Here is a 259,001-nt window from a genome sequence, read left to right as displayed (position 1 = left end):
TCACTGCAATTTCCTCCATACTTTGTATATTTCAGGTTGGCTTCACAGTGTGCAGAAATGAATCAGTGTTGAGGCATTTCATTTGTTCCCTCGTGGGTGACAAAAGGAGCTATGCTATCATGGAGGTCGGAATAATACATCAAGAAGCAGGGATATCCACATTCATTTGGTTGAGACCATATAACAGCAGACCTACAATCAAATTGTCGAGGAATTGATAATAGATTGCTTTTTGATACTTTATGTTTATTTGATTCCCAGTCATAAAGCACTTACAAACTTTTGACCAAATTCTGATATCCTTACTCAGGCAAACTGCAACCGAGTAAAAACAGCAGCTTGATGGTTCCACTATGTGATAATTCTATACCCAGATAAAGGCCAAAATACTCAACAAGGTTATGATCTGTATTACCGTAGTGCTGATGAGCCTCAGTCATGGACCAGGATACTGTGGTACTAGGAGATGTACAAACACACAACAAAAAGACAGTCCCTACCCCAAAGCGCTTATAGTCTAAGAGCCAACAGATGGAGGAATACAAGGAAACAATGAGACAGAATTGGTGGTCAGCATGACAGGGTGGGTCTCAATGCACCATCAGCCTAAACACTGTCAAACTTTTCTGAAGTTCCACTCGGTTTCTTCTGCATTCCTCCTTTAGGGATGGTGGCGCCTGGCCCCTTCATCCCCAGAAAACATTGAGGGGGAAGGCCCACAAATGTAGAGTAGGGGAATCTCTGGCAAGGGGGCACAGGGCTATCTCCACAGAGGCTTCACAGCATCTCTCAGCCCCCTGTTACTTTGCCCACTCCCAGCAATCTTTAGCAGATGCGCTACTTTCCCCCACCAAAATGTCCCCTTCTTTAGGGAACAGATACAGACAAGTAATGTAGCCTCTGGCCATGCTTTCCTAGGAAATCTGTAAGAAGTCACTGGGAGTAGCAAGAGCCCCTGGCATGTCCACTCTTGCCCCTTTCATAGTTAAGATCTTAGGATTTAGACGGATCTGTACACACATACTACTGAAAACATAATCAGTTCACCCCTTCCCTCTGTGATGGGACATGTGCTGCTAAACAGCACAAAACCCCACTAGTTCTTTAGGACTAGGAAGTGAAGACTACTATACCCAATTAATATTGCTCTGTTACTACAGAAGTGGCTTTACAGTCTTCTATTTCCCCCAATTGTTCTGTATGGAGGAAATATGGGGCAGAAAATGCATCTTTCACTGTGAACTGGATTTTCATTTTCTAGCGTTTGGGTCTTTTGTATTTAATTTGGGTTAGTTCAAGTTTGTACAGTGCTTTGTAAACAAAGGTTTTTTCAGTGCTAAGTAGTAGTTGTAATATCCATAATGCCACTGGATGATACTGAAGATCATTACATGCCATTCAGCAGTACTTTTCAGCATCACAGGGAGACAAGACCACAACCGTTAACAAAGTAAGCACCAGGTAAAGTATGGACAGACCTCCACAAAAGCAGTAGCATATTGCAGTGCATTTGCCATAGGTTGGATTTTTTTTTTAAAACAGCAATGCAAATTTGTACTGTTGCCCAGTGTTAGGATGCATTTGTTGCTTAATTTATCTAATGCAGGAATGCAGATTCAGCGTATTCTGTGCCAAAAATATTAACTTGCTGCTAAACATGTATATATACACAACCCCCCCACACCATAGTCTGTTACCATAGTCAGGAAAATCTCCAAATTCCTTTATTAACCCTAGTTTTCCTTTCCCATGCAGTTTGCCCCTGTTGTCCAACATTCTTAGATATCTGTACCCAGTTAGTTTTAACACTCTGGCAATAATTATAATAGTTACGTTTACTTATTACTTTAACAAAAGCTTAGCAAAACCTCAGCAAAACACTGTCTTGCCCTTTATGATCTCTACATATGCCAAGAATGAAAGACTCACTTGGCATAAGGCAGAGCCTTTAATAATACATTAATTTTGGGTAGTGCCAGAAACTATTTTCCAAAGCACAAACTAAATGAAGTCATTCATCAAGCTTTCGCTTAGTCCCTCTTATTGTTCCATCATCCTTTTTCTTTGGTAACTTGGAGCACCTTGTAGATATTGATGGAGCAGATGCTTTTTCACTGATTGAGAAGAGCAGGTTATTTAAGTGTCCTACCCATGAATATTCTTCAGTGGAACCACAGCCTGAATGTAGCTGGAGAACTCGTCATGGCTAGCAGGGTCCTTTTCTGCCTCTTCAGTGGCATCAGTGCTCCTGCACTCTTCAGCCTCATTACTTTTCATAGGAATGGCCCTAGTGGATCAGACTTGAGGTCCATCTAGTCATTTCCTGACTCCAGCAATGGGGGAAGGTGCTAGAGCAAGAGAAGGATTAGCCAAGACACTTCCTAGCTTCTAATGTGACTGCCTCTGGTATGCAAATCACTAACATTTGGATGCACTGAAGAAAATCAACCCTTTCAGTCAAGGACTACCTTGAAAGTTGTTTTGCTTGTCAGTGTTGCCTAGTGCTTGGAGTAAACAGGAGCATAGCACTGGAGACATGCTGTTGTGAAAGCAGAGAAGTTAAAAGGTGAACAATTGAGAGGTCTCTCAGTTAGAACTGAATTGAAATGCTTCTGATAAAAAGATATATGGATATACGAACAGGATTATGTCCTTGACTATGTAGTTCACAAACATGAGCTGTGACTGACTCCTCAAGAAAGTAGAATTAATTCCTATTTAGCATTGTTTAAATTAAACTAATTCCAGCATATTTTGAATTGTCATAGGTGCTTTAAAGATCATCTGCGATCATCCAGGAGCCAGACATTCATTGGCATGTAAATACAAAAAACCCCCCTGAAACACTTGTGATGACATTTTAATCCTTAAGAGGAAAAAGCCAAGACAGTAGCAATGGAGAGACATTCTAGTATTCAGAAGTGAAGCTAAACTTATCACAGTTTGTGTGTATTCTTCTGAGAGAGATTGAACTTCATCTTAAAGGGTAATTTTTATGATATGCTGCAGTAGTGAGAGAGATAATTGCTTATTTAATGTACAAAAGAATCCCATGCTAGTAAAACAGCTAGCAAAATCATCAGTGTTTATTTTGTTTTGTTCATTACATATCTGTTATCTGGATCTTAGAAAAATTACGTATCAGACACTCGGCTGGAGTCCAGGAAACAAACAACATAGAGCCTGAGCCTGTTCCCAGAGAAGTTAATAGAAGGCAGGATTTTCGAAAGAGCCTAAGTAATTCGGGAGCACAAGTGCCATTGACTTCCATGAGACTTATGCTCCTCAGTCATTTAAGTGCTTTTGAAAAATCTCACCCTTAATGCTTAAATTGAATTATATTGGCCAGATTTCTTTTTTAAAATATGATTTGTTGATCATAGCTGCTGGAGTAAGTTGCTAATATAAAATGGCCCTAGTTCAAGGTGATCCTAGGGAAAGTGTGTGTGCACACAAGTGCATCAGAGAGAGAAAGGTCGGTGTTCATGCGAAAAAGGATCTCAGAGCATTGGCTATAGCCAGTCATAAGTGCAGACTGGCCCTGGAAAAACTCTGCCATACTGCAGATTGCAAATACACCTTAATAGCCGATATTCTGGGTATGATACGATTCTCCTGAACAGAGACTGCAAATTATGCCATCCTAGGCAGCAGTTATGCGATACCCACTATTGTATTAATTCAGATGGAATAAAGGGCCCAAAGAATCAAAGGTGTTAACATAACACAGTCAGACAGTTTTAAACAAGGTTCATGGTAGGATATACAGAGACCCTGGCCTGCTCATTACCATGGAAAACACACCTTTAAAAATCATTTGAACCTTTTATTAGAGACAGAGACAAGAAGAAAAACAATTAAATAATTTAAAATGTAAAGTACGAAACAAGGCTTTTCTTTCAACATCCCTTGTTCCCATTAGCCAGAGACAGGGGGTTTTTTTTGGGAAGGGGAGGGGGTAGAGAACCCTGTTGGACAGTCTCTTGGATGGCATACAAGATGGTAACAACTGTCCTTTTGGGGAAAGAAGAAGAAGTTAGTAGAGATGGGCTGGAGCTGTCATTGCTGCTGCTGTTAAAGTTCAATCCTGTTTCCTAAAAGACAAAACAAGCCGGGGAAAAGAGGGGGCAAGAAAAGAATCACAAAGATAGAAAATGCAGCTTCTGTCTCTGGTGTTGACTTTCACTTGCAGCCTCTCTGCTGGAAAAACACAGGCATGGTACATGGTCTTACCAGCTACTCTGAGACCTGGTAAACTTGCGCCAGCATTGGGCTGTTCAGGGCATTGCATTTAGCTGCTTCTAGGCTTACAGCGCTGTTGCAAAATATGGCTAAGCCAGACTCATTACACAGAAGGCAAAAGGAGAGGGATAGGAATAAGCTAGGCAAGGAGAAAGTGTGATTGGATTGGGGGGGTTGGGGGGGGGAGTTTCAGCATCCCACCTTGTGTTCAGATTTCAGCCAGTAAAGGTGATGGTGTCATCTGGGTCCCTCTCTCTTTGGTCTGGTCAGGACATCTCTCAGGATTAGGATGTAGGTTCGGGGTCCCAGGAGATGGTGGGGGTGGCAGCTATAATGGTAAAGCTCAAGTTTGCTCTAGTAGCCAATTTTTCTCTCCAAAGTCTCTTTAAGGACCCCAAAAGGGAGGGCAGCATGGAATAAATCTCATTTTTGTTCATGAATTGGGCCTAATTTCTCACGCACCAATTTTGGTTAATTGATTTCCGGTGCTTTACACTTTTCTTGTTTAAGTCCTTGAGTTACATCAGTAGGCTTTTCTGTTCCCACTTGCAGTGTCCCAGAGCCAGGCTTGTGCCCAAGCACAAATGTCTACACTGAAGTTTTATGGCCCTGCAACCCGAACTCCAGTCATCTGACCCAGACCAGCTGCGGGTGTTTAATTGTCAACATACCCTTAGACAGGCCTGTGAGGCAGGTAAGCACTACCGCCCACCCATCCTCTATTTTAGTGACAGAGAAACTGAATCACAAATTACATTCACTTCCATTTTTACCTAAAGTCAGATTGTTGAACCCAGCTCTTCAGCTAGGAAAAGTGCACTAACATCCTGTGCTCATTTGCCCGCACACATCTCTGCCTCCCCTTGCCTCTAGTCAACAATGGCATGAAAGGAAGCATCATGCTTATCTGTAAGTCATAAGTCTAGAATGTTCCCTACAAATCGTTCTGTTCTCAAAACAGGTTTGAAGCAAAACCCCATATATAAACCTTAACAGACTGGATCCAGATGCGCATTTCAGCCTGGGTCTACAGCTAATATCATCCAGTCCAATCCCTAATGCCCCTGGAATAAAACGCACTCTTACATTTGGCATTATTCTTGTTGGCAGTAGCAGCAGAGGGGCCAAGGAATGAACGAGGATGGACCTCCTGGTAAGTGTTGAGAGACAATGGGCAAAGTGTGGAAGCTTGGCCTGCTATAGACGCTCGCTCTCCAGGCTATCAGGCCAGCACCTCTCCCAAGGAATGTTTTCACTTTCAGTTTTCAAGTCTCCTAGGACAGTGCATTGATTGGGAAACAAACTTGCTATTTCTTGAACTTCAATCACAAGGTGCTGCCACTTGCTCTGCTCAACGCTGCACCCTCACTGGGAGCTGGCAACCCACAGACCGTGTGGCGCACAAGGACACCACCAGGTTAGTGATGGACAAACACAATAACTGACTTGAGAGACCAACCAATGACATTAAGTCCACAGAGCCCCCAGGAGGTAGGTTTTAAGTAATTCCTCTGTTGAAGGCCTATCACTTTTCTAAATCTGTTTAGCAAGTAAATAGAAAATGCTTCTTTTTCAGGGGTAATGAGACTGCTATCCAAATCAGTGTCATTGCTTTGTGATCTTGTTTCTTAAAGGCACAGGCATTACAGCATTAAAAGTCTCCCACATCCAAAGGATGCTACTTATTGTTTTAAGTCTATATTGAAAGTCATTAACCCTTTGCCTCACCACAACAAGATGCTGGATACACCAGGCCAATTCAAAATAGGTAGCAAGTACATGAACTGCATTTACTGGGTCAGTGCCATGTGTGTGTCACACAGAAGCCTGAGTTAGACTGGATTACACAGTGGGTCAGGAGGGAGATAGTGAGCATACTATTATGGACGACAGCCAATAGCCTTGTGTGGTGAGCACCTGGCTAGCAGCCAGGTAAGACAGTGCTAACACTGATTTGGACTTGATTCTGTCATCAGAACCCAGCTGCAAGCCCTACTGGCAGAAAGTCCACAGTTCAGCCAACCCACCACACCTTCAGAAATCATGAGTCAGACTCCAAAAAAAACCATGAGACTTAAAAAAAAAATTAATTGGGGGTATTTATTTGTCCTCTTGTTGAGACCTTTAGGTTTCATATTTCCAAGTTTTTCTCCTCAACCATGAGGACTGGACACTTAAGACAAAACAAAACAATGAAAGCTGGGATCTCAGAGTCACATGACTTCAGGAACTGAGGCTTTTAGCAAAATACCAGATATCATGAGTCTCGGTAGCATCATGAGTGTGTATTTGGTGGACACAGAAGTAGAAACAGCCTTCACCTTCTGCTCAACTCAGCGAGCCTGGGAAGCTCCGAGCGTGCTGGGCTGTGCAGGGCTGGCAAAGGAAGGGGTAAGAGTAGGGCTCCTTGGTAGCCTCTGCCATTGGAATTTCTATGGAGCCCAAACTAGAAATTGAAGCTGACTATCCCAAGAAAGGGTCTTGGTAGGTGACCTCCCTGCCTCTGTCTCAGCTGCCCCTAAAGACATAAACAGGCCATTTGTACTGCCCTGCTCCCGGGGGGTTGAATCAAATTTCACCGTATGTGACCTGTTATCAATTCACATGTTTCAGTTTCTCCCCTCTGTAGAATGGGGATGATTCAAGGGGATGCTGTGAGCATGTGTACTGGTATTGCTTTGATGATATGAAGTATTAATTGTTAATACCACAATCAGCAATGGCTGCTACTCAGAGGAGCCCCGAAGTCTGCAGAAACTCCTTCCCTACAGGATCTGGAGAAACCCTTTTTACTGCATTGGTGTATTTCTGTTTAGCACGAGGATTCTCTGGCACAGACGCACTGTCTGCTGAAATGCAGTAATGGCAGACAGCGGACTGCAGGTGGACTGTGCCTCTCTCCAAGCATCTCAGTGATGGGAGCAGACCACCACCAGTATGGTCAGTCAGAGCATCAGAAGCAACCAACTGCTAGCCCAGCCTGGAGGCTGCAAACTCTCCCTTCTCCAGAACATTGTGTCAGCAGCCCAATCATTTTTAATTTTTACCTGTTGCAGCAACTGCCTCGAATTAGTATCCAGTAGCGAGTGAGTCCCAGGTTTTTCACAGCAGAAAGACAGCACACAGCTCAGCAGGATTGGAGGCCTCTGTAGGACAAACAGGAGGAGTAGTTCATGCCTATATGTATGAGGCCTCTACAGTGCCTGCCCGCTGAACTATGCCTGTTTAAATCAGTGCAATTAGCACGTGATTTTCAGTAGCATATTGAACCCCGCCCCAAGAGTTTAATACAAAACTTGTTTAACTCAAAGGTTAACCAAATTAGCAAGTTCAGGAATTCGACATAAGGAAAAACAATGACGGGGTTAGAGGTTTAATGCACTTGGACGACTCAGCCTGAATTGCAATGTCCTCCCATGGAGGAGAACGGATGGAGCTCAGAGTCACCTCTTCAGTCCTGACCCACAGAAAGGACAACCATGTCAGAGTTCACGGTGAGGCTTTTGGGAGCTGCAGGCAGGGAGGACTTGGTGGAGGGATCTACACCTGGCTGGGTGAGACCTTACTAAAACCAGGCCTATAGGTGAAACCACTGGTGCAGGAGGGCGCAGAGAAGGAGATCTGTCCTACGTCTGCTCCCTCTATTATTTTCAGTACAGCAGCAAAATGTGTATTTCCACGCCAGGTCCCACCTTACACCTTACAGTTTTTCTTATGTGGTTGCACCTCTGCCCATCTAACTGACATCACATCCTGTTTGAAACCACCCACCATTTCACAAAAGCCTTCCCATAATGTGAAAAGCTGAACAGTTAGGGGATGAGGTGTGAAAGAGTTAAAATCAGTCCCCAATCTAGCCAAATCAAGGGATGAGCAGTGTACACTGTTCTATTGCTCTCAAGGGCCAAAGGAGTGAAAGGTTTTATAAAACCCTTTCACTGTCCAGTGCTGAAACAGTATTATAAAGGTTCAGGATTTTTCTGGTTTGTGTGGTTTCTTGGCAAACACCCAGAGTTCTAAAGTTGGAAGTTTATTGATCAAAACACAACAAAGAACTAGAAATCAAAACAAGAAAAAGCTGAAATTGAGTAATTATGCATAAAAATCAAAACATATTAAAGCCTCTCTCCTTTTGGAGGCAAAATAGTCTCATCTTACCAACAACCCTTCTTTGATGAAAAAAAAAGGGTTAATTTTACTCCCAGTCCTCATGTGTGAAGGGTATTCACTTTTCCTGTTTTTTACAAACACACAGACACCAGGTGGAGGAGAAACAAGATAGAAAAAGGTGGGGGAAAATACAGCTTTTGTTAATGATGTTCTTGGAAAACTGGGCGGCTGGTCAATCATGAATGGATGCTTTAGGCTGGCAGGTCAGTTACACTACCAGTTGCTCTGGACTCTGGCTCACACTTTGGTCAGAATATCACCTGGTTAGCTCTGTTCTCCTCAGACAGGGCAGGGCTGGATGGCCTGTATCTCACTGGGCTGGTGCACGCAATACAGTTGATTTCAGGATCCAGTGAACAACTGAGAGAGAGAGAGAGCATGCGGAAAGGAGGGAGAAGGCAGAAAGTAACACAAAAAAGGAAAGGAGACAGAACAGGATTTTACATGCAACTGACTGGAGCCTCTGCAGCGCTGACATCAGTTATCCCCACTGATGGCTGAGGACTGGATGTCATGATAACTTTCAGGACTCACAGGTGAAGAGCAAAGGTCCTTTAACAAGAGCAAGTCCAGATGGCTTTCCCGAGGAAAGAAAATCCTTCAGTCTGGTCTGCTCCTTCTGTTCTGGAGTCGGGGAAGGTGAGATGAGAATTTTTTTCCCAAGTCTCCTTTTATGAATCCCCAAAAGGGACTTTGGGGTGGAAAGTGTGCAGCATAGTTCATCTCCTCCTCATTTTGTTCACCAATTAAACTCACTTCCGTAAGGTCAACCTGGGCATAGAATCATAGAAGATTAGGGTTGGAAGAGACCTCAGGACGTCATCTAGTCCAACCCCCTACTCAAAGCAGGACCAACCCCAACTAAATCATCTCAGCCAGGGCTTTGTTAAGTTGGGTCTTAAAAACCTCTAAGGATGGAGATTTCACCACCTCCCTAGGTAACCCATACCAGTGCTTCACCACCCTCCTAGTGAAATAGTGGTTCCTAATATCCAACCTAAACCTCCCCGCACCCCACTGCAACTTGAGACCATTGCTCCTTGTTCTGACTGACAACAGCCAAGCTCCATCCTCTTGGAACCCCCTTCAGGTTGTTGAAGGCTGCTATCAAATCCCCCCTCACTCTTCTCTTCTGCAGACTAAACAAGCCCGGTTCCCTCAGCCTCTCCTCGTAAGTCATGTGCCCCAGCCCCCTCATCATTGTCACTCCCTCCTCTGGACTCTCTCCAATTTGTCCACATCCTTTCTGTAGTGGGGGGGCCAAAACTGGATGCAATACTCCAGATGTGGCCTCACCAGTGCCGAATAGAGGGGAATAATCACTTTCCTTGATCTGCTGGCAATGCTCCTACTAATTGCAGCCCAATATGCCTTTAGCCTTCTTGGCAACAAAGGCACACTGTTGACCCATATCCAGTTTCTCATCCACTGTAATCCTCAGGTCCTTTTCTGCAGAACCGCTGCTTAGCCAGTTGGTCCCCAGCCTGTAGCTGTGCACGGATTCTTTCGTCCTAAGTGCAGGAATCTGTACTTTTCCTTGTCAAACCTCATCAGATTTCTTTTGGCCCAATCTTCCAATTTGTCTAGGTCACTCTGGATCCTATCCCTACCCTCCAGTGTATCTACCTTTCCCCGCAGCTTAGTGTCATCTGTGAACTTGCTGAGGGTGCAATCCATCCCATCATCCAGATCATTAATAAAGATGTTGAACAAAATCGGCCCCAGGACCGACCTCTGGGGTACTCCGCTTGATACCGGTTGCCAACTAGATATTGAGCTGTTGATCTCTACCCTCTGAGCCCGACAATCTAGCCAGCTTTCTATCCACCTTATAGTCCATTCATCCAATCCGTACTTCTTTAACTTGCTGGCAAGAATACCGTGGGACACCGTATCAAAAGCATAGGTAACTTTGTTCCTACATTTTCTTATTTATAAAATCCAACCTCAACATCGTCCTTGAGCCTTATCAAGCAGGCCTTTTGTGCTTGGACTAATTCAATTTCTCTGCCTGGGTCTCTTGCACCTGCTTGTAACATCATTATTGAAAACAACTTGACCTACTTTTTATGGTTCCCAAGCAGGCAAAATAAGGCCCTATTGTCACCACACTAACAACAATTCAATTTGATGCTAACAGACGTTTTAGTGCTTTGGCACCTAGATACATTGGTGGGCAATAAGACCACAGATTAGTTTTGCATCTGCTTTAATCCAGAATGATGGGGTGCATGCTAATGAGATCAAACAAGAGGGGTAACTGCATGAATACACACATGCTTTACTTCCCTGAAATGGAAACAGTTCTGTGACATGGAATAAAGGGCCTTTGAGGAGCAGGGCCAGGAATCTGCCTCAGAAAAAGATCACCACGTGTGTTCAGATAGCCATGACAAACTAAACTATTTAATGTAATTAAGGGATCAAACATACAGCTGAGATTCTGAAGCCAGATGACAACTGGCAGGCATCATGCAATTTCTTCCTGTGTTCACCACTTTACATTTGTTTTTTAAGTACAAATACTATGTATTTGGGAAAGTTTGAATGTGATGTTACTAGTCAGTGTAAAAACATTAGGAAACAGACACCCAGAAATTGACATCACAACTTGGGTATGAGTAGTTATAGGATTTTACAGTGTTATATAGGACTCGTCAAAACACAGGAGAAGTGGGTTAGATACAAGTAAGAGGAGGTTACTTACCTGTAACTGGAGGTTCTAAAAGATGCATGGCCCCATTTGTATTCTAAACACAGGTGTGCATGCGTGCCATGTGCTGGAGCTGGAAGCATTCAGCAGCAGTGTCTGTTGAAACACACTGGCATCTTACACTGCCACGTGCTCCAGGCCAGGTTATAAGAGGCTGTGCAGGATAACACGTCCTCAGTTGGCCTCTTACCACTGACTAGGCAGTTTGCAGCAGAGGGGATGGTGGGCAAGTACTGGAATACAAATAGGGACCATACATCTCAAAGAACCTCCAGCTACAGGTAAGTAACCTCCCTCTTCTTCTTCTTCGAGTGATGGTCCCTATTTGTATTCCAAATGCGGGTGAGTACGGAGCAGTGATCAGCTTGGAGGTGGATGCAAGGACATGACGGGTAAGGCCTGCTGCAGGATGGCACATCCCATGGCTGCCCACTGGTTGATGGTGTAGTGAAAGTGTGGACGGAGTGCTATGTTGCTGCACAGCAGTTCTTGTGCCAGGGGACATTTGCCAGGGACACGTCAATTTGGGCCTTCTGTTGGTGCCGAGGCGTGGTGGTAGGCGATGGTTGTGAGCACTGGGATCGGGGGCACCAACAGTTGGTTGGGTTTGTATGATGGGTACGAGTGCAGGAGTTTGCTGGTGGTAGGGGGCCAGAGTGTAAATCCCGAGGGACCAGAGGGTCGCCCTCAAGTCTTCTAGGCAGTGTAGAACGTCGTTCATTTTAGTGGAGAACAACTTGTCCTCGTCAAAGGGGAGGTCCTGGATGGTGGATTGGACTCCCTGGGAAGCCCGGACGATTGAGGCCATGCTTCCTGCCTCAACACCACTCCCGCAGGAGGTTGTGTCCGCAGCACCTACTGCGGCTTGGAGGCTGACCTTGGCCATCAGACAGCATCAGGCCAGCAGGGCTAGGAACTGCTGTTTGTCCTGTGGGATGTCCTCCAAGAACTCTGCCAGCTTGGCATAATTAATTATTAAAATAATAGTTCACTGGCAGAGCCTAGTAGTTAGAGATGCAGAATTGCAGGGCTGCGCAGGAGTACAGTTTGCGGCCCAGGAGGTCCAGATGCTTCATTGCCTTATCCGGAGGAATGGAGGTAGAGGAGTGCTGGAGTGACTGTTCCGTGGCTGCATGCACTACCAGGGAGGCCAGGGTGGGGTGGGGCGGGAAAACAAAGTCAGCCCCGTTAGCCGGCACGAAGTACCTGCATACCACCCTCTTGGGTGTAAGGGCACAGGATTCCCGCGTGTGTCACACCGTTTGTGCGGGTTGCATGATGGCCTGTACTGGTTCGAGTTCTGGGTCCTCTTCCAGATCCAAGTCAATTAGGCCCAGTGGAGAGGCTTGGATGGGATGGTGTTAGGCCACCAACAGGTACAGCTGGTGATAAGGGTCCCACAGGAGCCATTGGCCCCACGAGACCAGGTCCTGTTGGTACTTTGGGTCCCAAGGATATGGGTACCACTCTGCTGGGACCAGAGCATACTGCATTTGGTGAGATGGGCATGCCCAGGAGTCTGAGCTACACTGGGAGACCTGGGAGAAGGATGGCTCTTCTGCCGAGAAACCCTCCGAGTCTGAAGAAGCCTCCGGAAGTGATGGACTGATGGTACCGTGACTGATGGAGGCAGGTCTAAAGGGAGGAGGAGTGATGCATCCACTGGTGTAGGAGGCCCAATGGAGCCGAGAGAAGTGGCGAGGGAGGGTACAGCAGTTCTAGGTGGGTGGGGGAGACCAGCAGTTCTGTCTGTCCCAGTGTCCAGGGCACATCCAGTTGCCCGCCAAACCGACGGGTACGCAGAGCAGAGCCTGGAGAATCCTGCCATGGCTGAAGAGCACACACCAGAGCACTATCTCAACCCTCCATCATCACTGGGACCAGTGATGCTGGTGGGAGTCTCTTCCACTTAGCCTTGGCCCCTGTCTTAGAGGGTGGCACAGCGGGGTCATTGCACAAGGTCTTGCTTGTCTGGGCCCAGCTCGGGGAGGGAACGCAGTGTGTTGCAGCAGTCTGACCCAGGGACCTGCTCCAGTGTTCGTGGGAGCACTTGCAGCACTCCTGGTTTGCCTTCTCATGTCTCAGCAGTGCCTGTGGATCTGGGCGGGAGGCTGGGGACAGAGCACTCACAGCTGGTAAAGGACAGTGCACCATCAGTACCGACAGTCCAGGATCGGACTCCGCATAAGGCTGGAGCGTCTCTGCCATGAGGAACTTGTTGAGGCACAGGAGATGAGCTTTGCGGGTCCTTGTTGGAAAAATCTTGCAGATATCGCAGCAGGCCCAGGCAGTACAGACGAGTGTGCTTGTCGCTCACGGAGAACGAATAAGGGCATGCGGCAGTTTTTAAACCCCAGCATGCGGGGCATAAGCCTCCAAGTTGGCTTGGGAAAGCCCTGTACGGGGCTAGTAGGTACACTAATTAATTACTCTATTTACAGGACTAAACTGAAAGAAGCAGAACTAACTATATATAAACAGACAGTTGTTTTCATAGAAACTACAAGCACGTGAAGAGATCATTCTGACTCCGACCATGTGATAAGGAACTGAGGGTGCATCGTCCCACATGGCCTCTTAAAACCTCTCCTGGAACACATAGCAACATAAGATGATCATGTGGGTCAATGGACACTGCTGTTTAAAATCTTCCAGCTCCGGCACATGATGCGCATGCAACACCCACATTTTGAATACATCAAGGGACCATCACTCGAAGAAGAATCCATATTTGCCTTTTATTTCTGTACTACTTTTTGATTTCAAAAGAGCTAACTTAAAAAAATTCAGGAAATTAGTGAGGGAAGTGAATTGGACTGAAGAACTTGTGGATCTAAAGGCAGAGGAGGCCTGGAATTACTTCAAGTCAAAGTTGCAGAAACTATCAGAAGCCTGCATCCCAAGAAAGGGGAAATAATTCATAGGCAGGAGTTGAAGTTCAAGCTGGATGAGCAAGCATCTCAGAGAGGTGATTAAGAAAAAGCAGAAAGCCTACAAGGAGTGGAAGATGGGAGGGATTAGCAAGGAAAGCTATCTTATTGAGGTCAGAACATGTAGGGATAAAATGAGAAAGGCCAAAAGCCATGTAGAGTTGGACCTTGCAAAGGGAATTAAAACCAACAGTAAAAGGTTCTGTAAACATATAAATAAGAAGAAAACAAAGAAAGAAGAAGTGGGACCGCTAAACACAGAGGATGGAGTGGGGGTTAAGGATAATCTAGGCATGGCCCAATATCTAAACAAATCCTTTGCCTCAGTCTTTAATGAGGCTAATGAGGAGCTTAGGGATAATGGTAGGACGACAAATGGGAAGGAGGATATGGAGGTAGATATTACCACATCCAAGGTAGAAGCCAAACTTGAACAGCTTAATGGGACTAAATCGAGGGGCCCAGATACTCTTCATCCAAGAATATTAAAGGAACTGGCACATGAAATTGCAAGCCCATTAGCAAAAATTTTTAATGAATCTGTAAACTCAGGGGTTGTACCGTATGACTGGAGAATTGCTAACATAGTTCCTATTTTTAAGAAAGGGAAAAAAAGTGATCCGGGTAACTACAGGTCTGTTAGTTTGACATCTGTAGTATGCAAGGTCTTAGAAAAAATTTTGAAGGAGAAAGTAGATAAGGACGTTGAGGTCAATGGTAATTGGGGCAAAGTACAAGATGGTTTTTACAAAAGGAAGATTGTGTCAAACCAACCCCATCTCCTTCTTTGAGAAGGTAACAGATTTTTTTGACAAAGGGAACGCAGTGGATCTCATTTACTTTGATTTCAGTAAGGCATTTGATACGGTTCCACATGGGGAATGATTAGCTAAATTGGAAAAGATGGGGATCAATATGAAAACTGAAAGGTGGATAAGGAAATGGTTAAAGGGGAGACTACAACGGGTCCTACTGAAAGGTGAACTGTCAGGCTGGAAGGAGGTTACTAGTGGAGTTCCAGGGATCAGTTTTGGGACCAATCTTATTTAATCTTTTTATTACTGATCTTGACACAAAGAGGGAATGTGCTAATAAAGTCTGCAGATGACACAAAGCTGGGAGGTATTGCCAACACAGAGGAGGACCGGGATATCATACAGGAAGATCTGGATGACCTTGTAAACTGGAGTAATAGTAATAGGATGAAATTTAATAGTGAAAAGTGCCAGGTCATGCATTTAGGGATTAATAACAAGAATTTTTGTTATAAGCTGGGGATGCATCACTTGGAAGTAACAGAGGAGGAGAATGACCTTGGAGTATTGGTTGATCACAGGATGACTAGGAGCCGCCAATGTGATATGGCCGTGAAAAAAGCTAATACGGTCTTGGGATGCATCAGGCGAAGTATTTCCAGTAGAGATAAGGAGGTGTTAGTACCATTATACAAGGCACTGGTGAGACCTCATCTGGAATACTGTGTGCAGTTCTGGTCTCCCATGTTTAAGAAAGATGAATTCAAACTGGAACAGGTACAGAGAAGGGCTACTAGGATGATCCGAGGAATGGAAAAACTGTCTTATGAAAGGAGACTCAAAGAGCTTGGCTTGTTTAGCCTAACCAAAAGAAGGGTGAGAGGAGATATGATTGCTCTCTATAAATATATCAGAGGGATAAATACCATGGAGGGAGGAGAATTATTTAAGCTCAGTACCAATGTGGACACAAGAACAAATGGATATAAACTGGCCATCAGGAAGTTTAGACTTGAAATTAGACGAAGGTTTCTAACCATCGGAGGAGTGAAGTTCTGGAACAGCCTTCCAACGCCACCAGTGGGGGTAAAAGACATATCTGGCTTTAAGACTAAGCATGATAAGTTTATGGAAGGGATGATATGATGGGATAGCCTAATTTGGGCAATTAATTAATTGATCTTCAACTATTGGTGGTAGATATGCCCAATAGCCTGTGATAGGATGTTAGATGGGGTGGAATCTGAGTTACTACAAAGAACTCTTTCCTGGGTGTCTGGCTGGTGAGTCTTGCTCACATGCTCAGAGTTTAGCTGATCGCCATATTTGGGGTTGGGAAAGAATTTTCCTCCAGGGCAGATTGGCAGAGGCCCTTGGGGATTTTTGCCTTCCTCTGCAGAGTGGGGCACGGGTCACTTGCTGGAGGATTCTCTGCACCTCGAGGTCTTTAAACCACGATTTGAGGACTTCAATAGCTCAGACATAGCTTAGAGGTTTGTTGCAGGAGTGGATGGGTGAGATTCCGTGGCCTGCGTTGTGCAGGAGGTCAGACTAGATGATCATAATGGTCCCTTCTGACCTTAAAGTCTATGATTCTATGATATTTTGATTTCCAGTTAATTTTTATACACACACAAAAATCAAAGTTCAAAAGAAAAAATTAATGGTAATAAAATGAGAGATTTCTCTTTTATATTACTTGAAAAGAAGCAAATTACAGTTGTTTATAATTTATTAGTACTGGTCATATATGTGGGCAGTTTTACAATAGTAAACATAATATTGACAAAAGAGCTGGTCTTAATTGTATTTCTAAGTAGCTTTTATTTTCACATTTTAGCACTGCCAAAAAGGTTAGCACTCCCAAAGAGAATTCTATTGTCCCCACCAGATGTACAGGGACAAACAGCAACAGAGAGATCTAGAAAGCACCTCCCGCAGCCTCCCCAAAGTACATTAAATCCCTCCTCAAAACCTACCTCTTCTCTGAGGCCTACACGTTCAGATAACATACCTTCCTGCATACCCATGTCTACAACCTACTTAAAGTTATTCTTGGTCTCCCTCAGTGCATGTTGTTGGATTTTGCCTATAATTATAAACTCCTTGATAGATTAAAGGCAGAGGCTTGGCAGATCAGATTTGAAGGTACTTGTGGCCTCATGGAAAGTGACCTGGGAACAAGAGTGAAAGAGGGAAGCAAAGCATAAGGTCAGGTGTGCAGTTTCAGCAGGCAGAGTGAGGAGAACAAAATAGGGCTAGCGAAAAGAGAGCAGAGAAGAAGGGATAGACTAAGTTGCACAGGGCCTTGACCATGCAACAAGAGCTAAGAAGAAATGGAGTTGGCAGTCTCATTCCAGTCCCGAAAGACAAATATCTGCACCCCCCAGAAGCCATCATGGAAATTGACCCTAATTGGAAAACTTGTTGCTGACTTCTGCAGGGACATCAAGAAATGAAAGGGAATGGAGAGTGAACTACCCTCTCAGCAGAAGGGTAACAGCTGAGGTACATTGACAGGGTAGCATAAGAAGTTTGTGCAGTAGAGATTTGGTGTTGTGCCAGTTTCTGGATGGAGGACTTCAGTCTCCAGAGTGCTCAATGTGGCACCTATCATCTGTGGTAAATTCACACTCCAAATCTCTTTAAACATACAACAAGCAGCCTACTAGTGATGTCACATAACATTATGCAGGAAATTAGACAGAAGGGGCTAGATCCCCATCTGGTGTAAACTGATTTAACTCCATTGATGTCAAAAGGAGATACGCTAGTTTAAACCAGCTGAGCATGTCGCCTAAAGTTTCAAGCTTGGTCACTTGTTCCGTGGAGTGGTACGAGTGAGAAAGTTGCAAAAGAAAATTTGTAGAACGCTCACAAGCTCTTTAAGGTCTGAAATGTAAATACATAGAAAGTCTCCTTAAAATAAGGTGGCATTTGACCCAAGAGATCATAGGTCTTCTTCTGGAGCTACTTGGTTTATTGTGCCAGTGAATACCTGCCATATTAGTCTCTTAAAGCCATAGCAACTCCACTGCACTGTTCCCTCTAAGCTGTGTGCGAGCACACAGATCCTAAACCCCATGCACACAGTGAAACACCGCACGCACAAAAATTTGCACAGAAGCACAATTTGCACAGAAGAAATTTTTTGCACACATGGCCTGTCAAAAATTAGAGGGAACATTGCTCCGCTGCCACATTTGTGTAATAAAAATCCTTCAAGAATCTGAGGACATTCAGCTACTGATGTGCTTTCCTCAGATGAAATCTCATCTTTTCAATTTGTATTTTTAGCTTGTTTTGCTAAATTTCGGTAAATTAAAAATACCAGATTTTATACCCCTGCACCCCAACAAGTATCTCATGTAAAGAACTGGTTCCCTAGCTGTCTTATCTGCCAGGATCCATTTAGACAGAATAATTTACTGTTGTTTAATCACCTTTGAATAGAAGGTTTCATGACAGAAATATGGGCAGCTCACTAACTATTGCAATGCAAATCACATTGCTGTGATCCTTGCAAAACTGCAGCTGGTGGAATTTCCATTTAAGCACATATACAATCACAAATCCAAATCACACAAGAAAAAGTTTATTGAAAAATAAAGTTCTCCCTAGTTCTCTCTACAACACCAAAAACAAAGTGTAGTTCTATGCCATTAAAATACACATTCAGACATTTACATATTTTTAAAGAATCCCATCCTAATGAATTTCAATAATTTGACAATATGTTACCAGCCATTGCAACTTGTACTATGTGAATCAAACCGCTTGAACCTAATATAGTGGAACACAACCACTCAGAAAAGCAAATAACTAAATTTCAAGAGATAGTTAAAAACAAAAACAAATAATGTGAGCCTGACCCTGAAGTTCTTGTGTACATGTAAATCTCCCACTGACTTCAAAATTTTCTGAGAGAAAAAACAACAGAATTAGGCCCTTCAAAATACTTCATTAGAGTTTTTAAATTTTCTTGAATAGCTTTAGAATCTTCCAGGTAACATTTCTGACCCTGGTAATTTCCTTTTCCATTTGACAAATACTGCATTTCCTTGTTCCTCCCTGTATTTATTAGGGAGAACAAACCAACGTGGTTACTTTCTTTTATGGTCTCCAGCATCAATAATTACAGCAAAAAATTTGTTAATGAATGCAGCAAAGTCATTCCTGGTATAACCCTACTGAAGCTAATGGAGTGGCAGCAGGGATGAATTTGGCCTATGTGTTTTGTGCTCTTATGAGGCTTGATCTCAAGGTGCTGCACACACTGTCCTGACCTTGCAGAGTATTTAACGTTTAGCAAATGGGTAGGCCCAATCAACTCAATGAGGCTATTCACTTGCTTAATCCATTGCTTTGTTGGATCAGGGCCAGTGTCCAGCACCTTGAAAGACTGAACCCTTGATGCACAGCCAGCAGAGGGTTGGAGTGGATTTGGCCCTATGCTTTCTAACAGTGACACCAGAGAGTTAGTACTTCCGGTGTGATGCAAACATCTCCTGTCACAGCAGTCAATGGACACATTGCCATTAACTTCAGTCGTAACAGGAAGGGGTCCATAATATTGCAATGCTGCAACATGCACCCTTATGATCCTAAAGAACTTGTGCAAATGAGTAGCTTTACTCACACGGGCAGTCCAGTTTAATGCTGTTGGACACACAGTGTCAGTCTAGACCACCCCTAGTATTAATGTCTCCTGCAGACAGCAGACAGAAAGCCATTACAGATTTTATAGTAAGTGGATTTTTAAAGCAGGTTTTGTGTTTGGCATGTTGAGGTTATTCCAATTTTATTACAATTTAAAGCAGAGCAAATACTGGGTCTTAACTATTTGACAATGTTACATTAATTAAATTAATGTTGAGTTCTTGAAGGGTTAGAGTGGGTCTGCTGACTCAAAACAGTATTGCGGTTTTTAACAGTATTAACATAAAAGGACTTAAATTAAACTTAAGCCATGTACAAGTATAAATAAGAGGTTTGTGGTGGCTGGCCTGTGTGAAGACATTTATCTCTGTGAGCAAGGCTAGGACTGATAAGTCAATGGGAGACAGCCAAGCTTCAGCCATTTGCATTTGCTATACATTTCCTACAGTCTGCACTCATGCTCAGGAGCCAGTTTGCTGATCTTGTTGACACGTTCTTATTCTATTAGATAGCATTATACTGAAAAGTTTTAAACAAATTGAAAAAATATTTTTCTATAAAGAAGTTTAAAAATATGAAGGAAAAGATTTGTTTCAATAACAGATTTTAAAGCAATATATTTAAATATCGGATTTACAGTAACAGCAATACATTTATATAAAGGCTTCCTGAGCCTTCCCTGTTCTTGTTCTAAGCAGACTGATGCCAATTGAAAATCTCATTGATTGGATCCACCCCAAAGACAGTGGGACAAAGGAGAACTAGAAGTGGATGTAGCTCTGCTAATCAAGAGATAAAAGTGAAGTGGCTGTGGCCCAAATATCAGAAAGCAGTGGCCATGCCAACAAAACTAGTGCATCTGAATAAAATCAGAGCTACAGCAACAACTCATCACTCACTTCCCACTTAAAGATTGTCATACTAGGAATCTGTCATCTGTGTTTTTATTTAGAAACTGAAACACACCCACAGACCTGGTGAATGGATATTCAAACAAAACTTCAACCTATTTAAAATATTATATACATTTTTAAATAAATGAGGTGTCATGGCAGAAAGATACATCATAGCAGCAGTGAACTATTCAGAACCATTTATGACTGATAGATGCACAAGAAGCCTATCATTGATAAAAGTAATTTAAAATGTGCAACCTTTATCCCATTAGAATCAAACTGTTAATCTTGTTAATCAAACTGTGCCTCCTGTTTATTAAAGGGAGCAGCTGCTTTCTTAATTTGAAGAAAACAGAATGGATGGGGTGGATGCAAAGGCTACCAGTATCTGATCCAGCCTCCTTTCAAGTCCTTTTCACCATTGACTTTGATGGAAACAGAATCTGGCCCTAAATACACTGTGAGCCAGACATACTTGAGAAAGCAATTTGGGCTTGTATATATTAAAAACACAACTCTAAGCTTCCAAATCATCTATATCACTTGGGTAAGTCAGCCATGTAAAGGGGTAGGGCACACTAGCTGTTATGTTGCACTGTACTATGCATTTTCAAAGTGGAGTACAAGCTAAAGTCCTCACACCACCAGGCTGAGGTACGCAAGCACGTTAAGTATTAAAACTGTACTGTACAGAGGGAAAAGAAACAGGTTAATGACCCGACTTTCCATTTGAAGTCAATGGAAGCTGTGGGGACTAAGAACCTTTGGGAAAAAAAAAAAAATCAGGCAATAAATGACTTACAGAATGACGCAGAAGTCAGTGATGGAGCTGCAACTGGAACCTAGGAGTTCCTGGCCCCCCGTTTCCAAGGTCAGTCCACTAGATCATGCTACTTTCTCACTGAAATTTGACCATAAGCTATTCAAAATCTCCTTTTCCAGCAGGAAAGACAAACGCTTCTAAATTGCCAAGAGCCTGCCAGGTGCTGAGTACCCTGAGTTCCCTCTCAATTATGGACTCTAATTGCATAAAGTCAGATAGCCATGAAAAGCAAACGCTTGTATTCTGGCTAGTAGTTCCAGCAAATGAACAAAATATTTTCAGGCACCCAGACTCAAGTCTATCTTATAGATCCCCATTACTGAAGTATCTGACTGCCTCATAATCTTTAATGTGTCTCTCCCATTTCCTTGACAAACTCACATTTGGCAATTTTAATAGCTATTTCTGGCTCTTCATTGTCTTCTTGTGGGGCATAGTGGATCTATTTTGCTCCAAGGTCATTAAACAATAGAGCTATGTTTAAATATTGAATCCCAATGCACTACCTTCCCATCAGACCACACATATTCAAAGGGATAGCTCAGTGGTTTGAGCATTGGCCTGCTAAACCCAGGGTTGTGAGTTCAATCCTTGAGGGGGCCATTTGGGGATCAGGGCAAAAATTGGGGATTGGTCCTGCTTTGAGCAGGGGGGTTGGACTAGATGACCTCCTGAGGTCCCTTCCAACCCTGATATTCTATGATTCTAACAAAGGATATTACATTTACAAAGGGTTTCAGAGTAGCAGCCGTGTTAGTCTGTATTCGCAAAAAGAACAGGAGTACTTGTGGCACCTTAGAGACTCACAAATTTATTAGAGCATAGCTCATGAAAGCTTATGCTCTAATAAATTTGTTAGTCTCTAAGGTGCCACAAGTACTCCTGTTCTTTTACATTTACAATGGAGATTCTTTTATGTCTTTTCCTTCATATTTCTAGACAACTTTCCACTGCTATTTAAAAAACATTTTAGAAGTCACACTTAGTATTTATATAGCAACAAGTCCTTTTTTTAACCCTAAAATCCGTGTTCCATTATACTTGTTCACACAGTGCCCACATTCTAAACATCCATCCAAAAATAAAAAGGCACATAAACATTAAATATTTGCAGAAGTAACTTAAATCTGACATTAAGCAACACACACAATTGTAACTAATAAATTACAAAAAGAGAGAAACAAAAAGACACACAACCATAAAGAAAACTAAGCCAAATATGCCAAAAGCGTATCTAATTATACATGTGCAAATCAACTTGCATATATGAAATAAATGAGGTTTTTATTGGCATTTTTAAACAGTGTATATTTACCAACTTTACCTTTCAAAGGCAAGCCTTTTATGTTAACCGTAATAAATTATGTAAATTCTTTTCTCAAGTTTTCTAATCTCATAGGAATAAGATTTTTCAAAAATCAGGTCACATACAAAAAATACAAAAGTTTAAAACAAAAGAATGTTTTGTTTTATGACAGATATGTTTATGAGCTTATAATATGGTTGTTATACTTCAGTTTTGACACACCTGATTTCCATCAATTACTGGTCAGGGTATCCAAAACTAATTCTTGCAAAAAAATGAAGTCTGAAAAAGGAAGTGCGAGTTTCAGTGACAAAGTCAAATACATACATTAATGAAATCCCATCTTATAACCAATCATTCTTCCACAAAGCCATCATTCAAGTGCAGTATGTGGACCATACATTTATTATTTAAGTAAGAGGGGAAAGACTCAGCTTAATCATGGAGTCTAACAGAAGATTGTGTGTCCACATTTTAGAAAAAATGGGCAACAATTTTAGTGAATGATTCATAATTTCTAAAATAATACCCTATGCATCTGCCTGAGTGCTTACTTGCAGAATGGAGTGTTCAGTTGTTTTAAAAGAACCCACTTGCTTATAAATTTAAAGACTATTACCACAGAAAAAAACCCATAAAGTATCAGATTTAGTGAATCACTATCCATTTAAATGTTGATAGCAACTTCCGTTTTTTTCTATCCAATAAGTCTTCAAGGCAAGCAAAGCAGAAATTTGAAAACAAAGAATATGCATATGCAGAAAGTTATCTCCCATGATCTAACATGCTTTTCTCTTTCAGAAAATAAAACTGAAGCTGCACATTATAAGAGTACTTTTCCTTTCGAAAAGAGAGCTTAGCATCTTCAAGATTTGGACATAACAAAACAAAGTCCTTGGAAAATGTCTCATATTGGGCAGGACTTTTGAAGGGAACAGCAAAATTCCCAAAATTTTCAGTGGGAGTAGGATGTAGCCCTACTGATTATTCCCGCCCCCGCCCCAGGTCCAAAATTTTTTTTCATTGATTTCTGCTACTGGAAGGAGCTTAATGGTTTTCTCTCTCCCCCGGCCTTCCTCCAATATACAGTAAAAAAATTCAGTAGCTCAGAAATAAACACAAATACTATAGAGATTATAACTCCCCCTGCTGGGGTAAAGACTGCACTGACAGCACTATATTACTGAATAATACAGTGCATCAGAGATGGCAGTAACAACAAACTAGCAGAAATCCTCTATCCTCAGTTTTTAGAGGCAAAACAAATGGTATTAAGCCATTCAATGGTAAGAAACAAGCAAGTGTATATTTACAGCTTAGTGCTTTTTTAAAAAAAAAAACAACAGCAAATGGTTTCTAATTGTCATGTTACAGTAGGCATGGTGCTTTAGGTTGTTTAAGCACGCTTGCACAAGTCTTTATTGCCAATGTATGATGTGATGTTCCATCTAACTTATTACACTTCTGATTACAGAAACTCAGGTTGCATCACAAAAAGGCAGATTCTGTTGTCACCAATAAGTTAATGCCAGATATAAGGCCCAAATTGGTGCGCATATTTTCTTTAAAGCCTGGGATTCTTCTGGCTGTACTCGTATCATATGTACAGGAATATGGAGAACACCTAAAATGAACTGCTGAGGCACCTCAGATTCCAATTCTAAAAAAAGCCAAGAATCAGAGTTCCCTGGATATTAAAAGCCAATGCAAACAGCATCCATTCTGACTGAGGGAATGCCTGGGACACTCCCCAAAACTGCTCAATTTCTTTTCATACAAAACTATGCCTAATAAGTAACCAGTTATGTTCTATTTTTGCAGAATTATTGCAATTACAGAAGCTTTACTATCATTACATCCCAGTTATTATTGATAAACACTGCTGCCCAGGTTTCTGCCATATATGCTTTCTGGATACTCAATCATTTAGACACCAATTTCTATCTAGTCTGCAGTACGTGTTACATCGTTTAACAATGAAATGGGAGTGTTGAATTAGGGAATTGAAACATACTTGAAATTACACTCAAATTGGAAACTGAACTTCTACGTTTCTGTTAACTTCTCTTGATAATTTGACTGTTTCGGTCGTGTTTCCCTTATTTGGTCTTTGGTAGGTCATGAGAGACTTCAATACTCTCACACGAATAATGAATGATGGTTATAAAAAAATAAGTGAACCTGATATAGTCTAGAGAAAAATATTAAAGTGCCTATACTTTCATTAATGGAGAGACTGGGTAGTGCTTGTTAAATCTTCACAAAGGGGGAAAAAAAATCAAATTGAGGTTTTTCAACTATGACTGGGAAATACCCAAGTTTTAAACCTGCAAGCTATGGTCTTTTTCAAATCCTACTGCAGACTAAGCAATTCATTTCCCTCTAATTTAACGTAATTTTTCCCAGCCACGAACAGTGCTTCCAAACATGTCACCTTGTGCTGCAAAAAAATAGAAATTTACTCTTTAAAAAAAAAAAAAAAGAGATACATGTTACTATTTAAAAAGATTTAGGTTCACTGTTCTAAACAAATCTGAATTTCAATTCAAACTCTTGGTAATTAACTGTAGTTTTTAAATATATCCCTGGCTTGCCTATTTAAAAAAAGGACTAAGAATCCAGAAAAGCGATCAACAATATTTTTCCTAAGAAGTTTTCCTTCTCTCATAATTGCTCTTTAAAATATCTTCCTCTTTAAAAACAGAGCTTGTTATGAAGACTGTTCACATTCCTATGATACAGAAAATTATAGTTAGTTGATCCTTTCTCCGTCTTGCAGTAATGTTTTAACTACTGTAAGGTATAGCAAACTGAGGATCAAACAATATTGCTCAAATGATGCAGAATACTTTTTGCTTCACACAGTACTTTGAATAGGCAGACTACAACAGAAGCCTGGGCAAATTCCAAGGATCACTCTCGAAACAGACCCAGTAAACTGACGATGACAAGTCCATTTTAAAATGGCCATGTTTTTCCACGGCGGTTCCACACCAGAGTAGGTCACAATCATAATCAGTTCTCAAGCAACAACAGAATTTGTCACACACTGGCAGCCACTGATCCTCACATTCCCAGAGCTGCCTGTTTAGAGTGCTCCAGGTACAGTAGTTGTGATGCCATCGATACCTTGTAGTACGTGAGGATTTAAAAAAGGACTGGGAGCAAGCAGCTATATATTGTTATTTGTGTTACCTTGTGGTTCCAAGTTCTTGTGAAATGCACCATTTTATAGCCATTCAAGCTGCAGCAGCACCCAAAACAGTGCCCCAATAATAAATGTAGTCCTCTCCCCCACCCACCACGTGCATTTTCCCCCCATTTTTTTACTGGAATGACGTTCAGATTCTTAGCTGACGATGACGGGATGTTTTAACTAGTTAAAAAAATAGAAAAACACTTGTTTCATCCAAAAAACAACAAAAAAAAGTTTGATGGGTCTGGGAATTTTCTACAAACTGTTCTTGGCAATGATCTCCAAATTGTTACAAAGCATGGAACTTAATTTCTCTTTTCCTTGAGTAGGTGGAAGATTTCAAAGAGCTCCACTGCAAGTGTTCACTTAGAAAAAAATAAAAATCATTTAGATGTTCGTTATGAATCCCTCTTCTCAGAGAATTCCGCTTGGCAGCATTTGCTCGGCCTGCAGCAGACAACTGGACAAAAGTGCAGGAAGTATAAGTAGTTCTCTCAGAACCACTTTGTTCATCCCAAAACTAAAGCAAGGTGCTGCTGCTATAGACAATCTTTGCAAAGCGCAACCTGTCCCTTATTATAGTCCCTGCAGGGGCAGATTCGTTTGTGGTTTGGATGGGATCCCGCACAGCTGAACAGCAAAAGATCGCCCTGAAAAATGCAGTGTTTCTTGCTTTCATCAAAAGATGGGACCACGATATCATTTGCAGATTCAACGGTTTGGCATTCCACGTTATACCTATAAAGCAAGACACACTTGTCTAAGTCACATTCCCATCATTCATTTATAGCAATTCAGGTAAATAATTTTCACTCCTAAGACGAGAGCCTTACTATAAAAAGCTTAAAAAAACCTGAACTAGAGCAGTAATTAAATCATACCATGATATTACATTACACAGTTTTCAAGTAAACACTCAGCCAAACAGAAATAGGCTAATATAGATCACATAGTAACTGCTGGGTTATAGAAACAGCCAACGGGCATAAACAGAATATTAGTCATTTTACTTTCCAAGTTTCCAATAATAGCAACCCTTATTCTGCCTATTGGCGCTGGAAATTGATCAATATTTATGATGCTAAGCAGCAACATAAAATACTTTCATCCCATTAGGAGTCTGGCTCTGTTCCTACAGAAAGTTAAGCTGGAAATGTTAAGTATTAAAAAACAATAAAGAACTTTCAGACTATGTTAAACTGACAAGCCTCAGAGTCCTGTAGAAATGGGACTGGTTTTGTGATGTGCCTCCCTACCTTTGTATTGCACTGAATTGTGCAGGGATAGGAGAAGCTGAGATTGGTTTGTTTCATGAAGTCTTTAGAACTTTTTGTAAACAGTACATGTAGCAGAATGTATGAGTGTTAAATTGGGAAACAGTCAAGAATGAGGGGAAATGACAATGCAACAGAGAATCAAACAACATTTTTGATCTTGTGGCATGAATTGGAAGACATTCAGTCTAACATTCTTCCTAGAGAGTTTCTTTGACTTTGGCTGCCACTCTAGTTCTCCATTTCTCATTCTCCATCTTATTCTCAGTATGGAATCCATCTGTCTCATTTGCTGCAGCCTTCTTTGGACACGGTACGTCATTACTGTACCTCCTTCTACTCAGACTATATTACCTACGAAATGCTCTCAAATCTTTTCTATTTGTCAGACAAAACTATAACCCAAGATGGGAAAATTTTGTCTGCCGAGTATCTCAATTCTTAATGAAGATTGGACCAAAAAGGTGCAATATTTGCAGTGGACAATTATTCTGAACGAGCAATTGCAGACATCAAATGCTAGTCAGCATGCACAGTTATTTCCTGTAACATAATCCTCTGCGCTCTGATTCTGGTTTAATCCAGAACTGTAAAAAGCTATTCTTCTAATTCATCATTTGACTTCTCCATTGAGGACACATTTTGCTTACATTAAAGATGTATTAGCTTTATATTGCAACTTCCATGCAGACAAAGATCTGTAAGGGAGCAATTTTCCCCTCATTTAAGCACAGTATAGACCAATTTCAGCTGGATAAATACAGTAACAGGGACATTCTGCAGAATTAATTGTATAGAAGAACTGCAATTAAGATTCTCTCCATAAAGTCTCAGTCAGACCAGTGATCGAGAAATAAAAACCTTTGTGTCTCATTACCAATATCCTGAGCCAACCACTGTCATCTTACTTAGTCCATAAAAGTATCAGAAGCATTAACATAAGTGTTTTTTTCATTTGGTTTTTGGCAATACATAATTCAGATGTTGGCCTTTTTCCAATCAATGTGACCAAAAGTTCCTAGTACAGGGTCACATTCTCTACAGAGGGCTTTTCCCATTATATTTTATCATGTGTAATGGGGGAGGGGGTGAGTTTGAACTGTCTTACGTCATGTCATACTGATTGGTACCTAATGTATGAAACAGGAAAAGGCTTGGATCAGATTCATTTAGCAGCATTCAGGTGTATGTGCATAAAATACAGAAAAAGGACAAGTCTACCTATTTTCTGGCTGCAAAGCTGAAGTAGGGTGGTTACCACTGAAAAGTCAGTTGATCACTCAAATACCACTGTGTAGTAACGGTTGGTATTTTCCTACGCTGAGGCCAAGAAATAACTGAGATAGGTTAGATACCACTGTGAATAAATGTTAAGTATTTAAACAATGAGCACATTAAGTGTTTATTTTTAGTCATTCAGGAAAGACAGCTAATTTTCAGAATTCAACAAAAAATGATTCTCTTCACTGTTTGGTCTAGGCACTTCCATATTTTAAGCAACCATAAAGATGGAAGCAAGACAGCCTGTCAACAGGATAAAAAAAAGTTTTACATCTGTGTGGCTCTTTGCAGTTTCCAACAGAAGTTGTATAGCTTCAACATTTCTTGAATACATAAAAGGCATGTCTGTGGTAAAATCAGCAGGAAATAGCTAACCTAGACAGCAGACTTCCTATTAGTCATCTGTTGCACTGCAATTTCTGACTACATTTGATTGACATTGTAAAGTGATAATTTTACACACATACATACAGACACCTGAAAGTAATGCTGATTTCCCTAATGCATAAGTGATAAGCATTCTTAATTGACCCTAACTTACCTAATGCGAAAGGGTTTTGGAGCCTACATATTTAGGATACTACTGAGAAAGAGTTTGCAGAAATGCTAATTATTAACTGCCAATGAATATGGATGTTTCAGGATTAACCAGAGTTAGAAAGAGCAATATGAAAAAATATGAAGATAAATACAGCTTTATAAACATTTTTATTTAAAATTGCATGAACAATTGCCTCAAATCAGCTCTTGTATTGTGGAATTTTAATTTGTTTTATATTGCAGAAGTGTTAATTTCATCATTCCACATGTTTCACTCTCCCCCAGATAAAATTAGGATTAACATTTAGTGTCTCGCACATAAACTCACTAAAAACAGGAAATTCAATGTTGAAGGGTACAAAGTACTCCTCCTCAACTATACCTACTAAGTGTCCGAGGAGTGGCAAACCTATCCTGGATGGCTACAATCTGGCAACTGTGGCAACTTCAGCCCAGGGGCTTAACTGTAGTGCATGGATTGGCAACCTTTGGCATGCGGCCCGCCAGGGTAAGCCACTGGTGGGCCAGGCCGGTTTGTTTACCTGCAGAGTCCGCAGGTTTGGCCGATCGCAGCTCCCACAGGTCGCGGTTTGCCGCTCCAGGCCAATGGGGGCTGCGGGAAGTGGCGCGGGCCGAGGGATATGTTGGCCGCTGCTTCCCGCAGCCCCCATTGACCTGGAGCGGCGAACGGTGGCCAGTGAGAGCTGCGATCAGCCGAACCTGTGGACAGGGCAGGTAAACAAACCGGCCCGGCCCGCTGGGGGGCTTACCCTGGCAGGCCACAGGCCAAAGGTTGCCGATCCCTGCTGTAGTGCAAACATCCTCACATTTAAGGGCACTCTGCAAAGCAGGCAGGCAGGACAGAGACTGCTGCTCTCCCTCCTAAATGCTGAGCTTCCTGTTGTGAGTATACTGTGGAGTGTGGGGGCAGAGCTGAGCACTGCAGCTGCCTCTTTGCTGCCTCCTCTACTGTAAGCGGCACGGACCAGTGAATCACTGAAGGAGTGCCGACATATTTCTCACCCCATCTTCCACCGTCTGGGGGAGCAGTCACCAAAAAATTGGGGATGAAAGGGGAGCCAGGGAAGGGAAAGGGGAGGAATAGAGAGAGAAGGATTCAGCTGGGTAGAGACTCTATGGCAGAGGTGGCCAAACTTACTGACCCTCTGAGCCGCATACAATAATCTTCAGAAGCTCGAGAGTCAGGAGCACCACCCTGCCACAAGGCAGAAGCCCCGAGATCTCCCCGCCCCAGTCTGGTAGGTGGAGAATGGGGGTAAGGAGTCACACTTTAACAGTAAAAGAGCCACCCTGATCTATGGCATAGGAGAAGGAGGCAGGAAGACAAACATTTGTAGGTGAAAATGTGGAAACAATTGGAGGGAGGGAGGGAGGCAGGCAGGCAGGCCCCAGCAAAAAGTCATTAACAAATCAGTCAGTTATTATTGTTTATTGGATCATTTTCTTTGTTAAAATGATGGATTTTATGAGCTTGTATTGCTCAGTAAGTAACTGAGCGGTACAAGACAGTACATTTGTGGGGTGCAAGACTGGGATTAGGTATATGTGGGTGTTGCCCCATATATAATTCAAGAGTGGCTGGACATAGCACTCTTATATATGTGGGTGATTTGCATGCTAGAGGCTGGGGTGAGTGTGCAGAGTGGCAGCTCACACAGCAAAATGGGCATAGTGCACACCAGACTGGAGAATTAAGGGGGCACAACTGTCCTACGATCTGGGGTAATCTAGCTAACTACCCTACAGGGACTAAAAGTTATCAAAAAACCTCTTTAAAATTATTTACAATAAAATTATTTACTAAGAAAAAGCTTTCAAATATTTACAGATTGAAGATCAAGTGAGTAGAGAAGAAGCTCCAGACACTGAAAGTTCTGATGCAGGCCACACAGCGGTAAGAGGCTGTCGATTCACCCTGCTCCTTTTATCCTCAGTACAGAGCACGAGGAGAGCAGGGACAGGTGTGTGGACCAACGGAATCTGCTTGTGAGAATACTCTGGCTCCAGGCACATGGAGCGCCTGTGTACCCAGAGTGGAATTCAAACAGGGACCAGCACTCAAAGAAGAAATACTAAGATTTCTTCAAATGGTTAGAACAGTTTTAAGGCTTAAACTTTTCATTTTAACATACTGTATTTAAATTAGAATTTATATGGCTGTTAATAAACATTTATATTATAAGAGACTATTTTAAGGCAACATATGCACAAAGTCACAAATTTACGATTTATCTTTTCAATTTTAACTCTGCTTTTCTGGAGTTGAGAACTTGACCACTCAACATTACAGCTGCATTAGCACTATTTCCTCCTCCGCCTTTAGATAAGATACCCAACTATATTTCCATACTCCTCAATACTTACTTCAGCAGATCCTTGTCTTTGTTAAGGTGTTGGAAGAAGGATGGCTCACAGATGAGCTGGTTTTCCTGACAAACTTGTTTACATGATTTTCCAGGTTCAGTAATTTTTACCTGCAGTGCACTTAATGGTGGCCACATCACTTGCCCATGACAGAAATCCTGCAGTGACAAAGTGTACAGTATTACACAGTCTTTGAAAAAACTTTTCTATGGTTAAGAAAATAGCAGTGGTAATTAAAAGCCTAGAAAACTTTTTTTGGCAGCAAGACCATCTTACCTGTATTCGGCTGACAGATTGAGAGTTTTAATAAGGAGAATTATCACAATGGATCTCCTAACAAAAATTTGACACTAGCCAGTACCAGATGCTTCAGAAGAAAGTGCAAAAAGTGCTGTTCTTCCTCCAAGGAGAAATTTCTTCCTATCTCTAAGTTAGTGGTTGCCTTATGAAGCAGGATGGCTTATGTGTCTCATTTGTAAACATGAGATTTAATACGATCATAGAATCTATTTACTCTTTATCTATACATATCTAATCCATTATTGATTCCCTCTTTGCTTCAGTGATATCTTGTGGCAACAATTTAGTGCTAAACAAGTATTACTGTTAGAATGACACAGATACCACCAGAAAGTCCTGGTAGAGAATGATTCCAAAAGCTGATTATGTATCCCTTATGGAAAAAAGTTCCCAAGTGCATATGTCTGCCCCAGCTTGCTCCTTTCCAAATGCTTAGCCATAGAGTCAGTGACACTTATATAAAAGACTGAGTTTGATATGTTATGTGCTTTCTCTCTAGACCCGAGAACAAGCATTCACAGAGTTTGTTTCCATCTCCCAATGGAGCTACTGGTGACATGACCACCCAGACTAGTACTGACTATGAACAACGTGAACTCTCCTATGTGGTTACTGCAGAGAAAGGAACATCGAGATTTTGTTCTAAGTGCACCTTTTGGCCATTTATTTTATTTCCATTTACAATAAAGAGTGCTCACACACAATTGGCAAAGTACGGAAAGCTTATTTAAAATGACAGGAGTCAAATGTAAATTTTAGTCAGCTCACGTCTTCAGAGAAACCGCAGCTCTAAATACAAACACCGCCCCATGTTATTGGCTAGTTCTTCAATCTTCCCACTAACTCCCTTTAAAGTCTGGGTCAAACAAATAAGTCCTCCAAGTCGGGAGGCATTTGATCTCCTGGGACCCTTATAGACTCACAGACTTCAAAGCCAGAAGGGACCATCATGATCATCTAGTCTGACCTCCTGCACACTGCAGGCCACACACCCACTCCTGTAATAGACCCCTAACTTCTGGCTGAGTTACTGAAGTCCTCAAATAATGATTTAAAAGACTTCAAGTTAGAGTCTCCCACCATTTACACAAATTGAAACCTGCAAGTGAACCATGCCCCATGCTGCAGAGGAAGGTGAAACCCCTCCAGGGTCTCTGCCAATCTGACCCAGGGGAAATTCTGTGATCGACCCAGAAACCCAGATCTCAATCCTGCTCTGTCACTTCCATCTCATGAGACTTCACTTTGTAGCAGACATTTTTGTTGTTAGTCCCTAAATGTACGACTTGCATTTTGCGCTATTAAATTTCATCCCATTTTTATTACTCCGGTTTAAAAAGTTGTCCAGATAATCTTGTATGATATTCCAGTTCTCCTCCATATTGACAATACCTCTCAACTTTGTGTCATTCGCAAATTTTATTATCGCACACCCATTTTTTTTTTTTTTGTGTGCCAAGGTCGGTAATAAAAAAGGTTAAATAAGATTGGTCCCAGGACCGATCCCTGAGGAACTCCGCTATTAACTTCCCTCCAGCCTGACAGTTCACCTTTCAATATGACCCATTGTAGTTTCCCCTTTAACCAGTTCCTTATCCACCTTTCAATTTTCATATTAATCCCCCTCTTCTCCAATGTAATTAATAATTGCCTAAGTGGAACTGTATCAAGTACCTTACTGAAATCCAGGTAGATTAGATGTACTGCATTTGCTTTGTCTAAAAAAATCAGCTATCTTCTCAAATAAGAAGATCTGGTTGGTCTGGCATGACCTACCTTTTGTAAAACCATGTTGTATTTTGTCCCAGTTACCATTCACCCTATGTCCTTAACAACTACTTTCTCTTTAACATTTTGTTCCAAGACCTTGCTTACAATTTTTTTCCTTTCTTAAAAATAGGAGCTATATTAGCAATTCTCCAGTCATAGGGTATGACCCCTGAGTTTACAGATGCATTAAAAATCCTTGCTATTGGGCTTGCAATTTCATGTGTCAGTTCCTTTAATATTATTGAATGTGAATATAATGAATGCCCGCCATCAGCCCCCAGCCAGAGACCTTGGCGCACGTTTACCTTCCCATATATGCACACCCTATTCATGGCCTCACAAAGTCATGGGACCCCCTCGTCAACCTCCTGCTAGCAATGGCCAAAATGGCCCTCTACAACACCAGGGAGAGGGGGTTCTCTGTGACTGTGGGTCCTATTTCTGATCCGCCCTCTGTTCATGCACCCAGGCAGAGTTCCTCTGGGCGGCGTCCACTGGCTCCCTTGACATCTTCGAGGAGCAGTGGGCGTTGTCTGGGATTCTCTGCTCGGTGTCCCCTTCAGGTTCCCTTTTTTTGACCCTCTGACCTTCACACCTATCCCGGTTATATTTTCTGTTGTCCCCCGTAATTATTTGACTTCCCGGGCTCAGTGGATCCTCCCCATAGGTTGGGGGAGGGTCCTTTAGCTGTCGGCAGGCTTGCGCCTGCTAATCTCCACAGAACCCAATAGGGTCAGCCCCCTTTTCTATTATCTTGAGGTGGGATCCAACATCAGCACCTCATGGAGGGAGAGAGATGCTCTCTCCGGTGGACTGGTACCAGTCCATTTAGAACTTAGGTAAAAACTAATAACTTTAAATTTATCTGGGAAGGCTACAGGTAAGTAGGGCAGATCCCAGAGCACGGGTGCCACAGGTTTCATATAGGATTCACCAGTTTATAACTGGGCAGCTACCTTCTGCAGAAGTTCTGAACTGATTTAATATGTAGCCTTATATAGAGCACACTGCAATAGTCTTGGTGTTGAAGTAGCAAAAGCATGTTTGAGAGTAGCAAGATCTGCCTTTGAAAGGTGAGATACCTGAGAACATGCTCAGGACAAAGAGGGGTAAATGAAATACCTGGACCAATACATGAAAATAAAAATCTGAAGCAGACACATTCAACATCACACACCAGTGAAGTATTAGTTTAAAATAACTTTTTAAAAACAAAAATTTAAACTATGTCTTTAAATGATTTTTTAAAATCTACTTTCAATGCTTATGCCACATGAAAACCCTGGGTAACTGAAGACCCATTCATCTGATCCTTCACCACATTGCTGAAACAGCCAGTCAAGGTATCATTTAGTTCCACAAAAAGTATCAGTAACAGCATTCAGTCACCATAAGCCTGATCCTCAACAGAAAATTGGTGATGAAAGGCTCTGTATCTTGTTGCCAATCCCAGGAACCAAACCAATTCCCTTGTCTATGGGGAAAATATCAAAACTCCATAAGGTTTTAAAATGATGAACTATTGCCATAAGGCATAGAATTGCCCCATTCATTCTGCTCCAGTTCTTCTTAAACGGGAAACAGTCTGCTTTTAATATCTTCCATGATTCATTTACTCTGTATTGCGTTTTCTGATTCCCCCCTTTTCATTATTAACTTTGATACCCATAGGAACTTCGGTCTATTAGTGTGGAATCTTAAAGGATATATTCTATTGTTCTGTAAATACAACAATACATTAGCATTGTGTTATTTTCTGATAAAGGGGCAACAATACCTCTTTGAATGTTATAACTATGAAAGATAAGACATCTCATTAGACAGGTACTATTGGAACTGGGAGCTTAATCTTGAAAGTGAATGAGTACCTGGATACTCCCATTGAAGTCAAAGAGAGCAGAAGCTACTAGTGCTTCTTAGGATCAGGTCCTGGATGAACAGTTGTAATGAGAAGGAGTGTAGTTATATTGGTCTATATAAAGCATTCCTAACCTGTTACTGCTTAGCTTTTCTCATTCTAACCCCAGCATCTCAAAACAGAGAGACCGGTCTTTGAAACATGCTTAATATCCTAAATGTTTTAATGCACTTTATCAACAGAATGTAGCATACAGTTCAACCCTGATAATCTAAAACGTTTTATTGATATGAGAATCATTGAGATAACCAAGATTTCATATAAACATGGTACTTCATATAGTTGCTTTGGGGATTTCATAACTTTTTTCCCATTAACTAAAGCAACATGGTATACACAAGTGGTTAGTCTAAATGGTTTATACATAAAATGTGACTGTCACCATGAGCAAAAATGATTTTGACACAAATTGAAAAGAAAGCTTCACAGGTATAATGGATCCTATTAGCTGAGATTACTATGGTGACTTCTTATATGCAAAGCCCCAATATACAGTAATTATTTCTCTGCAACAATAGCTACTCATTTAGTATTAAAATTAATAAGTTATTATTAATGGCTGCCATTGACTCTCTCATTCAGTGGTTTAGTTCATTTTGTAACCATGAGAGCGAGCAATTTTACATTTTAAAAAAAGGTTTTTGAGTAATTTACAAACTCATTTTGGTATCCCATAATTTAATTTTAAATTATGACTGGTTAACATTCATTTTTTTTTTAATGCAGTCACCATGCTTTTAGAAAGACTTTGCTCTACCATTTGTCCTTGGGTCCCATCTTACTCACTTCATTTTACAAATATACAATTAAAACAATAATTGGGGGGGTGGGAAGGGGGAGAGGGAGGGGAAGGGGAAATCCAGGTCAGAAAATAAAGATCAAGAGTGGTATAAGAAATTATAGTTATAGATACACATTGAATCAACCAAAGAGGAAGATTTATAGAACTAGACCTAACACTTTCGAATATCCACACCAAAAACAAATTAAAGCAAAGAAAAGAGCTTTCTAGCTACACGAAGGTCATGCCACTTCCCCCCGTTTACATTTAACAAGTTATCTGCCACTTGGATCTCATTACTTTCCCTCTTTGGATCCCTCCAATTTCTCACCCACCAAATCAATATTTTAAAACCCATAACCTCACCCAATGAGACTCCACACGGCCCTGCCTACCATCCCAATCCCTCCCTGTTCTTGTTCCTTACGGTTTCCCACCTTGCTCTTTTTTGGTATGTCTACACAGCAAAGAAAAACCTGTGGCCGGCCTGTGCCAGGTGGCTCGGGCAGTGGGGCTGTTTCATTGCTGTGTAGGCTTCCAGGCTTGGACCTCAGCCTGTGCTTTGGGGCTCTCCCACCCCGCAGGCTCCTAGAGTGTGGGCTCCACTCCAAGCCCAGAAATCTATGCAGCAATGAAACTGCCCCAGAGCCCGAGACCAGCTCGGCTGGCACGGGCCTGATGAGGGTTTTTCTTTGCTGTGTAGACACACCCTTTGAGCCTTAAAGCTTCTCTGTTTCCATCTTCCACTCTTGTCTTCATGCTTTCTTCCTTAACATACCATATGGCTGGAACACCCTTGCTGTGCCACAGTGTGGCATCTACCTTCATTTAAATTCCCCATAAATCCCTCTTCTTCTGCAAGGCCCATGAATACTAACCAACATCAGCAGCTACCAAAATTATTTAGCCAATATTATGTATATTAAGAGAATCCATACTTATGCTAAAGTGAACCACTTTTCCCAGAAATCCCTAAACTACAATAAATTAAAAACTGTGTGTAAGCTTTTGTTACTGGTGCACAGAGATAAAGTAATATTTTGCTGAGGTTTGTGAAAATAATAAGAAACTCATGTAATTGTTCCTAAAAACTCAGTACAAATGTCCAGTGATCTCGGATAGTGATGCAGATTGCATGGGAGTGGAAATATTAGCGTAAAAATGACACAAGCTGATTTTGGGCAGTTTGTGCTCATAGTAACAGCCTGAAATACATATATATACTCCTCAGCATTCAGTTGTGTTTCTGGAGCAGTCCATGAAGTGGTAAAGTATTTAACTCTTACCTTTCTGTATTGTGGTAACTGAGCTTTGACTAACCACTGGACTAAAGTTTATAAGGGGGAGCATCAGCTGCACTTCCTCTGTCTCTTTCCTCCTCTGGCTGTTTTACGAATGACTGAAAATATTTGTGGCAAAGTCTCAAATAGTTTTGGTTTGACTGAAACTGTGTTTTTTGCTGAATAAACTATTTGTCCAAAAAATGTTGCCTGACACCCAGTACTGACACCCAGCACCCTTTGCTAACTACTAGACCACACTGATGTGGTTTCTTTTTGTCATACACCAAACCATCATAACAGTAGAATGGCTGCCAAAGACCTATGAGCTAAGCCACAAGTCCTGAGACCTGATTTGCAGAGTTGGACCTTTGCACCCAAACTTTTAAAAAAAAGTAATTCCAAAAACAAACAGTTTTAATACTAAGGCATTCTTTAAAATAGGTTTATTTCATCAACATTGAAAGGTCATACCTGCTTTTCAATGAATGCATTCATCCTTTGTAGCATCCCCTCACATGTAAATTCATAGGGCAAATAAGGTTCAATCTGTTGAAACAGTACAGTGTGTTTAGATTAGAATTTTTACGGAATCATTTTACTGCAAGCGTCCCTGTGGTGTGCTTTTGTAGTAAACGTAGTCATTAACAAATCACTGTTTTATGCAGCCCCCAGATTAAACTGATTTTTGCTCTCTCAAAGGCAATTCTGAAATTAATCAGTGATTGTCTTTGAGGAGATGTTAAATGAGGGAAATTAAGAGTTTACTGAGCAGTGGCAGAGATAAATGTAGCACAAGACTCTACTGTCTCATAGCTGCCTGTTTGTAATTCTGTTTAATTTCCAAATTCAAATAGTCCAAAGGAAAATATGATTCTATAATTAGATGCTCTTTGAAAATGTTTTCAGACTGCCTTTTGATTTTTAAATCCTTACATTAAAAGCTCATAATGTAAATGCAGAAATATCTTCATAGCTTTCCTGTCATAGCTAAATAATGGGTTCAACTGAACTAAGAATAGGGCAACTGATTTACTAAATGCACAGAAAACTTACAAAGACTCAATAACAAATCTAGTAACTTGGACTCTGTGACTCACATGCTAAAGCTACACTCCTTTATGCTTACACGCATGCTTAGTTTTATTCATGTGAGTAAAGTTAAGCACGTGTGTAAGCATTTGCAGGATCTGGTACTAAACTCTGATGCTCAGATACCGCATATACATCACCTAGTGATGGGTGTGGCATAAGACCCCAAAAGGACAGAACCTTCCAGTCTGTGGCACTCAATTCTCTTAATGAAATTAAGATTTTGAGGCACTCTGCACAGCAGTAGCTCAGACAACAAGTACTGATTACGAACAGAATAAATATTAACCTTTTGATTCAAAATTGCTTTCACTGCTTTCTCGACCTCAGAAGGATCATTGATGTTCACAGTCCAGACATGAGGCTTCCCAATGTAAACCTCAGCATAGGGATGCTGAGACGTCAACTGAAAGAGAAAATCAATATACTGGTAAAAATCAAGGGTCAAAATATCTTTCCTGGCCCCCTTCACTTGGTTTGGGTCTCAGGATATAATACACATAGATAATGCAATAACAGAGCTGGAATATAAAAAAAACTTATTTTCTCTTTTACCTTTGTTTTAGGTGCTCTATATTTTCCCCATTAAATCTTGTGGGTGAACTTGGTGCATATATGAAATGCACTGGATTGATAAGTATGGGGACCAACGACCTCTAATTTATCCACACAACAGGTAACAGCAGTGGAAGCTTCCGTCTCGCTTTATGTACCAACCTCTCTCATTTTCTCTCTATACTCTGCTCTCTGGGTGATTCCATCTCCTTCTTTGAAATCAGCTAACACATCCAGACGAACTACTCCCAAATCTCCTTTTCTATCCAGAGCCTTCCATCCTCTATCCATTCCTGCATCTCTCCCCATCTCAGGCATCTCTTGAAAATCTTTCCATCCCTTCAAGATGAAATGTCAATACCTTTCAATCCAAACCCTCTCTTCTCCCTTTTTCTCTCACACGAACGTGAGAAATTTGCGATGATTACTGTGCACATTTGATTCGGATCTTCTATTCTCAGACTCCTAGCAAGGTTACCAATTAGTGCTTATTACAATATCAACGATACTATTGCCATGCAGATATGTATCCTCTGGAAACTGGACTATCGAACTCATTTTACAACCCTCACATATAACCATTGTCCTGGGAAAAGGTAAAATATCTTCGCTTGGACCAACCCCCAATTGGTGGTCCAGTCATCATCTTCATTCCTTTGCAATTTGTGTACCTGATGCTATGTTATCTGTGTCGTCGTTTTACCTTTCCTGCTTGGTTTTTGATAACCTGTTTACAGCCTCATTTGATTTAACTCCACGTATTCAGGCAGGCAGAAATACAAAATTGAACAGGGAAACAGAGTCACACATAATATTCAGAAAAAAATAAAGACATTTTTCCCAGTTCATCACATCTACTAGCCTTTGGCAGTCTGAAACCATGACCTAGAAGTGAAAGGCTCTATATATGATTAATTGTTCCCCATGGCATCCAATCCTCCATGCTCAAAAGTTCTTAAACCACATATGATTACAGATTAATCAGTTCATACTCAAACTTACTTATCTTAGCCTCAGAAATGTAAGTAAAATTAGGGACTATCTAAAAAGATGCAATTAGGGTTATTTCTTTTATTTCTTATTGGCTTGTGCACTCCTCTGGGCTAATTCCAGATGCTTTTGTTTGCTTGTAACTTTTAAGCTGAACCCCCAAAAAAGCTATTTTGGGTGCTTAATTTTTGGAATTGCTCTTTTAAAATCTAGCAAAAGCCTAAATTCCAGATGTATTTTCTTTCTTTTTGTTTTTAATAAAATTTATCTTTTTTAAGAAAAGGATTGGATTTTTGGTGTCCTAAGAGGTTTGTGTATATGCTGTTTGATTAGCTGATGGCAACAGCTAATTTCCTTTTTTTTCTTTCTCAGCTCTTCCCCGGTGGGGGTGGGGGGAGGTGAAAGGGCTTGAGGGTACCCCAGAGGGAGGAATTCTTAAGTGTTCCTTCCTGGCTTCAAGGGTTCTTTTTTTTTGGCATTTGGGTGGTGGCAGCATTTACCAAGTCAAGGGCAGAGAAAAGCTGTAACCTTGGGAGTTTAATACAAGCCTGGAGGGGCAAGTATTAATTTTAAAAATCCTTGTGGGCCCCCACCTTCTGCACTCAGAGTGACAGCGTGGGGATTCAGCCTTGACACCCACAGATTACATTTTCTGTCTATATCAGCTGTATCCTAGTGAACCATGCTCCCCCCGTCATCATCTTTTCAATTTCTCCTGAAAACCCATTCCTTCCATGAAATCTGCATATGCCAGCTGACCTCAGTATCATACCATTACCACTACTGTTTAAAAGTGATATATATTTAAATTTTAGATTGTATAAGCTACTGGGGGCAGGGAATATGCCTTTATTGATAAGTTGAGTGGCAATGGACATAATGTTAGCACTTAAGAAATATTATTATTTGCATTACTTTTCAAAATGTGATTTTTTCCCCCCAAGCATGTAAATATAATGATTAAACTTCACACAGCTTAAGCTCTTCTATTTTTTAATTGCCATTTCCTCTATTTTATTATTGTTTTCTTTGTTAATAAAGTCAAACTTAGGAAAGGGGTGAATTTGGACTACTATATCCATTGTATTTGTAGAGCAGATTGAGAACAGTGCACAAAACTTTTTGGTACAGGCAACCTATGTTATTTAATTAAAATGAGAAATGGTAGAAATGCATCGCTCATCAACCAATTGGCATGAGTTTAATGTGCAGTTCATCTAGCTGAACCACCATTTGCAAGCAGACCAATGTTATCATGCAAGCTGTTCCTTATCTTCATATTCTCTTTTACGTATGCAAGATCATTCTCCATTTGATTAACATACACAGTACTTATTCAAAAACAAATTCAAAGTTGCAAGCAATAGCGTGTGTTAACTAATGTCAGGACAAGAAAAAAATTACTAGATAAATGCTAAATGTTTTCAGTATGTTATAGGCCTAACTTTACCCATACACAGATATGATGCAATTATAATGCAAAACACAATGAACAACAATATTCAGTAAATCCTTGCATGGGAGGCCAGTTTGTTTGATCTTCTCCTTTTCCCTTCAGAGTACAAAATATTCTGGATGCTTTGGAGACTTGTAGTTTGCTTTTCCTGTTCACTCTTCAAAAATTGGTTTCGCTCTCCAAGTGTCTTTACATTCAAATACACACAGTTCATTGCTAGTGTTACTATTATGGCTAAACAGAATCTTAACAAAAACTTCTCTGCAAAAATAGTAAGTACAACATTCATATTTATTTGAACAAGCATGCACTTATTGCTCAGTGATGCTCATTCCCTTAATGGAAGTCACGGGGATCTCAACTGAGGTTTCCCCTGGATAGAAAGTCAGATCTTGAAGTGAAACTTGTATATATGGTCTGTCAAAAATAATTAGAAGAATGTAGATATACATGGACACAGAGTTATAGCTTAGAAGTACTTCATGGGTTTCATTATTTTATTATCATAGTGCCTAGTTATAACATAATTGTCTTACACAGGACTAATTATACCAATTCGGGTCACTGCTGTATCAGGCAAAAGGACAAACTGCTCTGTCTGCAGTAAATTATGCACCTTAGTTTGACATTCTGTTTTTTACTGTAATATTACAAAGCAAGCAGTTATTTGCAATAAAATGTTTGTTGTTGTACAATCCTCAAACAGAGAACCATTATAGTACAAACAGTATCATCAACTCAGACGTATCACAGCCCCAGTACTTTGCAATGTCTGAAACATCAGTGTTAGTAAAGCTTACCTCTCGGAGTGTAGGCTTGCCTTTAAAAAAGTCTGTATTTTTGCTGCTTTTCGGTGGGTTAAATTTTAGATTTAGAAAAGCACATCCATTAGCAATAGCCTCTAGGGGAGCAGGCCCTTCATATGGAAATCCAAGTCCAACAAACAACTGCAAAATAGAAAAGATACATCACCTAGCACCCATTAATTTTGTTTCCCTTTAGAAGACAATAAAAACTCAGAGTTAAGCTAAAATGAACAATGATAAAGATTTTAAGTTTACAAGCCTACAAAATATGTCCACATAACAGTTTTGAAAGGAAATGCGTAATATTCCTGACAGAACTTTTAAATAAAGTTTCATGCTAAATGTTGCTAAGGATTTGGCTGTTCTCTCTCCCTCTCTGCAAAACAAAGAGAGTAATGAAATGTCCTGGAAAACACGTCTAACAATAATCTTCCTGTAAGGGGCTGGAAAGGAAACTATGCCAATCCACTCTAACTTAAACAGAAGGTTTTTCATGAAACTGATGGAACAACAGTCCCTTTCAGTTATGTTTTGGGGAAAAAGACATTTGGTGGTTTGATTACAGTTCAAACAAAACTGCTAGAGTTCTCTGGTAGACCAGTAGGTACAGGTTTTACAACAGTTACATCACTGACTAGCTATGCCACTTTATTTTTTTCCTCTGACTAGCTTAGCAGTTTTTGCCAATATAAAAACACTCAGGCCAAATTGCACAAGCCTTCTGATAAAAACACAGTAGATGGCAGCAAACTTCAGTTAAAGACCCACTACTCAGCAACAGCACTGCAGTGACAAGCCAACAATTCAATTCCACCATTCTAAACTGAAGGGGAAAAGGTATCAGTGCTTACTCTTACTGCCAGCATATAGTACGTGTTATAATAAAGACAATTATTGGGCAACAGGAAATCCAACTGAAAAATATTTAACGTTTTGTCACAAAGAATTCACACCCTTGTGCAACAGCTATTTAGAAGCACCCTCTTTCCCGGCCCTGACACCTGAGAAAATTGAATTAAATAATGTGTCTTTTTATTTTCTTTCATTTAAAATTAGCATACAATGGGTTGGTTAAAAAGTTCTGAGTTACAGCTAGCACAAATCTCTAAACAACACCGTTGAATAGTTCCATGCATACGCTAGTTTCAGCTACTGCCTACTAGATCTAAAGTCTCATGCATTCATGACATGACATTCAATTATGCATTCAAGACATGACAAGGAAGGACAGGCAGGGCAGAAAAGGTGGGGGAGTTGCATTGTACCTAAGAGAGCAGTATGACTGCTCAGAGCTCCAGTATGAAACTGCAGAGAAACCTGAGTGTCTCTGGATTAAGTTTAGAAGTGTGATCAACAAGGGTGATGTCATGGTGGAAGTCTGCTATAGACCACCGGATCAGGGGGATGAGGTGGACGAGGCTTTCTTCTGGCAACTCATGGAAGTTACTAGATCGCAGGCCCTGGTTCTCATGGGAGACTTCAATCACCCTGATATCTGCTGGGAGAGCAATACAGCGGTGCACAGACAATCCAGGAAGTTTTTGAAAAGTGTAGGGGACAATTTCCTGGTGCAAGTGCTAGAGGAACCAACTAAGGGCAGAGCTCTTCTTGAGCTGCTGCTCACAAACCAAGAAGAATGAATAGGGGAAGCAAAAGCGGATGGGAACCTGGGAGGCAGTGACCATGAGATGGTAGAGTTCAGGACCCTGACACAGGGAAGAAAGGAGAGCAGCAGAATACAGACCCTGGACTTCAGAAAAGCAGACTTTGACTCCCTCAGGGAACTGATGGGCAGGATCCCCTGGGAGAATAACATGAGGGGGAAAGGAGTCCAGGAGAGCTGGCTGTATTTTAAAGAATCTTTATTGAGGTTACAGGGACAAACCATCCCGATGTGTAGAAAGAATAGTAAATATGGCAGGCGACCAGCTTGGCTTAACAGTGAAATCCTTGCTGATCTTAAACACAAAAAAGAAGCCTACAAGAAGTGAAAGACTGGACAAATGACCAGGGAAGAGTATAAAAATATTGCTCGGGCATGCAGGAGTGAAATCAGGAAGGCCAAATCACATCTAGAGTTGCAGCTAGCAAGAGATGTTAAGAGGAACAAGAAGGGTTTCTTGAGGTATGTTAGCAACAAGAAGAAAGTCAGGGAAAGTGTGGGCTCCTTACTGAATGAGGGAGGCACCCTAGTGACAGAGGATGTGGAAAAAGCTAATGTACGCAATGCTTTTTTTGCCTCTGTCTTCACGAACAGGTCAGCTCTGAGACTGCTGCACTGGGCAGCACAGCATGGGGAGGAGGTGACCAGCCCTCTGTGGAGAAAGAAGTGGTTAGGGATGATTTAGAAAAGCTGGATGAGCACAAGTCCATGGGGCCGGATGCGCTGCGTCCGAGAGTGCTAAAGGAGTTGGCAGATGTGATTGCAGAGCCATTGGCCATTATCTTTGAAAACTCATGGCGATCGGGGGAGGTCCCGGACAACTGGAAAAAGGCTAATGTAGTGCCCATCTTTAAAAAAGGGAAGGAGGAGGATCCTGGGAACTACAGGCCAGTCAGCCTCACCTCAGTCCCTGGAAAAATCATGGAGCAGGTCCTCAAGGAATCAATTCTGAAGCACTTAGAGGAGAGGAAAGTGATCAGGAACAGTCAGCATGGATTCACCAAGGGCAAGTCATGCCTGACTAATCTAATTGCCTTCTATGATGAGATAACTGGCTCTGTGGATGAAGGGAAAGCAGTGGACGTGTTGTTCCTTGACTTTAGCAAAGCTTTTGACATGGTCTCCCACAGTATTCTTGCCAGTAAGTTAAAGAAGTATGGGCTGGATGAATGGACGACAAGGTGGCTAGAAAGCTGGCTAGATAGTTGGGCTCAACGGGTAGTGATCAATGGCTCCATGTCTAGTTGGCAGCTGGTATCAAGTGGAGTGCCCCAAGGGTCGGTCCTCGGGCCGGTTTTGTTCAATATCTTCATAAATGATCTGGAGGATGGTGTGGATTGCACCCTCAGCAAGTTTGCAGGTGACGCTAAAGTGGGAGGAGAGGTAGATACGTTGGAGGGTAGGGATAGGATACAGAAGGCCCTAGACAAATTAGAGGATTGGGCCAAAAGAAATCTGATGAGGTTCAACAAGGACAAGTGCAGAGTCCTGTACTTAGGACGGAAGAATCCCATGCACCGCTACAGACTAGGGACCGAATGGCTAGGCAGCAGTTCTGCAGAAAAGGACCTCGGGGTTACAGTGGATGAGAAGCTGGATATGAGTCAACAGTGTGCCCTTGTTGCCAAGAAGGCCAATGGCATTTTGGGATGTATAAGATGGGGCATTGCCAGCAGATCGAGGGACGTGATCGTTCCCCTCTATTTGACATTGGTGAGGCCTCATCTGGAGTACTGTGTCCAGTTTTGGGCCCCTCACTACAAGAAGGATGTGGAAAAATTGGAAAACGTCTAGCGGAGAGCAACAAAAATGATTGGGGACTGGAAAACATGACTTATGAGGAGAGGCTGAGGGAACTGGGATTGTTTAGTCTGAGGAAGAGAAGAATGAGGGGGGATTTGATAGCTGCTTTCAACTACCTGAAAGGGGGTTCCAAAGAGGATGGGTCTAGACTGTTCTCAGTGGTAGCAGACGACAGAACAAGGAGTAATGGTCTCAAGCTGCAGTGGGAGAGGTTTAGGGGCTGGATATTAGGAAAAACTTTTTCACTAGGAAGGTGGTGAAACACTGGAATGTGTTACCTAGGGAGGTGGTGGAATCTCCTTCCTTAGAAGCTTTTAAGGTCAGGCTTGACAAAGCCCTGGCTGGGATGATTTAGTTGGGGATTGGTCCTGCTTTGAGCAGGGGGTTGGACTAGATGACCTCCTGAGGTCCCTTCCAACCCTGATATTCTATGATTCTATCTCTCTTTAGCAAACTAAGATACTCTCCATTAAAACTTTTACTTCAAGGGAAAATGAACTTGAATTAAAAAAATCCTAAGTGACTATAGTAAGAAGTCTATTTCAGGCTACAGATAAAAACAGTTTAATTTAATTTGAAGCATAAATTTGTAATATCGGCCCTGTTGTAGATAGGTATTGCAGCATTAGGCCTTTAATCCTCTCTAGCCCCTGGCATTAGCAGTTTAACATTTTGAGCTGACTGGCTCTAAAAAAAGAAATTCACAGAACAGCTTGAAATGTTAATGTCCCTCCCCAACTCTGAGAATACTGAATCTCTGTGCAATCATAGAATCACAGGGTTAGAAAGGACTGCAAGGGTCATCTAGTCTAACCCCCTGCCAAGATGAAGTATTTGTTATGTCTAAATCATCCAAGGCAGATGGCTTTCCAGCCTCCTTTTGAAAACCTCCAGTGAAGAAGCTTCCACAACCTCCGAAGGCAATCTGTTCCATTTTCTTGCTGTTCTTACAGTTAGGAAGTTTTCCCTAAAATTTAATCTAAATCTGCTATGCTATAGTTTGAACCCATTGCCTCTTCTCCTGCCCTCTGTGGCAAAAGAATAACTTTTCTCCATCTTTTTTATGGCAGCCATTCTGAAGACGGCTATCATATTCCCCTCTGACTCGCCTCTTTTCCAAACTAAACATACCCATTTCCTTCAGCCTTTGCTCATATGGCTTGCATTCCATCCCTTTGATCATCTTTGTCACTCACCTCTGGATCCTTTCCAGTTTCTCTACCTCCTTTCTATACATTGGTGACCAAAGTTAGACACAGTACTCCATCTGAGGCCTAACCAGCACTGAGTAGAGCAGTACTATTACCTCCTGTGATTTGCATGCTATGCCTCTGTTTATACAACCTAAAATTGAATTTGCTTTGTTTGTTACAGCATCGCATTGCTGACTCATGCTGAGGCTGTGATACACCACAACTCCCAGATCCTTCTCAGAAGTGCTGCTGCCAAGCCAGTTCTCCCCCGTTCTGTATTTGTGCAATAAAAGTTAAATGTTGATATTAGAAATAGCAGCAAATTTCTCCTTCAAAATAGCAAGTGCACTGCAAGCAGCTCCTTCTAAGACATGTCAAGCAAACAAATATTTGAAGGAAACTTTTTTGATTACAAAAAAAAGTGTTATGGGGAAACTGTAAAAATGGAAATAATTCTCAACAAAAACTAGGCTATACAATTTTAAACTAGTTACACACACACGCACATATATATAAACTAGTTAAAATTGTATATAATAAAATTTATATATAAAATAAAACATACAGTACATTTCCTTCTAGATGAAAAATTGTCATTCTAAGTTTCACCTCAGAAGACGTTCAAGAAACAACTTCCTGAAAATAGGGCCTTGCGGACACATTACATTTATTAAATTGCACACAGGAAATTTTAGTAATTTTTTAGAAACATTGACAGTTAAACTGAACCCTTATAATTAGCTTAAACAGATACCTGGATCAACCATTAACTAAAAGATTTGAAATGTCACTAACAATTCTACTGTGCCTTGTTTTTAGTTAGATATGGAGAACAGTATAGTTGTATGGATAAGGAATTCACTACCTCCCCTAAATTGATGCCATGCATTGCTGAAAAATTTTGCATCTATTCTGTGTTCTGTTTATTTAGAGTAAGCTCCATGGAAAAAAAAAGACCATGTCTTTATATTTTGGCAGCACTGGGCACACCATCAACACAAACAAATACACCATCACCAGTTGGGCACTAATTTGAAAATCTTACAGACTCTAATGGTAAGTATTTCTTATCCATACTTAAGCTATGCTTCTTCAATGTAGCCCAGATAGTCAGGAAATCAATGTATAACTTTCACACAAATGAGTAATAGTACAATTGAAATAATAAAATTTAAATTAACTCATGAAAATCATATCTGATGCGTTTCAAAAGCAAAGCTTAAAGGAGTGTGACACATTTCCATTAACTCATTCTCATTCTGCTCTGATCTACAAATCCTTTCCATTACAGGCAGCTTATTATTTGTGAAAAGGCTACAACAATCTGTCAGAATACTTGTAAGTGTAGGTATGTAACAAATGTTGCATGTCAAATTGCATCAAAAGTCCAACAGAAGCAATCAAGCATCTGGGAACTGAAGGCTGCATTTTTAAATGCATGTGGACCAAGTGTGTTTGGAAAATGCTCACCCAATTAACCCGGGCAGAGTTTTGAACTGGGTGCAGGGAGAAGGCTTCCTTACCCCCCATGTAATAAATGTTGGACTACTAGGTTAGGAAGTCAGACTGCTTACTCTCACCCTTTAGGTTCCTTGCAGAGTCTGAAGGGGATCAAGGAATGTTTGCTTCCTTATTAATAGATTTACAGATTCCAAGGCCAGAAGGGACCAGTGTGACCACCTAGTCTGACCTCCTGTGTTAAACAGGACATAGAACTTTCCCAAATAATTCCTAGAGCAGATCTTTTAGGAAGACATTCAATCTTGATTTAAAAATTGTGAGTGATGCAGACTCCACAATGACCCACGATAACTTGTTCCAACAGTTAATTACTCTCCTTGCTAAAAATGTATGCTTCTTTTCCAGTCTGAATTTGTCTAGCTTCAACTTTCAGCTACTGGCTCATGTTATTCCTTTCTCTGCTACAGTGCAGATATTTACAGACTGTAAATCAGGGGTTCTCAAATTGGGGGCCAGGACCCCTCAGGAGGTCATGAGGTTATTACATGGGGGGTTGAGAGCTGTCAGCCCCCAACCCAAACCCCGCTTTGCTTCCAGCATTTATAATGGTGTTAAATATAAATTAAAAACAGTTTTTAATATAAGGGGGAATCACACTCAAGAGGCTTGCTATGTGAAAGGAGTCACCAGTACAAAAGTTTGAGAACCACTGCTGTAAATCAAGTCACCCCTTAACCTTCTCTTTAGTAAGCTAAAAAGATTGAGCTTTTTGAGTCTGTTGTTATAAGGAATGTTTTCTAACCCTTTAATCATTGTTGTGGCTCATCTCTGAACCCTCTACAGTGTATCAACATCCTTCTTGACCTGTGGATACCAGAACTGGACACAGTATTCCAGTAGCAGCTGCACCAGTGCCAAATACAAAGATAAAATAATTTCTCTACTCCTACTCGAGATTCCCCTGTTTATACATCCCATAAATCATATTAGCTCTTTTGGTCACAGTGTCACACTAGGAGCTCATGTTCTGCTCATTATCCACCACAATCCCAAAATCTTATTCAGAATCACTGCTTTCCATGAGAGAGCCCCTCCATCCCAGGTATGGCCTACGTTCTTGCTTGCACACAATTTACCAAGCCATCCAGACCACACTATATTAGTGACCTGCCCTCTCTATTATTTTATCACTCCCCTAAGGCAGAAGGGGCTTCAGAGTTGAGTACAGAGTGATGGAAAGTACAGCTGAGCCAAACACAATATCAGAGGCAGAGTTGTGAGTTATAGCACAATGTTCGGTGAATGTATGTATAAATGCCCAAGTAGCAGCTCTACAGATTTTAATGATTGGCACATTTTCCAGGAAGGCCATGGAAGTGGCAATAGACCTTGTAGAATTAGTGCATATAAGCAAAGGTGGTTGACTGTTATAAGATTGGTAACAAGAGTAAATGCAGTCTGATATCCATTTAGAAAGTCTCTAGTTAGAGATAGCCTACCTTTTTGATATGTCTGCTAGTGAGATGGATAATGTATTGGGTCTTTCCGAAAGATTTTTTTGTCTTGTCTATACAGAAGACCAGAGCTCTCTTGACATCCAGGGTGTGCAGCAGGGCATCTGGGGATTTAGATACAGTTGGGGGTGGAAGACTGGCAAGTGAATGGGCTGAGATGGAACATGGAAGAAAGCTTAGGTAAAACTTTGGGGGTGGGGCGGCAGCATGACCCTGTCCTTAAAAAACCCTGAGTTCGGGGTATGCTATTGGGGCCCCTATTTCTTCAACCCATCATTCCAACGTGATGGCTATCAGGAATGCTGTCCTCATTGACAAATGGAGAAGTGAGCAGGTAGCCAGAGGTTCGAAGGACTGTCTTGTTAGGCATTTAAGGACCAGATTGAGGTCCCATACTGGGATAGGGCATAGGACTGGCAGACAGAGGTTTCCCAGCTCTCTAAGGAATCTCACTGTGCTTGGGTAGGCAAAGACGGAACAGCCCTCTATTGAGGGTGAAAAGCCATAATGGGTGCCAGGTGGACTCTTATGGAGATCATCGATAGATCCGAGGTTTTCAGAGCTAGGGTGTAGTCTAGTGATGAGGTCATCGGTGTAAGTTGTCTGTAGTCACACCAACTGGCAAGCAATGTCCACTTTTGAGAATGCATGTAATGAGTAGATTGTTTTCTACTTTGTAATAGTGCTCTTTTTACATCTCCTGAGCAGGCTGTCTCTATTCCCATGAGCCATCAACCAACCATGCTTTGAGATGAAGCATCATGAGACTGGGATGGAAAATCTTCCTGCCCTCCTGGGAAAGGAGATGGGGAGTGGTGTAGAGAGTAATCGGAGGGCAACCAGACAGCTGTATCGTTTGCCTGGGCCAGGTCAGAACTATTAGAATGTCTCTGGCTCTTTCTTTATTTTGAGCATAACTGACTTTTAGGGGAGTCATCAGGAATGCATACAGTAGGGCTGACAACCACTGAAGGCGAAAAGCATCCCCTTAGGATTGGTGACCCAATCTACCTCTCAAGCAGAAGCGTGCATTTTTTGTTTGATGCCGTGGAGACAAGTCTATCCGAGGGGGAGCATGCCATTGACAGGATATCTAGTGCAATATGTCGGGGTCTATTTCCCACTTGTGATCTTGGAAGAAGTGTCTGCTGAGTGCATCCGCAGTCACGTTCTGAATGCCTGGGAGACAGGATGTTGAGATAGTGATTTAGTTTTGTATGCATTAGTTCCAGAGTCTGACAGCCTCAGTACAAAGGGAAGGGGATCTTGCTCCTCTTTGGCAACTGATGTAAAACACGTGATATATTGTCCATCATGATCTTTGTGTGTTTACCCTTGATTAGTGGTAGGAATTGGTGACAAGCATATTTGATCGTTCTGAATCCAAGGAGATTGACGTGTAGTATTGTCTCTTGATGTTTCCACTTGCCCTGGATCGTGTAAGCATTGAGACTGCTGGGGGAGGATGTGCAAAGGGAACTCCTGTGCACACGTTGTGATGGTCCTTCCACCCGTCGAGGGATTGTTTCACAACGGTAGGTACGGAAAGAAGCATACTGCCTAGTGGGTGAACAGACAGTTTGGAGTCACCCTTGAAGGCAGTGCATTCGAAGTCTGGCATGTTCTGTCACGAAGGTGGTGGTTGCTATATGCCCCAGGAACGGGGGTTTGGGGGCTGAACTGAATTGTGTTTGCTATGCTGGAAAGAGCCACAAACCCGTACCAAGGAAGGTAGGCTCTTACTGTCACTGAATTGAGATGTGCCACTCTGAACTCTAGGTTCTGTACTGTGGCCAAGGGGGATTTTTGTATGTTCAGTTGTTGGCCCAATTCAAGGAAGAGGCCTATGGCTTCAGAAGTTGCCTGCAATGTTAGTTCCAGAGAGCGGCCTTTCAGCAACCAATCGTCCAGGTAATGGAATATTAAAATACCTTTCCTGCAGAGCGAAGCTGCGCTGCTACTATCAACATGACCTTCAAAAAGACCCTCAGGGCGGATAAGCCAAAGGGGAGCACTTGGTATTGTAAGTGGTCCTGGCCAACAATAAAATGGAGGAATTGTTTGCTATCCACCCATCCCGCAATGTGTAAATATGCATCTTGAAGGTTGAGGACTGAGAACGAATCCCCTTGCTCAAAGGAAAGAATTATTGCTGGAAGCATCACCATTTTGAACTTCTGCACCTTCACACGGGTGTTGAGTAGTCTCAGGTCTAGGATGGGTCTCCAAACGCTACTCTTTTTTGGTACCAGGAAGTATCTTGAATAAAACCCCTTCCCTCTGTCCTGTACAGGGATTCGTTCTATAGCTCCCATTCGTAAGAGTGTGTCTATTTCTTGATGAAGCATGGTCTCATGAGACGGGTCCTTGAAGAGGGACGGGGAAGGGGCATTTGTTGGTGGAAGTGAGGTAAAGTAGATTGTATAACCTGTGGAGATGATCTCCAAGACCCACAGTGATCAACTCCCAGACTCACCTGAAATGGTGAAGGTGGTTACTGAAGGGAGAAAGGCTGATGAATCAGTGCAGCTGAAGAGGATGGTAGTTCAGACACTCGACCAACATGTCAGAATTGCTGCTTAGAAATGGACAGGTGCGAGATGGGAGGCTCAGAAGCAGATATTTCCTTCTCTGAAACCTCTGCTTTTTCTGGTGTGGCTATGTCCTCCGGAATTGGACGGGACAGGATCTCTGGGCTGTCTGAGACTTGCTGAGTTTTCTGTAGGAGTATAGATGCCAAGAGAACACAAAGTTGCTCTAGAATCCTTCAAGGTTCAAAGAGACTCATCCATACTATCTGCAAACAACTTAGGTCCATCAAAAGGAAGGTCTCCAACTGTACTCTGAACTTCCTTTGGGAAATCACAGAGCCAGAGCCAAGAGTATCCTCTCATCACCACCGCTGTAGCGATCCAACTGGTGGCAGTATCAGCAGCATCGAGGGAGGCTTGAAAGGTTGTCCTGGCAAGTAGTTGGCCCTCCTCAACAATTGCCTGGAACTGCTCCCTGTGTTCCGCTGGCAGACGGTTGATGAACGAGGTTAACTTGTTATAATTGACACAGTTGTATTTTGCCAAAGCCTGGTAATTGGCAATTCTAAGCTGTAGGGATGCTGAGGAGTAAGACTTTCTCCCTAGTATGTCCAGGCATTTGAGGTCTTTGTCATGAGTCCTGGATTTAGCATGGTGCTGCCTACCACTTTCATTCCCTGCATCCACTACCATGGAGTCAGGTGAGGGATGGGAAAATAAAACCTCCAAATCCTTTGCTGGAACATAATACTTCTTTTCCATTCTTTTGCCTGTAGGCAGAATAGAATCTGGGGTGTGCCAAATGATCTTTGCTGGATCTAGAAGAGCCTCATTGACAGGTAAGGCTATGTGGACCAATGAGGGTGAGTGAAGAATGTCAAGTAGCTTATGATGAGACTCTGTAACCTCCTTGAGGGGAATCCACAAGGAGTCTCTGTCCCTTTTGACCAGGTCCTGGAAGTGTTTAAAATTAGCCACCAGGGATCAGGAGATGTTGGCCGGCGGGAGGAGATTCCTTCACTGGTTCTAAGATTGCTTAAAGGATTCCTCTGGAGGATCAGATCTACTAGAGGAAATAGGTGATGCAGGTTGCTCCTCTCTGTGATGGGTACTAGATGCTCGGGGGAGGGCGGGGGGCATGTGGCTCTGCGTGCTGCCCCTCTCTGCAAGCACTGCCCCCGCAGCTCTCCCAACCAATGGAAGCTGCCAGGGTGGTGCTTGCAGGCAGAAGCAGCGCGCAAAGGGAGACCCCTCTGTCCCCTGACCCCCGGGGCCGTGCTGGCCGCTTCTGGGAGCAGCGTGTGGCCTTAGCAGCAGCCATGCTGCACCGCCAGAGATCGCAATCAACTGGGAGATCCTCTAGGATCGACCGGTTGGTGACCATTGTACTAGATCATTACTGTCAATACTATAATAGTTCAGAAAAACTCAGGTATGCAGACTTTGCCAATAACGGCAAAAAATAGAATCGAAAATAGATTTGTACAGTTACTGAGCTAGATGAAGATGAATATTTAAAAATGTATTTGGTATATACCAGATCACACCCCAAGCGTTACAGTTCGATAAACCCACAAAACTTTACTAAGTTTTCTTTTTGGTCTCTCTCTCATATTAATATCCTTTGCTTACCTAAAAAGTTTAATCTATTCTCTGGCACGGATAGGTTTAGCACCATTTGTGAGTGCAACAATGCTGAACTATTTTATAATACACTCTATTCTGAACTGCAAAAAGAGAGATGGCCCAGAGCTGAGAGGCTCCCAACAATGGAGTGTAACTCATACATTTTTCTCACCATGTGAAAAGCTCACTGGAAAAGCTCTTGTAAATGAGAGAAACACCTTTAGAATGGATTCCCTCCACTGTGAAATTCATGGAAGCAGAAAATATAGCACTGTGCTCCCAATAAGCTTCTTTTAACTATACTGCTGTGTAAACTGCAGCATGAGAAAGTTACTAAGTCTGCTTGCTTAACACAGTCTGCACAATAGCTGAACATGATTTCTGTTTTAGAGATTGTTACACTCTGCAGCCAAATGTTAATAAGACACTCCTTATGTTATTACAGCTGTATGGAAACTGGAAGTTCTATTCTGCAGAGAATTTCTCATTTCTAAAAAAAAGTTTGTTCAGAAACAGAATGGAAAGTTGGGGGTCATGACATTTTCCACATTGGGGGTGGAGTGGACATGAGAGATGCATGATGGACATTTTCAGAGAATTCTGTTTTGGATGAACAAAAATTGAATTTTGTAAAAAACTTCCAATCTGAGCTCCCCAACTGCCTTCCTGGCAGCCCAGGGAGTCTAGGAGCCTGGGTTAGGCAGGAAAGCGTCGAGAGAATCCCCATGTTCCCAGTGGAACATTTCAATTCCGTCCAATCAGCATTTTCCAAAGGGAAACTGTTCAGTCAGAAAATTTGAGGTCTAGTTGTTGTTATGCACTACATCAACCACACACTTAAGCTAGCCATTTTATAAGTTCTCCCTATTTAAAAAATGCCTCTTTTGAAAGCCATTTTCAAATTCTGGTCTATAAGCCGCACAATATAGTGGCAGCTTCAAGCTCTTGATGATGATTATGAGCAACTAAACTATTTCAGACGTTTCAACCATATATTTGGGGCTTGCAAAGCAGTGATCAAAAATCACACTTTAGTGGTCATCTACTGGTTCTTGGAATGCGTTGCAGAAATTGGATCTAGTTTGAGATGGAAAAAATTTGAGGGTGCTCCATACTGACATATTTGTGGGCATCTGTATTTCATGATGGACTTAATTATAATTTGTAGTGATCTCTGACTTTTCAAGGACAGGTTTCAGAGTAACAGCCGTGTTAGTCTGTATTCGCAAAAAGAAAAGGAGTACTTGTGGCACCTTAGAGACTAACCAATTTATTTGAGCATGAGCTTTCGTCAGCTACAGCTCACTTAGCTCATGAAAGCTCATGCTCAAATAAATTGGTTAGTCTCTAAGGTGCCACAAGTACTCCTTTTCTTTTTTCAAGGACAGAATCCTTGTTTGAGACGTTGCACGAACTGGAAAGTACAATACTGGAGTTCACAGGTATGAAAGAATGTGGTTGGCCCTTTATGTCTGAAAACTTATGCTTAGAAATGGAACTTTTGAAGGTAAAAGTGTCTCTGAAGGTTTATTATTATTATTTTAGAGGCAAAGCTGAAAAAAATAGCAGGTTTATACTTGAAGCTGCAATTGAACATATAGATACCAGATTCACTGTTGGCTATAGCAGTCATCATTTTAGTGCTTTTGATGTCCTGACTATACACTATAATCTAGTGAGCGGAGAAACATAACTGAACCATTAACAATTTGCTAGACCACTTTATACAGGTATTGCATAAGAAGGGAGGAGGAGAGTGGCTTCTTCTAGTGCCTACAATTAAATAGGATTAGAGCCACAACCAGGGAATGTGCACATGCATGTTAGGCGATTTGTTAAACTACCAGATCATGTCTTTCAGGATATATTGCTTTTGGGAAAAATACTGTTCTCACTGTCCTTTAGCAATGCAATATTAGAATGTAGGGTTTCCATGATTAACTTGATACAAACAAGCCAGCCCACCAAGATGCAACAAACCAGCTGATGCAGATACAAGTGAATAGTCAAAGTGAAGGTGTTTTATAATCATGTCAAGCTATTCTCTCCTGCCCTGCAGGAAAGCCAGGAACAAAATATTCAAATGCACAGTCACAGTGAACACTAACAGCAAACACTAGCAGAGGACTAATTTAGTATTGTGATCAGATCACATACAGATGTCAAGTCAGGTGACCAGTCACTATATTATTGATGAGATACTAATCCTAGATATTAGATTTTTTTAATTCAAATCTGACTACTTTATAAGTCTCAGTTAACACTCTCAATCTCAGGCTGCTGTTATTTATTTTTTATTAAAGCAAGTGTAAAGCTAAATATATCAGAGTGACTAAATGTCAGATATACTAAAAATAAGAGAAATGACAACCCACATCATAACGACCCATATTATCAACAAGCAATCTCATTTGGTCATGACTTAGCAAGACATTTCATTTTAATTGACTTATTTGAGAATAAGACTAGACCCTAAAAATCGTGACAACAAGATCTGATATCTTCGCTATCTGTTATCAGTTTTTTAAATGTTAGCCTGGCTACGTACAAGCAAGTAAATCCTTTGTTTAAGAGAGTTTTGATAATTATGAAATATCAATTTATTAAATAAGAAACATGGAAAATATTTGAAAAACAGAAAGACTAATATATTTGAAAAATGTCACCAATATAAATGTAAAGATCCAATTTAAAGAAGCAAAGATTATATTGAAGAGATTATTTAAAAGCAGATGTAATAGGCTAGCATTTCAATACCGGTCTCTCAAGAACCTACAGCTGTTAAACACCATCATTTGAGAAATATAGCGAACTCTCAAAACTACAGTGTCAGGGAAGAATCAAAGCATAGCAATAACGTGGAAAACCCTTTCAAACTCTCACGAATTGTAGATTTTTGCAAGGTGCATTGCAGGGATCCAACATTTTTAAAGACTTCAGTACTTTGGCACAATAATAGTGACATTTTATATTACTTCTTTCATCCAGACAGATCTCATGAGCACTTTACAACTACAGTGCCTTCCATTTAATTCAGTCACTAATCAATCTGATCAATGTAATTTGGATCAAAATATCAGAAGCCAAATCACATAAAAACAAAACCCAACTCCCACCTTTTATTTTGACAGTTACTAGGCTATCGTTATTACATGATTCAATAATAGCTATGTAAAACTGCTTAATGAAAACTAGGATTTTTAGTGTAATACAAGTAAAAAGAGCCCTAAGAAGACTCATGTTACTGAAGAAAGATTAGAGGTAAAAACTGTTATTTAGTTATAAGAAGTTATAAACAATATCATGTGCTCTGCAAGTTGTGATAAGCATCCTGGAAGTTAAATAAGCAGTTGAACATGATTTCTGTTTTAACCAGCGAAGAGAACAAATTTAACTGGAGAGATTTATGCTCAGGTTATTATTAAAATGTCAATATTTACCCACAGTGGAATCCATGATTAACACAGTAATTTCACGTTCTAAATACAGGGGAAAGCTGTGGTGATCTCAGGTACATTGGTGTGGCACATACAAGTACATGATGACTTTTTAAATAGTAACATTGTGTGCGTAGGCACAAAGTACACATACAGAGTGGTTGTCTTTTAAAAGAGTCATAATTTTCCCAAAGCCGCTGCACAGAAATGCAAGGCTACCACTGGTTTCCCCTATACTTTGAATAAGAGATCTCTGTGGTAGACTGCATAGCATGACTGAAAGGAGTTTACTTTTTAATGGCTTCTGTTGTAACAGTGCACAGCAACAAATCATCAACAGTGGGGAAGAAAGTGGAAAGGCTCCATAGATTCCATTTTGCAAATTTAAAATCACGAAATGTTTCCTTCACAAACCCACTGACTGAAAATTACACATTTTATTTGAACCTGATCCACTAACAAGTTTCTATGCTTCAAATTATCCTCCTAAAAATGTGTTTATTATATCCTGCATAAAACTGTCCAAGGGTAAGGGAATTGGATGGTAAATTGAAAAAAAAAAAGTGTTCTAACCTCTGGAGAAAAAAGTTTATTTAAATGTGTACACTGCTCTTATCTTAACTTTAGTTCAAATGCAGACTATGGGACCATAGGCAAAAAGAACACTCTAAAAGTCTCTCTCTCTCTGCTCATGTGGAGCTGAGGAAGTAACTGAATCTGGAATTAAATGCTTTTTATCACTATAGAGGGATGTGACTCCAGGTTAAAGTAATTGCTAGGGCAGTGTATGAGAGCCTGCAGTGCAGTTGTCAGATAGCACCTAGCTTTTAAATTGTGGATTTAAAAATGAACTACATTCTCACAGATGATAATCTCTTTGCTGTGCTTTTCAGTTACAAAAAAGGAAAAATGAGTTTAATGATGTTTTGAAACTGGTTTTAAGATGTCTCTCCTAGGCTGGATGGCATGAGCCAAGTTTTCTATAAGTGGCTGCTAGTTTGTCAAGCACATGCACAGCTGTTAGGGCATTCTTAGGTGCTTGTACATACCCAAAGGCCAGGTTAAATTCCTTTTTATTTGGCCTTGTGTTTCTAAAGCCCCTTAACGCAGGTGTCAATTAATGGCAAGATGGCATTTGAGTTCAAGTACAGTAATTCTTTAGTGGTTTTAGCGTTTTTTCCTCTTGGCAATAAGCTTACTTTTGTTTCTCTCAGCAGAAACTGCAAATCCCGCCCACTAAGTATGCCATGGTTTTTCACGTAGCTGGGCATATGGACAGTACTTGTCCCGTGGACGGTTCCATGGACTTCCATGTAGGTATGAATGATGTCCAAATAAGCCTTCTTATCCTATAAAATGAAACAAAATTTGTTTTAGTCTTTACAAACTTTAAGAAGTGATGCTGTCCCAATCAGAACTGGTTATCTACCTAAACAATGTCCCAAAGCCCTAAATGAAAGGTCGGTGGTTCTCATCTTTCATAACCACATCTTTGACACAAGACTTGATAGCGTATTATGTGATTAGCATTTTAAAGTCTTAATTTCTAAAAGTTTTGTGCTAGTTTGCAATACAGACAGCCTGCTCCTGTTCCACAGAAATCAATGGGAAAATGTCCTGTTAATTTCAATGGGGCACAATCAGGCCCCCAAACTGTAGTAACTAAGACAATACATGTTTTCAAGACAGAAGTTGAATTGAAAACATTTCTACACATAATAAACTCAATTTTGTAACCCACACTAGTGGTGATGCACACTTACTCCACTTTCATTGGATTACTTATGCAAAGTCGTGCAAACAACAGTTGCACAGTTCGGCCTAAAAATAATAGCTTCCTGCAAACTAGTTAGAAGAGTTGTTGAGGTATTTCTGTTAGGAACTCAATATAATTGGCCTTGGCACATCCTCACTGTGAGGAAGGAAGGAGTTAATCTTATCTCACTAGTGCAATTCTTGCCAACACTTATACAAATGCTTGCTTAACTTTAAGCACATAAATGGTCCCATGAGACCTTTACCAATATTTACACTCACTGGCTGAAGTTTAAAGGAGCTTTGAAAAGGCATTAGAAGAGTAATGTATTTCTAGGACTATTTTTAAATCAAGTAACAGAACAGTGTACTGTCCTAGTTTGCAGACAAGAACTATTTTAATTTTCAATATCATATGTTAATAATGTTTCCTGAGTTTTAAAGAGATGCAGACTGCAAACATTCCCATTAAAAAAATCTAAACTTCATTGACTGAAGACTGTCTTCACAGTCAGTAGTACGTTTGTGAGCAAGGGCCATAGAGACGCTCTCTGAGACACATATTCAAGAACTTAAATTTGACCCCTTTGGGGGGGCACATTCTGCCCCATCCCTTCCACCAGGAGCTCACTCTCTCCCCATCTGGCCCCGGAAGGAGCTTCCTGCCCTCCATCGCCCCAGCCCCAGCTTGCTCTTCCCTGCCCCTCCACCTCCCTGCCCCAGCAGGAATTCACTCTCTCCTCCCCCACAGCCCTGGCCCTGGGAGGATCTTGCTCTTCCCTGTCTCCGTGGGCCCAGGATCGGAGAAGTTCTGTGCCCCTGATGATTACAGGGGGAGGGTGGGGTGTGCCTTTCTTGTTCTCCACCCCGCCCCAATGCATGCCCCTTCTTTCTCTCAAGATTTGGACATAAGCATCCACACAGTGTAATCTTAACACCAAGCAACAAATGTCTCGACACTTGGGTGGCAGGACAATTTCTAGGCTTGTATTTTCTACCCTACTTGATTTGTCATATGCACACCACTATTTGACAGCTATGTATGAGAAAGTTGATACTGAAGTTCCCTCAAAGGGGAAGTAGACTAGGAAAATCCTATTACTTGGACGCCTGGGACAATAAGACACGAAGCCTAGACAAGTGAAATTTTATTATTTACTGCTTACCAAAAATGGACGTGCATTAAGTATTCAGTGTATCCTATATGAGGATTGAAAATAAAAGACGGTTTCTAGCTTTAGCTTCCTCTGTGGTTTGGTAACACTCGCAGGGAAGTGGACAACTTGCTCTTTCACAGCCTGCCCCATTGCTAAATCTCTCTGATCAGCCGGTTGTGCCCCATACTATGTTTTAGGAAGAATGCACTGGCTAATTATTATATATGTCAACAAAAATATTGAGAGAACTAAACTTTCTTGTCTGATAACTAAATCCAAGATCCAGATTGTCCTTGTACAAATCAACTTATGAAAAAGGCTTTCGTAGTCTGGATGTTGGAAAAAGTCAGGGATAAAGCAGCTATCCAACTCTGTCAGCTGCTGCTTAGTCTCTACAAAACCTTAAAGCCACAGAAAATACTGTATAAGCCATAAGGTAAGTTAATTCAAAGGCTATCTAGACAATAATAATAATTAAGTACAGTTAAGTATTACTTCCCACAACCCTAACAACTCAAATATATTTCATTAGGATTAGGGACAGGGAAAGGCAGACAGTATAATGAATAAACTCACTTGAGAGAAAGGTTTCACACAGCATCTTACAGTAAATGAAACAGCAAAACAGAATTTATATTCTTAATATTGGCTGAGAAAACTCATACGAAGTCATGTATAAACAGAGTTCTGAAAAGTCAATTTTCAAGACTAATAATAGTAAACAAATAATAATGCTTAGCTCTTACATAGTGTTTTTCATTATTAGATCTCAAAGCATTTCACAAGGGAGGTCAGTATCTCTAGCCCCATTTTACAGATGCGGAAAATGAGGCACAGAGTGGTGAAATGACTTGCCCAAGGTCACGCAGCAAACTTGTAGGAGAGCTGGGAATAGAATTCAGGTCTTCTGAGTCCCAGGCTAGTACTCTATCCACAGGGTCACAATTTGGTATTAACTGAATGTGTTTTGGGACTTCTTAAAAATTATTATTTTTTCCATTGACTGTTAAAGGTGTCTGATTCACACCACTTCAGCTGTGACCAGGAAGGGGCTCTTCCAGGGCTAAAAGGGTGTTCTGTCTCCACACCTATTGTCAAAGGCTTTTTTCTGAGGCGCCTCCTCCCTTTTATTGATTCAGCCTTGCTGTGCAGTCTGAAATCTTTAATGGGTACCCAGGTTCAAACCAAAACAATGCAGGCTCACTGTCTTGTCTAACTTCAAAAAGGGCACCTTCCCCTACTCAAGGCCTTGGCCACGATTCAAGTGCTCATCAGCTGGTATGGATTAATGCACCAGCCCATTGCAAATACAGTCATGAAATTCAGAAGATCCCAGAAATTAGAGGTGGAAGGGACCTACACTATTAGTTCATTCCCATCCCTGGTTCTTGGTTGTATATTTACTAGCATTTTGTCTCAAGCTATTAGGCTTTCACAACTTCCTGGAAGACCATTATGAAATGCTGTACAGACTTCAACACTCCTGGCCTTTCACAGATGTGGAAATTGAGGAAATGGAGGCAAAGCGACTTAACCGAGCCCACACAGGAAGTCAGTGGCCAAGTCAGGATTAGCACACTCAGTGCCGCCCCAATTCCCAAACCCAATGCTCAGCCGTCCTGAAATTATGCCTACAAATTGCCCTTTCCCATCCTCTGTTCTGTCCTAAATAATTCCTCTCATTGGGGTTCACACCCTTCAAATAATTGTAAATGTATGTCCCTCTTTAGCTATCTTTGAATTAAGCAGTACATATTTTAATGACTTACATTTTCCCCACTGGTGAATCTATTTGTTGTTCTTTTCTGAACTTTAATTTTTCAATACATTTCTGGTAAGGAGGTGCCCAGTACTAAACATGACATGCTAGGAGCAATTATGCCACAGCTGTATTCTATTATTTGTATTACAAGAACACCCCAATTGAGGCTGGGGCTCCATTGTGATGGGCAATAAACACACAGTAAGAAACAGCCCCTAATGGAAAAGGAGGACTTGTGGCACCTTAGAGACTAACAAATCCGATGAAGTGAGCTGTAGCTCACAAATGCTTATGCTCAAATAAATGGTGAATGGAATGAATGGAAGAGCTTTCAGTAGACACTTTGTCTTATCTCATGTCTTATTCCAATGGCTTCCAAAATGGACTATGTTTCCTTCTGAGACAGTGATATAATGCAACATCTCTGAGCATGTAGCCCCAAATTATTTTGGCTCTTTCCTGCCACACTGGATGAAAACGCATGTCCAATTTGCCATCCAATATCACCCTAAATACCTGCAGAACTAAGCTCCAGGACCTTATCTCCCATTGTAAGTTAGGTCATGCAGGAAAAAAAACAAAAAAACCCCTACATGCTACTTATAAATGACCCATAAAAGAACAAACCAAACTTTCAATACATGCGAGATACTATTATCAACAATGAGATAAAGAAAACACAGAGTTGGCTATAATAAAATGCAGTGGTATCGTTTATTTCTTTAGATACTTGTAATTATAGCTTAAGGGTATATATGTAGTATTATTAGCAACTCAAATAATATATTTAGTGCCTGGAAAAAAAAGCTTCAAGTGAATTATGTACTTTAAAATACCACAGGGATAAGCCAACTAGGTTAGACTAGCAACAAAATATAATATGAAGTGCACTGCTGTCCCGCTGTGACTTACATATTATTCTCACAGTATGTTTTTCATTTGTAGAGGGTCTTTATTTTTTAAAATAGTGCCCTCCAAGTGTAAATGCTTTGTAAACAGTTAAATCTCATCATGCTCCACTGAGGAAGGCACTTCAAGTATTATCCTTCTATTAGGAGCAAACTGAGCAGAGAGATGTTAAGTGACTTGCCCAAGGTCATGCAGTAAATCATTGGAAAAGCAAGCAATAGAAACCAAGAGCCTGGATTTCCAGTCTCTGCTGCCATCATTAGTTAACATGAACACGTTACTGTACTATCTGAAAAATGCAGACTTCAAAATTAAATCAAGTACATAACCCCCCCCTCTGAATTCTAGTGTTTATAAAGTAGAATATACACTATTAAAAAGTGAGATAGGACTTAGGCTCAGATATATCCCTCATGGTAAATGAAAAAAGCTTCCTGGAAATAAGAGAATACTACCAAAGAAAAAAACAGCTAGAAAGAAAAACAGATGGATTTCCTCAAAATGTTACTGATTTCAGTGAAATAAACAGTTACCTAGCTCTTACACAGCACATTTCTTCTTAAAATAAAAACACACACAAAAGTTATCCAGTCTTCACAGCCTCTCCTAGAGGCTCCTTAAGAACCATATGCATTGTCCCATTTCAGAGATGTAGCAATAGAAGAACAGAGGACAGGGGCCAGATATCCAAAGGTATTTAGGTACCTAAAGATGCAAATAGAGACCTAGTGGGAATTTCAAAAGTGCCTAATTCCCATTGAAATCACTCTCTTGTTAGTGAACTTTTCCATTATGGAAGTACAATGGGGTATATATTAGACCTTTATTCGCATTGCCATTTCAAGCCAATTCTCCAGTTCCTCCTATTGCGTAACAGATGTACACATTTTCACTGTGAGTTGTCTTCTATAGAAGCAATTCTACAGGAGCAATTTCCCCACAAAACAGAATAAAAAAGGTGGGAGATGGAATGCAAATTCTTCTAAAGGGCAAAAGCAGCAATAGGAAAGATACTGTATAAAATATAAACCATTCCTTGATGCTGCCAGAATGTCTATATTTATTAACAGGCTTCAAAATCACAGAATGTGTCCAATTTGTTTATGCAGGTAGTTGTAGCTGTGTCAGTCCCAGGATATGAAACAGAGGAGGTGGGTGAGGTAAATTTTTTTTTGGACCAACTTCTGTTGGTGAGAGACAAGCTTTTACATTACCTCACCCACATTGTCTTTCTGATTTGTTTAATTATTCCATTCATATCCTGCCATCTGAGTTAGTAATTAACTCCATTCTGCTATGGAGGAAGTATTCTTTTTTGTCTGTGGGCTTGTCTACACTACCAAGTTTTGTTGACAAAACTTACGTCGACACCCAAAAGTCGACAAAAGAAAAATCGCCGAAGGGTGTTCACACTTGCTCCCTCTGTCGACAGATCATGTCCACATTGCGGACATCATCATCAACAGGGTGAGTGATGCACTGTGGGTATGTATCCCACAGTGCAGTGTTATGGGAAGGAAGAGCTGATTGCTGCACATCTTGGGATTCTCTCCCAGTTCCCCCATAGCTACCTCAGCTGCCGAGAGCAGCATCATGAACAGTTCTGTGAGCTCTCCGTGTTGAGGAATGGCAAAGCAGCAAAGCAGCCTGTCCCCCTCCCACTGTGGAAGCAGTCTGCCTGCTGCTGGGTTCCTCCTGCAGCGCAGAACAGGAGCAGCGGCACACAGATACTTCCCAAGCTTTGAAAGGAGAGGGGTGCATGCCTGCAGGGCAACAGAGATCAAAACACTGAGCAGAGCAATCAGGGATACTGGCAGATTCAGTTGACAAAACAATCAGCACTGTCTACACTGGCTCTTTGTCAGCAATAAAGGGAGGGGAAAAAACAAAAGTCTTTCCTAGGGGTGGAAGTTTTTTGTCATCAAAACTGGGCACTTTTGGTGACAAAAGTCCCATTGTGGTGTGTACGCTCTTGCTGTTTTGTCGCCAAAAGATGGTTTTTGGTGACAAAACTTGGTAATGTAGACAAGGCCTGTGTCAATTAAATCTTCCTAGATCTAAGGTCTGTTTCTTCATAAAATTATTTTGAAATATGGTCAGGAAAATAAACACCCACAACATATTGTACAACTTTTATTTTTCTGAACAGTAGGAAAACGTTACAAAATGATTCTTAATAAATTTGAGAAATTTAACCAAATGTATTGATTATACAGATAATTCAATACAGGATCTAAGATTTAGGTAGGAAAATACATAATCATACACAAGTTGATATTTTTAAGATGACTTTTATAGTTACATTAAGTGGATTTCCCTCTCCCTCCAACGTTTGATATTATAGCAGTGAAATATTTTTTTTTCTAACAAAGACAATACAAGCTTCTGCATACTGCTAAGACAATGCACTTCAATTCTGACGTTTTGCAAACAAAAAATACGAATACTTTAAGGTTAAGTAATGTAATTCCTTTCTTCAATAAACCATGCAATACTAGTGTTCTACACCAAAGAAAACAACCAGAATGAAACGCACCTCATTTTGATGCTTAATTTACTGGAAGAAAAATACGCAAGTATTTTGTTATAATGTAGAATTAGTGCATTTTTTATATTTTAACAGATGAGCACTTCCCCCCATGTGACAGTAAAATGAATGTGAGGTGAATACCTAAAACCTACTGATTTTTAAATGGTTTTGAAACCTTTGTTTAAACTTATAAGAAGAGAATGTTGTTTCTGAAAATAATACATTCTCTAATGCAGGGGTGGGCAAAGTTTTTGGTCCGAGGGCCACATCTGGGAATAGAAATTGTATGACGGGCCATGAATGCTCACAAAATTACAGTTGGGGTGCGCGAGGGGGTGAGGCCTCTGGATGGGGGTGTGGGCTCAGGGATGGGGCCAGAAATGGGGAGTTCAGGGTGCGGGAAGGGGCTCCGGGCTGGGGCGGGGAAGTGGGGTGCAGGCTCTGGCTGGGGGTTGGGGTGCGGGAAGGGGTGAAGGCTCTGGCCAGGGTGCAGGCTCTGGGGTGAGGCTGGGAATGAGGGGTTTGGGGTGCAGGAGGGTGCTCTGGGCTGGGATCAAGGGGTTCAAAGAGTGGGAGGGGGATCAGGACTGGGGCAGGGGTTTGGAGCGCAGGGAGAGGCTCAGGAATATAGGCTCCAGTTGCCGCTTACCTCAAGTGGCTCCTGGAAGTAGTGGCATGTCCCTTTTGCGGCTCCTATGTGGAGGTGTGGCCAGGCGGCTCTGCATGTTGCCCAGTCCGCAAGCACCACCCCTGCAGCTCCCACTGGCTGCTGTTCCCGGCCAATGGGTGCTGCAGGGGTGGCGCTTGGGTGCGGGCAGTGTGCAGAGTGGAGGCCCCTGGCTGCCCTACGTGTAGGAGCTGGAGTGGGGGCCATGTTGCTGCTTCCAGGAGCCACGGGGAGTGGCCTGCTCCCCGGCTGGAGTGCTGGAGCGGGGCAAGCCCCAGACCCTGCTCCCCAGTGGCAGCTCGAGGGCCAGATTAAAGCGGCTGGTGGGCTGAATTTGGCCCGTAGATTGCCCACCCCTGCTTTAATGTGACAGGAAACTTCTGCGATAACAACGATTAGGCTCCTGGTAAACAAGAATGCTACTAATGATGAAAACTTTGAGGATCTTTAGTCACTGTTCTTTAGTTTTAATCATTTAGCCTTCTGGACTGAACCGCAGAAGGAAAAAGCATGTAGCCAACATATATTTCACAGTTCATAGAGATAAAGGTAAATTTGTCACAGCTGCAAGCAGTTATTTGCTAGTTCCTCCTATTCCAAGTCAGACAATAGCATATAGCAACAGGTGGCGAGAGAGATCAACTGACATGTATTATATTTTCTTTCATTATGAGCCTCAAATGACAACAATTCCTCAGCACACAACCCCAAAATCAAAATATTTTCTGGCCTAAAATATTTGAGGAGTGCACAGGAAGGTGTAGCAATAATTCATATGTACAACATATATGGAAAAGTTTAGAAATTCACTGGAGAGATGTGCATATCAGAACGTGCAGATAAGTGTCCTCAAAACCTAGACACCAGACTAGGACTAGTCTGGAAAGAACAAATAGGTTTCTTGTTCAGTTTAGATTTCTCATCAGACTCTTTAACCAGTCTGAAGCAATCCCAGTGGAACCATTCAGAATACTCCAAAGCTTTTAGGCAGGAAAAATAATTCAAACAAAAACATGTCCTCTTCCACTGGTGCTTGACACAACAGCTGGGATCACTTTCTCATAAAATGAGTTGTAACTCTCTTCAGCTTTATCACAGAGATTATTCAGGGCAGGTCTTCTATTGAAGGCCATGCAGAGTCACTGCTAACAGTTTCCATCACAAACAAGAGCAGCCAGATTACTCATCAAGGAAAACCTGTTAATATTTGCAAAAACATGGTGCAGAAAATGCTGTAAATCATAATGCTAAACATTTATCTTGCTGGAAAAGTATTTATGAAAGCAAGATAGAAGAATTAAGTTGATCTTGTTTGTGCTACTCTGAGACAGCAAGGAATCTGTACTTTGAACCTTGTATCCAAAAACAATTCCCATCACTTGAACTAAGGATAAATTTCCATTTATTTTCAAGAGTATTAGTACCAGAAGCAACTAGCACTAGTTATTTTTGCAGCTTGCTAACCAGTAAGGTACAAGGCTACTGCAAAAAACCTCTGAGGTACCATTATTTGGTCTTTTGACAAAAATCTGTCTCTTCCTATGGTACTCATGGACTTCTCAGTTATGGCATATGTCATAAATATAAAGGGAAGGGTAAACCCCTTTGAAATCCCTCCTGGCCAGGGGAAAGCTCCTCTCACCTGTAAAGGGTTAAGAAGCTAAAGGTAACCTCGCTGGCACCTGACCAAAATGACCAATGAGGAGACAAGATACTTTCAAAAGCTGGGAGGAGGGAGAGAAACAAAGGGTCTGTGTCTGTCTGTATGCTGCTTTTGCCAGGGACAGAACAGGAATGGAGTCTTAGAACTTTTAAAAAAAGAAAAGGAGTCCTTGTGGCACCTTAGAGACTAACCAATTTATTTGAGCATGAGCTTTCGTGAGCTACAGCTCACTTCATCAGATGCATACCGTGGAAACTGCAGCAGACTTTATATATACACAGAGAATATGAAACAATACCTCCTCCCACCCCACTGTCCTGCTGGTCAGGACAGTGGGGTGGGAGGAGGTATTGTTTCATATTCTCTGTGTATATATAAAGTCTGCTGCAGTTTCCACGGTATGCATCTGATGAAGTGAGCTGTAGCTCACGAAAGCTCATGCTCAAATAAATTGGTTAGTCTCTAAGGTGCCACAAGGACTCCTTTTCTTTTTGCGAATACAGACTAACACGGCTGTTACTCTGAAACCTGTCATTAGAACTTTTAGTAAGTAATCTAGCTAGGTATGTGTTAGATTATGATTTCTTTAAATGGCTGAGAAAAGAACTGTGCTGAATAGAATAACTATTTCTGTCTGTGTATCTTTTTTGTAACTTAAGGTTTTGCCTAGAGGGGTTCTCTATGTTTTTGAATCTAATTACCCTGTAAGATATCTACCATCCTGATTTTACAGGGGGGATTTCTTCATTTCTATTTACTTCTATTTTCTATTAAAAGTCTTCTTGTAAAAAACAATGTTTTTTCATTGTTCTCAGATCCAAGGGTTTGGGTCTGTGGTCACCTATGCAAATTGGTGAGGCTTTTTATCCAACATTTCCCAGGAAAGGGGGGGGGTGCAAGTGTTGGGAGGATTGTTCATTGTTCTTAAGATCCAAGGGTCTGGGTCTGTAGTCACCTAGGCAAATTGGTGAGGCTTTTTACCAAACCTTGTCCAGGAAGTGGGGTGCAGGGTTTTGGGAAGTATTTTGGGGGGAAAGACGCGTCCAAACAGCTCTTCCCCAGTAACCAGTATTAGTTTGGTGGTGGTAGCGGCCATTCCAAGGACCACGGGTGGAATACTTTGTACCTTGGGGAAGTTTTGACCTAAGCTGGTAAAGATAAGCTTAGGAGGTTTTTCATGCAGGTCCCCACATCTGTACCCTAGAGTTCAGAGTGGGGGAGGAACCTTGACAGCATATATTTTGGGGAAGCCCCATTCTCTCTCTCAAAGTAATTTCTTCCACTTGAAAGAAAGGGCAATTCTTAGCAAGAATTTGGTCAAAGCAAGACTAATCCTCACATTCCACACTGCCTGCTACACTTTCTTAACACACTAATCTACATATGCAACAAAACTGTGTCTATGCAAGAAAATGGGCGATGACAGTAACATCATCTTCAGAAATAGCCCTGATTTTGGGTGCAACACTGAACCTTATTTTTTATGTTACTATTCCAAGTGTTACCCTTTATGTTTAATTATTTGTTTGTAACTATGGGAGCATAGATTTCCCAGAATCAGATACTGCGGTCTCTACTCCTTAGAATATTGTCCAATGGCAGAGATGCTGGGGACAATCATTACAGGCTGCTCTCTCCCTGAAAGTGAAGGGGCATGCCCAGGCCTACCCGTCTCTCTCTCAAATGGTCACTGTACAGGGAGCAGATATAATTCCTTTCAGCTACGTACAGTACTGTGTATGGGAAACAACACACTCAAATCCCTTCTTGACTTCCAGTACCAATTTGGTAAATAGAGATTAATTTAATCCATTCTCTGCTGTTTCAGATATTTGGTCAACTGTAGAGATAAGCCTAGGCCAGAACTGCAAGCCTGAAATGCCTCTATAAACTTTGAAATTGCCCAGCAAAGAACTTCATTGCTAGGGCTCACGTGTAATCAAGAAGGAACCCAGGGATGCCCAGGTATATTTACTTCCAGATCCCTTGCTCCTGAAGGAAAATAAAACAGAGGAGTTCCTGAAGCATAAAGGGAAGGGAAACCTCCTTCCTCCAAATCTGTTATGTTCTAAACATCTCTAGAGGTCCAAACTGAGTAAGTATCCACCAATAACTAAGATCCCCAAATTCAGAAAAGTATCTACATTCAAGACAGCACTTAAATACATGCTTGAGTGATTTCTTGAATAGGGATTTAAGACTATACACAAATAATGTAGCATCCAAAATAGAATTAATTTCTCAGATAATCTAGCTTTAAAAAAGTAATGGATACTTAAACTCAAATGATATATTAGAAATATTAGCTGCCTACCTGTACCATTGTGAAGAACTGTATGTGTAGCCTACCCACAGTGTTTCTGTTTGCAAAGTAAGCCCCTATAGTCCAGATTGGAAAGGGTTGATTTGTAACAGGCATTATAGCTTGAAGAGTTACTCATGAGAAGAGATGTGAAACAAACAAAAACCAAGCAAACTTTAAAAACAAACAAATTATTGTCCAAAAAAACCACAGCAAACCAAACCAAACCCTTTCCCTAAAGTTAAGTGAAACTTTTGAGTAACTGGAACAAATGACAAAGTCTCCCTTCTGTTTCCTGTACAGATGCACCCTCAATTCGTTTCTTCCATAAAACATACTCCTTTCTCCTCCCGCTCAGAAAACCACAAACCAAACCCCACAAACCTTCTTAAGCTACTTTATACGGTAAACTCTTATTTAGCTTGTGACCTGCTTGGGTCAGACCCTGTTTTCTCATTTGACTATAAAGCACCAAAAAATACATACATATACATCTGTATAAACAAAATACAGATCTCACAGATGTGTCCGTGTCTCTGTGCATTTTAACTTTGTCCTTTTCATTTTATTTGTCTGGGTTAAACAGCATGCTCCTTGGGACAAGTGTCCTGGAAAGTGGCATATAGTTAAAAAAAAAAAAATCTACAATCGCTTTTTTATTTTTTACATCAATGTCACAAATAACCGTGGAGCTTTGAAAATTCAAACACACTGCATAAAGGAAACTTTATCAGAATTAGTGCACCAAGCTTAATGTATAATTAACTACCCCGCTACAAGTGCATTAGAAAGTACAGATTGTTAAATAAATCAGGATCTGCAATTTGAAAGTCAATTCATTATCACTGTGCTTTCATTCACTTCTTGGTGGTTCCTTACAGCATTTATCCACAAACATATTTCATCCAAAATCATTTAACTAGATGCTACCAGGTTTTTTGTCTTGTGTTTTGGTTCTCTCCAAAATAAAGTGAAGTAAAAGCAGATTCTAGAGCGCTGGCTGGGAATACAAAATTGACTTGTTCAGTTCTCAGCACAGGTTTTGATCAGAGTGGGTCAGTCCCTCCTTTTTTGTTGCTCATAGTGCAAACTAGGCTTACAGCATTAAATGTCACATCAAAAAGCAGCAAATGATTTCTCCTCATATCCAAAATGGGAAGTTCTACTAGCTTTTAGTCATTTCATTCGACAGCTACAAAAACTTGCCATTTGAGAAAGACACTTTTGTTGATCATTGAACACAGAACTGTTATTACTTTATGCCAATTATTTCCACCTACTTTGAAAAGCCTCATGATAAAGCTTTTCACATCAAAGGAATGGAATGACAACCATCTTTCCCTAAGGCAGTGTCAACAGGAAGATATAGCCTGAAGGGTTGAAGTCTTAAACTGGGTAAATTAAAATTTCAGAAGTATAAATGCTGCTGTAATAATAAATGGAAGCATGACACAAGGAAAACTGAAGTCTCCTTTTACTCTGCTTGAAGCTAGTACAGTATGCTGAAAGTTGCTTTAATTTCAATTTGGCAGCCTAGATTATGACAGTTTTTCATGATTTTAAATTATTCAAGTCACCTTCACACAGTATTAGTCTCATTCACCACTGAACCACGAAAACAACATATGTGCACAACTACAGGCCAACTGTGTTAGAGAACAATTAATCAGAGCCCTTGTTTGCCTGGTGGTCCTTGTAGTTCAGATTGTAAAACATATGGAGAATAGTTTGTGGTCCCAGGCTTTTAGTTTCCCTTATTAAAAATGAGGACATGTGAAAGTTGTATCAACTTTTATCAGTGCAATTTAAAAAAACAAGAACTGCTGTTGTAGGTCTTGGCACATGTCCTGAATGTACCCCTTTCATCTTTCAGTCCTAATACCTGGATTTTTATCTGTACTATGCAGGATCCAAGGTAGCTGCAAGTTTGATGTCTGCCTTAAGTTAATTATAACCTTACAGCAAGATTATGCCACACTCTAAAGTTGTTCTAACCAGAGAATCTGCTGTTTTAAGAAAGGTTTCAGAGTAGCAGCCATGTTAGTCTGTATTTGCAAAAAGAAAAGGAGTACTTGTGGCACCTTAGAGACTTGTGGCACCTGAGAGACTTGTGGCACCTTAGAGACTAACCAGTTTATTTGAGCATAAGCTTTCGTGAGCTACAGCTCACTTCATCGGATGCATAAAGTGGAAAATACAGTGAGGAGATTTATATGCACACAGACCACGCAAAAATGGATGTTTACCATATACATTGTAAGGAGAGTGATCACAACTTTGTGACTTTGTCCTCACCCATAACTATTTCACATTTGGAGACAATGTATACCTTCAAATCAGCGGCACGGCTATGGGTACCCGCATGGCCCCACAGTATGCCAACATTTTTATGGCTGACTTAGAACAACGCTACTACAGGACAGGCCCAACAAAGAAAACAACAGAACCTCTCCAACGCATTATCAAGGATCTATGCCAACTGTGCTCACATATCTATTCAGGGGACACCATCATAGGGCCTAATCACATCAGTCGCACTATCAGAGGCTCGTTCACCTGCACATCTACCAATGTGATATATGGCAACATGTGCCAGCAATGCCCCTCTGCCATGTACATTGGTCAAACTGGACAGTCTCTACGTAAAAGAATAAATGGACACAAATCAGATGTCAAGAATTTCAAAACAGACTCCAACAAGAGACTGCTGAATTGGAATTAATTTGCAAATTGGATACAATTAACTTAGGCTTGAATAAAGACTGGGAGTGGTTGAGTCATTATACAAAGTAAAACTATTTCCCCTTGTTTATTCCCTCCCCACCCCCCCACTGTTCCTCAACCATTCTTGTTAACTCCTGGAAATGGCCCACCTTGATTATCACTTCAAAAGGTTTTCTCTCCCTCCACCCCACTCTCCTGCTGGTAATAGCTCATCTTAAGTGATCACTCTCCTTACAATGTATATGGTAAACATCCATTTTTGCATGGTCTGTGTGTATATAAATCTCCTCACTGTATTTTCCACTTTATGCATCCGATGAAGTGAGCTGTAGCTCACGAAAGCTTATGCTCAAATAAATTGGTTAGTCTCTAAGGTGCCACAAGTACTCCTTTTGTTTTAAGAAAGAACCACTTTAATTTTCAAAACAGAAGAGAAGCTAGGAATGCAAAACAAGAGCACAAATGATACACTTTGGTGCATGAAAACTCTCGTTTCTCCACAGTGATTTGTGAGGGAGAGCTGTATAGCAGAACCCTGTTTGTCCGACCCTCCATTATCCGGCTGTCCATTTTAACTGGACGAACCAGCATACACAGGCCCAGAAAAGGATGATCTCTCCTGGGGCCACTAGATGGCATTATAGCATTGCAACTCATATTTTCTGGTTTATGCAGATTTGTGATTATCCGATCTGGCCCCAGATCCAATTAGATCGGAAAATGTGTTTCTGCTGTACTGTTTTGATCTATAATAAATTAAATTGTTTACCTTATGAAATTAATAAACACCATATGTGTTCCCAGAGAAGACAGGGTCTTGGGTTGGTCAGGGTATTGATAATGGGATGAAGAGTTTTTCATCTTTATATTGTCAGTTCAAATCCAACCCAATCTGGAAGTGAATGAGGTCATTACTATGATGATGAGAAGGAGATTCAGAAGTCTGTGTTAAATGAGCTAGTAACCTCATGGTCATAGGTGGCAGGTAAGCAGGTGTCCCCATCACAAAAACTATGTCAAATGCCACAACTGTTTGCAGTCTCAGCTGAGGTGCCAATGACTGAATGGGCAAGTGTCTGAGCTAAAAGAATTAAGGGACATTAGAAGGGCAATCCAGGGAAACGTGCCAATGCCTGTGCATTTTCTATTCTAGGAAATGGAGATTTCCATCTCCAGAGCTACTGGTCTGGCGCATTTCACAAATAATACTTTTTTTAAATGCATCATCATGTAGGTTAGCTTACTGCTCGCCCTTCAAAGTCTGTATAATTATTTGGCTGGCATAAACACTGCCTTCTTCATAACCATTCCTTGTTGATTTTATCATGAAAAAGCATTTTTTGTTTTTCTATGCAAGTTAAAAGAAGGTTAACTATAGCTGTATTCCCAACCCTGCCATAAAGAAAAAAATACTAGTCCAAAACACTTCAGTAAAACTACAGTAAGGTAATTTGCTACAATGTAGGAGTAGTAAAATTCTTCTAAGGTACTGACAGGAATTATTACTGGAGATGAGTGGACTATTTATAAAGGTGTCCCAGCATCCATTGCTATGTAATGTTGAGAATCTAGTAGCTATGCTGAAGCATACACTGAGATAACCATTATCACTTAACGTCCAAATTCAGCAAAAGAAAAATTTAAAACACATGGGAATAACATGGTGGATGAGGAGGCAGGGCAACCAGCTCCCCCTAGTCTATTTTAGATTTCTGTCACATGGACTGAATTTGGTAGTCATGTTTTAATCTGTTTCCATACCTGTTAGTATAGTAGCTCAGGTGCACAGTCAGATTAAAAAATGTATATGGTCCTGTAAGTTAATAATATCATACACACAAATTCACATCCACAATGATCTTATAATATAAATAAGAAACAGACTTGGGAATTGCTGGTGTAGAAGTGCTAGCTGAACTCATATAAGGAAATCAAATGACACGGAAAGTATCGAGACACAAGAGTTAAGGTCAGATGACAGAGCCCCTAATGAAATCAAGAGATGAGAGAAGGGAAAACAAAAAGCCATTTAAAAGAGATGCTGAGGGAGTGGTCAGACTCCTGGGGGAAGTCTGCGCCACTGCGCATGCACAGAATTTACATCACCTGCAGATTTCTTTGCTTCCCTGCAAAAAAAATGACTGACCTGGAAGCAAAGGGAAGCCACAAGAGGGGTCAAGCGACCCTCCCCAGCAGTATGTTTTGGGTGCCCAGGGCAGCCAACAGAGAGGTAAAGCACTGTGGGGCAGGAGGTGGGACCGGGGAAGATCTGGCAGGTGGCTCCTACCCTGCAGTCAGCTGCTAATCCCGGCTGAGCTGGGGTGGATGGGACTTCCGCTTTCCTTGCACAGCATTTAGGGCCAGGTCAGACCCACTGCCAGATTTCTCCACCAGCTGTAGGAAGCTCTGCAAACTATCCCCACCCCTGCGCTTCCTGTACCCATCGCTCCTCAGCTGCAGGGCGAGGGATCCCTGTATGGGGAGCTGCTCCCCCATCCGCCCAACCCTCATTCATCCAGACCCCCTGTCATAAATATAAAGGGAAGGGTAAACATCTTTAAAATCCCTCCTGGCCAGAGGAAAAACCTTTTCACCTGTAAAGGGTTAAGAAGCTAGGATAACCTCGCTGGCACCTGACCAAAATGACCAATGAGGAGACAAGATACTTTCAAAGCTGGAAGGGGGCGGGGAGGGAGAAACAAAGGTTCTCTCTGTCTGTGTGATGCTTTTGCTGGGAACAGAAAAGGAATGGAGTCTTAGAACTTAGTAAGTAATCTAGCTAGATATGCGTTAGATACTGTTTTGTTTAAATGGCTGATAAAATAAGCTGTGCTCAATGGAATGTATATTCCTGTTTTTGTGTCTTTTTGTAACTTAAGATTTTGCCTAGAGGGATTCTCTATGTTTTGAATCTGATTACCCTGTAAGGTATGTACCATCCTGATTTTACAGAGGTGATTCTTTTATTTTTTTTTCTTCAATTAAAATTCTTCTTTTAAGAACCTGATTGCTTTTTCATTGTTCTTAAGGTCCAAGGGTTTGGGTCTGTGTTCACCTATGCAAATTGGTGAGGATTTTTATCAAGTCTTCCCCAGGAAAGGAGGTGTAGGGTTTGGGAAGGATTTTTGGGGGGAAAGACATTTCCAAGCAGGCTCTTTCCGGGTTATATATCTGTTAGACGCTTGGTGGTGGCAGCAATAAAATCGAAGGGAAAAAGGAAAGTAGTTTTTACCTTGGGGAAGTTTTAACCTAAGCTGGTAAAAATAAGCTTAGGGGGTTTTCATGCAGGTCCCCACCTCTGTACCCTAGAGTTCAGAGTGGGGAAGGAAACTTGACACCCCCTCATACCCACACCCTCCTGCCAAGTCTCACCCCTCTGAGTCCCACTCCCCCAGCATCTGGACCCCCCTGCCACTGAGCCCCCCACATTCTCCTTCTGAGCTCTATCCCCCCACACCCAGCCCAAAACCACCTTCAACTGGACCCCCCTGCAGAGTCCCATTACTGTTGCACCCAGAACCCTCCAAGAAGCCCATATTCTAGATTTCCTCCGCACCTGGATCCCCCACTGAGTCGCCTGCACCCAGATTGCCCCATACAGAACCCTCTCAACGCACACTTGGATCCCCCCACACTAAACCCCTCCACACTTGGATCCTGCCTTGCTGAGCCTGCCTGCCCACACCTGGAGCACCTGGCACTGAGGGGCAGGACCCTGGGGTGTTTCTGGGGCAGGCCCAGTCCTTGCGCTGTGTCAGGGTTGTGCGCAGCCTCATCGCTGAGTCTGTGCACTGGGGGGAGGGGAGGAGGGGAGCTGCACAGTGATCTCCCACCTCTGTGCAGCCTGTGTCCTGTGCTCCCCAATGCCATGCTGGAGCCTCCACATTTATTTGACAAACAAAACTTGCGGAATTTTAAAATATTGTGTGCAGAATTTTTAACTTTTTGGCACAGAATGCCTTCAGGAGTAAAAGTAAGAGAACCAAGAGTGCATAACGTCAGGGAAATCAAGTTTAGAGAGAAAACAGAGGAGGAGATAGATCAGCCCTTTCAAAGAATGAGAACAGAAAAGCCTTTTTAATTTAGCTAAGAGAAGGTCAGAAGTGACCTTAGGTAAGGACGGTTTGTGAAGGCAGGAGAGAGTGAGCGTAAACCAGATTCGATGGGAACAAGGAGAGAGATGGAGGAGAGGAAGTCAAGGCAATTAGAGCATGCGCTAGGATTTGAGAGACAAGGGGAAGAAGGGAGGTAGGACATTAATTGAAAATCATTCAGCAGCACGGCTTAGTTAAAATAGAAGAAGAGAGGGAAATCAATCAGAGCAGAAAGGGCTACATATAAAGGTGAGGGAGACAAATAGATGGAACAAAAGGATGACAGGAGGCAAGCAGCATTACGGGGGGATATAAATGGAAAGCTTAAGGGCAAAGTGTTAAAGAGTAGACTTCAGAGTCGTAACAGCAGAGATGAGAAGATGGTAGAAATGGAGCAAGAGAAGAGATGGGTTGAATGCCAGTGGGGTCTTGGCCTAGACACGATGGTAGACAGATAAAAGAGTAGGTGCTGGAAAAAAGGATTAAGAGAATTGAAGGTAAAGAGGAGCTAAAAGGGGCTGACAGCATAAGAACTGGTCAGAGAGGAGAAGTAAAGCTCTTAAAAAGAAAGAGGGCAGAATTGAAAGATAAAAGAGTTAACAAAGTTGAGCGAGTCAGTAGGAGCACAGTGAAAGAGTGGGGTGGAGGAAGTGAGTGCAGGGGAAGAGATAGTTGGGATGTGGGGTGCTTGTGCAAGTTAAATCCTGTTAGCTAATAGTCTTGCTCAATATTATAGGACAGCATTAATTCACTGTACTGGTACACAGTCCTGTGGAAAGAAAAGGGAGAAACAAGCAGAAAGTTTGATAGTTCAGCCATGCTAATGCTAAATTTAAAAAAAAAAAAATGATAATTTTTTAGGGAAGACTAATTTAATAAAAATAAACTTTTTATAAAAACATCTCTAACTATTCATTTATAATTTGATGTCTGCAAGATGATTTACAAATGCACAGCCATATGTATGGCTTTTGTTTACTTGCTTTGCTAGTCTGTTTCTCTCCATATATATTCAATGTAAGCAAGTAGGCCTGTCTGGGGAAGTGTGACTGAATTAAAATGGCGGCCTCCCTCAAGACAAGCCATAGTTGCATAGGAAGACAGGATTTGAGCTGCTTTCTGATAGTACTGACATAAATTTCAATTGATTAATTAGGCAATAGCTCTTCTGCAATTTTGGAGGGAAAGTGGATGATAAGCAAGGATGTCATCTGCATGTGTAGGGAGTTGAAAGGAGATTTTCTCCCTACATCTTCTGGCTTCAAAAACTGATAAGTACAATGAAAGTAATCTATAAATACAATGTGTAAGAACAATGTAAAAGGAGGGGAATGGCAAGCCTGACATAATAAGACCCATGGTCAGCAGCAATCTCTAATAACCATGGAAATGCTAGCTTGGAAGGCTGACCTTTACTAAAAAAATTTGGACTTTTCTTCCAATCAGTACCCACAGAGAACCCATGGGGGGCGGGGGAAGGAAGGGGGCGATGACGACACCTTTACATACTATTTAAGGGAGGGATACTGTTCAGTGAGAATACTACTAGCTCAGTTTTTTGAAATATACTAAAAAGGAAATTAAATATGTAATAATCCCAAATCTTCCACAAAAAATTATATGAACAATAACAATTTATAAAGAATACTCATCTTGTTAAAAGACACTGGGTGTTCATAACTGGCTGTAATTATGTTGCTTCTGAATACTTAAAAGTATTTTTTATGCGAATTGTGGTTGATATATTACATTGTAATTTTCCTGGAGTGATTTCCTCAAAGATTCATAGAAATGTAGGGCTGGAAGGAGTCCCACAAAGTTAAATCCAGCCTCCTGCGATGAGGCAGGACCAAGTAAAACTAGACCATCCCTGACAGATGTTTGCCGAACCTGTTCTTAAAAAACTTCAATGATGGTGATTCTACATCCTCCCTTGGAAGCCTATTCCAGAGATTAGCTACCCCTTAGAGTTGGAAAGTTTTTCCTAATACCTAACCTAAATCTTCCTTGCTACAGATTAAGCCCATTACTTCTTGTCCTATATTCCATGGACCGTGGAGAACAATTGATCATTGTCCTCTTTATAAGAGCCCTTAACATATTTGAAGACTATTATCATCAGGTCCTGCCTCAGTCTTCTTTTCTCAATAATAAACATGCAGAGTTTTTTTAACCTTTCCTCAAAGGTCAGGTTTTCTAAACCTACCATCATTTTTGTTGCTCTCCTCTGGACTCTAATTTGTTCACACCTTTCTTAAAGTGTGGTGCCCAAAAAATACAGTATTTCAGCTGAGGCCTCACTGGTGCTAAGTGGAGTGGGAGGATTACCTCCTGTGATTAAACATATGACCTTCCAGTTAATACACTGCAGAATGATATTAGCGTTTTTTGCAGCTGCATCACACTGCTGACTCGTATTCAACTCATGATCCACTAAAACTCAGATATTTTCCAAAACAGACCACAAAAAATTCTGCCTCTTCCCCCCGCCCCCCCCGCCCCGCAGCAGTCTGGAAACTACAAAATGTATAACAGATTATTTAAAATGCATTGCATATTTTTTCTTTCTTGGATTAGAGATGAGGTTGTGAGTGGCATGAGACAAATAGCAAAACTGCATTGGCAGTGGAAGACAACAGCCTGATACCCATATCGGAGTTCAGAAGGCACCTGGAAAGCCTCAAAGTAGTTCTTTATAGCTGTAGTATTCTGTGATTAAAGCCAATTCTGTTTAATTTAGATGAGGAAGAAGTGCTACGGGTTTCACTCACATTCTACACAGTCCTCCTGTTCACACAGCGGTCTCTCTTCAGTCATTTATACTGACCTCAACTCCAGACAGAAAGTCACTTGAGGGTCACCCCGGCTATGTTTCCCTCATTTTTCCACACCAAATTTTAGGCTCCCTTAGCATCCTTTCATACAGTTGACCGCAACACAAGCTAAGAACATGTGTGTCCATCTTGCCAACTGTTGCACTCCACAACTGATATACAGGGATTGCCTTCAGAGAATTAGAAAAACTGAACTATTACTGCACTGGGAAATAAAAGGGTCTGAAGTACAGTCTAGAATGTTAAAGGGGAATATGAATGTGAGCCTGTAACAGAACCCAGGTCTTGTGGCCTTCGGCAAGTTACTTAACATATCCAGACCCCTGTTTCTCTGTTTGTAAATGCCACCTGGCTCACACGGCTGTAGCTATGATGGGGTGTAACTGGGGTCTGGGGGGGGGGCACACTGAGGTTGCTCAGTTAGGGCAAACTGCAAAGAATGGGGCAGACAATCCGCAAAGCTGGTGGTTATTCTGATACTTAGATCCATCAAGCTCGCAACAAAGTAGCTTCTATAATACCTTACTGGTTACCCAGAAGCCAAAAACACAGTTCCCTTAAAGCAACCCAGCCTTGGGTTCCCTCCCAAACAGTCAAATCAAATATGATGAAGATTATTGAAAATCTTGTTAATCACATAAAAAGTTCTATGAGTCCCAAAGGATCAGACACATTACCCACCAAGTTAATGAATACTTCAGATCTTACCCAACAACACTTTACAGCCAATTCTTATTAACTAAAATATATTAAAAAAGAAAAAAGAGTATTGGTTAAAAGATCATTATACATACAGACATGAACAGAGTCCTCAGGTCAGTGTAATAGTAGAGATGGTAAGCTTTAGAATTGCAAAGAGTCCTTTTCAGAATCAGTTCATCATCTTATAGTCCAATGTCCAAATATTCAATATCAGGGTGGTCCAGATGGGACTGGAGATTTCAGTCTTACGACTCAAACTTCCCCCAAATAAAGTTTAAGCAGATCTGAGATGAAAGGATCAGGTCCCAAGAGTTTTTAATAGAGATTTTTGTAGCCACTTGACAGCACCAGTGCTTGGGGGAAAAATAGGCTTTTGAAGTAACCTTCTATTTCCTAAGCATTACTGGTAATTAGCTACATGGATTAACATAAGGTAATTGTCTGTCTCCCACCATTTGCAGGTGATATGCTATATACTTCAAAGAGAAATCAAGGCAGTGATATCACTATATTTACAGTTCATTTAAATGTTAACATCTTCTCTTGATCTCTGAATTAACAGAATACAGTGATAGACAGGAACTAGTTACATTGTTACCCTCTAACAATATATATGTAAACACACAAAAAACACAGTCATTATCTACTACTATGTCTGTAAAGATTGAATTAGCCTTCAAGTTGCTTAAGACTTTTTGGCCCTGTGTCACCTGGGGGTATGGGAATTATACGAGGTCCACAACCCCATGTACCAGCATTCTACTTTAATTTGTAGTTCTGTTCTGAAGGCACTCTGAAATGGCAGTGTGCTGTCCAATATTTATTGTCTCAATTACTTCAGTTCAAATCAGTTTAGTTTACAAGTAAACTGAAGTTGCTTCTAACTGCCAATCCTGCAAACTCAGCTTGGAAGTCAAAATGGATCTCTCTTTCTTGTGTATCATCCTCAGCAATGAAGGTTCTTCAGGCAAAATTATGTCCCCACTGATACCAGTGCAACCCGATTCCTTTCAATAGGTATAAACTGATTGGAATTTGGCAAAGAATTATGTTAATAATACACAAGCAGCAACAGAATCCAGCTGTGCTATTGGCACTGTAGAACCAAACAGGAGTACCAAGCAGTAAAAGGTTACAATATACAAAGCTTTACAGATCTAAGTGCTTTATAAGCATGAATATAAGCTCCTATATGGCAATTGAGATACTACAGCCCCATTTAATAGATAAGGAAACAGACACAGAAGTTAAGTGATTTGCTCAAGGTCATAAACCAAGTTAATGGCACAACCAGTCCTAAAATCTAGGTCTTCCAGCTTCCTGTGTGATGCTCTAAACCCAGTGGTTCTCAACCCATGGGCCACCTGTGGCCCAAGCAGCACACGGCTGCAGCCCATGTGACATCATCAGGGCCACATAGATAGTATATATATTGTATGGATGCGGCTCACGTAACACAGAGCTGTAAATGTGGCCCACAATGATAAATAGCTCGAGAACCACTGCTTTAACCATTACAGTTGCTGATCAGAAGCAGGACACACATATGCACTAGGCTGGATTTACGTAATTTTGGTTAAGTGATCTGTTCTGATTCAAAATATAAAGAAAATAGCATAAATAGATTACTTCAGTTCAACTCTACTCATAATGATAAAGCCACTAAATAGGTAAAGCAACCACAAACTCAGCCAACTGCACAGATAAAAGCTCAACCCAGGAACCTTGTTGGTCAGAATGGATTTCATCACCCAAATACACTTCCCTCCCCACTCCCTGAAGTCAAACCTGTCTGTAGGGGGTGTACTTTATGTATGTGTGTACACAGGGCAGTCTGCATGCCAGGGAACAAATATATGTTAACAAGCAAACAACATGTTTTAATACAGCCAAATGTACTGCATACACCTAGGACCCCCAAGAATGTAGGTCATACTTACAGGATGCTGGAGATGCTATCTTGGTAAGTAGCAACTCTGAAAAAGACTTGGGGGTTTAGGTGGATAAAGAGCTTCACATGAGCTCCCAATGCAATGCTGTGACCAAAAGCCCTAATGCAATCCTTGGATACATAAACTAGGGAATATCAAGTAAAAGTAGGGAGGTTATAGTACCTCTATATTTGGCAGTGGTCTGACCATCCTATTGGAACACCATGTCCAGTTCTGGTGTTTACAATGCAAGAAGGATGTTGCAAAATTGGAGAGGGTTCAGAGAAGAGCCAAAAGAATGATTAAAGGACTGGAAAACAAAAACACTTTACAGTGAATGTCTCCGAGCTCAATCTGTTTATAATACAGAGAAGGTTAAAGGGTGACTTTTTCCACCATGTGTAAGTACTCATGTGGGGAACAGAAATTTGATAATGGAGTGCTCTTCTATCTAGCAGACAACTATATACCTAGAGCCAATTGCTGGAAGTTGAAGCTAGACAAATTCAGACTAGAAATAAGGCACACATTTAACAACAGTATAATTAACAATTGGAACAACTTACCAAGAATTGTCATGGACTCTACATCACTGGAAATTTTCAAATTAAGATAGGATGTTTTTCTAAAAGCTATGTTCTAGTCCTATGGCCTGTGTTATACAGGAGATCAGACTAGATGATCACAATGGTCCCTTCTGGCCTTATAATTATTAATCCACATTGCCGGAGTAGGGCAGACAGATTAAAGAACTGAAAAAATACGTATGCATAAAAATCCAAGTAACTGAGCAACAACCTTGTTTATTAGATCTGACTACACTTGACAGGCTGTTCTGTTGACTTGCACAACTAATCAGGTCAGGAAGTATAGATGATTATTAGATCCAACTATTCTTGAGAGACTGTATTATGCTTCCGGTTCTGATAATCAGATCAGGAACTGTAATCGCAAAAGCCTAAGCCAGAACAGACTCAAAACTAATGGATTTCTGTTCTGCTGAAATGTGTTTTGGGGAAAAACCTTCATTATGCAAAAGGAGAAGGAAAAAAAAAAAAAGAAAATGAATGAAATCTTTCTTCAGTCATGAACCAAACAGAAAAATCACCAAAGTATGTACCATTACAGTCAACAAGAATTACTTTTATAAGTGAGGATTTCAGGAGGATTAGATTTGGATGAACAAATTTGCAGGGATCACAACCACAAATGTATTGCTGACTAATATCCACATGGTTCTCAATACGTCAGCTAATGAACAGAGACTTTGCCCTTCCCACGCCCCAAGGATCCTGTTATAGACAACTAAAGTGGATAGTTGGCAAGTGGGCAACAGGGTGTTTATCAATCTGTGTAAGTATCTTTTCTTCTGCAGTGCTGCCCTCTTAAATGAGCTTAACATAGCACAGCTATTCTCATGGGAAGCATGATCAGAAACGCTATTAAATCATTTAGTACGTTTGGACATCATAGCTTCCTAGGCCAGTTTGGATTAATTCTCATTTCCTCAAAACTTCTCTCTCCAGGGATCATCAGTGGACGTTTCAGGTGAAAAGGGGCGTCAATCAATCATCCATTCCAAAGGCAAAAACTCAAAAAATAAACAACAAAATGTTTTTTAAGTACATCAGAAGCAGGAAGCCTGCTGAACAACCAGTGGGGCCCCTGGACGACCGAGACACAAAAGGAGCACTTAAAGACGATAAAGTCATCGCAGAGAAACTAAATGAATTCTTTGCTTCAGTCTTCATGGCTGAGGATATTAGGGAAATTCCCAAACCTGAGCCACCTTTGTAGGTGACAAATCTGAGGAATTGTCACAGATTGAAGTGTCACTAGAAGTGGTTTTGGAATTAATTGAGAAACTTAACAGTAACAAGTCACCAGGACCAGATGGCATTCACCCAAGAGTTCTGAAAGAACTCAAATGTGAAACTGCGGAACTTATAACTATGGATTGTAAGCTGTCCTTTAAATCAACTACTGAACCCAGTGACTAGAAGATAGCTAATGTAACACCAATATTTAAGAAGGGCTATAGAGGTGATCCTGGCAATTACAGACTGGTAAGTCTAACGTCTGTAATTGCCAGGCAAATTAGTTGAAACAATAGTAAAGAATAAAATGGTCAGACACATAGAAGAACATAAACTTTTGCGCAAAAGTCAACATGGTTTCTGTAAAGGGAGATCATGTCTTATTAATCTATTAGAGTTCTTTGAGGGGGTCAACAAACGTGGACAAGGGGGATCCAGTGGACATAGTGTACCTAGTTTTCCAGAAAGCCTTTGACAAGGCCCCTCACCAAAGGCTCTTATGTAAATTAAGTTGTCATGGGATAAGAGGGAAGATCCTTTCATAGATTAAGAACTGGTTAAAAGACAGGGAACAAAAGGTAGGAATAAATGGTAAATTTTCAGAATGGAGAGGGGTAACTAGTGGTGTTCCTCAAGGGTCAGTCCTAGGGACAATCCTATTCAACTTATTCATAAATGATCTGGAGAAAGGGGTAAACACTGAGGTGACAAAGTTTGCAGATGATACTAAACTGCTCAAGATAGTTAAGACCAAAGCAGACTGTGAAGAACTTCAAAAAGATCTCACAAAACTAAGTGATTGGGCAACAATATGGCAAATGAAATTAAATGTGGATAAATGTAAAGTAATGCACATTGGAAAAAATAACCCCAACTATACATACAATACGATGGGGGCTAATTTAGCTACAATCAATCAGGAGAAAGATCTTGGAGTAATCGTGGATAGTTCTCTGAATCCACGCAGTGTAAAGCGACAGTCAAAAAAGCAAACAGGATGTCAGGAATCATTAAAAAAGGGATAGAGAATAAGACGGAGAATATCTTATTGACCTTATATAAATCATGGTATGCCCACATCTTGAATACTGTGTACAGATGTGGTCCCCTCATCTCAAAAAAGATATACTGGCATTAGAAAAGGTTCAGAAAAGGGCAACTAAAATGATTAGGGGTTTGGAACGGGTCCCACATGAGGAGAGATTAAAGAGGCTAGGACTTTTCAGCTTGGAAAAGAGGAGACTAAGGGGGATATGATAGAGGTATATAAAATCATGAGTTGTGTGGAAAAAGTGAATAAGGAAAATTTATTTACTTGTTCCCATAATATAAGAACTAGGGGCCACCAAATGAAATTAATGGGTAGCAGGTTTAAAACAAATAAAAGGAAGTTCTTCTTCACTCAGTGCACAGTCAACCTGTGGAACTCCTTGCCTGAGGAGGTTGTGAAGGCTAGGACTATAACAGGGTTTAAGAGAACTGGATACTTTGTTTCACTCTCAGCAGCAGTAGCAGCAAAGGAATTAAGGTGATTAGGGTGTGTGTATTCCTTTATGTAGCTGAAACCAATGACATCACCTTAACATGAACGGGCCTCTGGTAGTTATACTGTTCCTCAGTTTGCTGCTAGAGCAGGGGTGGGCAAACTTTTTGGCCTGAGGGTCACATCCAGCTATGGAAATTGTATGGCGGGCCATGAATGCTCATGAAATTGGGGGTTGGGGTGTGGGGATAGGTGTGTGAGGGCTCCAGCTTGGGTGAGGATGATGGGGTGGGGCTGGGGATGAGGGGTTGAAGGTGCAGGGTGCTCTGGGCTGGGACCAAGGGGTTCGGAAGGTGGGAGGGGGATCAGGACTGGGGCAGAGGGTTGGGGCATGGATGGGGGTCAGGCTCTGAGTGCCACTTACCTCCAGGAGCAGCGGCATGTCCCCCCTCCGGCTCCTACGCAGAGGTGTGGCCAGCGGCTCTGTTCCCTGCCCTGTCCGCAGGCACTGCCCCTGCAGCTCCCATTGGCCATGGTTCCCGGCCAATAGGAGTTGCAGGCGTTGCGCTTGGGGCAGAGCCCCTTGGCTGCCTCTGTGCATAGGAGCCAGAGGTGGGATATGCCGCTGCTTCCGGGAGCCACTCAAAGCCATGGCATGCGCAGAGCGGGGCAAGCCCCTGACCCCCCTCCCTGGCTGGAGCGCCGGAGCGGTGCAAGCCCTGGACCCTGCTCCCCAGCAGGAGTTTGAGGGCCAGATTAAAACGTCTAAAGGGCTGGATGCTGCCCCCGGGCCATAGTTTGCCCACCCCTGTGCTAGAGGCACTAGGCCCCATACATGTTAATGTGTGATGGCTGCCACTGTGACAACACACCAGGGGTTGGCCTGGGACCTCCAGAGACAAAAGCACGAGCTGTTACAGCGCCAGCTAAAGAGACAAGACTCTGGATCTGAAGGCTGTGACAATACATATCCTTTGGTGGATCAGGCACAAAGGAAGACTTTTCACACCCACACCCACAGGTTATGTACTTCCTCTACTCATAGGAAGCTCATCCTGAGTCTCTGAGGCCAACAACAGTTTGAATCTCAGACAAGCTTCCACTTGCATGATGGCTGAGAGCCTGGCCAACACAGCGGGAATTGAAAGGGAACATCTAAACCTAAAAGCATGAGCTACTACATTGTAAGCTAAAGAGCCAAAGGTCTGGAGCTAGTAGCTGTAGTGGACTCATATCTTCTGCAGATCGCCACACTCTGGGATCTGTCACATTCTCAGCAGCGGGTTACAAATGCACAGAGGCAACTGCTTCCTTTTGTGAAGCAGAACTAGCTGTCAACGACAAGCTAAACATTGACGCTCCCTTATCCAGATACGATAGCTGTACAACCATCAAGGTCAATTAAGCAAAAAGCTGATTTTTTGCAAAGGAGTATCAGAAGCGATATTTCCAAAGCTTTAAAGTGAGAGCCTGAACAGGTTCCACATAACCTTATGATCAGAACATTGCACAGGCTGCTCTCAAATACAAGAAAAACTTTCTGCAGCAGGCAAGAGAATAAATCACTGAAAGAGTTGCTTATGACACAGTCCAGGTTTACAAAAGCCCCTGCATCACTTCAAATCCCTGCAACAGCTCTTTAATAGTTACTGTATCTCCCTCAATTCAGTCTGATAACACTAGACCGACTAATTTTGTTACCAGTAAATAAAACAAAACAAGTATCCTATTCACTGGGCTATATATAAAAAAAGTCCTTTATCCAAGCAAGGGAAATGTTATACAACACTCAAAATTCCATTGTGCCTCACTATGCTTCATCGACATGCATAAGCACATATGTTACTGAAAGTTGTAGCATTTTTACACCCAAAGTGAAGTGGACAGATATTGTGCAGACTTTTCAGACCCATTCCCTTCCCGTTAGCTAGGCAGATGCCCCTTTTATTACAAAGCTCCACAAATGCTCAGTAGATAAATCCCTTGAAGTTATTGCTTCTTTTCAGACAAAGGACTTATTAGAAATTCACGAGGCAACTTATTGTGAGTCTTGAGATATATGTATTTTTCCTCTGATCAAAATGAATTTGACAAAGATGTAAAAAAAAAAAATTGCAACTTACCTTCCAGAAGTTATCTACTTTGCCATAAACAAGTGACTGGTTCTGCCTTTTGATGTCATTAATGTGTTTAATGTCACTGGAATTCAGATGCTGCTCCACTACAAACCCAAGGAAGCTGTTGTCTGGCGTGTGAGCTGTAAGAAAAAAAGGAGAGACATGTTTATTACATGAAGTAATAAAGCACTGGGGTTTAAATATCTGGTCATCGTCAGAAGAGTGACTTCCATGGACATGTCTCCTCACTTAACAAATCTGCTCCCTGCATGTATATTCAGAGATATATTTGCTTACTTTATTGATAATATTAATTCTTACTAGTTTAAGTCCAACAGAACCAATACAGCAATAGGGGGAAGACTTTCTTTTCTTACTCATTCATCACCAGTAATAAAAATTCTGAAGCTGGAACTTAACAGTACTGTTTATGATGTTTAGCTTTATGCTACAGATGGTGAAAGACGATAGTGTCTGAGCCAGAAGTACCCCAATTTCAGACTTTCAGACCCCTATTACAACTTGCAGATGTGGCAATTAGAAAAACACTATCTTTACACTTGTCAAGTGAGCTGTAAGATATTGACGAACAATTTCCATTGAAGTCTATGCTGGCTTATTACTGCATACAGTCATTTGTTAGAGTTTAACTGTACTTAAGTGTTGCTCAAATTTTCATACTGGTTTACTTTCCAAACTGGAAGAGGAGCCAATGCCAAACATGGTACAAATCACTTTACTATGGTGTCTCCATTTTAATTATTTTCATGTAAAATCACAAAAGAATATAGAGAGGAGAGATGTAAGAGGTTAATATGAATTTTACTTTTTGGTTCACATAATCCTTATAAATATTGGGTGAAAGTCTGGCCCCATTAAAGTCAGTTGGGTTTTTTCATTAATTTCAATGGAGTTAGGATTTCACCCATTGTTTTTATAAATTAAAATGATTTATTGGAGCATTATAGTCTAAAACGGACATATTTCATAAACATTTTCTGTTACCTTGCCTTCTGTACAAGTCTTTTCTTACCAGCAACATCCCATAACTCTAGCCACCATTGTTTTGGTGTATATAGAGATGTTATAGGTCCCCCATGAGTGTAAGAATTTCCCCACCCCTCATTAATAAAGAGTTCAACTAGAGAGGGACTAACATTTTAAGAAGAGGAGATCACTCACCCTGTGCAGTAACTGTGGTTCTTCTAGACATGTCCCCTTATGGGTGCTCCACTTCAGGTGCATGTGTGCCCCACATACCGTTGATCAGAAATTTTCATTAGTAGCATCCATTCAGCCCATGGAGGTGACCTAGTCATCCTTTTGTCCCACACCGAGACCATATAAAGCTGCACGGGTGAGCCACCCTCAATTCCCTCTCCATCGCCAAGTCTCTTAAGAAGCTCCAAAGCAGAGGGGAAGGAGGACACGTAGTGGCACACTCACAGGGTCACGCATCTCAAAAAAACACAGTTACTGCACAGGACGAATATGGGTGCTTCACTTCAGGTGGCTTTCAAGCAGAACCCCTGAAAGACGGAGGGATCTTCGGAATCTAGTCCATAATTAAGAAACGAACTGAGTTGCTAATTGCCACATGTGATCTAGAGGCATCGATTAGGGTAGTGTCTGGAGAAGCTATGTACAGAGGATCATGCAGATCTTAGATACAGGGACATTTTTAAGGAGGGCCACAGATGTAGACTGAGCCATCTTAGCATGAGCTGACATCCCAGGAGGAGGTGGAATGCTGGCAACAACATAATAAGCAATAATATATCCGGAGATCCATTTCGACAGTCTCTGGGTAGAAATAGCAGATCCTTTAGATCTATCTCCAAACAAAATGAATAGTCTTGGAGATTTCCTGAATGATTTAATCCTATCCAGGTAGAAAGCAGGCACCCTCAAGATATCTAGAGTGTGGACAGCAGTCTTCAAAATGGAATTATGTGGTTTTGGAAAGAAAATTGGTAGATAAGTAGTCTGATTCAGTAGTCTGAATCTCAAACAATACTTTAGGAAGGAATCTGCGATGTGACCATAAGAAAATCTTGTTCCTGTACAATATTGTGAAAGGAGGGTCTGCCATTAATGTCCCAATTTCATCCACCCTTCAGGCTGATGTAATAGCCACTACAAAGGCTAACTACATAGAGGGGTTTAACATGAGCAGAACACCACTGGCTCAAATGGGCGTTTCATGAGATTTCTAAGAACCAAACTGAGGTCCCAAACCAGAGCAAGGGCTTTCATCTGTGGAAAAATGTTTCCCAATCCCTTTATGAACATTAAAGTTGGAGCATGAGCAAACAGTGAGAATCCTTTATTGTGGAATCCCTTAATGAACCCTGAGACAATCCTGTTTTTCCTTTAAATGCAAGAGGTACTCCAGAACTAGCAGAAGAGGGGCGGAGTGAGGAACAACTTTCTGGAGGTTGCACTAATGACTACATCTTTTCCATTTTTGAAGGCAGGTATTTCGGATACACCTCTACCCCGATATAACGCGACCCGATATAATGCGGGTTCGCATACAAAGCAGTAAAGCTCCGACACGCTGCTCTGAGCAGTGTGTTAAGGGTGCCGGGCCGGGCCGAGGGGTTGGAAAAGGGGCAGAGGGTCTCGGGGGCAGTCAGGGGCTCCTCCCCCTGCCCAGGGTCTGGGAGGCAGGAGCGGTGGGGTTTACACTTTTGGGGGCCCCGCAGCCCCAGAGTGGCCCAGGGGATTAGCGGGGGGCTGGGAGCAGCCCACTCCACTTCCCTCGCCCCCAGCCATGTCGCTCGGGGGGAGGGGGCTTGGAGGAAGGGATCCCCCCTGCACTCACTGGCAATGGCGGAAGCGGAACAGCCTGGCCCCAGCCCGCTTCACTCCGCCAGCTCCCAGCCACGGCGCTCCGCTTTCCGCCTCAGGTGAGTGCCTGTCAGGGGGCAGGGGGTGTGGATAGGGGTCGAAGCAGTCAGGGGATAGGGAGCAGGGGGGTTGGGTAGGGCATGGGGTCCTGGGGGGTGATTAGGGATGGGGGGGTCTCTGGAGGGGGCAGTCAGGGAACAACGAACCGGGGGGCGGGGGGGAGAGGGCGCGGCGGCAAAGCAAATTCAATATAAAGTGGTCTCACCTATAATGCGGTGAGTTTTTTGCCTCCCAAGGGCCACGTTTTATCAGGGTAGAGGTGTATTACTAAATCATAGAAAAGAGTCTATCTGCTGGCTCTTTCCCAACGAGCCATCGAGAAGCCACATCTTGAGGTGGAGAGTTCTCAGATTAGGCAGCAGCCAGATGGTTTCTGGCGACAGGAGATGAGGAATTATTGGAAGCTTTATTGCTGGACACAGAGATAGGTGAAGCAGGGCAGGAAACCATGTCTGCCTCAACCATGTCAGGTCTATTAGGATAACTCTGGCTTCATGCTGTCTGATCTTGTTCACCACACAGAGAATAAGAGGAATGGGGGAAACACTTAAAAGAGCTTCTATTTCCAAGGGAGGAGGAAGGCATCCCGCAATTAATTGAGGCGGAAGCTCCTCCCCTTGAACAGAACAGGTAGTATTTTTTGTTTGAAGCTGTGGCATAGACGCCCTCTTCTGAGAATCCCTACGTTCAAAATATATCGGTAAAAATAGGAGTCCAATTCCCACTTGTAGTCTTGGTGAAAAGACCTGCTGAGATCATTGGCTGTGATGAAATTCTTATGTGATGCCTTATGCATCAGTTCCATAGCTTTATTGTCTTCGATGCAGAGGTAATGGGATCTCGTCCCCACCTGCATGCAGCACACATCGTCAGTCATGACTCGGATAGACTTGTCTTTGATGAGAGGCAGAAAGCGAAGGCATGCATTTCTAAACCCTCAGAGTTCCAACAGGTTGATGTGGAGGGTGGTTTCTTGGGTGACTATCTGCCTCTGTATGAGCACTGAGGTGTGCCCCCATCCCAACACAGATGCCTCTGTCGTTACATGACCATTGGCACCAGCTGGAAGAAGGAACTCTGACTCAGCAGCCACAGATAAAGTTCTTTGGGTACCTAAAGTACGGTGGCACCAAACAGACAGCCTGCTTGTCCCTGCCCGTCCCCATGATTTTGAATGCTCTGAGGTAGCTACTCAAGTAGATGGGGGCTTGGTCACTCATGGTACTGAGGACTCTGTTGGAGGTGGTACTGGAAGAGCACATTTGATGGTACCAGTCTTCTAGACAGTACGAGTGCCTTCTTCGAGCCATGCTTGCTCTTAGAGCTATGGGGTGTCTCCACTCCACTGGTACTGGAGCAACCCACTGCGCCTTTAGATGGAGGCTTCCAAAGCCATTCACCTGCTTGAAGAGAGAGGTCTTTTCAAAGTGGACTGGTTAAGAAGGGAGTTAGAGCTCCTCTTCTTGCTTCATTTAGAATTAGTCTCAGAAGCCTTCTGCTTTCTAGGAGAATGCTGGGCTGAGGTTGAAGGGGCGTTAGATCCCACCTGATGAAAACAGGGGTTCTCCTGACCTGGCTCTGAAGCGGGGCCGGGCTTCAAGCTTTAACAGTTTAACAGTAGAACATCTTTAATATCATTAACAGTTGAAGCTTGATTTCCCAGTTCTTTCTCGTTTCGAATTTGAGGACTAAACAGATGTTACACACTTCTGCAGGATGTGTGTCTCTCCTAAACACCAAATGCACTTAGAGTATCCATCACTGACTGGGATGGCCTTGCAGCATGTGAGGCAGCATTTAAAACCCAGTGAACTCGGCAAGCCCTGTATAGCCTCGATGCAGAGCAGAAGGACCCCTAGGACACATGTGTGGGTCAAAACAGACACAGCTAAGGAAAATCTCCCATCAAAGGCACATAGGGTGTATGCACACCTGAAGTGGAACACCCACAGGGGCACTATGTGAAGAAGAATCTACCTGTACTTTGGAACAATTGCTTGTTTGTAAAAACTTGCTTATTGCTGCACAGATCCAAAATGCATCTGTAACTGTTCCAGGACATATGGAACGGCATCAGCCCACTCTGTGTGTATGATCTCAGACTCAGCCTTTTCATTTTCACACATGTAACACATTCAAGATTTTAAATATCTTTTAAGCTTATATCTAGAACAGCTCTACAGTTTGAATGTACTGTTTAGCCCTCAGACTATGAACTGTTAAAACTGAGTTCCTACACTTCTCTCTTGTAGTATTTTCAGATGTACAAAATAGAGGGGCAAATATATTTGAGGTACTCGCTCAAGCCACATGTAGTACTTTCAGTGGAGGGCCCTCCAATGTAGCATTCACTTCCCACATCAGTCCAATGTACCTAAAGTCTACTGACTTTCAGGCACAGTGCAAACCTCATCTAGGACACAGAATTTTTTTTTTTTTTTTTTTTTTTTTTTTAACAGATGCAGATTAGCTGAGGGAGAGGATGGAGTGTGTTTGGAGTGTATTTAGGTTATAACTGATGAGTTGCATTTTGTTTTTAATTTTAATTTTTCAAAACAAATTTAAGGCTTGCTTTATTATATATATATTATAAAGTAATAACCTACACGCTCCCTGTCCCCTACGCACATACACACATACCATAGCTAAACTCACATTCAGAGTACTACAGAAATCAAATCTTATCATGGGGATTCAATAGTTCAATTTGAAAATCATGAAACTGACTTACACCGTAGAAAAGACAAGTTTATATACACACAGTATCTTTTTATGTCACTAGTGGATCTCTCACAATTTCAGTAAAATGGATGGAATGTACAGATTCACAAGTAAAAGGCAAGAATTTCAGAGGACAAATCAAGCAGAAAAATAGTTTTATATAAAATATTTACATAATACTTAAATTGCTTGTTGAGTAAGAAAAACAGTTATAGATATAGTAGTTTGTGGATGACATTGAAGTTGCCAAAGCAGACTTATGTATTTATTGTCAGGATCTGTGATTTCCAGTCTCAACACAGGAATGCAAGAAACAATGATGCACCCAGAGGCACAAGGCTACAAGAAAGACTTCTAGGAAAACAATTTAATGCACGTTATACAGACAATGAAATCCTCTCAGTTATTATATTCTCTGTTTAGGATTATTGTGCCTTGAATAAGCTACATGAAATCCAATTATAATTACTCTTTTCACAAAAAATATTTCAGCTACAGTCAGACAGAGGACTTTTAGACCAGATATTTAGACCAGAGAAATGGACAATGGTATTTAACAATGAATGGTGCATAGAGAATAATGCTGATCAAGGACACCTTTACCATTTTCTTTTTATTTTAGGAAACAGATGTTAAGGAATGGGAAGGATATACGAATTTAAAAGAAAACACTAACATTGCTAGTTTGCATTACTGGACTTAACACAAAACACTAAAAGGGAAACAGAACTTCATGCTTCCGGATAACTCAGGACTGGCAATAAAATGTACAACATTTTTCCAGTGGGTTACTATTCAAATATGGCCCATTTCAGTCTTTATATTTGCTTTATGTGAAAAGTTGTGTTCCAGTCCAGATTGAAATGGCTTTATCTACATTAAGAAATTCTACCAACTTTTGCCTGCCTGATTCCTACTTGCTTGATTTTTATCCAGCAGTAATTTTCTTGCCCTCATAAACAAAGCACTAGAAGTAAAGTTGAGTCACAATCACACTGTAAAATCTTTACTGATAAGTATTTTAAGATCACAACCCAATAAAAGATTGTGCTACCTCTGCGTGAGTGAGAGGCCAAGAAAGCTGGCTCTTTCCCATCAAATTTAGCACTGCAATTGCACATGCTTCAGAATGAGTTTGGTTGACTTATATCTTTACCATCTCTGTTGTGATAAAATGCCAAGTACTGAAGAGTCAGCATAACCACCATATGTAGAATTGTAAAATTGGATGGATAGTATCTGTTAAATGCCAATAGTTTATGCATACATATACTGTTTTGAATATAATTTATGAAGTTGTTCTGTGTAAGAGTAGTAGTAAGTCCTAGTATATATGCAACACTTTAAGAACTATTAAACCTTACAAAATCTCTAAACATGGATAACTATTACCCACATTTAAGAAGGGGGGAAAACAGAGGAAAAAAAGGTTATGCCATAAAGAGAATCAGATACATAGCTGAGATTAGCAATCAGGACTTGTGTATTCAAGCCTGCTGCTCAGACCATTGGATGCACACTCATTAATTGATAAAAACAATATTTGCTGTTTTGCTGCATTAAAAACATTTTTCCCTTTAAATAAAAAAGGGAAATTTAGCATGCATTGAACAGAGGGACTACGAACAAGCTACTATCATCCCAATGCACCACCATTCTGAGGTGCTATCTTGTGCAGGGCCTCACACAGAAAGTTATGTACCAATTGTATTAAATAATGTCTCACAAATGAGCCCTGGTTTTAAATTTCTATTTTCAGCATGAACCAAGAATATGTGATTAGGTCACCAGAAAAAAAAGGCACATTTGCTCAACCATCCACCATCTCTCAAACCCTGCCTAGAACTGTCCTATTCAGTTACATCTCTGAGGTCACAAATCATTACTGTATTTTTTGTTACTTCCCACTAAACAATTGTGAATGCAGCTCCTTTATTTGCTGAACAACTTTCACTGTACTTCTCTAGGACTGTATGCATAGTGCATGACCAACTAAATATGTTTCTTAGATTTTTACAGAGCAGTTAAATTCAACAGCATGGTAGACAGCAAGTAACCATGGCTTGGCAAGTAGCCCCAAATATAGCCAACAATGAAAAAGCAAGTAAGGAGTTCTTTTACAGAATCTGCAACAATGAGGAACTCCCATTAATTCAGGGACAAGCTTCACAGTGCTCTAAATAAATTTGGTTTGGTTTACTTTTGACTGTCAGCACTTGCACAGTAGATAAGCCTTGCTCTCATGGAGTTTGGCAGCATATTGGCAAAACTCTCAAAATGTTCCTGAGCTATTTCTCAGATACACTGGGCACAAACCAGATATCTCTCAACATTCGGCAAACATGTAATTCTTCCTTTCACTCCTCATTATTTATTGCAGTTACTGTATTGAAAATAAAACCCCACCTTTTTGTCTCTGTTCCTTTAACCCAGGGGTGGGGAACCTATTGCCCGCAGGCTGGATCTGGTCCACTGCAAGTCTCAGCGCCGCGGGCCAGAAGCCCCAAGCCTCGTCCGCCCACCCCCACCGTCCCCGTGGGGTTGCAGCCTTGAGCGCTCGGTTGGCAGAAGTCTGATTGGCTCCACGCAGCTCCCGGAATGTTTCCTAGGAGCAGGGGCGATCAGGGAAGCTGTGTGCATTGCCCCCGTGCTCCCACTGGCCAGGAACTGTGGCCAATGGGAGCTGCGGGGGCAGTGCCTGCAGTCGCATGCAGCGCGCAGAGCCCCCAGCCCCTCTGCATAGGGGCCAGACATGGTGGCCACTTCTGGGAGCAGCGCGGAGCCCCGGCAGGCAGGGAGCCTGCATCTAGCTCCGCTGCGCCACTGACCAGGAGCTGCCTGAGGTAACCACCACCCAGCCAGAGCCCACACCCCAAACCCTGTGCCCCACGTCAGAATCCCCTCCTGCACCCTAACTCCCTCCTAGACCCCGCACTCCAAATATCCCACACCCCAACCCTCTGCCCCAGATCTGAACCCACTCCTGCACTCCATACCCCTTGGCCCCAGCCCGGAGCCCCTTCCTGCAACCCAAACCCTTCATTCCCAGCCCCACACCAGAGCCTGCACTCCCAGCCAGAGCCCTCACCTCCTCCCACACCCCAGCCCTCTGCCCCAGCCCGGAGCCCCCCCCACACCCTAACCCCTCACTTCTGGCCCCACCCCGGAGCCTAGGGGAAGCCCTGAGCCTCTGCCCCTCCCTGCCTGTGGGGCTGGGTGTGGCCCAAGACTGATTTTTTCTGTGGGTCAGTGGCCTCTGATAGAAAAACGGTTCCCCACCCCTGCATTAACTCCTTAGTGCTGCACAGGTGTCCTTTGGCAGCAGTTCTACTTAAAGAACAAAATGTCAGCACGCACCTCTGCATACAAGGTGAAAATAGCCCAAACCCTGAAGGTGAAAGTTTGACAAACTTGTCTGCCAAGTCTGAACAAGTCTGCTATCACCATGCCCCTACCTAGCAAGCATCACCTGCTTTTGGGGTTGCACTGGGCATTGGTACATGGATTGGATCCCAGAAGTAACTATGCATAACTTCATGGAAGTCTTTTTCCAGGCCTCTCCTGCTCTTAGACAGCCTGCAAAGGTGACTCTTCTCCACCTTCTGCTGAAGTCTGAGCAGCAGTTAGATCCTTACCAAGTAGGGGTGAAACTGGAAGACTGCATTATCTTTCTCCATCATATGACAGAGTGACTATAACCCACGTACGTAACCTGGTATAGAAGATCGAAGAGAACAAAGATGCTTCCAAGTAGTCAAGCACTAACCATCCACTAAACCAAGTTGAGTATGGAAATTAAACATAAAACGGTCAACATTTTCATGAGTGATTTTGGGTGTCCAAACTGAGACATGAAATTGGCCTGGTTTTCATAGGCCCAGCACTTTCTGAAGCTGACTCCCCCTCATCTTCTTTAAGAGGTCTTAAGTTGGACACTCAAAATCACTTTTAAAGTGTATGTGGGTTAAGATTTTCAAAAGTGCACTTCATGAATTATGAGGGAAGAAAAGACTCAATGGATTCAGAAATTTGTGAACAAGACGATATCTTATTCTGTCTCCCTGACATTTACAGAGGCAAAGTGGAGACCTTTCAGCCTTCCCCCATTCTGTCAAGGAGGAGATATCTGTCTCCATGAATGTTCTCTCATATTTGACTGTAGTCCTAATACACTGAGCCATTATAACTAAAACAGAAAAATGGGACACTTTTTTCTAGCAGTCATTGTTGAAGTAGAGCAATATTAGTGCACACCTTGCCATTACTGAAAAGATGCATTGTGGTTGTCCAAAGGAAAAAATAATCAAATATGTACTGTGTTTCAGACCACCATAAATCTGTGTATTCACAATAAATGCAGATGAGCTGTGCGTGTATGAAACAGGTATAATGAAAGGAGGTATCTTGATGGACCTCTGTAGGTTATTACTGTTTAGTTACCCAAAATGACTCTAATGTTTGGGATTTATCGGGATGTTTTTGACAACATTGGGTGGGATTCATTAATTTGTTGTGTCCAAAGGGAAATAATATAGGATAGGCATATATCTTATGTCTTTTCAAGGAAAAAACCTGACTGTCCCCCAATAAACACGCTTGCCTTGTTTTTGCTGATGTGCCTGTTGAAATGGCATAGGGGGTGTTAGCTAGCTTACCTAAAATCACATTAAGTGAGTCACAACTGCAGAGACAGGAATACAACCTAAAAGGTCTGGCTCCCATTTTATTGATCTAAACACACTCCCTCCAACAATTTGATGAGCTGACGCTGATTTTTCAGATGCACATATCAGGCATTGCACGAGCTGTCAAAACATTTCAGAGCCACTGAATAGCTTTACTTTTTTTCTTTTTTTTTAATAATAGTCAATAAGTGCAACTTTCAGCTACATTGTTCTCAAGTACATGTTTTAATTTTCAACAGTGTTGTAGGTTGTTGGGCTGAAATAATTTGAATCAGTCCACCTCAGTTTAAATGCTCATAACAGGAAAACAAGCAGGGTGGGGTGCAAGCAAACCTTGAAAACTATCTGCAAGAAAAACTACAGACGCAAAAATTACGTTGAATGATGGAGATTGTGAGTTTATGATACCTGAATGAAAAGCACTGGGGAAATCATTGTGCTCTGTTCAGTTAAAGACAAAACTTATGAAAAAAGGCAGAAATACAACATCACAGCCTGAAGAACTCTGACTTAAAATGATCAAATACAACAGTAATTTAGTCTACCAAATGGAATCACTCTGCAGATACGTTAAAAAACAACCACCAATCACTCTGCAGAAGCGTTTGAGAAACTGAAGCTAACAAAAGTGAACTCCAGACATCAGTATGCGTTGGAAAGCTAATTTTAGAATAAACCTCCTTACCAAAATTTATACCCAGTTAACACTGTTCTTTTGTGCATTTGTGCTGAGTTTACTGTAGCTTAGCATATTCAAAAACAAATTGCAAGCCCCCTATCCTCTGCGTTTTACTAGATTATGACCTAGCTTTTGAAACGGCAAAGATTCTCCCTAATGGCAACATTCACTTTTAATTCTAGCTCTAGAAGCAATTATATATGAAAACAAGGATACTTACGGAACATTGTATAAAACTGCTGTGGATTAAGGTTCCATTTCCCCCATGGTGTCTTGTGGCCTTTAGACTGGGCATAATGAGCATGATTAAACTCAGGTTCAGTCCCGAATGAATCCAATACTCGTAACATACACCTGAATAAAAAACAAGTAATTAAAACTGTTCATGTATTTCTTTGACTAAGCTTTTCTTTTAAATTTAAGAACTTCCTTTATCCAGAACAAACCTTAATCATTTCTAAATTGTGCAATCACAAATATGTTTTTACTGTTCACTTTCATTGAAATAATGAATGTCACCAACCATAGATGCAACCAAACAGGCTTTGAGAAGAACAAATGTACGTTTCAAAAGTCACTAACTACTGTACATTCATATAAACTAAAATGGAAAATGCACATATCTGGTATTTGGTTTTGTTGGATACTGTTTATTAACTTAGCATATTTATCTGGGACTAGCTGTTTAAAGGCACAGTGTAAAGTATCAAAGAAAAAGGTTTTAAATTCCTCTCTGTCCCTAATTTATAGCAAAAACTAGAAAAGATTTAAAGTATAATTTACCTCTCTCTTTGAATCCTTCCACTGGCTCTCGCTTCTCTATCACATCAAACATAAGCTGTTTGTCTTTACTTCCCAGGCCCTTCCTGGCCTATCTTCACTGTACCTGGCATCTTTCATTCACTACTGAAATGATGCCAACCTGCATGGCCCACTTGTTAACTTTTCAGATAAGCACCTTTGTGCTTTCTCCCATACTGCCCCCTCATGGTTGGAAGGAGATCTCCTTAATCACATGAAAAGCTACCTCATCATTCCCCTTCAAATCATTCCTTAAAACTTTTTAGTTTTTACCATGCCGCCTACAACTTGACAGCAATTAGGCCACTAGTGTGCTGAGTCCACCGTCAGTCATGTTGCCCAGTGTTGTCTCATTGTTTCCTTACACTCCCATATGTCTATATCAAGCTGTTGTTTCTTGTCTTATATATAGATTGTAAGCTCTGGGGGGTAGGGACTGTCTTTGTGTTCTATGTACAGCTCCTAGCACTACAGGGTCCTGGTCTATGACTAGGGCCCCTAGGTGCTAATGTAATTCTGACAGAAAATAATGACTGCTGACTCTTCTAAATGGACACCAATTCTGATTTTGGTGTCTCCTAATCTTTTTAAGGGCTGAGAATTGTCTCCCTCCAACAACCCAAGGGGCACATATGGTTTGAAAGGGAGCAGAACTTCCAAAAAAAAAAAAAAAAAGACAAAATATGGATTGTAGCAGATAGACAGCAGGGAGCTTGTAAAAGTGGGATCCACACCAAAGTGTGCTATAGAGTATAGCTCTGCAGGGGTTTGATCTAGGTCACTGCACATTGCAGGCGAAGGCATGGCCAATTGATCTACAGTTACATGGATCCACTTTCCATCCCCCCCTGGTGAGGGTCCTGCAGCTGCATGAGTTACTAAGGGGAACAGATTGCAACAGCAACCAATGAATTGGTGAGCAAGTGTTCTCCCTTTTGAGAAGTGATCTACTCTCCTAGCCCTGGTACACTACTCCTTATGCATAGCTCATTTACTCAGACAGGAAGAAAGAACTTGGCCCTAAAAATACACATGTACAGTCATTTGTAGTCATCTGTTTCACACATTTCTTTTACAATTTTTCCTCCAGCCCCCAATGTCTAAATGAAAATTCATAAAGCAATGGCAAATTGTAGCTTTAATATGAAATGTTACCTTCATATTTGAGAGCACAGGACAGAATAATTTACACGTTTTATCCCTATAGTGATCTTTCAAACAAAATGAATAGAAAAATGCTACATACTGTGAATCACAAAACAACAAAGCTGACAGTTCAGTTTTTGTAGTAGTTATTCAGTGTTTTATGTCAACTGTTTTCACTGAGAACGTTTTACAACAGTGGCAATTATCTCTGCATCACAGAGAACACTCCAGCAGTACAAAAACAGACTGCAGCCGTAAATCAGAAAAAGAACAGCATTCTTGTTTCTTGGGTAGTCTCAATCCAGCATTCCTAATAATAATAATAATGCACACTTTGGTCAGATGTGTGACTTGAGAGCCTGCTAAGCAGCTGAAGAATTGATACCTCATTGGGGCCTGTTGAATCATCTACATGAGGAGCACAAATGCTTCAGGTATATTTAATGCTACACATACAGGCTGATTTAAACAGCTAGATTTGTAATTGGAAAGGATCCAATATGGAGAAACAAAGGGTCTCTGAAGCAGCAGGAGGTACAGAAGTGATGGAAGTTCCAGCAGAAAGCAAGCTAACCAAGGAGGGAAGTAAATGAAGTGTGTGTTTATTTGATAACGGCACATGGGAATGGAGAAACGAATAAGGGAAGGAAACGTCAGATAAGAGCAGAGATGTGCACAGAAGGGACTAAAGCAGTCAGAGGACAATAAGAAGGGTCTGGAAAGGCAAACCTGAGCCATAAGACACAGCAGGGCGTGTGTCAAGACGCATGCAGACAGTTACAGAGTGCCTTCAAATTGCTGTAAGGCTGACAAGGGTATGCAGTGGCATGCTTGCTTGAGCCTTAATGGATTTTATTTAAACTGAGACATTTATGTTGAACAGCAGAACTCTAAGTGTTACAAAAATAATTATGTACCACGAATTCTTGGATATATTTACTGGTTTGAAACCATCTCCACAGAACTCGCTGCAGCAGAAAGTATTAAATGAAGTCTGAAGCGTCCTATGCTTCTGATAGCTTGGGAGTGAGGGAAGAACTTACTGAAAACTGTGCTCAGACACCAGACCATTACATTAGTACTTGATTGTTTAAATAAGTCAAGTTTTTCAGAAGCACCTTTCAAGAGACTCTTACCTACAGTAAAGCCACTATAAACCTGCCTAATGTATTTAAAGTAGGAAAAAAATAAAATCAAACAATTTAAATATCCACACTATTTAGTATATTTTCTATAAAAACGTAAGAGTGAGTGATAAACCTCTTGGTATATGAAAGGATGGAGATAGAATGGAGAGTGGGGACTGGATTTAAAAAAAATTAACAACCTCCCCCTGATTTCTCTATAGTTTGGGTTTTAACATTGTTAAAGTTACAGTAGCTGATGCTTATAAAGAAAAGGAGTACTTGTGGCACCTTAGAGACTAACCAATTTATTTGAGCATAAGCTTTCGTGAGCTACAGCTCACTTCATCGGATGCATACTGTAGAAAATACAGAAGATGTTTTTATACACACAAACCATGAAAAATGGGTGATTATCACTACAAAAGGTAAGGAGAGTGATCACTTTACATAAGCTATTACCAGCAGGAGAGTGGGGTGGGGGGAGAGAAAACCTTTTGTAGTGATAATCACCCATTTTTTCATGGTTTGTGTGTATAAAAACATTTTCTGTATTTTCCACAGTATGCATCCGATGAAGTGAGCTGTAGCTCACGAAAGCTTATGCTCAAATAAATCGGTTAGTCTCTAAGGTGCCACAAGTACTCCTTTGCTTTTTGCGAATACAGACTAACACAGCTGTTACTCTGAAACCTGATGCTTATAGTTGTCTTTCCTTGCCTGTACTAATAGTTTACAATCATTCAACAATGACTCAGTAACACCACTGATGACATCTGTTGTCAGCAATGGGTGGCTTTTCCAGTGTAGGCCACAGACTAGTCAGAACCTGCATTTCTAATGTAAAAATTTAAGCAGATCTCCTTTCAGGGCTTCTTTATACAGAATGTTGCTCATTTTGAATAGCCGTCATGTTAGTTCTTTTCAGAAAAAGCTTGTTAAAAGGTTGCTGTCTGGGAGCGAACCATTGCTGGAGAGATTGTGGAAAAAGGCAAAGGGTGATAGATACTGGTCTACTGTATGGAGGATGCATGTGTTCAAGCAGGAAATCAGCTGCACATTTTAAACTACATTAAACTATTAATATTTATGCATTACCTTAACACAATGCCCATGAATGAAACAGACCCATAGAGGCACGCAGAAAATTTTAAAATCCTGATCTAAGGCCTTAGGTATTTTGCCATTCTGAAATAAACCATATACATCAAAGCCAAATCAGTTTCGGTACATTCATGATACTGGCAACACCAAGGATACTGGACATACAGCATGTGTTACCTGATGTCTGACATAAGTTAGCAACAAGAAGGTGGTCAGGGAAAGTGTAGGACCCTTAATGAATGGGGGATGCAACCTAGTGACAGAAGATGTGGAAAAAGCAGAAGTACTCAAGGCTTTTTTTGCCTCGGCCTTCACAGACAAGGTCAGCTCCCAGACTGCTGCACCGGTCAACACAGTATGGAGTGGAGGTGAGCAGCCCACAGTGGTGAAAGAACAGATTAAGGACCGTTTAGAAAAGCTGGACATGCACAAGTCCATGGGTCCAGATCTAACGCATCCAAGGATTGGATGAATGGACTATAAAGTGGATAGAAACTGGCTAGATTGTCGGGCTCAACGAGTAGTGATCAACGCCTCAAAGTCTAGTTGGCAGCTGGTATCAAGCGGAGTGCCCCAGGGGTTGGTCTTGGGGCGAGTTTTGTTCAACATCTTTATTAATGATCTGGACGATGGAATAAATTGCACCTTCAGCAAGTTCATCGATGACACTAAGCTGGGGGAGAGCAGATATGCTGGAGGGTAGGGATAGGGTCCAGAGTGACCTAGACAAATTGGAGGATTGGGCCAAAAGAAATCTGATGAGCTTCAACAAAACAAGTGCAGAGTCCTGCACTTAGGAAAGAAGAATCCCATGCACCGCTACAGGCTGGGGACCAACTGGCTAAGCAGCAGTTCTGCAGAAAAGGACCTGGGCATTACAGTGGATGAGAAGCTGGATATGAGTCAACAGTGTGCCCTTGTTGCCAAGAAGGTCAATGGCATACTGGGCTGTATTAGTAGGAGCACTGCCAGCAGATCAAGGGAAGAGATTATTCCCCTCTATTCGGCACTGGTGAGGCCACACCTGGAGTATTGTGTCCAGTTTTGGTCCCCCCACTACAGTGGTGGCAGACGATAGAACAAGAAGCAATGATCTCAAGTTGCAGTGGGGGAGGTCTAGGTTGGATATCAGGAAACACTATCTCACTAGGAGGGTGAGAAAGCTCTGGAATGGTTACCTAGGGAGGTGGTGGAATCTCCATCCTTAGAGGTTTTTAAGGCCCGGCTTGACAAAGCCCTGGCTGGGATGATTGAGTTGGTGTTGGTCCTGCTTTGAGCAGGGGGTTGGACTAGATGACCTCCTGAGGTCTCTTCCAACCCTGATATTCTGTGATACTGGCAGCACCAATGATATTGGACATACAGCATGTGTTACCTGATGTCATCACTGGTGCTACAACCAAGAGAAATGAACAAAACAGGATTTGGTTCATCCAGAATTTCAGAACTCCCAGCAGCAGAGTCACTGCTTTTGGAGCTGCTAACTCTAGTCACCTAATTTGAAACCATCAATAACTTCCTTTGAAGTCAAGTTCTCTCACAAAACTGATATGGCAGTGAATATTGAAATGAACAAACAGCAAGTCTGAATTTAAATCACATTCAAGCCTGTTCTGTACAAGAAGACTAAACTGGTCAGCATACTGACACTGCTGAGAGAATTTAACTGACATAAAACTAAGAAATGCAAGCACAGAAACACCCTTAGCTTCACTATAGAACAAAAAAAGGCTAATACTGTAGTTATAACAAGAATTGTACAGCTATTAAATATTAAAAAAAGATGACAGCAATTAGTAAAGAAGCAATGATAAGGTAGCAGTTCTATATGATAATGTTCGTTCTATTGGAATAAACTAAAATATATGTAAACATCTGCTTTGACACTGGAATTATCCACATTAAGTAACAAATTCTTTCACTGACACAAAACTTGCCAAGAAGCTTATGTTACTCTGTGTTTGTGTATGGGGGGAGGGGCATTGGTAACAATTTATTTTAAAAAGCAAAAATAAGAAAAACTGCAGTTCACACAAATTTGTTTAGAGCCAAATTTAATTGCTAAACTCACGAACCTGGAAAAAAGTCAAATTAGAAAACAATAGGGAAAATACATTGACGTTTTAAGATGTAATGGTTCATGAAATAAGAAAAATGGAAAACTAATCAAACAATGCTGGTGTCATGCTACATTTACATATCTTCATTATAAAACATGGCAAATAGGAAATTAAATGGGGAAAAAAGGGAAGGGACCATTTTCATTTTACACATTTTTTTGGCCACACTGGCCTAATGACAGAATCGTATCTGGCAGAAAGACAACCAAAGAAATTCAGTGGAACCCGAGATTAGATTGATTAGTGTGCTCCTAAGAGCAGAACCTATCTTTAGTTCGAATTTCCTTCAAAGTCCCTGTGAGAGAATTCTGTAATGTGCAAGCTTGAGCATGAGTGTAATTTAAAATAAACCTCTGATGGAAAAGATGGAATGTCTTAGAAAAAACTGAGGCCGAGAGAAAGGCTAAGCTGACTTTTTTCTGCCTACACAAGTATACATTTCAGTACATTCACTTTTAAAAACAGAATTTATTGGGAATTTTGAGTGACACTACCAACTTGATTTAGAAGCAATTTAGAAAGTCAAGATTGTAAGTCACACAATTGTTTTTTTATTAAATCCAGGAGTATGGATTCCTTTTTACAGCACACTGAAACATTCTGCAATAAGCTATTTTAGACCTGCTGGTTCCAGGTTGGTAGCGGGGAGAGAGACAGACAGAAAGAGAGAATTTATTTCAGTGCTCAACTACCCTGACAGTTAGGAAGTTTTTCCCTAATGTCTTGCTGCAATTTAAACTCATGGCTTCTTGTCCTATCCTCAGAGGTTAAGGAGAACAATTTTTCTCCCTTCTTGTAACAACCTTCTATGTTCTTGAAAACTGCTATCATGTCCCCTCTCAGTCTTCTGTTCTCCAGACTAAACAAACCCAATTTTTTCAATCACCCCTCATAGGTCATGTCATCTAGACCTTTAACCATTTTTGTTGCTCTTTTCTGAACTTTCTCCCATTTGTCCACATCTTTCCTGAAATGTGGCACCCAGAACTGGACACAATACTCCAGTTGAGGCCTAATCAGTGCAGAGTAGAGCAGAAGAATTACTTCTCATGTCTTGCTTACAACACTCCTGTTAGTACATCTGAGAATGACGTTTGCTTTCTTTGCAACAGTGTTACACAGTTGATTCATATTTAGCTAGTGATCAATCCACTTTGACCCCAGATCCCTTTCTGCAGTACTTCTTCCTAGGCAGTCATTTCCCATTTTTTTACGCCTGAGGGAATTCTGCACCAAAAAATTAAAAATTCTGCATTCATTTTAAAATATTGCAAAATTCTGCATATTTTGTCAAAGTAACACCATATAATCACACCATTTTCAATTATTTGCTGACAAGTATTTTGAAATAAAATACCAAAATAACTGAAAATGGTGTGATTATATGTTTATTGTGTTTCTGTGTTATTGTGACAAATATGCAGAACATTGCCAAAAAATTTAAAAAAAACCCACCCTATAGTAGCTCCATCTAAGTTGTATTTCCCTAGTTTGTTTAAGAGAAGGTCATGTGAAACAGTATCAAAAGCCTTACTAAAGTAAAGATATACCACATCTACCACTTTCCCCCTATCCACAAGGCTTGACACCTTGTCAAAGAAAGTTATTAGTTTGGTTTGGCATGATTTGTTCTTGAAAAATGTATGCCAACTGTTACTTATCACCTTATTATCTTATAGGTGTTTGGAAATCAATTGCTTGACTATTTGCTCCATTATCTTTCCGTGTACTAAAGTTAAGCTGACTGGTTTGTAATTCCCCAGGTTGTCCTTATTTTCCTTTTTATAGATTGGCACTATATTTGTCCTTTTTCATTCCTCTGGAATCTCTCCCATCTTCCATGACTTTTCAAAGTCAATGGCTAATGGCGCAGATATCTCCTCAGTCAGCTCCTTGAGTATTCTAGGATGTATTTGATCAGGCCCCGGTGACTTGAAGATACCTAACTTGTCTAAGTAATTTTTAACTTGTTCTTTCCTATTTTAGCCTCATATCATACCTCATTTTCACTGTCATTCACGATGTTAGTTGTCCAGTTGCTACTAAATCTTTTTGGTGAAAGCTGAAAGAAAAGTCATGTAGCACTTCCACCTCCCCCTTCCCCTCACTGAGTAATGGGCCTATTCCTGTCCTTGGTCTTCCGCTTGCTTCTAATGTATTTGTAGAATGTTTTCTTGTTACCTTTTGTGCCTCTAGCTAGTTTAATCTCATTTTGAGCCTTGGCCTTTCTAATTTTGCCCCACATACTTGTGTTATTTGTTATTTGTTATGTGTTATTCATCCTTTATAATTTGACCTAGTTTCCACTTTTTTGTAGGACTCTTTTTGGAGTTTCAGATCATTGAAGATCTCCGGGTTAAGCCAGGGTGGTCTCTTGCCATACTTCTTATCTTTCCTATGCAGTGGGACAGTTTACTCTCATGCCCTTAATAATAGCAGCAGTTAGTGGCTTCAGTTCAGTTCCCAACGAACAGATATTTATATGTCACAAAAGTCGTCATAACTTGTATCCCCAGTAATCAATTGGCCAGAGAGATTGAACTACCCATTCATCCTTAAAGATGGCTCTCTCCAGCTCAAGGTTGGGATAATGTGCGAAAGGTATTGCCACTGACTGTGCAAGTACTATTTCAGTGGATAAACAGAGGTCGTCAGTCTCCAGTGTTACCTAGCGGCTCTGTGTTCTTGGGGAACCAGGGCATAGTACCCAGCCTGTCTGACTCACGAAAGGCCTCTGTTTGAACCAAAACCGATGGGAAGAGAGACTTACAAAAAGCAATGAAAAGGCAGTGGGAGACACACCTAAACCGCTCGGATAAGGATGACAGGATTAAGGAAACTCCCCTAGCCTCATTTGCATGGAAGATGGGACAAGGAGGCATTGCCAGTAACATACAGAACGGAGAACAGAGATTGCAAGGCAAGAACCACATCAAACTCTGGGACCAGAAAAGCAGGGAAGCACTGCATGAAGGGGGATCTCTGGTCCAGATGTTAATGAACCCACACCTGCACACACCCAGCTCAGTAGTTATCAGACCAATTCCAGTAATAAATCCTTTATTGGTATCCAAAATAGTGAAGTTCCCTAATTGCATTGTGAGCTTCCTCCAAGGAACACCGCCCATAGCCAGAAATGACCAGCTCCCATTGGCTAGCCTGAACAAAACAACTTTGGTATACTTCCTTGAGCCATCAGTTTACACAAACCAATCTAGTGTTCTCCCTTGAACCATTGTTGTTTCTCTACAAAAACCTCTACTCATGCTCAAGTAAGTGTTCAGATGCCTGGATCTAAAATCTGCATCAGTTCCATTCAGACTTCATCTTCTCCTGACTGATCATGCTGGGGGCTCTGCCTGTCTTCAGCACTCTGGACCCTCAGCTACCACCACCACCTGGGACCCCCAATTGATTCAAGCTTCACAGAGTGGTGAGAACCCAGCTCTCTCTCTCTAGGTATAGCCTTCTGACCCTGACTTGTGCGATCAGTTATAGTTTTCTAAACCTGACTTTTATAATCAAATTTAAGTTAGATTTTTTGTTTTGTTTGTTTGGCTCCTCTATGGTTATTACCTGGCAATAAATAACTTTCATGATTAAGCTGGTTGCTTCTCTCCCCTCCCCCCCTTGCACCCTCCATGGTTGTTTTTTTTCGTTTCCTCATTCACTCTGCAGCAACGCTCCTCGTACCTAAGCTAAAAGATCCCTGCAGCGCCCAAAAATCCTGTGGGATTTGCTCATCAAGGGGTTACTACCAGAACAAGTGTAATGTGAAAGTGGGGATAGGGACGTGCTGAACCTGGGACATACGAGGGTGGCAGCTTGGAAATGCTGCTCGACCCAGCCTGCTCCGGCGTACTCTATTCTGTGCCCATGGCATAGGAAGGTGTCAGCTGGGAGGTGCTGTTGGACGCAGCCTGCTGAGTCCAAGGGCCTATGAGAGGGTGACAGCTTGGAAATGCTGCTCGACCCCGCCTACTGAGTCTAGGAACATATAAGGGGTCAGCTTGGGAGTGCTGAGTAACCCGGTTCACTCAGACCTCGATCTGTTAATGTGTGTGAGAGTGTCAGATTCTGGGGATGGCAGAACCCAGCCCTGTGGAACCTAGGTCCTGCAGGAGAGCGCCGTTGGGAGGGAACTTGCAGCAGGGAGAAGTAGAGCTCCGCATGAGAACACAAGTGACATACGGAGTACATTGATAGAAGTACAGAACCCCCACCCCCAGAAGAGTCAAAGTAACAGACAAAGCTGGTAACACCAGGACTGTCAAGCCAGCACCTTTCATGAGGATTAAGTTAGTGATTTTGTTTTACATTACAGAAGATGACACACAGACTACTTCAACTGAAAAAGTGAACTCAATTTCCTTGCTGGTACATTTATCATTTGATTTAAGGTAAAAAGAACAAAGCACTCATAAGGAGCAAATGAAGAGAGAGCAAAAGTAGCAGCTTAGATGGAATACACAATTTCAGTAATATAACGATATTCTGGAAATGCTACAATGCTGCTATACTGTGTCTTGCAGACTTTCAAAGGGGAGGAGAAAGATGGTTTAGAAAAGAAAGAGGCAATAGACTCTTTATTCATTATTCTCCTAACAATGAAAGACCCCTGAGGAAGTAAAGTAATTTTTAACAGCTTGATTTTCAAATAAATTCAGTTCAAACTGGAAGGTACTCAGTATTTTATATATTTACTGCACATGTGCTACTCAATTGCTTTTGTTAAAGAGCTTCTGCAAATGGTTAGATAAAAGTAATACTTACTGGTAATGAACCCATGATGGACCAAGCGTTTTCTTAAACTGAGTAAGTCCCACAATATCAATGTAAATAAGTTCTACCACTTTATCTCCCTGGGTGGGGCAACCAGATCTGTTCCCTACAACCTTCTTCATAATCCTATCCAAAAAAAGGGGGGGAGGGGAGGAATATGTCAGCACCTTTTTGCATTCATGCGATATGCAATTTGTATTGATAATCCAATTACACTAAAAAAAACACAGTGGTTAATTATTCTAATTTTGCAAAGACAGTAACTGCATATGTGCAATTTTAATCTCTTACTGCTGAAAACCAGTAAAACATTCTAAGAAGTTTACTGAAAAATGGATTAGGTACAGTAAAATAGAGACTTCTTATAGTAGACGCTTGTCACTGAATAATTTCTCTAACCTAAATGGAGGTACAAATATAACCTGAGCAGCAATTTTCACAATGCAAATGCGATATACTGAAGCAATTTGTATATCACTTTTAGTATTTTGTTAACTGTTTTATTATATCAGAATTCACTACAATATGGTTTCATTGTATATACTGTAAAAATGAAAGCTACAGAAAAAAGGACAAATGCCCAATCTTAAACAGGTGCATTATAAAAAGTATTAAAGTAGGATGAAGTGTCACAGACTAAAAACCAAAATGACTATCCTACAAAAAAGACTAATGTAAATTTGACTGAAATATGAGCATTTTCAGAGCACGTAACTGCATTAAAATTAATTTATTTAAGACTGTAAATAGCTGGATGCGGAGTGGGGAATATTATAAATTTAAGCTAAAGGACATGGAATTAGAATAGTAAGTAATGTATCTTGTTGCAGATGTTTAAAGCACCTGTAATGGTAAAAAATTAAGCTGCTTAGTTTGAATTTTCCACCATTAATTTATGAAGTCTCAGGAGGCTGCAGCTACAATGAAAACATAGTATCCTTTTCACAGTGCATATATTTAGCTCATGAAAATAATCTTCTTATCTCCTGTTGGTGAATTATCACTTTCATTTTCCTCTTCAAGAAATTATATACAGTACTAATAGAGGCTTCAGGAGTTTACAGTTTCTTTTTTGTATTCTAGTTTCATAATTGAAAATAATCTCCTTACTCCTTGAGCTCTGCCAGTGAAGCTGAAATCCTAATGTCATGGCCAAGTAAGTAGAGAGATGTAATTAAATCACTCCACTGGACTAATTCACCAAGTGGGCCACCACTAAATGCATTCTCTGCGATCTTGAATCCGGATTCCTTTGTTAAAAGTCCCAAATGAACAAGGATCTGAAAAAAAAAGCCAGGTGTAAGCAGTAACAACATTCATTCTGCAACTAATTAACCAACGTACCTTATGTTGGCTCCTTCTTGCTCTCTCCACATTCCAACTCAAACATTTGTTTTTTTAGCTAATTTAATCAAAGAACTGTTACATTTCTCAACAGCCCCACCACTCTACTCATTGCAATAGGACTACTTCATTGCTTTAGACCATTTTTACAAACCACTGGAGTGCCTTTTTTAATCTTTTACATTCTCAGATATGATCTAAACCAGTAGTTCTCAAACTTTTTTACTGGTGACCCCTTTCACATAGCAAGCCTCTGAGTGTGACCCCCCCATTATAAATTAAAAAGTCTTTTTTATATATTTAACACCATTATAAATGCTAGAGGCAAAGCGGGGTTTGGGGTAGAGGTTGATAGCTCGCAACCCCCCCATATAATAACCTCTTGACCTCCTGAGGGGTCCCGACCCTCAGTTTGAGAACCCCTGATCTAAACAATATGATTGCACAAGAGAATGCATTAAAAATGAGGGGAAGCAGACTGATATGGAGAAAAATATGATTCTATATATAAAAAGGTCCCAATAAAAAGGTGCCTTTTTGTCCCAATAAAGTTTGAGATCAAAAAGATTATAATAAGGAAAACAGAAAATAAAATGTTACGATTAACTCACATTTTATACAATATGTGAAGATAGCAATTTCATCATTCAAAAATTGGAATGTTAAGTAATTCCCATTAAAAATTAAAGGAGTCTGAAGACTAATAAGACAAGATCAATTACAGGATAGGACCATATTTCTTCTGCTCTTGGAGGACCATATTTTCTCATTAGGTACTTGCACTAGCTCGACACTCCAGCTGAGAAGGACAGGACATGTTTCTCTCTGGGGCTACTTCACACAGCTGCAAACACAAACCACTCTGGACTGCACAAGAATGACAAGGGTGCCCCACCCCCCACCGCAATGGAGGGAATTTTTCTCTGCAGCTCTCCGAATCCTTTATGACCTTTGTAAATAAGCACTACAGCCTGTATCATAACTGAGCACCAAGCACTGTGAAGAACTATCATCCTACTTTGCTGACAAGATCATCGTGGGACATTCAGGACATCTTTAACAGCATGGATCTGCACCACCTATCCCCACCAATCAATAGCCCAACTGCATTCCCACAGTTTAAATAGTTCACTCAAGAAGTTCTGGATGCCCTAAGGTAATCTCAAGCCAAGATTTGTAAATCCAAGAGGCATCATTCCTGTTTTGTAAAAGATAGTCAGGAACAACTGGTACCACTCCTGACCAAAATAGCCAACGCCTCAGAGAAGGAACCTTCCCTTCTTCCTTCAGACACAAAATAGTTAGACCAAAACTAGCAAACTCACTCAGGAGACGTAGCCAACTATCACCCTATGTCAAACCTTCCATTTCTCTTTAAGTTCATAGAGAAGTTCACTAAAGGCCAACTACAAGCTCATCTAATTGAAACTAATATTCTGGACCTGGAACAACCTGGCCTCAGGCCAGGACAAGGAATTAAAACCATTTCAGTGGCACTCATGAATGGTCTCCTGCTAGCTGATTGAGGGAAAACATCCATTCTCATCTTCCTGGTTATCTCTGCAACATTTGACACAGTCGATCATGAAATATTGTTGTCTTGTGTGAGAGAGGTGGCAGGAATCCAGGGCAATACGCTGATATGGTCTGAGTCCTTCCTGGAGGGATGCACCCAACAAATAGCAATGGAAAACTACACGTCATCCCACAAGGATGAGTTCCCTCTCTGGTCCTTTTCAACTACATACAGTTACTAGGTGAACTGGTCAGACAACACTGACTCATGTTGCTGGTGCCTGAAGATGACACACAGCCCTACCTATCCTTCACCACACACAACCACAGCACTATCATAAAGTTGGGCTTAGTGATTGGACGAGATCAGCTCAGAGATGAAGAGAAGCTGGCTGAAGCTGAACCTTAGCAGAAGTGATACTAGTTGACAGAGGAAAGCATTTTGAAGAATTGCGGACAAGTTAAAGTCTCCTTTGGTCTGCAATTGGTCAATTCAGTCTTTAGTTTAGGCATCCTCTTGGATACCTCACTGATAAGCTCTCACATAGCAGCAATACTTTCTATCATCTTGGATTAGCTAAAAGTCTCAATTCCATCCTGGCAGATGATGACCTGGCCTCAGTTATTTATGTCTACCACCTCCTAGTTGGACTGCACAAATGTGATACACCTGGGCATGAAGTCTTCATTGCTTAAGAAATGCCAACTAGTATAAATTGCTGTAGAACAGCTCCTCAGCAACACATCAGACCTGTCCTCCGTTCTCAACACTGATTTCCCAGAGGATTTCAAATCACATTCAAGATCTCAGTCCTTATCTTCAGGGCAATCCATAGCCTGGGCCCAGCATATCTAAAAGTCCATCCATCTAGAGCTCTGGGATGAAGACTGTGGTCGACAACTCCACTCCTCTGGTGCAATCTATAATAAGGGTAAATCTTGTCTCTGTGGGACACAGAACTTTCCCAGGGGCTAGTCTGAAACTGTGGCACAAACTCCCCTAGGAACTAAGGAGCATCACAAACCTCCCCACCTTTTGCTCCCAGTGTAAGGGGCATATTCCTTTGATCCTACCTTCTCTAACACAACCACATAGCAACCCTGTATATTTTAAAAAAATCCTGCACCCTCCCCAACCCCTTTCCCCCAAAACCCCTACATGCAAAATAATCTACTAGCCCCTCTGAGATTCTCTTGGAAACAGGAGTAAGAACAAACAAGAGATTAAGTAATTTTTACTTCTTTCCCCTCAAGCATTGCTTAGATGACAAGCACACTTTCCAAAAGCTGTTATGATTTCAACTGCCAGAAGCGGTTAATAAAAAACTCACTTTTTTTCGTTTTCTTTTCTCCAGGTTTTGCTTTTCTGCAAGTGACTTAATTGCTTCAATCCACGCATCAGCCATTCGTCTGATGCGCAACATCATCCATCGGAATTCTTCATGCCTTGACATCATTTTGTAGAGGAGATCAAAGTCGGTATGAATTTCAGCCTTCAATTAAACATTAAATAATAAAATCAGAACTTCATACAGTATAATTTTCTTAAGTGACAATCCATCATACTTAAACACTCCGTGCTTCACATCCCCCATTTGTAAAATGAAGAAAAATATACCACCTATCTCACAGGTGGTTAAGGCTTTAATTAACACTTATAAAGTCTATATAGACCTTTGGCTGGAAATCACCATCACTACAAAACTGTCAGTTATTTTTATTACTGCCTTATAGCCCGGAAAATACCAAAGTCATGAGTTTATGCAGACCTCAGAAAGGATTTTTATTTGTACGGTATCATAGTTCTGTGTTTGATTATGTGATTACAAAGTGAGCCTAACTGGCTCTATCTCAGATAATCTATGATTAAAATGCACTAGAAACAAACGAGAAGTAGCCCAAAGGCACCATAATTATTTGTCATGAATGACCGAAGTAAGAAAAAGTTAGCCATGACAACATTAAGAAAGCAGCCTTAACTGGAAACAGTCCTTCTGCTAGAACATATTCACCTCAGAACAACTGATTCTGCAGAATGGAGGCAGCCTATACCCACAGTAAGGTTAATTATATAGCCCAACAATTACCCTACTATATGCAAGTGCTATACCATCAGATGATAATGTTTATAGCTCTGGAACATATGAAGAAAAACCAAATTTTAGGAAGAATAAAAATGCTGACACAAAACTAAAATACAATCAAGTGTATGAGCCATTTGCTGAGACTCTGGCCCTTGTGAACAAATCCATCATTTTTTTTTAAAAATGGACAGTTTACACCAATTCTGATTGGCCACGGAAGATACTCAGCACCTTTGTAACTATCCAGCAATATGAAGCCCTCAGTTTTGTACACATGCTTAACTTTATGCACTGCAAAAGCCCCGTTGACTTTTGTCTGTGGACTGATTAACAAACCGCTTCCTTGCCTATACAGTATGTGATAAGCTGAAGAATGAAAATGAATCTGTTGCACAATTTCACTGAACATTTAAATAAGTTTTAAGACATGGTCAAAACCACCACTGCTCTCACCATTGATTTTTGATCAGTTTCTTCGTCAGGATTTTTTGCTCTCCAAGGTAAATGAGGACACCAGTTTTCAACCTGCAAAAATAATGGATGGAAAAGTTCTTTTGTTCTGCTTTCAACGTGTGCAACTTTATCAAATTCTCTTCTATTTCATTTATGTTATATTTCCCTCCAGTTTGAACGGGGCCATAATTGATCAATATGAAGTCAGCCTAAAACAAAGCCATTTGCTGTTATGATGTGTCTTCCCAGGAAAAGACATCAAAGATGCTTTGCAGTATAAATGGACACTAGGGAAAAATCTAAGATACAGAAAAAGCACTACTCATACCTTGAATATAGTTTATAGAAGGTCATTTTCAATAGCTGGTTGCTTTTTAGTAGGCAAAAAAGGAATAATAAAATAGCTTGGAATATATTACCCAGTTCTAAGGACTGGCTATAAAACCTGTAGGGATGGATTAAAAAAATAGGGACAAGTATTCTACCCTGTATGTTTGAGTTCTCCTTTACCAGTCTAGACAAGAAACATTATACTGCCAGTGAGGAGACTTGTTGGGAAGTAACGGGGTAGGATGATGTGGATGGCACAGGAAAATGCACGCGTTTAACAAAATGGCACCACATATCAATGTCAAGACAAAGGAAGGGTAACCACAAGGACTGAGTGACTATAATGACGGGGGAATCATGACAGTAGCTGCTACCATTGTACTCCTGTACATGCTCAAGGAGTCACTGCTGCTTGTATAATGGCTGGCTAGTATAGCACCTTCCTGCTCTTCAATTTAAGATCTGCAGAGAGGCAGGATTCTTAAGCTGCATTGAGGCCTAAGCGATTGGTTTACTGACGATGTTGTGGAGAAGGAAGAGTGTGTGCACCGTCTGCCCAACTCTCAACACTATTGGTGGAGAGAAGCCACTAAAGGCCCAAGATACTTGCACACGTATTGGGGAGAGGCAGAAGAGCAAGAGTGCGCTGGCCAGCTTGGATATCATCACTAACAGGGCTTGTGTAGGAATTCCATGGGAGCAGAAGTCAGTGTTGCTGTCATTATGCTCCTGTGTTTACAAAAACAGTCAAAATAAATGCAATATTTAGCTTAGCGATAAACAAGGAGCGTAAGGTAAAAGATATTACCTCACTCATCTTGTCTCACTCCTATCCTGGGACTAATACGTTTCCAATGTCGTTATAGCCATGTTTAGCTTATTCAGACCTATTCTATGTTCTGAAAGCAGTCAACCCAAAAATCAGTAGATGAACAGCCTAAGCTAAATAGCATGCAAAAAGATTACTTAGAAAAGCAAATCACATGAAAATGATTTAGTAGAAACCATAACCTCATTAAGGAGTAAAAGAAATCCAACCCAGCCGGGTTCCCCAATCTATATACGAGCATTTCAACAAACGTCAGGACCTCTTCCACTCATCTGAAAGTGGCAATGGGGTCAAAACTCCCCCCCCCCACCCCACTTGGGAAATGCCACCCCACTTGGGAAATGCCTGACTCTTCATTACACTCAAACTCAGGAAAGATGCTGGACACTGTAGTAATTAATAGTTCGTAATTTTAATCAACACAGGCTGCAAAAGCACTATTGGAAAATACTAGAAACCCCCATTCTTGCAACCTAAGATGCACAGATCAGCTTGGCTTTGCGAAACAACTGTATTTTTTAACCAGGTAGGCAGAACTTTTGGAGCACACAGCAAGATATTTCTACTATCAAAACTGATCTGTATTAAAGGAGAGGTGACCAGGACTATTGCACAGCCCTCTCTTCTGGCTTCACACACTTACACCGCACCCAGCAGATCTTGCCACTTACCCATGGCTCTTACCACAACCCTCTCCTTCTGCATCATAAACATGTACCGTAACTCCTCACTCAACATTGTAGTTATGTTCCTGAAAAATGTGACTTTAAGTGAAACAATGTTAAGCGAATCAAATTTCCCCATAAGAATGAATGTAAATGGGGGGGTTAGGCTCCAGGGAAATCTTTTTTTGGCTATACTACACAGTAGTATAGTTGGAGGTGCCCCCGTCTTACCCCACACAGGCACAGCCCACTGGCACTGGAGACAAGGAGGCTGAAGGTGCTGTAGGCTAGGAGAAGCACGTTGCACAGCAGCTGCGGCAGCTTCCCCTACTCTGCAAGCACAAGGGGCGCGGGCTCAACCATTGGCTTGCCCACTCCACCCCTTTCCCCAAAACCCGCACCCTTAACCCACCTCTTCTTTCCCCCACCCTTTACTTCACACGCCATGTCCTCGCTCCTCCCCTCTCCCTGCTCCCTCCTGCCCACGGCAATCAGCTGGCTTGTGGTGTTCAGGAGGCAGGGGGGAGGAGCAAGGACACAGTGCGCAGGCTCCCCCGCCATCTGCTGCCTCCTGAACACTGCAAGCCCGCTGCAGGAGGCAGGGGAGGGAAGGAGGAGGTGCACTGTGTCCTTGCTCCTCCTCCCTCCCTCCCTCTTGCCTGAGGCAATCAGCTGGCTTGTGGCACTCAGGAGGCAGGAGGGGAGGAGCGAGGACTCTGTGCGCAGCCTCCCCCCTCCCTCCCCTGCCTTCTGCCCGCGGCAATCAGCTGGTTTGCAGCGTTCAAGAGGCAGAGGAGGGAGCAGGAGCCTGCGCACGAGTCCTTGCTCCTCCCCACTCCCTCCTGAACACTACAAGAACAGCTGATTGCCATGGGCAGGAGGCAGGTGGAAAAGTGGGAAGGTGCTGACCCATGGAGTCTCCCAGAGGGGCATAGGGGAGCTGATACGGGGGCTGCCAGCTGTGGACAAAGCAGGCAGCCATATGACGTTACAGCGAAGCATTGCACAACTTTAAATGGAGCATGTTCTGTAATTGAGCAGTGACGTAAGATTGAAATAACGTTAAGCAAGAAGACGTTAAGTGGGGAGTTTCTGTATCATTCCCCCATCCTTCCGCCCACTGCTCCATCTCCAATGTCTGGTCACCCTCACCCCTCTATTGTTCCCTCCAGCTTTACCTGCTCCTCTTTCCTTCTCTACTACAACCCCTCCCCACCTCCAGCTGCTCTCACCAGCACAAATCTACGTCCTGTGTCCACATCTTCCTCCTCAATTCTGGTGACCTTTGCCTCCATCCTGGTTCCGCTCCTCTCCCCGTCTGCACACCAGTCCCCCAACATCTCATGCAATATCTTACGGGACCATACTGTAGTACATTTATAAATTGTATATATACCCACTGTGGGACAGGGATTGTATGCAACTTGGAATGCAGGGTGGGGGTCGGAAAGAGGGGCTACCACAGCTCCTCCAGGAACTAAAAACAATGGGTGGTAATTAAGGTGAATCACACAGGTTGTAAACATATCCAGAGAGGTACCACCCCCTGAGAGGTTTACATTTAATGTTTCAAACTGGACTTTCCAGAGACCACCATGCAAAGAAAAATCTTTTGGCATAGAAAGGCAGAGTTTAAACTGACACAGGGCTTTTTTTGATTCAGCAGACAGTCCAACCCTTGCATTAGGGTTGGAAAGACTTTGGCTTAGTAGTGCCCCATAAGACTAATGGATGAAATCTGATGAGCTTTTAGCATGTTTCCTCACAGAAAGTTGGAGAGGGGGATGACAAGTATCCTGCAAAGGACATGTTGAAAGAGTAATTGGAGAGGTAGGAGGAAAACCAAGAAATGAGAGAGTCACAGAAGCCAAAGGGAAGGAGAAGATTTCAAGAGGAAGATGTGTCAAAGATGGCGGAGGATGGAGTACTGGATCTGATCTTTGGCTAGGAAGAGGTCATTAGAGACTATGGCAAGGCAATAGGCACTGACTGTGTGTGCTGCAGGGCTGGAGCACCCACAGGGAAAAATTTGCGGGTGCTCTGCACCCACTGGTAGCCAAACTCCCCCCACCCCATCCTCCTCCTCCGAGCGCAGCATCCCAGCTCCTCCCCTTCCTCCCCCGCTAGCGCTTCCCATCCATCGCCTAACAGCTGTTTGGCAGCACTTAGGACTTTCCGGGAAGGAGGGGGAGGAGTGGGGACGTGGTGCGCTCGGGGAGGAGGCGGTAAAGAGGCAGGGGAAGGGCAGCGGGGAAGTCATCACCTATGGGCAAGGTGGTCTCAATGAGTGCAAGGGATGGAAGCCAGGTTAAAGAGGGTATAGGATGGCTCAGGAGGAGGAGAACTTCACACAGCAATTGTAGACAGTGCAGTCAGTGAGCTTATAAATGAAGAGGAGAAGGGAGATGGGGTGGTGCTGGCTGGAGAAGTAAGTGCCATCAAGGGTGGGATGATTTTAAGATTGGAGAGACTAAAACATGATTGTATTGTGAACAGAAGGAGCCAGAGGAGTGAGAGAGGTTAAGGAGAAAAGTAAGGGAGGGGATGAGGATGGGTTCCTGGGAGATGGTATGGGGTCAGTGGGGCAAGTGGAGGGATTTGAGGAGGAGAGCAGATAAACACCTGTATCTGTGATAGAAGGGAGAAGAAGGTGTTGCAGGGGGGTGGGGTGGAAGATAGATAAGAGACAGCAGGGAAAGAAGGCTGAGGGTTTGGAAGTCATGGAAAGGTCATGTGACTGTGTGGTGGGGGAGGGGCTGATGGATAATGATAAAGAGAACGGGTGATGGGCAGAGAGGGAGAACTCAGGAACAGAGAGAGCAGAGAAAGGGAGAGCACAGTGACTGGTGAGGACCAAGCCAAGTGAATGATCTCTTTGACTAGCAGGAGAGTTGAATCAGGGCTGCACAGCAAAAGAAGAGATGAGGGCAAGGATACTTGCAGCTAAGGGGTCAGCAGGGTTATCAACATGGAAGTTGGAGTCACTGAAGACAAGCATGAGAGGAGAGATTCATGAGCTGAAATCAGAGAGGAAGGCTGATGGGGAGGAGTTAGGTGGATGGGGACAGCAACATGGACTGGGGGAAGAGAGAATGTACGATACAGAGCTGTTCAAAAGAGGAAGAGTGGAAAGGGGGAGGCATTGGCAGCAGCAGGAACAGGTCTGATCCAGGGCAGAGTTTGTTAATGGAGATGCTTCCATAGAGAAGACAGCTGCACAAGCAGCCTCAGATGAAGGATACAGGTTTGTATGAGAGCCAGGAGCTAGAGAGGGTGAGATATGAAGAGGTTGCAATTGTCACAGTTTCTGGGATTAGTGCGCCTTTGGTCCTCTCCGGTCTGCCTCGAGGGCACCCACTTAAGGTTTCAGGCTCTCAGTGGCCTGCCTCTATCTCTCTCCAGATTGGGGATATAGGTTTGCAGTCTCTATGCAAACTGTTATTCCCCCACCTTTATTCCCCAGATGGCATGATCTGGGTCCAGCATCTGTGGTTAATCTCTCTCCAGGGGCTATAATAGGGTACTTTGGTTACAATGAACACAAAGCAAAATACATTTCTTCTTAAAGGTGAAAGCATTAAAGAGAAAACAAAAACAATAAAGGTCCTATACACATGCTAATTATTAATGTCTGTCTGCAAAACAAGACCTACAATCTTGGTGTCACTTTTGATCCCTCTCTCCGCCTTTCCTGCAGATTCTGGCCAATGCTAAATCCTACTGGTTCTTTAATTATCTCCAAAATTCATCCCTTTCTTTCTGTTCCAGCTTCCAAAACCTTGATCCTTGTTTTGTCATCTCTCACCTTTGCTGTTACAAACACCTTCCTTCTTGCCTCACACACCTGTGCCTTGCACTCGCAAGTCTCTCAGCATGCTACTGCTAAAATAGTCTTCCTGACTGGCTGGTTTCATCCCTCTCAGCTTTCATCCCTCTCTTCCTAGAATCAATGTACAGACTTCCTCTCTCCTTCAGGGTCATATGGGAACCCAAATACAGGCCCCAGTCTGTCCAGGTTAATGCAGCTACCCTCGAGTCAGAGACTTCATTGGTGGCAGAGGAGTGTTTAGCAGTCAGCTCATGCTCAGTATAACTAAAACTGAGCTCTTAATTTTTCACCCCAAAATTCTCCCTACCACCTTCTTTCTTGATCACTGTGAACAACACTACCCTCTGGCCTGTCACTTAGGCACCATATTCTGCTCAGACCTCTCTAGGTCCTCAATCAAGTCTCTGACTCAAGGGTACCTGCATTAATCTGGACAGACTGGGGCCTGTATTTGGATCCCCATTGCTTTTCGTGTGTTCAAGGGACCCACATGAGTAATGTTTTCTTGGGCCTTCCTCTTGGCCTCAGGTCCAATAATTAGGGTTATCAGAAGGTGACCAGTACTAGGGTGATGTGGGCTTAGCCATTCTCCTCCCTTCTTCTTCCCCCGGGAACAAACTGGTGTGCCCCTTTTAGTACAGGCTTTTGGTCTTCCCTTTGTGCCCTGCACTCTATGTAGGGTCTTGCTAGTAAGTACGAGTCAGCTGCCTCTGCAACAGAAGCTGGGGATTTCTCTCACACAGCTGGGCAGATACCATAGAACTGCTCCTGAGCAGTTAGATCTACCAACTTGTTATGCTTCTGTCCCTTTACTTTTTATCCATTTCCTCAAATAATCCACCATTTTATGAACATAATCCCTGTGATCTACCAGCTTTATTGAGGTTTCTAAACTTTAAGTGATACACTTCTGGTGTGACTTGACCAGTTAAAGCTTTATGGCTACTTCACTTGGATCAGCACCAGACTGTCTCTCTCTCTAAGCGTACATCTTACTTGTTCTCAGTCTCTGTGGGTGAATCATTCAGATCTCATTGCTCCTTATGTTCTGAGAGTAGAGATCTCATCCTGTCCTCATTTTTTTCTGTAGCATTTAAGCCACATTCAGTACAAGTTTTTCCAAATGTCTTTTGTTATTTTTGATGTATGTCTCTGGTTTTACTCATCTTCTCCTTCCTCTGTTCCCTTATTTCCCTTACCCGAAATAAACAGTAAATAACAAACAGCAACCTTTTTCTTTGTTTCCAACCTTCTCGTGACATTCTCAGTATCTATATTATCTGGTATATAAGAGCTAGGAGTGTGACTTCATGTATCATTATATAATGCCTGCATTTGTAATGTTCACTCCATGCATCTGAAGAAGTGGTGTTTTACCCACAAAAGCTTATGCCCAAATAAATCTGTTAGTCTTTAAGGTTATTGAGAAGTTGGTGTTACAAGACTGCTCATATCAGAGATGTGGCTTATCTAAGTATGCCCTGACCAATCTCTGTTTCAGACGTTGGAAATAGTTGTGTTCAACATTTGGCCAATTATGACTACCCACTGTAAGGAGTATTCAGCCCCCCTTAGCAATCGCAGATGGCAAGCTAGAAGACTGTTTGGCTGGCTAATACAGTAGAATGAAATGTACAACTCATACAGCCAGATTTGGAGCACTCTGAGGAAGCAGCCACTTTCTGGATGTGGCTGTTACAGACCTCAGTTACTCAGGATACCTTTTAAAAAGGAGACAGCAGCAGCTGAAAGCATATGGTCCATGACTGAGCTACCGTATGATTCTGTTGCACACATTTATGATAATTGCAGCCTTTCCCATTTTCTTGATTGGCATTTGTATTTTGATCTTTAACTGACTGGAGAAGAAATGCTAAGAACGGAGAAGTAGTGGTGTATGTCTAGTATGTGAATTAAAAAACAAATCCTCCACTGTACTTTTAAGTCACACATTACAGTAGTATTTAAGCGACTCACAATCGTTAATGTATTTATTCTCAATACCCGTGAGGCAGGGAAGTGCTATTATCCCCATTAAACAGAGAACTGAACTGAGGCACAGAAAGGCTAAGTGACTTGCTCTAAAAATCACCCGCCACAAATTAGCCTTAGGGAAAGTTTAATTTCTTGAAATTGAACACAGATGTTCCTCTCCAATGGCCCCCCAACACGTAGCCACATTACCTATCATGAGAGCGTCTCTGTAAATAACTGCCTTTCAGAAAAGTTCAAAAGGTACTTCTTAGAATACTTTGCACACCAGTGGCATCAGGAGGACAGGAACAGTGGGTGGGCCACGGTTTTCAGGTGGGGCAGCCAATGACGGGTGGGCGGGAGGGATGGCAGGAGGGATTGGGAGAGGGGGCAGGAGGAATCCAATGCCCTGGGGAGGGAGGCAGGAGAGATGGTTGGCCGCTTTCTTCCTACCCCCTCCAACTAGCCCTTACTGCTCAGCAGGCAGCTGAAGAGAAGGCTGCTCAGGACACACAAGTTACAGAGTGCACCCATAGGGCGGAGGGGGTCGAGCTCCATCCATCTCTCCTGCCCCTGGCTCGGTGTCTGTTAACCCAGCCACATGGCACATCTCTCTCCTGCCGGCGCCGTGTACTATTGCCCCAGTCTCCGACCCCATTGTTAGGGGCCGGAGACCAGGGCAGCAGTGTGTGGCGCCGGCAGGAGAGGGATGCGCCATGTGGCTGGGCTGATGGACACCAAGCCGGGGTCAGGAGTCCCAGCCTGTGGATTCGGGAGGCCCCAGCCCACCCAGGCCCACCCATGGCTATGCCCCTGTTGCACACACTAGTGATCCAACTTAGATGCCCATTACGATAGTATTTGGGCATCTAACATTTGTTAACATTTATCCTCAACACCCCTGTGAGGTAGACAAGCACTAGTCCCATTTTACAGATGGGAAACTGAGGCAGAGAGAGACTAAGGAAATGGTGGTGGTGCAAGGAACTGAACCCAAATCCAAGGCTAATATGCTCAAACTACTGAATCATCCTTCTCTCCATGAGATATTGAATATGGTTATCACCTTCTAGTGGCCCACTAAAGGAGTGTCAGATATGCTTTAGGCACAAAGTGTTACAGAAATCCGCTGACGTTATGGCCTATTCTTTCCTTCCTATAAGTCTCAGACTGAAATGTTATTTAACCAAGTTTGTCTGAGTAAGGGCATATCCTTCATGACACTATTTTGACATTACCTAACAGCTGGGAAGAAATACAAATCACCTCACTCACCTCAAAGCTATTGGCGGGCTTCCAAATGAAGCAAAAAGGCTGCTTCAGAGATGGGATTAGTGCCCGCATAGGAAAGTGAGTAAACAGGTGAAGACTAAAGGGGGCTGTGTGAAATAAAAACTCAGCGGGCAATGAGCAAAAATATTTACTTTTTCATTTGTTTTTTTATTTTCCTTACAATTTTTTGATGAGACCTGTGATTTTCTAATGGAAATACAGTTTTTCCACTGAATAAATCATGAATTTCCAAAGATACCATTTTGCCCAGAAGCAAAGTCATTCCTGAAACTCATAGCTGAATCAGTGACAGTACATGGTAAAATTTTGGTGTTTTGACCAATTGGTTATTTTGAAAATGTAAGCGAAAAATTATGTTGTGAAAAACAAGCCAATTTTTTTTTAAAGGGTGAGTTTTTATCCCAAAGAAATAGACATATTTAGTCCCTAATATCTAGAATCGTTAATTATTTTTAAACTTAGGGGAGCAACTATTTTCAGTATCCTAGAAAAACAACTTCAAGTTATCATTAGGATATTGAAAACAGCTGCTCCTCTAATTAATTCAATGAGGGTTTATCTTATATTCTAGATCAAAGGGTCACACTGTTTCATTACAACACAAACAGGAGACTCCAATCTAGAAAATAAGATGTTTCATTTGGTACTAAGTAGCAGTTGCCCTTAATAGTTTTAAAAATAATATAAACTAACAGAAGATATCAACTATTGTATTATGTCATATTATGACAGTAACAGTCGTGCACAATACAACATGACTTGACATGTCATTATGCAGTATTACTATTGATATGTATTGACAATATAAAAATAAAAAACAAAATAAATTTCAACTTAAAAAATTCATTTTGAAATGCAATCCTTCCAAAGCAAAATATTCAAAAATGGAATTTCTAATTTAAAAATTATTTTTTGTAACGAATGCCATTGAAATTATCATGATTTTCACAAACAAAATTGGTTTTGTCAAAAATGTTCCAACCAGCTCTAAATCCTAGGTGTGCCTCTAAGTTGCCGGGTGACTTTGGGCAAGTCACTTCACCTTCCTGCTCCGGTTTCACAGTCTAAAGTGAAGAGCGATATGCAGGAACTTTTATAAAGCGTTCTGAGATCTATAAATACAAACCATATTACTACTGAAGGGGGTTTCATGGAAGCAGTGCATTCTGAGGAGAGATCTAAAAAAAGGTACACACTTGTCATACGAGATTACAGAGGCCGTTAGAGAACAAGGGGAGAATATACTCAGGTCTAATACATATATGTTTTGTCACTTCCAAAATATTGGCACATGTATAATCAATTATATTATTTCTATATAGTGATCTTTAAGGTGGAATTGAAAAAACCTTTAAAAAGCAACGTTTTTTTTCCTGCTACAGTAATACATTTTAATATTTTAAGGTGGCTGCCCTCTTCCCTCTACCCATCACTCAGAGTTCTGTAGCCAAATTTATCATTCAGCTTTTCACCCGTATCATAAACCATCAATTCTCCATCATGGCCCACTTTGACAAATTACTCTGTGCAACACCATTTCCAAGTTATCTTTAGCAGCCAACACAGCTCATAAATCCAAACCATCGTAGTGGTTATTTGAATTTCATTTCATGCTTGCATTCACAAACATTTAAGCTTTCAACTTTTGCTGTTGGGCATTAATCATGGGATTAAGTATGCTGAATTTGAACTCAAGGTTAATAGCATGTTCAACCAATATTAGTTTTACATACTGTCAAGGGAGAACTCTAAAAGCAAAGACTTTCCGTCAGTTCTTCCCTAAATACAAAAAACAAATTGATGAGTAAAGAACTGTTCTTCTGTTCTGCTATGAAGCACAAAAATCACACAAATTCATCAGTGTTACTTAAAAAGTCATTTGAAATAAAAGTCTGCAAACAGCCTAAATCCTTGCCAATCACTTAACCTCTTAAGCTACCATAGTAATTACAATGGAAGCAACATGTACAAATTGATATTAGAAATATATGTTGTCTTGTACAAGACTGATTGAACAAATCTCCTCTTTGAGTGTAAGGAAAAATAAATTAATTTTCCAAAATATTTCAGGTAGCAGAAAAGCCTATTTATAAAAATAGAGGGAGATTAAACATATCTAAAATTATATATTTGCATAAACTTTTTGATAGTGCCTTACACTCATAATGGGTTAATTATGTAATTCGTAAATGATTCTGTTATATTCTACCTTATATCCAAGGCATCTATAAATGTATAGTTACCTAATGAACCTTAGCCACCTCACCTACCATTTAGGTTACATGCACATTCATCCTTCCAGATGTGAAAGGCTGAAAAATAAGATTTGCCCTCCCCCCCAAGAACACATGCTGCATAAAACCCATCTTGCTTCATACCCAATACAATAGCTTAATATTTTATTTATTAACCGTATCTTATTTGAAAGCAATGGTTCACCAAGACACATTTGAGTCACAAATTATTGAACTCAATGCAGGGGTGAAGTTCTATGGCATGTGCTGTACATGAGGTCAGACAAGATGGTCTAATGGCCTTAAAATCTGTGAAAGTGTTTCCAACGAGGTGTGATGATCCAGGGCTGGCCATCTGACTCGAACTACATTTGTACTATAAACTACAATGAGTTTCATAGTCTACGTATTTCAAAGAGTATGGTCTTTGACAAAGCTAGGAAATGCTGTAAGATCTGCAAGGGTTAGAGACTATTAATGTACTATACTAAAAGACTTTAAGAAAACTGCTTGTTGTAGCATTACCTAGGAGGGAAGAGATCTCTCACAAGTACCAAAGTGTTAATAGGATATAAAAATATTACCTTAATGAACTGTGATGCAAAAGGTTTGTATAACATTTAATACCGGAGGTAATTAAATTCGCCATGGTATCTATCTGCAGCCTCTCTCATTTCAAGTATATACATATACAATGGAAAAATCAAACACTGCATGATACTCACATTGACTTACACTACTTTAAAGTCCTTAAAAGGGGCATAAATAATGACAAACCAACAGATGTTGAGATACTTGGGAAGTTGTAATGGAACAGGGAACCTTGGAAATAGCTTAAGATAAGAAGTGTGTACCAAAAAGAGGAAACAGACAAGGACCAGAATGATACATAATAAAAGGTATAATTGCCCTTATATTACAGGTAGGGCTGCGATTTAGTCATGGAGGTCACGGAAGTCATGGAATCTGACTTCCAAAGACCGCCGTGACTTCAGCCAGCAATGGCTGGGAGCTGCAGGGTCACTGCCAGGCGGACACCCCCAGAGCTTGGAACTGCCAGCGAAGGGGGACCCTGGAGCTCCGAATCCCCAGGGGTTGTGGGGTCCCCTGGAGCTCCCAGTCTGTCCACAGCTACCCAGGCTCCCCATTTTGTCATGGATGTTTTTAGTAAAAGTCAGGGACAGGTCACGGGCTTCCATGAATTTTTCATTATTGTCCGTGACTTGTTTGTGACTTTTACTAAAAATACCCATGACAAAATCTTAGCCTTAATCATAGGGGAAGTAAGACCATCTGAAGACTGTACACAGTCTATCACAGAATTACAGGTAAGGTGTTCTGCAGCTGATGGTAACTGTATGCTTCTCTGAATATGTGCTGTCTTTACTAAGTGTTAAATCAATAAATCCATCCAAAGCTGACTCATCTAAGGTTTGTTATCAAACTAATCCAGCCTCAAGATTAAACAATCACAGTTAAAATTGTTATCAATGATTGCTTATCAATTAATTGCTCATTGATTATTGACAAATTATTGATCACTGATTATTGATTACCAACAAGGTTATAATGGCTCACAAATTAAACATGAGCCAACTGTATGACGCAGTTGCAAAAGAGGCTAGTGCCATTCTGGGGTGTATTAACTCACATGTAATAAGCAAGGGCTGGTCTACACTAAAGCTATAAATCGACCTAAGTTATCTTATGCTTCTCAGGAAGGTGGAGTACAGAAGTCAACGGGAGAGCGCTCTGCCATTGATTTTAGCTTGTCTTCACCAGACCTGCTAAATCGACAACTCTGCATCGATTGCAGCAGTGCCAATTTAGCTGTTAAGCATAGACAAGCCCTAAGACATAAAGGTAATCATCCTACTCTACTCAGTCTCAGTCGGGAAACTGTTCAGTTTTGCAAAAAGAAAAGGAGTACTTGTGGCACCTTAGAGACTAACCAATTTATTTTAGCATGAGCTTTCGTGAGCTACAGCTCACTTCATCAGATACATACTGTACATAGCTGTAGCTCACGAAAGCTCATGCTAAAATAAATTGGTTAGTCTCTAAGGTGCCACAAGTACTCCTTTTCTTTTTGCGAATACAGACTAACACGGCTGTTACTCTGAAACCTGTTCAGTTTTGGGCACCCAACTTTAAGAAAGATGTGGACAAACTGGAGAGAGTCCAGAGGAGAGCAACAAAAATGATCAAAGGTTTAGAAAAGCTGACCAATGAAAAAAGGTTAAAAAGTTGGGCACATTTAGTCTTGAGCAAAGAAGACTGAAAGGGGACTGGATAACAGTCTTCAAACACATTAAGAGCTTTTATAAAGAGGAAGGTGATCAATTTTTCTCCGTGGTCACTAAAGGTAGGATAAGAATTAATTGGCTTAATCTGCAGCAAGGCAGATTTTGGTTACCTATTAGGAAAAGCTTTTTAATTATAAGCATAATTAAATATTGGAATAGATTACCAAAGGAGGTTGTAGAATCCCCATCACTGGAGTTTTTTAAGAATAGGTTGGATAAATACCTGTCAGGGATGCTCAAGGTATACATGTCTTGCCTCAGAAGATGTAGTTGACCTCTTGAGGTCCCTTCCAGCTCTATATTTCTCTCAGCAGATCTGAAAGCTCTTTACAAGCATGAATGATTGAGGCTCACAAACGCCCCTTTGAGGTAGGCAGCTCATTTTATAGATAGGGAATGCGAGATAGAGAGAGATCACGTGACTTGCCCAAAGCCACACGAGAAGTCAGCGACAGAGCTGGAAAGGGAACTTTCCCTGCCACACAGTGTTTAGCCAGCAAATTATACCTGCCTTCCAGAAGGGCAACAAAGAGTGGTAACAACATGGGAGGAAAAAACAAGCTGGAGACAAAAGTAATGAAAGACAAAGCCTTAAGTTCAATGCAAAAAAAAAAAAAACTTTAAAAGAGAAAAACCAAAACCAAGCACTCAAGAAACCTTGGCTTACAAGATAAAGGAGATACCTAACACCTGTAATGTAGTATATAGGAGGAGAGAACAACTGAATTCCATAAGGAGAAAACCCTTGAAAGCATTTCATTAATTAATCTTCATCTGTTCACTTCTGGAAATTTTAGCCTTTTTACCACATCACTGCCTGGAATCATTAGAGAGCTGTTATTAATAATTGGCAGATTTAATAGAGAACAATGACATTAAATCGAATTCAGAAAGTATGAAAGGCCAAAGACTTGACAGAGTCGCCCTCGAGAATTTTGGTGAAAGCTACAAACTGAATTTGAGGTGGTGCTGGGCTCTGGCTCTCTCCAGGTATTGCTTCTGGTACACCTTGCACTAACTAACCTGGGCTGCATGAGAGCAATGAGATGAGACTTGCAATGAATTTTCAGGACCTTCAGCAAAAACTCCCTCTTTGAGCAAAGACTGAGTTTCAACTGTAGAGGATACATTACAAAAATAGTTGTGCTTCCCAGGAAGTCACACCCCTTAGTTTTACAATCTAAGTATTCTCTGGGTTTGCAAAAGCCTTTTCCAAATCTCCCAGAATCCACTGCTTCAGGAATCTGTATTGGAAACTAAGGGATAGATATCAAGAGGGCTATGCACCTACAACAGCTGATTAAAGCACCATGTGTGGGGTAAATTACAGATGAAACAGGATGGTTAGTGTGGACTCATTGCACAGTTGCTGCTTAAATCAGTACAATCCCACTGATATTGTAACAGTACAATTCTCTAAGGCAGACATACCTAGGGAGCTCTAAATACTAGCAACTCCCTTTGGAATCATTTTAGTTTCTCTCTATCTCCTCACAGAACTCCTGTAAAAGATCTGTTCTCCTTTTCCCACATGAATTGTACAAGTAATTATCCATAAATACTGAGACATTTTAGTGCTCCCTTACTGTAGGTTTCATGCACTTGAAGATAGACTTACTGACCTCACTGAGGTAAATAAAAAAGGAGCACGTAGACCCATCCACACCGTAACTTGCATAACATGGATCCGATCGCCACATATCTTTCATCCACTGAAACAAAACAAAAATAGCCAGTCTGTTAGGTTTAAGGCTTGTGTGTATCCGTTAACTTTAAAAAGCCATGTTTTCATCAGAACTCAATTTAGGAGGGGGAAAAGCTATGTCAATAGATGAAACAAGATTAAAATCAGTAGTGACAGAAGCTGTGGAAACTGTACTGCAGACTATAAGAAATGAGTTGATTATCTCTAAGCCACTAATGCTAGGTCACTACACTACACTACACGGATGACTATATTAAGCGCTAACTGGCAGCCAGATAACAGAGACCAAAGACTGAATGGAGACTTGCATACACTCTCCAGATCAAGATAGAGGCGTGCTGGTGGCAGGATGTTGCTTACATACCTCTGAACATGTTGCACTTGTTCTATGGTCAAACAGATCACTTCAGTCCCCAGTGCTATCAGTCTGGCGTCTTTACACAAGTAAAGAATTCACTTAAAAAAAATCTTTTAATGAAGAACTACCTAGAACTAGTTGTTCTGGCAAAGTCATCAGAAAAAGTAACCAAAAATAAATTGTTCTTTAGGACTATAAATTAGCAATTTAGCATTCAAATGACAAATTGTTTAGCAGTTTTGCAACCAGTTCGTCCATGTTGTTCAAAACTGAAGTCACCGAGCTCATATAAGCCAGGGAGAGTTTGATTTTTTTTAAAAGTGAATTTACAATAAATATCAATATTTATTTCCCAGTACTTTTATTGATTTAGTAGAAAATTTTAAAAAAATCTCACATTCCAAGGATATAATCAAAATATATATCACATCTGAAACCATTTCAGAAACAAATTTTTATATTTCATTTCATTATATTTATATATATATTATATATATATTATATTTAATTATATTTAATATTTATATGTATTTTATATATATTTTTATGAATGAAGCAAGAGGAATTTACATTTTTTAAAAACACTAATCAGTTTCACTGGCCCTTCAAGTTACAATTTAAAAAAAAAATGAAAAATTCTACCAGAAAATATGTATTACTGACATTTTTCAATGTTTTTGGGTTGAGTAAGAAATGGACAGTTTTCAGTATTTGCTAATTAAAATATATATAAACAGCCAACAACAAAGTAGGCACTTCAGAGATATGGCAAGGACCTTGGCCCAATGGGTTTACCATCTATGGTTCTGGTTGTGCACAGAGTTCAATGGGATTATTCATGTGTATATGATTATTCACATACCTAAACTTGTGTAGGACTAGGGCCTAAATATTTTTTGAATTTCATCTGATGTGTAGTCAAACTATTAAGGGACAGAATACCAATACACAACAAGCCTCCCAAGTACTATAGGACTCTATTTGGTGTTTTATCCCATGCCTTAACAAGGGACATCATCCATTTTCTTCCAGCAGTAATACTACAATGGCTTCAGGTAAGGCGTGCCATAATGGCATGTAATCTTCTGTACTTGTCTTCTGTGAATTCTTGTCGTTAATCTCAATTGCTTATCTCTATAAATCTACAGCTGTTTCAGCAATGGCCTCTTTCAACAGATGGGATTTTAAAAACATAACATGTACGCAGAGATTAACAGAAGACCACACTTACCTTTATTTTGCCCTCGCAGTGAGGGAAGCCATCCATAGGAGGCAATTCACACTGTTCCTGGGCTCCATTAATGAGATCTGAAGAGAAAAACCAACAGAACATAACTGTAATATTGATTTACACTTTTGGCAGACATACTAAATCCATCCCTTTGAACTTCTGAACCACCACCCAAACTCACTAAAGAAAGAATATTGTAGTCTCTGTGGCAGCAGTAAATGAATAAACTGCAAGTTTTGGTGTCAGTAACAATAATGCTGATGCACAAAGTAATTTTTAAAACTCCTGTTTAATTTTGAACTAAGTAAGCACCTTTCAAAATAATATTTGGACAACAGTAATAAACAGCAGAAAGTTTGGTATGGAATTAAATGGTTTTTCAGGTTACAACAATGGAGAAAAAAATAAAAATGTGATTCTTACAAGATGGTACTTGGCAATCAAAAGTACTAAGTCAAAAGAGTACCATTAAGGCAACTTTGGAGACACGTACTGACTGCACGCGGGGGGGGGGGGGGTGGGGGGGAGGGAGACTGCGTGATCCGGAAGAGAGACGGACAGCAGCAGGGCTGCTACAGGCAGCTTGGGGTAAGGGGGAGAGCCTGGGGCTTGTTCTGCCACTCACTGTCCTTTCCCAGACACTTGTTCCTGTCCCTGAGCAACCAAGGAGAGCAGCAAAAGAGGAGCAGTTCTGGCTGCCTGCTCAGCTGTTGCCCCAGGACTATGCACTGTAGCTGCTAGAAAACACGCCTGCAGTCTTCCCCCCAGCTCAGCCAGATGTGACATCTCAGCTGAGCTATTAGAAGCATGATGTGGCTGCCAAATGCATGAGTGTCACTTAGATGTGTGCCACGTGGCAGCCCTGTCAATGGTGTTATGAAGTACTCAAATACCTTTCAGACTCAGCAGTGGTTTCCTAACCAACCAACAGTAGCTATAGTCAGAATAAGAACCTTGTAGAAGCCTAACACCCTTCCAACAAACTTCCATTATCATCTCATTCATATCACTTCCTCGTGGGCAGTGAGGGTGGGGTGGGGGTGGAGGATCAGCATTCACGTCGCACTCCCTATCAGGATCCGGCCCAGGGAAGCTAATGATCCAACCAGTTGTGCATAAGCTATGATGAAGATTCCCCCTCTCTACTGAAACTCACTTACTGTCATAATACCAAGAGAAAATATGTTCACACAATAATACAAGTCAACAGAAGCATTCAAACCCCAAAGCCACATGCAACCAGGCACGCCCATATGTAAAAAATGAGTCATGTTTCCGTAATCTGTCCTTCCGTCCTCCCTATACTTCCTCTTTTGTCTGTCATTTGCATTGTATTGACCTGTCTTTTAATGGGTGTTTTTTGAAGCACATAACACATCTATGAGTGTTGTAAAATAACACACACATGCAGTTGTATGTACTTCTTTAGTACCTTTTATCTCAAAGAACTGCACACAAATGGGGGTGGTTTGACTAGTCACCTGTGGGATGGAACACAGCAACTACTGAACAGGGAACAACAATTTTAACCAGCAGTTTGAGACAGAAGACTAAGAAAATAGTCTCTCTTATTTGAGATGAGGTCCACAGACCCATGACGTTACTGAGTCTCTGCTATATACCATCTAGGAGGCAGACCAGAGCCACCAATCAATAGCAGGGGAAGAGCGGCTCCACCTTTGAAAAGCTCACCACTGAAGATATTTGCACAGTAAAGGAAGTCCACTGTATATCGGCAAGGAATCTTAAACTAAGCATTAAGACTAAATAGTAGCAATCCTTCTGCAGATCAAGGAATTAAATGAAAAACAAATAGAGTACCAATCAGTAATTCAAATTTTTTCTGAAGTTAACAACCCATTAGAGTGTGTTGGATCTGTAGGCCTCATTACTCCAAGAAGGGAAAGTTCCAGGTAAAGCATGTATAAAATGTTCCTAATCCAATTGAAATTGTTGTGGGACTTTAGGTAGGTTAACTATAATAACCCAAGTTAAATTTAATCTAGGATACAGTGCTTAATACTTTTCCTCCTTCCAAAAACTGCCACAAGATATTTAAGGATTACAAGTGGGTAAAATATGGGTTTTGTAAAATCAGATAGACACTACCTCCTACAGCAGGATATATTATTGCACCAACCTGTTTAACTTTTGACTCAAAAAGATGAGTGCCACCATCTCGTATACTCAGGATGTTTTTTCTTTGTAACCAAGAGATCCCAATTTTGATACAAGAAAGAAACTTTACATAAACAGCTTTTCACAAGTCATTTTCCATTCAGGCCCATGAGCATGTAATTTAGTGATGGAAAATCTATGCAGAATAATGGATCTCCTGAGAAGTTCTCACTGAATTAGTCGACAAATTATGTACTGAAAGAGACATGCGGAACTTGGCGGCACTAATTAGCTTTTAAATTTTCTAAAACTACAGTCAAAATGTCAACCATTCATTCCAACCTAACGAAAGTCAAAACCTGATTTATTTAGCATTAGAGAAATAATGGAGAACACAGTTTCTCTATATTTTAAGGGTTTTTTTTCCTTTCAAATAATGACACACTCATATAAGTACATTGCGACTGGAAGTTATAATGAGTACAATATCAAAACTGGAATGTTTTCTGGAAAAGTATCTTTCTGTGGGGAAGAAGGTTGTATTTCTTTTAAAGGTACATTCCCATCTAGAATTTCAGTGCGGGTACTCACTGAATAGATGTGCTCATCCAATATGCTTCTGTTGGAGAACTTATTATACTGCCAAGCTCAAACATTCAAAATTAATGAGCCACGGCCTCGCAAAATCATGAGATTTCAATACTGCACAGCATTACGCACTTAACGGAGTTAGAACTAGTTTAAGTTTAAAACTTCACCGTTTTAGATGGTCAGGATTAAGGCGGAAAATGGATTAGCCATTCAAGATATGTATTTTTAAAATAAACACTTCTGCTTTCAGCAACCAATGAGGAATTGTAAAAAAGAGTGAATGAGTGAGAGCCTCAGAGTGGTGGGACATGACTTTAGCAGCGGTGGCTTTTTTTGATAGAAGAAAAAGGCAAGAGGCAGAAAGGCAAGAGAAGAGACTTCTACATACTGTAGATATCAGTTTTCCTTATCTGTCTCAAGTTCCTGAATTCCTGCTACTGAAGGAAGAACAGCAGGTATATAAATATCCTACAAAGATAAACACTGAAGATTACCACCACTCACTACTTTTGAAGACTGAAGGCCATTTTAAATGGACATTCATGGAGTATTCCAGTGTACCCCTGGGAAAGTATATGAAGAGCAAAGAAATGATGCACTATTTTTAATCTGCTATGACAAAAGGTCAGCATTTATTCTGCAGTGCTCTAATTCATATTTCTGGCTACTATATTCACAAGCAGAATTAAAGCAAAGAAGAAGGCAAGCAGTGAAAATTTGTTTTTAGAGAATGAAAGAAATCCTAACCTAGGGCAACAGCACTGATGGTAATCGCATTTCCAGTCCCTTTCCTCTCCTTTTTCTGCTGGCAACTTATCTGAATTGTTTGTACATCCCTAGATTTTATTTATATTTTACATCCAATTCCAACTGACTGCAGAGACACCTACTGGCAAGGGCTGAAGAGAAAACCTGAAGGTTGTTCTAATGCTAAAATCAGCAAACATTTGGGAGTTATTGCTTAAACAGTCTTTTTTTGTCTTCATGAACTCTATGTACTGTTTGTGCATCCCCTGCAAGAACAAAATGCCAAGATGCGTCATCTCTAAATTTAAACTATAGAACTAATTTCCAGGCATAGGGGGTGGGGGAATAAACAAATAGAAAAAGTCTGCATATAGCAACAGAAAATACTACAGTGATGACAGGGTCTCCCATGTGAAAGATTTGAAAGAACAGTAATTTTTAGTTAGAACAGTACAAGGAAAATAAATGGTGTATAGAAAGGGCCATTTAGGTGCTCCCTCTTTGCCCTTTCCCATAATACAAAAGAAGAGGATAGGATAACACACACACACACACACACACACACACACACCCACCCCCTTTATTGGCTAGGTGAAAAACAATAAGAATTACTACTCATCCTCCTGTTTCTGAGTATAAATTAATCACCTGCTGAGGTCAAGGAAGAAATGTAAACATCTAGTCATGTAAAATTGTCAAAGACAAAGGACAGATACTTCTGTATCAGACAGATGTTACATCATTGAAGGGGTATTGTGAAGCTATATAACAAAGGTTCGGTAGAGTAGAGGAGGTCTGCTTCCATCTGTCAATTTTCTAGATGGCAGCAGACCAATTGTGGCACTTGTTAAAAGCTGTCCAAGATGAGCACCCCAACTAGCTGACAGGATGCCCCAGAACTATCCAGTGGGGTGTGGCCTCAGCTCTTGCCCCACCATCACATGCCCACTGCAAGGGCTTGTGTGTTTCATACACAAAGCACGATGATTTAAAAGGAAATAATCAGCTTTAAAAAAAAGTGTCATATGAACATTTTTTATTTGCTATTAGAAACACCTATAACCAACAACTGGGTTTACAGGAAAAAATATTTCTGCTTTTCCCCCCAATACCTTTGTGCATCTGACATCTTTATAGCATTCTGTGTATGTTTCATTACTGTTTCCCTGTCCACAGCCAGGTTCCCTTTTTATTTGTGTGGACCTTTCACACAGGCACTGAAGGAAAAAAACACAACAAAAAATTTTCAAGGATAGTAGGTGACCTAAACTTTTTTAAAAAGGAGTGGACTTCAAGTTTATTGTGTGTTCATTAACACATTAACCAGTATGTATTGGCTGTGCAAGTGTGTACAGTGAGTGCATTTAGGAAGTTCATTCCAGATTTATAGATATTACCATTTTAAGTTTCAGAGTAACAGCCGTGTTAGTCTGTATTCGCAAAAAGAAAAGGAGTCCTTGTGGCACCTTAGAGACTAACCAATTTATTTGAGCATGAGCTTTCGTGAGCTTAAATTGGTTAGTCTCTAAGGTGCCACAAGGACTCCTTTTCTTTTTACCATTTTAAGGATACTCTGTATCCTTAAAATAGGAATACGGGCAGAAATGGGTGATATCTGTAGGAGCAGAATGAACTTTTTAAATGCAGCCATTGCACATTTATGAGAAAGATCCAACTTGAAAGGGACTACATTTAAGGTTAAAATTAAAGATTCACACGGGCCGCGTGTTTGAGACCCCTGTTCTAGAGCACGATCTCTCTCTCCCTCATGTGTCAGGCTAACCTCTGCAGATAAACCACACAAGAATATTAACTCAACCACTACCACCCTAGTTTGCTTCATCATAGCAACAGTAAAAACAGCCTGCAACGTTACAGACTTGTCAACTGGATGGGTCATTACAGAAAGTAAAATTATTTCCCCATGTTTATTCTCCCCCTCCCCCAACCGTTCCCCAGACAATCCTGTTAACTGCTGGAAATGGCCCACCTTGATTATCACTACAAAAGGTTTTCTCCTCCTCCCCCAGCCAGGCTCTCCTGCTGGTAATAGCTCATCTTAAGTGATCACTCTCCTTACAGTGTGTATGATAACACCCATTTTTTCATGTTCTGTGTATATAAATCTCCCCACTGTATTTTTCACTGAATGCATCCGATGAAGTGAGCTGTAGCTCACGAAAGCTTATGCTCAAATAAATTGGTTCTTCTCTAAGGTGCCACTAGTACTCCTTTTCTTTTTGTGAATACAGACTAACATGGCTGCTACTCTGAAAGTTGGCAGGAGAGACTCTCCCACCATAGCTTCGGCTATGCGGAGGTGGTTTTATTATGCCAGCTGCAGAGCTCTCTTCCATCTGCACAGAGCGTCTTCACCAGCTGCACCGCAGCTGCATCAGTACAGCTGCGCCTCTGCAGCATTGTATGTGTAGAAATGCCCTGAGTTAGTTTACCAGACCTGAAGAAGAGCTCTCTGGAAGCTTGAAAACTTGTCTCTCTCACCAACAGAAGTTGGTCCAATAAAATGCATTACCTCATTCACCTTGTCTCTTTAAACACCTGGCCACAGCTGCCTACAGAACACACTGCAGCAGTAAATAATATTTTTAAAAATTCATTCCCTACCAAGGCAAGTGGACAAAACAGGCAGAGTAGTTATAGCTTCAGTTGGAGATACTGTCCTACTTTATCACATAAGCCTGACAGAGGAGTGTCTCATAAAACTAGCATCTCTTGTGTGGACTGGTCCAGGCTGAGGCATCATAATCAAAAAGGCTGACAAAGGAGTTGCTGTCGTCATCATGAATAGATCGGAATATGAACAAGAGGCTGCTAGGCAGCTCTCCAACACCACTTTCTACAAGCCATTATCCTCTAATCCCACTGAGGGTTACCAAAAGAAACTACAGCATTTGCTCAAGAAACTTCCTGAAACGGCAAACCTGGTGGCTGAACTTTGTGACTTTGTCCTCACCCACAACTATTTCACATTTGGGGACAATGTATACCTTCAAATCAGCGGCACTGCTATGGGTACCCGCATGGCCCCACAGTATGCCGATATTTTTGTGGCTGATTTAGAACAACGCTTCCTCAGCTCTCGTCCCCTAACACCCCTACTCTACTTGCGCTACATTGATGACATCTTCATCATCTGGACCCATGGAAAAAAAGCCCTGAAGGAATTCCACCATGATTTCAACAATTTCCATCCCACCATCAACCTCAGCCTGGACCAGTCCACACAAGAGATCCACTTCCTGGACACTACGGTGCTAATAAGCGATGGTCACATAAACTCCACCCTATACCGGAAACCTACTGACTGCTGTGCCTACCTACATGCCTCCAGCTCCCATCCAGACCACACCACACGATCCATTGTCTACAGCCAAGCTCTACGATACAACCGCATTTGCTCCAACCCCTCAGACAGAGACAAACACCTACAAGATCTCTATCAAGCGTTCTTACACAACTACACTACCGACCTTCTGAAATGAATAAACAGATTGACAGAGCCAGAAGAGTACCAGAAGTCACCTACTACAGGACAGGCCTAACAAAGAACACAACAGAACGCCACAAGCCGTCACCTTCAGCCCTCAACTAAAACGTCTCCAACACATTATCAAGGATCTACAACCTATCCTGAAGGACGACCAATCACTCTCACAAATCTTGGGAGACAGGCCAGTCCTTGCTTACAGACAGCCCCCCAACCTGAACCAAATACTCACCAGCAACCACACACCACACAACAGAACCACTAACCCAGGAACCTATCCTTGCAACAAAGCCCATTGCCAACTGTGTCCACATGTCTGTTCAGGGGACACCATCACAGGGCCTAATCACATCAGCCACACTATCAGAGGCTCGTTCACCTGCACATCCACCAATGTGATATATGCCATCATGTGCCAGCAATGCCCCTCTGCCATGTACATTGGCCAAACTGGACAGTCTCTACGTAAAAGAATAAATGGACACAAATCAGACGTCAAGAATTAGAACACTCAAAAACCAGTCGGAGAACACTTTAATCTCTCTGGTCACTCAATTACGGACCTAAAGGTCGCAATATTACAACAAAAAGACTTCAAAAACAGACTCCAATGACAGACTGCTGAATTGGAATTAATTTGCAAACTGGATACAATTAACTTAGGCTTGACTAGAGACTGGGAGTGGATAGGTCATTACAGAAAGTAAAACTATATTCCCCCCCCCCCCACACACTGTTCCTCAGACATTCTTGTCAACTGCTGGAAATGGCCCACCTTGATTATCACTACAAAAGCTTTTCTCTTCCCCCCCGCTGGTATTAGCTCATCTTAAGCGATCACTCTCCTTACAGTGTGTATAGTAACACCCATTGTTTCATGTTCTCTGTGTATATAAACCTCCCCACTGTATTTTCCACTGAATGCATCCGATGAAGTGAGCTGTAGCTCACGAAAGCTTATGCTCAAATAAATTTGTTAGTCTCTAAGGTGCCACAGGTACTCCTTTTCTTTTTACGAATACAGACTAACACGGCTGCTACTCTGAAATCTAACAGAAGTGTTTCTCCTACTCTTTCCATAAGAGTACCACGGTCTACCAAAGCAACTCATCATTATTGATTATCCTTTGCAAGGCACATGATTCCAGAAACTGTTCTGCTTTGTAATCATTTGAAGCACACTTCAGTTGCTTAATTCAGATTTTTTAGGCACCCTCGTCTCAAACTGACACTCTCAAGCAATCTAACAAAACCAGTATTACCACGTTCTCATCTGTCTGCCCTGATCAGTATTGCAGACCCTTAGATTTGTTCGGTGTCCATTACCTCAGTACGGTTGCTACATTCACATTTTTAAATGTAAGATGTTTCCCTCAAACAGGGATCATAGTGGTGGCTCCCTAACCTACTAACAACAAAACTTCACCCAAGAATCAGTGAATTACCAACTAGCAACCAACTTTATGGAGAATCATCATTCCCATCCAGGAATGGAGGGGCCAAACCAAATAGCTGATTTCCAACGTGACCTAAAACTGGTATTTTCAGCAGAAGCAAATTCCAGAACCTAGGTCCTGCTACTACAAAGGTCTTTCTTCAGGTCCAGTCACTCCCAACTTTAAGGACAGAGGGAAGAACCACTGCTACAAATCACATCTGCTCTGATGACACATGGGGCAAGAGGCTGTCTTTGAGATACCTGCACCTTAGATCATATAGGGCTTTAAAGAGGATAAGCAGCAATACCTGGAGTGAAGAAAAATGCAGAGCTTAGCTTCAGCTTTACAATCTCCTGTGTCTAGTAGCACATAAGGCAACCATTTTTTTCCCACTGCTGTCTGTCCACAGCAAGATATTGGACTCCATCCACGATGACTGCATCCTTTCCATCTTGCAATAGGTTTTTCTTTGTCCTTCATGCATTTTCTCTCCTCCAGTTGAGAGCTAATCTAAGATGTATCTTGTGCTTCTGCCGGGGGGTAACCTGAGGGCATGGTCTCACCACCACAGCTGTCTGTTGACCTGTGCAGAGCAATACTTCCACATTGGTTACACAATCTCTCCAATGAATTCTTAAGATTCTTCATAAACAATGCTGGTGGAGTGCTTTCACCTTCACCATCCTGTTGTGTATTTTCACCATCTGCCACATTTCGAAGGCATACAATAGTGTACCATTGTACAATCTGATTTTCCATTGTAGATGTATCTTCTTACTCTTCCAGATGTCTGGCAAACAAACAGGAAAATGATCAACTTGCTTTGCCAATTCTTCCCTTCCCTTCCTTAGTGAGCGGGACATTTGCAGATACTGTATTTCCAATATAGACAAGTCATCAACTATTACATACTCTTCTCCATCAATCAGACATCTGCCAATATCAACAGCATTCACTCCTATCTCCATGATCTTCATCTTCTGCATACTGATACAGAGTCCCACTTCGGCCACTTCTGCTTGTATGCTCATAAAGAGTCTTTATTTCATCCAAGCTGGCATCCAGAATGACTATCATCTCCAAAAATCTAAATTCTGCAGCTTCTCTCTTGCTCAAACAATACCAGTGTCATTGGCAGCAGTCGTCACTCTTCTCATCATAGTCTATGACAATGCAGAAGAGAAGTGGAGAGAATACATAACCTTACCTTAACACCATGTAACAATCAAACTATTCCATGCCTCCATTCTGTCCAGATGCAACACATGCAGATTTGTCATATACAGCTTTTATCAAATTAACAATCTTTGCTGGAATTCCATAGCATCTCTAGATCTTCTCTGTGGATACTATCCAATATTTTTGTAAAATCAAGGAAGTTAAAAACCATCTTCTGCTGGTATTCTAAGCCTCTCTCAATAAGTCTGCCAAAGGGAAAATCTGGTCTGAACACAAGCTACTAGATCAAAATCCAGCCTGTTCTTCCTTGAATACTTCATGAAGAGCAGCTTTCTTCCTATTCAAAATGATAATTCAGAACACTTTTCCAGGTGCAGATATGAGTGCCACCCCTCTCCAATTATCACAAATAAACTGGTCCCCTTTCGTAGGGATTTTGCAGCTACCTGCTGAAGACTGGGGAAGAGTTATCTCCTTTTCCCAAGCCATTCTGCACAGCCTGCACATGCACAACCACTTCCTCCCCAGCTTTTAACGTTTCAGCATCCATATCACAGCCGGGCACATTGCCACTCTTCTGTACGTTTATGGCCTCAGTTACTTCCTCAAAAGGGATTATCTTTAAGGATATAGATGTCTGCTATTTCTTCCCATCTATCAATGTGTTAGTGGTTCTGGTTGGTTAAGCACAGCCTGGAAACGTTCCATCCAATGGGCTTTCTGTCCTTTCTCTGTGGTTAAAATTGTACCAGCTCAAGCCTTCACAATACCACAACAGTTTGAGAATTGTGATTATCAGCTGTTTAGATACTAGAAAAAACTTTTTAGAATCCCCTCTCTTATACATGACCTCAGCTTCTCTCACGTTATTTTCTGCCCATTTTCTCTTACCTCTTCTAGCCAATCTTTTAACTTCCTTTTCTTTGTCTGCATATTCCTATTGCAGAATAGCTTTTCCACTGCTATCTCATTTTTGTTTAATTTTCTTCTTTAATTATCTCCTCTCTTCAACAAGCCTCCATGTATTTGGTTGGAAACATTCGTCCTTCTTAGATCTTCTCACCCCCATTGTAATCCTGGCTGCATCCACACTTACTTCTTTGAAAAACTGCCATTGCTCTTCTATAACAGTAATGTTCCCAGGATATATGAGAGAGAGAGAGAGAATATGAATGTGGATAAGATAATATTTTTTATTGGACCAACTTCTGTTGGTGAGAGAGACAAGCTTTCAGACCAGAAGAAGAGCTCTGTGTAAGCTTGTCTGTCTCATTATCAGAAGTTGGTCCAATAAAGCCTATAATAACCTCACCCACTTTGTCTCTCAATTGTTCTCCTATGTCATCCATCAGCATCTTTAACTCTTCAGATCTACTGTTAAGTTGCAGCTTGAAATCAATCATCACTCTGGATCTATTAACTTTCTAGTATTATACATACCTTCTGCCTTTCATGGGGTTACCTTCTTTAGTTTTATTTTGATTGACCTAATAACAAGATGGGGGGGGGGGGAAATGTGACATGAGCACTCATACACACCCCAGAATCCAACAGTTCCCACGCCCAAATCTTGTCTTAAACAGGGTATCTTCACAGTTAAAGTTCAGATGATTAACTTCCTTGTTGCTTTGATTCTCGATCATCAAAGAGTTGAGAATTTGCTGGTTGACTATCTTGTCTTTCATCCAGCAGATCATGGCTCTCCACTGTCAATGTTTGTATTTGCAAATCTGTGACAGACTCATTGTTCTTCTGGTTTGTTTCCATAATGAAGAATTTTTTACGGGGACAGGCTGTTAGCCTGGCTTACAATCCCCTACCAAGAGGGCAAAAATGCAGAGCCCAGCATCCACATGTAATGTGGTCTTTGCAGTCTACAATAGCTAAAATGTGTACTGCTGTATTCTGCACTAGCCAAAGGCTACATGTCAAAAGGTACACCCAGGTACAACACATAGCAGTCCAACCTAGAGATGATGAAGGCAGGAAAACAAACATGGTGGGTGTGACGTTCTATGCCTCAGGGGAACACTTTACACCCCCATGTTTATCTTTATAAAATGATTGTGTGGTATCCAAAGTTTGCCATGTCGGGTGTCTTTGGAAGGCTCATGATGCACTGAGCATTGTTGTTATAACGATGTTATAGTAATTGTTGTTACAGTAATGTTATAGGTTGTAATTTCATGTATATAGTTATGAGGCTGAAAATGTGTCCTCATGGCTTAAAACAAGCCCAGGCAAAAACTGTCCAAGAGCAGAGAGGAAGTTCACACCTTGTCAGGGCATGTATGGGACAAACCTCCTGAGGTCTCTTCCAACCCTAACACTCTGTGATTCTAATCCAGCCTCGCAGGAACAAAGGACACTGGCCTAGGCAGCAACAAAGGATCTGTTGGACTCTCGAGTGAGTCACCCCCCTTCTTTTGGTCAATTTGGGACTACGATGAGGTAATGCTCACCTGACTCTGAAGGGACGAGGGGGCGCGCAAAGCCAAGAGAGAAGAACATGATAAAAGGGAGAGACATTTGCCATGCCCTTCCTCTCTCTTCCACCTCCATGTACAGACATCACCACCGAGCGACTGAAGCACTGATCAAAGGGGAGAGCCTGGCTGAAGGGCAACCAGCCAGCCTGTGGTGAGAAGCATCTAAGTTTGTAAGGACACTGAAAGTGTTAAGATCAGCTTAGAATGTGTTTCGCTTTTATTTCATTTGACCAAATCTGATTTTTTGTGCTTTGACTTCTAGGCACTTAAAATCTATCTCTGTAGTTAATAAATGTGTTTGTTTATTCTACCTGAAGCAGTGCATTTGGTTTGAAGAGTGTCAGAGACTCCCCTTGGGATAAGAAGCCTGGTGCATATCACTTTCTTTGTTAAATTGATGAACTCATATAAGGTTGCAGCATCCAGCAGGCATAACTGGACACTGCAAGATGGAGGTTCCTAGGGTAGTGTCTGGGACCAGAGATATTGCCTAGTGTCATTCAGTTGCACAATCCAAGGGGCAGCTTACATGCCAGAGGCTGTGCGTGAACAGCCCAGGAACAGGGGTTCTCACAGTAGAGCAGGGTAAGGCTGGCTCCCAGAGTCAAGGACTGGAGTGACCTAGTGGATCACCGGTCCAGATAACACCAGGGGATCATCACAGTGGGGTCTGCATCTCAGAGGTAAGAATGCACTCATTTGAACAACTCAACTTAATTTCCATTGCCACTAAGCAGAAATTAAAACAGATGAATCCAGTAAGAATCAAGGTTGTGACCCACTGACTGCTGATGAACTTATATCCTTCAAATGAGGGTGCAGACACAGCCCTAGTCAAATCTTCAGTGTTTCCCAGTGCCAACAAGTATCTCTTCCAGCTCATCTGGAATGAGTTTATGTGAGCTGGCTTTCTTCCAGGTCCCTCCATCTGTCAGAGCTGGAAACGCAATCCATCATCCTACAGAGATCAATCACCGGTGTTGTCACAGTAGCTAGTACTGAGTATTATACCATGTCGGAAACCCAACAGAGATGGAGAGGTCCAAGAAATCAGAGGAGCCAGAAACTACTGAATAGTTTCACCAGCTTCTCAATACCCCTCTTCCCCTTTCACGTGATGAGGTAACTGGTGAGAGGACTGTTGTCAAATGCTCACTTCTAAGACAAGGACTGAGTTATAGCATATTTAAGTACCTTTCTTGTATTATGTGATCTACCTATATCATATGATTCTTTTCTGTACTCCGCATAATCCTTTTGTCTATGTATTTAATGAAGAATCAGCATTTGTACTTTAAAATAGAAACTTCTACTTTTTTGTGTTCAAATGGCATGTATTTATGCAGTATTTTAATGTTCCACTTTGGCATTGAACTATTGGGAGAAAGAGGAAATAGCAGCATTACATTTTATAAAAAGTGTTCCCTAAACAGTTACATACACACACACACACACCACTGCCATACAACCACTGCACCTTCTCATGCTACCAGTTAATTTGCCCTATTATGTGATCCCATTTTAAAATTAAGTTTTATAAAGCATACTGGCTTTTTCTTCTTGTGATCAGAACCAGTATCCAAGTGCTAATGAAAAAGGGTAAATGAAATATACCAAATGAGGGGAAGGAAGTTATCATTTTTAACCGAAAATACTTAATCACTCATGTTGCATAAAGCCTCCACTCAATCCAGTAGAATGCGATTGTAAGATCTGTAACTTTTCAGTCATTGCTAGATCATTAAGTTCTGTAAACTTTTGCAAACTTTGCAACTTTTAGTCATTGTTAGCATAGCCTTTTAAATTTTCTATCTTTTGCAAGCTTTGACCTTTTCAGTTACCACCTGTATAACCCCCAAGCTTTGTAACATTTCATCATGCGATCAGGGAGAGTGTGAAAAAGGGAGTGTGTGGGGGAGATAAGGGAGCATATGTGGGACTGGGCGGAGAGGAACTGCAAGGAGAAAAGAGCCCAGAGCCAGGTGTGTCTGATGTAATCTGTCCTGAGAAAGCAATCATAGGGTGCTGTAAAGAAAAGAAGAACCTGGTATGTATGAAAGGAACAAGGTCTGGGAATGCTTCTCGGTGATGGACACAGAAGGAGAAACTCAGTGTATGTGACGGGAGCCACCCAGTTCCAGCAAAAAGGAAGAAGGCATGTACACAAGCCCCCTGCTTCTTGACCTGCTCGCCGGCCCGGATCCATGACCACAGGCAGACACGCCAGATATACAATGCTTCGGCTTCCTCTGCTGTCTCCGGTAACTCTCCACCTGTGTGAGTGTGTGGGTGTATGAGGATATGAATACAATGAATGTGTGCGTGCATGAATAAGATCCATCCCTTTTCTGTTTCATCCAATAGTAACAACTCCTATGCTTGCTCAGGTATCACAACTGTACATATTAAACTCAATATATAAAATTCAGTAAAACAGACCGACATTTTGATTGAAGAGATAAAATAATACAGATCCCAATATTGTTAATCTCTCTGCTACATATTATAGATTAAAGAACAGATGTCAATTGTATATGTTGTAGTCTCCTTTGTGACTGGACCTTATGCCTGCATGGAGCTCCACTGACTTCAATGAATTACACTGCACAGGAGAAGGGATCTACCTGCATGGGTCAGATTCCAGGATTCAGGCCTTAATTTACTGTGACAGTCTAAGCCCTGGTCTACACTAGGACTTTAAATCGAATTTAGCAGCGTTAAATCGATGTAAACCTGCACCCGTCCACACGATGAAGCCCTTTATTTCGACTTAAAGGGCTCTTAAAATCGATTTCCTTACTCCACTCCTGACAAGTGGATTAGTGCTTAAATTGGCCTTGCCGGGTTGAATTTGGGGTACTGTGGACACAATTCGATGGTATTGGCCTCCGGGAGCTATCCCAGAGTGCTCCATTGTGACCGTTCTGGACAGCACTCTCAACTCAGATGCACTGGCCAGGTAGAGAGGAAAAGAACTGCAAACTTTTAAATCTCATTTCCTGTTTGGCCAGCGTGGCAAGCTGAAGGTGACCATGCAGAGCTCATCCACAGAGGTGACCATGATGGAGTCCCAGAATCGCAAAAGAGCTCCAGCATGGACTGAACGGGAGGTACGGGATCTGATTGCTGTATGGGGAGAGGAATCCGTGCTATCAGAACTCCATTCCAGTTTTCAAAATGCCAAAACCCTTGTCAAAATCTCCCAGGGCATGAAGGACAGAGGCCATAACAGGGACCCGAAGCAGTGCCACGTGAAACTTAAGGAGCTGAGGCAAGCCTACTAGAAAACCAGAGAGGCGAACGGCCGCTCCGGGTCAGAGCCCCAAACATGCCACTTCTATGATGAGCTGCATGCCATTTTAGGGGGTTCAGCCACCACTACCCCAGTCGTGTTGTTTGACTCCTTCAATGGAGATGGAGGCAACACGGAAGCAGGTTTTGTGGACGAAGATGATGATGATAATGAGGTTGTAGATAGCTCACAGCAAGCAAGCGGAGAAACCGGTTTCCCCGACAGCCAGGAACTGTTTCTCACCCTGGACCTGGAGCCAGTACCCACCGAACCCACCCAAAGCTGCCTCCTGGACCCGGCAGGCAGAGAAGGGACCTCCGGTGAGTGTACCTTTTAAAATACTATACATGGTTTAAAAGCAAGCATGTGACAGGATTAATTTACCCTGGCATTCGCGGCTCTCCTGGATGTACTCCCAAAGCCTTTGCAAAAGGTTCCTGGGGAGGGCAGCCTTATTGCGTCCTCCATGGTAGGACACTTTACCACTCCAGCCAGTAACACGTACTCGGGAATCATTGTACAACAAAGCATTGCAGTGTATGTTTGCTGGCATTCAAACAACATCCGTTCTTTATCTCTCTGTGTTATCCTCAGGAGAGTGAGATATCATTCATGGTCACCTGGTTGAAATAGGGTACTTTTCTTCAGGGGACACTCAGAGGAGCCCATTCCTGCTGGGCTGTTTGCCTGTGGCTGAACAGAAATGTTCCCCGCTGCTAGCCACAGGGAGGGCGGAGGGTTGAGGGGGTAGCCACACGGTGGGGGGAGGCAAAATACGACCTTGAAACGAAAGCACTTGTGCTATGTATGTAATGTTAACAGCAAGGTTTACCCTGAAAGAGTGTAGCCACTGTTTTATAAAATGTGTCTTTTTAAATACCGCTGTCCCTTTTTTTTCTCCACCAGCTGCATGTGTTTCAATGATCACAGGATCTTCTCCTTCCCAGAGGCTAGTGAAGATTAGAAAGAAAAAAAAACGCACTCGTGATGAAATGTTCTCTGAGCTCATGCTGTCCTCCCACACTGACAGAGCACAGACGAATGCATGGAGGCAAATAATGTCAGAGTGCAGGAAAGCACAAAATGACCGGGAGGAGAGGTGGCGGGCTGAAGAGAGTAAGTGGCGGGCTGAAGACAGGGCTGATGCTCAAATGTGGTGGCAGCGTGATGAGAGGAGGCAGGATTCAATGCTGAGGCTGCTGGAGGACCAAACCAGTATGCTCCAGTGTATGGTTGTTGCTGCAGCAAAGGCAGCTGGAGCACAGACTGCCACTACAGCCCCTGTGTAACCAACCGCCCTCCTCCCCAAGTTCCATAGCCTCCACACCCAGACGCCCAAGAACAAGGTGGGGGGGGCCTCCGGCCAACCAGCCACTCCACCACAGAGGATTGCCCAAAAAACAGAAGGCTGGCATTCAATAAATTTTCAAGTTGTAAACTTTTAAAGTTCTGTGTGGCATTTTCCTTCCCTCTTTCACCACCCCTCCTGGGCTACCTTGTTAGTCATCCCCCTATTTGTGTGATGAATGAATAAAGAATGCATGAATGTGAAGCAACAATGACTTTATTGCCTCTGCAAGCAGTGATGGAAGGGAGGAGGGGAGGGTGGTTAGCTTACAGGGAAGTAGAGTGAACCAAGGGGTGGAGGGTTTCATCAAGGAGAAACAAACAGAACTTTCACACCGTAGCCTGGCAGGTCATGAAACTGGTTTTCAAAGCTTCTCTGATGCATACCGCGCCCTCCTGTGCTCTTCTAACCGCCCTGGTGTCTGGCTGCGCGTAACCAGCAGCCAGGCGATTTGCCTCAACCTCTCACCCCGCCATAAACGTCTCCCTCTTACTCTCACAGATATTGTGGAGCACACAGCAAGCAGTAATAACAGTGGGAATACTGGTTTCGCTGAGGTCAAAGCAAGTCAGTAAACTGCACCAGTGTGCCTTTAAACATCCAAATGCACATTCTACCACCATTCTGCACTTGCTCAGCCTGTAGTTGAACAGCTCCTGACTACTGTCCAGGCTGCCTGTGTACAGCTTCATGAGCCATGGCATTAAGGGGTAGGCTGGGTCCCCAAGGACAACTATAGGCATTTCAACATCCCCAACAGTTATTTTCTGGTCTGGGAATAAAGTCCCTTCCTGCAGCTTTTGAAACAGACCAGAGTTCCTGAAGATGTGAGCATCAGTTACCTTTCCCGGCCATCCCACGTTGATGTTGGTGAAACGTCCCTTGTGATCCACCAGAGCTTGCAGCACTATTGAAAAGTACCCCTTGCGGTTTATGTACTCGCCGGCTTGGTGCTCCGGTGCCAAGGGATATGGGGTTCCGTCTATGGCCCCACCACAGTTAGGGAATCCCATTGCAGCAAAGCCATCCACTATGACCTGCACGTTTCCCAGGGTCACTACCCTTGATATCAGCAGATCTTTGATCGCGTGGGCTACTTGCATCACAGCAGCCCCCACAGTAGATTTGCCCACTCCAAATTGATTCCCAACTGACCGGTAGCTGTCTGGTGTTGCAAGCTTCCATAGGGCTATTGCCACTCGCTTCTCAACTGTGAGGGCTGCTCTCATCTTGGTATTCTCGTACTTCAGGGCAGGGGAAAGCAAGTCACAAAGTTCCATGAAAGTGCCCTTACGCATGTGAAACTTTCGCAGCCACTGGGAATCGTCCCAGACCTGCAACACTATGCGGTCCCACCAGTCTGTGCTTGTTTCCCGAGCCCAGAATCGGCGTTCCACAGCATGAACCTGCCCCATTAGCACCATGATGCATGCATTGGCAAGGCCCATGCTTTCAGAGAAATCTGTGTCCATGTCCTGATCACTCACGTGACCGCGCTGACGTTGCCTCCTCACCCGGTATCACTCTGCCAGGTTCTGGTGCTGCATATACTACTGGATAATGCGTGTGGTGTTTAATGTGCTCCTAATTGCCAAAGTGAGCTGAGCGGCCTCCATGCTTGCCTTGGTATGGCATCTGCACAGAAAAAAGGTGAGGAACGCTTGTCTGCCGTTGCTCTGATGGAGGGAGGGGCGACTGACGACATGGCTTACCGGGTTGGCTTACAGGGAATTAAAATCAACAAAGGGGGTGGCTTTACATCAATGAATATTTCAGGCAGGACTTCACGGAGGGTTCCAATAAGAAATGGTGCCCTAAGTAATTGTTCTTACTGGAACAAGCAGGTTGGTCTGGCCTCTTATTGATACATGGCTAGATTTATCTCACTGCACCTTCTCTGTGAGTGACCGCAGTGTGACCTAGAGGAATGAGTCCCCTAGATGGGGGAGGGGGGGGGAGCAAATGAGTACAAAACAAATCTGGTCTATTTCTTGTTTTGATCCACTCCATCTATCTTTTACATCTTTGGCTGGCAGCAGACAGTGCAGAAGGACTGCAAGCCATCCACATCTCATGGCTGCTCGGCAGAAGACTGTGCAGTAGGACTGCTACCCATCCTCATCTCTTGCCCGGCTGGCAGAAGACAGTACAGTAGGACTGCTAGCAATCCGTATCGCCTGCCTGCTCACCATAAGACGGTTCAATAGGACTGACTGCAGGACTAAAGAGAATGGTCAAGTCACTCCAAATTTAGCCGCTGCGCACATGTCTGCCCAGGCGTTCCTGGCCGATGTGGCCAGGAGCACCTTGGACATGACGATGACAGCTACCAGTCTTACTGTACTGTCTGCTGCCACAAGGCAATGGGTTGATGCTGTTGTGTAGCAATGCAGTACCACGTCTGCCAGCACCCAGGAGACATACGGTGATGGTTACCTGAGCGGGCTTCATGCTTGCCATGGTATGGCGTCTGCACAGGTAACTCAGGAAAAAAGGCGCGAAACGATTGTCTGCCCTTGCTTTCACAGAGGGAGGGAGGGAACGGGGGCCTGACAATATGTACCCAGAACCACCCGTGACAATGTTTTAGCCCCATCAGGCATTGGGATCTCAACCCAGAATTCCAATGGGCAGCGGAGACTGCGGGAACTGTGGGATAGCTACCCACAGTGCAATGCTCCGGAAGTCGACGCTTGCCTCGGTACTGTGGAAGCACTCCGCCGAGTTAATGCACTTAATGCACTTAGAGCATTTTCTGTGGGGACACACACACTCGAATATATAAAACCGATTTCTAAAAAACCGACTTCTATAAATTTGACCTAATTTCGTAGTGTAGACATACCCTAAGTGGGTACCATCTGCATAGCACACCAGTGAAGCCAGACTGCTGCATTGCTCAACATTAAAAAAAAGTGAATTCAGCATTTTATAATTATTTTTTGAATTATAAGTGTTTCAGCCTGCTGAAATTTAACTTACCTCAAGAGCTCAAAAGCAGCATCAAAATAATATATTAAATAGAACTTAAAATAATATTAATAAAACATCAGCTATTGTGGTGATGTGGTTTCAAGAGATACCTATAATAGTCTAGACTGAAAGTGTTAAAATTTTTGTAAGTTACTCTAACAACAGGATTTCATGAACTGTTTGTCCAAAGCTGTCACAGACACTGTAGCGTATAAAACAGAAAAATGGTAAACCTTGTGTGTTTACTTTCTTATAATTACCCAGCATGGAAATAGCTGAATAACCAAAACAGATTCCAACGATAATATATTACAAAGAAAGCAATGGAAATATCTTTATTTTTGGAGCTGATGGGTACATATTTAGGGCTGCCGATTAATCACAGTTAACTCATGTAATTAACTCAAAATTAACTGCGATTAAAAAAACAATCATGATTAATGCCTCTGTTAAACAATAGAATACCAATTGAAATGTATTAAATATTTTTGGATGCGTTTCTACATTTTCAAATATATTGATTTCTATTACAACACAGAATATAAAGTGTACAGTGCTCACTTTATATTGTTTTTTATTACAAATATTTGCACTATAAAAATGAAACAAAAGAAATAGTACTTTTCAGTTCACCTCATACAAGTACTGTAGTGCAATCCCTTTATCGTGAAAGTGTAACTTACATATGTAGATTTTTTTGTTGTTACATAACTGCACTCAAAAACAAAACAATGTAAAACTTTAGAGCCTTAAGTCCTACTTCTTGTTCAACCAATTACTAAGACAAACATGTTTGTTTACATTTACGGGAGTTACTGCTACCCACGTCTTGTTTACAATGTCACCTGAAGGTGAGAACAGGCGATCGCATGGCACCTTTGTAGCCGACGCTGCAAGGTATTTGCATGCCAGATATGCTAAACATTCATATGCCCTTCATGCTTCGGCCACCACTCCAGAGGACATGCGTCCATGCTGATGATGCTCGTTAAAAAAATAATGCTTCCATTAAATTTGTGACTGTACTCCTTGGGGCAGAACTGTAATGTCTCCTGTTCTGTTTGCCCCATATACTGCCATATATTTCACGTTATAGCAGTCTCGGATGATATCCCAGCACATTTGTTTTAAGAACACTTTCACAGCAGATTTGGCAAAACGCAAAGAAAGCACCAGTGTGAGACTTCTAAGGATAGATACAGCACTTGACCCAAGCTTTCAGAATCGGAAGTGCTGTCCAAAATCTAAGAGGAATGAGGTGTGGAGCATGCTTTCAGATGTCTTAAAAGAGCAACACCCCAAGGCAGAAACTACAGAACTCAAACCACCAAAAAATAAAATCAACCTGCTGGTTGCTGGTGGCATCTGACTCAGATGATGAAAACGAACATGCATCGGTCCGCTCTGCTTTGGATCGTTATTGAGCAGAACTCGTCAGCAACATGGACGCAGTTTCAGGTGACATTGTGAACGAGACGTGGGCAGCATTATATCCTGCAAATTGTAACCAAACTTGTTTGTCCGAGTGATTGGCTGAAGTAGGACTCAGTGGACTTATAGGTTCTAAAGTTTTACATTGTTTTATTTTTGAATGCAGTTTTTTTTTTTTTTTACATAATTCTACATTTCTAAGTTCAACTTCATTATAAAGAGATTGCACTACAGTACTTTTATTAGGTGAACTGAAATATATTTTTTTTGTGTTTTAAAGTGCAAATATTTGTAATAAAAAATAAATATAAAGTGAGCACTGTACACTTTGTATTCTGTGTTGTAATTGAAATCAATATATTTGAAAATGTAGAAAACATCCAAAAATATCTAAATAAGTGTTCTATTATTGTTTAACAGTGCGATTAATTGTGCGATTTATTTTTTTTTTAAATCGCTTGACAGTTCTAGTACACATACATTATAATAAAATGAACAAATCCCTAGGAAACAAAATGCTTTGCTTTATAACAATATCGACAACTTTCAAGTTTACCCATTTCTCTAAAATCAGATGCAACACTTAAAACAAATGATGCTGAAACATTACAGATAAGATTAAAGCTCTGGTTGATACTGTAATCATGATGTTTGCTTAACAGAGGATAAACCTTTTCTCCCAACAAAAAACAAGTTTATTTTATCAAGGTGCTGTTCTACATTTGGATGGCTTCTTAACTTCACTACAGCTAGAAAACTGCCTTCTGGAAGGACTAGTATTTCTGGTTTAAAAAAAAAAAAGAAGAAGAAACCAAATCCCTCACATTCAACCCAACCAACTTCTAGCTTGAAATGGCTGGCCACAGGTCTCTTAACATGCAAGAACATGAGATTAAAGGCATGTCTACATGTACAGTCCTGCAGCAGCATAACTGTACCAATTCAGCTGAGCCGCTGCAGCACATCTGGTGAAGACGCTCTATGCCGGCAGGAGAGAGCTCTCCCGTCAGCCTAATAAAATCACCTCTGTGAATGGCAGAAGGTATGTGGGCTGGACAAGTTCTCCTGCTGACATAGTGCTGTGCACACAAGTGCTTATGTTGGTGTAATTTATGTCACTCAGGAGGTGGTTCATTCATACCCCTGAGCAACTTAAGATATGCCGACATAGGCTGTAATGTAGACATAGCCTTTGCCATTATGTAACTTATGTCACTCGGGGTGTGAATAAAACCACCCCCTCAGGGGACATAAATTACACCAACATAGACACTTATGTGCACAGTGCTATGTTTGTGGGAGAGCTTCTCCCGCTGACACAGCTTCTGCCATTTGCAGAGGTGGTTTTATGATGCTGACGGGAGAACTCCGTCCCGCCGGCATAGAGCGTCTCCACGTAGAGCGGTTGCATCTCTTTAGCTGCAGTACTGTACATGTGGACATGCCATTAGTCTCAAACAACCTTATTCCACTCACCTGTTCTGTACTGCCCTGAGGCTAGCTGAGAATTCAGAAGTACCCACGGAGGTACCAGAAGGACAAATTATTTGGCCCTTAAATAAAAGCTCTCCCCCTCTCCCCCCCGTTCCTACTGAAGACTGTAGAATTTAGCTCAGACTTTTAAATTTAAAAAGGTAATTTACTGACAATGAAAGCTGAAAGCCCAAAGGAGACTGAAGTCTTTTTCTTTGCCATACAACAAGTTCACCCTAGTAACAGCTGTACAAATACAGTGTATGAAGCAGTTGTGAAAGCTAGCATAGAATGATAAATATCCAAATATTTTAAATTGAGCCTACAGATAGCTAGAACTGTGAAAGGGTCAAAACCCAGAAGAAAATGGGCAGAATAACTCCATCCACTGTAGGAATTGCTGAGTTAATCTTTACGGCCCATGTTAGGTAGGTGGCCAGATTAGATGATCGTTATGGTCCTCCCTGGCTTTAAAAATCTATGGCTGGTATCGAATTAAAATTTAAAGGAGAAGGCTCTTTATGGCAATTGTGAAATTCCGCCACTACCTTTGCACAAGCCTTTAACTAATGTTAGCACTGAAAGCCATATGAGACTCCTGTCCAAGCAGGATGCTGTATTTGATACTGCCTTGGTGAGAATTTATTAGTCGTTTCTTGCATTGGAAATCCGGATGCACAAACAAGGAAAAGAACAGTTCAAAGTTCATTAGAAACTTAAGACAGTGTTCCTATTTGCCAGTTACCCAAAGGAACTCCATAGGAAACTCTTTCCTTGCTTCTAGGAATATGTTATGAGGGGGAAAAAAGGAATTATGTGAATAAATCTTCTCTCACCAAGGTGCTTAGAGCCCTGCTTGAGTAAAATAATAAACATCCTAAGTAGGCAATATAAAAATAAGTGGACTGTGAAAATCGGTCAGACTGTAAGGATCTTTTAAGGAATACAATCTTGAGTGGTGATTTGTCTTTATTATTTCAGTTTTTGCTTCCAAAAGCAGAGCAACAACAATTAAGTCAGAAAAGTGTAATTTCAGCAGCGTACATCTTAACCTCTGATTCATGCACCTAGTAAAAGGTAAGGTTAAGTAATCTAGAAATTGATAATGTAAAAGTAAATGCCCCAAAAGAATACTAAAAATGGTACTGTAGCACTATTATTCCTGCCATGCTATACACAGTTATCTTCAGCAGTAAGACAGAGGCAGTGTGTTACTGAGTAATGGCAGTATGTTTCAAGTGACAGCCATTACAATTTAACAACCTGGGAAGTGCCACATTCTCCTAAAAGTGCCTTGTTATAGTATCTTATTTTTAATTGTGAATTCAATTTCATAACAGGAAAGAAATTGATACTATTGAGCATTACTGATTTACATTAGACAGCATATCAAAGCTGGCCAGAAAACTTCACTTGGTCCTGAGGGTTAAAATTATTTAACTGCACCCAAGGTTATAGGGTCATGCTTAAACAGCCATCATTATATGCTGGTGAAATTTCCCAAGGAACTACACAAAGTAATATGAGCAGGGTCCCACTCAACTCCTTCTCCATCCATGATTAGGTTCTTCTTTCCCAATTATCTATCCAGGTAGTATATGGCCCATGTTACCATAGTACCTGAGCACTCATTCTCTGCATACCCACAACCACTCCCTCCCTTTTTGCCTGCAGCCCAGTTCAGGCCTTGGTTACACATAAAGGTTGTATTGCTTAGCCCTGGTCAACACTGGGGGTAGGGGTTCGACCTAAGATATGCAACTTCAGCTACGCTAATAGCATAGCTGAAGTCAGCGTATCTTCGGTCGACTTACCTGGCCGTGAGGACGGCAGCGAGTCGACAGCTGCCACTCCCCCATCAACTCCGCTTCTGCCTCTCGCAATCTGGAGTTCCGGAATCAACAGGGAGGATGTTTGGGGAACAATTTATCGCTTCTAGACGAGACATGATAAGTCCATCCTGGATAGATCCATCACTACCTGCTGATCCGGCGGGTACTGAAGACCTGCCCTTTAACTATACTGGCTTAATTAAAGCGGTACAGCGCCTAGTGTGGACACAGTTATATTACTATAAAGGTGTCTTCTATCAGCATAGCCATTACCATAGGGAAGGAGAATAAACTACACCAATATAAGGCAACGTTATACTGATACCACTGCATCCATACGAAGGGTTGTACCATTTTATTTGGGTACAAAAATCACACGCCTATCTGAAATATTATACTGGTACAAAACCCGGCTGTAAACAAGGCCTCAGGCTGCTGAAATTCCTGCCCAACCCCTGCCCCTCACTCACCAGCTTTGGAAATGGGCGACAGGATGGATCACTTGATTAACTGTTCTGGAACACTTGGCACTGGCCACTGTCAGAAGACAGGATACTGGGCTAGATGGATCTTTGGTCTGACCCAGTATGGCCGTTCGTACGTTCTTTCGGCTATGCACAGTCTAGCTATGATGCCCTCCCTGGACTGGAAAACCTGGTTGTGGGGCTGAAGCACTAACTTCCAAACGAACAAGAGCACTCGCTATCTCCTTGGGCCCACCAGCACCAGAGGCAGACAGGGAATGGGGGATAGCAATCTCTGGCTGGTGGGTCAAGTGCGTGCAGAATTTAGTGCAGGACTGCTGAAAGAGTAAAGCCCTATGTGGATACACAGGTCCCAGAGACATACTGCTGCCACTGGACTACATGCCTTAAATACACTGACAGGCAATAATGTCAACAAAAATGTCAATCCAACACAAATAAAATTAGTAAGAGAACTTTTCAAACCACAGTTTATTCAAACTATGACACATTTAAACTAAAGACTATTCTAACAAACAGGATTGCGCAGTATGTGATTTCCTTGTCAAATCACAGGAACTACTGGACATAACAGGGAAGGAGAGTCTTACATCTTGGTTGATGCTGAGGTTGTGGTGTAATTATAAGTTATTAAAATGTCTGCTTTATTGCTTATTTGGATAGGTATTGGCTGCACCATTAAAATCTGTTAAAGGACAGACAAAATGCACAAGGACCGATTTACACAAAACCAAGTAATCAAACTTTTTGAGATAGTGACAAAATGTTAATGCGCTTCTTCCTCTCCCAAACCTGTCCCTATATACTGTGAAGATGTGTTAAATTGGCATGAGGGATTAAAACAGTTTCAAATCCAACAATATGGCTTTCAAGACCCCCATTCCAGTTCTGCTATTATACTTCGGTCCTTGCCTGCATCACTGCACTCAAACTAGTCCATTCCCTATTCATAAGCCTCTTTCAGCAGAGGCTGACAAACATGTTATGTAGTGTGAAGCCTGCATAGCAGCTAATTTTCCACTCCACTAGAAGGAGACCACACGCTCATATCTTTTTATGACACAGGTTCGGTTTTTACTTTTGGTTTCCCCAAATGAAAAGCAATTAATCAGTTTTGCCATCTTATTTCTGAAGAGCTCATAAAACGTCGTGCTTTCAACTAAAGGGTATCAGTATTACTGTGTCTTTACACAATAAAATAGAGTTGAAATTCTAAACAGTTTTCACACCTACCTGCTACGTTGAGCTTTTCAACTGTTCCTAAACTGGGAGCAGCAGTGGCGGTACTGTTGGTAGAGTTTGCTCCGGTGCCGTTAATTACAAGGTTCTCCACCTTGGACTCTAGCTTGCCAATACGCTCCAAGATATTATCCAGTAAGACTGCAAGAGTTTTCTTGAGATCTATAATAAATGAAAAACAAACCATGTAACATCACACTGGATACCATATCGACACATCAGACACTCATCACTGACACCTCATATCGATCAAATAAAAAAAGAGAAGCGAATACAAATACTACCCTGCAACCCAGCCGGGATCAGATACCATTTCACCATTACAGGTTCCCCCTCAGCCACAGCAACTGCCTTCAAATTTTGGGAGAAATCAGATTGTACCTAGAAATCTTTGTTGTGGAGGTCCTCTCATCATAGGAATGTATTAGGGTTGTTGATTAATCGCAGTTAATTCACGCAATTAACTCAAAAAGATTTAAAAAAATTAATCACGATTAATCGCAGTTTTAATCACACAGTTAAACAGAATACCAATTGAAATGTATTAAATATTTGTCGATGTTTTTCTACATTTTCAAATCTATTAATTTCAATTAAAACAGAGAATACAAAGTCTACTGTGCTCACTTTATATTATTTTTTATTATAAATATTTTCACTGTAAAAATGATAAAAGAAATAGTATTTTTCTTCACCTTATCCAAGTACTGTAGTGCAATCTCTTTATCATGAAAGCGCAACTTACAAAAGTAGAATTTTTTTTTGTTACATAACCGCACTCAAAAACAAACAATGTAAAACTTTAGAGCCTACAAGTCCACTCAGTCCAACTTCTTGTTCAACCAATTGCTAAGTCAAACAAATTTGTCTACATTTATGGGAGATAATGCTGCCCACTTCTTATCTACAATGTCACCTGAAAGTGAAAACAGATGTTTGCATGGCACTTTTGTAGCTGGTATTGCAAGATATTTATGTACCAGATATGCTAAACATTCATATGCTCCTTCGTGCTTCGGCCACTATTCCAGAGGACGTGCTTCCATGCTGATGACGCTCATTAAAAAAATAATGCATTAGTTAAATTTACGATTGAACTCCTTGGGGGAGAACTGTATGTCTCTTGCTCTGTTTTATCCACATTCTGCCATATATTTCATGTTATAGGAGTCTCTGATTATGACACACCACATATTGTTCATTTTAAGAACACTTTCACAGCAGACGCGACAAAATACAAAAAGGGTACCAGTGTTAAATTTCTACAGATAGATACAACACTTGACCCAAGGTTTAAAAATCTGAAGTGCCTTCCAAAATCTCAGAGGGACGAGATGTGGCACATGCTTTCAGAAATCTTATAAGAGCAACACACCAATGCGGAAACTACAAAATCCAAACCACCAAAAAAAAAATAAAAAAAAAATCAAACTTCTGCCAGTAGCATCTGACTCAGATGATGAAAATGAACATGTGTCAGTTCACACTGCTTTGGATCATTATTGAGCAGAATTCATCATTAGCATGGATACATGTCCTCTCGAACGATGGCTGAAGCATGAAGGAATATATGAATCTTTAGCACATCTGGCACGTAAATATTTTGCAATGCCAGCTACAACAGTGCCATGCAAATGCCTGGTCTCACTTTCAGGTGGCATTATAAACAAGAAGCAGGCAGCATTATCTTCTGCAAATGTAAACAAACGTGGGTTTTTTGAGTGATTGGCTAAACAAGAAGTAGGACAGAGTGGACTCAGGCTCTAAAGTTTTACACTGTTTTATTTTTGAATGCCGGTTTCTTTTGTACATAATTCTACATTTGTAAGTTCAACTTTCACGATAAAGAGATTGCACTACAGTACTTGTAATTGTGGAATTGAAAAATACTATTTCTTTGGTTTTTTACAGTGGAAATATTTGTAATCAAAAATAAATATAAAGTGAGCACTTTGTATACTCTGTTATAATTAAAATCAATATATTTGAAAATGTAAACATACAAAAATATTTAAATAAATGTATTTATTATTAACAGCACAATTAATTGGGATTAATTTTTTTTAATCACTTGACAGTCCTAGAATAATTTACATATAAAACTAGTTGATAGCTCAGGTACTATTTATGATCATCACGGACGAGAATTAAATTAATCAAGACATAAAAACAAGACTGGAATTAATATTAGCACTCAGGAAAATCTCATTCATGAACAATTACCCTATGTAAGAACTATTTTTCCATTTTGTCCAAATTAAGATATAAGCTGCTCCGCTCACAGAACTGATCTATATAACTATTTTGTGAAGCACGTTGTAAGAAACGGATCACAACATGGAAATTCTATAATTTATATAACTGGATATCTATGTGTGTCTCTTTATAATTAAGATAAAACTGTACCCATATACATTTACACATGCTTTATCTGTGTATGTATATACACACTTGTATTATACATCTGCTTATGTAGTGATATATGCAGGTAATTTACACACACACACACACACACACACACACACTTCTATTCAGATATTATGGTAAAAGGGTGGGCAATATACACACACTTGTAACCAGTTATCCTGTGTATGCCAATGAACTTGTGAGTTCTTGTTTTAAAACCAGTCAAAATTAACAATCCTGACTGCAGCACAAATTAAACTGTTAAAAGTGATAAATGATTCCTCCTTTGTAACACTGGCTACAGAAACTCTGCAAGCAGCAGCTAGAACTTAATATTCAGTGCTTATTTTGACATGTAAATCATCAGGATCAAGTTATTTTACACTTTTTATTGATAAGCAAGGAAACTATTCTCCTTGATTGAAAAGCATAGTACCAAAATCCTTATATTACACTCAAGTGCTCCCATAAAGAGATTTAGCTTCACGTTTGTGTACCATGAAATGACAGTCTATGGGATGTTCCAGTGAATGAAAAATATTCCATCCCTATACACAGGGCTCAGTTCTCATTCAGACTGAGCAAAGCCAGCAATCAACTTGATAGATTAGACTAGATTGGACTAGATAACCTCCTGAGGTCCCTTCCAACCCAGATATTCTACGATTCTATTAAATCTGTACAGTATAGGGTAAAAGCACACAAAAGACCAGACTTCGGGTGGGGGGGGGTTTGGAGATGTATCAGATTTCATGGTCAGTGACTCATTTTTCGTGGCTGTGAATTTGGTAGGGCCCTATACATCTGGCTTCTTCCTGATTGTGCAAATTCTGAATTTTATACCATACACCGATAATGTTATATACTACTTGTGGTTTTCCTCAGGCCAGATAGTGATCCTGTCTGTCACCATCTTACCAGAGCCACCTGACGCAAGTTGGGTGCAGATGTGTGTGTGTGTGGGGGGGGAGATCTGCATATTGTGCAAAACAACATAGGAAAAATATGAGGAAGTTGATTAATGAACAACAAATAAAAATTCAGAATTCAGAAAATGTTACAGAAAAGTTGACAGATTGTCTTTAACTCATGACAATGTGGGAAAGGGGAGAAAAGGACATAATTATATAAGGATTACAGTGTTGGCCTAAACTTTGAATGTACTGGAGTTTGCCTATTTATGCCACTATCTCAAGAATTTACATATATTCAACAGATGTTACCATTACGCTGTTAATCATGCAAAAATAGGTTTAAAATGTGTAATTATCTTCTTTTTATAACTTTAAAATCAAATGGTTTTCTGATCTGTAATTTGACATGTGGTAGAATTTTCAATTATAATATATAAGCAGAGATTCACTTGCTTTACACTGGGTTTAGGTCTGTCATATGGTTTTTAGAGTTTCTAATGAGTTTTTAAATGAGCAGTCAAATATTTGTGCAAACAAGAGAAAATTTATGTGGAAAGGCCGTTAAGTTTAAAGTTAAGGAAAGCTACCTGAAAAGAAAATGAATTACACCTATTTTAAGGATACTCCAACTATGTACATCTTCCTTCATTGGCACTGTTTTCTTTACCTTCCCAAGACCATAACAACTGAAAGCAAAAAGAGTACTAATTTATATATTACTCATTTTGAAATATGTGTCGATATATATATACATACCATATTGTAAAGCATTTTTATATAAATGTTAATTATTGAAAATTTTAAAAAACAGTCACATTGGAGCAGAGTGACAGAAAAAGATGAAATAGTTATCAACCTGATTTTAACGTCCAATTTCTTGCAGCCCCGTCCAACCTGTCTGGAAATGCTGTGTTTTTCAACCTTTTTGAGATGGCGACCCCCTTTGGATTTAAGACAAAACATGACACCATCCCCCCACTAGAAAAACTTGCGACCCCCTACCTTCAGCTTGGGCCACAGGGCTTCAGCACCCCTGCAGGACGCACGGCTGAAACACTTACATTCACTTCCCAGGGCCCCCTGTGGTGTTGGACTCCAAGTAGTTGCCCTACTTCCTACCCGTAATGCTGTCCCTGCTTGCAACCTCCCTAAACCCATCCCACGATCCCCAGGTTGAGAAACACTACTGTATAGGATTGGAGCTCCATTTACAAGACACATATCATTAAAGATCTAAAAGTTTTAGTTGCCCAGAGTAGCAATGCATTTTTGGCACTGATATAGCAAGCTCTGGATTTTGGACCAATTCAATTCTTGATTACCATTAAGTATTTGTTACAGATAGAGGGTGTGACAAACTGACAATATCCTGCAATATCCAGAACAAACCTTATGGAATTAAGATAAACTTTACTGAATTAATTTGAACCTTACTGAATTAGAATTAGTACCTTTTGGGTCAATTGTATTAAAAATGCAGTTGTGTATGTATTTATTATAGAATCACACGTAACTTCTCTAAGAGCAGAGGGATGCTAATGTAATTCCTTCCATTATTAGCCCTTTGAAGCCACCTCCTGGAGAGGTTTGTATATAATAGTTCAAACTGAATTCTCCAAGAACCAACAGATAAAGGATTTTTGGGTAAATAGCCTGGTTTTAAACAGACTCAGGGCCTTCTTCCTGTTCGTGCAAATGGACAGGTCTACGGAGGGCTCCAATCCTTAGGGAAGACACTGTGCTTGATCTGAGCTGAAACTGTAATGAACTTGAAACCATGAGGAAACCCCTTGGACAGGGTTTTGAAGGACTGCTCCTGCCAGAGCCCATGTTAGGGTTGGGGTGATCTCTAGTAAGCTTATTAGCATGTGTAGGGGGGAGGGGCTTAATTGTTTTTAAATGTGTTTTCTCTGTTATGATTTTCAATTGGCTTGCATACAAAGTGCTGTGTGGTACCTTATAATGGTGGGCAATTACTCTATTACTAGCCTCTGAAGAGAAACTAAGCAGGCCTACTTAGGCAGAGTGTCTGCCTTGGATGTCACAGTATAGCCAGGGGTCCATGCAACCTGGAATACCCCAGTCAGAAGGGTATTCCACTCAAGAGAGCAGAAAGCCAGAGAATGAAGCCTAGAGCAGGTGCCCTTGCTGGACCACAGAAGAGGAACAGAGATGCAGTTGCACTGAACTGTGACAGAGGGCTAGGGATGATTGCTGACATTAAAACATTTAAGTGTTTTGGAACCATCACGTTGAGCACATTGTTAGCCTCTGTAAATGCATGTTCTTATTACTGTTGTCTTCAGGTTCCCTGCCTTCCCATTAATCTCTCTGAAATTTCTAAAGCTAGAAAAGAGTTCACATAATGTGCCACCTAAAATTTTGAAACCCCAACTTTTAAGCAGCATAAAGAATTAACCTTTAAGCCTAACTGTTCCTATGATATTAGCTGTTAAAGTCATGCCTGATAATAAAGCAGAGGGGAGTGAAATTATGGAAGCAAGATAGTAATCGGAAACACCTTATTTTAAAACATAACCTCGTGAGAATTTATTGAAATTCTGTTCCCCTATATAACTTTGTTAAGGAATATTTCATATGTAAAGCTTCTTGATAATTAAATGTAACATTGATAGTCTAGCATCCTCTCCCACTAAAGTCAGGGTTTTAGTATTATGCCATTGGTGACATCATAGACTAATTAGATTTCCATATTCAAGAGGAATGACAGTGACTCCAAAAAATTAGGTAGAGAAAATACTGATGGTCCTAGGGAAGGCCGAGACAATGCTACCACAGTAGGTCTTTAATGACAGAGCCTTGAAAAACTAGAAAATTAGTTTTTCCATATTAGAAAAATTAGATTTCCATATTCAAGAGGAATGACAGTGACTCCAAAAAATTAGGTAGAGAAAATACTGATGGTCCTAGGGAAGGCCGAGACAATGCTACCACAGTAGGTCTTTAATGACAGAGCCTTGAAAAACTACTGGATTGACCTTCAAACAGACTCCACCCTACAGGGCTAGGAAGCAATAATGGGGAGCCAAACGTGTTTACCTGGCCCACACCTCAATAGTGCAGGTCTCACTCAGCCACAGAAGAATGTTCAAACTACCTAAAGGGCAGCGGGTGCCAGTCACTTAAACGATCCATTCAGAAGAGGACTCTAAGATATATTAGCATGGTTTAAAAATGGTCTGTGTGGCTAAGTGGCAAACCAAGCATAAAGCATTTTAAAATTTTATTCATAACTTGTTCCAAACTAGGAACTGACCAATTTAAAAATGATTATGCCTGATCCACACTGGCCAGACAAACAACATTTAAACAGTTCCACGAATGTAATTTAAAGGCAGGGCTCCAGAGGCCATTGCCACTAATATCAGATTGAAAGGAAAAAGGAGAGCAAGGAACCTGCACAAAGCCGAAGGAGTAAAACCAGAAATAAGGTAGGTGAACTAAAGATTAAAAAACAATAATGTTGCCTACAGTGCAGCAGTGTACAAAATACAGTGAGACGAGTAACACAAAAAAAGGGCCTTCTACAGTGCTGCCAACTGCACTAATTGGAGCAGATTGCTGAGTAGGGAAACAGGCAAGCACCTGAAAACTATCACTTGGGTGCAAATTAAAAAGTAGGAGGGGAAGCTAAGAATATGTGCCTATCTGATGGGATGAAAACAAGAAATTTGCTCACCCACCATTTATACTATTCTAATGTTTAAAAAGAAAAGTACACAACAGACCAAAGTTAAAAGAGGCCCATGTCTAGAACATCGGGTATAAAATAGAGGAAATATATAAATTGGTTAAAAAAAATGTTGCTGTGTGAAAATTAAAATGGACTGGCTATTTTCACAAGGAGACAAAACAAATGCAGGATTAAAACAACAGTTAAAAAAAAATACCCAAAACTAAGAAAACTAGAAATAATCTTTCAGAGCAGACATCAGGAGCATTGTGATTGTTCCATGGCTATTAAAGACTGAGGCTTCAGAAACATGGTAACAGTTTGGGGAGGCTTTCATTGAACAGTGGATCAGCATCTTCTGACTACTGTGATAAATACTGACCATTAACAAGGATTTGGCCTTCAAATCAAATAGTTATGTATATTAAAAGTTTGAGACCTAATTCGATGCACTGCCCAATGGACACCCAACTCAAGAATGGCACTATTCTTATGGATATTATTCTTTAAACAGAGCACCAGTCATGCTGTCACTGAAAATACTTTATTGCAGACATCTTAATCCTTCATCCAAAATCCCTAATTTGCACATAAGATGTGTGAAGCTGCAAAGTATAATTTTTTTAAAAATTATTGTTACTTTGCACTTTCATAGCACCTGTTTAGCTAAGGATCTTACTCTCTTTTCTTAAATGAAAACAATAAGTTTGTTTTCTGTGAAGTTAGTTAGGATTAGAGACAGATCATTTGTCACATCACTGAGTTGTAGCTGTCTCTGCTACAGTACCTGACCTCAGTGATAGTGTACCGGATAACTCCACATCAGTATGTACAACAGGAAACGAATCATAGGCAAGTGAAACTGCAGGGGAATTTAGCTAATGACATCCCATGTACTTGAATTTTGGCTAGAGCACATTAACGCAACCCTAATTTTACAAAAGATGCTATGAAACCTCTGATGACAGGTGACCCTTTATGTTTTGCTGATCAGCTGAGGCTCCAGCACCCTTACTTAATGATGGGACATTGGTTAAGTACTGATTCAAAGGGAAGAGCACCACTTACTGAATAAACATCACCATTCTTTGCAGAAATCTGGGCTTTCTTTGTGGGCGGTCTTCCATACAACCTAACCCAACTCTACTCAGCTTGTGATATTTAATGGGATCACAGTACAAGTTGGTGTGTCTGCAGGCTGTCGGACACAAATAAAAAAAATCACGGAACAAGGGCTAGTTGTTATCTAAGCCACATAGTAATATAACAGTCAGCTGCCTAGGGGATGGTGACCTCAACCTCACAAGCAAACACATTCACAGAAACACCAGAATCTTCTCAGAACAAACAAAGCAGTAATAGAAACTGCATGCCCTCCCAGCATCTCTGGCATCTGCTGTAAAGAGGTGCTTTCATTGCACACACTGAAGTGAAAGAGGATACCAAAAAAGAAAATGAACGGCTCCTAACTCGTGAGCGTGCAGGCCTAATCTAGGGCACCGTAACTTCCTTGTACAGGTCTAGAAAAAATACCAGTAAGATTTCTCTTTGATAAAATGTTAAAGGGGAAATCATCTCGATGACTAATTAGCAATTAACTTGAGTTAGCCTAAAAGGAAGACTAGTCTCCATCACAACAGGTGGCAAAGAAAGCAAGCTGAAAACACCTATGCCAGGAACACACAGTTACATCAGATTTAAAGGGACAGCACCAACCTGAAGTCTAGCATCCCCCCAACCCCACTTTTTTTTTTTTTTTAAAGCAAGAGTTTGATAATATGCCCATGTGGGAGCCCTTGCCAATATCTGTGGGTTTTTTACAGATTTTCTCTATTAAAAAAAAAAAAAAACTCTATTCCTCCTCTGTTTCTGTTTAAAGCCCCACACAAACATGAGACAAAGGAAACAGTGAAACTTACTATATATAAGTGCTGCCAATAGTAGGTAAAAGATTCAGCGAAATGCATGATTAAACTGAGGACTAAATACCTCATTTTACTTTTTAAAACTGTTTTAGGAAATGTAATTTTATTAAGAGTCAGCAAAAATCAGAACTGAAATGGAAAAGATCAGAAAACACACACAAGAAATTGTCAAGTTTTTGATTATTTTTTATGCAGTATCTCTTGAATAACTTCACACATCCGAACTGACAGATCAAGTTTCTCAGTAAATGGCAATGACAGATTTGAGACAGCGATAATAATATATAGATAATCACAGCCACAGTAGATGTAAGTACTGGGAACTTGTAGTAAAAATTAGCAGTGGACTAAATCATACTGGGTTCAAGATGGTCTCTGAAGAGCATGATGTAAATAAGTTTGGATTTTGGACTACGCAAAATTCACAGCAATTTCACACCTATATATTGCCCTTCTCTGAACCGTTTCTGATTCTAATCTCTCTTTTGGAATGGGGTGACCAGAACTGTCTGCATTACTCAAGGTCTGGGCATACCATAGGCATTAGAAAAAATAATCCCATCTACACATACAAAATGATGGAGGTCTAAATTAGCTGTTACCACACAACAAAAGATCTTGGAGTCACTGTGGATAGTTCTCTGAAAACGTCTGCTCAATGTGCAGCAGCAGTCAAAAAAGCTAACAGAACGTTAGGAATGATTAGGGAAGGGTTAGATAACATGACAGAAAATATCATAATGCGACTATGTCAGTGGTTCTCAACCAGGGTCTTTCGGGGGGTACACCAACTCATTTAGATATTTGCCTAGTTTTACAAAAGGCTACATAAAAAGCACTAACGAAGTTAGTACAAACTAAAATTTCATATAGAATCACAGAAGATTAGGCTTGGAAGAGACCTGAGGAGGTCATCTAGCTCAACCCCCTGCTCAAAGCAAGACCAACACCAAACCAATCATCCCAGCCAGGGCTTTGTCAAGCCGGGCCTTAAAAACCTCTAAGGATGGAGATTCCACCATCTTCCTAGGTAACCCATTCTAGTGCTTCACCACCCTCCTAGTGAAATAGTGTTTCCTAATATCCAACCTAAACCTCCCCCCTTGGTGAATCCATGTTGACTGTTCCTGATCACCTTCCTCTCCTCCAAGTGCTTCAAAATGGTTTCCTTGAAGACCTGCTCCATGATTTTTCCAGGGACTGAGGTGAGGCTGACGGGTCTGTAGTTCCCTGGGTTCTCTTTCTTCCCCTTTTAAAAGATGGGTACTATCTTTGCCTTTTTCCAGTCATCCGGGACATCCCCTGATCTCCACGAGTTTTCATGGATAATGGCCAATGGCTCCGCAATCACATCAGCCAATTCCCTCAGTACCCTCAGATGCATTAGATCTGGGCCCATGTGCATGTCCAGCTTTTCTATGTAGTCCTTAACCTGCTCTTTCACCACTGAGGGCTGCTCAACTCCTCCCCATACTGTGTTGCCCAATGCAGCAGTGTGGGAGCTGACCTTGTCTGTGAAGACTGAGGCAAAAAAAGCATCGAGTACTTCTGCTTTTTCCACATCATCTGTCACTAGGTTGCCGCCCCCGCCCCCCCATTCATTAAGGGTTCCACACTTTCCCTGAACTTTTTCTTGTTGCTAACACACCTGTAGAAACCCTTCTTGTTACCCTTCACATCCCTTGCTAGCTGCAACTCCAGCTGTGTTTTGGCCTTCCTGATTACACCCTCGCATGCTCGAGCAATATTTTTATAGTCCTCCCTAGTCATCTGTCCAAGTTTCCACTTCTTGTAAGTTTCCTTTTTGTGTTAAACTCACCAAAGATCTCACTGTTAAGCCAAGCTGGTCGCCTGCCATATTTGCTACAGTCAATCACTTGTTTATACTGTTCTATATATATATCAGCGGTTCTCAAACTGTAGGTGAGTTCGTTTTAATGGGGTCACCAGGGCCAAGATTAGACTAGCTGTGGCCCAGGGCAGAAAGCCAAACCCTGAGCCCGGGGCTGAAGCCAAAGCCTGAGTTAAGTGAAGTGAAACTTGGGGTATGCAAAACAAATCAGACTCCTGAAAGGGTTACAGTAGTCTGGAAAGGTAGAGAATCACTGCACTATGTAAATACATGGTATGCCCACACCTAACATACTGAGTGCAGTACTGGTCACCTCATCCAAAAAAGATATATTAGAACTGGAAAAGGTGCAGAGAAGGGCAACAAAAATGATTCAGGGTCTGGAACAGCTTCTATAGAAGGAGAGATTATAAAGACTGGGACTGTTCAGTTTAGAAGAGTCACAACTAAGGGGCGAATGAGATGGTGGTCTATAAAACCACAAATGGCATGGAGAAAGTGAATAAGTGTTATTTACCCCTTCACATAACAGCTGATGAAATTAACAGGCAGCAAGTTTGAAACAAACAAAAAGGAAGTACTACTTCACACAACCTGTGGAACCTTCGAATATTGTAGGGCTAAAAGTATAACTGGATTAAAAAAAGAATTAGATAAATTCATGGAGGATAAGTATAATCAATGGCTATTAGCCAAGATGGTTGGGGTAGAACTCCATGTTCCAGGTGTCCCTATACCTCCAACTGCCAGAGGCTGGGACTGGATGATAAGGGATGGATAGCTTGAAATTACCCTGTTTTGTATATTCCCTCTGAAGCATCGGGTAGCAGCCACTGTTAGGGACAGGATATGGAGATAGGTGGACCACTGGTGTGATCCCAGTATGGCAGTTCTTATGTCCTTAAATAGTGTCATTATGATACTTTGTTTTATTAGCTCTCTTTCCTAATGGTTCCTAACATTGTTAGTTTTTTTGACTGCCAGTACACACTGAGCAGATGTTTTCAGCGAACTATCCAGGACGAATCCAAGATCTCTTTCTTGAGTGGTAACAGCTAATTTAGACCCCTTCACTTTGTAAGTTTAGGTGGGATTATTTTTCCACTGTGTATTACTTTGCATTGATCAGCACTGAATTTCATCTGCCATTTTGTTGTAGAAGTGGCAAGAGGTGTCCTCCTCTCCCCGCTGTGGGAGTGGGTGAAGGCATAGGCACCAGCAGCCAAGCTCCCCCCTCCTTGCCTCCTTCTCCCCCTTCCTCCAGCATGCTGCATCCCAGCTCCTCCCCTTCTCTCCCAGCGCTTTCCGCCTTCCAACAGCTGTTTGGCAGCACTTAGGACTTTCTGGGAGGGAGGGGGAGGAGCAGGGATGCCATGCGCTCAGGGGAGGAGGCAGAGAAGAGGCAGGGTGGAGGGGGGACTTGGGAAAAAGGGGTGGAATGGGGGCGGGGCTGGGAACATTGGGGAAGGGGTGGGGCGAGGGCAGTGAGGGGGGTGGGAAGAGGCGGGGCCAGGGGGTGCAGGGGTCGAGCACCCACGGGGAAGTCGGCGCCTATGTGTGAAGCACTAGTCTGAGGACAGCCCCACCCGACACAAAAAATGCAGCTGCCAAGGCACCCAAGCCTGCTTTCTTAGCCAATGAGGGTAATGATCACAACTCTAATGATGGGTCCCTTCCACCTCCCAATACAATGTCATGGAAGCAAGCTTCAGAACCATTGTTGGATGAGTGTACCATATGACATTGAAGCATCACCATATCAATAAAAGGTTTTTCTTTTCTCCACCAAAGCAAAATAAGTAATTTACTGTCCGGGTATAGAACTTTGGGCTTTTCCCATAAACAGAATTACTTCTGAATTAAGCTGGGTCTATGTGCGGGGTCATACCAGATATTGGCACATTCACACTTTCTCCAGCCCAGTGTTGCTGAATGTTGGGGCAATATATACAGGATCTAGCTCTGTTGTTTGCATCCTCTCCAGTACGAACCCAGCTGCTGTAACTTCATATTTATCATCACCTCACAGAATGATACATTCTGGTGATCATTTTTATGGTGTTTCTAAGACAACACTTCTTTGCAATTCTTAGGCATGTTTCAAACTCCAGCACCTTCCTGTTGTATCACTGAGACTTTTCCATGTGTGTTCTCAGTTCTGAGTTTTCCAAGGTTTTATACATTCTCCAATTCATCTTTCAACAAAAAAGAATAATGTAAACTGAAACCAGACCATTTTGAGAAGAATCTCTCTGGCAAGGCTGAAGAACAAACTTTGGTTCTTAGCCAGTGGAAAGGCTGGAACCGCTTTGGTCACTGCCAGCTATTAATAATCTTAGCTTGGAATTTTTCTGTAAGACTAGAAAAAAACTGACGCATCACATTCAAACCACAGAGGCAGAGCTGTCCCTGAATATAGAAAGTGCAGACTAAACTAGGAGATCGTAATGTAGTTGTGAGAGAATGATTGTAGTCTGTAGACTTGATTGTTCCTATTGATGACTGGTTATATTCTGTCTGCTGGACAGATTGTGACCAGAAAACCCATTAACCCTAATTAGTTCAGAAAATGATTTTAAAACAGAATCAATGTAGTGCTGAAGTTTCCATTATAAAGGCAAATGTTTACTGCTTAACTTGAATACAAATATTACAGTTACAGAATTAAATGGTGCATTTCCCTCCACAACCATACATTCTTAACGGTAATTGTACAGTTCCACTGAGGAAAGTGAAGGCTGGATTTGGGGGATTTTAAGTATGGATTCAGCACCACAGAACCCTACTCTGCTGGGGCTTTGAGCCCTACAGGCTTAAGAGACAGGACTGGTAGATCAGTAATTAAGACCACGGAAGAGAATGACCAGTGGACTGAAGAAGCCACAGGGCACTATTTCAACCTACAGCAGAATGGTTCTACTGCTCCTCCACACCTTGTGGGTGGAGGATTTCCTCCCACTATCCATGGGGAGATTACCAATATACAGCTTGGTCAATTGGGCTGCATTATGAGGTCAGTTTTTTAAGCCATAATTAATGTTGAGAAAACAAATTACCGCATATACTCATTCATAAACCGAATATTTTTGGTAAAAAAGTGATGCATCAAAGAGCGGAGGTCAGCTTATAAACAGGTCTACACCAAACTTTCATGATTTTAAACTATGAAATCATTGAATTGAATATCTAATACATTATCATTTTGTTTACCTGGAGTGTCTGCAGGCATGGAGCCCCTCAGTTCCCTGTGGCCGTGGTTCGCCGTTCCCAGCCAATGGGAGCTGCAGGAAATGGCGCTTCCCGCAGCTCCCATTGGCTGGGAACGGCAAACCGCGGCCACAGGGATCTGAGGGGCTCCATGTCTGTGAACGCTCCAGGTAAACAAAATGTTCCGACCCGCCAGCGGGCCTGGGAGCCAAAAAGTTTGCCAACCTCTGAAATATAGGGTCGGCTTATGAAAGGGTCATACAGTTTTTACTATTTTTACCTACCCATCGGGGGGGGGGGGGTAGGGGGAGAGTTGGCTTATAAACGAATGGGCTAATGAACGAGTATATATGGTAATTGACCAGCATTTTCTAGGAAGCTTCTAGGTATTCTAGAATATGCACTCACCATATGCTGTCATCGTCCCAACATAAGGCCCATCAACCACATTTCTATTTTCTTCTGCCAATGCTTTGATATATCTTTTGCTGAGATCCAATATTTGCTCACGAAGGACTGAACTGCTTTCATGTTGAGTTCGCTGTTGAATAGTAAAATGCAGAAGCATCATTCCCCAAATAAAGCCAAAAGTCACCAGAAAAAACCCAAGTTTCTGAGAAGAGAGTTTCCACGGAGTAAAGAACGCCATGGCTTCCCAACAGCTTCACAATCACTGCACGGGTTCTTAAAGCAAGAAACCAAGGAGCAAATGCATGGTCCAGGTATGTAAAGATCACAATGCAGGAATCAGTCTCACTCTGGTGCATTAGTCAGTGTATTTCCTCCTTTCAGTTCCATCTTGCTGCTGCCAAAACAAAGGGAAAAAAGCACATGGTCACCATAAAGTATTAGAGAATCTTCAAACTGTATTTTGTTTGTATTTTAACTTTTGCAAAATATGAGTAGAAAACATGTTTTCTTTATACATTTTTAATTTGTTATACTTTACAATATGAATCAGAGCAGGAACAAAGCTGGGAAAAGATTTGGAAAGAGAACAAGTATAAAAAAATTAAATGTATGTTAACCAGCATAGAACACCTTTGAAAATTTGGACCAAATTCAATTCTTTAAAAAAGTTTCCAATCTGAATTTCAAGGAAAAGGTATTTCAGTGTAATGGGTGAATGAAGATCTTATCTTGCCAATATAGTGGATTTAAAACAATCCTACCATCATTCTTTTCTCAGAGAACAAGTAATTTTAGCTGGCAGTGACAGTGCTATTCGTTTCTGGCAAGAACTAGGGCATATGGCTAGATAGGTGATCAGGAAAGTGGATTCTCTCAAGGGAAAGGGGAAATAAGTGTTCTGCATTATTTAAGCAAACGCAAGCTCTCCTGGCTTACATTACAAGTATTCAGAGGATTGGAAGAATCTCTTATTGTTCTTGTGTGGCCTCTGTGCCATGTGTCACAGAGGAATAGCTTCAAAGTTATTTCATAATAAGTAAGAGTTCAATGAGCACATTTCTGTGCCACACTTATGAATATAAATATATTTCTGAACTGTCACACTACACCTTTTCTGTTTTAAAATGCTCTCACTGTTCTAATTTCAGCATATGCAATTTCAGCAAAGAGTGAGTATCTGACTATCTAAAAATCAAGTAGTGGCTCCATCTTTGCATAATACACTCAATAAAACCTAGCCAACGCCCAATTTTTTGAACGTATTTGTTAATATTAAACAGAACAAGGAAAGCTTACTTAGGAAGTTTCAAGTCAGGTTTTTTAGCATAAAACACTGTAAAAAGGAGAAATACTAAAAGGAAATTAAGTGTAACCTATCATTTAAAAACACGGATTTAGTAAAGCATTATCCTTTTAACTTTATAATGTTCCCAGCAGGAGTATAGAACACACAATGGGTTCTCTTTCTATTTTGTACTTGCACAGATAATGTAGATGTTGCCTGTTTTAATACAGTAACTACAGATATGCCTGCTAGCACTACTGAACATACTTATCAACACATCAAAAATTCTATCAGAAGCCTTGCTTTTGGTAGAATTAACCACTCCTTAGAGGAAAACTGCCACCTTGGGCCAGAATATAGTACAAAAAAGTCTTGTGCATGCACTTTCATTACTGCAATACAGTTAGTCCAAAGATCATTATGTACCAAAGTGAGTTATTCTGTGTCTATATTTTACTTTAATTCCTCTATTGCTGACAAGTCCCATTTATAGTTTTGCTTTGTACCCATGCTAGCTTTGAAAAGGGCGGGTGTGAGAAAAATGGAAATTGTTTGTATTCGATTTCACTATAGATAATGCAGCATACCCTTGGTTAGGTATGCTTCAGAAACCCATACAGAAGGAAGTAAATTGTTTTACGAGTGCTCTCCCCACAAGCCTAGGTAGGCTAACACATTTCCTGGTGATCGCACTGGGTAAGTTCAATTCTTTCTGTTTAATTCTACTCTGGGAACCTTTTTTCCAATCACCTATATTAGAAAATGTATGGATTTAAAGTTTTACCATTCTCTTGTAATATCCAAGTGTGAAAATGCTGGAAATTCAATATGTAAAAACAACTCTGTGATTTGAAATCAAAGACATCCAAGACACTAACTCCCCCAATGAACTGAAATTACATATAAAAGTTGTCAGCCCTATATCAATACGATCTTTAACCATTACAATTATATTATTTCTTTCCATAAGTATACTGTGCTTCAAGATGAAACGAGTAACCAAAATGCATGGCATAAATGACGTTGTGACATTGCGCTCCATATGATTTTATGAAAATATGCTAATGAGTAAGAATATAATATAACTGGAATACGCTTCATGCAAAAGGTCTCTTGTAGGGTATCATTACAAAGCTTATAATCTACTGAGTGTGGTCATCCTATTTGTATAAATATATCATTCTTGTACCTGAAACTAGAAATATAAAATGTAACTGAGGTCCTATTGTAATTGTGCAAAGTGTGGGCTATTAATAATGGTTTGGAATCTTGATGGCTGCCATCAACTAGGACAATTGATTGTAAATGGCTGTTTACTTGTAAGCCTTCCTGTGAGTCAGGCCAGGAAGAATGAAGGCTTGGCGTCTCACAGGACATGTGACCATGTCACCTGGTACTGGAATCCACCTTAAACCTGGTGTTTTTCCATTTAGGAGGAGGGCTGGGGACCCAGAGAGACAAAAGATTTCCACCTTGTGCCAAAGCTACATAAGAGGATGGAATAGAACAAAGAGGGCTGCAGTCATGAGAAATCCCCAAGCTACCACCTGAGCTGGAACAAGAACTGTACTGGGGGAAAGGATTGGGCCCAGACTAAAGGGAGGCTAGTCTGTGAAAGAAGCTTATTGGAAAATCTGAGGGTTAGATTTACCTGTATTCAGTTTCTTAAAGGTATTAGACTTAAACTTAGGTGTTTTGTTTTATTTTGCTTGGTAACTTACTTTGTTCTAAGAAAAGGAGTACTTGTGGCACCTTAGAGACTAACAAATTTATTTGAGCATAAGCTTTCATGAGCTACAGCTCACTTCATTGGATGAAGTGAGCTGTAGCTCACGACAGTTTATCCTCAAATAAATTTGTTAGTCTCTAAGGTGCCACAAGTACTCCTTTTCTTTTTGCGGATACAGACTAACATGGCTGCTACTCTGAAACCTTACTTTGTTCTGTCTGTTATCACTTGGAACCACTTAAATCCTACTTTTTATACTTAATAAAATCACTTTTGCTTATTAATTAACCCAGAGTAAGCAATTAATACCTGGGGGAGCAAACAGCTGGGCTTATCTCTCTATCAGTGTTATAGAGGGCAGACAATTTATGAGTTTACCCTGTATAAGCTTTATACAGAGTAAAACGGATTTATTTGGGGTTTGGATCCCACTGGGAGTTGGAGACAGGAACACTTGCTATGCTGTTTTCAGTTAAGTCTGCAGCTTTCGGGGCATAGTTCAGACCCTGCATCTGTGTTGCAGTAGTTTACCGTATCTGGCTCAACAAGGCAGGGTTCTGAAGTCCCAAGCTAGCAGGGAAGATGGGCTCAGATGTAGTCTCAGCACATCAAGTGACAGTCCGAAGGGGGTCTCTGTGACCAAACCCATCACAGAAGTGCTATAAGGTTTTTACTGATGTTTGTTTAGGGTAGAGGTTCGCAAATTATGGGGTGCAGCCCCGTGCGGGGGTTGATCAGGTTATCAGGGGCATGGAGACCTGATGGGGCCATACTGAAAGGCTGGAGTCAGGAGAGGGCTCTGCCCATCAGGGGAAACGGACAGGGCTCTGTGCAGGTGGTCTCGGCTGCCAGGCTCCCTGCATGCCTCATTCCCCCACTGTTGCAGCTGCCATCAATCAGCAGTTATGTTCCTCTGATGGGAATGTTGGCAAAGACTTGGAGCAAGGAACAGAAGGCTACACCCCAAGAATACTGAACCCCTCCCCTCACCAGGCAGTGCCCCTTCCTGACCCTGACCCTTCAGTGCAGCTCCAGGGACAGAGCCTGCGCATGGAAAGCAGATGTGGCCAAGCTCAAGCTCTGGCTGGATAAAATTTATACTAACCAAAAAAATCAATGTAAAAATTGCCATTTTCACAGAAAATGTTAACACTGTCAATTTTTGAAGGCATTAGAATTTTTCTTGGACTTAAAACAAACACATATAATAGACTGTCTCTTGCAGATTTGTGTATTGAATATGATAGGGAGAAAATGAATGTAATGGAATCCAGTGAAGATCATGAGCTGAACTGAAGTATGCATAACAAATATTAGTTAACATTTTCAGGAAAAAGATTACAGGGCTCTGATTGGGGGAGGAAAAAAGACTACCCTATTCTCCCATCATCTTCCACACACCCAACCTCCTTCACATGACTAGGAACAAGATGAATGATCCAGCTTCCACGGTCTAAGTAAAAGTAGCCACCCTAGACAACTACTCAATCATTTAGTCTACTAATTCTTAGTTCAGAAATTCTAATGTCTAGGAGCTTGATGAATACCCAGAATCCTATAGCCAGGTGATCTTTAGTTTCATAGTACTATTGGTGTATATGAGGATTTAAATACACGTATGAAGACAAGTTCTCTGCTCCAAAGAGCTTGAAATTTAATTTAGGGCCCTGATTCTGCAAACACTATGCAAAGACTTCAATAGGACTTCTCAGTGTGTGAAGCTCAGCATGTGCATAAGTCTTGCCAGGATAGGGGCCTAAACTGTCAACACACAGAGACCAGCAGAGCACTTTGGAGTTCAGAAACCAGGTATACAGCATAAAACAGATTTTTGTAGTATTGTTCTGGTGGAGAGCCGTGAAAGTAATTAAAACTGAACTCGGACACAGTTAAAACACACCAAACACACAATTTCCTATCTTAAGCTACTTTGAATGGTTGTCCATGTACTTTGAGGTGTCTGGTGACCTTAGAGAACCCCTCTTTATGCACAGTAACATGAGCTAAACAATCACCAGGTTTAAATAGGTTGGGACTGGTAGCACGATATTTTTAGTGAGGCCTCAAATCAGGAATTCTCTCCTCCACAGTTTAACAGAACCTGAATTAGTTGATTAGCATGCTTCAAAATCTATTTTCCCCAAAACTCATCATGTCTTGAGTCTTGTTTGAATGGGATGAGAGGGACTTTAGATGGTAGACATTGTTCCACGTGTGTATTTTGTACACGTCTCTAGAGTAAGTGATAGGCAAAACAAAAGTAAAAAAAATCTGGTCTCTGATTTGGCTCACAGATGTGGGGATCCAACTACTTTAGATGGGACTGAACCACAACCTAAAATAGCAAATACTGCATTGAGTACTGTACAGAAGTAGATTTGATGTAAAAGCACTTGAGAATTGTATCTGAGCAGAATTATCTTTAGATAAGGCTCTGAAAATAGCTGATGGGCCAAACGAAGCAGAGCATATGAAAAACTATGTGAATACTCTGCTGGAAATAGCCAGGAATGTGTGTTACCTATGTGTTCCAATGAAAAAAGAAGCTCTTTATTTAAGAGCAATTTGAAATGCATCTCTTTAAGCAAAAATGGTAAGTTACATCACCTCAACTAAAATCGACACTCAGGTTATACAAGTTTTTCATGTTTCTGAAGTTATTTTCATAAAAAGAAGTTCATGATAATTGCAACACCACATACAATTTGGGTCAGAATCATCTTCAGTAATTAAGAAAATAGCAAGCCCTTTTTCTACTGAATTCATCACTCTGATATGAGACTGCCAGTTTCTGATATTTCATGCCGGTAGGAGAAAAAAAATTAACAATTCTTAAAAAAACAACAACAACAAAAACCCAAACCACGTCCCCCCCATGAAACAAGCAATGCCCCCTCCCCCCAAATTTTTTCAATGAAACACACAGTCCAGTTATAAAAGGCATAGTGGTCCCCTACTCGCTACACTGGAGTATTTGGCAAAAAGAACCCCACCAGTTTATTCAGACTAAGGGTACGTCTACACCATGAGTGCTATGCAGCAGAGCTGCAGCTAAGTCATGTTTTCCCTGTAGAGTGGATGCTTCTTACATCAGTGAAAGGGGTTTTTCCATTGATGTAGGTAATCCACCTACCGAAGAAACAGTAGCTAAGTTGATGGAAGAATTCTTCCGTCGGCCTAGCCATGTCTAGGCTGACTTACCTACATTGCTAGGTGATGTGAATTTTTCATACTCCAAGCAAAATAGCTACAATAATCTAAATTTTAAGAGTAGACCAGGGCTAAATTATTCAAAGCAAAGACTCTGTCTTTCTTCTATAAAGTGCCCTACAAACATATGGTGCTATTTCTATGTTAAATAATAAATGGCATGCCTTACTCAGCATTCTAAACCATCTAATTGACATTGTAGCGTACAAAGCTACAAAGAGTACATCTACACAGCAAAAGCTGAGCACTAGTGTAGTTGCCTGAGCTAGCGCGGGTAACAACGGCAGTTAAGACAATGCAGCACAGATAGTGCAAGTGTGGCACAGTCCCCATATAGGGGCAAGGCACTGTGCTATCATGTCTGCTATTGTTACCCATGCTAGCTGGATTCAAGCTAGCTAGCATAGGCTAGCCCATGAGTTTTTGCTGTGTAGATATACCTTCAAGTAGCAGTGAGATCTGCAGACCCAGACTGATTCAGTTTTTATATTGAAAAATGCATATTAATTTAAATTCCTTGCTATCAAATATCCAAGGTTAAAAAAATTTCTTTCATGCACTCTGATGCAGAGAGGTGGGAAAAACCTTTTGCACTTCCATCCAAATATTGTAATAAATAATTCTGCATTAAAACAAAGGCTGACCTGATACGTATTCACTTTAGGGTTTCATGCTTCCCTATTTACATTAATCCTTGTTTCTTTTGAAATAAAGGTTATATATCGCACAGTCTGAAATATATGTCCATTCAGATTTTTTAAATACTGTAAATTCAGTTTGAACTATTGTGTCATCTTTAACTCACTACTTTGCATACAAGTACCACTGCTTATATGGACATTAGCTTAGACTAGTATGCATGATTGTACAACACATGTGTTGAGAAGGTCAAGCAGAATGGGCTGTTTTGATTTGTTAAACAATACTGAGATAAGATTTAACAGCCAAAATATCATGTAAACATTAATTCTTAACCATTGGGATTAACCATCCCAATGAGTCGAAAGAATAGTAAATATGGCAGGCGACCAGCTTGGCTTAATGGTGATATCCTAGCGGATCTTAAACATAAAAAAGAAGCTTACAAGAAGTGGAAGGTTGGACATATTACCAGGGAAGAGTATAAAAATATTGCTCGGGCACGAAGGAATGATATCAGGAGGGCCAAATCGCACCTGGAGCTGCAGCTAGCAAGAGATGTTAAGAGTAACAAGAAGGGTTTCTTCAGGTATGTTGGCAACAAGAAAGTCAAGGAACGTGTGGGCCCCTTACTGAATGAGGGAGGCAACCTAGTGACAGAGAATGTGGAAAAAGCTAATGTACTCAATGCTTTTTTTGCCTCTGTTTTCACTAACAAGGTCAGCTCCCAGATTGCTGCGCTGGGCATCACAAAATGGGGAAGAGATGGCCAGCCCTCTGTGGAGATAGAGGTGGTTAGGGACTATTTAGAAAAGCTGGACGTGCACAAGTCCATGGGGCCGGACGAGTTGCATCCGAGAGTGCTGAAGGAATTGGCGGCTGTGATTGCAGAGCCATTGCCCATTATCTTTGAAAACTCGTGGCGAATCGGGGAAGTCCCGGATGACTGGAAAAAGGCTAATGTAGTGCCAATCTTTAAAAAAGGGAAGAAGGAGGATCCTGGGAACTACAGGCCAGTCAGCCTCACCTCAGTCCCTGGAAAAATCATGGAGCAGGTCCTCAAAGAATCAATCCTGAAGCACTTGCATGAGAGGAAAGTGATCAGGAACAGCCAGCATGGATTCACCAAGGGAAGGTCATGCCTGACTAATCTAATCGCCTTTTATCATGAGATTACTGGTTCTGTGGATGAAGGGAAAGCAGTGGATGTATTGTTTCTTGACTTTAGCAAAGCTTTTGACACGGTCTCCCACAGTATTCTTGTCAGCAAGTTAAGGAAGTATGGGCTGGATGAATGCACTATAAGGTGGGTAGAAAGCTGGCTAGATTGTCGGGCTCAACGGGTAGTGATCAATGGCTCCATGTCTAGTTGGCAGCCGGTATCAAGTGGAGTGCCCCAAGGGTCGGTCCTGGGGCCGGTTTTGTTCAATATCTTCATAAATGATCTGGAAGATGGTGTGGATTGCACTCTCAGCAAATTTGCGGATGATACTAAACTGGGAGGAGTGGTAGATACGCTGGAGGGGAGGGATAGGATACAGAAGGACCTAGACAAATTGGAGGATTGGGCCAAAAGAAATCTGATGAGGTTCAATAAGGATAAGTGCAGGGTCCTGCACTTAGGATGGAAGAATCCAATGCACCGCTACAGACTAGGGACCGAATGGCTAGGCAGCAGTTCTGCGGAAAAGGACCTAGGGGTGACAGTGGACGAGAAGCTGGATATGAGTCAGCAGTGTGCCCTTGTTGCCAAGAAGGCCAATGGCATTTTAGGATGTATAAGTAGGGGCATAGCGAGCAGATCGAGGGACGTGATCGTTCCCCTCTATTCGACATTGGTGAGGCCTCATCTGGAGTACTGTGTCCAGTTTTGGGCCCCACACTACAAGAAGGATGTGGATAAATTGGAGAGAGTCCAGCGAAGGGCAACAAAAATGATTAGGGGTCTAGAACACATGACTTATGAGGAGAGGCTGAGGGAGCTGGGATTGTTTAGCCTGCAGAAGAGAAGAATGAGGGGGAATTTGATAGCTGCTTTCAACTACCTGAAAGGGGGTTCCAAAGAGGATGGCTCTAGACTGTTCTCAATGGTAGCAGATGACAGAACGAGGAGTAATGGTCTCAAGTTGCAGTGGGGGAGGTTTAGATTGGATATTAGGAAAAACTTGGGTGGTGAAACACTGGAATGCGTTACTTAGGGAGGTGGTAGAATCTCCTTCCTTAGAGGTTTTTAAGGTCAGGCTTGACAAAGCCCTGGCTGGGATGATTTAACTGGGAATTGGTCCTGCTTCAAGCAGGGGGTTGGACTAGATGACCTTCTGGGGTCCCTTCCAACCCTGATATTCTATGATTCTATGGTTCTTGTTCTGCTGCAAAGTTTCATACAGATTGATTACACGTACTATAGCATGTATCTTATTAAAAACAATCTGTTGCAGAAGAGTTACAGAAGTTTAGGTTTTTGTTTTTTTTCAAACATATATATATTTGTGACATTTTCTTTCCAGTCTGTACTAATAAGAGGTCAGGTGGTAACAGAAGTTTGGGACAGTGTTGCTCCACAGTCTCAGTTCAAGGTATGGTTCAGTAGTTCTATGAATCAGTGATGGACTTGCAATTATGGAGCGCTGGAAAGCAGCATACTTAGCACATATAACTCATAACTAATCAAATGTGTACTCTCAAAATGACAGATCTAGGATCTCCATGCAAATATTTTCCAGAATCTAGGATCTTTTTTAAAAATGGAAAACACTACATTTCTCTCTTTGTATTGTTTCTGCAATATGCAGCAATACACTACTGTGGTATGGAGTCTGCAGTCCAGACTGACACTGAAACCACCACCATCTCCATTCAGATGGATAGGCTGCTAACGTGGATGCTGGATTATGATCATTTAAAGGCCAACCCTATCAAAAGCATTCCAAATACACCAGACACACACGCAGTAAAACTCCAGTGTGAGTGGACACATCTGGCACGACCCAACATTCCACAGAAAAGTGATGCCAGGACTCATGCTCTACGCTTCAGGCAGTGGACGAACCCATTTAAAGAGATGCATACGTGTGCACTCATGTAAATTCTCAGCATTATAAAGCTAACCGAGATAGATAGCTCTAGTACTAGTGACGCATGTAAGTAAGGGCAAAAATTCCACCTAAAATATACACGCATTAAACTTTACCAGTAATGCTAACTTTTACCTCACAGTAGATGGTCTGCTGCATATCAGATAGTGTTGGTATGTTCAGATCAACCCATGAAAAGCAAATTAATAGCAGGGTATTTCAGCCTACATCCCACCTAGTTTTCACAGAGTTGGCTAATCTCTATTCAGAAACAGCTTTAAGTCTCAGTTACAGTTTTTTCAGCTAGTTTGTTCAGACTGATTTTCCCTTGCTTTCTCTAATTTCTTGTATGGCTTCAGACAACATGTAATTCTTGTTTTCTTTCTATCTCCCCTGTTTATAGGCACAGCATTACTGGTGAGGTGGGTTACTGACTTGCTCCGTGTGGTCATTTTACACAGTTAATTAAATTTAAATAATGGAACTGTTAATGAGAGAGGGACAAAAAAGGCAGTTCACTTTAGAATTATGTTCAGCAGCCGTTTCTCTTCGAATGGAGGTGACTGCATAGAGATCCACTGAAAACCTAATGGAAGAGCACAGAAAAACAGACATGAAGAAACGCTAGATTCTAAGAAAAAGGTTCTACTTTATATGAACATATTGTCTATTGTTGGGCAGTTTGCAACGCCACAAACCTTTCCCATACACAATATATATAGTACCAAAATGTCTGATGTTATATCTGAATAACTAATGGAAACTAGGGAATGCCTATAGGGTTACAAAACGCATGCATACACATAAACAAGATTTTTTTTTAACGTGTTTTTCTGCAATTGTTTTTTACTTGCTATTCGGCAACTGTTACACCAACATCTAAACCATCATGGTTCAGAAAGTGTTTGTCCATTCATGAGTTCTTTGAAATTTCTCCTATTTGTGGGAGACGGACGGAGGGGGGCAGTTATACCAGCCAGAGTGCGAAAAATTCTTAGTTTCTATTGGTTGCCTCCTGCTTGCTTCACACAGAAGGAAATGTCTATGCATCAGGCAATGATAGCAGCAACCAAGTCACAGAAAGATGCAAAATGGAACTTTAAGTATTAATTATCAATCCTGTCTACATTTTAATGCCTCAAACACATCATCCTCTTCCCATTTATCAACATGGTAATTTACAATGGTCAAAGAGAAGCAGAGTACCTAGTGCTTCCCAGACTAGAATATTTGCAGCCAACACCCATCTAATGTGAGATCTATACAACAAATACAGCCAGGTCCAAAGCTCACTGAAATCAGTGGGAAGGCTCCCATGACTTCAGTGGGCTTTGAATTAGCCCATAATGAACCTTTTAGTTTCCTTAAAATGGTTTGGTAAATTTACATCTTAAAAATTCAATTTAAAATGTTTCCCACTTTTCACATCTGAAGCAGACAATCTGATAAAATGCAAAACTCACCACAGCTAGCAAGAAGACAGATGCTCTTTGGAGAAAACAGTGCATTTACTGCAAACACCAGTAAGCAAACAAAAGATATGCAGATAGCAACTTACAACTGTGTCAACCCATGCACAGTGCCTACTGTCTTAGCCTGAAGGAGTCGCCCTTCAGATCACCTCACAGAGAGAAAGCTATGCGATAATGAGTTAACTCGTTCAGTAACTTCTTTTACCCGTTATTAAAAGCACATTTCAGAATTTAAATTGCTTAACACATAAAATAAATGCACAAAGCAGTTACCTTAAGGTAAGAATTAAGAATTCTTGAAAGACATTTTTGTCCTCTTTCCTGCTCCTCCCCCCCCTTCTTTTTTTAAACAGAATGCTCTCGTCCCTCTCCTAACCCTCAACTACACCTGAAGTGGGGCACAGAATAACCACCTCTAGATGCAAGTCAATACAGTGAGAGAAGAATGATGCCAGGTTGACAGCTGAGGCAGGACAGATGGACTGAGGGAGATTAGAAGTAAAAATATTTTTTTTCTTTTCTTTTTAAGGACGAAAGTGTAGGGGAAATTGAGGTCATGGGGAGAAGAGCAGCCTTTGGTGAGATGCCATTAAAAAAACACAACCACTTTTTGCCTTGAACAAGCAGCCTACCTTCATCATTTGTCAACAGGATGCGTGGCAACCCAAAGATTTTTTGTGAAAGTCCCTGACTGGAAAGGTTTCAAAATACTTAGTACAGTTTCCTACCAAGCATACCACATTATGAAGCTTAGCTACACAGAAATGGGCAGCAGCGGATGCACCTCTCTTCATGCTAGTGACCTACTTATTTGTCATCCAATTTTGTGATGCCAGGAGAGACTAAAACAGTAACAATCCCTCCTCCAGAGGTTTTTTGTTTTTCGGGGGTTTTTTTTGTAACTACAAACCTCACTCTGATGCAAATCAGAAGTTTTGTTGTCCTAAAAAATGAACACAGCAAAGTAAATCTTGGATGCAAGGTGTTCGGATCATTACTCTTCAGTGTTCTTGTCCTGAGTAGGTTCAACATAAATACCCTTCCCCATTATCCCAACTAAAAAATAGGCAACTCATTTACCAATTCAGCACCCCCAGCTCTTCTCTTCCTTTTATCTTCTTAAAAGATTTCTGAAAAAACACCAATGGGGCAGAGCTCCTACCTTCTACATTTATTCTGTACTTTATTATATCCACTGTACCTTTAAACTGTAAGTTATTTGGAATAGGATCTACTGTACTGCCTTGTGCAAGCTAATCATACCAAGTTATAAACAAATAACTCAGACTCGCTGCAACCTATGATTTCAGCATACATAATCAACTATTGAAGGGTGTGCCCATAATCAGAGTAAACTTTTCATCAGAAGAAAATGCAAAATACGCTAGAAAATTAATGTTCTGGAATTATGCTCTGGGACAACACTTTGTCTCACTATCTGCTTCCTATCCACTATTCTCTATCCACTCTGGGCTCTGCGCTCTATCCACTATTCTGAAACTCATGGAAGCTACATTCCCCTTTATGGAAAAGAGAAATCTGTTGTGCTAGCCAGTTAGGACTGCTGAATAAGTATAACAAGATGACCCAACAATAAAACAGATGCCCAGCCAGGTGACTCCAAGCCCATACTTCTTCAGAGCTTCTAATGCAGACGAGGCTTGGAAAGACAATGATCTGATAGTAAAGAGATGTTGCAGAACAAGTACATATGGCCCCACTGATCCTGTTTTTAATACTTAGGGGTTTATTTATCTGTAGCAAAGTAGCAATGACAGCCATAACAGCATTCAGAACATCACCACAGGTTAGCCTGATTCATGAGTCCAAGCATCAAAAGGAAATCAGTGGTACTGCAGTGCATTCCAAGCCTGGCAGTAATAGTGTGATTTTGAAGTTAAGAGAACCAGACGAGATTAAAAGACACCGAAGGTAGAGGTCAGAGCTGTGGAGAAGGATAATACAGAAATATGTAAGAACTTGAAAACCAGTGAGGGGCACATTAATGCCATTGTTTGAGATAACATACCGCTTAGTTTTCTTTAAACCAAAGCTCCAGAGAAAAATGCTGGAAGTAAAAATGTGTGATTACTCAAGTTTCCTGCTGATTCTGTCACAAATCTACTTAAGGTGACTCAAGTTAAACACTGAAATGGCTTTATACATTTAGACAGAAGCACAGAAGAGTGACAAAAAACATCCCAGAATGGAAAGAACCTTCTTTGACTGTTTCAGGTGTGAGGAATGAAGAATCCTAAGCAAATGCCAGAAGGTTAATAACCTTTCATCTTGTCACTGTCTCAAAATGCCTTTATTTGGGAAACTAGAAAAACACATTGAAATTAGAAAAGGAGTACTTGTGGCACCTTAGAGACTAACCAATTTATCTGAGCATGAGCTTTCGTGAGCTACAGCTCACTTCATCGGATGCATACCGTGGAAACTGGAGAAGACATTATATACACACAGAGACCATGAAACAATACCTCCTCCCACCCCACTGTCCTGCTGGTAATAGCTTATCTAAAGTGATCATCAAGTTGGGCCATTTCCAGCACAAATCCAGGTTTTCTCACCCCCCCCCCCAAACTCACTCTCTTGCTAGTCACAAATCCAGGCTCTCTCACCCCCCCACTCCCGGGGAACACACACACACACACACACACACTCACTCTCCTGCTGGCAATAGCTCATCCAAACTGACCACTCTCCAAGTTTAAATCCAAGTTTAACCAGAACATCGGGGGGGGGGAGAGGAAAAAACAAGGGGAAATAGGCTACCTTGCATAATGACTTAGCCACTCCCAGTCTCTATTCAAGCCTAAATTAATAGTATCCAATTTGCAAATGAATTCCAATTCAGCAGTTTCTCGCTGGAGTCTGGATTTGAAGTTTTTTTTGTTGTAAGATAGCGACCTTCATGTCTGTGATTGCGTGACCAGAGAGATTGAAGTGTTCTCCGACTGGTTTATGAATGTTATAATTCTTGACACCTGATTTGTGTCCATTTATTCTTTTACGTAGAGACTGTCCAGTCTGACCAATGTAAATGGCAGAGGGGCATTGCTGGCACATGATGGCATATATCACATTGGTGGATGTGCAGGTGAACGAGTCTCTGATAGTGTGGCTGATGTGATTAGGCCCTGTGATGGTGTCCCCTGAATAGATATGTGGGCACAGTTGGCAATGGGCTTTGTTGCAAGGATAGGTTCCTGGGTTAGTGGTTCTGTTGTGTGGTATGTGGTTGTTGGTGAGTATTTGCTTCAGGTTGCGGGGCTGTCTGTAGGCAAGGACTGGCCTGTCTCCCAAGATTTGTGAGAGTGTTGGGTCATCCTTCAGGATAGGTTGTAGATCCTTAATAACGCGTTGGAGGGGTTTTAGTTGGGGGCTGAAGGTGACGGCTAGTGGCGTTCTGTTATGTTCTTTGTTAGGCCTGTCCGGTAGTAGGTGACTTCTGGGAACTCTTCTGGCTCTATCAATCTGTTTCTTCACTTCCGCAGGTGGGTATTGTAGTTGTAAGAAAGCTTGGAATTAGCGTTCATTCACAAACATTACATTCTCTTCCCAGTCCTGACAAGAGCTACTCAGATGAGATGATAGAAGATGGTGGGTCTGAAAGCTGATTTTCTTCAACATGGAATTCAAACCTCTCACATCCAGTAAAACTTCAAGGCCTGAGGTAGTAGTTTTTCAATGAAAAAGCAGAAGTGCTTTATGATATCTGATCTTTTAAAAAAAGCAAATCAAGAAATAGCTGATTCTTTGCCAGCAAGTCTACTCTGAAGAAAAGCTTGAGAGAGTCAATCAACATACAATTGGGAGGAAAGGTTTTCTCATAGTTTTTAAAGCAACACAGAATACTCTACAAGAGTCATTTAGAAATGTGCTTGCTCATTTGCAAGCTATTTTATCCATTTTTAGTAAATTCAAAACTGGGAGCAATGGATGAGGAACCTCATCAAGTTTCCAACATGGATGCTGATTACCACCCTTCCCCCTCACTTCCACACTGACAAAGGTTAATTTCCATGTGAGTTATACAGTATAATTTATTTGAGATAATTCAGAAAGTAGAGTTTTATGGAAGGCATGCAGGTCTCATGATTTACAGCCCAATCCTAAAAGGTGAAGAGACTCCACAATTCCTAGAAAAGAGGTAACGATGAAGTTGATGCTTAGCCTTCCTCTAGACTTAAAATTACCAAGATGTAACACTCAGGGGTGCAAATAATTCACATCCAAGGTGCCTTAGTTAAGCTGACCTGATCTAACCCCCAGCGCAGACGCAGCTTTCATTGACGTAGGAAACACTATGGGTGCTACAGCAGCTTAACTACAGTTGTGCTCTTGTAGTACCCATACTGTAGACATGCCCTTAGTTAGCAATTCTGTTAGTTGGGGGAAAAAATCCACACTCCCCAAGAGGGAATGGCTGTCCAGTGCTAGCTGTAATAAAGAGGAATGACCAAACTTATACATTTTATTTGTCTATCTGTAATAACTAAATACTGTAACTTATTATTTAACGTATTTTGTTACCCAAGGTAAGCTAGTTACTCTACATATGCACAGAGAAAGTGGAATTCACAGAGGAAGACAACGCACCACATGGAAGTTCTAAGACAGGGGTTGGCAAACTTTTTGGCCTGAGGGCCACATCTGGGTATGGAAATTGAGGAGTTCAGGGTGCAGGACAGGGCTCTGGGCTGGAGCAGGGGTGGGATGAGTGCTCCGGCTGGGGGTGCAAGCTCTGGGGTGGGGATGAGGGGTTGGGGGGGCAGGAGGGTGCTCCAGGTTGAAACTGAGGGGTTTGGAGGGTGGGAGAGTGATCAGGGCTGGGGTAGGGGGTTGGGGCCTGGGAGGGGGGCAGGCTCCAGGCAGCGCTTACCTCAAGCAGTTCCCGGAAGCAGCATCATGTCCCCCCCTCTGGCTCATATGCAGAAGTGTGGCCAGGCTGCTCTGCACGTTGCCCTGTCTGCAGGCGCTGCCCCTGCAGCTCCCATTAGCTGCAGTTCCTGGCCAACAGGAGCTGTGGGGGCCAGGCTTGGGCCGTGGGCAGCATGCGGAGCCCCCTGGCTGCCCCTACGCGTAGGAGCCAGAGGGGGGACATGGTGCTGCTTCTGGGAGTCAGGAAGAGCCATGACATGCACAGAGCGGGGCGAACTCCCAACCCTGCTGCCCAGCTGGAGCGGGCCAAGCCCCAGAACCTGCTCCCAGCAGAAGCTTGAGGGATGGATCAAAACATCTGAAGGGCCAATGCAGCCCCTGGGCCATAGTTTGCCCACTCCTGGTCTAAGGTCACTAGAGTGTTCTATGCCTCAACCAGCCTGCTCTCATCTGTGCTTTACTCTCACTCCTATACAAAGAAAGACCCTCACTACATCTGGGCTAGACAAGGTGGAACTATATGCTAGGTGTCAACAACATACTGAAAGCACTTCAGCATGTCTCACTAACTCTCCTAACAGGCTCCCACATACACAGGATAAAGCACAAATCACCCTAGCACACACCACCCAAATGAGACCTCTTGGCAAAAGAGTAGTTACCACTTTCTACATCCTATCCAAGAGGAAAGGAAGAAGCCACCCAAGGGCAGCTCTGTTCAACCCCCCAGGGACCACAGGCAAGTTAACAGCACCTCCCATTCCACGTTATCCCAGACCTCACATCTGCGTGGACAACTGATCTTTATTCCTTGCCAGAACGTCACTGACCAACACAAGTAGTGCAATCCTTGACTTTACCCAGGCCAGAATCCAGACAGACTAAGGTCAGAAAAGACAGAGGTATTATTTTAGGTTCACGTGAAGCATGGTCTGTTTTGCAAGGAAGGACACAAACTTGCTGAAGCTGAGCACTATAATTCTGCATAACATTTTTATATTTTTACGTTTGTGTTACTCGGGCAACCTCCCTGGAACAGTCATACTGTATTCTCTTTGTTGAAAATATTTTTTTTAAAATGATATAGTTAAAATTAAAGATAGCTGTGCCGGCACAACTAAAGAGACATACATGATGCAAACAGGTTTCAGAGTAGCAGCCGTGTTAGTCTGTATTCGCAAAAAGAAAAGGAGTACTAGTGGCACCTTAGAGACTAACCAATTTATTTGAGCATAAGCTTTCATGAGCTACAGCTCACTCCCCATCCCCATCAATGAAACACACTTCACAAATAAGCACAATTCAAAGAAAAATTAAAAGTAACCAGCTTTTGAAAAACAAGATTTTTCCATAAAACCCTACAATTAGTCCAGTTTTAAAGCTCAAAAGCCAATGCGGTGGAACTCAGGCAAGCAACTGAGTCTTCCCCAACTGACAGGTTTCAGAGTAGCAGCCGTGTTAGTCTGTATCCACAAAAAGAAAAGGAGTACTTGTGGCACCTTAGAGACTAACAAATTTATTTGAGCATAAGCTTTCGTGATTGGTTGGGGATTGGTCCTGCTTTGAGCAGGGGGTTGGACTAGATGACCTCCTGAGGTCCCTTCCAACCCTGATATTCTATGATTCTAAGTACTCCTTTTCTTTTTTCCCCAACTGAAATATTTAAACTAAAATAAAGCCAAATTTTAAAAATCATGGGAAATGAACAATCCATATTTTAAATCAACTGTATATTACTGAGTCACAGAAAGAACAAAGCCTTTTTTAAAAAAATTCTCAGCTTAAACAAAGTCTTTTGTAGTGTTTTTTTTTTTCTTGTTATGTGGGAAAGTTTTGACCCTGGGCCAGCATAAAAAATTTCTTCCTACAGATTTGTTCTTGGCAAGCATTTTGAATATAGTATATTTTTTGAGACTAGACAAACAACTGTAAATATAAGCACTACTTGAGAACGCACAGAATGAATGGAATTAGAATTTCGGTAATTAAAGAAGAGTTTGCAAGCAACTGTGCTATAGCTTATTCCAGTTCTCACTTATTTCCGCATAGTTCTTTTCTCAAATTTTTTGAAGAGCTGACAATTAAAATTTGCCTCTGATTTAAATTTCAAAGTTAGTCACAACTGTGTATGTCAGTTGCCTCTTTTAATACATATTTCCTTTACTGTATGTAAATTTTCATATTTATATGATATTAATATATCAATGTATAAGACCAAAGGATTAGCAACTCATTTTGTCATCTACAAAAAGAGAAAAGAAATATTAGAAACCATCTCACATCATGCAATATTATTTGTCTTATACCATCTTTGTAATGCCAGCTTGCAAAACTATAGGTAGGTAAGCATTTGCCAGGTGCTTATCCACCTCAGCTGATATGAATATTTTGTAGAATAATTTTTCTGGTTCAGCAATTGTGTTATTCTGACACTGCTCATCACTTTTCACTCTCAACTGTCAGATTCTCATAAATCAGTTATATCACTCCTATGACTTAAGAGATTTATTTTTGAAGGGCTTGCTGAAGTGAGATACATGTTGTTATATATGATAATATAAAAATATCAGGAAATCTGTGACTACAGCTGTCACCATGCAACACATACCATGGCCACTCAGAACTCCATAGCAACAATAGGGACAGAACCCACACCCTTCTGCTACAAAAGCATAGGCCCAACTACCTGCATTAAAGGAAAATCTCACGTAGCTTTTAGTAATTATAGGGCCTGTCATCAACAGCTGATCAGTTCTGATTCCATCCAGCAGAAACCAGCGGTAAACACAGATTATTGAATTAGTTGCTCTCTAGTATCTTTTAGCAGATGTATTTTTTTAGGGCTGTCAAGCAACTAAAAAAATTAATTGCGCTATTAAAAAAATTAATCTCCATTAATCACACTGTTAAACAATAACAGAATACCATTTATTTAAATATTTTTGGATGTTTTCTACATTTTCAAATATATTGATTTCAATTACAACACAGAATACAAAGTGTATAGTGCTCACTTTAATTTATTTTTGATTACAAGTATTTGCACTGTAAAAAACCCAAAAGAAATAGTATTTTCAATTCACCTAATACAAGTACTACAGAGCAATCTCTATCATGAAAGTTGAACTTACAAATGTAGGATTATGTACAAAAAATAACTGCATTCAAAAATAAAACAATGTAAAATTTTAGAGCCTACAAGTCCACTCAGTCCTACTTCAGTCAATTGCTCAGACAAACAAGTGTGGTTACAATTTGCAGGAGATAACGCTGCCTGCTTCGTTTACAATGTCACCTGAAAGTGAGAATAGGTGATCACATCTCACTGTTGTAGCTGGCGTCGCAAGATATTTACGTGTCAGATACGCTAAAAATTCATATGTCCCTTCATACTTCAACCACCATTCCATAGGACATGCATCCATGCTGATGACAGTTTCTGCTCGATAACACTCTAAAGCAGAGCAGACCAAAACATGTTCATTTTCATCAACTGAGTCAGATGCTACCGGCAGAAGGTTGATTTTCTTTTTTGGTGGTTCGGGTTCTGTAGTTTCCACATCGGAGTGTTGCTCCTTTAAGACTTCTGAAAGCATGCTCCACACCCCATCCCTCTCAGATTTTGGACAGCACTTCAGATTCTTAAACCTTGGGTCGAGTGCTGGAGCTATTTTTAGAAATCTCACATTGGTACCTTCTTTGCGTTTGGTCAAATCTGCATTTATATGTTACACTTTCATGGTAAAGAGATTGCACTCCAGTACTTGTATGAGGTGAAATGAAAAATACTATTTTTTATCATTTTTACAGTGCAAATATTTGTAATCAAAAATAATAATATAAAGTGAGCACTGTACACTTTGTATTCTGTGTTGTAATAGAAATCAATATATTTGAAAATGTAGAAAAACATCCAAAATATTTAATACATTTCAACTGGTATTCTATTGTTTAAAGTGTGATTAATCACGATTAATTTTTTGAGTTAATCACGTGAGTTGACTGCAATTAATCGACAGTCCTAATTTTTTTCAAAGCACTTATTTAATTCTCTACACCCCCATGAGATTGTAAAGTCTTACTGAGAATTGTAACTAAGGCAAAGAGGTTAAATAACTTGTCCAAGTCCACATAGTATGTTAGAGGCAAAGCCAGGAATAATGCTAAGCACTAGACCATAATTTACCATGTTATCCATATCCTATCATCCAATTGTTAGCTAAGCTGGTAGGGGATTGGCAGTTCTCTGGATACATGCAGGACTTAATAATCTATCTAGATTTCATAGGGAGAATCAATATATACTGTACTCAATGGACACTCATGGAACATCTTTACTTGCAAATTCAGTAGAGCAGCACCACTTCAGCTATGGCCCATGCTCACCTAAATGAAAAATATGAGTTTACATTGCCTACACTAAGCATTAAGCACTGTAAATCTGTGTAGAAGCACTGGACTGCTCTCACAAGCTTAGGTAACAGCGGCAAAAGCAACAAACCAACAGAGCAAGAAAAAAGGTTGTCAGATTGGTAAAACACATTCTAACCCCTTGGCATGCACCAGAATAAATGAATTCGGCATGTGGCTACCAAAGTTCAGAGCTCGACTAAGCTCTCTTTTGATTGCCCTTTTGATACCATTCCTGACAAACAATGGTCCTCCCCTTACACCTACACTGGCTCTTTTCTCGTATCATTAGATAAGGTGGAAAACGGGGGTTTTTTTGCCCTGAGAAAACCATTTCTTCTTTTTGGTCTTGATAAAGACCACAGTAATGGATTAGATGAAAACGTATTTCATTCACATTTAGTCCTTTTTATGATCATCTGTATTTTGGAGGCAGACCATGCTGCAATGCCCGAGGCTTCCCCACTGGAATGTATTTGGCTGTTGCTTTAATTGCTATCGATATTGTAATTGAAGATTTGTTTCCTCAAGAGGAACTTTATTGCACAAGGCTGAAAGAGAAACCTCTGTCCATCCTACATCATCATTCCAAAAGTAAATATTAATATTTTGGTAAACATCAATATTTATATAATAACTAAGGCTGCAAGTATGTCACAGAGGTCACAGATTCTATGACTTTCAGTAACCTCAGTGACTTCTGCAGCAGCTGGTGCTGACTCAGAGGCTGCCCAAGCCAGGCAGCCCCTGAGCCAGCAGCAGCAGTTTGGGTGTGGGGGAAGAGGCTCAGGGCTAGAGAATTTTACATAGGAATTTTATCCTATCAAACATGTTTCCTTTTAATCAGACACCATATTACTTTTGAGTGGTCTCCAACTGTAACTCAGGGGGTCTCCAACTCTCATTGCCTGGACCACTTCTTCACAGTGAGCGTCTTAGACCACCTCCCCTCCAGTCTACAAGCACAGTACTGCAACAAATGCAATTGTTTACATGGAAAATATCAGCAGAGTGTTTTAATACACTTTGAATGTACTATCTTGCACTTTTGTCTCCTTCACTCCTTATCTTTCTCCCATCTCTTCAGGTCCCATCCCTCTCTCTGTTTCCCTGACACTGAGTCAGGTCACCCTCTCATCTTCCCCCTGCATATGCTTTCTTGTTTCTTCTCTAATTTCTATGATTTTATCAATTCCTTCAAAAACTGTGAATTGTCTTAAATTGTTTGAGTTGTATATTGGTCTTCTCCACCTCAGATGTAAGAAGTTTAATTTCATTCCTATTTACATGGGGCTAGGGGAGCAGTTCCTTAGAAAATTAATTACATAGCTCTACATATAACACACATGCAGAGGAAATTACATATAGATATACATGGTGCTGAGTCCTACCTAGCACTCTCTTCATGTTTAGGGCAAACCTCTCCATCTCAGTTAAGGAGATCCTTCACAAAACAAAACACAAAAAAAAGGAGAGAGTTTATATATGTGTGTGTTTGCATTTAAGGATATGGATGAATAACATCTCCAAGAAAAGCTGGAGGGTGGGGAGCCAAGATTCTGACCCACATTTTTAAAATATGTAAGAACTTATAGTGCTTCACTGGCTCAATACATGACACAAACACAGGATAGCAATAAATATACAAGAAAGTTGCAGAGAAAAGACTAGCAAGAAAAAAAAAGGAAAAATTAGCTCTGATGAGCTGAAAATGACTGGAAGATGGATAAATGTGTCAAGCTGAAAAAGAAATTAAAAGATCTGGCAGAAAAAAGAGAAGCACACGCCCTGAGGTCTGAGATAATAACTCAATTCAGTGGAAATCAAAAAGGAAGCAAAGAAGACATTTATTAAGCAGATAAAAAATGTTTTTAACAAAAAGTTACCTGTCAGACGAGGCACACTTAGACAACAGCAGGGTAAATGAAATAGTTGAATGCACAGAGCTATCCTGACCCAAAGGAAACAGATCAAAGAGGGCATCATCTAATAAATGGATTAGAGAAGCTTGCTAATTCACAGGTCTCAAATTGTAATTGTAAATAGAGAATCACCATCAAATGGGTGACTTTATAGTGGAAACCCGCAGGGATTCGTTCTTGGTCCTACGCTAGTTAACATTTTTATTGACTTGGAAGAAAACATAATATCACTGAAAGTTTACAGATGACCCAAAAACTGGAGAAGTGGTAAATAATGAAGAGGATAGGTCACTGATACAGAGTGATTTGATTTGGATTGCTTGCTAAGCTGGACACAAGCAAACAATACGCATTTTAATATAGCTAAATGTATGCCTCTAGGAACAAAAAAATGTAGTTCATACTTACAGGATGGGGGACTCTATCCTGGGAAGCAGAGACTATGAAAAAGATTTGGGAGTTGTGGTGGATAATCAACTGAACATGAGCTCCCAGAGCGATGCTGTGGCCAGAAGTGCTAATGCGATCCTTGGATGCATAAACAAGGGAATCTCACGTAGGAGTGTTATTTTACTTTTGTATTTGGCACCGGTACGACTGCTGTTGGAATAGTGTGTCCAGTTCTGGTATCCACAATTCAAGAAGGATGTTGGTAAATTGAATAGGGTTCAGAGAACCACCACAAAAATAGTTATAGGATTAGAAAACCTGTCTTACAGTGACAGACTCAAAAGAGCTCAATCTATTTATCTTAACAAAGAGAAGATTAAGGGGTGACTTGATTACAATCTATAAGTATCTACAGGGGGAGCAAATATTTAATAATGGGCTCTTCAATCTGGCAGAGAAAGGTATAGCATCATCCAATGGCTGGACGCTGAAGCTACACAAATGTAGACTGGAAATAAAGCATAATTTAACAGTTAGGGAAATTAACCATTAGAACAATTTACCATGGAGTCATGGGAGTCTCCATCAGTGACAATTTTTAAATCAAGACTGGATGTTTTTCTAAAAGATGTGCTCTATTATTTTGGGGAAGTTCTATGGCCTGTGTTATACAGGAAATAAAATTAGATGATCGTAATGGTCCCTCTTGGCCTTGGAATCTATGAATACGACATTAACAATCCTTGAAACTCCTACGGTTGAAACAGGAGCTAAAAGAAGGGCAACTGGTGATGACTAACAGATCAGGTTCCAAAAGTACAATACACAAGACTGTAAATACAGACAGCTAGCTTTCTGCTAAGCAGAAAACGATTTATTGGCACCCCTACATAAACACTTTTAAGCTGAATATGACATTGTCTCATCTCAAGATATTAGAAAAAGGTAATGAAAAGGACTATTTTTCAAATCTCTATTGCCTTTGGAAGCAAAACCAACCAACAAAAACTCATTGTTAATGAGAAATGTTAGGAACATAATTTGTTTGGTACTAGAGTCAATCCTGTAAAGGTCTTTCTTAAAAAGCCAGTATGTCATTTACACATGAAACACAAATAAAGCTTGCATATTTCGGCCAGATCCTCAGCCGACCTACATCTATGTAGCTCTCAACCTCAATGGAGCTGATGACGATTTACACTAGCTAAAATCTATGGACTAGATCCTCATTTACACACACTGAGTATGTGTCATTCACACTCACACACAGTGTATTGTGCAAACATTTATCTAGTCCTTGACTGAAGACCTTCTTTACAGAAACCAAGCATGATATTTCCACTAACAAAGTTGTTACTGGCACATGTTGTGTCCCTGCACATGTAGAGAGAAGGTCTAAGGGAGAAATAGGAGGCACAAGTAGAGAGGACAACAATTTGTCATATACACACAAGATTATATTTTAAAAATGTTTGCTATAAGATGAATGTCAAATGTCTTTCAGCAATCTTGCTTTAAGGGATAAGTCACACGTCGATGGCACAAGATGATATCTCACAATAAGGAAACAGTTTCCTGGCAAACATGAAAAATAAGTAAAATTAACTGTAAATAATGGTTTACTGGACGCCTATATGCCAGTATTACTAACCATCAGATCAACTAATGCTAAAATGTAAAAACATCAGGACTTGGAAAAAGATGAGAATCGTTTCTGTCAATTATTAGGGTATGTCTACACAGCTGACATTAAAGTGCTGCCATGGCAGCGCTTTAATACCATCTGTGTAGTCGCAGAGCCAGGAGAGAACTCTCCCAGTGCTGTAATCAAACCACCTCCGCCAGGGGAAGAGCTCCCAGCGCTGTAGCACTGTCTTCACTGCCACTTTACAGCGCTGAAACTTGTATCACTCAGGGGGGTATTTTTTTCCCCACTTTTAAACTTAAAATATTGGCTTCTGCAGCTAACTCAGTAGTCTTCACCTTCATTTCCCTGTTTGTTCATAATCTGGAAAAGAAAAACAACCTTTCCTGCTTTTTCAGGTCTCAAACGATTTCTCAATTTGAAATGAATAAGTCCAAAGGAAAAAAATATTCTTTCTACATCAGCAGAAGAAGCTACTGCTGTTAAAGTGAGATTATCACGTCAACAGCTTCTGAATCCAAGTGCTTAAGTGACTTCCACCAGTTCACCAGTGTGACTTTCTTTAAAACATCATCAGCAAACATATTTCTTGAATGGTTCTTATTCCCAAACTGGGTCTCTTTTACGGCCTGCTGCCATTATAGGTTTTCCCTTCTCGTGAGAGAATGGTATGCTAGATCTCAAATCAATGAAGGCTACACTCAGAAAGACCTCAAGATTACTGCCTGTCCCTCCCTTCTCACATTTATGTCCAGACTTCTTCTCCCTGTCCAGTTCTATTCCGCCTCCAACAATCTTCTATTCATTGAACTTTCTGAAACTTTGCACTTTTAAAGAGAGGTAAGGGATTGACTCTGTATACACAAATTTGTAGAGGGACAACAGGGTTGATTGAGGTCTGTTATTTCTCACAAGCATGTTATCTCTAGAGACGCAAATCCACAGTTTGAGAACTGCAAAACTAAGCATCTCTGATGGTATCTTCTAGATTGAGCACACAGAGTCCCATTAGGTAGATAGAAAGATGAACCTAAATAATCTATACAGAAGCCCCTGGAACCCCATAAAATTGGTCCCTAATCCATGAACTATTGAAACTCATTTACAAAATTTTTCTTAAACATTACATTAATATATTGTCTCATACTATAGAATTAGAATTTATAATCCCTATTCCATGATGAGATATCTTTGAGCTATAATGTATCTTAATTAAAACAATCTTTAGATAGGTTTTTTCCTCAAAAAACACTTCATAAAAAAATCTGATTTAAATAAAAAAAATTGGATTTTTTTTTTAAATCATTGAGTTTTATCCACCCTGTGCAGAACTGAGAATGATCAAAAGATGTAACAAATAGTTTAAAATATTCTAGGACATCAGCTATCTTCAAAAGCACGTTTATACAGAGGAAGTCACCAAGGGCCAGATCTTAAATAATGATGCACATCTACAACTCAAACTGCAATTGATGGGAGGTGCAGGTGCTAAAAACTTTTGAATACCAGACCCTTATCTGCATCCATTTCCCTAACTGTAAAATGTTTACATTTCCCTCTCACCTGGGTTTTGTGAGGTACATCTTATTAATGTAAAGTACATTTATATCTGGTGTGTGAAAAATGCTATTTATGTACAACTGTTATATTGAATACTGCTTGATATTTTTAACTTACCTTTTTACTATCACCATCCTGGAAGTTTAGATGTGAAATCTGCTCACCTATTTTCACACATAGCCTCTCTCCATATGGGTAGTATTTCAAGACTGATGGGGCATTTGTTTTTTAAAACTATATTTTCAACTACAGTGTGGCTCTCTAATGGTTCCTAATTATTATTATTTTTTAAGTGAAGGACTGCAGAACAACAATCTAACATGGCCTGCAGGAGTTCCGGAGCAGCTCAAAAATTAGTATTAGAAAACTGAAATGACGCTGCAGGTTGTTGCGTGAACCAACATCAGGGATAATAAAAAAGGCAGATCAACCAAACATTTTTGGTTGTATCAACCATACAATCTCACCAAAAGGTGTTAATGCAGAACAGTGATGATCAACTTTAGGTAATTCATTCTCAGAGCACAAGGATGAGCAGGAATATGTTGTATTCCTGAAAAATATGTTTTTCCTCTCAGAAAACCTGGTAAAATATACTGCTATTTTCACCCGACAGCAATGACAGGGAATTAATTTTTTTAATGTAATGTTGCATAACTCTGAAAGTAACAAAAATCAGCCACAGAATCTAATGCAGCTTAAGTGAATTTATTTTTAAAATAAAAGCCTGCTGTATACTGTAAGATTTTCTATTTTTCCACCACTACAATTTCTATTTAGAGCAGAGGTGGGCAAACTACGGCCGACATCCAGCCTGCGGGACCCCTGGCCCCTTCCCTGTTGTCCCCCCTCCCCCGCAGCCTCAGCGCACCACGCCGCCAGCGCTCTGGCCCACCGCTTCGTGGCTGGCTCCGGCATGGTAAGGGGTCGGGGAGCGGGTGGTCCCGGGAGTCAGTCAGGGGACAGGGGGCAGTTGGATGGGGCAGAGGTTCGGGGGAGGGGGGGCAGTCAGGGAACGGGGTGGCTGGATAGGCATGGGAGTCCCGGGGGGCCTGTTAGGGGGCGGGGCAGTCAGGGGACAGAGAGCGGAGGGGGGAAGGGGGGACAGGTGCTGGATAGGCGTGGGAGTCCCAGGGGGCCTGTCAGGGGGCGGCGGTGTAGACAGGGGTCGGGGCAGTCAGGGGACAGGGAGAAGGGGAGGTTAGATACGGGGTGGGGTCCCAGGAGGGGGCGGTCAGGGGGGGTTGGATGGGTGGGGGATTCTGAGGGGGGCAGATGGGGTGGGGGCCAGGCTGTTTGGGGAGACACAGCCTTCCCTACCCGGCCCTCCATATAGTTTTGCAACCCCGATGTGGCCCTCGGGCCAAAAAGTTTGCCCACCCCTGATTTAGAGAGTAGTTTTCCATCCACCTCCATGGAATTCCCACAGGGTGAAGGGATTCCAGAACAGCAGGTTTGGGAGGATGAAGACAGAAGTTACATGAGCCTTGGGGCAGAATCTTTGCCTCTTATGCCACTTTTCAAGCACAGCGAGAAAAAAAATGTGAGATGCAACTAAGCACAAAAGGTGGAAATCTTTCTAGATAAAAGACAGAAAACAATGCCACCAAGACTTTAATACTGAGCATGCAATTCAACAATCAGTTTTTAACTGGAGAAGAGGTAATTTAAAAGGGAAAAAACTTGCAGAAAGACGGACACTTACTGGTTACAGATCTATATGAAGGCAGCTAGATCACCCTCATATTTGAACTGGGTTTCAGATAAGAAAGATGAAGCAAGAATCTGACTGTCCCAACTATACTGTGAAGCACTATCCTTTTATAAGGCCACATTTCAGCTGGAAAGAATAGAATGTAACATTTAACGCACATACGGGGAGAGGGATAAAAAGGGGAAGCAGAACAAAATACCGAACAGCATCTTATATCTTAGTCCAAACTAGACAGCAAATGAGTGGAGGATAAGGCGTTGTTAATCTAAGCATACTGTAAAATTAAAGGTTTCAGAGTAGCAACCGTGTTAGTCTGTATTTGCAAAAAGAAAAGGAGTACTTGTGGCACCTTAGAGACTAACAAATTTATTTGAGCATACATAAGCTTTTGTGAGCTACATCCGATGAAGTGAGCTGTAGCTCACGAAAGCTTATGTATGCTCAAATAAATTTGTTAGTCTCTAAGGTGCCACAAGTACTCCTTTTCTTTTTGTAAAGTTCAAGGCCAACTGATAGATTTGCAGGTCATGACTGAAGATGTGAGCCCTTCAACTCACAAACTAAACATGGTCAACCTTTGGATGGGAGACACAGAAAAGAAACTTCCATCAGCCAATCATGGCCAGCAGCTGCCTGTCAGACTGGGAAGGATACAGAATACTGCAATATAAAAAGGCTGCAGTAGGCTCTAGGGATTCACATCTAAACTTCAATAAAATACTTGTGGCACAGCCATGACTAGCCTGGGTCAGCTGACCTGGGCTCGCAGGACTTGGGCAGTGGGGCTAAAAATTGCAGGGTAGATGTTCGGGCTACATCTACAATGCAATTTTTAGCCCTGCAGCCTATGCCCCATGAGTTTGAGTCAGCTGATCTAAGTTCTGAGATTTGGTGCCACAGGTTTTTTACTGATATGTAGACGTGCCCTAGGATTGTCTCAGATGTCAACTGAGCATGCTCAAAAGTGAATCTGAGTAACTTATAACTAGATTTAAATGTTTTCCCCCTAAACCTGGAAGAGGACTTACCTCTCAGTAAGGAGTATTTATAAGGAAGGTTGAGGGAATTTTGTTCATTTGCTTTGGATTTATTCTTGAGCAGCGTAAGTATTTTTCCACTCTACAATAACTCAAACAGCTGAACAGAATTCTCCTACTAAAAACACCTCTGGTCTAAGGCCAAGCATCATGCCCAAAGCATTTTGTGCTATATTAGGACAGCATAACATTGGGGCTTATAATGGAAGCCATGACATAGCTAACTGCTGGTAACTACTGCTATGACAGATACTAAGGTCCAGATTTTTAAAAGTATTTAAGATGCAGATAGGCGCATAGTGGGATTTTCAAAAGCACCTAATTCCTATTGAAGTCAGTGGTGGACACACATCTAAGCACTTTTGAAACTCACTAGGCACCTATCCACACCTAAACACCTTTAAAAATCTGGCCCTAAAGGCCTGTTATACAGAAATGCAGACCTGTGGGCAGTTAGCACCTCTGAAAATAAGCCCCTAAGATTTTGATCCTTCCAACACTTATTCATGTGAATAGTCCTAACCCTCATGCAATATAAGAGAGAGAGATAAGATACTTAGCACTTGTAATAATAAAAAGAGCTATGCATTTCCTTCAGGGTAAGCACTATAGTATAGTTAAAGTTAAACTACCTACTAGAAGCTTAGCGTAAGAACCACACATTCACAACTTTCTGAAACATTCCCGTCACTTGTATGTCTCCATGCTTGGTCTCAGCTCAAAGTTGAATTTTAGAAAAAACGAAGTCTAAAGATATGCTTGATTGACATCTGTTCAACTACTTCTCCATTAAAAAAAAACAAAACCAAACCACTCTGTTGCTGACATATTAAGTGCTCACATTTAAGACAGTTTAATGTTACAGTTACAATTGTAATCACTCAAAGGCCAGGAAATGCAAACATTAAGGTTCTTAATGCAACCATAATTTGTCCATATTGTACATAGGGGAAAAGCCTGGCTCCAGTGAAGTCAGAGTTTTGCTACTGACTTCAGTGGAACCTGGATTTACGCATGGAATATTTAAGTTGCAAGTTATATTGTTAAATATAATCTTAATATGCACTGGGCCCACACCTACCCTCAGGCATACATGCACAAGCACAGGTTAGCATTACAAATAAACTCAAAGAAGAATTTATGGGGGTGCGGTAGGGTGCGGAAAGGACCCTGTATGTGCAATGCAGGCAGGATCAAGTCATTATGTACATAAAGGCATGTCTACACCGCACATCTCTTGCAGTGGCATATAGAGTACATACACTGCGTGCCCCCCAAGCACATGTACAAACAGTAGGGTAGATGATGAGGCACTGCTTAGGCAAGTAAAGACATGTCAGAACTTTAGGCTATGTACAGGCCTCTACACATCCAAGCCTCTCCCTGTTTTTTCAGGGTAGTATTCTGCTGCCTACCTGCTGCTGGAGCCTTTCACTGCCATGTGTAGGTACACACCACAGGGTGGACAGTGTGGCATTTAGCTACACATGTAGTGTCTGTACCTACACAGTGCTGCCAGTGTAGACATGGGTTAAGTTTTAAATGAGTAACCCTATGTTTATGTATTTATACTGGGGTACATATTGATAGACGCTATACACTGCATCTCATGCACACACATACATGTAGAGGTGGTCAAACATGGGAAAAAGCATTCACAAATATATTTGTGAAATCTGACCCATTATTGCATTTGTTCGTATATTTGTGCTTCTTTTGGTTCATTTTTACAGAACATTCAGAGTCCAGCTTTTTTGTTGAAGGTTTGTTATGACCTGCTATTCTTAGATAAATCCATACTTGTATGCAAACAAGAGTACATAAGAAAGAATATTAGCTATTCACTCTTCTGATATATTTCAGAGTAGCAGCCATGTTAGTCTGTACCCACAAAAAGAAAAGGAGTACTTGTGACGCCTTAGAGACTAACAAATTTATTTGAGCATAAGCTTTCGTGAGCTACAGCTTACTTCATTGGATGCATTCATTCATTCTGATGAAGTGAGCTATAGCTCACGAAAGCTTATGCTCCAATAAATTTATTAGTCTCTAAGGAGCCACAAGTACTCCTTTTCTTTCTTCTGATATAGTTTGTCTTCCAGTCAGGGAACAGAACTATATCATGTGATCAATCACAGTGAATAACCACAATACCTTATTTGTGGATAACCCATAAACTATTTTTTCTGGTAAATGATTATAGTTAATATGAATAAACCAGATTCAGGAAAATTGTGATCAGTTCACAAACCATCTGAGAATAGGAAAAAGGATTAATTATACTGAATAAATTGCCTCCTAACTTGCCTCTTCTACACAGCATTGCCCCCAAAAAATAGATAGCAAGAAAGATATGGTCCAAAGGTAGGATGGAAAAATAACTGACTTTCTGGACAGAACTCTTCTATAATCTAACTTGGCAGTTGGCTACTACAAGCAACAGGCACATTAGAAATATTGAGGAGTTGGGCGGTAAGAAAGTGTGCACCAAACCTTTGGGAGTAAGTAGCTCAAACCACATTAGCTTATGGGTCAAAGAGAGTCAAACCCCCAAACCTAAAGAGTTAACAGAGTCATTGCATTGACTCTGAAACCTGCAGTCCTGTACTATGTTTAGTAAATTATATATTAGAGCCAAGTTTTTTAATCCAAGATGCTAATCAGTTGCTTTCTGCAGGCAGTATCCTTCACTATTTTTATAATACAACCAATACTGCATGGGGAGAAGTGGCCTTCCTAACATATAACAAGGCTGATAAAGACGCTGTAAGGGTTGCAGCAACCACAGACAACTGTTCCATTTTCCTGAAGCTCATTAGCATTGCACAGCTGTTGCCACACTCGGTAACAATGCCAGCCTCAGGGGATCTGACAAATACAGGTCACAGTGAAGGTAAGAAGTAAAAGATTAGAAGACAAATCCAAAAAATGATTTACCCTTTGCAGACTGCAGCAGATTTACCCACCCAGTAGGAGCAGGAGTCTGTTTCCATTCCTTGACATTCATTGGCCAAAATAGACTGCTTTCTGAGAGGAGAAGGTACATTAAAATGTCCCCAGGTGTCTCTATACAGTTGATTAAAGATCACAGGAACTGCTAAGCAATTTTCTTTAGAAAAGTGAAAAAAGGAAGGAAAGAAAACTTCTGACTACTTGCATCTCAGATGAGCAAATGAAGAGAATGTATAGGCGTCTAGTCTCCCTTTAAGGAAAATGCATAGGTCCAAATTACTTTAATGGGCTACAACACTGCACACAAGAGGAGACAAGATCCCATGACAAACAACATGTGCTGACAGTACTAACTGGAAATAAATTGCTTGAGTAAGCCTGCAACTACCATCACTCCTTACTTCTTCAGGAGCAGTAAGAGTAAAGAAGTTCCTGGCCCTCTGACTCATTTTATAATCCTGTTGTAGTCACTTCTCTGTGTTTCAGTTTGCTGATTTGTGAAATTAGAATAATACCATCTACCTCACAAGGATGTTAAGGTTTAACTGATTAATTTTGGTACCAGCTATCTGATTTTAAACAATAAGAAACTATTTATGTTGAAATCCAATTTAAAAAAAAATTAAAAGTATAAATGTTATCAGTTAATAGCCATCTGGGTGTCCCAAAAGCCATAAGTCAGTCTAAGAATGAGACTTACTTTACAAAAAGCAGTCTTGATGTTTTAAGGTTTCAGAGTAACAGCCGTGTTAGTCTGTATTCGCAAAAAGAAAAGAAGTAATTGTGGCACCTTAGAGACTAACCAATTTATTTGAGCATAAGCTTTCGTGAGCTATGAAGTGAGCTGTAGCTCACGAAAGCTTATGCTCAAATAAATTGGTTAGTCTCTAAGGTGCCACAAGTACTCCTTTTCTTTTTGATGTTTTAATTTTAAAATAACCAAACATATATACATTAAGGAGCACAAACTTCTGAGAGTTTTGAGAATCGTCAAATTAAAAGTCTATTTTTAAAAATTCTGTGTCACTTTAAAACCCTAAGCTTATTAAAAACAAAATCTTTAAAAATCAGATCATAACTTTAAAAAAGTTATGCTCTTTCTTCATTTTCTGCTTCTCTCTCAGCTCAGATAATGAAAACAGTCATTTTCATGCACTAAAACAATCTGTCAATGTGTGCACTGAATACTAGAGGGAAATGTTTAAATCTAAACAGAATTGTTGGTATTGGGTTTTATTTAAAATTTCCTAAAGACATTTCTATATAACATTAACTTTTGTTAAAAAAAATAAAAACTGAGGTGTCCTGGAAGACAATCCCATCACTGAAAAATTGCATGAAACTGCAAATTCTCTGTGGAATTCCACAGTTCACATTCATTTTATAAAAGATCATTAGCAGTGTCCTTCCTCACAATATTAGAGGAGAATGCATGACTAAACAAAAGCAGCATCTCTTTAGATGCATGCTATCAGTATTATGCCTCACATCTTCTACATTCATTAACAGTCATTCATATGCATGGATATGATACTCAGGCCTGGTTTACACTTAAAAATTTGATTGACCTGGCTATGTTGCTCAGAGCTATGAAAAATTGTGTGTCCTGAGCCCCGCAGTTAGGTTGACCTAAACTCCTCTTTCCCCCAGTGTAGGCACAGGTAGGTGGATGGAGAAATTCTTCCATCGACCTAATTACAGCCTCTCGAAGAGGTGGATTAACTACATTGATGGGAAAACCCTTTCCATAGATGTAGGAAGCATCTATGCTACAGTGTTACATCAGCACATATCCTCATGTGTTATGTACTTACACCAAAGTGCGTGCAGGTTCCTGAATTGTCTGGATTTTATCTTTTGAATTAAGAATGGAATAGCAGTCAAATAAGGACAATCTTTAGCTTTAGAAGAAAAAGTTCATTCACCTGGCCCAGCCGACATGAAATTTTATAAAGGTAACAAATGTTTCTCCCCAAGAATAAATTGGGAGATGTATAGAAAAAGTAGGTGTTTATATTTTTCATGTGGTGAGAGTGTCCGTAAGCGGCATTTCAGAGCCTAATTCTGAGCCATGTTTGCTCAAAACCAAGACAATTTTGACATTGTATGTAAGAGCTGAACAGGAAACTAAGATTAACATCCAGTTTTAAAAATGCTTTAAAATATCAAAAAATAATGTGCACAAAAACTGGGACTGGAGCCTATAGTCTTTTAATAGGCACAATTTCCATTTACTTCAATGGGAGTTTTACCAAATTCAGTATTGCCAACCCCAAGTATTTAAAAACCCGGAGTCAGGCCTGCAAATAATCATACTTGTTTAAAAATCATGAGATGTTGAACATAATAGATATTGGGTTCTTCATTTGCATCCTGTTTGCCGAGAGCTTATGTTTCATATTTTCAAGCTTTTCTCTACCATCATGAGGGCTAGAAACTTTCTTTCATTCTTTAATTATTTTTGGTAAATAGAAGCAGAGATCCTAATGTAATCGAATAACTTCAAAAGTTGGGACTTTAAAAATATCCCATACCAATTTCGCAATACAAAAATTGCAGGAGTTAGCAACACTGCTGATTTGAGGCTCTGGAATAAAGACTAATTTTTAAGGCACTTTCTTTCGGAGAGAGAAGTAAGGGAACTTAAAAATATATGAAGGCAGGATGGGATTTCCCTGTAATTTCCCCCTTTATCTACTATAGCTGTGTGTACACTAGATTTTGCTTTTCTTGCATCTCCTGGTGGCTACTGCTCATGCAGCTCCAGATACTCTAGTGCTACTGTAGCCTGGCTGATGGCATTTTTTTCACCACTGTCTCTAACCTTGCTCAGAGAAGGTCTAGACATAGTGGTTAACAACCCAGTCAGTGGCGATGTGCTTTCCCATCTACACTAGTGCTCCCAATTACTACCACCAGTGGAGCTGCACCATTGTTAGCAAAACGTGGGTATCACAGTTACAGGGCTAGCTGCACCCTGACCCCCAGACCTGTGAGTACACCACCTCTCAGTGTCAGGCCTCATGCTCTTACCTTTCCTGGGGTGGAATCACCCGATTTTCCCACTCTTTGACTAAGCCCTTGGCTGCACTACCCCGTATATTGACAACTGCGTTTACCCACGCAGGTCCATCTGGGTTTGGCACCTGCAGATCTGCCCTTTGAGCATTTGTGACTAGTGGTGAATACAGTGCCCAGACAGACTACTTACACCAAAGTATTGTTTAATTCTAACAGCAGGAATACAGCTTAGCATAACAAAAAAAGGATTTTAAAACAAAAAAGATTTTCATGCATCTATTTCACCTAAGCCCTAGATGCTTGTGAAATGAACTTAGAAAGGCCTAGCTTCTTCACATCCTCCAGCAGGGTCTGCCTGTGCAAGAACAGTTTCTCAGCAGCAATTGCCTAACTTCTGGACAGAGAGTCTAACTGTTTAGAGTCCTTCTGATCTGTGGTTTCCCGGTAGCGATAAGACAGGCTGTTAATTTTGAACCCAGAGGGTAAATCTTTATGGTTATGCAGGTCTGTCACAATGGGAGTTTAAAGGGAAGAGGTCTAGTACAAACAGGTCTTAAGTGAGGCTCTTACAACTGAACTGGTAGAAAAGGAGTGGTAAAAAGAAAAGGAGTACTTGTGGCACCTTAAAGACTAACCAATTTATTTGAGCATAAGCTTTCGTGAGCTACAGCTCACTTCATCGGATGCCTACAAGTGGGAAATTCAGTGAGGATGTTTTTATACACACAGATCATGAAAAAATGGGTGTTTATCACTTCAAAAGGTTTTCTCTCCCCCCCCCACCCCACTCTCCTGCTGGTAATAGCTTATCTAAAGTGATCACTCTCCTTACAATGTGTATGATAATCAAGGTGGGCCATTTCCAGCACAAATCCAGGGTTTAACAAGAACGTCTGGAGGGGGGGGGAGGAAAAAACAAGGGGAAATAGGTTACCTTGCATAATGATTTAGCCACTCCCAGTCTCTATTCAAGCCTAAGTTAATTGTATCCAATTTGCAAATTAATTCCAATTCAGCAGTCTCTCGCTGGAGTCTGGATTTGAAGTTTTTCTGTTGTAATATCGCAACTTTCATGTCTGTAATCGCGTGACCAGAGAGATCGAAGTGTTCTCCGACTGGTTTATGAATGTTATAATTCTTGACATCTGATTTGTGTCCATTTATTCTTTTATGTAGAGACTGTCCAGTCTGACCAATGTACATGGCAGAGGGGCATTGTTTGCACACGATGGCATATATCCCATTGGTAGATGTGCAGGTGAACGAGCCTCTGATAGCGTGGCTGATGTGATTAGGCCCTGTGATGGTGTCCCCTGAATAGATATGTGGGCACAGTTGGCAACGGGCTTTGTTGCAAGGATAGGTTCCTGGGTTAGTGGTTCTGTTGTGTGGTATGTGGTTGAGTATTCACTTCAGGTTGGGGGGCTGTCTGTAGGCAAGGACTGGCCTGTCTCCCAAGATTTGTGAGAGTGATGGGTCGTCCTTCAGGATAGGTTGTAGATCCTTGATAATGCGTTGGAGAGGTTTTAGTTGGGGGCTGAAGGTGATGGCTAGTGGCGTTCTGTTATGTTCTTTGTTAGGCCTGTTCTGTAGTAGGTGACTTCTGGGTACTCTTCTGGCTCTGTCAATCTCTCTTTCTTCACTTCAGCAGGTGGGTACTGTAGTTGTAAGAACGCTTGATAGAGATCTTGTAGGTGTTTGTCTCTGTCTGAGGGGTTGGAGCAAATGCGGTTGTATCGTAGAGCTTGGCTGTAGACAACGGACTGTGTGGTGTGGTCTGGGTGAAAGCTGGAGGCATGTAGGTAGGAATAGCGGTCAGTAAGTTTCCGGTATAGGGTGGTGTTTATGTGACCATCACTTATTAGCACTGTAGTGTCCAGGAAGTGGATCTCTTGTGTGGACTGGTCCAGGCTGAGGTTGATGGTGGGATGGAAATTGTTGAAATCATGGTGGAATTCCTCAAGGGCTTCTTTTCCATGGGTCCAGATGATGAAGATGTCATCAATATAGCGCAAGTAGAGTAGGGGCATTAGGGGACGAGAGCTGAGGAAGCGTTGTTCTAAGTCAGCCATAAAAATGTTGGCATACTGTGGGGCCATGCGAGTACCCATAGCAGTGCCGCTGATTTGAAGGTATACATTGTCTCCAAATGTGAAATAGTTATGGGTGAGGACAAAGTCACAAAGTTCAGCCACCAGGTTTGCCATGGCATTATCAGGGATAGTGTTCCTGACGGCTTGTAGTCCATCTTTGTGTGGAATGTTTCCCCCCCCCTTCCTCAGATGTTCTTGTTAAACCCTGGATTTGTGCTGGAAATGGTCCACCTTGATTATCATACACATTGTAAGGAGAGTGATCACTTTAGATAAGCTATTACCAGCAGGAGAGTGGGGTGGGGGGGGGAGAGAAAACCTTTTGAAGTGATAAACACCCATTTTTTCATGATCTGTGTGTATAAAAACATCCTCACTGAATTTCCCACTTGTAGGCATCCGATGAAGTGAGCTGTAGCTCACGAAAGCTTATGCTCAAATAAATTGGTTTGTCTTTAAGGTGCCACAAGTACTCCTTTTCTTTTTGTGAATACAGACTAACAGGACTGCTACTCTGAAACCTACAATTGAAGTATCTTTTGTGATGCTGGAAGTGCAATCACCTGCCATCAGTACTGGCTAATATGCTTGTTAGCACTGCTAATTTTTCACAAAGAAAGCCATTACAGAAATCAAATTTCCTGTTCATTTAAAATTACATGCATCTCTAGTAGTGTTTCACAATTCAAGGATATTTATGACTCAAGATTTTCAAGGACAATTCAAGGTTTTCAGAGTACTCCTATTCATTAACCCAGCAGGTGTTTGCAAGGACATGTGACAACCTCATAGCTTAAGATGAATTATATTGTTACTGAAGTACACCTACATGCTGAATGTCTCGGCAGCCTTGACTTACAGGAAACAATGAGTAGTAACTGAGGTAATATCTCATTAGACCAACTTCTGTTGGTAGAAAGTAAGCTTTTACCTTCTAACAACAGAAATTGGTCCAATACAAGATTCTACTTCACCTGCCTTGTGTCTTTCACATCCTGGGACCAATGTGTCTACAACAGCACTGCAAAGAGAGAATGAGATACTTTCAATATAAGATGGATGCCAGACACACTGTATTAAGCTATATGTGGGTCTGAAGTGTCTACGGCTACATCTTCCCTACCCGCTGGGTCTACATGGTGCAGTTACAGAGCAACACTTTAATGAGCGCTGCAATTCACACCCACAGCCGCCAACTTTTGTTGGCACCAGTGGGAGATCGTGCTCCCACCCCGCCTCCAGCCCCGCCCCAACTCCGCCCCTCCCTGCCCATATTGGATCCCTCCCCAAATCCCCGCCTCAGCCCCGCCTCCTCCCCCAAGCGCGCTGCATTCCCCCTCGTCCCCCTCCCTCCCAGGCTTGCCACACGAAACAGCTGTTTTGCGGCGCAAGCACTAGGAGGGAGGGAGGGAAAAGCAGGACCCAGCAATGCACTCAGGGGAGGAGGCGGAGGCAAGCTGGGGCAGGAAGGCAGGAGGGGAGAGCTCCAGCCCCGGAGCACCCATGGAGTTGGCACTTATGTTCACACCTGCATTCTCCAAACAGGGCCACATAGATAAACAATAAGATAGTTGGCAACTCCATGTCAGCAATTGAGCTTGCAACCTTAATGACCCTAGATAATAGAATTTAGGCACTGCAGACAACTCCGGAGGTACCAAACCATTGTATTGCATGGACTTGCAAAGAAAAATTACAGCAACTTCTGAGCCTAAATCAACGTGATGCTTCAAATCTCTCATCAAGACATTTCCTTGAACCATAATTAGATAAATATATGTTGTATGGACTGTTCATAGAGCAGAAGAGTAGGGAATTTTTACACTAAGAATACACTGGTGTTCTTAATTCAGGCTAGAAAGGAATCCTTTGCAGCTTGCTAAAAATAAGGAGACATGTTCTTACAACAAAAGCTTCTCTGCCTACAGGGTAACCTGCTTACTCCGGCAGCAATTTCACCACACCTGGCCCTTCAGGCCCCCTCCACAATACACACCTTTGGAAAGCGTTTCCCAATGGTTTTAAACAAATGTGTTTGCATTCTGAGAAGTGAGGGAATCACGAACACTGCTCTACTCAATGGTTTTCCTTAACCAGCTTAGCTATAGTGCCAACAGGACTCTACGAAGTTTGCTGGAGAACAACTTCAGTCATGTTTTCCAGGCAGTCCCTGAATGCACAGCATAATGACAAAAAACAAGCAAGTGCAAAGAGTCTACTTCCAACCTAGACATTAAACAGAAATTCAGGATGATCAAATATCCAAATACAGGTGTGTGTTTTATTCCATTCCATTATTCCACAATCCATTTTAAACAGAAACCTGTTCTATAACAATTTTCTTTGTCTTCCTCTTAAGCAGGTTGAGTCCTGTTTTCCTCTATGCCTTGTCGATTTAACCCTCTTAAAATGCTCCTTTAGGATGCATAGCGCTCATTTTGAAGACGTCTGTGAAACAACAGTTTAGAGGGTCACTGTGTGAATGAGAAAGATTTGGCTGGTAGCTCTCAAGATTGGTGGGAGTGGAAGATTCCACGTGTGTAATAAATATGCTTAATTTATACGTGGATGCATGGAATTCAGGCAAGCTCTTTCCCCATACAATGGACTATTTCACATATCATAGCCCACAGAATTATGTCCTACTATCCATGTATCTGTACTACATAGTTCCTTTCCGCATGGACAAGACAAACCAGCTCTGCCAAACACCCACTTCTTCAACAAAAACAGAACACTGCAACTTTCTGTGCATTTCTGCAGCATTCTGGCCAGCTTCGGGAAGATATGAAACTGGTTAGAAAAGAGCTACTACTCCAGCGCCTTGTGAAATACAGGGGAATTAGACACCTTACATTAATAGAAGATTAAATTAGATATCAATATTTGTATTGCAGTATTCAGAGTAACAGTCGTGTTAGTCTGTATTCGCAAAAAGAAAAGGAGCACTTGTGGCACCTTAGAGACTAACCAATTTATTTGAGCATGAGCTTTCGTGAGCTACAGCTCACTTCATCGGATGTAGCTCACGAAAGCTCATGCTCAAATAAATTGGTTAGTCTCTAAGGTGCCACAAGTACTCCTTTTCTTTTTGTATTACAGTAGCACCTGAAATTAAGGCCTTACCGTGCTTGGCACTATATGCACACAGTCAGAGAAAGTGCCTTGCCCTCCAAAGCTTACAGCCTAAACAAACAGGACAGGCAAAAAGTGGGAAAGGGAGAAGGAATGTAAGGCCACGTCTACACTGCCACTTTCAGCGCTAAAACTTCAGTAGTTCAGGGGTGTGGAAAAACACACCCCTGAGCGACAAAAGTTTTAGTGCTAAAAAGCGCCAGTATAGACAGCACCTTATCGCCGGGGGCCGCGCTCCTGGCAATAAAGCTACCACCCCTCATTTGGGGTGGATTTTTTGGTGGTTGTTTTTTTTTTGGTTGTTTTTGTTTTTAAATCGCTGGGAGAGCTCTCCCCTGGGCGATAAAGAGTGTCTACACTGCCCAGGTCACAGCGCAGCTGCAGCAGCTCTGCCGCGGCTGTACTGCAACGTGGTCAGTGTAGACATACCCTAACATACAAGCAGAGCGAACAATGTGATTACTAGCAAGAGTCATGTTAGCTTCAAAGTTTGGGATTTGTACTGAGTTTTGTTTGTTTGGGGGTGTGGTTTTGTTAGGAGTGGGTTAAACAGCAAGACAAGAAGGAAGAGTGAGAATACTTAAGGAAGGAAGAGAGGGAAGAGGTTTAAATAAAAACCTCTTTGCCTTACATATAAATAAATGCTGTCTTCCCAAGTCTGCACAGACCCACTCCACCCCTGCTCTGAGCTTTGTTGATAAAACCTGAGTCAGTTTTCCTGCTGCCATACAGAACCGTTGGTTCTCATCAGTTCCATTCTTTGGCAGCTGGTGTGAAAAAGTAAGAGCAGCAGAAGAGGCAAGCACTATTCAGTCCAGAAATGGACCAAGAAAAATGGGGCAGAGGGGCATGGTAAAGCAGTAGGGTGTACATTCAGCAAACTGAGGAAGGAAAATACTCAAGACACCCCATATATTTCAGCAGCTGCAGACGACTCGGTGGTGGGGATAGTAGGCTAGTGGACACAGTCACCTTTAGCTCTTCCCACAGAGGCCACATCAGTAGCTCTCAAGACACTGCTGAAGGAGATGGCAGCAAGACAGCTAAGGCAGTCTCTCTAGAAGCCTCCCAACCCATCCAAGACAAACTACCTGATCTCTTTCTACTGGCACAGTGGCCCTGGCAGAGCCACAGGGATAGAGCTCCTTCCCATCACAGCAGCAGCAAAGGAGAATAAGGAAGTAGGCCTGTGTCTGGGTTTAGCTACAACCAGGGATGTCATACAGAGAGCACGACATCACCCATAATGATGTGACCCCTCGGTAATCACTGACATGAAAACCTCACTAAACCATGATGGGATATCCCCATTAGTGATGAATAATAATAATCAGCCTCATGGCTTTTGTGAAGGGACCACATCGAGGGAGGGGAGGAGAGGGAAAGTAGGTCAAGTGCAATCCAATCTTTTGTCCTCTGATAGGACAGAAAGTTGCACCAGTTTGTGCCAACTGCAAGCCATTTACTGAGATCATTCATAAAACCCCCTTTTACATAAGCCATCCAAACGACCAGCAGATCATAACCACTTTCAGTCACTACCAGCCTACATTTTATTTGAACCTGCATCTTGAGGTGAAAAGGCTCCACTATCTTGTGGCAGCTACAGCAATTGTAACACAATAAAAGGAATATTAGAGAAGTAGTCAATGCATTTTTAGCTGTCTTTTAATGAAGTTTAGCAGCTGGTAAAAGGGAGGATGACCCATATCATGTGACCAGTCAGCTTTCCACAGAACCCTAGCAAGTGCCATGCAGCCCACGTTCTAGAAATCTCTGCCTAATCCCAAATCATCCCATCTTGCTCCCCATGCCTGTATTTCACATGGACTCTTCAATCAGATTCCTGACTCATTCTGTCTGTACCATTTGCTGTTCATCGTACTAATTATATGCCTGATTCCACTATCAAAAATGCGTGGTTACCCAAGTGGAAACAACGATAACCCCACAATAACACAGCTACCAAGTTATGTCGCCTCTGTACTTGAAAGAGCAGACAAAGCTGAAATTAGAACCTGGTGAAAGTATTACAATGTCATCTATAAATATCATATATATCACTAGCACGTTATAATTTAAGTACCAACACTGTTTAAAGCAGACTATGGACTGTCCAATCATCTCTGTGTGGTTTCTCTTCCAATGTAAGCAGAAAAAAAGGGGAAACTAAAAACAGCTATAGGATGCAAAATTCTGTAAAGTACATCCCGAGATTAAGGACGCAGACTGGTCTTGATTTTCCACTGCCTTGCACTTTGTGAAGTCTTTTATATTTGTACAAAGGGAGCTTCACACACTACCATTCTGATCTGGTAGCATTTTTATACAGGTGCAAGTGACTACACAAGGTATAAATGATGGAGAATCAACAAGTGATGGAAAGAGTGCTACACTTGTTTATCTTTCAAATTAACACACTTAGTAGATACAACACACTTCTAGAGATAAATATGGCATTACATAGTAAGGTTCTTCTTTTACAATTTATGAAGGGATGAAAGTGACTACTAACAAGGAGAAACAAATATCTAGCAGATAACATTCATATACTGAATACAATTTTTGAAGCAGCAATAGGAACCGTGCTCCTTCCATGTGAATGTGTGTGCTGACTACTGATCTGCCCTTTGGCTGATCACCATACAGCGAGCCACAAGACAACAAGAAGAAAAAAATCTCCACAGGAAAGTCTCTCAGAACATTTTTATATGGAGTATGTGTGAGAAACCTCAAGATACAATAAATCAGTGTATGTCCTCTATCTAAAGACAATGCAGAATTATTAATTTTGAAGAAAGGTTTCCCTATATTTAGGTATTTAAAGGTCATATACTTGAATATTTTACACAAACACAATGAATTTCACCAGCTGGAAGAGATACAGTAGATAAAACACCTTGAAATCACAGGGTTTAATCCATTGAGATTTCTGTGTGCCTTGCGGTCTTTGTTTTTCTAAAGCAAAACAGGAAGAATGTAAAGATCTGTCCGTTTTCATCTGAAAATCCTATTCCTAAACTGGATTAGCTGGTAACCTAAAAATACCAACCATTAATCTCCAGAAGTCATGAGCTCATGTACCCCAGAAAGTCCTGAACAAACCACTAACCAAAGGAATCAATGTCAGACTCCAAATCAGATCACTCTGGAGCAGCATCAAACTTTTTATTTCAGAGTTGTCACATAATAATTCTGTCTGATGGTTCCTACATAAATGATTAGAAACAGAAGAGGTCTTTGTACAGAAACAGACACCCAAAAAATGACACTTCAGTTTAATTTTAGTCTTAAAATAAAATTTAAAATAATAAATACTGTAGTTTAGCTACAGCTGCTGGAGACATATGCCTCTTAGTGCAGCTCCTCTGCCAACGAAAAAAAGATGTCTGCCATCCGGCTCCAGGGGTTCTAAAAATAGCCATAATATAATACAGGACACTGAAACTTGACAATAAAATTTGTTTCCCCATCAACTTTGTGTCATATCCCATCTTCCAATAACTAGATTGATTTGCAAAAAGAAAAGAAGTACTTGTGGCACCTTAGAGACTAATAAATTTATTTGAGCATAAGCTTTCGTGAGCTACAGCTCACTTCATTGGATGCATTGGCTTATGCTCAAATAAATTTGTTAGTCTCTAAGGTGCCACAAGTACTCCTTTTCTTTTTGCAAATACAGTCTAACACAGCTGCTACTCTGAAACCTGTCATTATGCAATAGATTGATTTGCTGCATATGGGCTCATTAGGGCCCTGATCCTGCAAACATCTATGCATGTTAACAATCCCACTGAAGTCAAACATTAAAAAAAAAAAATCAATTTCTGGTAGTTTTAGATCTTCAGTATATTTAAACTGCCCTGCAAAACGACAAATCCAGAGAAACTTGTTCTTAGTATTAGACTGAATAGACTCTGCTCCTGTTTTTGATCTAAATGACATTGCAAAGCCTATAGACTCATTTAAATTGACAGGTTTCAGAGTAACAGCCGTGTTAGTCTGTATTCGCAAAAAAAAAAGGAGTACTTGTGGCACCTTAGAGACTAACCAATTTATTTGAGCATAAGCTTTCGTGAGCTACAGCTCACTTCATCGGATGCATACTGTGGAAACTGCAGAAGACATTATATACACAGAGACCATGAAACAATACCTCCTCCCACGCCACTCTCCGGGGGGGGAGGCGGTGAGAAAACCTGTATTTGTGCTGGAAATGGCCCAACTTGATTATCATACACATTGTAAGGAGAGTGATCACTTTAGATAAGCTATTACCAGCAGGAGAGTGGGGTGGGAGGAGGTATTGTTTCATGGTCTCTGTGTATATAATGTCTTCTGCAGTTTCCACAGTATGCATCCGATGAAGTGAGCTGTAGCTCACGAAAGCTTATGCTCAAATAAATTGGTTAGTCTCTACGGTGCCACAAGTACTCCTTTTCATTTAAATTGAAATTTTATATAAACTTCGTAAGTCTTATGAATGGTCCTGCTCTTGTCCTCCAGCAACATAATTCCCTGAAGGAACATGCTGGCAAGTACAAAGGCAAGAAGATGCGAAACGGTGCTGATAGGAAGAACACTGTTCTTTGTGTCTGTAAGAAAACAGTCAACTTTAAAAAACAGGATGGAGAGCTCAATTATCCAGAGCCATGACATTTTGGGGGATTAATTATTTATTGACAAATATGTTGCCAAAATGAAACATGTAATGTAACAAACTATAGAAAACCTCTACTAAACACAACCTTCCTCCTACAAACATATCATCATCATCATCAATCAAGTATTATTTAGAACTGTTTTGCAGTGACATTTATGAGCTATGTGGACAAAAGACTTAGGTCTGTTTACGACAAAAATCTAGCGGGCAAGGAAAGGGCTTTGACTGACAGTACTTAGACAATACCTTGTCCAACTTTTTGCTATGCAACATTAAATCTCTTGTATTCGGAATTATCACTATGGCCTCTGTATATGTCCTGCTCTGTAGCCTGTTCGTCACTTTCTCATATGCCCATGACTAAGTTATACTTACGTCAATCACAGCTTTAGGGGCAGGCAACTTCCTGTCTCTCAAAATGATCCATTCAGCTAACTGTTAATCCAATCTGCAAGCCAGCTCTATTAACAGGGAAGACTTTTCACAAATTAGAAGGATCATTTTAAACATTGTGAAGAAATAGCTGAAAATCTTGATGCTAAAGAACTTGTTCCCTAAAGAACATATTTACCACCCCCATCTTGAGAACATGTGCTAAGTACTAGGAGGGGCAGACAAGCAGCTGAAGAAGGTACAGCCATACCAGAGAGAGCGGCAAAGTAGCCAGGGTTATCCCCTCCTTTTGTTGGATCATATTAAAGAAGTTCTGTATTAAAATCACAAATGAGTTTGATTCCCCATAGTTTAAATTCCAGGGTATTACTAATTAAGAGGTCTCTTGGTTTTCGGTACTGTTTCTCTCCCTCTATGCGTGAAACTTGTAAGCTGCTAATTGTGTTAGTACATTCTAAGATAGAGTCTGTTCTCAAAGCAATTCACAGAGAGAGAGACTCAAAGCAATACTCTAACAACAGAAACAGTACCCAGAAACTCCCCGCCCTTTTGTTGTATTAACAATTGTGATTAAAATAGAGATAGAGGATGTATGTGGATGGATGCTTGGTGTGGATAATAACTGAATGATCAGGGAGGTGCCAGCCTAAGAATCCAGTGTCCATCAGCTGAAGAAGGCGTCAAGTGGAAATAACCAGAGGATCCCCGGAGGGCAGACTGGAATCCACCCAACAGCCTCAAGAATGGGAGAACCAAAGAACAAGATAACATCTTGGAGCCGTCAGGAATGTGCTATCTGCTGATTGATTCAGCAACAGCATGATGAAGCAATTCCCATAGACTGGCACAGGAAGAAATTCCTATAAAAACAGACTCTAAAAAGTGAGAACTTTGGGGTCTGATTCTGCAAACCAACTTCCAGGAGCATCAGATGAGCATCTGACAAGGCCCTGCTCCCTCCTCATGTCCAGGCCACCTGGCCAGTGCCTTGGCATGAGCAACTCTAAGGCTGGTAACTGTGATAACAAGTTTGCAGAACGCGTGTGTGTGTGTGTGTGTGTGTGAGAGAATATGAGATTGAATGGAATGTTATAGCTATAACTAACTGCTTACTATGATTCTTTCTGTATTCACAATAAATGTGGTATTTTGCCCTTTTCCCTTTAATAAGATTCTGCTGGTTTTTATTTTATTGGTATAACACTTTTCCCCCACTGCAACACCTCCTGGGACCCAGAACTGTGTTCACTCCAGCTGCCTCCTGCCCCTCCCTCAGTCTATTCAACCTGGACAACACTCAACCGTCTCCATGTTCTCTCCTTTTTCCTTACCTCCTCCCTTTAATGCCCTCTCTTGTTTCCTTTGTCTGATCCCCTCCCAACAAAACCCCACCCTAAAAAAATAAACGAGCCAACCAGCAAAAAAACCTGTGGCATTAATATGTTTGCAGATCCCCACATTGCTCACTTTCATTGCATGTTATATCTGTTCTCAATATCTGAGAAACACAGATCAAAAGTGTTTTAAACTCAACATCAATTCAGACCTGATATATTGCGCGCCCTCCATTCCAAAGTTGCCAGGCTCTTTCTGCCTGAGGGCTAGTCTACATGGCAACGCTAAAAACACTGCCGCAGCAGAGCCTTAACGTGGCTTGTGTGGTCACAGCGCAGTGCTGGGAGAGAGCTCTCCCGGTGCTCTGAAAAACCCACCTCCACGAGAGGCCTGGCTCCCAGTGCTGGGGCACCTGTTTACACTGGCGCTTTACAGCGCTGAAACTCGCTGTGCTCGGGGGGGGGGGGGGGGGGGGGGGTTCACACCCCTGAGCGAGAAAGTTGCAGCACTGTAAATTGCCAGTCTAGACAAGCCCTTATATTGGGAGAAGATTCAATAAAATCAATTTTGTAATTTGAATTTAACTAAATAACTTAAATGTGAGTGTCATTGGAAATGGACAACACAAGATGCATCTAAAAGGGTTTACTTGTTGGGTGGTAGAAATTACATGCGTCAGCAATGAGGACTATTAACACTTGAACACTAATTTTAATTATTTTTTTAATTATAAAGAACCAAGTTAAAATATTTTAGACCAGCTAGTCAATTTTCTTAAATTAAAATTGTTTAAGATTTTTATTTTATCAAAAAAAGAAAAAGAAAAAAATACTACCCAGAGCTCCAAGCTGAAATATGACTTCCAGCAATCTTCTAGCTTTTAGTTACTGCTCAGGGTTTGACAAACTGTGAATAGGAGGTGGTGACATGACTATGTACTGTACGGCTCTGTGTATTGCTATTTACCCATCTCAGGATGAGATGTTATTGATTGGAATTTGCTTCTCTACCAACAACACAGGAAAAGTAAGTGTCTTTTCACACTTGTGCCTTGCCCTGTCAGTTCAAAACGGAATAGTCACCATTTAAAAGAGATTTTTCATGTAACAGCAGACCAGAAAACAGTTTCCTTGTTGCATAGTCCTGAAATATATTTCTTTAAAGAAGTTAATAGCTACAGCACCTGACTGAGCAAACATTTAAACATCTCTATGGCATTTCTGAAGTAGCGCTAGCTTATTTGTTATGATCAAATTCCATCAATTATTAGCCCATTTGAAGTTAGAATAACTTTTTGGCAGACAAAAAAGGCTCCATAAAAATATCTTTGTTCTAACAACTGTGAAGCACTAACTGAAGTTTTCATGACTCTAAATCCTTTTCCAACTGGCAATATTAGAACGTTGATAAAATATTTTATAAAATAGAAATGTTCTTTAATACTAAGTCAAGCCAGTCAAGTTACAAAAAACATTTACCCAAGCATATACTAATAGTTTCCATGGTCTTCACCTTGAAAACAAACATTAGTGGTTGGGTGTTAAAGTTGTTCTGGAGAAAAACACCTGTCTAGGAGCAGCTTAGTACTAGTTACAAATCTGTAACTTCATCAACACTGTGTGATACAGGCTCTCGCTCAGATCTACACCAGAAGAAAAACCCCAGGAAGGAATTAATGAGAGTGGATTCTTAACATTAGGGAGGAGAATGGTGTTCCAAGATGCACTCGGCTAACAGATCAGTTAAGAGTAGCATTATTCTAAGCAGAGGAAGGAAATAAAAGGGGAGTGACCACCATGGTGACAAGCGTAGCATAAAAAAGTCCACATAAGGAAGTCGGAAGGTTTAAAATAATTTAACACTATTGCCAGAGGATCAAAATGTTGAACTTCAACACGTTAGAAAATAACCCCCCAACACACACGATCCTGTAATGGACTTTGGATCTTTGCAGCTCTGTCCGTTTGGAAGCTGTTTGATTGAATAAAGCACCTGTAGCAAGAATTATTCATGGGGTGTTAGCTCCATATACATGGGAATGGCATTAAGCACAAATATGTGACAGTGGTTTCCAATCAAATGCCTGCAATAAAATTAACAGTGGCTTCATAATCTCCTCTACCCAAAGATCCTGATGTGCAAATTTACCTAGCTCATTGGCTGATTTATGGAGCAATTTCAGTTATATATAATGCAATTAACAATCGGCATACCCCTGTAGTCCTAACTGCAGAGCCATGTAGACAAGCCCTCAGTTGCATGAGAGGGACTATGATTCATTCAACATTATATGCCTATTTCAATATTAAGTATTTGTTTAAAATAAGGTTATTGTTGTGTTACTGCTGATATAATTATAGCTACACTTCAATAACAAAAGCATATCCTTCAACAGCTAAACAAGGACTGTGATAAGTTTGTTATAATGATAATTATGCTTGGAAGGATTCGATTTTTATCGGTAAATGTCAGTAAACATCAATTTCACCAAACACATGCAAACAGACAGAAAAAAAATCTTTCCATTGATAACTGAAATTTATAGATAGGCAAAGTAAGAATACTGCTTGACAGCTTATTAGAGTTTGATTTAAGGATATTTACGGTGTATGTTTTGACATGAGATGTTGACAATGTGTATTTTAACAGTTATAAAGCTTTTTTGTTTGGAATCTCAGTGTCTGTTAAATAATTAGTCTGACCCTGCATAATTTCCCATAACTGTTACACTTTAAAATCGATAAAAAATATTTTTAAAATGCTTAAAATAAACACTGATATTACCCATCAAAATTACAAAAAAAATCAAATCTGCAAAGTATAATTATAATATTGTTCTTTTCTCTAAGTATGATGCATTCCCATACTGCATGTCATTACAAGGAAACACAGAACAACCTAGTTTGGAATTTGATAGCTTGTAAATAGAGAAAACAACTGTTTAGACGCAAGTGTAAGGACTTAGATTGGAAACAAGTATACATCCACCATCTTGCTCCCAGTAACAACATAAATTAGAACCACATTTCTATGGTCTGCTTTTAGCAATTTTTACTGATACAATAATAATTTATCCTCCCAGGGAACAATCTGTCATCATGATGCTGAATGGCCACATCACTATAAATTGTATAGCATAATCCATTTATTAAACAAGAATCGTAAAAGCTTGTTTATTCCCTAACAATAAGCGAAACATTTTATACAACTTTATGTCATACCATTTTCCTTCCTTTTGATTAATTTCACACTTAACAATGGACATGAATTCTTTTTGAGCAATGATGTCTATAGTATAACCTGTAATTCCTGAAACAGACGAAATCAACCTCACCCTGCATCAATCGGCTGGGACACACAGAACCCACATGTCATTCAATGGAAGGGAACAGCTAGTAATATAGGTGTCGAACTACAGCAGGGCCGGAGGAGTATGATTGACAGTTCCTGTTCAGGAAAAATACATGTCTCTGGAGAATGGCCTGATAACAGAAATGCTGTATATTTATCTGCCTGCAAGTAATATTTGGAAAAGCTTTAAATACACTTAAAGTTTGTCTCCAAATAATTACTACTTGAACATTTAAACTTCACTGTTTCAATCTCTAAAGATATCCCAAACACTCTTCTTGTAATAGCAGAGAATCACTTGTAAAAAGCCATATCGTTCCAGAAGAAGATTTAAAAAATGCAAAAGAGATTTTGCCTTTGGAAGCCATTTATGAAACTGATATTTTCATTAGAAAAAGTTAATAGCAACATGGGTCACTTACCCAACTCAATGTTTAGGAAACTGAAAATTTGGCTGTTTTTTAACCATAAGCCACCTGTTGTGGTTTATAGGAGTCAACAGATCATGAAATTATGTCAGATGTACAGTATTTCATAGTGAAAATTCTACTTCAATCAACTACTATATACTCTACTTCCAACTGGAAATCAGGCATATCAACTATACCGTAGCTAAGACTCTTTCAGATAATCTTTATGTTCATAATAAAATACAGCTATAAACTGTAGTTCAAAATACAGCTATGAACTATTACTTCTTGACAATGTTTTTAATTTTGGTCTTTGCTTCCAATTAATAAAGGGAAATTGCAATATGAAAAGGAGATATTTTAAATCATTATCTAAATACAAGGAAGAATAATTATTTTTCAAACACCACTATAGGTGGGAGGCAGTTATGCTGGCAGCAGGATGATATAGAATAGGACACAGAAAATGCAGCTCAGAACACATTTCTAAAGAAGAAAATTTCTATAGCACAAAACTGATTGCTGATTACCATGCTGACCAATGTTTTCTCATTGCTACCACATCCTCCCACCATCAGTTTACCATTTCTACACCTACTGCCTACCCTATATTCTTATCCTTAGACTACAAAACTCTCCAGGGCAGGGACCCTCTTTTTGCAATGTGCCTGTACAGCACCTAACACAATAGTGCTGTAAGCCATAACTGGGGACCATAGGCAGTACCATAATTAAAGAACAAAACAAAACAAATCAAAAGCATGGTAGGCACTTTACAGGCAATAAGAGGACTGGCTTCCTCCTACAAAGTTTGCAATCTTACAATGCGAAGGATTACATATATAAACAAACACACACTGCCTCATTTTAACTGTGTTCAATAAGGAGCTGTATTCCCTTTGTCCTATTTGACTAGAGTTACTGCTGGGAAGTATCAATGGAACGGCAGCTCCCACTAAGAGACCAATTACAGTTATGACTATAATGAAACAGTGACAGGTATTTCTAACCACTGTTTTGTAGACTCGCACTGAATACACGAGACATGGAGAAACACAAGAAGGCATAGAATAAAGATTTCATTGGAAAGAGTGTAGGGAATACAAGTTACTCACAAGAGCTTCTGCAGGCCTCCCAAGCTCATGGCAATAAAGCATTTATATCATACCACACCAGAATATATATTTTGCTTACACTACATTTTACAGGGATAAAAACCTGTGGCGCTTCCCAGAGGGCATTCAGGGTTGTGAGGTACCTTGCTACCACCTGCCCTAGCACAAGGGAGCCTTGTCTGTGCCTGCCACAGGTCAGCTCCTCAACGCCACAGGCAACACAATCCCTCCCCTCTAAATCCTACACGGGGCCCACTCACTCTCATCCAGGTTAACAATAGACATACTCCAACCCCTGAGCCCTACAAGCATCTCCCTGCTCCACTGGACACTTGCAGTATTCACAGATTTGCTGCTTTCAAACAAGCAGTACACCTTAGCTTACTGCTTACACTTCCAACACACGTAACTTCAACATGCATACCGAAGAACGTCAGAGTTACGAACACCAAAGTTAGCAACTAACCAGACAACCACACACCTCATTTGGAACTGAAAGTACGCAATCAGGCAGCAGCAGAGACGAAAAAAAAAAAAGCGAATACAATACAGTACTGCAGAAGTTCTCAAACCGTGGGTTGGGACCCCAAAGTTGGTCACAACCCCATTTTAATGGGATTGCTAAGGCCAGCATTAGACTTGCTGGGCCCCAGGGCTGAAGCGTGAGCTCTACCCACACCTGGAGTGGCGGGGCTCAGGCCCCCCCATTCCCCAGATCATGTAGTAACTTTGTTGTTAGAAGGGGGTCGAGGTGCAATGAAGCTTGAGAACCCCTGAAGTACTGTGTTAAACCTAAACAACTAAAAAATAAAGGGAAAGCAGCATTTTTCTTCTGCATAGTAAAATTTCAAAGCTGTACTAAGCCAATGTTCAGTTGTAAACTTTTGAAAGAACAACCATAATGTTTTGTTCAGAGTTATGAACATTTCAGAGTTTTGAACAACCTCCATTCCCAAGTTGTTCGTAACCGAGGTTCTACTGTACAGTGAAACAAGAAAAAGTTTATATAACAAGGTACAGAGATTTAAGTGACAGCAAGTAGTAGTATTGGGAACAAATTTTACATTCAAAATAAAATCATAGCACACATTCTAGAACTTAGATTTACTTAACTAGATTCTTTCATGTCTTATAGAGCAACGTGCACCCAAAGTCCTTCCAGCAAGGCTTGGCTGTGATCTTCCATTCATGAGACAAGTCATGCTGTCAGTTTGACTTCCCAGTGAAGGATCTAGATTCTTCTGTTTGCACCCCCAGACATAGCAGAAGAATCCATTGTCCTTATTCATAAACAGGTCACCTCCTGCCTGCGGTTTTTCCTGTATACTCCTGTCTTGTAGATTTTGCAATCTGAATCAGCATCTGCATCAGTATGCAAACAGGTCTACGTTGTGAGACATACAATATACAATAACCAGACAGGGAGACAAGTGTGTTACCCTCTGCCTGGAAGGAACTTGTCCGAGACATGTCACATCCTGGCTACCTGCCTTACGAACATAATTTTCAGAATAAACACAACTCCTTAAATATTATTTATATATGCATTTTGCAATGATAACAATCACCAGTGGGCTACTGACCCTCAGACACCTCACAGGCCACCCTTTAGTGGAAAAATTATGCATATATCTGACTCGGGGGATCCCTGTAAAACTATGCACCCTTGGGCCTTCTGCTAGTTGGGACCAAGAAGTCCCACGGTCATCAAGGCATTTTAGAAGTGTTAGAGTTCTATAATTTATCAGGACTATTTTTCTTATCCTCCTGCATGTAAAGCCAAATGACAGAGTCATCTGTAGTGTCCTTAGAGGAGAGGAAAAGTAACTAATAAAGGTCAAAATTATCGAAAAGTTTTTTTCAGAAGTCAATGTTAAGGTCCAATCTCTCAATCAGCCAGGGCTAGAAGGAAATGCTTTGTACTACTTGAAATGGGAAGATGCCCAATTCTAAACTGTTCCCATTTCAAGTGGGGAGGTCTACATTTTGAAGGTAAGGAGAAACATTTTAATTTTTTAAAATAGCAACTTTTTGAAAGCCGCTCAGAAATGTGAAGCTTTGGAAAGAGTCTTGGTAGAAATTAATTAGTGGACTGAATATAGGTGAGATGGGTAAGGGTCATGATAAATTCATCATATGGATAACCACCACGTGTGTTAAATTTCTAAATGTGACAGGAATTAAAACACCTACACCACACTCATACTACACAATTAACCGTTAAGAGCCCAATCTAAATCCCTGCATAAAACCTGAGTAAATGTCTGTTTTGGTACGCATTAAATCTTAGAATGATTACCTGCTTATGTGCCAATTTGTACTGGACCTTTCACTGTGAATTAGCAAGTTTCTACTGTGTACTCCTGTAAAGGCGTAAATGCGGAACGAGTGAGAAGCTGGATTAACAGGATTCGGTTACTGAATGCAAAGCCAAAGTCAGTTATCCCAACTTCTTGAACTCACATGTTGGATCTCCTGGTACAAATTCCATTGTTGGCAGGAGCCTGTGCCAATACTGCCAGAGCCCAGAAGTTAAACTGGTTTCAAAAGGATCAGTGTTCAAACTGAAACTGTTCGCAACATTGACTTCTTGTCAGCATAATATGGCTTCTTGTTAAAAAATGCAAAGGGAAAAATATTTCAGTCCTCTCCCTTACACCACCCAACACCCCATGTGCCAAGATTTTCAGGAGTGACTAGATATTCGAGGTGCACTATGTGAGACACCTTAGAGGAGACCAATTTTCATGAAGTATTAATCACCTCACCCTCTGAAAGTCAGGCCTTGTTAAGGTGTTTCAGATAAGGGACTCAAAATCTGAGGCACTCAAAATCATTAGCCACATATGGAAATCCATCTCCCCACCTCCTTTAAAAACAACCAGAACAAAACAGTCATGTTTTTAAAGCAGAGGAAATTTTAAGTATATTGCACTTCTCTATGTATTATATGGAGATACAGGAAATAGAAGTCTTCAATCCCAGCAGGAGACTAAGTAACTACTGAAATTTTATCTGCACATAGAACAATTAAGACAAAATGTTCTTATTATTAAGTAGATTAATTAATGCTCACAAAGTGCTATAAAAATGAAAAGCATTTTATATACTGCTATTATTAAATCATGAGTAACAATTTAATGTTAAATATGTGAAAACAGAACATATCACATGCAAAAACATTCAAACAATTTCTAAAATCTCAGAAAAGTGATTACAACTAAAGCATCCTGAGACAAATAAAATGAACAAGAGATACATTTAGCTTCATTGCATACTCCTCTTTCTAGAGATAGAGTTCCTTCAGTATGTGTGATTTAAAAAAAAATCCCATATCTGCCAGGAAATGAGGGCACACTTTTCTCGCTCCACACAGATGACCTGCTTTAAATAGTCTTATATAACTATAAAAGAGGTTAGATTGGTCTTACCACATATTTGCACTTATTTTTCAGTCTGCACCACATTCACATGTGTTAAAAATTTCCCCAAACATGTTCAGCTAAAATGATCTAACAAGCTGGAGTGGGTCAGAATCATTGGTACTCAGTGGGACACAGCTGGTGCTCGTTAAAAGCAGAAATGGTCCCTTTAAGTCTCATGAAGAATGAGCATGCTCGCTCTTTCTGGTATATTTTCTTTTGAGAGCAGAGCAGCCATTCTCTCCTAGGAAGAGAACACAAGCCATCCCTGAGGCAGTATCAACAACTAACAGAGCATTTCCCCCAAACCAGGTGGTTTCCCAGCAACAAGCAGAAGTGGATGTGTTTCAGCACTGGGTGAAGTGGATGACATTTCTCTTGCCTACCTCCATAAGGGTATTGTAAGGCTTAATTAATGTTTGAAAAGCTCTTAGCTACTGTAATTGAAAGCCCTAAATACTTTGTAATTCTATAATAATTTAGGGTTGGTTTTTGTTTTGTTTTTGTTAGTACATAGTGGGAGGGGGAGAGAAGAGAGAAATGTCCCTTTCAGAAGCTTTCTTGTAGCATTATTAACAGACTGCCCTAAAGGACCACATTGAGGACCATTATTAAGAAAAAAAAAAAGCACAGTAAAGTATCAATGTGTGAGAGGTAAACTGAACAGAAAGTCCAGATATCAACAAACCGCAGCAGCAGGAAGTCACCTAAAACTTCCCTTTGTCAGACATTACCCATCTCCTCTAGGGCTTTGTCTACACTAGAAAACTTCGTACCCATGATACAGCAGCTGCCAACAATGTGCAGTTGTAGTAGCAAGAATATACATGTTAAGGAGTTTTTATTACTGTGTCATAAAAACCTCTCAGCAAGTTATGACACAGTGATGTCTGCTCCTGTCTATACTAATAGATTAGCTACTGTTGCTGTAACGTGGGTACTAATTTTTCCAGAGCTCACGAGTTAAGCTGTTCAGAGTTAAAGGAACAGCCACAGCCCTAAATGGATGTGACCAACTGCAAACTGGTCCTCTGGTAGCCCAACATCAAAAAGTCCTCTTGAATACAAAAGGAAATTCAATGGACAATAAGTTGCTTTGGAAGTTTGCTTCCATTTCCTAGCAAGGTTAAATTAAGTTACTCTAATAAAACCTAAACCTAAACAAACTAATCTCTTTAGATCTATAAAAACAAGCTAAGGAGAATAACCTGAGTTGATCTTGTGAATAGAATTGAACAGCTATCAAAAGCATTGTGTAATGAAACTTCATGAATGATTCTAAAATGAATCAAGGTTGCTCTAATTTTTCCTTACTAGCCAAGAAGGCCTTCTCTGTGCAAAAGAAATACAAAGAGATAGAGAGAGACAACACTCAACAGGGACTTCAATGAGTAACCAGAAATAAATTTAACTACAGTGGAGCATATTTGCCCCTAGCTTTAGGATTAATTAGTTGGTTAGCTGTGAGAGAAATCTGACAAAGGTGTAAACCCAATAGAATTATTTTAATTCTCCTCTTCTAGTCTCACCAGCCAGAAACTTGCTCAACATTCTAGCCCCTAAATCTGGGGCACAAGTACTCTACAGGTAACAGAGGACATGTCTGCAAGTCATTTCCCAGAATCAAGTTGAGGTTATCTAGCAAAGAAACAGGGTGAGAAACATATCAGTCATAGATGTGGCTGACAGAGGTGAACTGAAGGCCTCCTGGAGGAAAATTAGCCTTGATTCTTTCACACCACAAGTAAAACTAAGATCCTGAAGACTTCTGGTCACTGAAGTTCCGCAGCACTAGTCTCAACCGTAGGACTGTTTACACTGGTATCCTGACCAAAACTCCAACTAAGGTATGATGTAATTTACCCATCTAAATCCTCCATCCCGTTTCAAATTTAAATGATATTCCTTCCTTTTTGTCTTAAGCCACTGTGAAGTGTTGCTGTGTACCACTAAACAGGTGCCATGTTTTACTCCAAATCTGGATGCATTTCAGTGGTGGGTGAAAGTGATCCTTACATATAATTTGGACCTTAGTTAAGCCTGTAACGTGCCTTCAGAATCCTTCTCTACCGTGTGCCATATATAGCTATATAATATTATACCACATATGAAGTATCAAAGTTCTTTTAATCGTGTGACTTCTTAACAGTTTTAATCTCATTCAAGCTTCAGAAACATCTGGCCTTCAATTAAGTAGTTTGTGGAATTTAAGTTAACGTTTCTACCCCAGCTGCCAACATCTGCATAGCTAGTGAGCTTGTACTTTCTCCCATGTTCGGATCATCTGTTCTGATAAACAGCATTGCTTACAAGTTTCAGTCTCTGCCTAATTAACATATTGAGTCTTTGGCTTCTGAAAAAGCTATTGCAGATACATGACAAAAACTGGAAGGAATCCGCACCATCTCGCAAAATATCTGTGTTATTGGTGAAAGTGTTTTTTCTGCACTAGATTGTCCTCTTAGGACAGCTATTTAAAATCCTTTGAGAGTCACAAGTGCAACTGAATTTGGTGGCCTAGTACCAAGTACATACAAATTCACATCACACTTTCACCACTGTATGGACATTGGATCAAGCACTGCAAAGCATCCTTTCAAGAAAGGTTCAGGACTAGAATAGCAGGAGCAGTTGAGTAAATGAGAAGCCACTGGTTAAGTCAGGTGCATTGTTAGAATTTAAAAGTTAGCACAGCTCATGTCTATGTAGCTTGTTCCCAATAAATGTTAATTATGCTCTGTAATGGGATCTACAAATCCCATGCTGAACACAGGCAGAAGGGGGAGAAGTCTCTCTCCTGTTTACAAGCAAACAGCTTGATCACAACAACCCCATGCAGCTGCCAGAGCTGTCAGTTATGGAGGCAAAAAGAAAAGGAGTACTTGTGGCACCTTAGAGACTAACCAATTTATTTGAGCATGAGCTTTCGTGAGCTACAGCTCACTTCATCGGATGCATACCGTGCAGTTTCCACGGTATGCATCCGATGAAGTGAGCTGTAGCTCACGAAAGCTCATGCTCAAATAAATTGGTTAGTCTCTAAGGTGCCACAAGTACTCCTTTTCTTTTTGCGAATACAGACTAACACGGCTGTTACTCTGAAACCTGTCAGTTATGGAGGCAGGCACCCATAGCTTCAACCAATAAAAGGAAACAGGGCCTGCTATAAAGAGGAGCATGCACGGAAGGAAAGGGAGGCAGAAAGACCTGGGATAACAAGGTGGCAACAGCCCTGCACCAAGCTACCTCCAAGAAAACAGCTAGGAGACAGAGATGGCAGCAAGCCCAAAAAGCAAAGGGCTGACAGGCTTAATTGAAGGTGAGGGTCCAAGAACTGTCCTAAGAGCAAACTACAGAGGGATTTTTCAGTCAGAAGAAGCTGAGGCCCCTCAAGAGACCACCCCAAGAGATAGTCACATGCCCTTAGCATTTTTAACCAATAATTACGCTAACAGTATGTTAGGATCAAATAGGAAAGCAATAGAAAATGAAGGGAAAAAATCACAGTACCACTATATAAATCAATTATGCGCCTTCACCTTGAATACTGTATCTAATTCTGGTCACCTCATCTCAAAAAAGGTATAGTGGAACTGGAAAAGGTTAAGAGGAAGGCCACAAAGATAATCAAGGGTCTGAAATGGCTTCCATACAAGGAGAGTCTAAAAAGAGTAGGGCCGTTAGGCTTAGAAAAGAGATGACTAAGTGGGGATATGATAGAGATCTATAAAATCACAAATGGTGTGGAAAAAGTGGATAGAGAAGCATTATTAACCTTTCCACAATACCAAAACCAGGGGTCACCTAATGAAATTAATAGGCAACAGATTGAGTAGAAACAAGAGGAAATATTTTTTTCCACACAACATACAACTAACCTGTGGAACTCATTGCCATGGAATGTTATGATGGCCAAAAGTAAAACTGTGGTACTCTGTACCTCAAAACAACACCCCAGAACCCCGATATTCACCACTGACATATAATTATATGCTTTGTACAAAGTATGCCTTGTGAGCATACTTGTGTTGAACATTAATATCCTGTTGGATGGTATATGCTATCATAGTATGTGAAGTTATGAAGTTTTGCTGTGTGTGTTACTGAAATATGTTGTGAGGCTGGAAACACCCACAGCCAGGCCTTTCAGGTACAACCATGGAATAGCCAGACACGCTGATATGGCCCATTAAAGAGAATCCACTATCCCAGGAATGGAATACAATGGAGTCTTCTCAGAGAGAGCGTGTATACAGGGGAGACTACTTGACCAATAGGACTGGACCCCGAAGTCACAATCAAAAATCTTTCCAGTAAGCTGGAAGAAACTATATTATAAACTATAGAAAGGGACGTCATCCGTTTGGCCTCACTCCCCCCAGAACTCAACACCTAGAAACGCATCTGAAGGACAAAAGACTTTGAACTGGGGAGGTGGTCCCAGGCTGGAGGAGAGTTCCAGACTGTGTACTGAAGATCTGTGACCGGTTTGTACTATCTATCAGGGTGAGACACTGCTTGATTCAAATCCTGTTTAGTTTATAGAACTCGGATTGTGAACTTCCTTTTATTTTTTAGGTAACCAACTTTGATCTTGCATCCAACGAAGTGGGTATTCACCCACGAAAGCTTATATGTCTGTTAGTCTATAAGGTGCCACAGGACTCTTTGCAACTTTGATCTCTACACTTACTACTTATAATCAATTAAATTTTTCTGTAATTAATAAATCTTTTATATTTTACCTAAAACAGTGCATTTTGGTTGAATTGCATGGGAAATCTCAGATCAGCTTACAAAGGCTGTGCATGTCCTCTCCACATTGAGGGAGGGGCAGACTGGGTAACGAACTTACACTACTCAAGCTTCTTGACCAGGGACTGTTTCATACTAGGTGTATGTACACCTACCTCAATAAGGAACCATTTGGAGAGATGCTACCGTAGTAGTAGTAGAAGAGAGTGGTGATGAGAAAATAAATCAACATTGAAGACAATTCCTGAAAGCATGCACCATGATCTAGTCTAGGAGAAAAGAAAATGTGAAGTGAAGCCAGGAAGTGAAAGCCCAAAACCATGCAATACATATAGTTGCTAGAATAGGATTCAACTAATACATTATTGGAAGAACTTCAATGTCATTTTTCAACAATACTTTATTGCATTATTCAAGCTCTATAGCACATCAAATACTATTTGACAAGCATATTTGATGAATTCTGGCAAAGTTATAATGTATTTGACAAATATTTGTTCTGCTCTCTCATTATCCAGTAGAAAACTGAACAACGTTATACACAATATACAATAAACAGTGCAAAAAACTGATACGCCTTTATATTGCAGGGGGTTTGGCCATACAATTTACATCCTGACTAACTGGCTTAGTTCTCATATTAGAAGGCACTGGAGAAATTGTTTAAGTCCTGTAAGTTTCCAATGCCAGAAGGATTTGCCAGAATAACTTCAACCTACTTACCATGCTGCATTTTAAGTTGTATCATCAATCTTTTTAATGAAGTGCCAAATCTGAAGTTATTTCAAGAACAAGGTGGGTGGTAGCTTTAAAAATATTCTGTAGCCTGTGAAAGGACAAGAGCATGCATACATAAGAGTATCTTTCTTGTGTAATGCATTTCACTTTATTGATTTTAACAACTGGTATTATTCATATAGTGTCAAATGTGCACTAGACACTTATAAGACAAGAGAATGATTTTAAATAGTTTTTAAAAGATACACAGAAAAGATAAAACAAGAACACTAAAATCCATATTGATAGTATGTATTTAGTCACACTGGTCTTTTTCCATAAAGGCCCATAAGCAATTATATAAATAGGGATCACTTTACCACCAATGAACAGACTTGTCAGATGGAACATGAACTCTGTTCAACATGCAGCAACGTTACTCCGCAGACTAGCACAGGAAGTGCAGAGGAATGCTGTATCAAACTGAAACCAAATCTAGGGGTGCAGAATCTAATTACTTAAACTGGAGTTTGGCTAGGATCACAAGAGCTAATGCCCCTTCTTGTGGAAAAGTGCCATGCCAGTTTTTATTTTGCAACAATGCATCACACAACACAATATAAACGTTACACGGTAAAATTAGGAGAGAAAAGGATGTGGCAAACCTTTAGGCTTCCAATCAGCATTTTGCACGAGCATGAGAAATGTTGATTCAAGCTGTAGCTTCTGACTTTCGTGGAACAGCTGAATGTAGGGCTATGTCTATGCTCACAGTAGTGCGTAGACAAGTACAGGCACTGCACATGTAGCTACATGCTGCAACGAAAAGTCAGGCTGCATCCACGCTTGTCACTGAGGTGTGTAGCTACACATGGCAATGAAAAGCTTTGACTGCGGGGAGGTGCAGGGTGCGGGCTCTGGGAAGGAGTTTGGGTGCAGGGTGGGGCTCCAGGCTGGGGCAGAGTGTTGGGGTGCATGAGGGGGTATAGGATTCTGGCTCTGGGAGGGGATCAGGGCTGGGGTTTGGGGTTCAGGAGGGGGTTTGGGGTGAAGGGGGGGCATGGGTGCTGGCTCTGGGAGGGGGCTCAGGGCTGGGGTGCTCGCTTCCGCCAGGCAGCCGTTACTTCCAGCAGCTCCTGGTCGGCGGGCGCAGCAAGACTAAGGCAGGCTCCCTGCCTAACCTGGCCCCACACCGCTCCTGGAAGGGGCCAAAGTACCCCTGCGGCCCCCTGGAGGAGGGGGGTAGAGGGTATGTGGCTCGCATGCTGCCCCTCTCTGCAAGCACCGCCCCCACAGCTCTCACGGCCAACAGGAGCTGTGGGGGCGGTGCTTGCAGGCAGGAGCAGCAGGCAGAGGGAGACCTCTGACCCACCCCCCTCCCCCCCACAGGGTCATGGGGCTGCGCTGGCCGCTTCCGGGAGCGGCATGGGGCTAGGGTACGGAGTCTGCCTTAGTGGCAGCCATGCTGCACCACCAGAGATCGCGATCTCCTAGAAGGAGATCCTCTAGGATCAACCAGTCAATCGTGATCGACCAGTTGGTGACCACTGCCCTCGCCTAAGCCCTGCCTCACAATCTACACTGCTGTTTACACCTGTGGTAGTTGGGCACGCAGCATCTGTACTCTATATGCCACCATAAGTGTAAACGTCCCTTGGGAATGCCATAGCACGAAGGAGCAACAAAAGAAAACCCCAAACCATGCTTCATTCTGAAGCGACCCAATTAGCCAACCCAGGAACCGCAATGGCTAAGTCTGAAGAGATTTATTACCAACAATTCTGGTTCAGAATGACAGTGGCCATGAGCTTAAAGCTGAGGGGCATAAAACTTAGAACTTCTTTAAGACTGAGCGGACTGCAGAAACCCCACACTCTGAGTGTAGGAAAGAAAAATACACTCATACTTCATTTTCAACTATAAAAAGAATTCATTCTCTGGGTAACTTTTCTTTGAGACATGCAAAATGTAAGCTTTATGTAGACTAACTGCCCTGTATATTTTAATTACCGTGATATTTTTCCAAGTATGGCTCTTTATACAAGGATCACTGTTTTGTTCATTCAAAGGGCTCTCTGTTTTCTCTATTCTAGACATCCCACCACATATGCCAATATCTTGGTATGTAAGAAGGCACTCTTGGAAACTTTTAAAGTAGTTTAATCAATACTAGCATTTTGCTGTAACATTACACTGTGTGTAAACTACCTGAGTGGTGGAGCACCTATGATGCTAGGAAATTAATCAAGCTACAGGACTTCAGCAGAAACTCGACAGATGCTTAATCTGAACAAGTCTTTTCTCTCCTAGTCACTTACTGCCCTCAGTAAAAAGCACCAAAAGACCTAGGTCTCTCATTGTGCTAAATGCTGCACACAGAAGGCAGAGATAGCCATGGGCCAAGCCCAGTGCATAATCTGTAATGAGAGGTGCCAGGGCTCAAGCCATTAGGTGCTGGGGCTCAAGCAATTTTTTTTTTTTACATTCATAACTGATGCAGCAAGCCCAGAGGTGCCAGGGCTATGAACTGCCAAGCCTGGAGGTGCCAGGGCTCAGCCCTGGCACAAATTAAGCCCTGTCAAAACCCCAAAGAATGTAAGTAAATGAGTGTGCAGTTATTTACATCACAGAATTTAACCCATTACACTGGAATGCTTGTTACACTACTCTATCTATATTCTGCAATGGGGCCTTTCCTTTTACTGTAGGCTTGAATTCAATCAGATGGCTGTTCAATGGTCAGTGTTAATGAGTTGGTGATTTCAGCCCAGTTCCCGGTGTACTGGTGGAAACTTCCCAGAATCTCCACCTCAGCTAGTACTAACTGGTACTTTGCAAAGAGGCCAAGGACTAAAATGGACGGTCTCAGCCACTTTCTCGCCTCCATAAGTAGTCCCCCACCAAGTCTGGGTTAAAACACAGGAAGGTTGAAAGGAAGCTAGAACTAACATTGTCTAACTTTATCCCCATCAACTTTGCCATACTTGATATGGAGATCGATCCAGAAACTGTCTCAAGCAATAAATATTCAATAAATATTGAAAAGATTCAAGCAAAAGTAGTTGGCAATAAACAATTATTACCTTTGAATAGAAGTCAATACAATTTTCCCTAGCAGAGATTTCAAAATATTAAGGTCTATTTAACTGTCTCCTTCCCCATTTTAGACAGAGACCTCTGATCAAATACTTTGCCATGAACATATACCACTAATTTGGATTTGTGTCCTACAGTATTAACAACACAGATTTCTGAAGCTCTCTTTTTTTACTAGTTTAGTTATTTCATCTCCCTGCCAAGCCAGTGGAAAAAGCAGAGGAAATTTTTCAACAGCAATTAGAGATTACAGCACTAGCTGCAGGAAGCATTTCCTTACCAACATAAAATACATCATCAAAACTGAAAAGGGAGTAAGGTTATGAAAGTGACAAGTGCGAGGATAGTCAATGAAACATGCACTGAGACTATACATTTTAAATACTAAATTGCACAAATCAATAGATTACCAATCTGAAATATTAAAGCAACTGGTGATCATTAAAAACCTAATGGCCTGCAAAATCTCCTATCCAAAACTAAAGCCATTTGTGAATAAAATGAGTACTGAAAATATTTAAAAACAAATATGTTTACGCAAAGCAAGGATGAGAGAGACCTGTAACCCCAATCCACACCCCTAATTTCCCACCCCATGTCCCCAAATTTCTAAAAAATGATAAATTCCCTCCCATGTTAGAGCCTTTCATACCAATACTGAAACTGGAGAGAATTTTTCCACCTACAGAGCTCATAACTTCTTAATTGTAGATTTACAATGAAAACCCTAATTGATCTATAACTACAAAAGCATAGCAAATTTTGTGATAATTTACCCACTGACTTCTACGAGACAAAAATAACTGTCATGCGCTCTGAAGGTGTTATTTGATTTAAATTCCATCTTTATTAAATTTTAGGAAATGACAAAAGAAATATTACCCAGGTAGGCATAAGAAGTATTCTGCATATACTGCATTACTGCATCTAAAGACTGTGTCTAGAACTCATTTATTGATTTATAGAAATAAATTCAGCTGGTATTTGGCAGAGAACAATGGCTATTATTCAAACCTATGAAGAGTACAATTGAAAAAAATTTGTATTAAAATATGCGTGTAACTAATCAGTATAACACAATTACAAGCTTATAATACTTCAAATTTGTCCATCAAGAATCTTATCTATAACAATCACATAAAATTAAGCCAGATATTTGAGATGCAGAATACACTAAAAATCAACTGTTTGTACATACTGTTTTCAAACTGTTAGCGGCAGTGGTGTTTACATAATTTAGATAGATTAGTTAAACCTAAAAGAAAGCAAACACACTGAGTAGCTTTTTTGTGACAGTCAATGTCAGTTAAGTGGGATTCCATAACTACAGGAAGAGATACAAGGACTGAAATATCTATTTTTTGCAGTTACTCGATATAAGAAATCATAAGGCATCTACATGATCACAGCCAAATTGGAATAAAATGGCTCTAAGCACTGAACAGATGTGCATTCTGTTCTATGCAGCATGAAGTATAAATTGTATAGTTTAACTGCCAAATTACAAGTGTATTTCCTGTATAGGATGCTCTACACCCTTTCCTGTACTACCAGATCAAAGGACACACCCATCTCTTTCACAAAATTTTGGTATAATAGAATCATAGGACTGGAAGGGACATCGAGAGGCCATCTAGTCCAGTCCCCTGCACTCACGGCAGGACTAAGTATAATCTAGACCATCCCTGACAGGTGTTTGTCTAAGCTGCTCTTAAAAATCTCCAATGATGGAGATTCCACGACCTCCCTAGTCAATTTATTCCAGTGCTTAACCAGGGGCAGCAGGTTTGTATAATTTTTGGTGGTGCCCAGAACAGGTCCAAGTCCTGTCCCCACTCCCTCACCTAAGCTCTGGGAGGGAGTTTGGGTGCGGGCTCTGGGCTGGGGCAGAGGGGTGAGGTGGGGTGCAGGAGCAGGGGGCAGGCTCTAGGATGTAGTTAGGGTGCGGGCTCTGGGCTGGGGCAGGCGGTTGGGTTGTGGGAGCGGGGGTGGGCTCTGGGAGAGAGTTGGGTGTGAGGCGCAGGCTCTGGGAGGGAGTTGGGAAGCAGGAGGAGGTGCAGGGGGTGGGCGTTTGGGTGCAGGCTCTGGGCTGGGGCAGGGAGTTGGGATGCAGGAGTGGGGAGCAGGCTCTGGGAGGGATTTTGGGTGTGTTGGGTCTGGGCTGGGGATTGGGGTGCGGGAGAGGATGAGGGGTGAGGCGCTTACCTTGGGCAGCTCCCAAAAGCAATCCGCACCCCCCCTCTGGCAGCAGCTCCTAGGTGGGGGGCTGGAGGGGTCTCTGGGCGCTGCTACCCTCAGGCACTGCCCTGACAGCTCCTATTGGGCACAGTTCGCAGAGTCAGCATTCAGGGTTGGGGCAGCGTGTGGCAACACTGCCTCACCCATGCCCCACCAGGGGCCGCAGGGACATGCCTGCAGCTTCCAGAAGTGGAGCGGGCGGGCAGGAAGCTGCCTTAGCCCCGTTGCACTGCTGGTGGTGGCCATGGGGGCCCCGGGCCCTTTTAAATTGCCCGGGGGCGGCACACGCGGGCAGCAGCGGAGGAGAGACCCGGCCCCAAACTTTGGCGGGCCCCTGTGCTCTCATATTCATTAAGCATGCGCACTAAGGGCCCATACAACTCACTGCCCCTGTGCTGAACCATCCAGATAGTTAGGAAAAACTTCCTAATGTCCAACCTAAACCACATTTGCTGCAATTTAAGCCCATTGCTTCTTGTCCTAGCCTCAGAGGTTAAGGAGAATAATTTTTCTCCCTCCTCCTTTCAAGTACCTTTTATGTACTTGAAAACTGGTCTCATGTCCCCTTCTCAGTCTTCTCTTCTATAATAAGGAGAATGAGTAAGAATTTTTACATGAAAGCAACTCTCAGATTCTAAGGTCAGGAGGGACCATCTATTCTGACCTTCTGCACAAGAGAGGTCTGAGAATTTCACTAATTACCCCAGCATTGAGCCCAATAACTTGTGTTTGGCTAAACCATCTTCTAACAAGACATCCAGTCTTAACTGAAGACATCAAGAGATGGAGAACCCACTATTTCCCTGAGTGGTTTGTTCCAATGTTCACTGTTAAAAACGTGTGCCTTATTTCTAACTTGAAATTGGCTGGTTTTAACTTCCAGTCATTGCTTCTTGTTATGCCTGGACTGAAGATCCCTTAGAACCCAGTATTTTCTTCCTGTGAAGGCACTTGCATGCTAATCAAATCACCTCTCAGCCTTCTGTTTGATGAGCTTGTCTTTCACAAGAAGGCATTTTCTGCAGCCCTACAATAATTTCTGTGGCTTTTCTCTGCACCCTCTCCAATTTTTCAACATCCTTTTTAAAACATAGATACCAGAACTATATGCAGTATCCTAAACAGCGTGACCAATGGTGTATAGAAGTAAAATCACCTCCCTACTCATGCTCACTATTTGCCTATTTATACATCCAAGGATCCCACTGGGCCCTTCTGCCACAGCACTGAACTAGGAGCTCATGTTCATCTGCTTATCCACCAGCACTCCTAAATCCTTTTCAGTGTCACTAATTTCCAGGATACAGTCCCCCATCCTTTAGGTGTACTCTGTACGTAGATGTATCATCTTGCATTTGGCTATATTAAAATACACTTTGCCCAAATGGGCCCAGCTAACCAACCGTCCAGATGGCTTTGTATGACTCCTTATTTTTCACCACTCTAGCAATCATTGTGTCACCTGCAAATTTTATCAGCAGAGATTTTACGTTTACGTCTAGATTATTGAAAAGTATATTGAACGCAGTATAAGAATAATAATATTCAGCTCAATTGTTACTGAAGAGTTATTTCTAGGGTTCCTACATTTTGTAATGAAAGACTGAAATCTGATCTATTCTGACATTCATTTTCTTACGTATCTATCTAGACTAAGTATAATCTTTTGCCTGCAGGGACTCAGAATAAAACCGTGCTTCACAAATGAGAACTATATACTAGAATATTGTCATTTAATTTATATTAATTCCATAACTTGTTCAACTCAAAGACTGTAGCAATATTTTGTTTTATCTGTCCACAACAGGGAAACAAAAAACAATGACTTGGTGAATGTTAATATTGGAAGTTGCACTGATAGTATTAAAAAAGGAAGAAAAGAATAAGAAAAGTCATTCTAAATAAAACCATGAAGAAAATAGTTCAGCAAAGTAAGGAACCACCAGATTAGATTGCTCGTCCAATAAAGAAGATTCTATGGCTAAACAAATATAACCAGTTTTAAGCCAATATATTATCATCTACCCAATGGCTTGCACCAGTTCAAATCAATATTAAATCCTATCTTCAGTTAAACCAGTGCAACTTTGTGCATAGACAAGAAGCAGAATTTTCAGAACCACCCAACTCCCATTTTCAAAAGTGACTTTCACACTAAGGCCTGATCTACACTAAAATATTAGGTCAACGCAGCTATATAGCTCAGGGGTATAAAAAATCCACACTCCTGAGTGATATAGTTAAGCCAGTTTAACTCCTGGTATAGGTCAACAAAAGAATTCTTCCATCGATCTAGCTACCACTTCTCAGGGAGGTGGATAACCTACACTGATGGGAAAAACCCTTGTCAGGTTAGGTAGTATCTGCACCAAAGTGCTATTGCATCACAGCTGCAGCAGCATTTCAAGTGTATGCAAGTCCTTAGGCTTCTAAGTCCTCCTGACTTTCAATGATACTTCTCATTTTTGAAAAGAAGTAGGCTCCTAAGTAGGGTGACCAGATATCAAGTGTGAAAAATCAGGATGGGAAGTGGGGAGTGGTAATAGTGTTGGATCATATTAAAAAAGTTCTGTATTAAAATCACAAATGAGTTTGATTCCCCATAGTTTAAATTCCAGGGTATTACTAATTAAGAGGTCTCTTGGTTTTTGGTACTGTTTGTCTCCCTCTATGTGTTAAACTTGCAAGCTGCTAATTGCGTTAGTACATTCTAAGACAGAGTCTGTTCTCAAAGCAATTCTTTGTAATAACAACTACTCACACACAGAGAGAGACTCAAAAGAATACTCTAACAACAGAAACAGCACCCAGAGACTCCCCGCCCTTTTTTGTATTCATCTTGCTTTGTTAACAATTGTGATTAAAATAGAGATAGAGGATGTATGTGGATGTATGCTTGGTGTGGATAATAACTGAATGATCAGGGAGGTGCCAACCTAAGAATCCGGTGTCCATCCGCTGAAGAAGGCTTCAAGTGGAAATAACCAGAGGACCCCCAGAGGGCAGACTGGAATCCACCCAACAGCCTCAAGAATGGGAGAACCAAAGAACAAGATAATATCTAGCAGCACGGAGCCATCAGGAATGTGCTATCTGCTGATTGATTCAGCAACAGCATGATGAAGCAATTCCCATAGACTGGCACAGGAAGAAATTCCTATAAAAATAGACTCTAAAAAGTGAGAACTTTGGGGTCTGATTCTGCAAACCAATTTCCAGGAGCATCAGACAAGGCCCTGCTCCCTCCTCATGTCCAGACCACCTGGCCAGTAGCTTGGCATGAGCAACTCTAAGGCTGGTAACTATGATAACAACGTTGCAGAACGTGTGTGTGTGTGTATGTATGTATGTATGTATAAATATGAGATTGAATGGAATGTTATAGCTATAACTAACTGCTTACTATGATAACAACCTTGCAGAACCTGTGTGTGTGTGTGTGTGTGTATGAATGAATGTGTGAATAAATATGAGATTGAATGGAATGTTATAGCTATAAGTAACTGCTTACTATGATTCTTTCTCTATTCACAATAAATGTGGTATTTTGCCTTTTTCCCTTTAATAAGATCCTGCTGGTTTTTATTTTATTGGTATAACAATAGGTGCCTATATAAGAAAAAACCTCAAATATCAGGACTGTCCCTGTAAAATCAGGACATCTGGTCACCCTAAGACACTCAGGATCCTCTGAAATTTTTACTCCAGGCCCGTATATCAGATTATGTTACTAGCTGACTAGATTGGCAAATCCAATTTGGGGCACCTATTTTTACACAAAATGTATTTAATGTTACAGATTATTTTCAAAGCATGATGTAAAGGGAAAGTGAATAGAGAACAAGAAGCTTAAAGGAATACAATCCCATTATTTTGGCAGTTTCCAGGGAATCCTCCACAACACTTTCAAGGGACATTAGAGTTTCATTACGTGTGCCACTTTAAAACACTGTCTGCATAATTACAGAAAGAGTAAGTGCCACAAGTCCTCCTTTTCTTTTTGCGAATACAGACTAACACGGCTGTTACTCTACTGTGAGGTATTTGACTCCGTTAGAATGCTGATACACAGGAAATACCTAAAACAGGACAAGGAAACCAGTGGTTAAAAGGCAATGTTTCAGATTTTAACAATTTTTCAAACGAGAAACTGGAATAAAAATAAATAAGTATCAAGAACTGCTTTAAGTGAGGGGTTAATAGTGTTGTCAGCATACAGAACTTCTTTAATTTTTACATACTGGACAGGCAAGCCATAAACTGCTGATCTGTTTCATGAGACTATTGCGAAGGGCTCTAAAACAAAAATATGTGAAAGGAGGACATTAGTAATATTTTTGCAGAAGGGTTTGCATATAGTAATGAAATTTCATTTGATCAATTTAGGTTCAAAAACTAAACCACTGCAAGGCAGTCAAAAGAGACCAGCTACATGGGAAAAAAAGCTTTTTTCCACATCAAGCAAAAGCAATGCCACAGGGGAAGATATGTTCAGAATTAGGTTATGTAAGGCTCTCAAGTTCAGAGCTACAGTATATTTGCCTTTTATAAATCCATACTTAGTTGTTAAAGAGTTTGAGGGAGAATGCTTTCTAGCTGAAGGGCAAAAGTTTCAGCAAAAGAAACCTCTGAATTCACTTTAATAAGGGAACTACCGGTATGTATATTACTACCTTAGTCAAATAGGTTTGTGTCAAATTTACTTGTCAGTTATCACAGTTTCATCGAGGGTGGGGGGGGTTGTTTTGTTTTCACTTGCTTTTTATTTAATGCACAGAGAGTTGTTCTTCAAACAATTTTCAGTTTAGGACACAAGGGCTTACTATACAAGTCTGAAATATTTTCATAGTAAAGCCACCAGACTCCAGGTGCCTCTCCGAATTTGAAAGTAAGTATGTCTGCTTGTATACCTTTTTCAGAAAGGGGGCTAATTCAGCTGGTAGTTCGTCAAGGATGTTGAAATTAAGTAACTGAAAAGAGACACTGAAGTCACTCTCTGTTTCTTTTTCAGAAAAGGAACTACAGTATTTATCATGTAACCCATCAGGTATGTTGGAATTAAATGAGAAAGGAAAGGTCATTTTGAGATTAAAGAATGAAAAAGTGTCAAGACAGGCAACATCCATATGATGGATAAGACTTTTGGGGATCAGATAGTACTTTTAAATAGATTCTGATTTTTGGCTTTCAAGTCATTAGCTATTAAACACCTTATCTCTATGAGAGTCTGAATAGTATTTGATCATTTCAGCCTATAGTAACAGAGTGAAGCTATTTCATAGTTAATATTTCCAGCACCAACTCACCTACACACAAAAAAATCACTTTAAGCAGTTTCTTTTTACACCAGAACTTCAATTTTCACAGTACAAGGCACTGAAACAACATGGTAATTTCATTTTACACACAAAATTCACTATCAACAAGTTTCCAGTGTATCAGTATGTGAGTGAGAAAGAGATTGTTTCAAGACTAGACACACGTAAGATTACATTCATTTTATCCTGGCCACTATGGACGTAGAAGCCCTCTACACCAACGTTCCACACAAAGATGGACTACAAGCTATCAGGAACAGGACCCCCGATAATGTCACGGCAAACCTAGTGGCTGAACTTTGTGACTTTGTCCTCACCCACAACTATTTCACATTTGGGGACAATATATACCTTCAAGTCAGCGGCACTGCTGTGGGCACCCGCATGGCCCCACAGTATGCCAATATTTTTATGGCTGACTTAGAACAATACTTCCTTAGCTCTCGTCCCTTAACGCCCCTACTTTATTTGCACTACATGGATGACATCTTCATCATCTGGACCCACGGAAAAGAAGCCCTTGAGGAATTCCACCATGATTTCAACAATTTCCATCCCACCATCAACCTCAGTCTGGACCAGTCCACACAAGCAGTCCATTTCCTGGACACTACTGGGCTAATAAGAGATGGTCACATAAACACCACCCTATACCGGAAACCTACTGACCGCTATACTTACCTACATGCCTCCAGCTTCCATCCAGGACACACCACACGATCCATTGTCTACAGCCAAGCTCTAAGATACAACCGTATTTGCTCCAATCCCTCAGACAGAGACAAACACCTACAAGATCTCTATCAAGCATTCTTAAAACTACAATACCCACCCACTGAAGTGAAGAAACAGATTGACAGAGCCAGAACAGTACCCAGAAGTCACCTACTACAGGACAGGCCCAACAAAGAAAATAACAGAAAGCCACTGGCCATCACCTTCACCCCTCAACTAAAACCTCTCCAACGCATCGTCAAGGATCTACAACCTATCCTGAAGGACGACCCATCACTCTCACAGATCTTGGGAGACAGGCCAGTCCTTGCTTACTGACAGCCCCCAACCTGAAGCAAATACTCACCAGCAACCACACCCCACACAACAAAAACACTAATCCAGGAATCTATGCTTGCAACAAAGCCCGATGCCAACTCTGTCCACATATTTATTCAAGTGGCATCATCATAGGACCTAATCACATTAGCCATGCCATCAGGGGCTCGTTCACCTGCACATCTACCAATGTGATATATGCCATCATGTGCCAGCAATGCCCCTCTGCCATGTACATTGGCCAGTCTCTATGCAAAAGAACAAATGGACACAAATCTGACATCAGGAATCATGACATTCAAAAACTGGTAGGAGAACACTTCAACTTCTCTGGCCACTCAGTAAAAGACGTAAGGGTGGCAATTTTGCAACACAAAAGCTTCAAAAACAGACTCCAAGGAGAAACTGCTGAGCTTGAATTAATATGCAAGCTAGATAACATTAATTTGGGTTTGAATAGAGACTGGGAGTGGTTGGGTCATTACATATCTATTGAATCTATTTCGCCACGTTAAGTATTCTCACACCTTCTTGTCAACTGTCTAAATGGGCTATCTTGATTATCACTACAAAAGTTTTTTTCTCCTGCCAATAATAGCTCATCTTAATTAATTAGCCTCTTACAGTTTGTATGGCAACCTCCACCTTCTCTGTATGTGTATACATCTTCTTACTATATGTTCCATTCTATGCATCCAATGAAGTGGGCTGTAGCCCACGAAAGCTTATGCTCTAATAAATTTGTTAGTCTCTAAGGTGCCACAAGTACTTCGGTTTTATTTCTACTGTTTACTCTGGCCTGTTAGAATAACTTCCTTTAAAAAATAATGAAGTGGTACATCTGATAACAGACCCTTATGTTGCAATTTTGAAAACCTTCCATATGGCACTTTAAGTTAAATCAAGTCTGTTCGAAAGAAAAAGAAATTCTGTTTATTTGAACATCCATTAGTAACACAGTTCAGGCAGCATCTGATAAGTTTCACACTTAGCAGATGAAATTAGGACAAGTTTATGTTGTAAATGAAGAGGGACCAATTGAGATAGACTCATGTAAGTTATTGAAAGTCTACTTAGAAAAAAAGAAAGTGTTAGGTTTTAGCAAATGAATTATGAGAATCAGACTTATGTTCAGTGAAGTAAGCACTAGTTGTCAGATTGCCTTGAGCCAGATATCATGCCCTTACAGGACTTGCATGTTTAATGAAACACAGTTGATTAAAGACAGTCTATCAAAAAAGGAATCTAGAACAGTATATAAAAGCATCTCCCATAATGACGGATATCACCAAGAGAAAGATCTTTCCTGATAGTGGAGAAAGAACAGAGAAATGTAATCATGTGGAATATCTGATATTCAAGATATTCTCCCAGATGTATCATGAGAGAGTAGAATAACTCTAAAATCCCTGCAACTCTGACTCTTTCAAGAGATCATTGTTCACATAAGTAGTGGCTTTGAAGTCAGAGGGACTGCATGAGAGAGGGTTGTTGCATAGCTGGGCTGCACATACTTCAGGTAGTGTGATGCTTACCTGGAAGCAAAGGAATGGGGAGAATGACCTCAGAAAAATCAACCCATAGAAACCACTGAACTTCTTCACAGTCACAAAATAAGTAGAATTTACCTTAAGCAACAAAGGACAGAGAAAAGCTTTTTCCACAAACAGAATTGTCATAATTGTATTTGAGGACGCTTTAGGATGATCTCAACACAGGAGGTTGTCAAAAGAGATCACCTCTTGTACCGGTCTCATTGTATGTTCACTTATTTCCATCTTAACTGGGCCATTTAACATCCTAGATAATAATGTTATAAATCAACGGAGACAAAATATGAAAAAGGAGAAATTGTTTAGAAAACAACTGAGGAAACACCCAAGAGGAACAACACTAGGCTACCTCAAATGCAGAAAAGTAGAAGCCTTAAGAATCAGTACAGTAGTGAACAGACTGCAATCACACATACATAAGTATGGTGAGGCCTCCAGCTAAGTAGAGTGTAAGAGTTTCCCATGCCAATTTCTTAAGTTTAGGGTGGTTAGCAAGATTTATTCTTACAGATAACAGAAAGGAGGCAGTAATAAACAACTGAAATAGCTGCTGAACTTGATTCCCTGGAAGAAGGAACAAGAAGAGGTCACAATACCTCTCCATTATAAGGATACAGCAGTGAAGTGTAATCAGAACACAGTTATAGACGGTATATATTGAGGAGTCCTTGTCGCACCTTATAGACTAACAAATTTATTTGGGCATAAGCTTTCATGAGCTAGAACCCACTTCATCAGATGCATGGAGTAGAAAATACAGGATCTGGTACAAATACATGAAAAGATGGGAGTTGCCTTTCCAACTGTGAGGTCAGTTTAACGAGACAATTCAATTAACAGTAGGATACCAAGGGAGGAAAAATAATTTTTGTAGTGGTAATGAGAGTGGCCCATTTCAAACAGTTGACAGAAGGTGTGAGTAACAGTAGGGGGAAATTAGTATGAGGGAAATTAGGTTTAGGTTTTGTAATGACCCAACCACTCCCAGTCTTTATTCAGGCCTAATGTGATGGTGTCCAGTTTGCAAATTAATTCCAGTTCTGCAGTTTCATGTTGGAGTCTGTGTTTGAAGTTTTTTTGTTGAAGAATTGTCACTTTTAGGTCTGTTATTGAGTGATCAGGGAGATTGAAGTGTTCTCCTACTGGTTTTTGAATGTTATAATTCCTGATGTCAGATGTGTGTCTATTTATTCTTTTGCGTAGAGACTGTCCGGTTTGGCCAATGTACATGGCAGAGGGGCATTGCTGGCACATGATGGCATATATCACATTGATAGACATTGAAAAATGAAATGTGGTAAACTAAGTTACGAAGATGCACAAGGCAACATGGGAGTTCATAAAATTAAAAAGGAGGCTTTTCTACCAATAAAGGTCCATGGCGTTCCCCATCTAGGATACAGAAGGAGGGTAATGAAATCTATATGTTAAATAAAGCTTCCTCTTTTTTGTAAAAAGTAAAAGTTCTGACTGAAGGCCTGGTCCTCCTAAAATCAAAGGAAGTTTTGTCATTTGCTTCAATAGTAAAAGCCTTTCTCCAGGAATTTGGGAATGTAAAAAGAGCAAGATAGATAGCAAGGGAGATAGAACCTTTACAGGAGCTGGACCTAGATGGCAGAACTTACTTCATTCCAACAAGACACAAAAATGACCATGGAACTATCCACTTTCACAATTAAATGCAAGCCAAATTTCTGTGACTAAAGTTCCCTTCATAAAGACACACACAACTTTGATGGTAGGTGGGAACATAAGAACCTACAGAGAAAGCCTTACTTATATGGCTATAGAACCTAATACTTAGTCATGGGTATTTTTGGTAGAAGTCATGGACAGGTCACAGGCAATAAATAAAAATTCACAGTCCATGACCTGTCCATGACTTTTGCCAAAAATGCCAGTGACTAAATCTCTAATTCTGGGGCCCTGCTGCTCCGGGGGGGGGGCCCTGATCCAGTGCTGGGGGTTGACTGCCCCCCAGAACCGATGCTCCAGCCGCCCTGGGACTGCGGCTGCTCAGGTGGTCTCCAGGGCACCCCCAGGACTGCTGCTCGGGTGCTCCCCGGAGCCAGCTACACAGGGCTGCCTGAGCAGCGGCCAATGCAGCTGGCCTCAGGGCCGCTCCCAAGACTGCTGCTCGGCCAATCCCAGGTGACCCTAGGCAGCTGCATCGGCTGCTGCTCGCACAGTCGCTGGAGCCAGCTGTCTAGGGTCACCTGAGCAGCGGCTGGCCCCGGGGACCACCAGAGCAGCTGGCCCCAGATTGCTCCAGCAGCCGCTAGTGTGGCTAGCCATGGGGCACCCAAACAGCTGACCCTAGAGCTGGGTGGCCCTGAAGTCAGCTGCACCAGCCGCTGCAGAAGTCAAGGAGGTTGCGGAAAGTCACAGAATCCATGACTTCCCTGACCTCTGTGAAAGAATCGCAGCCTTACATATAAGTAAGAAGACAAGGAAAGAAGTGGAGCCATGAAGCACTGAGAATGGGATGGAGATTAAAGATTATCTAGGCATGGTCCAACACCTAAACAAATACTTTGCCTCAGTTTTTAATGAGGCTAATGAATAGTTAAGGGGTAGTGGCAGGGTGGCTAATGGCAATGAGGATATGGAGGTAGATATTACCATATCTGAGGTGAAAGTCAAACTCAAACAGCTTAATGGGTCTAAATCAGGGGACCTGGATAATCTCCATCCAAGAATATTAAAGGAACTGGTACATGAAGTTACAAGCCCAATAGCAAGGACTTTTAATGAATCTGTAAACTCATAGGTCGTACCCTATGACTGGAGAATTGCTAATATAGCTCCTACTTTTAAGAAAGGAGAAAAATGTGATCCAGGAAATTACAGGCCTGTTAGTTTGACCTCAATTGTATGCAAGGTCTTTGAATAAATTTTGAAAGAGAAAGTAGTTAAGGACATACGGTTGAAAGGTTATCAGGATAAAATACAACATGGTTTTACAAAAGGTAGATCGTGCCAGACCAACCTGATCTCCTTCTTTGAGCAGATAACTGAATTTTAAACAAAGGAAATTCAGTAAATCTAATCTACCTGGATTTCAGTAAGGTACTTGATACAGGTCCACATGGGAAATTATTAGTTAAATTGGAGAATAAGGGGATTAATATGAGAATTGAAAGGTGGATAAGAAACTGGTTAAAGAGGTGACTACAACAGGTCATACTGGAAAGTGAACTGTCAGACTGGAGGGAGGTGTTGGGACAATCTTAAGTAACATTTTTATGACTGACCTTGGCACAAAAAGTGAGTATGCACTAATAAAATTTGTGGATGACACAAAGTTGGGAGGTATAGCCAATACGGAAGAGGACCGATCATACAATAAGATCTGGATGCCCTTGTAAAATGCAGCAATAGAAATGGGATGAAATTTAATAGTGGAAAGTGCAAGGGCATGCATTTTAGAAGTTTTACCATAAAAAGGGGGTGTATCAGTAGGAAGTGAGAGAGGAGGAGAAACACCTGGATGTTTTGGTTGATTACAGGATGAACTATGAGCCATCAGTGTGATGCAGCCATGAAAAAGGCTAATGCAGTCCTAGGAGGCAGTTCCAGTAGAGACAGGGAAGCGTAAGCACAATTATACAAGGCACTGGTGAGACCTCATCTGGAATACTGTATGCAGTTCTGGTCTCCCATGTTTAAGACTAATTCAAACTGAAACAGGTGCAGACAAGGGCTACTAGGATGATCCGAGGAATGGAAAACCTGCCTTTTGAGAGGAGACTCAAAGAGCTTGGATTGTTTATCCTAACCAAAAGAAGGCTATGGGGAGATATGACTGCTCTCTATAAATACATTAGAGGTATATATACCTAGGAGGGAGAGAAGTTATTTAACTTAAGCACCAATGTTGAGACAAGAACAAATGGCTATGAACTGGCCATCAACAAGTTTAGGCTTGAAATTAGACAAAGGTTTCTAACCATCAGAGGAGTGAAGTTCTGGAACAGCCTTCCAAAGGGAGCAGTGGGGGCAAAAAACCTAACCGGCTTCAAGACTGAGCTTGATAAGTTTATGGAGGGGATGGTAGATGGGACCGCCTGCAATGGCATGTGGCCCACTGGCGACTGCCAGTAGTAAAAATCCCCAACTGCTGGAGATGGGACACTAGATGTGGAGGGCTCTGAGTTACCTGGGAAAGAATCCTCTGTAGTATCTGCCTAGTCGGTCTTGCCCGCATCCTCAGGGTCTAACTGATCACCATATTTGGGGTCAGGAAGGAATTTTCCTCTGGGTCAGATTGGCTGAGGCCCTGGAAATTTTTCACCTTCTTCTGCAGCATGTGCCACCTGCAGGTTTAAACTAGTGTAAATGGTGAATTCTCTAAAACTTGAAGTCTTTAAGCCATGATTTGAGGACTTCAGTAACTCAGCCAGCGGTTAGGGATCTATTTCAGGAGTGGGGTGGGTGAGGTTCTGTGGCCTGCAATGTACAGGAAGTCAGACTAGATGATCATGATGGTCCCTTCTGACCTTGAAGTGTATGAGTCTATGATTAGTTTTTCTCATACACAAGCAAATACTTCAGTAATTGAACCACTTCTCATAGACTGTTGAAAGGAAAGAAATTGTTATTTCTATTTTTCAACACTTGGGAAACACACAGATACTATATTGCCATGTGAGTAGACAGACTAAACACTGGACTCCAAAGCCACTCTGCCCAGAAGCAGAGAAAAAATTCCATGATCATCTCTCAGTGCCATTTTGGAAATGGAAGCATGACACCACTTAAATTGATTACAGAAAAGGAGTTTCCCCATCAGCTTCACAGCTATCAGATTAGCACTGGTTCAGCAACGTCACTCTCTAGGGAGAATAACGTGACATCCCTTTCAGGGCCTCCTTTGGAGCACCATTGCAACCTGCTCTGGAAGCAGAGTAAGCCATGGTGAATTCTGTGACTATTTTGGACACACGTGCATGAATAAGGATTCTGCTAGAATCTAGATCTCTCCATTTTTACCACATACTTTTTTGGAGCTGCATTATTTATTTTGTGGGTATGAATGTACTTGGTATGGCTAGCCTGCACTGCACTCACCACTGCACTTGTTACCCCTACTACACTACTATTTTAGAGCACTTAGTTCATTGGTGCTAGCACAAGTGTATCTATGCAAGTTGGGAATCACATCCCCAGCTTCAAATGCAGACATAGCCCTATAATGCAAGCTGTTGAGGGCATGGACCTCGGATTCATACCAGTCTGTAAAGAACTTTGCACACTACTGTTGATAGTAAAATTATTAAATGAAAGACAATATATGTGCCAAATGATTATATTGTTGTATTGCAATTTTGGGCCAACATGTGGAGAAAAGTTACATACTACTCCCTTGGTATTAGAATGGCGTCAGGAGATAAATCAACCAAAAATTCTGCTGCTGCACATAAGGAAATCTGAATAATTTAAAGAGAAATGCTTTCAAGATTTTAAGAAAATCAGAAGAGGCTCCTGAAATTGTGTATTTGCTCAATTTCACCAAAGAGAAACATTAGGGTATCAAGAGAAAAAAAAATGATCCCCAAAAGCAATAATTGTCTTCATTATATACCCATTCACACATGCAGGTCACATAAATATCTACTTTGGCTATTATGATTTCCTTAGTCTCCTAAAATATGCCTCTGAAGATTCTACTTTACAAAACAGATTAAGGATTTTAGATAATCTGTCCTCAATGTTGCTAGTTCCTTATTCAGTTTCAGACAATCAATTTCTGGAAGTCCAATGATTCTGATTTAACTCACATTAAGCATTCAATCACTGTCTTTACTTTCAATATTCTTTCAGTCAAGCCTGAGAGAGCTGGCTCCCCCTCAGGCAGCAAAAAGGATTTATCTTGCAGAGACGAAGGAGTGAGCTTTACTTATTTAATCCTATTCTATCATACAGAAAGGGGTGTGGGGAGGGTGTTCGCACGCACACACAAATTTACTGCTGAAGAAGGAAGTGATGTGGGCAGCCCTGAAAACTAACTGCTTCATTTATTTCAGAAAGGTATAGCACAGGATGTGGCAGTGCAAGTTTCCCACATACCGTGGAAAATCCAGATAAGATTTGAGACAGTTCCCACAGCCCATTCATTCAATCTTTGGCCTTTCTGCTGAGACTGCCAATAATGGGTCCATCTGTGTTTTTGTGATAAATACAGTAGTTCACTAGGAACCAGAGGCCCACCAAATTCACAAGCCACAAAAGCCACAACAGATAGTAACATTTCATTACCAACCGAGACTGGATTCATATCAATGACGGACAGATAAATGGTTCAATTTACAATTACAAATACCAGGAACCACCTAGTCCTCCCCTATTTTTACCGTAATGTTTAGTGACTTTTTGAAACAGAGACACTACTTTGAAAGTGATAAAAACGACAGTGCTTGCTGTGAAATGAGTTAGTCTCAGTTGATTTTCTAGCAAACAGGTATCCACATACAAAAAAACCATCAACTACCGCTCTTGCCAGACTTAGCAGAGACCACAGATTTGAATGTATACAGAAAATGAAATATTCTCCCACCAACAGAAAGAAATCCCTAAGTCAGGTTTCAGGTTAATTTTGGGTCAGGAAATATGAGCTGCCACTGCCTGTACTATACCTCTTCTGTGGATAGGCAAATTCAGCCCCAGGCTTTCAAGCTAGCCCCTTCCCAGAGTCCCAAATCCACATACAAAAGGATGAAAAAAATGGAGTACATTACATGAGAAAGGGGGATGGGAGTAACAAAGCCAACAAAATTCATCTTCAAGCCACGTGTCCATGCAAGTTCTGCAGAGGTGAAGCACTTGGTAATCACTTACCCGGTTTGCACCTCCTTTTTTCTGTATTCAGGAACATGAACCACCCAGCTGCAACCACCCACAACACCTTAAGTATGCAGGTGACAGCTTTCCCTGAAGTGGTCAGTATTGTGTGACATATCCTTAGGAATCCCCCGCTCAGCCCTCTTCCAAAAAATAACCCCAAAAAGCTCCTTTTTCCAGAGGTTTTATTGTTTTTCTCTCATTATGACCACCCCCTCTTTTCTGAAAAATCACATTACAGTGGCTTTTGCACAATTTAGGTGTTTTTTGCATTTTAATTCTGTGTGCAGCAACATAAGTACTGCCTCAATGTTTGTTTGTTTGTTACTAGACAGGAGAAAGGGTATTTTATCAATAAACACAGGCAATAGCTTTACTACAGCAGTTTGTAGTATACTAAATCTATATGCATACACATATTATATTAAATATTAGATAGAAAAATTGCATTAAAAGAGTGTTACAATTGCACAGAAATGCACTAAAAACTGGGAAATGCCAGAATTAAGGCTGGCTGTGTAACCTTAATTCAGTCCCTTTACAGTCTTTAAGATACGATCAAACACTATTGCTTAAACACAGGTCACCCCCATTTCATTCAGTGGACAGGATGGAACTGCTTGGGGATGAATCAGAGTCATGTAGTCAAAGAGGCTGTTGTCAACAGGACCCCTACATCATTTGTGTCAGAAGCTGGATGATGTATAGTGAATGAGGCAGGGGATTGCATCAAAAAACAGGACAGTCTCCTGATTAAGAAAGTTGAATGCCACCTGTAAAACTGGAGCTCCTGTGTGATGCTGGGCAACTCATTTAAACCACAATGTTCACAGTTGGCCACTAACTATGTAGTCCTAGTTTTCTAGGTGTCCAGTGCGAGACACCTGGGGCCAGATTTGCAGGAGTGCTGAGCACTCAGCAAGTTCCACTGAAGTGAATTGGAACTGCGCTCTGAACACAAATAACTACTCGCTCAGAGAATGAGGCTGGGGTCACGTGGGGGGAAAAATGGCATGTGATTATGTAATGAAGATTGTATCATAATGTATGTGCACAAGCAAGCCGAATTAAGGTTGCACAGGCAACCTTAACTCTCAGATTTCCTAACTTCTGAGTAGCTGACTTTGCAACCGTAAAATTCTTTCAGCATAGTTTTTTGGATGTAATATACACTTGAATGACTTCAGCCTCGGGAATAAATCCCTATCTTAAGGGATTTCTGACATGATAAACTAACGATGGAGTTGTCAAGGCTACTGAGAAGGTTTCTACTTTGAAGTTCATTGACCATAATTGCTCCCATCAGCCTGCAAGGGGAAAATCTGGGCACTAAAGGGACTGTATTCAGTACTTGCAAGATAGTGCCTGACTAGAACCTACATATTAACACTGATGGAATTTTTATTGAAAAAAACAAGGGGAGGGGGGAACCTTTTGAACAATGCCTCATTTTCTAAAACGAAAATAACTAGAATTTCCCCTCAAATTTATTTCCACATCAGACTGAATATTACATGTTTGTACATAAAGTACCTGCCAAAAAATTAGTCAGAAAAACTCTAAAGTGTGCAGAAAAATAACCTTATTCAATCTATACCTGAAAGGTACAAATGCTCACATTAGGCCTAATGTTGAATTCCCTGCATATTTAGCATTTCCATAGGTTTTAGTGGGAGATTTACATGCACAATACAGAACCAGGAAAACAAAGGGTACTGTAATGTCCAATCTGGAACAAAATTAATTGCATCCATAGCAAAAAACACTAAACAAACCAAGGGAAAACAAAACTTGGCTAGCATGGATCACAGCAGTTTGAATGAACCTTTTAACAGTTTTCAGAGTAACAGCCGTGTTAGTCTGTATTCGCAAAAAGAAAAGGAGTACTTGTGGCACCTTAGAGACTAACCAATTTATTTGAGCGTGAGCTGTAGCTCACGAAAGCTCATGCTCAAATAAATTGGTTAGTCTCTAAGGTGCCACAAGTACTCCTTTGCTTTTAACAGTTTCACATCCTGAAATTTACATACTCCTCCAGTTTGGAGGAAAATGAAAGAAGTGCAAGACATAAACCAAAACTCACCCCAAACCACAGCTGACCTGCCAGTTAATCTAAAAGACTTACACAGCACAGTAAATCTCGTATCAAACCTGGTCTCTGTAACATAAGCAGATCTCATCTTTTGCTATTGAAACATTTGTCCTCCCCATACTGTTTATTTGTCATCCTTGACTGCCTTACGTCTGAATTACTGTTAAGCTCCTTGTGGAAAGGACCTGTCTTTTCACATTTTTCTTAAAGCACCATCCATGCATATGACTGTTCAAAATGATTCTTTAGGTTTGTAACAAAACCCCAGTGAACTCTACCAGATTTGGGGTGTTTATTCCAAGATTTTCACACAGCTCCATTAAACACTCTGTCCCCAACAGACTTGGCATGAACAATACTTTGCTCAACTCTACACCTGCCCTCAATAACACACTGCAGTTAGGTCACTGGTCACCCAGGGGGGCTGGAGAATTACAGGGTGTTATATATGGTTAGTGTGATGAAGATAGCCTGCACAAGAAAGACTTTACAGCATTTACAGCCACAGAAACACCTTAAAAATACTGCTTAGAAAGGCAAGAAGACCACAGCTTAGTAGCCAGCTGGTATAGATCTTCAGGAGCAGAGGGCATGGTTAGAAGCAACTCTGAAGAGTCCCCTGGATAACTGGGATGGCAGCATGTGGCCACTAGCTCAAAGAGGTATGCTGTTCCTGGCAGAGAAAGGGGCTGGAACAGCTGTATGTTCCCAGCACAGACACAGTGGTTAGAAAAGACAGCAGCTGTCCCGCCGCACAAAGGCAAGGGTAGAGGAGAGAGGCTGGGGCTCCACCCCACCCACAAAGAGGCAAGGGGTGTCTGCCCCTCCATGCAGAGAGGCAGGAGCTGAGAGTGAGTGAGTGAGTGAGCGAGCGAGCGAGGCACACGGGGACAGGAGGCTGTGCACCAGCTGTGCCGCCCACACCCGCTACTTGGGGTAGTGCGCACATTCACACCACCGGTGCAGAACTGTGGGTGTATGTGTGCCCCAGCACAGGCGCAGTGGCTGTGTGTGTCCCCGACTCCGCCTAAGCACAGGAGCTGTGTGCATCATCCACCCCCGCTCCAGGCAAAGGGGCTTGTGTGTCTTCCTATCCCACGCAGGGGCTATGCATGTATCCTGAACCCCCCTGCCCTCCCGCTGCTGGGCGCATGGGTGGTGTGAGTCTGCCCACTGTCACCCCATCCCCCTGGTACAGGGGCACCCTGTGCGCATGTCCTTCCCCCAGACACAGGGGCTCCGTGTGTCCGTGCCCATTTCCCCACTCCCCAGCAAAGGGGCTCCATGTGCGCATATGTCCGTGTTCTCCTACCCCCACCACGGACGACACAGGGGCTCTGCGTGCATGTGTGTCCAGTCCGTCCCCACCACCGACACGGGCTCCATGTGCACATGTGTCCGCCTCCCACTCAGACGACACAGGGGCTCCGTGTGTGCCCGTGTCCGCCTCCCACTCAGACGACACGGGGGCTCCGTGTGTGCCCGTGTCCGTCCCCCCAGGGCGCGGGGGCTCCGTGTGTGCCCGTGTCCGTCCCCCCAGGGCGCGGGGGCTCCGTGTGTGCCCGTGTCCGTCCCCCCAGGGCGCGGGGGCTCCGTGTGTGCCCGTGTCCGTCCCCCCAGGGCGCGGGGGCTCCGTGTGTGCCCGTGTCCGTCCCCCCAGGGCGCGGGGGCTCCGTGTGTGCCCGAGTCCCAGTGTTCGTCCCCCCAGGGCACGGGGGCTCCGTGTGTGCCCGTGTCCGTCCCCCCAGGGCGCGGGGGCTCCGTGTGTGCCCGTGTCCGTCCCCCCAGGGCGCGGGGGCTCCGTGTGTGCCCGTGTCCGTCCCCCCAGGGCACGGGGGCTCCGTGTGTGCCCGTGTCCGTCCCCCCAGGGCACGGGGGCTCCGTGTGTGCCCGAGTCCCAGTGTTCGTCCCCCCAGGGCACGGGGGCTCTGTGTGTGCCATCCCTGTGGCGCAGGGGCTCCGTGTGTGCCCCTGTCCGTCCCCCCCAGGGCACAGGGGCTCCGCGTGTGTGTCTGTGTGGCCCTGCCCCCTCCCAGGCGCTGTGTCCCATATCCCCCCCCAGGTGCTCTGTTTCTGTGCCCATCCCCAACAGGCGCTCTGTGCCCGCCCCGGGGGCTCTGTGCCTGTGTCCCGTCCGTCCCCCCCCACCTCCGGACACAGGGTGTGTGTGTGTATGTGTTTGTGTAGCCCACCCCCGTCACAGAAACTGTGTGTGTGTCCGCATAGGCGCTGTGTGTGTGTGGTGTACTTTCACCACCCCCCCCACCCCCCGGGACAAGGGCACTCTGTGTGTGTCCCCGAGTCCCTCCCTCCCCCCCGGCACAGGGGCGCTGTGTGTGTATGTGTGTCTGAGTCCCATTCCTCCCCACACAGGGGCGCTGTGTGTGTCTGTCCGAGTCCCCCGCCGCCCGGCACAGGGTGCGTGTGTGTCCGAGTCCCCCGCCGCCCGGCACAGGGGCGCTCTGTGTGTGTGTGTGTGTGTGTGTGTCCCCGAGCCCCACCCCGCCCGGCACAGGGGGTGGGTGTGTGTGTGTGTCCAAGTCCCCCGCCGCACGGCACAGGGGCGCTCTGTGTGTGTGTGTGTCCCCGAGTCCCCCGCCGCCCGGCACAGGGTGTGTGTGTGTGTCCGAGTCCCCCGCCGCCCGGCACAGGGGGTGGGTGTGTGTGTGTGTCCGTCCTAGTCCCACCCCGCCCGGCACAGGGGCGCTCTGTATATGTGTGTGTGTGTGTCCCCGAGTCCCACCCCGCCCGGCACAGGGTGTGTGTGTGTGTGTCCGAGTCCCCCGCCGCCCGGCACAGGGTGTGTGTGTGTCCCCGAGTCCCACCCCGCCCGGCACAGGGTGTGTGTGTGTGTCCCCGAGTCCCCCGCCGCCCGGCACAGGGTGTGTGTGTGTGTCCGAGTCCCCCGCCGCCCGGCACAGGGTGTGTGTGTGTGTCCGAGTCCCCCGCCGCCCGGCACAGGGGCGCTCTGTGTGTGTGTGTGTGTGTGTGTCCGTCCCCGGCACAGGGATGCTGTGTGTATGTGTATCCCTCCCCCGCCACAGGGGCTGTGTGTGTGAGTGTCTGTGTCAGTGCCGTGTGTCCCCCCGGCACAGGGGCGCTGTGTGTCGTGCCGCTCCCCCTCCCCCCCGCTGTCCGCAGGGAGCCCGAGCTCGCCGCTCCCGCCCGGCCGGGGATGGGCAGGGACCCCCGCGCGCCGCTCACCTCCTTCCGCGCCGGGCCGAGCCCATCGCCCATCGTCCGCCGGGGCCACCAGTGCGCTGCGGCGGGGAGCAGCTGCGGCGCCACAGCTGGGGCCGGCACCTGGGAGCGGCGAGCGAGGCGGCGGGGTCAGGGAGGCTGGCGAGCAGGGAGCGTCTGCAAAGTGCACGCCCCCGACCGGGAGCGTGCACCGCAAGGGAGTATCTGCAAAGTGCACGTCCGGCCGGGAGCGCGCACAGCAAAAGGAGCGTCTTCAAAGTGCACGTCCGCCAGGGAGCGTGCACCGCAAGGGAGTGTCTGCAAAGTGCACGTCCGGCCGGGAGCGCGCACAGCAAGGGAGCGTCTGCAAGCTGCTTGCTGCCCGTGCGGGAGCATAGACGACAAGGAAGCATCTGCAAACCACACACCCCGCGCGCCGGGACCGTGCACAGGCAGACCGCAGGAGCAAGGGAGCTAGTTTTCATGCGAGCCCCTCAGATTTTATCAGATCTCGAGAGACAAGGTGAGTGAGGAGGGATAGCTCACTGGTTTGAGCATTGGCCTGCTAAACCCAGGGTTGTGAGTTCAATCCTTGAGGGGGCCATTTAGGGACTTGGGGGGAAAATTGGGGATTGGTCCTGCTTTGGGCGGGGGGTTGGACTAGATGATCTCCTGAGATTCTATGATTGTTTATGGGACCAACAGAGAACATCAAGTTACC

At 41.5% G+C, this 259,001-nt stretch overlaps 1 protein-coding gene across 1 annotated transcript; it reads right to left on the bottom strand.

Moving 5' to 3' along the window:
• Positions 1–25,924: 25,924 nt before the first annotated feature.
• On the bottom strand, positions 25,925–258,386 carry MGAT5 (alpha-1,6-mannosylglycoprotein 6-beta-N-acetylglucosaminyltransferase). The gene is made up of 17 exons (XM_077829937.1): positions 258,305–258,386; positions 172,569–172,965; positions 158,157–158,324; positions 132,019–132,095; positions 130,347–130,436; positions 115,265–115,336; positions 114,059–114,220; positions 110,979–111,148; positions 109,860–109,994; positions 99,012–99,145; positions 87,800–87,933; positions 58,546–58,695; positions 42,113–42,259; positions 38,601–38,717; positions 37,694–37,768; positions 31,171–31,328; positions 25,925–26,428 (listed from the first exon to the last, which is right to left on the bottom strand). Exons 2-17 carry the CDS (start codon positions 172,807–172,809, stop codon positions 26,230–26,232), a joined length of 2,229 nt encoding a protein of 742 aa, XP_077686063.1. The 5' UTR covers positions 172,810–172,965; positions 258,305–258,386; the 3' UTR covers positions 25,925–26,229.
• Between the last annotated feature and the right edge of the window lie 615 nt (positions 258,387–259,001).

Source organism: Eretmochelys imbricata, chromosome 11 (genome assembly GCF_965152235.1).
Source record: "Eretmochelys imbricata isolate rEreImb1 chromosome 11, rEreImb1.hap1, whole genome shotgun sequence".
Classification (NCBI taxonomy): domain Eukaryota; kingdom Metazoa; phylum Chordata; order Testudines; family Cheloniidae; genus Eretmochelys; species Eretmochelys imbricata.
The sequence above is the reverse complement of the archived record's forward strand: the minus strand, read 5'-3'. Positions and strand labels throughout refer to the sequence as shown.

Coding starts and splice junctions, on each gene's coding strand:
- MGAT5 (XM_077829937.1), bottom strand. CDS start 172,809: ATGGCGTTCTTTACTCCGTGGAAACTCTCTTCTCAGAAACTTGGGTTT. Junction 58,696..87,799: donor AAGTAGATAACTTCTGGAAG/GTAAGTTGCAAT, acceptor TTCATTTTATAG/GATAAGAAGGCTTATTTGGA. Junction 26,429..31,170: donor AAAGACAAGGATCTGCTGAA/GTAAGTATTGAG, acceptor CTTGCTTTATAG/GTATAACGTGGAATGCCAAA.